The sequence below is a fragment of the Rissa tridactyla genome, chromosome 1 (genome assembly GCF_028500815.1).
Source record: "Rissa tridactyla isolate bRisTri1 chromosome 1, bRisTri1.patW.cur.20221130, whole genome shotgun sequence".
NCBI lineage: Eukaryota > Metazoa > Chordata > Aves > Charadriiformes > Laridae > Rissa > Rissa tridactyla.
In genome coordinates this window covers 103496581-103779473 of record NC_071466.1, presented here as the reverse complement: position 1 = coordinate 103779473, position 282893 = coordinate 103496581, and the positions used below count along the sequence as shown (strand labels likewise).

General features: G+C 40.0%; 5 protein-coding genes across 22 annotated transcripts in view; 2 read left to right on the top strand and 3 right to left on the bottom strand.

Moving 5' to 3' along the window:
* SON (SON DNA and RNA binding protein) overlaps window positions 1-37817 on the top strand; it is a 38828-nt gene extending 1011 nt beyond the window's left edge. The window contains exons 1-12 of one of the 6 annotated variants that reach the window (XM_054189248.1): window positions 183-381; window positions 1109-1275; window positions 3694-13875; window positions 15410-15570; window positions 17898-18038; window positions 19463-19651; window positions 23919-24029; window positions 24427-24543; window positions 31843-31990; window positions 35997-36065; window positions 36161-36276; window positions 36817-37817. In XM_054189248.1, the coding sequence (XP_054045223.1) occupies window positions 296-381; window positions 1109-1275; window positions 3694-13875; window positions 15410-15570; window positions 17898-18038; window positions 19463-19651; window positions 23919-24029; window positions 24427-24543; window positions 31843-31990; window positions 35997-36065; window positions 36161-36276; window positions 36817-36975 (11646 nt within the window). In that variant the 5' untranslated portion in view covers window positions 183-295 and the 3' untranslated portion in view covers window positions 36976-37817. Of the gene's footprint in view, window positions 1-182; window positions 382-1108; window positions 1276-3693; window positions 13876-15409; window positions 15571-17897; window positions 18039-19462; window positions 19652-22013; window positions 22073-23918; window positions 24030-24426; window positions 24544-30135; window positions 30257-31031; window positions 31112-31842; window positions 31991-35996; window positions 36066-36160; window positions 36277-36816 lie in introns of those variants that run through there. The other 5 variants (XM_054189247.1, XR_008464567.1, XR_008464566.1 and 2 more) reach the window with 5 other exon arrangements.
* Window positions 37818-41694: 3877 nt separating this feature from the next.
* On the bottom strand, window positions 41695-50181 carry DONSON (DNA replication fork stabilization factor DONSON). Its single transcript, XM_054189261.1, is given in 11 exon segments — window positions 41695-42561; window positions 42851-43066; window positions 43773-43971; window positions 44667-44768; window positions 44889-44994; window positions 45094-45272; window positions 45775-45953; window positions 46343-46546; window positions 47723-47803; window positions 48175-48458; window positions 48461-50181. Coding segments are annotated over 11 exon segments (1779 nt in total). The 5' UTR covers window positions 48552-50181; the 3' UTR covers window positions 41695-42423.
* A 103-nt stretch (window positions 50182-50284) lies between these two features.
* CRYZL1 (crystallin zeta like 1) lies at window positions 50285-73072 on the bottom strand. 6 transcript variants are annotated; one of them, XM_054189265.1, is made up of 15 exons: window positions 72934-73072; window positions 70938-71136; window positions 70589-70660; window positions 67723-67800; window positions 67120-67192; window positions 66436-66480; window positions 62701-62769; window positions 60511-60644; window positions 59595-59706; window positions 55799-55822; window positions 54573-54671; window positions 53712-53833; window positions 53137-53242; window positions 51417-51462; window positions 50285-50710 (listed from the first exon to the last, which is right to left on the bottom strand). In XM_054189265.1, the coding sequence occupies exons 3-15, from the start codon at window positions 70652-70654 to the stop codon at window positions 50611-50613; spliced, it is 1074 nt and encodes a 357-aa protein (XP_054045240.1). In that variant the 5' UTR covers window positions 70655-70660; window positions 70938-71136; window positions 72934-73072; the 3' UTR covers window positions 50285-50610. The 6 variants fall into 6 exon arrangements, with proteins under 6 accessions (XP_054045240.1, XP_054045239.1, XP_054045242.1 ...); XM_054189264.1 differs by lacking the exon at window positions 72934-73072 and adding an exon at window positions 72032-72107; XM_054189267.1 differs by lacking the exon at window positions 72934-73072 and adding an exon at window positions 71720-71912 and having other exon boundaries at window positions 51417-51466.
* ITSN1 (intersectin 1) lies at window positions 72331-218118 on the top strand. Of its 8 annotated transcripts, XM_054189255.1 has the most exons (41): window positions 72331-72473; window positions 73254-73372; window positions 104771-104830; window positions 109321-109413; window positions 111436-111499; window positions 119157-119317; window positions 120787-120966; window positions 121598-121691; window positions 124403-124503; window positions 125125-125188; window positions 127142-127279; window positions 128236-128351; window positions 131836-132098; window positions 132913-133062; window positions 133246-133386; window positions 140231-140318; window positions 140491-140630; window positions 145192-145272; window positions 150117-150238; window positions 154607-154836; window positions 156210-156331; window positions 163024-163268; window positions 164942-165101; window positions 165973-166178; window positions 166888-166970; window positions 169143-169309; window positions 175761-175806; window positions 180524-180645; window positions 183772-183889; window positions 187940-188131; window positions 198816-198937; window positions 199853-199959; window positions 201360-201543; window positions 201996-202094; window positions 202939-203106; window positions 204801-205013; window positions 205591-205712; window positions 207899-207981; window positions 208081-208164; window positions 208593-208766; window positions 209701-218118. In XM_054189255.1, exons 3-41 carry the CDS (start codon window positions 104803-104805, stop codon window positions 209847-209849), a joined length of 5220 nt encoding a protein of 1739 aa, XP_054045230.1. In that variant the 5' UTR covers window positions 72331-72473; window positions 73254-73372; window positions 104771-104802; the 3' UTR covers window positions 209850-218118. The 8 variants fall into 8 exon arrangements, with proteins under 8 accessions (XP_054045230.1, XP_054045227.1, XP_054045232.1 ...); XM_054189252.1 differs by lacking the exon at window positions 73254-73372 and having other exon boundaries at window positions 209701-218117; XM_054189254.1 differs by lacking the exons at window positions 72331-72473; window positions 73254-73372 and adding an exon at window positions 73396-85844.
* A 2036-nt stretch (window positions 218119-220154) lies between these two features.
* Window positions 220155-223720, bottom strand: ATP5PO (ATP synthase peripheral stalk subunit OSCP). Its single transcript, XM_054188006.1, has 6 exons — window positions 223561-223720; window positions 223354-223464; window positions 222819-222948; window positions 222588-222700; window positions 220631-220717; window positions 220155-220334 (listed from the first exon to the last, which is right to left on the bottom strand). The coding sequence occupies exons 1-6, from the start codon at window positions 223651-223653 to the stop codon at window positions 220221-220223; spliced, it is 648 nt and encodes a 215-aa protein (XP_054043981.1). The 5' UTR covers window positions 223654-223720; the 3' UTR covers window positions 220155-220220.
* Window positions 223721-282893: the final 59173 nt, after the last annotated feature.

Here is a 282893-nt window from a genome sequence, read left to right as displayed (position 1 = left end):
CCCCCTCCCCCCGGAAGCCAGACGGGTGCTGGCGCTCTATGGCTTTTGCTGGGGGCTAGAGCGCCCCCCCCCCCCCCCCCCCCCCCCCCGTCCGCCGTCGTCCTGCGACGTCATCCGTTAGAGGGCAGCCAATCGCGAGAGGGCGTATAGCGAGGACGTCAGCACGGGCCCTCGGCCTCTGGTTGCTGCGGTGCCTTGTGGGATATTGGAGGCCTCGCGTCTGGGCAGGAAGGGAAAGCGGAGCGCGGCGGCGGGGGAAGTGGGGGCCGCGGGCCGCCGGTGCCGCAGGGCTGTCATGGCGACTAATATCGAGCAGATTTTTCGGTCCTTCGTGGTTAGCAAATTCCGGGAGATCCAGGAAGAGCAGCAGCAGCACGACGGGTAAACGAGCCTGCCTGGGGCGAGGCGGCGCAGCCGGGGCCTACCGCGCGGGGAGAGGAGGGGAAGGGCCGGAGGGAGGCGGGCCGCGGCCTGGGGCACCTGGCGGGTCGTTTCGGCGTCAACATGTCGGGGCCCCGGGGGCTCGCGCCCTTGCGAGCGCCTTGAGCGAAAACACGGCGGGAAGGGAGGGAAGGGGGGGGGGGAGGGGAGAAGGAGGGCGGAGGGGCGGGCTTTCGCACGCCTTGTTGGCTGGCCAGCGCGCCCCCGTTTTCGGCGTTGGTCCCTTGTGTCGGGGTAAGAGGGGAACGGGGGAGCGTCTTGTGCGATTCATCTTAACTGATCTTGCTACATTTAAGCTCGCTTAGTTTTTTTTTTTCCCCAGCCTTATCTCGCAAAGTAAGCAAAGTCTGATGGAGAAAAGTGAGTGATGGGTGCTTATTTTGTGAGGGGAGCCAATACAACTTCTTACATAAAAGTACGGGGAGTGTGGCATATTCGAGAACATGTTTTCCTCCCTTGTGCCTGATACTCAGTTATCACAACGTCTTCTGTTGTGATTAAGTGGAAGCTAATCAATAGGTAGATGTTTCACTAACAGCATGGCTTCTTCAGGAGGCTAAAATACTGTTTTGAAGGGTTGAGTATAATAAATGCTTATGAATTTAAAAAAAAAAAGTCAAAAAAGGCTCAAATTTGCTTGTATTATGTTGATATTTTTTTTGGTTAGTGGAAAGGTAGAAGGCCAGCCCAATGGTGACACAATCCCAGCTGAGCAAGCCAATCCTTCAGATGACACTGGTGCTGGTGCTGGGAGTCGTCAGAATGATCAGATAGTGCAGAAAATAGAGGAAGTGCTCTCTGGAGCCCTTGATACAGAGCTGCAGTGCAAATCAGGTAAATGAAAACACATTTGGCAAGTACGTTGTTTCAGAGGCTTGTTGTAGTGCTTAAAATTTAATCAGTTTAACAGAGATGAAAAATACTTCTTGGTACTGCTCCTCTCACCGAGCTTCGTCTGAAAAGTTGTATGTTTATTGTAATGTTTGTTAAGTTTTGTATTTTTTTTTCCTACTGTCATCTGCAACCGTAGATGGACGGAGAAATACATAACTTAAAAATTGAAGCTGGTTATTATATGAAAGTATTGCTTAGTGTGTGAAAAAGTTACTTTCTTTTCTCTCCATTACAATAATGCTAAAATGTATAAATGATTTTTCTCTAGATATAATTGTGCTTTATTCTGTATTTATCTACTCCAGGGTCTCAATGAGCAGTTCTTACTAACAAAGATAGTACTGATGGGTAGAAGCATTGTTTGTTGTGTTGTTTTGGATTGGTTTACAAGATTATTCCTAAAAATCATTTATTAGAATTCAGAACTGTATGATTATCTCTTCTGTCAGAGTAAGATGTTTGGTTGTTGAATAATGCACTTACCTTTAAAATGTAGATACTCAGATTGCAATCTTCCAAAGGTTAAGAAATTTTTGTGTAACAATCTCATAACTTCAGTAAATTAGTAGAGTTATTACTCCAAAGAGTTGCATGAGTATCCCTTCTCAAGGGACTAGTCCTTTCTGTAAGATTTCTGTATCAGGAGAGTTAGTGACATAAAGGCTCTAATTATTGCATTTCTAATTTTTCGGAGTTGAAACATAGGTGACTGCGATGTGCTTGGTAAGTATAGTTCTAGAGTGATTTGTCTTTTTTTTAGGAGGCAGTGTAGGAAATTGTTTATTTCAGAGATTCTTTTTTTGCAAGGTTTTGGAATTGCCTCTTCTTTCTTTTATGCACAGTGGCTTGTTTACCTTGCACTTTCAACAGTCGTTCAGTTATGCTGTACAAGCAGCACTTTAGGCTGGCATCTGTTTTTTTTTATTTTTGTTTTTCTATCGTGGAAGAATGAGGCGAGCTAACATGGTAATAAATGAGACTTATTAACCTGGAAGTTAATGAACTTAACCTATGGTAAACCTTCCCACTGTTCATATCTGGAAAGGAGTTAACATTGCTGTTGGACAACAGAGATTATCTGAAAAAGCAGTGTAGAAAAGGTCATTTGACTCTGCTTCATTATCCTTTTCATTGCATTCACAAGAGTGTTGGTGGAAACACTATTTTTTGTTAAAGTGTTTATTCTACGTAAATGTATGTGCTTAAAACTGTCTAAGATACTTGTTTATGGAATCTAAAGTCACGTTCATTTAATAGTATTGCAATTACCAAGAGTTTATGAATGATTTTGTATTGTTTTAAGATACTTAAAAGAGTATGCTTTGTGATCACAGCCAGATTATAATTGGAGAATCCATATTGTTGCACTGGCCAGTGTAAATAATCATTGAGGATAACATGCAAGCACACTTGATATATAGTTCATGTTTAAGAGAAATTATAACAAATTGTTTTTAATAGAAATGCATTTCTCATGAAAACATAGCACTAGATCCAAAGAAGGGCAAGAACCTAACAGGGGTTAAATGCAGAGGGAAATGAGGTATAGAATTAAAAGAAGGTGATTGAAACATTAGTCATCATCTTTTCTTTCCCCCTCAGTGATTGCTTGTCTCTGCAGTCACCCGAATTTATTTTTTACTTTCTTGTTTGAAGCAAAAATTCAATTAGGTATTTGGAGGTCTGCAATTGCTTGTGGCAGCTGCAGTCCAGTCTGAGCAGCTGGTGGCCTATGATGCCTTCAAGTTTTTTTGGGATTGGGGAAGTAGATGCTGTTTCCCCAAATTTGCTTGAAGAACTTAGTCTGTGAGGAACTTAATCAGTAAATATGCTTCGATAATTTCTGACGCACTAGTAGTACTGGGCTCACTCACAGGTTAAAGCATAGTAGAGGATAATGGGCTGATCACATTTTGTACAATAAGGATAGCACCACTTAGATAATTTACTTGGAAAATGGGATTTCTTGTTTCACTTCTGTGTGCAGCTTTGTGTAGTTTTAAAGCACATTTCCAGCCTCCTGGAAGAATGCACTACCCAGTTGAATATAGGTGGAATGACATCCACGTACTTCCTGGAACGAGTGATGTTCCCACTGGACCTGCATTACTGACCAAGAAGATTTATTAACCTTTTGAGAAAAATTGGCTTACTTTTATTTAAAGTGACTCCTGAGAGGAAGGGTGAGAGGGCTGAAAGGGCAGTGTGGGCTATTTGTGTAAGATAGTTTAGTGAGGAAGGCATGGGTTTCAAGTCTGAATTTTTTGTACCTCTGTCTGTGTACTTGGTCACTGGTCTAAAAGAATTTTTAAAATGTAGTTTTAATAACATTTACAAGGAATATATCATTTTTTCTAGATGTAGACAAAAATACTGTGAAAAATAGTACTCAGTCTACAAAAAGAAGCTCCACTGGTGAAGATGAAATTCCTAGGAAAAAATCCAAGAAGAACAAGAAGCACAAAAGTAAGAAGAAGAAGAAAAAGAAGAAGAAAAGGAAGAAAGAGAAGAAGCATAAAAAACAGCCAAAGGAGTCGAAGTTGAGCACACGTCATGGAGATCATGCAGACTTGCAGCCTGCTTCTCAGTTGATGCCAGAGAAATCAAGCTCCAAGTTAAGTGTACAGCATGGAGGATCTGGAGATGCAAATCTGTCTGTCCACATGCAACCAGAAGAACTGTGCTTAAAAGCCAGTGGGGAGCTTGATAGGCAAGCTCTAGGACTTACTTCTCATTCAATAACTGGTTCTCAGCAATCTACAGAAAATCTTGGAAGTGAGAAGGGGACTTTGTGTGCAACAAATCCTCCATTTAATATAGAAGGCAGCCAGTCTGTTATCCCAGAAAATGCTAGTATAACTCAAACTAGAATTTGCACTAGAGAAGAACAAATAAAACAGTCTCATGAATCTATTTATCCTATAGCTATTCATGCAAGTGAAAAGGATGTTCTTGTTGATACTGGACATGATACTTCGTCTAGCATCCCATTGGGAGTTGCCAATAAAACTGAAATTCAGAAAGATTCGTCAGCAACTGTAGCTTCAGAGGTAATAGAAGCACTAAAAGTTTCAGAAGTTATTCTGGAATCTAAAGGCACTGGGGAAGTAAGAGCTTTGGATACAGTTCTTGAGTCTGAGACTATGGAGGTGTTGGAATATTCAGAAGCATCTCTACAATCTATGGCACAGGCGGGAGCAAAAGAGTTAGAAGCAGCTGCAGAATCTGTGTCTTTGGCAAGTGATGTCACAACAATTCCTGCAAATCAGGTGGGTCTGAATACTGTGAACGTAGCTCACGTGCCTGTTGCCGTGGAAGAAGTGAAAATTCCAGAAGCAACTGAAGAATCTCTGCATATGGGAAATGTGAAAAATGTGGAAAGATCGTTGGAATTAGGGGGTGCGAAGCCCTCAGTTATATCTGATCATCTGAGAGTGACACAGTGCAGCCCCATGGAGGGTTCAAGTGTCTTGAAGGCAGATGTGTCTTTGCAACATCCTTTTAAAATACCTGCAGCGACTGCTGTGACCCAGGTGGAAATAAAAAGTGCCAAAATACTCCTGGGATCAGGAGCTGTTACAGAAGTGAAGGGTATTGAACTAGCTAGAGGCTCTAGCTCAGTCAAAGAGGCTCAAGAATGTCTGCAAGTTGAAGTAGTCAAAGATGTGGAAGGTACCACTGACCCTGCAACAGTGCTGAATGCCTCAGGAGTGTTCCTACAACCTCAAGTCTTGACAGAAACAAGAAGTGTGGATAGAATCGAGCAATCTGCACTTCCGGCGGAATTAACAGATGTAAATGTGGCTGCAGATGCAAAAGGTTTAAGAGCAACTCAAGAACCTGTAGCGGTTGTGCAGACCTTCATTCCCCAAACAACTCCAGAAATCCAGATGGTGGAGGGTTTTAAAGGTCCACGAGCAACTGTGGAAGCTACAGCACTAACAGGAGTAAAAGGTCGAGAAACAAGCCAAGCTACTCTGCAGCTGGAAAATACTAATACTTCAAAAATTTCAGGATCTACTCTCAAGCCTGTAGCTGTAACAGAGTCAAAAGATTCAGAAGGTACTTCGTTACTGAGGCAACCAGAGGAACTGAGAGTATTAAGATCTGAGAGTGAATCAAATGTGAGAGGTTTGGAAGCAATTTCCCTATCTTTGCAAACGGAAGGTGTGAAAGCTTCAGAAGAATCTGTGCTTTGTAGGTCTGTAGCTAGAGGCTTAGCAGCCACGCTAGATTCAACAGCGGTGTCAAAAGGTTCAGAAATGAATCTAGGTAGTATGGCAGGAGTAGAAGCAGGCTCGGAGGCCAGTCACCGAGCCATTGGATCTGCGAGACCAATGAAAAGTTTGGAAACAACTATAGGGCCTGTAGCAGTAACAGAAAGGACTCTTGAATCTGTGGTTGCATCTGTAAGCATGGAACCAGTTAAAGAGTCTGAGACATTAGCAGGAATGATACATTTGAAAACCACAGCAGAAACAGTTGTAGAACCCCTTGGTGCAAGCAGAACAGGGAATTCCATCGTTTCGCATTCTCAGGTCATGACACATACGGGAACCTCACAAACTGAGGTGGTGGGGGACATAAAGGATTCTGAACCAGCTACCAGTTCTGCCACCGTAGAAGTGAGAGGTTTAGGCAACTTGTTGGAAGTTGCAGAGGTGAAAGATGTGGAAGCGAGATCAAAAACTTCACACTTAACACAGATGAAAAATTTGGAAATGGTTGTGGGATCTGAAGCAAGTTCAAAATCTGTACGGGAACAAACAGTAGGTCATTCACAAGCAGTATTAGAGTCTTTGCTCAGAGTGGAAGAAAAAGCTATGGCATCAGAAATAGTGACAGAAGTGAGAAACTTGAAAGGAACTTTAGAATCTCAGATTTTGACAGATGTGAGAACTCAGGGACCTACTGTTGAGTATATAATTGCAACAAGGAGGACAGGCATGCAAAAAAATGAGCCCTCACTTAGTAATGTAAAAGTTTTGGAAGAAGCTTCAGAAACAGAGAAAGTAATGAAAGCAAAATATTTGGAGCCAGCATCAGAAGATAGAGAATTGAGGTTGTTGGAAAGTATGAAAGAGTCTGCGACAGTAGAGGTGAAAGGTTCTGAAGCAGTTGAAGAGCCTGAGGTACACATGGATATCCAAGGTTTGGAAGCTTCCCAGAAGTTTGGAAACGTTGGGGTGGTGAATGTTTTAGAGGATGCTTCAGAAGCTGTTCCAGAATCTTTTCACACTGAAAAACAAGAGCATCTGCAAGTAGTACTAGAAGCAAAACCTGCTGCAGAATGGGAGAGCACAGAAGAGGCACCAGAAGTCTTGAGTGCTGCTGAAATGAGATCTTCTGAACCAGTTCCAAAAACAGGCGACATGAAAGATATGGAAGCAATGCCGGAACATGAAGTGGCAGCAGAAGTACAATATGCAGAAGGAGTGCAGGGTCAGCAGATGGAGGATGTGAATGTTCCAGGTCAAGCTCTTGAATGTGAGATACTGGTTGAGAAGAAAGATGCAGAGCAAATTCAAGCATCTGAGCCTTTAATAGCAGAAACAGTTTTTAGTTCTTCACATGCAGCAGATGAAAAAGATTCAGCAGGGACTCCTGAATTCGAAATAATTGGAGACACAAAACAGTTGGAAGCAGCTCCAGCTCACATTGCAGAAACAGAAGATTTGGAAACTGCACCTCTTCCTGAGACTGTTGTAGGGCTGAAAGATGCAGAAGCAGATGGAGGGTTGGAGGCAGAGACAAAAGATTTGGAAGCAGTTCCAGTACCTGAGACCGTTACAGAAGCAGTTCCAGTACTTGCGGCAGAGGCAAGTCAGTCAGAAGTCATTCCACCGGCTGAGGCTGTCAAAGAAGCCACTCCAGAACAGGAGTCAGAGAAAAGAGATTCAGAAACATCCGATGTGCAACCTGATGTGGCGGCACGGATGAAGGAGACTCTGATGAGACTTGAGAAAGTTATGGAAAAAAGCAGCCATAGAAGCAGTGATAAAAAGCATGATGCAAAGAAACAAAAAAGGAGTCGCTCCAAGTCTCAGTCCAGGTCTAGGAAGCGGAAGAAAAAATCAAGGTCGCGTTCTACTTCCAGGCGTTTGACCTCTAAAAGAGCACGTTCTAGGAGCAGAAACCATTCAGATTCCAGAAAAAAACATTCCAAATCTAGATCCAGATCTGTGGAGAAGAGAGAGAGAAGAGTGTCTTCCCGGAGGTCCAGGCGCAGACGTTCCAGGTCATCTGACCGTTACAGGTCTAAGTCCAGATCAGCAGAAAAGAGAGGGAGGTCCAGACGTAGACGTTCCAGGTCGTCTGACCACTACAGGTCTAAATCCAGATCAGTGGAAAAACGCCTGTCCTCCCGAAGGTCCAGACGTAGACGTTCCAGGTCTTCTGACCGCTACAGGTCCAAGTCCAGGTCAGTGGAAAAGCGACTGTCGTCTCGAAGGTCTGGGCGCCGACGTTCCAGGTCTTCTGACCGCTACAGGTCTAAGTCTAGGTCAGTGGAAAAGCGACTGTCGTCTCGAAGGTCTGGGCGCCGACGTTCCAGGTCTTCTGACCGCTACAGGTCTAAGTCCAGGTCAGTGGAAAAGCGACTGTCGTCTCGAAGGTCTGGGCGCCGACGTTCCAGGTCTTCTGACCGCTACAGGTCTAAATCACGGTCAGTGGAAAAGAGACTGTCCTCCCGAAGGTCTGGGCGCCGACGTTCCAGGTCTTCTGACCGCTACAGGTCTAAATCACGGTCAGTGGAAAAGAGGGGGAGCAGGTTGTCCTCCTGGAGATCCCGCCGCAGACGTTCCAGGTCCTCTGACCGTTCTAAATCAAGATCCAGGTCTTCAGAAAAGAGAGGGGGCAAAGAATACTCATGGAGGTTCAGACATAGGGGGTCTGGTTCCTCCGATCGTTCGAAATCTAGGTCAAGATCTGTAGAGAAGAGAGGTCGGAAGGCATCTCTGCGGAGGTCTAAACGTCAGCGCTCAAAGTCCTCTGACCGGTACAAGTCTAGATCCAGATCAGTAGAAAAAAGAGATCGAAAGCAATCATCGCGAAAGTCTAAACGTCAGCGCTCAAAGTCTTCTGACCGTTACAAGTCTAGATCCAAATCAGTGGAAAAAAAGAAGGAGTCATCACGAAAATCTAAGCGTCGCCGATCAAAATCTTCTGAACGTTACAAGTCTAGGTCTAGGTCTGTTGAAAAAAAACGCAAGGAGTCTTCAAAAAAATCCAAACGGAAACGGTCCAAGTCCTCTGATAGTGTTAAGTCAAGGTCCAAGTCTATAGAAAAAAGAGAGAATAAGTTATCCTCAGTAAAGTGCAGTAGCAAGCATGTGGACTCCTCTGAACTCACAGAGTCAACCAAATGTCTTGATAAAGTAGATGTTCCTGAACCTTCTGTTGCAAGTGAAGGCAGCTCTAAATCCTCTAATGGTCCCACATCAGTAGCTTTGTCTGTTGAAGGAATAAATGGCCCAGAGCTGCCACCAACATCTGAAAGTGGATTTTCCCAAACTTTTGATAGTCTTGAGAAAAGTTCCTCATCTGTTGAAAAAACAGTGGGTCTGCAGCCTTCTGTGATGTCTGAACTTGATAGCTCCAAAACCCCAGATGACCAGGAATTGAGATCCGTGCCTGTGGAAGAAACACAGGTTTCAGAGCTTCCTGTGACATCTGAAAATGGATCAGCGGAAAAAGCAGTGTCTCTGGAGTCTTCATCACTACCTGAACTTACATACTCCACATCCAAGTCAAGATCATCATCTGTCGAAAAAAGTGGAGATCCAGAAACTTCTTTGGTAATGCAATTTCAGCACTTTGCATCCCATGAAAATGAGTCAAGATCTACCTCTCTCAAAGAAATAGAGGGTCCAGAGCCTCTTCTGACACTTCAAAGTGGATGCTCTGTATCTTCTGATGATTACAAGACAATCTCCTCATCATCTGGAAGAATAGAGGTTCAGGGATCTTCTCTGATGTCTGAAAGTGTACCGTCTGACTTGTCCGAGGGTCATGAATTGAGACATATCCCCGGTGAAAAACAAGAGCTTCAGAATTTTTTGCAAGTACCTGAAAGTGAATCTTCCAAGTTGGCTGACAGCCCTGAGTCAAGGTCACTACCATTTGAAACAGTAGAGGCTCAAAAATCTTTTCAGGCACCTGAAGTTACATGCTCTGCGTTCCCTGATGTCTCTGAATCATCCTCCTTGCCTATTGAAAAGGGACAGATGCGTGAGCCTTCTCTGGTTTCTGACAGTGGATGCTTCAGGTCTCCTGACGGACATGAGTTAGGATCCAGCTTTGCTCCACAAATAAATGAGTTTCCATTGATGCCTGAAGGTGGGTCTTTCAGGTCACCTGATGGAAATGACCAAAGATCTTTATCTGTTGAAAAAGTAAAGGCTCCAGCTGTTTCCCTAACATCTGAGTGTGGTCCTGTTGAGGTCTCGGGTGACGTCATTGCAGTGTCATCTTTTGAAAAAATGCAGGAGGTTGCATTCACAACTGTTCATGAGTCCAGATCATCCGTTGACAAAGATTTAGATGGTCCGACACTTTCACAAGTACTTGAAGTTGACTGCTGTGAATCTTCTGAAATGCCTGAATCGAGATACCTGCCTGCTGGAAAAATAGAGGGCACAGGATCTTTCTTGGTGTCTAAAAATGTAATTCCTGTGTGCCATGATGGCCATATATCAAGACACAATTACTTTGAGAAAACAGAAGGTGCAGAACTGTCATTGGCATCTGAGCTTAGGTGTTCTGCCTTCCCTGAAGGCTATAAATTGACATCCACTGCAGTTGACAAAGTGGAGTTACAGAAGCCACTGGAAGGTGGGTTCTCTGAGTCTGCTGATGTTTGTGAATCAGTAAGCACACCTACTGAAAAAGTGCAGGCCCCAGTGACTTCTTTGACATCTGAAGATGGGCTTTTCGTGTTGCATGACAGTCATGAATTGACACCTATCCCTGCTGAAAAAGTAGAGGTGCAAAAGCCATCTTTGCCATCTGAACTGAAATGCATTGCATCCCCTGATGGCCACAAACTGAGATCTGCTTATGATGAAGAAATACAAGTGCAGGAGACACCTCTGGTACTGGAAAGCAGATGTTCTGTTTCTGCTGATGGTCATGTGTTGACATCCACCCCTTTTGAAAAAGTTGAGGTAGAGGAGCCTTCTCAAATAGCTGGAAATGAATACAGAGTAGGGCTTGATGGCCCGGAGTTAACATCAACCCCTGCTGAAAAAACAGAGATACAGGAACTTTATCAGATGTCTGAAGACAGATGTTCAGTGTCCATTGAGAGCCAGGAGTTGCGGTCACCCCCTGTTGAAAAGATACAAGTGCAAGAGCCTGCTCTCATGTCTGAAAATGAATATGCTGTATCTTGGGAGGGCCAGGAGTTGAGATCTAGCTCTCCTGAAAAGGTAGAGATGCAGGAGGCTTCTGTAGTACCTGACGATGAATATACTGTGTCTTCTGAAGGTCACAAATTGCCATCTTCCCTTGCTGAAAAAACAGAGGTACAGGAGTGTTCTCTGCTGTCTGAAAATGAATATGCTGTATCTCTTGAGGGCCGGGAGATGACAGCCATCCCTGCTGAAAAAGAGGTGCAGGAGCCTTCTCTGACATCCAACAGTGAATATACCATCTTCCCTGAACGCGAAGGATTACAGTCTACCCTTGCTGAAAAAATGGTGATGCAGGAGCCTTCACTAATGTCAGACAGTCAATATGCTGCGTCCCCTGAAGGGCAGGAGTTGCTCCCTGCTCTTACTGAAAAAACAGAGGTGCAGGAGTGTGCTTTGCTGTCTGAAAATGAGTATGATGTATCCCCTGAAGGCCATGATTTGAGATCCAGTCCTGCTGAAAAGGAAGAAGTGGAGGAACATTCTGAATCATCTGAAAGTGAAAGTTCAATGTCCACTGATAGTCACGAGTTGCAGTCTACTGTTGTTGAAAAAACAGAGGTGCAGGAGCTGTCTTTGATGTCTGAAGGTGAATGTGCCATGTCCCCTGAAGGTCAGGAACTGCAGTCTAGCCCTGTTGAAAAAGTAGAGGCTGAGGAACCTTCTCTGACATATGAAAATGAACATGCACTGTCCCCTCAAGAGTATGAATCAAGATTGACTCACGCTGAGAAAACAGAGGATATGGATTCTTCTTTCACATCTGAAAATGACCATCTTTTGTCTTTCGAGAGCCAGGAGGTAAGATTCACCCCTATTCGAAAAGCAGATGTGGGTGAGCTTTCTCCAACACCTGAAAATGAACATGCAGCATCCCCTGATGGCCAGGAGTTGAGATTCGCCACTGTTGAAAAAGTAGGCGGTCTTGAACCTTTGACGCTAAATGATAGAGCCTCCATGTCCCCTGATGGCAGTGACTTGAAATCCATCCCTGCTGAAAAAACGGATGATGCAATGCCTTCTTTAATGCATGAAAGTGGGTGCTCCATGTCCCCTGATGGCTACAGTGTGAAATCTGGCCCTGGTGAGGAAACAGGGGATCTAGAGCCCTCTTTGATATCTGAACGTAGACATTCCACATCTTCATATCAGGAAGGTCATGAGCTGAAATCTCCCATGGAGGAAGAGGGTCTGGAGTCCTCTTTGACTTCTGAACATAGAAGGTCTGTGTCCCCTGAGGGCCATGAGCAGAAATCTATAGATGAAGAAATGGATGATCGGGAGCCCTCTTTGGCATCTGAACATAGGCGCTCCATGTCCCCTGATGAGCATGAGTCAAGATCTAGCATTGGTGAAGAAGCAGAGTATCTGGAGCAGCCTTTGACAACAGAACGTAGATCCTCTGTGTCTTCTGATGAGCATGAGTCAAGGTCTACCACTGGTGAAGAGATAGAGGATGCAGAACCCTCATTGGCAGCTGAACGACGAGACTCCACATCTTCTGATGAGCATGAGTCAAGGTCTACCGCTGGTGAAGATATGGAAGATGGGGAGCCCTCTTTGACAGCTGAACGCAGACATTCCACATCCTCTGATGACCGTGAGTCAAGGTCTACAACTGGTGAAGAAATAGAGGATTTGGAACCTTCTTTGGCAGCTGAAGATAGACGCTCCATGTCTCCTGATGGACGTGAGTCAAGGTCAACCACTGGTGAAGAAGCAGAGGACCGGGAGCTCTCATTGACAGCTGAACGTAGGCATTCCACATCCTCAGATGAGCATGAGTCGAGGTCTACTGCTGGTGAAGATGTGGAGGATATGGAACCTTCCTTGACGGCTGAACGAAGAGATTCCACATCATCAGATGATCACGAGTCAAGGTCTACCACTGGTGAAGAAGCAGAGGACATGGAACCCTCTTTGACAACTGAACACAGACGTTCTACATCCCCTGATGGGCGTGAATCGAGGTCTACCACTGGTGAAGAAGCAGATGATGTGGAGACCTCCTTGACAGCTGAACGAAGAGACTCCACGTCGTCAGATGATCATGAATCAAGGTCTACCACTGGTGAAGAGGGTGAGGATGTGGAGCCCTCTTTGGCAGATGAAGATAAACAGGATTCCACACCTCTTGAGAGGTCGGAGGAACAGGACTCTTCCTTTATACATGAAAGTAGGTGTTCTGAGTCTTCCGAACGTGAAAAATCTAGATCCAAATCTGTTGATAAAATATCTGACAAAGAGTCTCCACGAAGATCTATAAGCAGACGCTCAAAGTCTCTTACTCGCCAAAAGAGTCGATCCACATCTGTTGAAAAAGTGGCAGATGGAGAGTCTTCACGGAGATCTAGACGTAGACGTTCCAGGTCTGCTGCTCACCAGAAGAGTAGATCCACATCTATTGAAAAAACAGCAGACAAAGAGTCTTCACGGAGGTCTAGACGTAGACGCTCCAGGTCCGCTGCTCGCCAAAGGAGTCAATCAACATCTGTTGAAAAAGCAGCAGACAAAGAGTCTTCGCGGAGGTCTAGACGTAGGCGCTCCAGGTCCGCTGCTCGCCAACGGAGTCGATCCAAATCTGTTGAAAAAACAGCAGACAAAGAATCTTCACGAAGGTCTAGAAGCAGGCGCTCCAGGTCTTCACAGCGCAGATCCCAGAGGTATGATACAGACTCCCGCTCTAGACGGAATCGCTCCAGATCAGTAACACGGAGAAGAGCATCAAGATCAAAATCTAATCGTCGCTCTCGGTCTAGCTCGTTGTCGCGTTCAAGGCACAGAAGGAGGAGTAGGTCAAGGTCAGCATCAAGAAGGCGACGTTCTTTATCAAGAGACAGGCGTAAGAGATCTCAGAGAAATAGATCAAGATCTACTGACAGAAGAAGAAGAAGATCAGATTCAAGAGATCGTAGAATATCACTCAGATTACGGAGCAGGAGTCGAACACCTATTCGTCAAAGGCGATCAAGGTCAAGAGGAAGAAGACGGAGCTCTAGTAGGTCACCAATTCGACTTCGACGGTCAAGATCTTCAGGGAGACGAAGATACAGCAGATCACCTGATCGTCGTAGGTCGAGGTCATCAGAACGATTTTCCAGCAGGTCACCTAAACGTCTTACAGACTTGGGTGAGTGACAATTTTATTTTCAGTAGTTCCATGCTTAGGTGATACTGTTAGTTTATATAGTCTTATTTTAACATCTCTGTAGCATTCGTAAGGATTTTCTTGGAAGTCGTTTTGTGCATTATTTTTAGGCAATGACTTCCAGTAGGAACTTTTACATTGAAGCTGAATCAATGCTTACCATTTGGATGAAAGCGTATTCAGAGCAGGTTATATCTTTGTTATAGAGCTTTTATACAAAGGTAGTATGTTGCAGCCTCGAGCAACACTTTATTGTAATGGTTAGTAAAGGCCAAGTATTCTGTAAGAAACTTGGGAATTTCTAGTTTTCCTGAGCTCAAATTGGGCATGAAAGAATATTTGAAAGTAAGTGTCAGTTGGAGAGGTCTTAGCTCTGTTGTCAGCTGTAATGCTTGTTTGTCTGCTTCCATTACCCTGTCTTGCCTCTTTCCCATGGTAAGAATTTAATGGGAAGGGAGACTTGTTTCTGATAGTATTCCCAGACACAGCTGATTGGAAAATAAAAAATGCTAATGAACTGCATCTTTTCTCTGATTGGAGGAAGAAAGGCCTTGTAGTTTCCTTAGGTAGTAAGTTACATATGGAGAAAGGAGGTTTTGGGAGACGAGCACTTATGCAGTGTGTTAGGAAACCTCCTTTTGTGGACCTCAGGATCTGATCCTTTAGTCCCGTAACATAAAGTTACCATGGAAGCCCCTCTACCAGTGAAGTATTTTTGTACAGAACATGAGAATTAGTAGGCATCCTTGACTCTGCCTTCATGCTTTGATTGTGCAGCAAGTCTGTATCTGGATACTTTTACTGCTTAAGAGGTAAAGGAATGTTGTCCTTTCAGGATTTTTATAAAGCTTTTATGTTTGCAGAGATAGTGATAACTCATTTGCAAACTGGCAAATCAAATAAAGCATAACTTTATTTTCATTTACTATTTCTGTGATAGGGCCACATGTGCTTATTGCCTTAGTAAAGCAAAATACTGTTTTATTAACAGTTTTGCTTGTAATTGTATTTTATGCAAATGCAGATTTTATTCACTGCTTGTATTTCTCTGCTGGTTAGTTGTAAGTAGCTTTCAGGCTACGTACTGGGGGACTTGGAGACTTCCTCAAGACCTGTAAATGCTTTTCAGAGATGGCTAGAAGTGGAATAGAAATTTGGAATTTATGCTATATAGAAATGACGTAGTATTTCCAATACTAGAATGAATCAGTGAGGTAAAATAGGCAAAGAACTTCTGGGGTTTGGAGGATTTTGAGTGCTGTAATTTGGACTCCCGTGCTTTGTGTTAAATTTGCAGTTTCACTTGTCTGTTGGGTAGACCAAATTTTAACAAGTCCTGAGAAACTAAGTACAGTTTTATTTATCTTCATAGAACATAAAAATGCATGGCATGGGTAAAATCTTTGTTTTGTCTTTGTACTTTGTTTAGTCTGACAGAAATGCTTGCTTATTATTAAAACAAGAATCTGTAAAAATAATAATTTTTCTTTAAAAAAAAAAATATAATTTTTTTTAGACAAGGCTCAGCTACTTGAAATAGCCAAAGCTAATGCAGCGGCCATGTGTGCTAAGTCTGGTGTTCCCTTACCACCAAGCCTGATGCCTTTGTTATCTCAAAAGAAAGACGACAAAGCCAATCAGAAGTCATCAAGAGATACGCTAAAGGAGCTCACAGAGGTAAGCGAAAACAACAGTATTAAACCTGAAAATAAGCAAATTGTTGTTTTGTGACTTGTAGGCAAGCTGTCATTCTGTGTGCTTGGTTAGCATGTAAGCTGGCTGGTGATTTGAGCCCTTATTCTCTACACAGTTCTTTTTAAGTCATCAAAACAGGTATTTTAATTCTGTGGAAATACATGAAATCCAATTCTTTTGCCTTTTTTTTGTTTTGTTTTGATTCTGTTCTAACTTTGTACAAATTGGTAGTTTTCCTTGCAGTCCTGTTAATAAAAACCAAAGCTTTCACTTCTAGTTTTTGGTTCTGGTGGTTTTATTTATTTATAACCTTACTTTAGTTAGTGAATTTCACATTGTTAAATGTTATCTCTGGGTCAAAAATCAAGTGCCCGCTTCACATAGTTCTATATATTTTAATACGCACTCTTAAGATAATTTTAGAAAAAATACTGCTGCTATTCTGTTCCATTGCAGTTCACTTCTACAAATGGGATGTTTTTGTTCTGATTGTGGGGAAAAAAATTGCTATTTGTCCTTTTACTGTAGTAATATCATCTTTTTCAATTTGTTAATTTCCCTGTAGTTTTTTTTCCCCCAGAAACTAGAGAAAATTTGGAATAGGGTGAGGGGGGAGCGGGGAAGTGCTTTTGGATTGGTGTTTTTTGTTTGTGTTTTTGTTTTTTTTTTTAAATTGCATCATCAGCGTGACAGTTCTGAAATACCTGTTGATGGGAATAACATCTGAAATTAAGCAATGTCAAATTGCTGAAAAGTAATCTCTTAGTTGTGCGTGGGCTAGTGGAAGCAGAAGTACTTGTTTGTAAAAAAAGCTGAGATTGTTCAGATACACTGTGCAGACATCTTAAGTGGTTCATGTAACCTGACCAAGATCCAGTGTAGCTAGTGCTAATCTGGAAGCCTAAAACCTGCCCTGCCTTGCCCTTTCCAACTGTGGGAATCTGTTGGACAATGTTCCTGTTCCATTTAATCAAAATTGGCCGCAGAAGCAGCCTAGGCCATTGTTATACGGTAGTGTGCCCAAGAGGAGGACCCTTTCTGGAGCCTGTTCAGCTTCCTGTAAAGTTAGCTGTGTTGTCTTTCCTCTCTGCAGTGTAACCTGCAGACTGGACAGACTGCTTCCAATTAGTTGGGAGCCAACCTAATTAATATAGGTAATACATTTTGTTGATTAGCTTTCCAGATAGTGCAGGCTTTTCCTGTTGCCTGAAGAATGTGCTTCAGTCAATGTTTGGAGGCGTCTTAGCACAGGAGAGTGCAGGAATCTCTTTTTTTTTTTTTTTTTTTTTTTTTAAGGAATGGTGAGAGCAGTGCCGTTAATTGTCTTGATTTTTAGTGATGGAGCTGCCTGTTTGCTCCTTACATGCCAACAATCAAACAGATGTGATTTACATAGTATGAACTTGAATTAGAATGAAATCCGATGATGGCTTCGCTTTACCGGTATTATTTCCTTAAATATTAAGTCCTCAAATGTCTTCTAAATGTACTTTTCACGAATGGGAATGTACTAGACTATAACGTTCTCAAATGCATTTTGGGCTGACTAGGTTATAGTTGCTGCTGGTAAACACTCGGTGCAGATAACCATAATCAGTAAACAGTTTTTCATCATAATATTTGAGCCTCTCTAGAACGTCTTTTTGTTTTCTCCCCCCCTCCCCCCTCCTCCCCCTCCCTGGAGGCTCTCTTCTCATTTGACTGCAATATGCCTATAGCACCTATATGTTTTATATTCAACTTCTGTTGAATATAAAATGGGGGTGCCTTGCATACCTGACCAACATCAAAACATTTCAGAAGAAATCTGAGATCTCGTGGAGGCACTGCTTCTGAGTAGGTCCCTGCATTACCAGTAGAACATAGAATCGTAACTATTAATTCTTAAGTTTTCCTGTGTGGTAGTTTTGTGAGTTATAGTGAAGTTTCTGTCGGATTGCAATATGCTAGTTATGTGGGATGCCAAACAATCGGTGAGTTCCTACTCTGGAATGTTTGCAGCCTTAGACATACGTTCTGCAACTAGAAGTATGTACCAGGTTTTACAGTATACTGCTGAAATTTTATGTCTGTGAAATTATTTGCTGCATGAGTGCCTAGCAAACCTAGGAAGGTGTTTGATAATGTGTGTAAAATGTCAAAAGTGTATATATTGACGGCATCGCTAAAAGATTTACCCAGATTATACCTTCTGCTTTAGAGAAGAAAAACACATTTTTGTAAAAATGTTCTTTTGTATGTTTTGGTTGAAGGTTCAGGTTTATTCAGAGCTGTCATGTCCTCCCCCCCTTTTTTTTTTCTCCTTTTAGAAATGCAAGAAGATTGCTCAAAGCACAGATGATGTGATAGTGAACAAACCTCATGTTTCTGATGAAGAGGAGGAAGAACGTCCTTTCTATAATCATCCTTTTAAGCTCAGTGAACCCAAACCTATTTTTTTCAATTTAAGTGTGAGTACTTCTTTAATTGTCAATATTTTAAAATGTGGTTATTTTTAAATAATGCAAGTAATTTTACAGGAATTAAGCAGAGATCGATAATCTTGGTGAAATTGCATTGGGATATTGTTAAAGTACTCTTGCTACAATAAAAAACTTACCTGCAGTCTATGAAATTTTGGTAGTTCCTATAATTGGATTGAAACTGGTTTGTTGTTTTTTTTTCTTTTCATTAATATCTTTGCCGCTTTTAAAGCTTAAATAATATAAAGAGGATTGGTTTTACTTCACATTTTATTTGCAAAAATACAGTATGAATTTGTAAACAGCACTGGAATTGGAAAATGCTTTTTGTTTAAAAGACAAACACCCCCCACCACCACCCCCCAGCAAAATTCTAAACACATTTTGAGGTGTTTAGATAACACCTAAAATAGGTGATAGATAACACCTAAATAAGAGGATACCATCAGCTTTGTGCAGACTCCAAATCTCGTATGTCTGCTACTTCAGTAGATCTCAAGTGTTCGCTAAAGGAGAAGAACGTAATGTTAGTTTTGAGATTAGCCAATAGAGAAGTAAATGCTGTGTTAAGAATGAGGATCACTGATGTTGCCTGTTACTAAGAGGCTCTAAATGTCCTATTAAGCCCCCTCCTTGGGGGAACTGCTTTTGACTCTGTCAGAGCTTGTATTGACTCTTTCTGGATATGAATATGTTGGAAGGAATAAAATGAGGGAGCATTTCTTTAAATGCACCTGGGATTTGTATGCTTTGAAGCATGGATTAGTTTCTGGGGTTGGTGTTTTTTGTTTTTTTTTTTTTATAGTTGTATCTTTGGGGGGGGGGGGTTGTGCCTGTGAAAGTCTGCTCTGATTTTGCAGCGTATAAAGTACTATCTATCTAGCTATCTATATATATATATAGCTTGTGGTGTACACAAAATGCTGCTATTAAAAAATAATGAAAAACTAGAAAACAAAATGTTGAAAACTGCTTTCTCTCTGTATAGTAATGTAGAGCCTTTTATCATCATGTGGATATCACAGCCATGTGATATTTTATTTTGGAGTTTTCCATTACAAAATGCATGTGTGCCAGATTTAAGATTGTTCTTTTTATGATGGGGTGGAGGGAAAGCACAGAGATTTAATTGTGAGAGTGAGGTTTTGCACATTTTTGGCTGCTGAAGCCAATTTAAGCAATTTTAGCTTCTGTCTGTTTCATCTTATGGTATAGTTTGGTGCTCACTTGTGTGTTTTTAGGGCTGTGCTAAAATGATTTGTTATAAAGGCTTTCAGTTTGATGTTAGTAAGAACAATGACTATTTTATGAAAACTTAATATGAAGTGTACACAGTAAATTGTTTCTTGAAGACATGCTGTGAGTATTGTGTGTTTTCTGTTTTTAACTTTTTCTACTTTTATTTCTTTAAGACTCCCAGCATAAAACCAGCACCACCACCACAACCAAAAAATCAGGTCAGCTTGTCAAAGGAGTTCCCTGTTTCATCTGGGTCTCAACATAGGAAAAAAGAAGCAGATAGTGTCTATGGAGAATGGGTTCCAGTTGAAAAAGGCAAAGACGACGGCAAGGATGATGTTTTCCCCAAACCATCCATTGAGGTAAGGAAGGGAAGGAAAGCATATCATATAAGAAAACCAAAACCATCACCTGGTCAGTCTGCTGTCAAATTGCAGTCTACAAAAAACCCCAAACGCTTACGTAGGTAGTATCCAGCACTTTAATAAGCTAAGTATTTGAACTGCTGTGGTCTTCGAATTTGGTTGCCGTGTTCACATGGGTAATGACAAAAGCAACCTGTACCCATACTGTGTGCTTTTGTCAACTAGTGACTTCTCTGTCTCTAGAATAGAATATAAACTTTTGCTTGAAGGTGAAAAGCAAGTTTCTTGTCCAGTTTCCTGCAGAGGTTAATACCCTAAGTGGAGACTTTCATAATAATGAATTTAATAATAATTAAAATTGTTCTACCAATCTTAGAGCAATAACACTACATTGAAATGTAGTCCATTAAAAATAGGTTTGAAAGTAGTTTCTCAAACTGCGGCTTCATCTGGACGTATCTCGTAATTTTTTAGCTTTACAGTCACATTTTCTCACATAGTTGTCTTCCATGTGGCCTTCCAAAGGAAAATCTAATTGTATGTACAATAAACTAAAAAAAAACCCAAATGTTTTTCCCCTTGAAATGTCTTAAAAAGGATGCTTTGTGGGGTTTTTGTAATTAAGTAAATTAAATATTTAAAACAGATGTAAATTTTTTCAAGTTGATGTTACCTCTCTCCATCTGAAGACTTGTTCTCGTAGCTTTCAAAGTGAATAAACAAAAAAGCCTTGGCATCCATTTCTGATGAAACGATCTCTCCACTTGGTGCTTTTTGTTTTTCAAGAACTTTCTAAGGTTGTACCATTTGCTTCCTGAAGCACAGAAGATATTTTCTTCTGTGTCTAGAGCACCAAAAGCACAGTAAATATAGCTCGTTCAACAGGTATTTTCACGGTATACATCAGAGTTTGACAGTCAGGTACCCAACTCGTCGTTCCCTCAGTGCAGATGGTAACTGCTGTTGGGTCTTTTTATGAACCACTAATAATACAAACATTCTGAAATGCTCGTGCAGAATGTCATTCCCAGTTACTAAGCTATATGTAAAAAGTCCATAGCACAGAAACATTATATACTAACATTTGGCTGTGGGTTTTTTTTGTTTTTTTTTTTTACCAAGTGGTAAAAAGTCTTGTCCTTCAAATGGTTAATGATGTGCTCATAGTTCAAGTGAGCTCTGTAGATGTCTGCATCTAGGTTGCCAATGACACTGGGCTTGTGTCTTTGACAAACTGGGTTGGCTAAGCACTGATGGTTCGTGTATTGAGTATGTAGAAAAGGCCTTAAAAATTGACATTGGAGTAAATACATTAAACATAACTTTCTTTCTGTCACGTGTATCTTTATAAAAACTTGTAACACTGTTGTCTGTTTTTATATTTTGTAAATAAATATTTTTATTTGCATTTACCTTAACTTGGTTTGTGTTAAGGATGATTTCAAGGGTCATTAGCTGACAGCAGAGCATACCATCCCCTTTGGGTTTGACAATCCTTAATTTTGGAATACTCTTGTAGTAGCAGAATCCATGTATGTTTCTCCAGGGAGTCTGAAAGGTAACAGAGTGCTTCTCTGATTAATTTTTTTAATGCTTATGAGGACTCTTTGTGGTTGAAACGGCTTTCTTGGAGCAAAATAAACCAGATAAGCTCCCTTCCTGTTGCACTAGGGTAGAGGGGGAATGTGCGTGGATCCTCAGGAAGTTTGACATATAATTTACCTCCAGTCATTGTTGCTAATTGTGAAATCTGATTGTGGCAATTCTGATGCAAGTCTACATTGACATTGAAAAATACGTAATTGGTTTTATTGTTATGCTTTTATTCAAGTCACAGAATTAGTTACGAGAATAAGCAGTCCAAAATGGCCCTGCTGATATATTATGAATTGTTTTAATAAAACATTATGTTCTTAATATAGTGGTTTGTTGTAGTAGGAGATGGAGGAAAAAGTCTTGAGTAACCTGAAGTATTAGCATGTCTCTAGAAGGCAGAGAAGCCTATGAGAAAGAAGCTATATTTGAAAGTCTGAAAGTATAGAGTTGAAGTGTTGTATTTAAGTTTGGAGCATGCACAGGGGACTATTACGCAGAGAAGCCATCATGATCTAAAAAAGTAGTAAATGCGTTTGATGTATCGGTGGACCTACAAAGTATGTCAAAAAAGCCTGCTTTTTGTTGTCAGCCTCTTCTTTCTTGCTTCATTATTTGCAATTTTTGTCTGTGGGGAAGATGTTATTAAAAGTAGGATTGGAAAGGCAAAACTTTACAGAGAATAGCATGCTGAACTTGAAACTGTTTTACTTGACTAAATAATAACAACTTTTCATACTTCAAGCAGAGCTGTTTTTTTTTCAAGATGCAAAGCTGCCATCAAGTGTCTTGACATAATACAAAGCCATGATGGTCTCCAAAATGGTGACTGACCATGTGGGGAAAGTATATGGGAATTCTAACTAACCAGGGTATCTACTAATAGGCCCCAGTCCGGTAAAGCACTAAAGTACACATGTGTGTTTAAGTATGTGAGTGGTCCCAATGTGGTTTCAGTGGACTACTTGCATGCATATGTGTATTGCTGGATTGAAGCTTTTGGTGAGTAGAATAACTTTTATTTATCTCCTGAACAAGTTTCACAAACAAGACATTAAAGAATTATTTTAACTATATAGAGGGAACTTATTTACACAAGAAAGTTTATATTCTGAACAGGCGTTCTTGTACCTATGTGACTGTCAGGTGATTGTTAGAAAATCTTATAATTTTCTTGTGCCTTGTTTATGATCTGTGTTTTTGTCAGCTGGGACAATAAATAAACACTGAAGTCTACTTCATAGATGCATAGGACTTCCGGGATTTTAAGTCTGTCTTGGTCAGTGCCAGATGTTTCAGTAGTGATCTTCCCAAAGGAAATGCTTTTTGTCCTAAACAGTAAAAAAAAATTCCCCATCTTAAAATAAGATTTAATAGCCAGAGTTCAAAAATAATTAACCTGTTTTATGCCATTGTAGGCATTTGTTTCTGTCTCTTACTGTTCTTCAGTATTTACTAAATTCTTGTCCTGGTTCCTGTGACAGGGATTTTGTGGATTAACTGTATTTTTCTGTTCAGCAAATGCAATTTTAAATCAGTTTCTTCTACTGGCCCTTTATTCTAATATAATGTGTGAGAGGCTAAGGTTATTGAGATAGTGACTAACAAAAGATAAGTCTTTTGTAAAACAAATTTTTTAAAAAAATAATAATTAAACCATCGCTTACTTTATGTGCCACCTGCTCTTTTGATTATCCGGTTTCTTCTGTGTTTCAAACAGTTACAGCTCTTTCAGTCTCCTTCACTTGCTCGCATATCCAGGGAAAATTCACTTGTCTCTGAGCACTGTTCTTTTTCTGCTCTCAAAATAGAATGATCCATAAAATGCATATCATCTGAAGAACAGGGCACAAATAATTTTAAAAGAGCTGTGTGCTAGCCATAATTTATTATATCTTTATATCCCCAAATATTTTGGATTTCTCCATTGATTGCTTTGCACAGAGGTTTGCATTAAGCTTCTTGATTTGTTCCATGTTTTTACCCAAATGACTCTAATCAGTATGTGTGAGATAGTTTCAGATTTATTTTTCTTTACACTTTATGCCAGTTCAGCAGCACAGGTCTATCCAAAACCATCAATTTTATGAGCTAGCAGTTTGGTTTTACTTTTATGCAAGTCTGTTTTAGGCTGAAGATTAAGATTTAAAACACTAAAGCCAAGTTCATGGAATACATGGGATTCTTGCTGTAATTTTTTTATATGTTTAACTTGAAGTTTTAGTGTGACGTAATCGTAGGATGCTCATGTGAACAACTGTATGAAGGCTTTTTTTTCTTAATTCCTAGATAAATTACATCTAATTCTGTTGGTTATTGAGATTCCATTGAACAATATGCTTCTCTATTTAAGTATTATGCACCAGAACCGTTTTCTGAAAATAACTGTTTTGATATTTTGTATGTGCAGGTGATACTAAGTTATCAAGGCGTTATAATTTAACTTCAGATTTTGTATTTGTTTAGGAAAGCCCATATTGGATATACTTAAAAAAAAATCCTGGGACTACTTGTTAAGTTGCCTGTTTGTGTATCAAACCAACTATTCAATGTGTAAAACGATGCTGTAGTATCTGTAGTATATTGTATTTATTCTACAGCAGCTTTTTCCACATCAAATGGCTATTATTGTGGTCTGATATATTTTTAAAAATAATCTTCTTCTTCCTAGGGCGTGGACATAACTACAGCTATGAATGATCGAGCACTGGCTCAGAAAAGGCTTAATGAAAACACGTTTGATTTAGAGGCCATGTGCATGTTAAATCGTGCACAGGAACAGGTATGTTGCACTTTTTCATCATCATTTTGATGAACTTAAAGAAAGTAAACCTTCACACCAGCTGATTTTTCATTGTGTATTTTAGGTACAGGTTTTTGGAAGGCCGGTTTATGGGCACATGTTTAAAAGTTCTGCTTTTATTTCGCACTTCTTAACACTGATTTTGAGGATACGCAAACTGTGAACAATGAACTTGCTAGACTGAGCTCAGGCTTTAGGGTTGCTGTACAAAGATGTTCAGCTTTTTGGAGTGTCTGCTTACAAATGAGTGCTAATGAACACAGCACTAAAGTTTAGTGAGGAATCATCATGAAAATTATTGAGAAGCAACAGAGAATTGCAAAGGAAAAATGTGCACACTTTTATTTCAGTCTTACATTTGATTTTTATTTTTTAGATTGACGCCTGGGCTCAATCAAACTCCATACCTGGCCAGTTCACAGGAAGTACTGGAGCACAGATATTGTCCTCGGATGAGCTGACCAACAGTGGTCCCCAAGCATGGATTAGAAAGGTAGAAGTTATGCACACATACTTGTCTAACTATCACATTTTAAATAGCAGTGGAAGTATCGGAAAATGCAAAAAATATGCCTTAAAAATCTATGGTAATGCATGTGTCAAATATAACAGGTTGAGTTAAATCATTGTCTTTTGATCAATTTAGATACTTGCTGCTGCTGTGTCCATTTTGTTGTGCATTAAGGTGTTGTTCATGACATAGAGTACTTCAATAAGGTGTGCGTCTGCTATTTGAATCAGATTGGTTCGTATATACTGTTATCTTACACTGAAATGCCATTCGTGATATTGGTATGATTGCAGTGGTAGGTCCATCACTACTTTTACAGGATTGGGACAGGTGAGGCAAGGTTTGATCCCGATGTTATCGAAGTGATGTTTTGGCATCAACTTCAGTGAACCAAGTCCCAAACAGCCATTTTGTTTGACTTGGTTCTATCTGACTGCTGCTTTGCCTCTACTTGTATCACTAGTGTTTTCTGGGAGCCAAAGATTTGGAATGTTAAACCAGGAGTTGCAGTTGGGTTACTAAGTTGAATGTCATCCTACGGTGAAATAGTTACCTCTTACTGCAGAGTAATACTGGCTTATTTTGACGGTGTGGTGCGTCATACATACATGCGGTTTATAAGTTTTAATAATTCATGCTTCATCTTTGAAACTGAATACTAAACTCTTTCAAGAAGTAGAACTGAGGAATTCAAGCAATATCCACCTTTCAGGCAAAAAGAATAATGAGTTATGGCGGTCAGTCTTGCAAGTGATGTAGTTGAGTATATGCTGTATCTTGCTTATCCTTCCAGAACGCAGAGTTAAGACAGCCCTTAAAACTGGTAGGTTAGATTTGAGGCTTAGCTAGAATTTTCCATAAAAGTTGGTGTAAACTGAACACAAAAGTCTGGAATTATAACATCCTAAAATTAGAAATATTTTTGACAAGATTCACTAACTTGTTTTTCCACTTTATATAGCCAAACAATACAGAAAGCCAGGCAACAGAGAGATCCAAGTTACTTGCTAGATGGGAGTCTTTTTGGATCTTCTCAGTATTAATACAGAGCACAGATAATAAAGTCTTATTTTTAACAATTATTAACTTCTGAGATTGTAACGAAATGTTGGCTTTGATGATTACAATGATTGTCCCTGGTGGAGGAACTTAGAAATATAAAGCACTCATCAGGGATGTATTGGAGAGAAAAGGAGAGCTTTTCTACCGCAAGGCTTTTGAAAGAGATGAGCAAGCCTAGGAGGGTCCTCCCTTTCTGCAGGACCTTGGGTGGGTTCCCAAGGCTACAGAAAGGAAGCAGCTTTGATCATCTCTTTCCCAAGCCTCCTCTTCTCATCCCGTTTTCATTCCTTGAGGTTCTGTGCCTTACAGTGACAGGAGTATCCACTAACAAAAATTCAAGTGAAGGCAAACATGTGTTCCCTCGGTCTTTGAACTTCACTCTGATCTGCTTAAAAAACCTCAACCAAATAAAACAGCAAAACCCAAACAAAACGCTTTATAGGGAGAAAATGAGAGAAGAGTCTGGTGTCCGGCTTTTGAACATGACTGCTGTGAGGAGCAGAAGTATATTGGAACATTTTGTTGAATCTAGAAATCATAGTGAGCTGGCAGAAGCACTTCTGTTCTTCTCACAGCTGTATAAATGTAGTGGTTTGCAGTAGTAGGCGTCCTCCCTAGCAAGCATCATGTGGTTTGTCAGAAAGGAGGCTGCTACTGGAAACAAGAAGAGTTGTTGGGTGAAGAAGATGAGGACACGGTCCTCTTTCCTGCTCTGGCATTCCTCAGCTTGACTTCTTTTGCTCTTTCCAGGTTCCATATTTGCACGCACATTGCCATCAAACTCATGAGATGACAAGTAGTTACAGTCATGCGCCCTCTACAAAATGCATTAGGGGCTACACAAGACTCGTCCTGTTTTTTTTTTAGGAATGGTGGGGCCTGTGTAAACCTTCACAAAACTTAGGTTTGATGAACTTAATGTGGAGGCACATCCTGTGGTTAGAGAATGATTCCACAGAAAAAGTGAAGTAGGGATAATGGGTTCTGAATGCATGTTATCTTTCTCAGTGACATGAATGCAAACCAACCATGAAATGCAAAGTACAGGTTGTATTTTACTTAGGTACTTGAAGTTGCGTGACTTAGTTCCTGTTAATTATGCAACGTAGCACTGAGAAGTCAGACTTGTACTCCTTTTTTTGTCCTAAGAAAATGCATTTTAACATTAACAAAAAAAACCCCTAGTATTTGTAAATTTTTCATCTGCTAGTAGGGCTGTGGAATTTATTGGAGTGTGTTGTGTGTGTAAATTAATGCACGTTTCTGACTGAAGATGTTGTTTACTGAAGGCGTTTTGCTTGGGAGATTGCCATAAGCAATTGCTGTAAAAGGACTTGTGGATGTGCACTGTTCCGCAGAAACAGAGCCTATGTCAGCTAGTCACTTGTGACAAAGAATTAGAACATCTACAGACACTCTGCTTGACAGAGAATCACAAAACTAGATAGATGTAACAAAACAGAAGAGCGGTGTCAGGAGGGGAGAAAAACTAAAAGTACTCGGGGAGCTTGTTTGATAAGCGCTGTCTTCACTTTGCATTTCTTGGATTTCAGCTTTTTTTTTTGTACTTCAAAAAGATTCTGGAGAGGTAATATGTACTCAAACCAAAATATGCCTGCAGTTTCAATTTTATCTCAGTAAAGTTTTGAGGGAATTAGTTACTGAAGTGGTTAACGTTGGCATACTTGAATGATCAACATACCAGTTAGAAGTATGGCTTGTTTTTCTAAGTAATGTGCTAATCCATGATGTTCATACGTAGGGTTCTGAGCAGTATTCATAAAGGAATCATATGTTGTTAGGTTTCTTGTATTGTTAAAACAGATTGATGAACGGTGATATCTCTTTCTTTTGAAAAGTGGTTTCTGTTTCAGTTTATCATCATTGGTGTAATCAGTTCACAAATATGACTGACTTGTTCTGGAGGTTGCTGCTTTTTTTTTTTTTTTTTTTTCCCTTACAAATGCACTGTGCTGCTGAATAAATGTCAAATCAGAGGAAGTGGTCTAATTTTTTTTTCCAAGCAATTTCTGTTGAGGTCTACTTACTCAGACTTTCCCACGCTCACCACTAGTTCCTGGATTTATCAGCTTAATTCTGTTGCCTAAACTTGCTCTCCAAAACAAGATTTTTGCAACATTTTACTCTCACAGGGTAGTGTTTGGGATCTCTCTCATTCAGTTGTGTTAAAGCATGACACACAGTTTTACTACAGCTGTAGAGTGCTGTGCTTTGTCTAGCAAGTTCTGAAAAGTCAGTGTCACTTCCGTTCTCCCACATTCATAGCAGATGAGTAAAACTCGCACTAACGATGGCGGTAAAACTAAGTCTTGTGATTGTCACTTGCACAAGAACTGATAACCCTCTAGCAAGGCCACTTATCACAATACTTGTGTTCTTATTGTCTTACATGACACAATGAGCTTTCCTTGGAAACGAAGGCCACAGGGCAAGGCAGATCAACTGTTCCTTACATTGGACTGGCTCCCTGTTCAGCCCTCAAATGTCTCTTTTTCCGGCTATCCTCAGCGTGCTTTCTCCTGATTATACGCAAAAGCTATGAACAGAAATCCTGAAGCTGATTGCGAGCGTAGTTTTTGTAAGGCATTTGATGGGATTCTTCAGAACGGTATTCTTCCTTTTGTATTGAGGAAGAAGCGTGGCTGCTACTAAAAGTGCCAGTTTATTTAATGGAAAATTCAGCTACTTTGCTGAAGTTTTGCCAAAGATAGATGCGTCTTCCTGGTACTTGACTCAGAGAAATTCTTCGGAGTTAGTCTTAAAGTAATCTTTAAGACAGCCCATTGTGTTATAGCTGAAACTGCCCGCCTAGTGCCTTTAAGGCTTTGCTGTCTTTTGCTTGATAAATTATTGCTGAAAAGAAATGAACCTTCCCTATCACAGAACTTATGTTCCAATGCCATGTCAGCATTGTAAGAAGGAATTGGTATTTTATTTTCAGAGCAGAAATTGATGATGCATTTTAAGGTTTCTCAAATAATTATGGCTTTAATATTTTGCATGTTGTGGCCCAAAGACAGCTGTTGCAGTTAAATGACAGCGACTGTCCAACTTGTGTAGTCTTTCAGAAAAAAAAAAAACCCTGTAAAAACATCTTCCAGATGTGATTTTTTTTTTTGTGTGTGTGTATGTCTGCTTGTTTAAGCCCTTAAATGGTAATTCAGGCATTCGTGTGCTCCAAAATTTGTTGCCCTAAGATAGGTTTAAAAGAATAATAGTTTTAATTAAAATGGCTAAAAAACTCTCTTAAATAATCAGGTTTTACTCTGTGGCCTCCTTTTTAAAGAAAAAGTGTTGACACAAGAACGGGGCTTATTAGTTGTCTCCATCTGCTGGCAGAATGGAAGTGTGCTTTATTGGCTGACCTTTAGTAGACTTTAGCGATCAAAAGATGAGAAAAATGATACTAAATTTTCATGCAGACTTACTCAAATTGGGATGAATGAATGAAAGAGAACAATTATTTTTAAAACAATTAGTTAATTCCAACAACAGTAACCAAATACTTAGAAACCTGGAGTTTTATTGTATTACATACTCTTCAATTTGATATCCTCCTTATGGGACGGATCTGCAGGGGTACATAACTGCTAAATAATTTTGTGAGGCTTGGCCTTTTATGATTTTTAAAACTGAAAGGAAATGTGTATCTTGCTTCCCTGCCCTTGTTAAGGTTTGTACTATTTTTACGTTTTCAAATGTAATTGCAAACACAGCACTATTTTTTTTTTTTTTTTTTTTTTTACCCATACTCAGCACTTCTTACCCATACTCTATTAAATCATGGGCTGAGTGAAGTTGTCTATCATTTAAGTTATAAAAAAATAGAGAATATAATTGTACAGGTGACATTAGAGATTTATATTCAGTTTATTATTTAAAAAACAAACAAACAAACTGAAAGCAGAACATTTTCCCCTGCTGCAGGCCTTCTTTGCTTCTTCAGTAAACGGAATCAAAGTAGGCTTCTCCTGGCTCCTTTCATATTGGTACCAGAATTATTTCATTTAGCCTTTTAGCGTGATGCACAAGTACAGCTATTCTGTAATGAAACAAAACTTTCCTTTCTAATTCCTTGTTTTCTTGGTTCTGTTGTACATATTTAAGAGTCAGCATAGTGTAAGAAATTCTTACTAAAAGTTATCAGATAGGGTTCTGAATTCACACATTAGAAGAGGTGTTTTTAGTAAACTGCACTTTTGAATCTAGAACTCTTTTTATTTTCAGTATTTGGAATTTATTCAGGCTCTGGTAATTCCTATATAGGAACCGGGGGCTTTGATTTTAGCTACAAATAGCAATATTTTGATTCTCTTCTCTCCTTTCTACACCACTCCTAGCCCCTGAATTAGTACATTTACAGGTGTGGTGAGAAAGCTGTGTAACATTAAAATGACCTCATCACGAAATTGCGTTCTGTCGTTTGTGAACTGAATATGCGCTGGTGATAATGAAACAGATGTTTATATTGAAAATTCTATCATTGCAAAGCAGGTACAAAAGAGGAAACGGAACCCAGGGTGACATTGACTGGGGTTTGTATCATTCTCGGCATGGTTGCCCTTTTCTTATGAGAGGTTCCTGGAAAAGAGAGGGGAGGATGAAAATGGAAGTAAGTAAAAGCCATTCTAGGTGTATAGATTGAGGCAGTTCGTATCAAAGAAACTGATTGTCTCTGTGTTACACACACACACATACACACACACTGCATGGTCTGCACCGGTCAGAAAAAAAAGTTGAACTGGAGAGGTGCACTTGGCCTCTCTACTCTTCCATCAGAGCACTTTGTTACTAAATGCAGCACCCAGTTGCATGATTGATAGGTATTTACTGTTTAATAGGTAAATATTTGGAGAAGTCCTGCCACAATCTTCAGCAATTTTTTTTTTATTAATTTTTTTAACACTGTGTATAGTGGGGATTACACACATGCATCATCAGTGTGTGTCAGTTGGCAATTTGAAATCCCCTTAAAAATATATTATCGTTAGTCTCTGCAAAAGTAAGACTCTGGTTTTGTTTACGTACAAATTGAAACCAAGGACCTGTCAGTCCTTTGTCCAAATCTGGGAAACACTTACTTTTGCAAGCGCAACTCAAAGGAGAAAAACAAAACAAAACAAAAAGCCGTTCTATTAATTTGCTTTGATAGTAAGTAAAATTTTCACAAAAATACTAGGCATTGTATCATCTAACCTACTATGCGAAATAACTGATGGACTTATCAGTGCCAGTGTGTAAACTTGTATATTTTAAGGCAAGCAATTTTTTGCTGTGATGGAAATGATTGACTTACTTACTTGGGTCAGCGGGGGGGGCAGAAGAGAGATGATAGTTCACAGAATAACCTGTGAACTTTCACCCCTCTATATGGAAACTTGTTTCAGGGTCAAATCCTTGTAGCTGCCTTCTTGCCACGGTCAATGCCAGCCCTACTATTCACAACACTGCGGCCATCGAGGCCTAGGTACGTAAACATTTAAGGAGTTTTTAAAGTTCTTTACATCAAAACAGATTTTTAAAATTTCTGTTTATAAGCTTTCACCATTTAACAAGTATTATGTTAATGATGATTTGAAAGAATGTGAAGACTACTGCTGCTAAACTGTGTGGCTAAGCGCCTTTTTTTTCCTTTAAAAAAAGAAAAGAAAAACCTGTATGTTTCATGTGGATTTTCAGAGTAGAACTTGAATGTGCAACTGCTGTATAATAAAATGGGGAAACTTTTTTTTTTTTAATATTTAAAATACGCCTAAACACTCTGTGAATGTCATTACTAAATGTGCTTGTATTTTGTTCAATAACTAGGTACACTTGGCACACATGTTGCCAGTTAAACAGTAAACACTGCCTCCTTTCACAAGATGCGAAGAGATGCATTGGAACCAAAGTAGCGTGTTTAAAAATGGACGGTTATCATTTTATTAAGTACATATGTCTGAAATGGGTCCCTTGCCACTTTTGGATTGCATTAGAATTTTCTTAAGTTGTTCTTTTTTGAAAATATTGAGTTGTGTCTCGTGTGTCTGCGTGAACTCTGGTTTATACAAGATGTTAATGTATATAAAGCTAAGGTGTATTTTTTTTGAATTGAGTCTGTGAAAGGTTGTTAGAAACATTTTTTTGGAAGCTCCCACTTACTTTTTTAAATCCCAGTGCTAACTTTAGGACTTGTTTTACTTTTCTTTTTCTGGATAGGATCAGTTCTTAAGAGCAGCCCCTGTAACTGGAGGAATGGGAGCTCAACTGATGAGAAAAATGGGCTGGAGAGAAGGAGAAGGCCTTGGGAAAAACAAAGAAGGCAGCGTTGAGCCTATTATGGTCGATTTTAAGACAGATCGAAAAGGTAAGCCCTTTCTTAAATGTCTTATGGCAGTAAAAACTTCTTGTGTCTGCTTTGGAGATAGGCAAAATATCTTTGAAGTAGTAAGCTTTTTCTGGGTATAGCTTCTCTGTAAAAATTAGCAGAATGATGTAGATGATTTTGGTGCTAGCGTTTCAGGCCCTGGATTATGTATGTAGGCTTTGTCCTTATGCCTGTGAACTCTTCCAGATGTTCTTTAACTTGCCCTAACTTTCCCCTTCCATTTTAAAATGTGCTTCTCAGGGCTTCTTAAGTTTAGGGATGGGCTTCGGTTGGATGTATGGCGGAGGCATGGGCAGGGAAATGAATTGTGGAAAAGCCATTATAGTTGGTCTAGAGAAAGTGGCTGAAGCAGGAATGGAGCAGGATAGAAGATTGAACAGTTCAATCAGTTTTAATCTGGGAGGAAGGACGGAGATGAGAGCTACGGAGTTGAGTTACTGATGCCTTTCAGCTGAAGCCCTGACACGAATAGGCTGTCATGCTGATGTTTTTAGGTCATGCAAATAGATTCTGTTTCCTTTTTTGTCCATGTGATCTCCCTGCTCTTCCGTCTCCTAGTTTGATCCTGCTGCAGGCACCTCTGCTCAGCTACGGTGATGTTTCCCTGATTGTTTCCAAAGATTGCTTTGGCAGTCTTTCCTCCTCTTTATGTAGTCTGTGGCCACAGGTGGAGAACTGTTGCACTTGTCTCATTTGATTAGAAGGAACTATCCCTTTATTCACATGCAGTGTGGTTTATGTGATTGGCCATCTCACCAGCATATTCAGCAAGAGTTCTGTTTTCAGAGTGAATGTTTATGAAAATTTTCCATCTGAAATACCTATACAAGTTCTACCCATTTTAAATACAAGATGCAGAATTTCAGCAGTTGAGATTTATGATTTAAGTGCTCTATTATGTATGTTTCCAAAATAAGAAATTAACACCGACTGCAGGCAAACAAATTCTTACTTCTCTTTTCCTAAATATTTTTAAAAACTGGGAAGCTTTAATATGTGAAATAGATCACTTCTGATACTAAAGCATGAAAATACTTTGAATTATGAGTTTGTGTTAGCTTTTGTCAGTGCTCATAATTGAGCTTGTAAGATAACAAGGCATATAAATGCAAATGTTATGAAGGTTATTTGCAGAGATGCTGTTGGAGGAATCTTTAGGTGTCAAAATTGCTAATTCTCAAATATGGAGATAGTTCAAAACTGCTCAGGTGACCAAGCTAGCAGTGAAAAATATAATTTGAACATTTAAATATTAAGTGCAAGGAGGTAGAAAATGAGAAAGCAGGCCTACATTATGAAAATATCCATTGCTTGCTTTCTACATTCTAAAGACCTAGCGGCCTAATAGGGTTTTATAAATAGAGAAGTGCAACAGCCTCCAAGTACAGAACACAACAATACAGACATCTTTGTTATGTGCGAATAATGACCAGACTGCTTTTCAGCTGTTTTTCTTCCTGTTGTCTTGTAAAGTTCGCGGTGCTGGTAAGAGTTCCTTCATTTTAGCTTGATTTATATCAGTCAGAGAGAAGAAATTGAAAACGGTCACTTTCAGTTTAATATTCTCAAGCAGGCTGCGTAACACAGTGCTGGATTTTTGTGGTGAGGAGGGAAGGGTTACCTCTCTTCGTTAGGTTGATTGCTTCTTGTCACGCCATAGGAAAGAGGGAGTATTGCTGCACAACCTGTGAACTCTTTGAGCATTAAAATCATGGTGGTGGTACACGGCTGTGTCACAGCTCAAGTTCCCAGTTCTAGAAGTGTGCCCCAGGATCCTCATGTGGTTCCTGGTACAAATTTGCTTAATGCCTGCAGAATTTGGGACCGAAGTTTCAAGCATCAAGCCCTAAGGCCTGAGACAGGATCAGGTCCTCATTGTGCTGGATATTCTGTAACAGAGAGTTTGTTCTTCCCGGTTCAGAACGCTCTTCAATAACAGTTAGAAATCTTAGGTGCAGTTAAAGGATGCCTCTTCCTGGCATGTGATAGATTCATCTGAAAATACTGATAATCTCAGTGATGGTCAGGCTTTGCTTTAATTTCATAGTTTTTAAATATTTGATTATTATCATATATGCAATCTTACCTGGTAATTTCCACAAAAAATGTAAAGGTGTTCTGTGTTGATAAAGAATAATCTGTAATGTTGAGCCAGCCAGCCTATAATATAGGGAGACAACTGGCATTATGAAGAGGCAGCATGTTCCGTGCATTAGGAAGAAGAACTGAATTTATGACGAGTAGCTGAACAGCTTCTTCAAACATTAGTGTTCTTTGATGCTTAAATGTGTAAAAAGTCGTTTTTGTTTTTTTGGTTTTTGTTGTTTTTTTTTTTTTGTTTTTTTTGTTTTTTTTTTTTTTTAAGTTCTGCATAGAGGTTTAAAGAAAAGTCAGAAATTTTTGGGAGTCTGTCTGTCACTAACTAACCAACCCATTTTTCTTTTGTAAGGGTTTAAACACATTTGTAGAACTTGTCCCCCAAATAAAATAGTATTTCTAGATGCAGGAACAAGCAGTTTGCTAAGGAGTTACTCAGTTGGCTGCACTAAGACATGAACCAAAAGGTTGTCTGCCTTTGCCATAGCTTTCCCTTAGGTCCTGTTTTTTCCAGATGCCGAGTGAGATCACTGACACTTGTCTCTTGGGCTTTGCCATCAGCCGGTATATTTTTGGTTGTCCGTGTTCAAAGAAGCTGGGTCCATCAGCAGGGCTTGTCAGAGTCCGTTGCAGCTTTCTTGAAAATCCCTCTTGAGGTACCAGGGAAGATGTGGGAGACGAGTGTCAGTGACTCAGAGTAAGGGAGACACAGCATTAATGCAGAGAATGGCATGAGAGGTTTTTTCTTTGGTTGGAAATCTTTGGTTAGTTTGGATATAAAATTTGGTAAGGGGAAAGAAAAACAACCCACAGAGCTTTGTTTCAGTGACTGTTATCTATGAGGGTTTCATGCCACTTGAAAAGTCCCTACTGAGGAGCTGCATGAGTACTAGGACGAAAATCTGTCAAGGAGGGAAGGATTTTCTTTTAAAGCAAAACAAAACAAAATGCCAACCAAAAAAAGCTGAAGGAACAGGAAGAAACTGGAAACAATTGCAGTATCTCCCTGTATTTATTCACCAAAGCCAGGAACAGAAACAAATTGAGGTAAGAAACAAAGTAATGTTGAAGGATTGAAGTCCGAGAAATTCTGAAAAAATGATCAGGTATTTTGCTTATGTGTATTTAAGGTAATGGCAAAATGAATGGAAAGAAACTCGAGTGCTTCATGGTTATTGGCATTTGATACATTTTATTTCGTACTCTTGCAAGATTTTAAAAAGGAAGATGTTTTGCTTCTGTGTTTCACAGTGACTTCCACTGCGACCCTGTGCTCTTTGTATTGACGTGGGGCCCAGTTGCATGCTTTTCTGCTACTTTATATGCCAGTGTGATTGAAATCACAGTAATTGGGCTGTGAACTTGCATGTAAAGGATAAATATTTGAATACCGTTAAATAAAAAGAGCACACGTTATAAGAACATGCTGCTGTGTTAATCGTGTCATAAAAGGACACACTGGGTACACTTTTTACCATTTAGTGGAAATATACTTTGTATGTTGGAGGCAAACTATCTTAAGTGGATGGCTTTTGGGTTGCACAAACCAAATACTGAATGAGAGAATGCTTATAAGTTTATCTCTTGCTCAGTGTTTCTCCAAAGGCAGCACGGAAAACCAGGTGTTTCCTGACTTGCAAAGGACTACTCAAAGTTTTCTACAACCTGGCTTGTTCACAGTCTTACTGGAGCAGTTGAGAAGAAAGTTCCATGTAGTATGGAGGGAAAAAAAATGCTGGATAAAAAGGAGGTTTGAAAGACTTCTGCAAAGACAGTTGTATGGTGTCTCCAGGTTTCATCTCCACTGATAGGTGTTAATTGCTCTACTGCTGAGAATATGGAAATCACGTGGGAATCATAAATATAAACTTTATTGTGTTTTGTTTAGGGCTTGTTGCTGTGGGAGAGAAGGCACAAAAGAGATCTGGACATTATGTTGTGATGAAGGATCTTTCAGGTGAGATTTTTACTTGTCTAAAAAAAATAATAAATCTCATTTAAAATGATTGCTTTGATAGCAGCATTGAAATTTCAAAAACATTTTATCTTTAGGTAAACATCCAGTTTCTGCGTTGATGGAGATCTGTAACAAAAGAAGATGGTCACCACCCGAATTTGTGTTGGTGGATGATAGTGGGCCTGATCATCGCAAACATTTTATCTTTAAGGTGCGTTTGAGTTTCCTTTTTTGCTGTTAGTCTCTCTATTAAAGGCGATGGAAATTCATGTTCATATTTGTATACAAACATATGAGCCACCTCAGGGGTGGCTGAGGACTGCTAATTTCAAAGTCCTGTTTCTGGGAAGGCCAAATCGGAGCTCTCAAGCACATTAATATGTAAATCTCTCAAGAAACACGCTCTTCCACTTCTTACTGAAATTATTAACCTGTGTGGTATCATGGTCTTGCTCTTTACTTGCAGGTGTGGTGTTGAGCCTGACTGTTGTAAAGGTAGCGAGCAAGATTTAGGTACTCTTGTCAATCAGTTAGCTTATGATGTGGGCATTCTTTTTCATGTCATACCTCGTATTAGCAGTTACTATTTGGAAATGATTGAGCTTACAGACCAGGCGTGGATTTTGTCTACCCCTAAAGAGGAGTGACGTAGAGAATGTGCTTCAAGGAGCTATTTAGCACGGCCTCGAAACGGAAGTGAAGTGGCACTTTCTAACGCTTTCTTTTTTTCCTCCCCCTCTTTCATAAACAGGTGAGAGTCAATGGAAATGAATACAGGCCTACTTTTGCCAGCCTTAATAAGAAGCATGCTAAAGCCACAGCAGCAACTGCGGCTCTCCAAGCGATGGGACTTGTACCAAAGGAAAGCATGGTTAATACCACCATGTTTAGGAGTGCCTCACACCGCTAGATATTGTTTTTTATATTGACATTATTTCAGATAATTTTACTCTGCACAAAAATGGTATTTGCCCTTTCATGTTGTAAATACATCGGCAATTCCCACGTTGTAAAAACTGTACAGACACCTTCAGGTTTTTCTTTTGTACCATCAAAATGTATTTAAATCATACTTAGTTTTTGGTATGTTTATATTGTTTACATTAGTGATGTAATTATTTCTTAAACGACTAAATCAGACGACAGACTCTGGAGGCATCAGTAATCTAAACCCTTGTTTTAAAAACTCATGCAATTTCTCTTCAAGACAGAATGTTAACACTTTCATACTGTTTTGTACTACGCTGCGGTTTTCCCTGGTCTCGGTAAAGCTCCTCGCGCACTTTTGCCGACAGCTTGGTAAAAGGTGGTGCGGCGGCTTCACCTTAGTCTAGTCGAGGCTGGCGCGTACTGCTGGACAGATACTGGGCCAGTACCGTCACCCCCGCCAGAGAGCGCCCGGGCAGCCCTGTTGTACGGTGTTAACCCCGCGGCTTCTCTCGCCATTTTGTTTTTTTGGGGGGGAGGGGGTCTAACTGGGTGGCGCACTGCGACTGGCCGTACAGCCCATACTCTAGGACAGACCTGATTAGGCAAAAGACTTGGCTTTCAAAAAAGGGATGGCAGAAAGTCCAGCAATGGAACCGATGAGACTTGCGGTGTAAAGGTGACTCTCCCTGCATGTTCTAAGAGAGGGAGGTGACGGAGTTGTCTATTCCAAACAAATTAACACACTGCCTGATGTTGATTGTATGAATTTGTGGTTAATGTGAATTTTAAACTCTTAACAAATCTACAACTGGATTCGGGGTGGGGGGGTGGGGGGGAGGGGATAGAATGATGCTTAAATTGTTGTACCCGACTTGGTCAATAAAGCAGCACAAGTTCATAATCTTAATCACTGGTCAGTAAACAGTAATTAAAATGTATGCCAAAACAACTTTTCGAAGAAACGCACAGTGTAGAAGTACGCTTTGTGAAGATTATCAGCAGCTGTTAGGGTTGCAGAATCAGTTCTAGTCATTTGTGGTTGCTTTGAACTATTACCAAATTAACTCCTTGGGCTTAAATTTTCCGTAATGGCACTCTGCCCACAAGGAGACAGCCCGATCCAGAGTTTTGGCAGTTTGACAAGGGAGAGGATGTAGAAAGCTTTTCCTTCTTTTTTTCTTTTCTTTTTTTTTTTGTTTTGTTTAACTTAAGAAGTATTAGTACTTTAGCTATGTGCACTTTGAATTGGAAAGGATGTTGTACACCTCTTGCCAGGTTTGACGGAGTGAAGAGCAGATTGCCAGGATTTACAGACTCCAGTCTTTCGGGTGCTTATTTCAGAAAAGTCTTTTCGAGGTCTCTCTGTCACATCTGCTGTGTGACAGAGCAGAGCATCTGTGACAGAGCATCCCCAGCTTCCTCTGGGACACAGTTTGCGAAACACAGTTTGTACGCAGCAAGGCTGTGCTCAGGCCTGAGGTGAATGACCTTTGCAATGGTAGTAGGAATGTGGAGGTGAAGAATTAACGAGTACCTCCTCTTCCACTGACTAAGGTGACTTTGTGTGTATTCTGTCAACTCTTATGGAACAAGGTGTCTGTCTTTGCCCCAAGGATCAATGTCTGATGTTGTGTACAGCAGAGAAATGGTATGTGGTTCTCCACCACACACTTCCGAGAAATAAAACCCCTTATTAGTCTGTCAAAGCGCTGTAGAAATGCCTAAGTTAATCTTAATTTTCATGGACGTAGTTGTCTTTAATTAAACTTTTTTTCCCTTTGGCTTCTCACCTTCAGTCTCTGACTAAGTATTTGAAGGTCTCCTTGCCTCATTTGCTGAACTAGTTGGAAGGTGTGTATAAAAACCAAAAGTAAATACGATGGTGCGACAATGGGAAGTTCTACTCTGAGAGAACTGGGTGTTGTATCTGTCTTAGCTGAAGTCTGGCTTTTTGATGTACGACCTAAAGTGATTAACTCGGGATGTGGGAGCAGATCCTAATCAGACTTTTGTTTAAATGTCTGGTTTGGTAGAGCTAAAACACGAGAGATGTCGATCATTCTGTTTAGTCTGCGGTGTCCATGTCAGCACTGGTGTCGCAGCTGTACAGTGTCAAATCTGGGAAAGCACAATCTCTTGGTTTGTTCTTTTTTTTTTTTTTTTTGGTCTGTATTCCCCATGTATAATGTAAAGATACGTGTTATCTCACAGCAGCAAGGAGCAGATGAATTCAGTCCCATTGGAGACTCCATTTTAAAAAACCACACAACCGCTTAGGAAAGTTCTGGATTTCATGCCTTAAAGATGTGGTACTGTATGTGGATTTAAACTTTGGTCTTAAGGAAGACATATAAAAAAAGAAAATACTTAAGGTCTGTGATGCCCTAATTATGACTGTTCTTGAGGTTTCTGTTTTAGTTTCGTTCTTTGTTGTTTAGAATGATACATGAATCTAAAGCTAGTGCAGCGATGTGCTTCTGTTAAATTTGTAAATTTGAATTGGTTTGAGTGTCCTTTGCATGCAGGAATAGATAAGTAGTGATATATTAAAAAGAACAACTAGGAAACGCTCTCTTGGAACCTGGTTATTTGTGCAGCACTTCAGCTGTCTTAAAGGTGAATAGGCTGTGACTCCTGCCGGTGGAAGACGTGATCTGTTTGGCTGTTGGATTTCCTTTTCCTGCAGAATTATTTTCCTAGAAGTAATCTCACTGAAAGCCCTTCTGACTTCCCTGTCACGCCAGGGAGGAGCATTTTGAAACGGGTGCCCCAGAACTTATGGCCAGCTGCCACCAGAACAATTTCTTGGCAGCCTTCTAATTTGTAGTTTGTAAATAGGACTGGAAGAGCAGGAAGGTGAAATTCCTATGCCTTGGAAATTTTGAAATTGACTCTTAAAGGGCAAAAACTGTATGAAGTCATCTTAATCAACTGCTACAGTCTCTAGCTCTCTCACACGAATTGTAATTGTGATGAAAATTCACCCATTTGGACTGGTTAAATAAATAAATCTTACTGCTCTACAAGTGGCTGGAATAACGATAGTATTTTTGGAAAACAGGTAGAAGAGCAGCAGGCTTGCGTAGTGCAGTGCTGTAGCTTTTATAGGGAAAATTCACTGGAGCCAAGAACGCTTCAAGAACAGCACTGAATCCCAGGGCAGCTGCTGCTGAAATTACAGGCAAAGCTGTGACGTACAACCACCAGCCAGTTTACAGTACAGGGGGGAGCTACAGCTCAGCTAATGGCGCAAAGCATGCGATAAAACAAATGTGGTGGTAAAATTTTGAAATGACACAGTTCTAGACTCCAAGAATGTAATTGCCATTCAAATTTTTTTTTTTTTTAGTGTTTCTGTAACTCTCACATGCTAGATGGGAAAATACAAAGTGGAACTCAAGTTAATAGTAATTATTGTATTTTTCTAGAAACAGACGGGCTCAAGTCCACATACCAAAATGGTTATTGGCTTGGTTAAAATCGCTTTCCCACAGAGGCAACTACAGAACTGCTTTTTCCGATAGCCTTCAGGAACTTGTTCCATGTGCTGCCACGCTCTGTAAGTTGGCCTGTTCCTCAAGCGCAGGCCTGGGAGGTGCTGCCTCTTCCAGAGCTGGGGCAGTGTCTCCGAGGTCACAAGCGGCTTTCGGAAGGGCTGGCACATGTGACAGCCAGGGTAGCTGCACCAGAATGTGGCCACTGTGAGAACTGCTGTTTGTGAGCTGTAGCCCTGGGCCAGGGGTCAGTTTATGGCGGCCCAGCAGTAGAGGCTTTGACTGATGGAGGCAGATGATAAAAAAAAAAAAGGCATTGAGTTAACTTGTTCTCTTAAGAAGTGACGGGGAATGAAAGTGCAGTCAACACACCAGCCACTGTAGAAACCCAGTCTTCGGTAGTCCCCATGATGCCCCTGGCCCTGGCTTTTCACACTTGGTGTCTGATGCTAATCAAACGAAAAGTTCAGTAATTTGCTTCTAGATTAGTTAGTTAGGGAGAAGGGTAAAGATTAAAGTTGGATTGTACTACCCTGAACTCCACCAGAAATGGAGTACTTGACATTATCAGAGTATTTAATATTCTAAGGTGCCTTTTTCCATCATAAGAGAGGGGATTGCCCTTTATCTAGGTTTTCTAGATGTCGTCTTGTTCAGCGCACCGCTAGTCCGACACTGTCATGGTAGTTACTGTAAATTAACACATGTAAACATGAAGTATTCCAGTGTAATTGCATACATGCTGTATTCTTAGGGGTGAGATACATCAAGTGGTGTCAATATAAAGTAACCGAACGGCACAGGAAGCTTTCACAATGCCTCAGTCTGCAGTAACTTCTATACGTGCCCACATCTTTAAGTTTACAGGTTGTTTTCCTCAGGTAAGACCTGGCTACAGACTAACGTCACCGGTTCAGAACCACAGGCAGATTCTGAGGTGGTGAGCAGAATGGCACTGTAGTAAAGATTGAGGGTAGCTGACCAGGTGGCGGGAGCACTGCTTTATTTTCTAACCAAAATACCACTTGAATTAGAAGTCTTGCTGGAGGGCACGATATTGTACTCTATATTCTACATATTGCTCTTCAGATTTAGTATTCTCTGCTACGGGAATCCGGTTACCCAATAGCTGTGTAGAAAGTGAGATACACATCTCCAAAATAACAGCTCTGGCTACTCTACCTGAAGACTGCATTAAACCCGTTAATAGACTCAACTATTGCTATGACCATAGAGTCAGATCAGCAGCCTCCTGCTGCCTCTCATTTTCTCTGTCTTTGATCAGAGTCGATCACTATTCCTCCAACTTGTTCCGATTCAGGTGATAGTTTGTATAAACGGCTTCTTGAACATCTAGCTCATTTTAACCTAAGTGTGGGGATGGGAATATTAGACAGCGATGCCGAGCAGTTCTGAGGAATCTTAACCTTTTAATCTGAGTCGGCTGCAGCCAGAACTCTGTGTCCATCTGACTGTCATCTGTCTGGGGGGTCAGAGCCGACTCTAAACCAAGAGGTGCAACATATCCAGGTGTAGCTATCATGTTTCTGGCAAGGCGCTGTAATGCCAAGAATGCCACCCATCCGAAACGGTTAGGAGTTACCGCAGAGCAGTAGCATTGCATGTGCATGAAGAATACAGACCTTCCAGACGCAATGCAGACCAATAAAAGGTAATCCTGTTTTATCAAGTTTTATTTAAAAAAGGCTTTCTAAAATACAAAAGGAGATGTCCAAGGCCTTTTCCTTCATTCCCTTTAAAAGTCCTTTGAAGTGTTTTAGGATGGGTGATGTGCAATAGTTGTCTGTAACGTGCAACCAGATTGTTGTATCCCTCCCGGTACTGCATAGGTGCTGCTGCCCGTGTAGATCCGAATGAAGTACAGCAACTGCACACTAGAGAGCATTCTTTTCCATTAAATGGAACTAGCATACCTAGGACTTCCAGGTATAAGCGTAATCTTTCATTTCCAGAAATCGGATGGAAGATTTTCCCAGTGTTGGGCACTGACTCAGTTGATCCAAAGTCTTAGGATGCAGTCCACACGCAGTAAGATCCTTGCGTACGGTTTCCTGCGGAAATTCACATGAAAAAGAGAGATGTGGAATAGGTATTTCTGTTTGAAATACCTGTAGTTCTTAATGTTGATTTGTGTACGTCTGGGGAACTCCTGAAAAGCTTGTTTTCCGATTACTCAATTTCTGAGGGAACGACAAGCCACAGGGACTGCCAGGTGGTGATGACAAGTAACTGGGTGTAAGCCCATGTATTAAGGGAAAGTTTTGTGTCACTCAGTGTCCTATGGTTTGTAATAAAGATACTATTCCTAACAGGAAAGACTGTCTCTGCTAGTTTCCTTACCTTATTTAAGGCAGGGCTTGCAGTGCCAAGATCAGCGTTAAACACAGCCGTTGGCTCGTGTGTGTACAATACAGCAGAGAACGCTCCCCTCTGCGCGGCCTTGAGCAGCGTGGTCAGCGCGTGCAGGGAATGAGGCATGATGGGGCCTACGACCTCCAAACTGAATATATCCTCGTATGCCAAGTGAACCCTGGCCTTGGCATTTATACTGCGAGCCTGAAGACAAGACACGTTGGATTAGCTTTTGACACACAAAATCTAAGTGCTAACTCTCATTTACTTTAATAATACTGCAGTGCCACAGTCCCGTTAAGAGTTCAAAATACTTTCCAATATTGACAACTTACTGTTCCATACATGGGCATTACGATGGTTTTATTGTCTTTGTAACAACTCCTAAGATGTACCGGTGGTGAGACACAAGAACGCTATACAGTATTAACAAAATGAACGGCAGAACAGTATTGAACGACTTCTCTAGGGGAAGACGAGATGCCGAAGACAAGTGGAAGCGCTACCTGTATAAACAGCGCATCCTTTAGCGCCCACCACCTCCTCATAGTAACAGCCGGCGAGCCATGGTTCTGAGGCTCCCTTGTCGCAAGCCACTGTGATGACTGATAGTTTGAGACCCCGCAAGATCTCAGGAGAATCTTTTAAGAACCACTTTAGTACCTGGGAAGTCTGCTTCACCTCTTATTTGTCAGGATGTGAAGAATGGAAATACTGGGATTTCAGTTTAGCAGCATAGGTCTATGCGGATAGATACGATTTAGGAGGCGGTCTGTACGGCAGTCAGAATGGCTATAGCAACAAAAATTACTCTGCAGTACTTGAGGAAAACTATATAAAATCAGCGTCTAATTTACCGAGTGAAGAAACAACTTTCTCTTCTTAAAAAAGAGACAGTTGTGTTACTTACTTTGAGTGTTTGCATTGTTCCACCTCGGAAAGCAACAGGGGACAACAAAGTTGGTGGAAGCCCTGCTTGTGGACCTGCAACAGCCACGAGGCTCTTGCAGTTTATCAGGAAGTTCAGCAAGGTGAATGTGTTTGTTCCTTTCACTAATGCAAGGGATTCGGGTTTGTGATCCATCTGCACCTCGTGCTTCTCCTTACGACTGTATTGACTGGAGTCAAAGGAAAACCAAGAGGAAGTGAAAAGCACTGATGCACCAAAGGAAGAATCCAAGTAGTGCAACCCCAGGAGAAACCCCTCCATCCCCCTCTGACCAATCAAGCCATTTAAACAAAACCAAAAAAAACCACAAAGCTTTACACTGATTCAATTTGTTCTTCAAATATTAAGCAGCATCTTAAACCTGACTTCTGATTTCGTTATTAAAAACCTCAGGTGCTCCAAGTGCAAATGGAACCAGAGGAAGACAGTTAATTGGTCCCTCTGAAACACATACAGGTTCTCAGCAATCAGCTGTTCTGGTCTGGCCTACAGCTGTGCCCCCACTCTGCCACACTACTTCCAAGTGTAAACCTAGCCTACATCAGCACACACCCTTTTTCTTTAAAAAAATTAAAAAAACCTAACAAATCTTTCCAGTGAGATGACACAATCAGTTTGTGACCTAACATCAACAATTCACAATGGCTTTTCCTTCAAGGAGGAAAGCATCTAGAAATACTTGTCATAAAGAAACTCAGAGAGACATGCAGAGTCGCTTAATACGCAGTAATGTGAGGATTAATATTTGGAAGGAAGTTCTCAAAAGCTTTGCTAAAACTTAAATCTATACCACAAAAAGATAACATCTGCACGGTTTTCCAATATCATATGTCTTGACGTCCAAAGAAAGGATACAGTTTAATAGAAATAGTATCTGGTTTCTTAACCTTGTCTTGGACTCCCATCTCCTCAAGCCAAGAGAAACTTTCATCATCATCATCGCTTGGAGCTGGTTCCCTATGAAACACAAAGTCAGTATTAGGAGAGCAATTCCTCCAACAGAGGTTTTCCAAATGGGATGTGCAGGAGCCTGTAGACACTCTTGAATTCTAGCATTGTACAAGACTTATTACATACTCGCCCACTTCGAGGCTGTTGGCAACTTCAGTTTCCAAATTCACTTCAGAGTTTTTCTGTTTCCTGGTTCTACTTTCTTCTACCAATGGTAAAGAAAACTCGATGCCTTGAACAGAGGAGGAAAGGGAGCAGTGAATGGTTTTGTAACACAGCTAATGCACTTTATCGGTTATTCAAATCCTAGTTGGACTGATTTCAACCTTACCTTCATTTCTCATGGCTTCCCTTAAACCTCTAGTTGTGGGAGAAATTACAGCTGTGATAACGTCACTTCCCGCAAGACCAGCTGCACGGAACAGGACGGTAAACTGGTAGGTACATACATAGAAGTAGGGACACAGTTTGGCTTTGAGCAGATTGTACAGAGAAGTAAAGCTGACGGACCTGCAAATCGGAATAAAACAATTCTGTAACTGAAGTTAATTCTTTGCTATTGACAACATCAGAGTGGATTTGGCTGGGTGTCAGCGATGTGTACTCTGCACAGGCGTGAGAGCATTCTGAATGACCAGCCAGATTCTGAGATGTGCTCAATGCCGAGGAAGCTGCACTCCTCTGAAACGCAGCCTGTTGGCGAGTGACGTGCTCTTCCAGCTTACTTGCTTTCTAGCACGTGGGTTTACATGAAGCATCAAAGGCAACCTGCTAACCGGATTTATGGAATTCTACCCAAATCAACAACTAGAGTTGGAGAGGGGCATTTAACACAGGAAGGTAGCTTTAGTTATCTATTTCCTTAATCTGGTCCTCAAAATAATGAGCATTCTGGCTGAGAGAAAAGCATAAATTAAAAAGCTTTCTCATAAAAATGGAAAGAACTTGTGCATCAATTAAAATCCTGTTGTCTTAATCTTACTAAATACATTAGTTGTTTGGTTTCACTTACCAGTCACTCATTAGCACTTGTTGCAAGGCTTCATCCTGTGACCAAGGACTAGCCTTCCCAACTATTTTTCTATCTGCTCCAATCCGAGGGAACAGCTGCAGCCATGGCAGTGAAGGGTGAAGCCAGTAAACGAGGCTCTGCTGAAAGGCACAACGCAGCTCTGTCGACAGTTTTGGTTCCTGGACGTCAAAAAGCATTTTATGAGGACAGTAATGCTTTACTTAAGGCAGCATTGCACGTGATGGGTTAAAAAAATATTACGTTAGGTACTAAAAAAAAAAATAATCCCAGGCTTGTGACTAAGGCAGACTGAAGAAAGATGGACAACAACTGGCGACTGCTCCTCAGTTGAAGTTAAATGACCACAGTTGAAGTTAAATGACCACTCACTGATCGCTATAAGTACAAACCATGGGTGGAATTACATTAGTAGTCTAAGTGAGCCTTAATGCAAAACCAAACCAAAACAGAACCAAGCCTTCACTGCCAGCATGTTTCAGGAAAGGTGCAAAGGTATGTTCTCCTTTCTAAAGCTGGAGCCCTCAGCTACCCTCTGAAGCATGATTACCTGTATGCTCTGTGGCAAGTTTGTTTCTGTAGCTCTACAATGCTGAGCGAATCCTTGAGCTTCCTCTTGCGCTTTTAAGTGTTCAGCCCAGGTAAAAGGTTGGGAAGACATGAACAGAAGTCGTGTTTTAATACTCCAGTCTGCAGGAAATTCATGTCTTGGTGAGGAGGGAACTTCGGGTACAGCAACGGGTAAATGAAGGTCCTTACAAAACAGAAATAGCATCAGTTAACCCACAGAAAATTTAAAAAACCCACCTATTTATATTTTGGCATGGTTAGGTCTCCTCCCATATAACTTTCCCGGCAGGCAGGCCAGATGCTGGACTACAGCTATTAGATGTAACATCTTGAGTTTAGTAGCCTATAAAAAGACAAGTTGAACCTGTCGTCTCCTGCATGTTTTTTGTCCAATTCAGTGCAACAGCTCATTTTGATCCTAAAGGAAGTACTTGCATTAAGTTAAGAGACATACTTCAAAAAAAAGCTTTTGCAGACAGATTTTCTGGATGCCAAGTTACACAAAATTTGCCTGTTCATAGGCTAACCAAAGTCAGAGTTTATACTCAACTGATTATTTTAGTCAGTAACAGATTCTGATAGAAATACGGCATTATATTGTTTATAAAAAAGCAGAAGAGGGTTTTCATTCACAGGAGTCTTTCCAAAAGTCATAAACTAGGAACAGACAAAAGGAGGAATGAGTCAGAAAAAGAAAACTTAGCCTGAAGTTTATAAAGACAAGAATTTCCATGCCAAAACAGCATTTCATTTCATCCTCTCTTGGTGACTGTAACATCAGACGCTTCCTAGAGGATGCAAAAAAACCCATGGGGAGCTCTAGGACAGTTTGCATTCTTTGAGAGGTCACTTTTCTATTCTGCTAAGTTAGTCGGAACTTAAGTTGCTGAACCCGTAACAACACTAGGCACTATCTGCTTGAAACTCTCTTTCAAGGACTGGTTTTCAGGAATTCTTTCTTTACTATGTGCCTGGTGAAGTTGTGTTTATTCCCTTTCTGCAGCTGAATAAAAGACTGCAGAGGATATATAATTTTGAAGAACATCCTTATCTCAACAAAATATAAACCTAAGAAAGAGGAGAACTATGGTCAACATGGTAATAAAACCGGAAGAAGGCAACCACCTCTGTCAACTAGAACAATAACACTATTGGTATCAGGAAGAAGGCTGGCTTTTAAAAGACTGCCACCATAACAGTAAACTTCAGGGCAATTTAAATTTTCTTGAACACTGACATTTTTAGTACATCATCTTAGACGGAAATGGACCATCAAAATACTAAGTTAAACAGTTTCAGCCTTTTTTGTGAACTGAGAACAACCAGATATGTTTCAGAAGCAGTATACGCAGTTTCGTACATCGGTTAGGGCGAGGATGTCGGTTCTTTCAGAGGGCTCTGCTCTTCTGGCGGGCTTATCTTCACAAACGGACTCTAAAAGCTGAATGAAAGAGGAGCGTAAGATGCAGCACAAAGTAAGAACCAGGTCGATAGTTAAAAAACGCCCCTCACAGTGAAATTTCACGAGTGACAGTAAGCACGTACGTGCTGCGAGCATCCACCCTTCGGTACAACCAAAAGGCGCCCAGAGATGAAGTGCAGCAGCTTGCTTTTGATCTGCGCGCAAAGCTAGAGCAAGGCCAGGCCGGGGGCTGGCTCCTTGAGGGGGAGAGGGCTCCGGGCCGGGGCTGCCGCGCCCGGCTGGGGGCGATGGCTGCCGGCGGGGCCCTTCCCCTTCCTCCCCTCGCCCCCACTCCGCCACGGGGTGCGACCCCCGCCCCCGGCCGCCGCGGTGCCGGGGCTCGGCCCTACCTGCCAGAAGGGCGCTGCCGAAGGGGACTCGCCCGCCGGCGGTGGTGGCGGCGGCCGCCGGCTCCGCTCTCGGGGCTGTGGGGTGCCGGCCGCCCGCGGCGCGTTGTCCAGGCTGGAGAAGGGGTTGCGGCGGGCGGGCGCGGAGGGGACCGGCGGGGCCTCGCCGCAGGGCGGGGGAGCGGCGCCTGGCTCGCTCCTCCGCAGCCGTTTTCGCTTCAGCCGCAGCATGGCAGGCGGCTTCTTGAAGCCGGGCGAGTAGCCCGGCACGGCGGAAGCGGCCATGGCCGGGCGGGAGCGGCTGTCCCCGCTTGGCGCGAAGAAGGGCGAGCTCCGCCCCTGGGCGGCGCTGAGGGAGGGAAGGCGGCGCCCGCCGCCATTTCCCCCGGCGCCCGGCGGGAACGTGAGGAGGCGCTTCTGGCCGCCTCCTGCCAGCCCCTTCTTTTCCTCCAGCCCTAACCGTTTAAAAACTACCAATTAGGAGACTGCCAAGAAATCGTTCTGGTGACAGCTGTCCACGAGTTCTCGGTCACCTGTTTCAAAACGCTCCTCCCTCGTGTGACAGAGAAGTGAGAAGCACTTTTCGCTGAGATTACTTCTAGGAAAATAATTCTGCAGCAAAAGGAAATCCCGACACCCTGCCTCGGCTAGTAAATAGTAAGAAAGAAGCATTACAGCCAAAAAACGTAAATGGATCTCTGGATCTATTCTGAAACCAGGCAGAATGGATTTCTCCAGTCAGGTATCACGAAAATCAGCACGTGGCCGCACCAGGGCAAAAAACACCTGTGGAGACACCAGGACAGGGTTATAGTTGCATCAGCCACACGTCATCGCCTGTCTGTGAACCCTCTTGGTGAAACACGTAAACCTAAAGCTAGCATTACTAAAGAGCGTTAGAAAATGATGAGACATCCTAGCCCCAATGAGGAACCCAGCATCCAATTTCATAATAAATTTCATAATAATGGTCTTCCACAACCTGATCTAGCTGAAAAACCACAACCACTGCAGCAATAGCTGCCCTCAGTCCATTGTATACAGGGTTCAAAAGGCATTTATATATTTAGTTAGGAGCAACATATCTACTGACAGAAGATCTAGTAAAATTATAAAGATGTTTCTTCTGCAGTTTTGTCAGTGGTCGTTCCTGTTTTATTAAGCCTTATTTTTTAGCTCTTATTTTGTTTGATCTACTTTGTTTTGCAAACGTTTAAGCTAAAATGAACAACCCCAGGAAAAAATAAGCAGTTGGGTACAAAGCTTCAGAGTAAATGTCAAACTAACAGGATGCACATGCTTTAGATGTATGTGTATGTACACTTGTGCGTAAAAGTATCACTTATCTTCAAGGCTGTATTACATCACATTAGTAGTAAAATAAGATTTACTCGGGCTTTTATGTGCTTCCCTTACATCTTTTATCAAGAACCTACTACAAGTCCGTTGAATGACAGAAGATAGACTGATCATGGTTCTAGATAATCTATTTTCACTCAAATGTTCCAATGTCTTACACTGGTTTAAAGTGCTAGTGTCTGCTGTTTGAGCCATCCACACAGTGAAAATGAATAGCACAGTTGAAGAGAAAAAAATATTTTTGCTCTCAAATATGAGTAAGTAGGAAGCCACGTGCTTTGAAGAAATAAAACCAGCAGTTCCTTCCCCACTGCACGGTAATGGAAGATGTTGGATAAACAGATATGAGCTGTGCTAGGCATAGGACTGAGGTTAAAAGAGGGGAAATGAAAGTGCACAGCACAAGAGGGTCTTACTGGAAAGATATCAAAGATAACATTACAGTAACAAGATACATAAAGTGCCTCAAACATCTGAATGACACAATCGTATCAGCTTATGGACTCTAGATTCACTAGGTTTACTGCCTGGTTGCCAAAATTAAGAAAATCAGCTGTGGGGGGAACTCATACTGTCAGATTCATATCCTTCCCCTCAAGCTTCCTTGCCAATTCTGATTTCAATTAAATACCAATTTTAAATGTGGATTAAATACTAAATGTACCACTGAGAGCACTCAGTCTCAATGCAGTCAAAAGCAAAAGGTAAATACAGACGTAGGGGCTGGATAAGGAAGGACTAATAAAACCACCAGTTTTTTAGTTTTTTTTCCCTTTAATTTCTTATGGTTGAAAAACAATTGAGTTTGCCTGTAGATGTTACTAACATTTGTAATTGGGCCAGGGCAGACAAAATTTGTGTGTCAAGACTGCCTCTTCAGAAGTTGCTCATGGGAACATTCTGCTCAACTGAATCAAAAAAAACCATGAAGTCACAGGACCTTCACAGACCATTTGTGCTGAGGTACAAAAGATCTTTAAATTCTGCTTACAGAATTATTTGAAAGTGTACACTAATTTATTTCTCAAATACATCACATTTCTTCATCTTCCACAGGCTTAGAAATCAGGAAATTCCCTGTCAGAACTGGATGACTTGTCTTTTTCTTGCTTCATTCTTCTGAACTATTTCCATAGAAACTTTGGCTTCATACAATGGAATCGGTTCATCCAGCTGAGGCCTGAAATGGAACAGTATGTCAGAAATGTCTGGTGAGCATGCTCAGATCAACAGAAATATTGCAGGACTACTGCTATAGACTTTACTTTCACTATGTAAACTTTGCTCCTTAAACAAAATAAAAGTTTTATAGCTTTGCTTGGATTCACAGAAGAAGGGAAGAGCCCTAAAGCAAACAGGAAACAGAAGTTAATTAAACAATATTCTTTTTATGGGGCGGGGGGGGGGGGAGGTGGTGGTGGTGAGGCTTTTGCTCAACAGCAATACAGTTATCCTGCATTAAGAGAAAGGATCTGCCATTCCCACCTCATTACAGGAGTCTTCATATCTAGTGAAGCTGTCACTCTTCCCAGAGGAGTATTAGACAGACCTATTGTCTTTTCCAGCCAACACTATTTCTAAAATCAGACACACTGCTGAGCAGCCAGATACATGCTTTTCCTCCACCAAGAAAAAAATATGCAGCCTCTGTTAAATTTTGACATAGAATACGCCATACCAAAATTGCAGGGTTTACCAAATTTTCTTCTGCTTCACCTGCTACGCTACAAACAGAAATAGTCCATAAACTGCTCCATATAAATTATGTCAGGCATCTTTTCCTGAGCATCCCAATATAAATTTGCCGTACAGTGCTGGAAAGAGTTTTCTACTTCTAATGCTGAATTAAAATAAAACAAAAACAAATAAAAAAAATCACATCTCACCTGAAAATGCTACTTGATAATTTCTCCATTATATCTTCTAAGATGGGTATCTAGGAGGACTGTCAAGGTACCTACAGATAATATCTTTCTATAATCGTGTTTGCTGGCAAGTATCCTGTATTGATACAAAACCAGCAGGATCAAGGCAAAATGTAAATTAACCTTAATTACAAGCTTTAGATCAGATTTATGCACTTGTTATATATAAAAAAACCCCTAATTTCCTGAAATAGGATACAGAAATGAGATACGGAAAATAGAATTTTGAAAAATAAAGCAAAAAGATTCACAAATGCAGCCTGCACTAGTACAACATTAATCAATCAGAATGGCAATTGCATTTTTTTTGGTGCAGAATGAAGATGACAGACTTTGGTACCAGTTAACTATCCCTACTATTCATATAGACATCTGAGGTAAATTCAAATATCAAAATAAATTCTTGGAGCACCACTGTGCATCTGGAAGGGATCTTTGAGTTAACGGCTAACATTCATGACAGTGCAACAGACGAGGCTGTATTTAGTCTTTATATGAAACTCAAAAAAAAAAGTTCCTTCCTTCATTTTAAAAGCAATCTGGTTAATAATTGAAGCTCGAGCCATTTTGAAAAGCAATCACCTTGCAATTTCTTCAGATTATATTAATGCCATATGCTGAAGAATTTCACAAGATATACAGATACAAAAAAAAAAAAAAAAGATCGCATATTTTTCCTTTCAACTTTAAAGCCTGTTGTGATAAAACGTGCTGTTGTGGTTAAAGATGCCCCAGCAGATGACAAAAGAAATCTTACTGTTTAGTCAGCTTACTTTTTGTATGTGGATAATTACTCAGTAAGCATTCAAGAAAAACACCAAACTATGAAACGATTCATGGTAACGTGCATCCCATAAATATTTCCTTAGTGTGCCTGACCTTGCCTAATCTACTTTGCAGTTTAGTGGAGGAGGGGAGGGCTTCCTTGCAGTACAGTTAGTCGTTTCACAAATATAATGACTTAATCCTCACCTGCCTCTGCCGTGCTGCTAAACTGCAAAAGTGATTCAGCAGATCTCATAATCTGCAGTGCAGTGCAGTACGGAAGAGGGAGGGTCCTTAAAGCCATAAACGGACAAACCTTCCACTACTTGAAGTGATCCACTGAAAACTGCCATGCTAGTAGAAAGCTCTGAGTCCAGCTGCTTCAGACCAAATGTAGGTAATGCAAATGGAGGTGGCATTCCTCTTCCCATACCCACATCTTCGCCCAATAAATTTTAATATACATTGCAAATAAGGAAAAGGTTACGAAGCCAAAATATTTTAGATTTTGCATTTAAACTGACTGCATTAAGATTTACAAATGACGCATCTACTGCCTAAAAGAAGAACAACAAAAAAATTTCCAAACTGTCATGTGCATAATACAAAAACTTACAGATTCAAATCTTCAATTAATTGGTTCAATCTTGAACCAAAATATCACGTTTTCTTCAGAATGTGTGTTTTCTATTTCAGCACTGCTTTTAATGAAGCATGTAGAGACATATATTTAGAAGGAATGCAGAGACTAGCTTAAAACATGAGCGTATATTATATTTTAGTTGCACTGTATGCTTAGCCTTTAAGCCTGTGGTTACATGACTGAGTAGAATAGAATCTATTAGTTGGTTTCTCAGGTATATTTCCATCCACTCATGTTAGCAGTCGGTATTCAAAATGACCATCAAAAGGATATAGAGGTACTTCCCTTGCTGTACATTGGACAAGTTCCATATCTCATCATTCAGAAAGGAGACTGTGGCTCCTTTAAGAAACAAGGAACGGCTATCTGGAGGATCCAGCTTAAACGAAATGAAGACAAATGATACTTAGTTATATTTTCCTATTAAAAAAAAGGTTAAATAGTTATTTTATATTGATGGTTAAAAAACCAAACCAAAACAAAACCCAGCCCTTACCCATTAGCACACTTACAACATTTACAGCTTTAAATGACACTTTTCTGTCTTCTTAAAAACAGTTTAATACCCTGAGCCAAACAACATAGGTCCTTTAAAATTTGTCAGAATACCAAGCTATTAAAATAACTTACTGTCATCTTAGAGAAGGCAGCCCCAAAATTCTTCCAAAGGAAAATAAAAGTATTTATTATTAATGCTGTATACTTCCCATTTTCTGGATGTGAAAGTTTTCTTAAGTGAAAATTGATGTTATTTAACAGTGGGGAACAACTCGGCCATGACAGAAGCTCGCAGACACATTCATATATATACTGTGGTACAAACTAACTTACTGACACAGTATCTTTACCTGAAGATTTTTTTCTGTTGTTATCCAGTGTCCCCCAACAGCAAGAAGAGTAATGATATCATGCTTGTGAGGCAGCAGCTGTGATTTTGAAGCTGATTCATCTTCAGCATTATATAATTTCACTGGGGAGGGGGGAAGAACAAAGTCATTTGAGCTCAGAAGAAAATTCTGTTCAGAATGAAATGTCCATCTCTTCCTGCACTGAAAACCACATGTCTTGGGATTCTTTACAGTCCTATGTCTTCAGATACAAACGAGTTGGAATATATGCATATCAATACACACAATGAAAGATGGCTGTCTGGAACAGCACTACAATTAAATTATGCTATTTGTCACATAAGAGTATCTGAGAAAGTACAAGATTTAGCAAATTGAATATATATTTCTTTTAACACATTTCAGTGGAGCTCTAAGAAGTTCTTCAATTGTTTCAGCTAAAAATAGTAACTTCAGACTTTTCAACGATCACGATTGTTTTATAAAACACGTTGACAGTATTGGCGATTATGACGTAATTTTTGTGTTAAAATAAGGTAGCATAAACCATGATGTCACAGCTCTAGTCTTTAAACACGTTTTTTTTCTTTTCAGTTTTAAATAGAGGAAAATTTCAGGCAAATTTGGCAGATGACTAACAGTACTAGATACTTCCACTAGAGGGTGATATGAGGAGACCTTAAAGAGATCTTGCTTAAGGAGATCTACTGAGTGAAGACACATACATAAAATTGCATGGGAACAAACAACTAAATATAAATGTTTGAGGTGATGCAGCTTCCACCTATATTGCTTGGAAATAAAAATAATAAAACAACTCCTAATGGTACTCTGAAGACCAGATTTTCATCAGTTACATACCTCCAGCATCTAGAACAATATCCACTCCCAGGCCACCAGTTTCTTCCAAGCAGCTTTCTGCCACATCTATCTTTCCATTGGACACATCGATGACTCGAGCTAGAAAAAGCAGCATATTTGGTCAATTACAGTAAAAATGTAGAGTTTAGATTCCGAGCAGAACAGAACATTTCTAGTTTCTGAAAGTATCATAAGTTTGCAGCTAAGTCAAAAAAACCCTGTCCAATACTTTTTTCATTTTCCAATACAGTGCAAGATCAGCAACAAAACTATGTATTAGCTTAATGCAGCAGTAAAACTCAGAAGTCTGTTTAGGCCAAAGAGGATAAGTATGCTCCTGTAAGAATTAGAAATCCTTCTGTAAGTTCATTCTTTGCTTTTCTTCATTTCCAAAGTCACTTCAAAAATAGCAAGCTCTGGAGTGAATAACCGTGTTATTGAAGCAAAAGGGAGTGGTGAAAAGATAAGGAGGCACCTTATTTCACATGTCCCAACTTTCAAATTATCTATCAAATAGCCACAGCAGTAATGTTTTGGGAGAGTTCTCCAAGCATAGCTTTCTTCCCTCACTCTACATAAAAACTACCATTTTCTGCCAGTCCCTTGCAGAGCCCTTCTCTTGCTTCCACAATCACAGTGGGAAACAAAAACCTATTCTCCCTGGTGTGGCACCCTGTCTCCCAGCGCAAGTCAGAAGTAAACGTGTAAAAACGCAATGAATTCAGTCACGAGGCACTGACCTGACTTTTCTTACGATTCCAGCAAGTCTTAGAATCTTATTATATCCACCTTTTCTTTAAAATAATGCTTAGTAACATCGTTACTTATCTCGAAGAATGGATAAACATTAATATATTACTTCCTGCATAATGTTTTTAACCTCTAAATGACTCTCTGGGTCATTAAATACATATTTATATGGACATATTTACGTTTCCTCTTGAAATATTTCTGAGCTGAAAGTCACTAATACATTTTCTTCTCATATATCTGTGATACCATATTTACAGATGATTATAAACCACAGAATCATGAATAACTAGGGCAGAGAAGTAGCAGGTAAGGTTTTTACAGTTGTTTCATAACTATGATGGAGAACAAACATTTAGAAACTAAACAGGCCAAAGACTTATCAGCAAAATGATAACTGAAGTCATGTTAAATAAATTTGGAGGCACATTTTCAAATCATAGTAGATTAAACTTAAATTTGCAATGTGTACTTACCCACTAAAGGCTGCCGTATACCTTCTTGAATTTAATCACAGGATGGGAAGGAAGGAGAGAAGAAAAATTGCAAGAAACTGGTCGTTAAGAAGAATATTAACAAATACTCAGTTAATGCTTTGGGTTTTGGTCCCCCCACCCTTCCAATCAAATCATAAGAGGCATTCAAACTCTTAGGTCAATTATCCAGTTTCTTCACTGAAGTCAAATTATCTGGCTAAAGAGAACACACGTTGTCATAACTTAATAAAAATGTCAAATGAATTTAATAATGATAGTCACATTCCCCGTAAGTTTTTTCTTAATGTGGCAATTTGACAGGGTATAAAGTTTCTGCAAATAGTTTCACTTTTTGAGAATAATGTTGATTTAATAGACTCAAAGCCTGACTATCAAAAAGAAAGGCAATGGTTTAGTCAGTTTGACTGTTTTCTGGTTGCTCTTTAGCCAGTTTTGTTACTTAACTCAATACAACAGTTCACACAGTACTCATCAAAATCTGGTTCAATTTCCTTCCTAGCAAAATGCTGTAACAATTTCTCTTCACTGTGGAAAAGGCTGAGCAACAAGTGATAATATAATTTTCTATAATCCGTTGTCATTTATGCAAAATTTCTCACAAAACATTTGTAAATTAGTTCCGTTTCTTCTTCTTTGACTTGCACAACTTAAGTAACATTATTCTGACTGGCAAAAAGGCTTCAGTTTCTCTCTTCTTTCACTGGTGGTGAGAAGTAGAAACATCAGTATTTCCACAACTTGCTACCAGGGTTCACTCTCATCCAGTAAGTTCAGATACAGAGTTTAAAAACTGTCACACAAAAGATCCGCTACTTGCTTTATTGAACATGCTCAAGAGAACTATGAAATCACTGATGAGTTCTTACCAGAAACGTATCCACTGAAAGCTCAATATTAGTTAAAAAAAAATAATTAAAAATCTATCAACAAACCAAACAAAAATGAAAACCTAGGGAACAGAAGAAATATATGTGTGTGTATATATTTTTTTTTCTTCTGTATTCTAACAGAAACTCATCACCTTATTTATGTAGGATTCTGTCTCTAGTCTAAAACATAGGCATTAAAATTTCAAAATTTGTTACAATTGCCTCCTTCATACTACTATTATATTTCCCTCAGAGATCACTGAAGACATGCAAAGACCCCATCCTGTTGATCTAAATATGAATCCATAAACATTAACAAGAACTTCTATGTCAGGCACTGGAACTGTATTTATTAAAAAAAAAAAAAAACCAAAAACCAACGAAACAACAGAATAAACCAACCAACCAAAAAAATCCCCAAAACACAAAAACAGTGCCTTTTTGCTTTCACGCTCAAACTCGTTCTCTTTTTAATTCTGTACCAAGCTTGTATCTGTTTATTTGAAGTAAAGTTGCAATTAAATTTTTCCCCCTAATGTTTATGTTCCACAAACATTTGCAAAACTGCTAAACTAAACTCCTATCGTTGTAAAACAAGCACATACATGAGCAATATAAGCAGTGGTGTTTCACTGCAAGAGATGGTTATTTCAGTCATTTTACGAAGCAGCCGGTTATGCTATACACTGATAGCAGAAACTGCTGCTCATTGACAACTGATAAACTCTTGCTAAAAACTAAACAAAAAAACCCCATTAAACAAGCAGAAAACAAACTGAAAAAGCCTCCACCCACAGCCAGCTTAGCTAGCTCCGCTTGGGTAACAAAACATTTATTTTATATTAACATTCGTATCACTTAAACACACCAACAAAAAGTAAATATGCCAAGCAACCCAAAGTGATATTCATATGTGCTACAAGGACTACGATAATATTAATTGCAAAGTCCTTTCTTGGCTAATCAAGTTTTCATATCATTAGCAAAATATACCTATAAAATATTACAAAGCAAGGTTTTAGGTCTGTTGTATTTACTCTTTCATCCATCCACAGCTGGTATAACAAACCTCTACATATCAACAGCATTCACAAAAATGCTTTAAGTTCTAATGTCTGTAATGTCTACTATTACAGTAAAAAAGACTTCTGAAATAAGAAAAGGAAAAAAAATAGCTTTTTTGTGAAGTTGCAAAAAAATAGGGGTAATATAAAAAAATCTAGAGAATTAAGTCTGCCAGGTCTTGGAAGAAATGATTACATTTCCACCACAAAACTTTGCGGTTCCCTGTTGAAGATCGTTAAGGTCAGAAAGCAAAACTGTCTTTCTCCCTGCTCTTGTGTAATAACCTCTGCACAGCACTCCACTTCCTGCTGCATTATCAGCACTCCAAAGCCACTACTGGAAGAGCTAAATGCTTGCTTGGTAGGCTGGAAGTGAATCACTCCCCAACACTGCAGATGTGTGTGAACGTGCAGCCCCAGAATGCACATGCACACTGTGTTGTCTCTGTGCTTCCACTGCCAGTTCTGTTCTCGGGAGCCAGAAAGGAATTAAAATTGACAAGAACTCTGTTCTCTCTGTGTCCAAAGAGCAGCTCTCTGGCTTATTTCATCCCTCTGCTAGCTTACTATTCTTGAGCCAGCAGGGAGAACACAAGGACAATACTATGTGCACCTGCATATCAGCAATGCCTGATTTTAGTGAGTCACTAAGAACGAGAGAGGAGATTTGAAAACTGCTCTAATTCTCCATTTGGAAAGCCCAGATTGCTAACAATATTACTATGCAAAACAGCAAAGGAGAAAGGAGTCAGAGTCAGGGACAGTTAACCTTGGCATTATCTTTTTAATCAGATCTCATCTTAACCCATATATATTTTGATTGATGGGACTGCAGTATATATAACTGACTACAAAATGCTCTCCACACAAAGTTATTCTTACGAGAGACACAGCTGCTCTTATACTTCTTTGAATGACAACAAAAATCATACACTGAAAAATAAAAGTTGGTGATTCTACTGGGGCAGACTTCGCATTTTGAGGAGGAAGTTATCAGACACTAGTTTTAACCTTTTGTTCACTGTAGAGGAAAGTTCATGGACTGCAATCAAACTGGACTTTGCAATGCCATTTTAAAACTGTCTGAATAAAGAAATCTACTTTCCTTCACTCTACAGCACTGAAATAAGAAAAAGTTAACAGGAAAGATGTTAGTAGCTTTTACATAAGAGTCTTTTTCCGTGGTCCAAATAGCACTGTTATTTTGAGGGGAAAAAAACCCAAAAACTTTAGTATTGAAGAAAAGAAATCGAAGAAGTCATAGATGAATCCAAGTATTACATCTATTGTAAAGCTCATTTGGAAAATAGGAAAATGCAGAGCCTTTAAGCATGCAGCTACAGTTATGACCGTACTTGAAACTGAGCTGCCAAACAGCCTGATAAAATACGATTAGAAGTAATCTGAATCTGATGAATACTGTATCTCTAGTATATCATTACAACTGAACTCTGGCTCAGGTACCTAGATTACACACTGCGATACCAGTGATTTAATAATGCTCTCTTCTTGTTCGCAAGCAACAATGTTATAAAATGAAAAGGCTTCTTGAGTAGTTAGGCCAAAAGCCAGCACTCAAGCACTATTGTGTAAGATGGAAAGTGCTGAGATACAGTCATTACAATTTAAATGAAGAATAAAAAGGTCAGTAAATACACGTAAACCGAAATTAAACACCTACGGAATACAGAATAAATTTTGAAACTATTTAATTAGACCATCTATAAATTTGTATTTCAGTTTTCAGCTACTGAAATAAGTCTACAGACTCAAAAGAAAAAAAATAAAAATATTTTGAGACATTCTTTAGTGTAAACTTTAGCACTGAAGAATATAACTTACCCACAGGAAGTCTAAGCCTCTCCAGGTACTGCTTGTCTTCAAGACTGTATGCAGTAGAGATTACTTTAGCTCCTCTGTGTTGTGCTAACTGAATAGCTATTGTACCGAACGGCTGCAGAAGAAAAAAGGTAGATGAGTTTATTTACAGCAACAATTTGATGCAGTTGAGTATTCTGAGAGTATTCAGAAATGAACTTACTCCTTCAATAAAACACATCTGAAGCAAAAATCTGAATATTCACAGATCTGCTTTTTTTCCAAGTGAGGACAAAAAAGTCCTTTCATTGACTGGGAAGCTCTGAACAAACTTTCAAGACTTAACTAGTTCTCCTCTTCAACAAAATAGCTCAGATTCTACTTTAAGTAACACAAGTACCATACCTGCAATTGCAACTTGCAGCTTTGGGCTTGCTTGCTTGTTGAAGAAAGAAGCACTACCAAGAAAAAGCCCCAGCCACATTTACATTAATGAATCTTGGCTGAGGCAAGCTCCACGTCTTCATTAGCAATAAAGACTGCAGTAATGCAAATGAAATTATTTATATCTAAGAGAAGTTAAAAAGCAGTGGTGGGAAAGGAATAAAAAAAAATAATTAAAAAAAAATCAAGGCACTTTCCTCCAGTTATACCTGAGGGCTTCGAGTAAAACTATGTCAATGTGCAACACCAGAAAAGAACTACCTCTCTTCACTACCCACGCAACATGTAAAGGACTCTATTCTTGGCTCAGTGTCCTATGTGGGAGGGCCTTTCCTATTAATCCATTATGTTAACGGCACTGCCAGGAGTAAAATACAAGGGTTGATAAGTTTAGTATGTTGTAAGAAATCCAATTGTTTTGGTGATAAGACAGATACTTATGGCAGAGATAATCTTCCTGTTGTGAAATTGTTAGTACTGCACAGTTGTTACCTACACTTCCTCCATCCATTACAAGGACAGTTTTTCCAGGAGAGACGTGGGAAAGGTAGTGTAAAGCTGTGTATGCTCGGACACCATCACGAACAGTCCCGGCTGCTTCAACCCAACAAACTTTTTCTGGTTTACGAACTAAGTATGGGGAAAAAACAAACAAAGAAACCAGATGGGAAAAAAACCAAACAGCAAGTCCCTGACATTTCACTCAGGATTCTTTTTTAGACTTCATCAATTTCTAAAACATGAAAGAAAATTATACAAGTCAAATCATCTACAGCTATAATTACGATGTACTTCACAAAGGCAATATTCCTATGTTGTGGCTCATGGTAGTGCTAGGTTAGCAACATGGACTCAAAGTGGAAAAGGCAATTGTTATTCCGAGAATAATCACTTCGCTTCTGCAGCACTTTTGTGGGCAAGTTCAAATACAAATATAATACTTAAACAGGAAAAAAGAAAAAAAAAAAAAGAGAGACACACTTCCTACCATAACCTCTTGACAGAAATGATCTGAGGAGATCTTTTCTCCTTTTCACAAAGATAATTCCGACACAGAGACCATACAATGCAAGTTCCAACCCATGAGTTCCTAATTCTTTTTTTTCCTCTATAGGTTAGAATCTTCTACTTCATAATCCATTGGTATAAATAGCTTGTGGAGGATATAACACATTTTAAGAGAGATACAGGTGAAGATAACATTATTTATCATCTCTGTTCTCTGCTGTCTCTATCTACAAGACGCTTAAAGAGTATTCCCATTCTATCCACATGCTTAAAAGCCTGGGGAGGTAACATTAATGAAGTACTCTCTTAACTAGAAATCGCAAGTTCAAACGCCGTTTTTAATGTCAGCAATTTACATGATTTAGCAGAGACCTCATTACTAAGATAGAAAATCATAGCCCAGCTGAGTCTAGCATAGAACTGAACTAAGTAAGCACAATCCTCTTGAGGCACACTAGGAAAAGAAAAAGACTGGAAAAGTTTGGTCTGTCCCTTCCTATATAGCATCGGAATTGACAGTTTAGCCTGAATCAGTGAAACTGTAAAACAACACACGCAATGCGACCATCTGGGCTCATTTATCAGCGTGCTGGAAAAGAATTCCAGAGACCATCATCAGCATCATCACTTTGTGTGCCAGTTCATACTACTTAGCACAAAGCAAGCTACTGAAGGTAATATACAGTCAGAAATATTTTCTGCCTACAGTTGCTGTAAATAGCAACAAGGCAGCACAGACCTCTAGATTTCATTTTGCTTGATTTGTACTTTTAAGTGTTAGAAAGAATAAACCTTACTTTTTCATCTCCATGAGGCTATGGCTTATTTTGCAAAAAAACTGTCATAGCTAGTTAGGAAGATTTCATCTTCAAACAAGTCAACATAAATAATACTTGTTTACCTGTCACATTTAAAAAAACCACACAGAGGATATTTTACAATATTTTATACAATAAAGTAGGACTTTGCTTTGGTATAAACAAATTTAAAGGAGTCACCTCATAACTACACATGTTGAATTCATGGACAGTGACAGAAACCCAATACAAACTAATTTGACCAAAAGAATAGCTCGCTTAAAGTAATATAACAAACTTGGGAGAAGCACAGAGATTCCCAAATATAGTATTCTACACATTAAAGCACTCTATGCCCAGAAAGGGGAGACTGGAAACTCACAATAATTGAAAAGAATGTTTCAATACTAGGTCTTCCCCAATCCTCATTCCCTGAAAATTCCTCTCTCCATCTTCTAGTCCGCTAATTTTATCCCATCTTTTAGTCTGGTCACAAATGAATTCCTGGATTGAGTTAAAGTGAGGAAGAAAGCAAATTTCTCCTCATTTAATTATGTGACAGATGAGGTGAGGAAAAAGTACAAAGACAATGAAGCAACAAAAAAGGAAGTCAGAAGGGGAAAAAAAAGGAAAAGAAAAAAAAAGAATCAGCTTGTGTGGTTTAGGCAAAACATTAACCCATTAAACAATAACGGCAAAGAAAAAGCCCTTCAGAGTATACAGTATTCAAAGTTCTACGAACAGATGGAGTAGACAGTCTGTTGCTATACAGAGCAAGTTTGCCCAGAGGTCCATGTTAATTAGCTCCCTATTAGAAAAGCTAAACTGAAGTCTAAAGATACAGTAAATGTAAATATTAGCAAAATATATGAGCTACGTACCCAAATAATGCTCATGAACTAGAACAACTTCACAAAGACCAGACTCCTCGGAATCCAGGGGCAAAATTCCTGAAAAAAAAATTGAACATAGACCTTTCATTTCAAACAAGTGGATGTTATAACCAAAACGAGCTCCTAATGAAATTGCTAGTCCCCCTTGGTCTGTGGTTCAGTTGCCCTCTTGTCAGTTTTATGACAGGTAAAGAAAACTTGGCAAGGTAACAGCCTGTAATCTCTATGGGCACAAGTGCACAAGATGGTTGCAAAGGTGCTCCAAACAGCATTTTGGGGTTGGGGAGAAAAAGAACGGGGACACTACTGAGTGCTTTTTGCTACTGGCACACTTCATTTTTATCAGGTCATGTCTGAACTCATTTCACACTGCTCTCATTCTGATGAGCGCTCCTGTTCCTACTCTGGGCCATGGCTAACAAAGAAGAAAATCAAGCTCTCGTATTGTATACATGTACAGATCTCTCAAGGGTTTATCTATGGAATAATGCTAATGAAAAGTCTAAAGTAGCTATCTACAGCAGCTATTGTGCAATTAGGAAATAATGCAAGAAGGGCAAGAATCTCAGAACAGAACACACTCTTACAACATCACTATCAACTCTATCTTATTTTCATAACTTAGTCATCCTCTAATGCTTCAGTTTAACATACAAAATATAAACATATATGAAAGAACGTCCCTACAAAATAACTCTTCTATCCTAAAGCATCATTCGGATTTTGATGATTAACGCAGTATTATGTTTCAAATGTTAAGAAACATATCCTTGTAGTAAACTAAAGTAGCCTCAGCACCTAGATCAGTTTGCCTTCTAACATATCTTACTATAGAAAAAGCAAAACACAGAATGAATAATACATGAAGACATTCCTTTTCTTGACAGACGCAAAAGTTCAGGAACAAGTCACATTATCTCCTAACACTCGAGACAGCCTCCAAGGAGTCATTATACTTTGCCATCAACTCACATTGATTTCAGGGTCTCTAAAACCATTCACAAAAACATGATCCTTATACTGAGGGAAAGACATATGGCATCTTAAAGAACCGTGCCCCTTAGTACACCTCATAATGCTTACAAAAGCTCCAACATGAAGTATAGACCTTTATTTTATGTATGCTATACACACCAAGCATTTGACACAAGTACAAAATTAGATTTTTCACCTTACTCGTCAAAAATACTTCACGTGGCATAGGGCTTTTGTGCATTGATTATTCATCTCTTCAGTTACAGGGCATATGGAAGAACTGACATGCAAACTGGCTAACCACCAGTAAATCTAAGTAGGTACATTTATATTTAGGTTCATGCCTCCAAGTATTTGTGGCCAATTTAACTCCCAGAATATTTCCCTGCACTTATTTTAATGAGGAACATGGCACGATTGATTGCTAAAAGATTCTGAGAGCAACAAACAAAACTGACTGTAACTCTGAAAGGAAGTCAAGAATCTATCTCAAACCAAAAGATTTTTGGCTGGTCTGAGGTTCTACTACTGTATTTTTCTTAACTGAACAAATGATTATGTGTAAGAGAATACGTTATATAGACAAAGAAATCTCCTCTGGGAAATTAAAGGAGGATCAGAAAAATTTTAAAAGCGAGAAACAATTCTTGATATGATTTTAGGAACAGATTAATGATTTAACACACCAAGTACTTCCAGTGAGCACAGTGCTATTCTTACATGAAAAAAAGTAGATTCATAAATAAGGTCTCTATTACCGTATTACTACTGTTAAACTCAGTAAGGACAGAAGTACGGGCTTTTTTTGTAAAATTCAAGTAGAAATATTTTTCTGACAATTGTATATTTTGAGACAGTTTGATGTTATTCAACACAGAGGTAGCCAAACCATTTGGCAATAGCTCATTTTCTTTTAAATCTGCTCATTCATTAACTATGTATAAACTCACAGCAACAGTAACTGGGAAGCATGTTTGTTAGGAAAGATTTAGCAAAACATAAATATTTCGCTTCCATCATTTGTCTTTATAGCACCTGTATTGGATGCATAAGGTTGAACAGCTGTTTGAAAGGGAATCCTATAAGATTTCAGTATTTAAAGAAGTGGGGTTTCTGTCTTTTAGGGACAAAAATATTTAATGCTGTTTTATCTTCCTATTTCCATATGTGTAATTCTGACTTTTCTGTGCACACAAGCATTCAGTACTCAAGAATAAAAAACTCAGACAACAGAAGTCTCAGACAAAATTAAGCCACTTCTTACATGACCCAAGTACAGATTCCATTCCCTTAATGTCAGGTTTACTCTGAAGTAGCTCAGCTGAATCAAACTACTTATTCTATATTTGAATTAACAAGAATGGAATGAAGTCATAATTCACAAAAAAATACCCAACCCTCCCACAGCCATTTAGAACATCACTTAGACCTCTCATGTCCATATTTTCAGAGGTTTTTTTTTCGCTAACTACTTACTGAAACTGTTATTCCTTCAGCTACAACAGAAGGTGATTGAAACACAAATACTATTTTAAAATATTCAACAGATGCAGCATATGTCAGTAAGATATTTAGCCAAAAGAGCAATACTGTTCACAATAATGATACGATTCATAGTTTAAAGTCAATTCATATGCAAGACCAGAAAACGCCTGGCCATAATTGTTCTACTTTATGAAACAAAGCAAAGCCATTCCATAAAATGGAATATTAATTCCCAACTGAAAGGATTACACCTTCTGTGGTGAATAAATAATAATAATCATACATCTTACTTCATTAGATTTAAGCTAGTGATATGAAAGGTCTGCCAAAGTTTTACCAGCAAAAGAAAAGCCCCAAACATTTTCTGTGTGATTTTTGACCTGTAGGTCTGATTTAAACAAACAAAAAAAAGTACACTGACTACCACTTGCCTTTCTGATGGGCTTCTCCGATAAGAATGTCATAACAGGATCACAAAGCATGGACTCCCTGTGGTTAAGGTAGGGAGGAAACAAGTCCACTTTGAAGAACACTAACGTTCAGTAAAAATGAATATTCTGGAAAAATGAGCAGCTTGAATCAGTGTTTCTTTTTAAATGTGGCCTTGTATTTAGCAGAACACCTGAGTACATGTATTGCTTTTGGTAACTGAGAAAATCCAGCAGAACTGGTGTGAACCTACTTTCATGTTTAAGTTAGGACCACTCCTGATTTCTTTACTCGAAGAGGAGTTGACTTGACTTAGAAGAAACTGAACAGTCTTCAGTATTCTTGAAGAAGAGACTCATCACTAGCAGTTAAAAGTATATTTTTATATCATCCTCAAGAAGACAGGAAATATAAGCCTAGGCTTTGTATCATCCACAGAAATCAAAAGATACATATTAATTAGATAAAGATGGTGTTATAGATACAAATAATTGTGTATGTATTCAGGCAATAGATACGTGTTGCCTTTAGAACATTCACCTCACACGGCTAATTGGACTGAGGTCTGTATTCTTAGAGATTCGCTGAATGCTGTAGGACTATGACAGATTACATTAGGTGGGGACCTGAACTTCCAGACTTATAATGAAAAAACTTCCCTAAGAGAACACTTTTAGAATAGAATTCTCATTTATAAGAGTTTATTCATGCAACACTAGTTGAATCTTTGAAAAATGTCTAAGTGTAGACTTAGCACCGATTATAACCTCAGCCATTCATTATAAAAATATTATTAATTGTATTAGTTGATAAGGCACACAAGCATTAACTTACCCACCACTTCATCATCTGGCTGAAAAAAGGTTACCTTTCTTCCAACTCACGAATATATGAAAAGGAGGAGAGAAGGTATGAAAATAAATGTTTATAGCTGAAATTAAGTATGCATTTGAAAGCACTTTCTATCACTAGCTCACAAAACTAAAAACATACCCTGCTAGTGAAAATTTTTTTTCTATTAAATATGCACATACCAAACCCAAATGTTTAATTCACTAAACTTTGGCACCCCATTCACAAACAGTTACATGCAAGTACACACACGTATAAGTGTTTGAAAGACCTAGGCTTTAAACTACACATCAAACGTGGATATGTCAGTGAAACACTGCTGAAATGTTATTTTGTCTTCACTATTCCAACAAAGGATTTTTACAAATAAATTAAAGGCAGCTATAGCATGTGCAGGTAATACCTTCAGATCTTGGTATATTTGATTTAGAAAGCTGATGTGCAATTTTTATTTTTTTTAAAACTCTGAAGAGATATGCAGGAATTACAGTTCAGTTCTTTTTTTTACTTTCATTTCAGCATCATTACTGACTTAGGGGAAGCCTCATTAAGAAAGCAAACAGTTTCTACTATTGAAGGCGTACCATACAAACAGTACTTATTTGTTCTGGATTACCAGACCTTAATTCTAGCTCCACACCTCACAAGACAATTATACTAACTTACCTTCCAATACAACTCCAGAAATTTCTCGACCAACAGGTAGAAGCTCCTTTTCCAGTTTAATTTCTGACAGAAGCTAAATGAAAATAATGGTTACAACATTCTTACTAAGGCTTAAAATTTGCGTATTTATTACAATCTTACAGTGTTTGATATTCACAGTAAGAAAGTTGGGCCATTACCAAAATGTTATCTGGGGGAAAAAAGTACACACATTCCTCATTTAATATTAAAACCTTTGCACTGATTTCCTGTATTTAAATTTAGAAGCATATTAAAAAAAATTAAAAACAGAGTTATGAACAGGCAAGCCAAACTGTGACTTAAAGTCAGTATGCAGAGGATGATAAAAAGGATTTACTGTAAGAGAACTCACAAATGACAATTGATCTTTCTCCACATATTAAGAACCAAATTACAGGTGCTTTTTATTTAAAGAGATATGCAAGAATACCACATCAATCCTGCGCCCTCTTTCTCAGCAGTAAAGCTGTATCCTCAGACGGCATAAATGGAATTGTGCCAATTACCAGCTAAGGCCCTGGCTTAGATCTTCAACGGAAACTGTAAACACCTCTAGCTTTCATAAAAAATATAAGCAAATACCTTTGTATCTATCCAGCTCAGTGCACAGGCTCTAACTTGTACTTTCACATCATTGTCTCTTGTAGGAGGAAGGTTTTCCTAGGACAAATTTACAGACGTTATATTACACAATGCAACGTGAATGTGCTACTAGGATCCTCTCAAGCTCTTGAAACAGAGTCTTTCTTTTAGATTGTTTTGTAGTCAGAAGAAGAAATTATTTTTCAATGAAAAGGAAGCTGATATCACAATGGATTTACACCATTTTGCGTACGTGTATATTACTGTAACAAACTGACCACTAGACCTTACTAAACCTCAACAGACACTGACATTATTTTTCTCTTGGGTTGTTTTTTTGGTGTTGTTTTTTTTTTCTTTTTTTTTTTTTTATGCAAGTTAAATATCACACCCTTATCTGAAACAATTTTTGTATGTAATTACCCCCATAGTGTCTGTCTAACAAACAGAACGGAGCAGCTCTTTAATATTAAAAATATATTGCGAGAGTGATGGAGAATTTTAACACAGTTTTGACATGAATGTCTGACATACTGTGCTGAAAAACTTGCTGAGTAGTCCAGATGGTGTCAAAGAGGCAGCACTGGTCAGAGTTGGTGTAAAGTCCCACAAATAATGGCTAATTGTTCTGCTAATGAAGCCTCCCCTTACTATTTCAACTTTTGGATTTGGGATTGTTATCGGAAATGATTTTAAGTAGTTAAGTACAGCTACTTTGAAGTATTTAATTAGACAAGTTGAATTCTGGACTGTTGACGAGCTACCTCAGGTACTGGAGGCAAAATCTGGTATTTCCATGTTATACGCAGTCTGCAGTGTTGATGCCCATTAGAACTGGAAGTGAAACACTTACCATGAGAGCGCTTTGTTTCTACTTCTGAAGTTAAGTTATATTTGTAAGTGTTTAAGCTTTGTTTTTTTTTTTAATCTCTTCCCAAGAAACAGCTGTTGCTTTTCTCCTAGGTTTAGCAACATGAACAGTAACCTCTGTTCAAGGAATATTGAGCTGAACTTTTTCTCACCCCAGCTGAGTTAAACACATGCTGTTCCTTTAAAACTGCAAGGCATTTTGCCAGTGAAACTGACCTCCTGCTCCTCAAACAAACCAAAGTGGGTTCTCACTCCTTGTTCCACAAAACAGAAAAGCCATTAAGCTGTTGAACTATAGGAATACTGCATCTCTGGTTTTAAAAAAAAAGAAAATAAAAAGTCAGAATCTAAGGGACCTATGTAATTTATATAAATTTAAGATTATATTGTCTTTTGGAACTATCCTTTTAGTATGCATAGCTCAATGAACCCAAGTACTGCTACGATGTACATAATAGAATTGCTTTTCTTTATAAAGGAATACAATTCTTAAGAACAAAAGGAGACGATGAATTGTTTGTGCTGTTAACTGGTTCCTGCCTTTGTAATTTAAATATGTCATTATTAGGAACTGACCAAGCACCATATAAGGAAGGTTTGCTATGGAAATTCTTCATCCAAGCTACCGACTTTTCATTACCCACTTTCTGTTCTATTAAGGTCTCCTCATCCAACTAGCTTTTCTTTTCCTCACTTTTTTCAGTATTTATTTCTATTTATGATGATGATTCCATAGCACTGGTCATTACAGAGACACCTACAGAATCATTCCCTAAGACTGTACGAGAGTTGTCTGGCTCACCTGTTGCCAGCACCTACATATTCCTATCCCCTCTTTTGTGTCGGAGCTAGCAATCATGCAGCCATCACAACGATGTGAACTAACTTGTAAGAAATTACTTGTTTTCACCTAGCTGATCCAGCTCATCTAACAGCTGCATGACTCCTGAAACCATTATAAGGAAGGGAACAAAAATGTGCTGCTGAAAGGTGAACAGACCTTTTCAGCAAAAGCACAATTTCACAATCAGTTTCAGTAGATCTAAGACTGCTCCATGAATATGCACCTTGGTAGTATCAAAATCACCCATCTCATTGCATCTTTCTCTTCAGGCAGTTTGTTAGATGTGCTCCATTACTGGGATTTTGCATCTACTCAAGCAAGATTCTCACCAGTACTATATTGTTTCATTTTGATATATGGCTCGTAGGTATATTTAGGTGTCTATATTACACGGGTATACATAGGTATGTATAGTAATTTATTCTGTACCTATAAGAGATTTAAGAACACAGGTTCACATCCTCAAAACCACATAAGCATTTTTCTACTGTTCAGAAACCCACTGCAACAGTATACACTCACTGACATCCTATTTTAGCCTTATGCCACAAGCTCATGTGTACACAAGTCTCCAATTAATGTTTACATCAAACTGACAAAGACTCTAGCACAATAGTTTCAGCTAAATTTGACAGAAAAATTGTTGACTTCTTGTTTTTCCATTAGGTCATAGGAAAATAGGTAGCTAGACAAAGGAAACTTATCAGTGCCTCTGAGAAAAAGGCTGCACTGTCATCTCAATCCTCACTAAGAGCAAAGAACTCACAAGCGGAAAGAAAATAACAGTAGGAACACTGCAAACATGATAAATTTTTCAAGCTATAATTCTACTTTTTCAGTGTCCAGAAAATCCAACCAGGAGATGTGAATCCATATGAAACCAGGGTTCATGTGTTATGCCTGCAAAACTTGTTTTTAAAACATGGACACCAAAACTGCACAGAGAAGTCTAGCACTGGTCTTGCCAAGTGCTGTGTGATGATGGTGAAATACACCTCCCCTACGTTCATTTACTTGCTTGTGTGCGCAAGGATTACAGCAGAGTTTTTTTAAGCCTACAGAAGGGTTAGGTTTTCAATTCCCACGTGGCGTTCAGCCTCACTTTTTTCTTCTACCAAATTATTTAATAGTGCTATTATGATTGGAACTCACTCTTTCCTGGAAGACAAATGTCATTTCCTCTCCAGGTGATTTCTGCTGACAATACAAGGCCTTCATAGTGATCTGAAAAAAAGACACAGCAACCCAACTGTAATACATGCAGTATCTATAGAGCAAACAAGTAACTAAAGCTGTACATTACTTTATAAGCAGAACAGCGATTGTTTGCAAGCAACACAGGGCCTATGAGTCCTTCCAATGTAAGTTCTAAAGCGGATCAACAGATGAGGCAAGATAAAGTGTTTCCTGCAACAGCTTACATGCATACTGTTGATAATACAGCAAATCCTTGGGACTGAGCATGTACAGCAAGAGGCAATGAATGATACACAGGATTTACCGATTTGTTGTCCAGTGCAGTAGATGGATTGTTTGCCACCCAGGCCGGAAGGGACAGAATTTGACTACCTCAGACAAAGGGCGATATAACCGGTGCAGGAATACGAGGAACCTTGCTTGTGACTTCACTGAAAAATCACAACTTGGGGTTTTGTTCTCCTGTCACAACTTGGCATATGTTGTCTTCAACAAAAAAGAGCCTTTTAGAGAGAAAGAAAAAATAAAAAAAGAGAGGTCTCTTCAAGTTACAGGAAAAAGAAAAGCACAGAGCAGAGAAGCAGAAAACCATTATATTGCTTCTGTCAGCCAGCATGAACACCCCAGAGCACGCCCGAGGTTGAAGGGACCACCCTGAGGCAGCTGGCCGTTCATAAACGCAGAGCAGCGCGGCAGCTGGAGCCCGCCACAACCCCGGCCAGCCCTGCGGGGCACCCCGGGCTCGGCGGTGCTGGGCCGCCTCGCCGGGCTCTCGGCACACGTTCCCGAGGGCAGCCACCCACTTCCCTTAGTGCCGCCAGCCACGCCGCTGCGGTTATTCCGGTGCTTTGCCACACCGGAGAGCAGCTCGGGGCAGAGGGGGGAAGGCACCGCTGCCCTCACCAGCGCCCGTCTCCGCGCCGTGTCACCCGCGGCGCCGCAACAGCCCCTCAGCGCCCGCCGCGGAGGAAACCGGCGCGGAGACGACGCCAAACGGAGGGAGGCTCCAAACCCACCCCGGGCACCCAGAGGGAAGAGCCGCCGGGAAGCGCCGCCGCCCCGCGCCCGGCAGTTGCCATGACAAACCGTTACTTCCGCCGCTGCTCCCACCTCGGCGCCCTTCCGCCGAGCGCGGGCACCGCCCCCCGCTGCCCAGAGACGCCCCACTGCAGCTCGTGATTGGCCACAGCGGCCGCCACTCGCCGGTAAGAGCAGAGGCGGGATTGGCTAGGGCGCCTGTCGCTCGCTTCAAGGAGGCGGGAGGAGGAGAGGCGGGAGGGAGACTACGCGGCCCCGCTCAGTGGGCTTACAGCATCCGTGACCTCCCGGGTGCGGGGCCGGCGGCCTCGACACGGGTGTGGGGGTGCGAGGGAAGGGAGAGACACCGCCTCGAATTACCCTTGTGCAAAGTAAAGGGGCCGCCCGCCCCCACTGGCGGCGAGGAGGGAGCCCGGCCGCCCCTTCCCTCCCCCCGGCTGCGCCCTGACCCCCTCCGCGGGAGAGCGGGCCCGGCCGAGCCCGGATTGGCTGGAGGAGGCAGGGTCCCTGCGGCCTTCGCGGCCTCTGATTGGCGGCGCTCGCCTGCCCGTCGCGCAGGGGGCGGGGCGGAGGGGAGGCCGCGGCCGCGCGTCAGTACGGCGGCTGTGAGGGCGAGGGCTAGCGCGAGCCAGGGCTCCACCCCCCTTCCCCCCCCCCGCCGCCCGCCAGACGGTGGCTGAAGAGGCAGCGGGAGGGGATGGTGCGTCTGGCGGAGGTGGTGGCGGACGCCGCTCCGGCTCCTCCATCCCCCCCGCCGTCGCCATGGGTGTGAGCTGGGCCCCCCGGCCCGCGCAGATATGAGGTACTGCCCGGCGGCGGGAGGGGACGGGAAGAGAAGCGAGGGGTGACACACACACGCCACACGACTCTCACTGGGAGGGGCGACGGTTCAACCTAGGCCAGCGGCACCCGGGGAGGGAGCGGGGGGGCAGCGGCGCCTCTGCCCTGCGCTGCCTCTGCCGCCCCGGTACCGGCGGCCGGGCGTGTCCCCGTGCCCGGGCCCGCTGACAGGCTCCGGGTGCCCGGCACGGAGCGAGGCGGTCCCGCTCCTCTTCGTCTCCCTTAGCAGCCCTGGTCGTCGCCGGTGTGGGCGGCCCGCGGGTGGGCGCGGAGCCGTGAGGCGGGATGCGCCCGCCGTGCGGGTCCGGCGCCGGCTGCTGCGACGCTGGGGCGGGCTTACCGCTGCTTGCTTTCCCTCGGGCCGCCCCCCCCCCCTTTTTTTTTTTTCTCCCCACTATTATTCTTTTAATTTTTATCGGTACCTCGCCGGCGTGGGTTTCGCAGCTACGGTTTTTGTGGGTGGAGGAAAGCGGGGCAGCGCGGCGGGGGGAGCGCCGCGGTTGGTGTGCGCTGGCTCGGTGGTAGCACAGCCCTGGCCGTCACAAGACAGCCATCGCTCCCGGAGGGAGCCGTGTCCCGGCCACCCGTGTCCTCCGGGGCGGTGGGGGGGAAATCTCGGACGTGGAATGCAAAGGGGTGGGTTGTGCGGCTGCGGGTTAGCGGGTTTGCCTTTACCGCGTTAAGTAACGATTATTCCCGCTGCCTCCGTCCTCTTTGCTCCCTGCCCCTTCGACGCATACAGTCCGCCCTGGTGCGAAGGGAAGGAAGGAGGAATGCCATCCCTTACGGCTTGGAAAGGGCACACGACCAATTGAACGAGGGAATGTTGTCAGGGCGTCAGGAAAAGGAAACCGGTACACGGTCGGGTTTTTGTCCCTTTATTTCTGTTTGCCTCAGATTAGCGGACAACTTTGTGGATAATATTTCCTGTGGACATCTTTTGTTCTGATTCAGCTGCTTCTTTATTTCAAAAGAAATGTGTGTTTTGCTTTTAGAAAACGGTGGTTTTTGTGAACTCTACCTTTCTGTGGCGTGAGGATGTCATGATATGGAAAATAGATCGTTACAGAGTATTGTTTAGTAAATAATTCTTGTTAGTAAAATAACTAGCATTCCAGATGCGATGGTGTGATACTCATTAAAGCAAGAAACATTCTGTTTTCCTCTGCCTCTTCCCACCCCACAGTTCTAAAGTATGCTTTTTGTTTAGAGCTTGTATGGCAATATATATTTAAGGTGATTGCTATGTATTTTAACAAAGTATTTGAAGTCAGTCTCCAAAGGCATGTATTTTTTCCTAAAACAAACAGCCAAGCTGTGTATTTTAGGTAGTGATGACTCTGGAGAGTGTTATTCCACTGTGCAGTGTTATTCCACACTGTTTTAGATAACCTGTCTGTCTTTCTTTTGCCTTTTTGTTCTAGTCACCAGTAACCTCCCTCAATAAGTATGACCTGGTGATGTTTTTATACAGTATACTTTGAAACATACCAGTGAATTGATTACTGAGGAGTTCTTTCTGATTTAAAACGCTCACACTGCATCTCCAAAGCCCTGCTTGAGGGGGTGAGGTATGGAAGGAGGAGTCTTGCATGTCAGCTGTATTCAGATTTACAAGTACAGGAGTGGGGGATATACTTGCTTGTGGATGATGATGAGGTATACTGGTTGCATATAGAACTACAGGTAAAGAAAATAGTTGTGTTCTTTTTGTTAACTTATAATGTAGGATATGCAGTCATCTATGTTTAGGCGTGCATGTAAGTCAAAGCATCTTGAGCCATTTTAGCTTGCGTGATTAGCACTTGTATGCTCTCAGTGATTTTGGCAGCTTTACAGGGGTCATGTTTCGTACAGATGAACTGTTTCTGAACAGTTTCTCCAGTGTATTAGGCTCAAACTTCATTTGAGCTGAGCAGGCTGCTCTTTGCACTTGCTGCTTCACAAACCACACTTAATTCTTTCAGTTCTAGTGTTCCATCTATAATATCCCACTGTCTTCCATTCCAGATAAGACCCTTTTCAGAGTAGCTGTGTTTTCTTGATAATTTTCCTTATATCCTTGTTCAGTGGAGTAACTACTCTAGGTACAGTAAAATAAGATTTGGTATCTCAAAATAAACCAGTGACCTGCAGTGCCTGTTCTGTCTCTTGCTGCTGTTAGCTGTTTGGTGGAAAGTCTGCATGCTCTTTCCTTAATACCTCTAATCATGCAATTAGGATAGATTTGGATTCAGGAAAGAACGTGAATCTGGCAATTAAATAATTCTAAATTATGGTGTTGAATAGCCTTTTCTGGTCTATCTTTGTACAGTAATCATGGATTGTACTTTTAGTTTTTAGCAGGATAACGCCAGAGAAAATAGGAATGCAAGAGTTCCATTTGTAGAATAAAAATAAAAAAGTTAAGGAAAATGTAAGCAATGGTTTCAGGAATGAGATCATCATCGAGGGTTATCGACTATGAACGTTTTTTTCTGCTGTCTTTAGTAATAGAGTAGAATAAATCATAAGCAGACAGATTTGTTTGTAGTACGCATTTCAGGTGGGGGTGGCTCAGTAGTTAACCTGCAAGGAACCAAAGAGATCAGATGTTTATTTTTATAGTTTTTTACTATAAAAATAAACAAAAGATTGCTTCTGCTCCTGTTGTCTGCTAGGAACTCTGAATGCTCATTGCTACTGTATTTAATACAGCTGCTGAACTTGAAATGCCCCCTACACAGTAAGTTGGTTTTGTTTTTACTTGCACAGCATGAAACTGGGTGGTGTGGTAGACAATTAGAAATTCTGTCCAGTCTGAGATCTAATGGTAAATTACTTGTGCACATAAAACCTTACTGTGAGGTGCTAAAATTTCTGTATGATATGTGGCAAAAGTAGTTGCCCTTTTTTTAAGAGTATGCTTTCTAAAATTAAAAAAGAATATAGCAGATTCCATATTTTTGGGTGTCATTGTTATTGTAAGTATGTCTTGATACTTTTAATTGTAGATTGCAGTATATATAACTGTATTTGCTGATCCTTCATACAATGAGACAAAAATTGTGTGGTTTTGGAGTATGCATGTAGATGTCTGGTTAATCCACCTGTCTAGAACGAATGTCTCTACATAGCTCTGTGTGTGTATAAGGGTGTGTATAAGGGGAAGAGGTGGTCAAGTTCTTTATAGACTGTGCACTGTTTGTATAGCAAAGATTAGTTTCTAATTACTAATCTTAAATGTTTTTCTACAACTGAAACTGGAATTTTTGACAGTTTGATATTTCAGAGTGTCAAAGGATTAACTTCTTGACCAGAATAGAAAATGTATGGACATGAAATAATTTTGTGTGGCGAGGAGTGAAGAGAGGGCTCCTCTCTCTCCCTGAGGAGGAAATTTTGTAGTTTTTTTTCTTTTATTCCTGACACAAAAGGTGCATTTTTACAACATTCCCTTCATTGCAGTCAGTCAAAAATGCAGAAAAATTAAATGACGTAGTACATGCTTGGTTTGGTTTTCTCTTATTAAATGTATTAAACTTACATATGTTGGATATTATATTTTCCTTTTTCATGTGTTGTTTCTAAGGTAATTGGATTAATTAGTGTCATTTCAGGTTGTCTTTCCTTTTCTCTGTAAAGTCAACTTTTCACAAGAGTTGTATGTGTCTGGAATTTTGAAATAATCATATTATTAATTGCCTGAAACCTAAATCGCTCCTGTCTATTCTCTTTCACAGTAGTCTCAATCTATTTTCCCCCGCTCTGTTTCTTGTGGTTGTTTGTGCCCACAGGATATTTGTAGTGACCGCAGTTCTGACAGTTGAAGTCTAAATACTATGGATTTATAAGAGTAAGTTTTTGTGTGCTGGCAATCCTTGAAAATCATGGGCTTAATGGTATGTTGTAGTATTATAGATAAAAACACTAGTGCTAGTAGTATAGATTAGCAGGCCCTAGTAATACTATTAAAATAATTTCACTGAAGACCTGTTGTCTCAAGAGTTCAGGTTTTCCTTTGTATTTTGATGGGTAGTTCCTTCTAATTTCCATGGGGATTCTCTACCTAAATATCTTTTAAGGATCTAGAGCTGAGGATGACTACTGTAAATGACTGGACAGTGGTTTCTCTTTGCCTCATTTCAAGATACAGTTTTACTTGCTCCGTATAAATGCACAATTTGTAGATAATAGTTATTAATATACTTCCAAAATACAGAGAACACCTGGGTTTAAATCTATGGTTTCTGGAAGAGGGTTCATGGAGAGGTACCTGAAATGGTTGGGACTTCTCTGGAAGACTCATAATGAAACTCATTTGTAGCACATTGCTGTCTGTATTTTCATACATCATTGTAAATAAGATTTAAAACAATTAAATATACCTATGAAATAATTAATGAGCTATATATGAGGACTTATTTACAGCATTTAGAAAATTTCTAACTCAAACCACACATAGTAAATCTAAAGTAGTATCTTTGGACCACTTTAATAGTTAGCTGCTCTACTTATCTTTTAGCTGTACTTTCGAAAGATGTTTTCCAAAAGTAATTACCAGACTTTACAACTGAGAATAAAACAATGGAAAGTGAAGTTTTTAATGGAATGTATACTTCATAGTAGAAACTTTCAGCTAGAATCACACATGCTGTGAGCAGGTAGTCTGGGTTTCCCAACATCCTTCCCAGTTAACTGCAGTTTTTATCTTGTTCTGGTCCCTCACTTTTTAAAGAAACAGGCAGTCAATTTCTGTGATTGTTTGGTGTTATGATTTGTATGTGTTTTTACTGAAGAGTGTGTTAGGCATAACTAAATCACCTTTATTGTATTAACTGCCCACAGGTATCTTCAACAGAATTTTTAAAACTTGAAGGACTAAAATAAACAATTCTGCATTAAAATTAAACTGTATGTTTGAGCACTTGATGAAGATACTGAGTGGCAAGTAATGCAAAACACAGGCTTCTAGTTCCTCAGATCTGACAGCCAGAGTTTCTGTACTGATAACTTCATTAGGGTTTGAAGATCACCACTATAATAGCTTACCAGCAGGCAGCTTTCCTCGGCTTTGTCCTTGCTTTGTGATCAGAGACATCTGTAGAACTGTATTAAGATTTTGAGGTAAAGACTGTATGCTAACTCTTAAATGAGAGAGTAATTGTTTTAAGCAATCAATCACAGTTTTGCAACACGTTACAAAGTAATTGGTTTGTCAATAAATGTAAGCGATACACAACTCAAATTGTTGCATTCCAGCTGTGATTCTGTAGGCCTGCTAAGATCCAAAGGTACCCATGTCAGAGCTGCATTGGAGAAACAAGAACTTTTATTCATTTCTGATAGTATTTTAAGTCTCTCAGTGTGAGTACCTAGAAACAGTATATGAGAAAAATATTAAAATGATGTCTAGCTCTATGTTTAAGAAAGAGCAACCAGCTATCTTCGGGGCAAAAGAAAAAAGTTATTTTTTTTTTCTAAATAATGCTTATCCTGCCAAGTATACATTAACTTTTTGTTAGTTGCCCTACCAGTTGAACTGTAAAGGAGAAATCCGTTATTGACTACTAGGAAGATAATTCAACTGTGTGTCCATACAGAATAGAACAGTCTTGGGTGCCCATTTAGCTGAAGAAGCTGTGTAGTCAGCTGCATATCAAACTTTCAAAGGTCAAGGTGAGTTTATGCAGGGACACTCAGATGCTTATCAGCGATGGCTATCTTCATATAATGTTACAGTTTAATACCTATGGTTGTGTTTTGGAAACTTAGTGCTTGTATGTTAAGTGTTCATATAGCTGTTCTGAAAACTGAAAATACTATCAAGCTGATTGTGTTTTTTGAGGTCACCACCTCTTTATTAAAAAAAAGTCTCTTATTAGTAACTGTAAAAATATATTTTTTCGCATACTCTAGCTTTATATTACAATTTCAAATTCACAAGCACAAGATTATGGACTGCCCTGTGAGGTGCAATATTTAATGTTTTTTAAAGTAACTTTCTTAATAGGTCATGGCAGAACTGGTCAAAACTTCAGTGTTATCTTTTCTGCCAGTCTTACAACCAAAGAAGATAAAGGTTGAACAGATCCTAATTCCAGTTATATTACACTATGTTTAGGCATTAGCTTCTCATTGTTAGGCCCTCATCCTGCAAGCTGTTTTGTATGAACATGTGCTTGTGCCCGTACAAAGCTGGCAGTTGAAGAGAGTCTGTTGCAATATATAGATGCACCTGTGAAGAGTTCCCTGCATGTACGTGGCCTTCAGCTGTGTACAGATTCTATATGGATTCCTGTGTTTGTGGTGAGGACATTTAGGCAGAAGCTCAGCTAACCAGTGTAAGGTTCTAATAGCTTCCATAAATCATCAGGGTATTTTGGGGAAGTAAGATTCTTTCTTTCTTACAGAGAATCATAAACAAAAGCTGACAACTTCAGAGTTCTGTTTTGTAATAAAATGCCAGTAACCTGATCATGTACCAAAAGGGATGGTGTAATAGTTTAATTTCTTGAACAAAAATACCGAAATTTTTTTTTAATCTCATGTGAGTCCCAGTTGGATAAACTTGGCTCTTTTGTTTTTCTCGGGCAGACAGATAGACTCCTGTGATATTCAGGACTGGGTTTTTTTTTTTTGTTTGTTTGGTTGATTTTGCATGGGCATTCAGTATAATTGGCTTTTTTAGGTAGTAATTGTCTGATCTGGTCCTTCGGTGTATCTATTGCCTGTGCTACTGCAATGTTTGCTTTTCTAGCTCCTTGCCTTTACCAGTCAACATTGTTCTTATCTGTTTTTTTTTTTTTCCTCTTTTTTCCCTTCTATCTACATTTTTTTCACTTTAATGGTCCTGTGTGTTTCAGTACTGTCGGAAGGTTGGCAGGTGTTCTTTCCCACTTAAACTTTGTATTTTGATGTTCGTTGATTTTGTTCTTTTGATGTTTGTAAGAACCAATCCCAGCAAGGAAAGATTGTATAAAGTAAACTACTGGAAATAGTTTGTAGAGCTACAAAGAAACATTCAATTTTAATACCTCTGTTCTTCAGTGTCTGCTCAAATTGCAAAACAGCATAATAAACAACAAAGAGAAGGAGGAAGAATTTTTTGTTAGAATAAAGTAGCATGGAATTAAGTTGCTGTAGGTATCTGGGCAAGTACTAAATTTAAAAACCAGACATATATCAAGGTTTGCCCCCATACTTTTCCAACTATTCCTTATAGTTGTCTCCTTTTTTGATTCTGATTTGTAAAACTTAAATTCAGAGGAAAAGTTCAAAACATAAAAGTGTTAAAATATGTTTTCACATGATTTGGTCATCTATACTTAAATTCATGGCAGGACATCATGGATTTTGGAGGTGCTTAATGGCAAAGTTTGAAAACATCCATTATCCAGCTAAGAGGTTTCTGCATGTTCCACTGTTCTGTACTTACTCTACTTAAAACCATAGTAAGCAATATAATATGCTCGTAAAAGAACAAATAGCAACGTACTATTGAAGATAATATGCTAATTTTAAGAAATATGGTAGAAATTAAGTTTGTCTTGTAGATAGTGCCTGCTGAAAAATGATATTGCTTCAAGGAAATGTTGCCAAACTCTTTGATGACACGGACAGGGGAAGAAGGCAAATGCATTTCATTTTTTGTGTGGTGTAGCACTTGACTAGATGTAATGTTGTCATTACTAATACGCTCTAACTGGCTGTGATCAGGAGTCAGTGGCTTAGTTGGTATCACTAAGTCTATCTTAGTGCTGAAAATTCCTGTTAGCCAAGAGCCCTTCGGATGGCATTAGTGGTACAAAGATGGTGACACTTGACTTCTGAAGAAGAGATCTTTAGTCAATGTGGAACTAAAATGGTTGGATCCTCCCACTCTATAGTGGATTCCTCCCACTATTACGCTTTTATGGTATCTGAACCAGGCTCACTGATAGGAAGCCAAGGGTGTTATGCATGCTCAGAACATTCTTAATTACCACCGTTCTTATCAGAATAATCTGAATGGAGTTGAGGCTTGTGCAGCACTTTCATTTTAAGTTTCATGCTTTTTTGATTAATGAGTCATCCTTTTTGCACAATCAGAAGTTATGGATGAAGTGTAAGTCATATAGCTGGGTACAATAACTGGAATCCACTCTTGTGAAACAGAAATACGAAATACTCCAGATGCAGTGCTGATTTTAATATGTCAAATGCAGCAATGGATTGATTCCTTAAATGTGTTGTGAACATACATTTGGTGCTACTATTTAATCTCAACATCTAAGTCTGAGAGTGTTGCTTAAAGCTTACGTGTCTGTAGATGATACAAGAAAAATGATTTTGCTTTATGTTTCTTTTGGGGAGGAGGGAAAAAGATGCACCCTTTTGAGTCAAGTACTCAATATTATTCTGAACTGCTGACAAATGCTATTGTATGCCTTATAAAAAAATTAACTTATTTGTATTAACTAGTTGGGTGAATTTAACCCAAAGAGTTTAATCTGCTAGTATCTTAGAATTTACAAACAAAAAGATGAGTACTTATTAATAACCTAGAGTGTCCCTAAGTAAAGCTGTCTTCTAAATAAAAAAACTAACAACAACCAAGCCCTGCACAAACTTAGCTGATGTATTCTACTAACTTATATAAGACCTTGATACTTCAGTGCCTGTTCTTGTTCTTCCTCTGTTTTAGGAAATCTGGCAAAGTTTTGTTTTAATCTCTTTGTATTACCTAAGACTTCTCAGGTGATGTTATGGGGAAGATCCTGGTGAACACTGTGGACTAGTTAGTGATAACATTTGTATGGGTGGTTAAATGGAATTTAAAAACTAAATTCGCATTGGAAGCCTGTTGTCCAGAACCAAGTGGTAGTGTTTGACATGCTGTGTGAATAAGAAAGAAGTAAAGGGATTTTAGATTAACAAAAGCAGCATAGTGTATTTTTTGTGTGTGTATGTGTCTGAGACTAGCCATCTTAATGCCTCCAGGTTAGAGCTACTGGTGTTATGGAAGAAAAATAGAAAAAATTGAGACTATTTGATAAAGCCTTTCTTTAAAAGAAAGAAGATGCAAAAAACCAAAAAAAAGCAAGCCTTTTTGATGTGAACATCATCTGATCCTACAGGGTCTAACTCTTAATTTAAATACAGTCTTTGTACAGCAAAGACTAAATTTGGCGTGATGTGATATCTCAGAGTATTTAGGTACCACCACTTGTTTATGCTGTTGCTTGCTGCTTTGTCAAATTACAGCAGAAAACTTTAGGTTTCCATATTAGAATTCAGAATTTCATGGGCAGGTGACAAACTAGTAGGATCTGAGCTAGTTTCACTCTGCTCCTGTTTATGTCTTGATACAGACTTCAGAGACCTTACCGAGAAGGGAGGAGAACTGTAGGACGGAAAAGGGTAGGAATATGTAGAATTTTTTTTTTTCTTTTTTTCTTCCTGGTCTCACCATTTGCTCAGAGGCAGGAATAAGAGAAATGGAGCTTTGACCTTTTGGCGTCTTGGCTCTTATTAGTTGTTGGCTTGAGGAATTGAATGTATTCCAGGGATGACATGTTAGCTGAAACTTCAGCAGACTGAAAGACTGTAGTCTTTTCAGCTGGTAGTTGTTTCTCGATGTTTGGTAGGCTCCATTGATAGCTAAATAATAAACCTTCTGCCTGTTGTGTGGTGTGGGTTTTTTTAGTGGAGTTTTAAGGACCTTTGTGTAAGTAAGAGGGAGGATTCTTTCTTTGGTGGTTTTGATAGATGATAAAATTTCTGTAATCAAAAATCGTACAAAGCTTCATAAATAATTTTGCATTTTTTTTTCCCCTGCTCTACGTGCTTCAAGCAGGAAAATATTACGCTGTAGCCCCAAGGAAAACGGGATTCCCTGCTGGAGCTGCTTAATTCCTAGACTTTCTGGAATTTGTTATGGCAATGCCAAGTTCCTGCTTTTCCTGGATTACTGTGATGCAATCCTGAATTAAACCACCTGGGTTTTGTTAGGAAAAGCAAAGTACAGGCTAGTTGGGGCAGGGCAACAACTCCATTGAAATAGCTTTCCTGAGTGTATGTAGGGATAATCATGCTGAATCTCTTAAATGGTTATCTTCAAAATCAAAAGGAGGCATTCTGCTTGGAAAGTTCAAAACAGTGACAGAAATTTACTCCTGGTATTTAAAACAACACAAACAAACATACAAGCGCTTTGAATCAAGATTGCTGATTCAGCTAAACTTTGTGCACTGAAATGAAACCTAGGAAGCCTACATATTGAAATTCTTGTGAAATTTCATTTCCTTTTGTGTGGAGGTTTATTGTGTTTTATTATCCTTTCCCAGCTTCAAAAAGGAAAAAAAGGGGGAGGGGAGAAATAAATAAATTAAAAAAAAAAAAGTTCATTGAATCCTCCAGAGAGAACAATGCGTGCAATTACTCTCCACCTGGGATACTTTGTAGCTAGAGAGGTTTAAAAAGACAGTAAATATAAAAGACAAGAAAAGGACAGAAAGCTACAAATAGTGTGGATACACCAGTATGCAGATTTCCAGACTTGGTTTGCTCTGATTATTGTATTTAAGGTGGCAGCAGTATTTTCTAGTTCTGTACTAGGCCATGTACAAGAGGAAGCTCTTGGCTTTTCTGGCAGTCCTCAGGTACTTTTCTGAAGTAGCTTAGATACCTATGATGAGCCATGCTCTACAGCTGGGGAAGACAGATGGAATAACACTAGGTTAACAAAATTAGCCAAAGAGGGAAAATGGGAGCCTTTCTCAACTAAGGTATTTTAAATATCTATCTGTTGAGCTCAGTTGTTACCCCTGTACTGTATTATGAATCCAGATGAATATAGTCTAGCAATAATTCCGTCTTGTATTAGCTTGTCTTTGTCTCTCATTAAAGATTAAAGACTTTATTCCGTGAATATTTAAATAGAAACAGAGCCTTATTGTGATAAAAGGAAACAGACAGAGGTTACCTAGTTAGTTGGCTTCCACCTTTATTTTGATTTTTAGACCTCTAAAAATACATCTTCTGAGGTTACGCACTTGGGACAGTGTATATAAACCTAACATTAGACTTGATTTTTCTTAGTTACCTAGAGGTTTCCTTTTTCTTGTATATGAGCTAAGGGAAACCATGCTCTTGAATTCTCATGGTCTCTCATTCTTGTTTTGCTGAGAAAAATGCTTTAGCTGATGCGCTTGTGGGCATACATAGGAAGGTTGAACCTTTTTACGGATATGAACGCTGTGAGACTTATAGCAGGAGTCGTTGCATCTAAACACAGAGACAACCAAATTACTGCCTTGTTTTGAGAGCTTACAGAACGTGTGCAGCTACCACCATGGAGCTGACATGTTCATGTGACTGTTTGTTTTAAATCTCCAGAAAATTCCCTAATAGACTCTTACAGGGGACATGGAAGTATTAGTAAAGTTGGCCTGTTGGGTGATGGGAATAACCAGTGTGGAAAAAAAGTCTTATGGAAGTGCTGCTCCAGAGGAGAGGCTTCTTGAGTGATGTGTCTGTCCTTGCAGAGTAGTAGCAACTTGCATACCTACAATTTGTGTGTCAGTCTATTTACCTGTTCCTGGTTATCTGATTGGTTTTAAATTGCCCTAGTTTTGTAATGACCTCAGATTTGCACTGTATCTTGAATCACAGCAGTGAACATACTTTTCTCCTCCCACTAGAAACAGGCTAAATTTGTTGGGAAAGTATTTGGCAGTTGTATTCAGTTCATTCTGTTTGAAAAATATCTCAGCAGCTGGTTGCTATAGAATCATTATATCTCTTCCAGATTTTAATGTCTAGTGGGTTGGATACAGTGGGGAGGTTATTGGCAAGGTAACTGAAAAAATGTGTTAAGTTCTTTCTCCCTTGGGATGATGCTGGCTTAGTGCCTCCTTGTAGGACTTCTTTATTACTGTTTTTCAATAGCTTGCATGAGCAGTGCTGCTGGTGGATGCTGTGACCTCTGGCACTGTGTATCTAGTTACTCATATTTGGCCAGGCTGTAGCATTTTAATGCTGTGGCTCATTTTTTTTTTTCTTGCATTTTTGTGTATCAGTTCAGTTGTTATGCCATTCTAGAGATAAGCATTTAAAAAATGAGGTTCAACTGAGTTTCTATTATATGTCTGCAACGCTTAATTTTGCACCGTAACCAATCGCAAAGTTAGATCTCTCTTGCAACTGTTCGATACCACTTTGAACAGCTATGTTTCCCCTCTGAGCTTTTTGGGTTTTGTTTATTTTATTTTCTTCATAATGCTTATTTCACAAGTGATTTAGATATGTTTCTGGGGCTTGATACTCTGAAATTGCTGTTTACTGAAGCAGATCAATTCTGCTGTCACAGAGAGAACCTTTTCCAGGGTTCAATTGAATTGCCATACGCAGCCCTCTAGAAGATCAAATCTTAAGTATTTGTCTATGTAATCAAAGCTTTTTTTATTACTCAGAAATAAATCAGCCTGAAACATAGGCTATGGTCAGGATGGTTCATGCTCTTTGTCTTGTATCCCTTCAGAATTTTTTAAGCATTACCTTCTTTCAAGGGTTTGATATAAGCTATGTGTTTTGTTCTAATGCCTGTATATTGTTTGTATGTTCAGGCAGGTATGTTTAGTTCTGTCTTAATATTCTAAATGTTTTAGTTTAGAAGCAGCCTGATAGCTTGCTTAGTTGTCAGTAATGAAATCAATTTCCCAGAAAGACCCATGGAAGACTACCCAAATTTTGAAGTAGATTACTGTAAGGGAAGAGGTGAGTAAACCAGAAAACTTACTGCTCTGTGTAGCCTGATGTCGGTCACCAGCTGTCATTTCTAGCTTTAGCTCTGACATCGCAGTCTGTGTTTCAAGAAAGTTTGCCTCCCTTGTCCGTTGTTGTTGTTAGACAGTAGATCTCTTCCTAGTATTTCCTAACAAGTAAATAGTGTACGTTGTCCCAAGACATTAGATTTTCTTGTTAGTCTTCAATCTTTGCACTGGTACCTAGTTTCTTTGTCTCTACTTCAACTTGATTCTTCTACTTGGTACCTTCAGTTCTCTGAGGATTTTAACACTGCATGCTTTTACAGTGTACTGGCTGCTGGAAATCAGGTTTCTTGAGTCCTCTGTTAAGACTTCATTTTTGGTCTGTTAACCCAAGAGGAAATTTTCAACAGAATAAAGTAATGATTGCAGGGTTGGAAGATGCTGATTTTTCTGCTGGGCCTAATTCAAATTTTTTTCTCTTTTGTTAGTATCTCGAAGGAACTGGAGGTGCTGGTTTTTTTTTTTTCTTTGCTCCTCAAGCATTCCAATTCTCAGCTGTGCAAGCAGTGATTAAATGAGCCATAGACAAAAGTATATCCCAGGTACTTGTGTTATTCACTCAATTGTTGTCATGTATTTAGCATTTAAGAACTGGTAGTCAAAATAGTGAGATTTTTTCATCAGGTCTTAAAGTGAGAACATGAACTGTTGCCATATAGTAGAACTCCTATAGCTTGAAACAGTTGTCAAACAAAGGATGTTGTTTGTTGGAGAATTAAAAATAAGAAGGAAAAAGAAAAAAAGTGTGTGAGTAAATGGCCTATTCAGTCTAGAATGTCAGTACATCTCTTGGCAATGCTTGCTGGCAGGTTTTATTGAGGATTACTTGCTGCTGCTTTTTTCTCCTTTAAGCGTATGAACTGGCATTTTTTTTACTGGAATTTTGTATTGCGTTATTTGGGCTTTTCTGCTTAAAAGTTGCACTGAAACAGCTGTGCATTTGAAGGAGTACTTTGAGTTCTTGGGTTCTGAAACTCTCAGCAGCAGTATTTAAGCAGATGAGAACTGAGGCATGTTCATGTAACTTTATCTCTACGGGTACTTTATTACTCATTTATGTGAGAAAGTTGATTTGACTTATGTATAAGATTTATATTGCTCTAGAAGCTTTAAAAGTGATAGAAAATAGTACTGTAGCTTTAGGAAAGTTAGTTATTGTCACTAGGTTTTCAGAGGAAGTTAATTTAATGATCTTACTCTTGCTGTGTCCCACACTTACTGTAATTTACTGCTTCGCAGGACCTGTTATCACTGTTCACAGCTTTGTAGCTGAACATATCTAATAGAAAATGCTGTATATTGTACTTAGAATATTTAGTGCCTCCATTGGTTCTTGATTAGACATATATTAATTGTTCTGATGTCAGACGGTGGTTGACTTACTACCAAAAAGGTAGTGTTCCCTGTAGTGGAACAAGTTAATTTTGAAGCAAAAGTTCAGATTCTTTCCCCTGCAAGTAGCCAACTCTTCTTTCCAGAAAGTTCATTTTATCTTTTTCCTTTCATTTCAAGCAGCAGTAAATGCCATTGGTATTTTTCAGGAGAGTTGAAAACTAGACTGTTGAGTTTTTGAGAAAGGCTTTTTGTCTGATGAAGGTTTGGTTGTAAGTGCTTCAGTGTATGATGTTTTTGAATAGCTGAAATATTGACAACTTAATGTAAAAGATCTTTAGCCTACACTTCTCCTGTAGACGAGTGACTACAAGAAAATCTTCCTTGCCATTTCATAAGGTAACTTATTAGCTGTAATGATTGATGAAGGAGTGCCAGTTTTAATTTTCAGATCTTAACTCAGAAGGTAAATAATCAAAAATGTATTTTTAGAATCCAAAGTTTATTTTTAAAATCTCGTCGGTTGCCAACTCTTAGAGTATGCCGTGCTGTACTGAAGCCAGCCAGTGTGAGTTGAAAAATTACTGCTGAATGTACTGCCAATTATGCTAGCCTCTGCTCTTTCAAGCTTCCTTCACAGCTGTCCCCAAGCCTCTTCTGATGATGTCTCTGCTGCAGAAAATGCCCCTCAAGTTAACTTCTGTTGGAGTCGTAAGACTCAATTTTCAAGATAAACTTGCCCCTATTTTCAACAATCCAGATTCAGAAATAAAGTAATCCTGATCCCGATTCAAGAGGCAAAGCACCTTAGAAGTTTCAGTACCTTCTGGAGTAGGTTGAATGGACAGGGATTGTAATAATTTTAGCTGTGAGGTTTTAATCCACTACTGTGAGTGGGAGCTGTAAGTTGCGCAAACTTTTATTCCTTCTGCGCTATAAATTGTACGAACTTTTGATATCTATCATTCTTGCATGGAGATATGTTAATATATTTGTAATGGAAAATAAATGTCACTTGTAATCTTAAACTACAGATCTCTGCTATTGCTTCCCCCATGTATTAATATATATATGTGTAAACCTGATTCATGACCTACAGATGTGATCCTCTTAGCAAAGTGAGATGTGTTCCTGTTCCTCCAATAAAAAGAGGTTCCCCTTTCTCCAATCAATTTTTGGTACTTAGCAATATTATTTTATTGCTATATTAATAGTAAGTGCCTGTTTGAATGACCAAGAAGTGGAGAATCTTGAAAAACTAATGTTACTTACTTAATATGGTTTTTTAGAAGAAATCTTAATAGAGTACTGTTTTCAATTTGTGAGAAGTGATAACTGAATTAGGTATGATACATATCTGCCATGGATACTGTGCTTTTGGGGCTGGAAACCAAGTGACTTATGAGAACTACTTAGTCAAATTAGATAAGTAGGTTACAGTCACCTGAACAGCTAGAAAAAATAAGAATCCTGCATGTAAAGTTCCATTTTAAGATGAGATCAAAACTGGTCAATGAGAGTGCAAAAAAACCCCACCTTACAAAAAGACAGAAGAATTCCTTAAATTCCCTTTCTTAAATTTGAGAAAAATTAAAACTGCTGCAATTAAGAAATGCCCTTTGCATCAGGAGAACTAAATTCGCTAAGATATCTCCTTTATGGTAGCATACGTATAACATCCCTTCTGTTACATGGAGTCAAATGTTTTTTCAGTGTTGGTACATATGTGTACACATACTTTGTGAGCTGTTTATTTCAGAATCTTTCTAAGCTTTGGCTGCATGCCTTGTCCTGAACTTGAAATTGGCAGAGAAAGGAAGGAACTGACATGAGTTGTTTAATATTAAGGACTAGACATATTTTTTTCTGGTTTGGGAGACATAACAGTATATTGGTTGTTCTCAGTGTATGTCTTTCATCCTATCAGTCTTGAAACCATAAGGGAGGATAATATGCTGAAGATGCACAAGTTTAACCAGCTTTTCAGGAGCTTGAGCTGTAATTGTTAACAAAACATGGGAAATAACATTCTGTAATTTCTCTTATCTTGTTACTGATGGCAAGATTAAAAATGGAGAGAAGGTAGACAGCTTCATAGCCTTTGTAAGGATGTAACTTAAACACTACAGATTCCTTTTTTTTTTTAGTGTGGTTATTTCCTCTTTTTATAGAACTAGGTTTTTAGGCACAGAATTCTCATTTTAGTGAAGATGATGTATATTTCTTTACTTGGTCACAAGGTTTCACTTGGTAACTGTTCAAATTGGTACTAGAGGTGGCATCTCTGTCTGATGCCCTGCAAATCATGGCTTTGTCTTGACAGACGCTAACTTTTAGTGAACCCAAGTAAGCTCATGGCAACAAACATACCAAGAGAGAACCGTCTGTGTGAGATGTGGTGCTGATGACTACTGTAGGAATTTAAAAGTTCACACATTGAATAGGATGGCTAGAGTTTTTCACTTCTTCAACATCTGTATTCTACAAGAACGTCGTTTAGGGCTTGTAGCGTGAGGGAAGATGAAAAAGAAGGGGTCTTACAATCCTATTGACTAATTTAAAAAAAGAAATATACTAATCTCTAGGGAAGTCAGATCCTAAAACAAAGTTCTGTCTTCAGATCATCGTTTCGTGTCATCACTGGGTGATGGGTGTAACATCATCTTCTGAGTGTATTTGATCTCAGAAGTGTGAAACTTGGAAAGCTTCATCTTTGTGAGGTTTTACATGAGTGCTGGAAGAGCTGTGGGAGTTTGATGGAGGGAAGGAATGAGTTGTGTTTGAACTATGAGGTGGATGTTAAGTCTGCTGTAGCATCATGTCCTTCCTGCACTTCTATCAGGTTTGTCTTACTTCTTTCTTTGTTGACCGTCCTCTCTCTGACCTTTCTTTACTAGTTCCCATATAAATGTTTCATCTCTTAAGTTACTTTTTTCTGTCCCTGCCTCTGCTGAAGAAACAAGTCTCTTTGAGGGTCAGGTTCAGGGTGTCTCTTCATAGTAATCAACGTGCTGCCACCCCACAACTTCAGTGAATAAGGATCATACTGTTCTGTACCAGCAGAACTGTACTTACATGTGTAGTTGGACACTGTTTAATAGTTAGCATGTTAAAAACTTGTGAATGTGAGTGTTTTTAAGGAGTTCAGTAGGCTTGTTTTCATAGCTGTCTTCACTTTCTACTTGAGTCAAACTTGAAAGGTTTTTTAGATCTATTATGTTGGGAAATCAGAGCATTGTATTACAATTTTGCAGTTTGATTTTTTTTCCTAGTCAAAGACAGCCCCACAACCATAATGTGACTTGTAACAAATTTTCCTGATTACTAGGTACTGAAAAACAGATGACTTTTGAAGTACCCGCAGGGGAGAAATTTGTAAGCTACAGTAAATAAACCTCCCCATGCTGCAGATTTGTGACTTACAGCAAATAAACCATTAGCACTAACAATAATGTTAATGTTCTTATTTTCTTTAAGGAAAGGAATTTTTATCCTGGGAAGAGGTATTAAAGCATTTCAGTACAGAGAAATTACTCTTTTCAGTATTGTTAACCATACAAACTTCTTTGGTCATTTACAGAAGGACCATAAAAAAGTAGCCTGCTTTCCAGATCATGCATCGTGGTGCATATGGTGTCCTCCCCCGTAACCTGCATTCTTCAGAGAAACCATCTTATTAGCTGCAAGTATCTATGTACTGAGAATGAGCACCTGCTTGATATATGTATCTTTTTTTAAAAATGTCCTGTCTTCTGTATGTAGTTTTTTTTCTTGGAGTTGGTTAGTTTGTGTGTATATCCTGTTTCTTGCGTAGGCTTGAAATAATTCTCAACCCTTGTTAGAAATGGGAGGTGTTTGCAGCCTGAAACTTGGTGACACTGAGTTTTAGTGATCCCGTTGATCCCTCAGCTGCTCAGCAGTTAGAAAGTGCTGCTGTGGAGTAGTGTTTGCAACACCCTGCTTGTTATGACTAAAGCTGAAATCTGTCCATTCTTCAAAAAAACCTCTTGCTTCTTCCTATCTCTTTTTGTAGTGAAGGAAACCTTAACCTCACTGTATGTGTGCTTTGAAGGACTCTGTGTTGCATAAATACTTGCACCTCAATTCTAGTGAAATTATATGGAAAACCTTCCTCTTTTTGTTTCTGTTTTTATCATTTTTTGCTGCTTCTGAACTCATTATTAATACCAGTAATATATTCAGTGGGATTATGCGTGTCCTTGTATCTTAACATTTGAAGAATCTTTTACCCCAACCAAGGATTGAAACTTTTCCGATTGTTGTTGAGATGCAGGAGACTGATTTATGTGGAACTGATAGCAAGAATGCTTGTCATCTGGAAAGGAAAATTGTCGCATGCCCTTAGATAATTTTTTGTGCCAGTCAACTGTACTTGCAGTCAGTTGATAATTCTGTTTAATATAGAAATAGGATTTATAAATTGGAATATACTTTTAAAAACTTTTATATATGTGTTTACCATCTACCATTTCATCTTGCAAAACATTTTTCTTTCCCTTATCCCATTGCGTATATCAATTGCCTAACCTCATGGACACACTTGAAAAGTTTTTGCACTTTTGTGAAAGTTGCTCCTAGGTGTTTTGGAGGGGAATAAGTAGCCTGATGGAAAAAGGAAACAAAAACTTACTTTGGGATATACCCTGCTGTATGCAGTTAAGCCCTTTTACTTCAGTTTATTAGCGTGTTCTTAGGCATATTTTAAATAAGAGGCATTACCTCTAGCAATTGAGCTTTAACATATTTAATTACTTGTTTAAGCTTGATGCAATTTTTGCATTCTTGACAATGTAAGAGAATCCTTTATCCTCCATATGTACTGTTGTCTGATAAGCAACCTTTCTAGTGTAAGGAAATACCTTAATTTTACAAATGCCCAAGGGTCTGTCCTTATCACTGTATGAAAAACAGTACAGGAAGTTTCACTATCTGTTCATCCAACATTTGCATTTTTTCCCAATGCAGTTGCTATTTAAAGTGCTGTTTTGTCTCTTCATTGTCTGCTGGAAGCAAGTTTGTGTTAAATGGTACACTGCTGTCCTTAGGTAACATCAGGTAGCTCTTCGGAGTATTTTCTTTTTTTCCAAAGGTATCTTTTCCTTTATCAAACTACATACTATTGCTTTAATTGGGTTTGTTTTAAAAGAAATATTTCATTTTCTGTAAAGCTGAGAACTGATGGTCCTGCTCACGGAAAAGATCTTAGAACAAGTAAAGCTCTAATTAAATAAAATGATGTACTTCATAAAAGAAACAAAAAGTAACTAACTCCTTGCAGTATGTCAGCTGCTTTAGACTCAAATATGTTCTCTGTATTCACCTGGGAACTATTATTTGTATTGTTTGGTTAGTAAAGTTCTCTATTCTGCTAAAGGTGCCTGCCTTCAGGTGATCTTCAATTTCAGAAAGACAGGATTATTGAACTGTATCCTGTATAGCAGGTACTGCTTATTGTATATGTTTCTTACTTGAAGTAGAAAAGAGACTGTGTCCTCTTTTTAAACACAGTTTGTCACAATTTCATTGACTAAAATGTAGCATTGGAGTTTATTCACTGTGTTACTGTATTTAGAGAGCTTTGACCTCTTAAAGCCTGTTGTGCGCCAAATGAGCAGAAGCCAAAATTTGGTAAACTTTGTATGAGTCAGTCCACACATACTTTCATTATTTATGTATATTTATATTATATAAAAATAATTTCGTAAGTCAGAACAGTTCTATCTGTTCATGCTTTTTCTAATTCTATGACATTTCCTATGTAGTCTCCTAAAGGGTCAGGATCATCCACAGATGGAATACTGGTTTCTACAAATAAGTTAGTATGTTGTCATGGGTTGACCTTGGTGGCTGCCACATGCCCACCCAGCTGCTTGCTCACTCTCCCCCTCAACAGGATGGGGAAGAAAATGGGATGAAAAACCTTGTGGGTTGAGATAAAGACAGGGAGAGTACTTAACAATTACAGTCACGGACAAAACAGGCTTGACTTAGGGAAAATTAATTTAATTTATCACCACTTAAAATAGGTTTGGATAGTGAGAAACAAAGACAAATTGAAACAACACCTTTCCCCCTCTTTTTATCCCAGGCTCAACTTCACTCCTTCGTTCCTGACTCCTCTGCCTCCCTCGTGCCCCAGGCAGCACAGTGAGGGGTGCGAAATGGGGGCTCAGTCCGTAACACCTCTTCTCTACTGTTTCTTCCTCTGCATGCTTTTCCCCTGCTCCAGCTGTATCCTCTCCACAGGCTGCAATCCTTCAGGATAAATCTGTTCCAGCTTGGGGTCCTCCATGGGCTGCAGCATGGATAACTGCTCCACTGTGGTCCCTCCATGAGCTGCAAGGCAACACCTGCTTCAGCATGGTCACTGCGGGGGATCCCTGCTTGGGTTCCTGGAGCAGCTGCTCCTCTTACCTCGGTGCTCACAGGGCTGTTGCTCACGCTTTTCCCCTCACCATCAGGCAGTGTTTTGCCCTTCCTTACACACACAATTTCCCTGAGGCGCTGCCATCCTGCCTGATGGGCTCAGCTGTGCCCTGCGGTGGGTCTGTTGGAGCCTCAGAGAGACCACCCCGGCCGCTCCCCACTGCCAGCACCTGGGCACCTGCACTCCATATAACTGTTTAAACTCATCCTTGTAACAAAAAGGATTTAACTTTACTGTTTGATGCTAAGTGACATGGCACTCTGTGTAGATACTCACACGTGTGAAGCTTGTGCTACATATATATTATTTTTATAGCTGTATGCTTTTTATTACTTATAAATTATATGAGTTGCTTGTGATGAAATCAAAAGGGTCAGATAACTGGGGTGAATGCAGTACTTAGATCACTGCATTGTACACAAATACATTCAGTTGCCTTATACAGTGCTGGGGTCAGGGCTGTACCTGCATGTTAGTGCCACAGAACAGAGAATTGCCTGGTGTGCGCTGCATCGGTGGCTTTATAGGTCAATAAGATTTTTTTTTAGCTCAATGTGAGAATCCTCATAATTAAACCTTGAGAATTTTGTTAAGTGCTTGCTTTGTCATTATAACCCCAACAGCTGAAACTATAACTTTTTGCAGAGTGTTTGTGGGACCCTTTTCTCTGGGAAGCTCTGTTGTGGAAGAAAAAAGTTATTTCCAAAAAAGTTAGGAAGGCATCCTCAGGATTTGTTTTAACGTCTGTTTTGGTCTAGCTCCAAAGAACAAGCTTCTCTCACAAGGTGCTGTTGAATGGTTTTGGGCAATTCACTGATAAGTGATTTCTTTTTGAAATTATCTTCTTTTTTTCTTTTTGAAAACAAAAACAATGAGCAAGTCTTTGCCATGCATTTTCATTGTTCCGGGGTCTTTTCTTTGGTTAAGTGCAGGGAGGTTAGACATCCATTATGGATGCTACTCATGTTCAGGGCAGGTTCAAGGAATGTTTATATATTTTATGAGGTCTCCTTCAGAGAGAGTTTTGCCCTGAGATCAAAGTTCTTGAATTGACATTCTCAAGGAAATCAATGTGACTAGAAGAAAAAAAAGTAGAGGAGTAAGCCACAGAGAATGACTGCTATCAACCTGTGTCTGGACAACAGGGTGAAGTGTGACCAGAAGGAAGGCTAATAACAGGAATACTTGTCTAAATGACATAATATATGTCTGTTCTGGTATCTGAAAGTGCTCCTAATGTCATACAGAAGAGTTAGGAAGGCAGAGTTTTGAAGAAATTCAGAACAGAAGGTACATGGGTGGGAGATGTTGGCTACTTCAGTCAATAGTGATGTGGTCTGACACAACCGCTGAGATGCTGATAAGGCTTTGTTGATGCTGGATGATTCTTCCTATTAAAGCACTATTTCGAAAATCTGCTTGACAAATCTGCTGTAGCAAACTGTTTTTGCTGTACCACTGCATTTATGTAACTGATGATCCCATTTCCTCTAAGAGTTCAGAAAAGCAGATGCTTATGGAGGACAAACTGACCTACACTGGAGTAGTTCAAAGGACAGAGCCATCTGTGCCTTCTCTTATATCACCAACTTTATCCTATCTCTGCCCTACTAGACCTTTGTATCTTATGGTTTTGAGGAAGGGAAAGGGAGTGAACATGCAGATCCTGAACTCTTTTGACTTACGCTTGTGCTGACTCTGGGCATTTTATTCCTTCCTACTATTCCCCCCAGCATAACTGTTACTTTGGGGCAGAGATGGACAATGTGAAGTGAAAGAACTTAGCACATCTGATTTTTTTTTCTTTTCCTTTTTTTTCATTGTCCCCATTTCAAATGATCAGCTGTCAAGTTCAGACAAGAATGGGAATTTGCACAGCATAGCTACGTGGGATTAGGTTAGGCCTACAAGTAATGAAATCTTGGGGTAGAAGACCACTACTGCTGTCCAAGAAAGACTTGATGGCTCTGACCTATCGCTTTCACTGTCTTCGTTCCTCTGAGAACATCAAGCTGGGTTTTGAGTCATTTGATTCTGGTCTGTCTAATATTAGAGACAGTTACGTTGGCCTACTCAAAAGGGGGAGCACAGATCTAAACTGTATCTGTAATTTCTTTGCGTTTCAGTCCTGTGACTGAAAGCACAGCTCACAGGTCCACCATCTTCACCTCTGTGACTTCTGAGCTTGTGCAGGGGTATGAAAAAGGCATCCTTGCAGTTAGGGTGGTTTTAGCTGCAGTGGCGGTAAGGAGCAATGGTAGATTAAAATGATGCCTTGAGAAGGCAGGAACACTGGAGTAATGCTTGATCAGTATGGTGAAACATAGGAGCGTTCATGCAGAGTTGTGTAGTGGGAATCTGTAGGAAAGCAGGGGAAGAAATTTATCAGCCACCCTCTGGTATATTTATGTGACCTTCTTGACTTGCAAGTAATATAGTAGTGTCCACCTCACTACGGGAGGTGGCCAGGAGGCGGTGGAAGCAGCTTTGCTGTGATAGTTGATGTAGGAATAAGGAAAGAGTTAATCTGAAAAAAAAAAAAGTGTAATCCTGTTATCTCGTAGTTGGGCTACTTCTTGCTGAGGCAGTAAAGGAAGAAACAATGCTACTTTTTTATGTGGACTGGAGAGATTAGAAATCTGATAAGGGAAAAATGCGTAGTGAAATAGAAGTGATGCAGTGCTATGTTGGGCTTTCAAAACAACTGTGCTCTACTGTCTGAAAAGCTAAGAGTTAAAAAGTTAAGGGTGGCTAAGTTAAAGATGTGATGTGACGTATCAGCCTCTTAGAATAATAGACTAATATACAAATAACATAAAACTAGGACTTAGGTGTTACAGAGGACTCAGGCTTCGCTTTTCTTTGGCTAAGGCTGTATTCCAAGCTTTGGCCACTTCTCTTTTGTTCTGAGTGTATCTTCTAAGTGCCATTGCTTAGTGATCCTTGAGCCATGGAGACAGCCAGATTAATGGTTCTGAAATAAAGCATGACTGTCTTCATTTTCTGTAATGTAAATAGCAGAACCAATCTGCTCTATCTGATTCTGTTAGCAGTCAGTATAACTATAAACCATTACTCACTGGCAGTTGAGATCACTGCTCAAGTTCATGTTTGTGAAACAAAATAGACTTTGAGGGTCTGAGAGAGCACAATACTTTCATATCTATCAGTGATATGATCCATTTCCTTGTGCTCCTTACTGAATCATTCTTGAAGTTAATGCCAGGCTATTCTTAAGGCTACCTTGTAGGTGTGGCATATATACCTAACTCCCTAATTCTTGTTTCAGATTTCTAGTTTTAGAATTTGTTTTGAAGGGGGAGGAGTCAGAATTTGCCAACTGCAGTTGTGTTAATGAAGCTTTTTAACACCCACACCCACCCCCCAAACAAAAAAGCACCTTATTACTACACCTGTGTAAATAAAGACAATTAAAAAGAAAAAATGAAAGTTTTGAGTGTTAAGAAACTACTTAATGTTTGTTCTGAAAAATAAGAAAATAATTCATACTTTACAAGGTTTGGTGATTCAGAATGAACAAATATTAAAGTGAAAATAAACGAAGATATTTATTTTATTTCTTAATAAGGATTTTAGAAACAGTTGAGTGATGAAGTGGATTTTCCATCATGTTAAATCTTTTTAAATGAAAGCTAGTCATCTCTTTAAAAAGATGCTGTAATTCAGTCACAGTTCACTCAGTACTGGAATTACTGGGTGAAATGCTGTCAAGATTAAAAACAGCCCATGTATGTACAAGATTAGAAAGAGCCATTCAAATTGTGCTAGCCAGACTATACAACAAAATGATCTTATCACTACAGCCTTTGCTTGCTTTCCTCCTAATGTTAATTCTGTTTGATTAAACTGGGAACTGCTTAAGGGAAAGGCTTTTGCTTTGATTATATAGCCCATACTATCCTGAAATATTTTAATTAGAGTGCTTGGGAGCTGTTTGAGTACTGCTGGTAATACATAGTCACCAGCAACATTTCTTACATGGATGAAGATGCAGAATGTAATGACGCTGGAAGATCTCTGTTTCTTTAACTTCTCATTTCCAACCTTATCATTTTAGTTTCTCTGCTGCTTGTAATACCCGTGTGCAAAATATGTTCTCATGGTTCATGACCAGACTGAATTAGGTTTCTGTTCCAAGTTACACTATTAACTTTTACCATGAATTAGAATGCTTTCCTGCCATAGTATCCCCAGCTTTGAAATGGGATTGTCATTCTCATTTGCAGCAGGAGGGATGATATTAATGCCAATAACCAGTTATCTAATTGCATCTCGTGTACTGGAGGAAGAAAAGGACTACATTTTCAAGGGATTAATCTCTGAACTCTTTCAGAAGAAATAATCTTGTAGGTTTGTTAAAGACAAATTCTGAACACCTCGCTCAGGTTAAATTAATAATTATTAATAATAATATTTAGGTGTCAGTTAAAGAAATGTGAAAAACTTTCACCCAGAAGTGTAAGAGTTAGTGTAGCCTGGAAAACTCAGTACTGTTTTAATGAAAGACAAATTGTGGAAGACAGCAAGCCAGCTGTTTATCTGGATGGCAAAAAAAGTCTGTCGTCTGGATCTTAAACTTGTCTGAGAATTTTGAGCGGTACAGGTCTGATCTCATATGTTCTTCATATGAATGTTCTTCATAACCATCCTCTTGAACTTTGACCCTGAGGTCTTGAAGTAATAAAATGTGTTTTGGACAGTGTGTCCCTTATGTAGTACTTCAGCAAGAACAGACAAAAACCTGGTAGTTCCTGTGGAAGTAGTTGTGGAGGGCTTTCCTGCAGAAACTTAAAGCTTATGTGACTGAACAAGATAAAGTGACAGTGTCATGGCCAGAAAATAAACAATGTCCTTAACTGTTTGCAGATTTGTTGTACACAGAAACACTATTTTTGTTGTTAGTCTGGGGCTTCCACCACAGTTGTTGATAAGTGACAGCATTGGGTTGATAGATGTCTCCATTTTTGCTGTTTTAAGAAAGTAAGGAGTTTTTTTTGTTAGAGTCTTGAAGTGTCTTCTGACTTAGTGTGGAGAGAAGAGTGCCTTGCTACTACACCTGTTGCCTGCTTGGTGGGTTTACAGTGATTTTTTGTCTTTTATGGTCAGGTTATCCTTTCCCTATAGCTGAAGATAGATACTGTGAATACAGAAGTGACCTCAGAGTTTGATCATTGCCACAGATATTGAAAAGCATTTGCAATGGTGACTAGTCTTGTTAATCTCGTTTGGATGCTTGGCTAAAAATAAAAGAAACAGTAGAACTTAACATTTGTGAAGGTCTTTACAGTTAGAAGTCACAGAATCACACAGAATCACAGAATGCATCGGGTTGGAAGGGACCTTAAAGATCAGCTGGTTCCAACCCCCCTGCCATGGGCAGGGACACCTCCCACTAGACCAGGCTGCTCAAAGCCCCATCCACCCTGGCCTTGAACACCTCCAGGGATGGGACATCCACAACTTCTCTGGGCAGCCTGTTCCAGTGCCTCACCACCCTCACAGGAAAGAATTTCTTCCTGATATCCAATGTAAATCTACCCTCTTTTGGTTTGAAACCGTTACCCTGTGTCCTGTCGCTCCCCTCCCTGATAAAGTGTCCCTCCCCATCCTTCCTGTAGGCCTCCTTTAGGTACTGGAAGGCCGCTATAAGGTCTCCCCAAAGCCTTCTCTTTTCCAGGCTGAACTACCCCAACTCTCTCAGCCTGTCCTCATAGGAAAGGTGCTCCAGCCCTCTCATCATCTTCGTGGCCCTCCTCTGGACCCATTCCAACAGGTCCATGTCCTTCTTTTGCTGAGGACTCCAGAGCTGGACGCAGTACTCCAGGTGGGGACTCATGAGAGCAGAGTAGAGGGGCAGAATCACCTCCCTCAACCTGCTGGCTGTGCTTCTTTTGATGCAGCCCAGGATGCGGTTGGCTTTCTGGGCTGCAAGTGCGCATTGCCTGCTCAAGTTGAGCTTCTCATCCACCAAAGTCATTCCTGTAAAGAGCAGAAACTCTGAAAAATTTCACTGAAACTGGTAACTGTATTAATGATCTGATCTCCAAAGAGCAAGAATCAAACCTACATGAATGTTTCAGAGTGTTTTCCAAAATCTGTCTAAAATTCCCAGGCTTTGCTGAAACTATCAGAGTCCTTTTAGTAATGCTAGTATAAAGGCTTTTCCATGTAACGTGGGAAAACAACAGAACCTACTGTTAGTCTATGATACTCACATGACATCCTGCTTGGGGGTATTTTGTAATAATTTGGAATTCTTGTGAAGGATGTGGGGTTTTTATCTGGTTGGTTTTGTTTCTTTTTTTCCCGTAGGATGAGGAAGTGACTGATAACTTGCCTCAGGAAAATTACTTCTTGAATTGTTTGCCCAAATTATCTTGTGAATGATAGTTTAGGAATAGAAGTGCTGTGCTGCGTTTTAAGGAAAATAAAAATGTAATCTTTTTTGTGTGAAACTTGTCCATATAAAGACACATGGCACTGAAATAGCTAAATTGCTCTTAATGTGTACCTTCTATGGATTTATTGCAGTTTTCTATGTAAACATGTCCTAGAAGAGCACAGATAACTTTAAATAGAAACTATAATAAAGTTTTGTGCCACACTGTTAAAAGTCCATATATAATACGCAGTGGAAGGAATTTTCATACATGTCTGACTTTTACACATAAGTCTTTTTAGTGTAGTTGTTTTCAACCTGATCATTTCGTCAAGGTAAAAACTTAGATAAGGCATCAGTGCTTAAATTTAGATACAGTCTGGGCTTATGTACATATGGAGTTAGTCTCTGTGTATGTTTAAATTTTACATTTATATGAATAACTTTTAGTCTAGAAAGCACTCCTTTAAGGAGGAGCAGAATGTTAAAAGAGTACTTCTAGTATATATCAAAGAGACTACTGCTTCTATATAGAATATTGGTTTATGAGAAGAGCTTAAATTATTTGGAGTGAAAGATGGGAAATAAAATATTTCTGGGCTTACCTGCAATAGTGTAAGATGGAAGAGAGAGTGCTAACAGCTGAGATGTCTGGGCATTTCCTTGTCTCCCTTGCTCAGAGCTGGGTGTAAGCAAATTTTCCTGATAAAATAACCTTTTAAATGTATGTTTTAACACTTTTTTTTGTATATAAAAATAACTGTGTAGATTATGAAAGTTCTAGTTGTAGAGAATATGAAAGTTATGCCTGTTTGAATGCCTTGGTCCTGATGTTTGTTCTACACTTTACATCCGTGTGCCGGTATGACATTCCGTCATCCCCCATGATCAGGCATGGGGAAAGCCTCGTTGCGCTCTGAAGTCTGTGGGAGATCATGGATGGGAGGATTGTATGTATTCCGGTAGGATTGCCACAGTGGAAGACAAATCAGGGCTGAGAACCTACCTCCGAGTATTGCCCATTTCCTTACCTCTGAGAAATAGCGTTGGGTCTTCAGACTGAAAAGTGTAGGCTCATCTGGTCCTATCAGCTCCATTATTTTTGAGAGATAACACTCTTCTCTTTCCCCACTTTCCTCACTGGAAATGTTCACTCCCAGACTTTGTGGGCTTTCCACCTCCCAAGTGACAGAGAGGTAAAACCCCTGAACACAGTAGATGTTGAGTGAAACTGAAACAATACTCACAACCAGCATCCTTTCTGCCTGCTCATAACAATGTAGTGTAATAATCCTGTGCAGAAAAGAATTATAGAGAGCAGATGTGTATAATGGGTCTTGTGTGCATTTGCAGATTATTGATCTACTGGAACATCATTTGTTCGTTACAGTGCTTTCACTGGCCTGAGAACACAAACACGTTGTGGTGCTGCACAGACCTTTGTGAGGAGAGGGCATGCAGGATGGTTGATGTGGCTGCCACTCTGTGAATTTGAAAGCTGGTGTGTATGCCTTTTCTGGAGAGTTGGGAAGTACAGAACTTGTGAATAATCGTAGTGTTTAGTGGTTTATATTGTGTGTAGATTAGATGTATATCTCTCTGTTATTTATAGATTAAGTGATGTATGTTAGAAGGAAGTGTTTAATGTTGGATTTTTTTGTCAAATCTCAGGGTAGGGATGGTTTTTTGTGGACAAGTAAAGGTGAATAGCTCAGTGTTCTGTATTGTTCTTACTTCATACTGCTTTTAGAATCTGTTGCATCTTCTGATTCTTGTGGAAAATAAATTATTTGATGAACAGTTATTTAACAGTTCATTACTAGCATAATTTTGCTTGTGGTAAGAGTTTTGTGCTGGCTTTCTAACAAAACAGTGCATACAATTGACTGACAGTGCAGTTGTGTTTCTCAACAATTGACTGACAGTGCAGTTGTGGTTCCCCTTATTGTCTCTCCTTCCTCCTGCTTGAATAATTTCTGAACTCAATGGTCAATGTCAGTTGAATTTGATGGAGTTCAAAAATTTTCCGAGAGACTGAAGTTCCTGCAAACATGAATATCAGTAGTTAGTTAGAGAGAAATTACTGCTTTCCTGAAGGGAATGGTACGGAGCTCAGTTTACCCATTCTGTTTTTCTGGCAGCTTTCTGGTCAGTTGGTTCCTACATGATTTTTATTTTGACTATGCGTTCTTTCTTGTTGGGGGCCTCGGGATGAACAACGAAGGCAGAGGAGTTAACGCTGTTGTGGAACCAGTAGAGATTAGGGTATGAGGAATGCAGATGTAGAACAATTTGTTAATGTTTCAAAATAATATTGCAAATTGGAATGTCAGTGCTTGTATTTTCATTACAATAATTCAAAAACACATGATACATTTATAATATAATGACTATGCCAGATGCTTTTTGGATCAATAATACCTAGTCTCCATCCCAGAGATCTTCAATGCAAAAAATAGAACCATAGAATAGCCTAGGTCAGAATGGACCTCGAAAGACCATTTGGTCCAACCTTTCCTGGGAGCCTAGATGAGATTATCTAGCACCCTGTCCAACCTCATATTGAAAATCTCCAGTGATGGGGACTCTATGATCTCCTTGGGGAGGTTATTCCAGTGATTGATCTCAATGTAAAAAATTCCTTTCTTACATTGATATGAAAGCTCTCCCAGTGCAACTTGTAGCCATTGCCCCTTCTTTATCTGATGTCTTGTGAAGAGAAAGCCTCCGTCCTCTTTGTAGCCACCCTTTAAATACTGGACTACTGTGATGAGGTCCCCGTGAGTCTTTTTTCTGCTGGGAGAAAAGACCTAACTCCTTCAGTCTTTCCTTGGAGGACAGGTTCTCTGGCTCTTTGATACTTAAACTAAAAACTAAGAAGTTAATATTGGAATGCTGTGAAATTTCTGATCTCTTTTAACCCTCATTTTTGTATATAACAGACCCTGAATTGTTGGAATCAACTGTCCACGGTTGCGAAGTTTAATTCCTGTAGAGTTAGGGCCCTTGGTGTCACCTCGGGCATGTAAAATGAAACCTCTGGTTGTGGAAATTGGGTGTTACATTGGCAATAAACAGCAAACTTTAATTACTGTCTTACTGGAATATGTTGATCTTTCTCTCCATCCGTCTGCTTCCTATTGTATGTCTGTCTGCAGTCTATTCTATTTTGTTTTTCAGTCTCTCAAGCTTAAACATAGCTTTCTGCTCCTTTTCTCTGCTTTACCCATTGCTATTTAATCTGTTTACTGCTAACTCCTGGGTTTTTTTTCTTTTTCTTTTCTTTCTCTCCAGAAGCTCTTTAGAATGGTTTATGCTTTCTTTGGCATCCAGCACAGGGCTAGTCTTGAGACTTCCCACTCCTTCCCCTCTTTCTGATGTGTTCAAGGTAGAGGAAGAATAAACTACCAATTCCTTTGGAGTATTAGTAATCTGTGGAGGAGTATCTTCCCTTAAGCGGCTGAACAATTTCAATCCTTTTATGCACTCTTCTGTCCCAGTATTTACAATATTTAAGTTTTCCTAGCTTGCAAAAAAAACCCAAACCAAAACAACCACCACCACCACCCCCCTTCCCCAACCTACTCTCTAGTTCTCCTTTTCAAGTCTCTTGTCTTCCTTTTTACTGCTCCAAGTACTTTTCCTGTCCTTCTGCATACTCTGGGATATTGAAATAGGAAGAGAATCTGTGCTCTGCTCTCTCATGTTATCTTTTTAACACTCAAGCATAAAAACTGCCTGTGCTGTAAGATTCAAGAGTATATGTGTGGAAGTTCAGAGAACTCTTTTTTTTTTCTTTTTTTTTTAACTAGAGTTTGCTTGCATTTTTAAAAAATAGAAGCATAATAGAGGTATTGCCTGCAACAGAGTAGAGTAAGAAAACATAAGCAAAGATTAAAGTGCTGATCTTCTAGCACTTAGAAACGCTTTTGAAAGAGCCATACCACTAAGACAACTTATTCTGAAGACACTGTATCAGTACGCATGTGATCTTAAGCTTTTGAGATAATGCTTGCTGTGCATGAAAATAGTATTGGCTGTGTTACCTGGCATTTGGAAGGAAGGTTTCTGAGTCATGTACCATGCTTCGTTGCTCTGCCAAATTATGAGAAAAAAAATTCAGTATTTTTTTCATGGTTCTCTAAATTACAACTAATGGGGAGACTGGCTTACAAAAGTGCTGTGGGTTTTTCTGCAGTGACATCTGTGGAGTGTATATATAGTAGGTTCCCAAGTTGGAAGCCAGAAGAGTATGTGGGAAGTGTGAAAGGGGGATGGGGAGGGGAGCAAACAAGAAATTCACACAAAAGGAAATTGTTGATGCAAGTTAATGCCTTTTCTTAGTGATATTGATAAATTTCTGCTGCTGTTCAAGCAGTCTAAATTATTCTCCTTCTGATTCTGTTTTTTTTCGCTTTTCTCCTGTTGCCTGGAAAACATGAGTGGAATCTAGTAGGACAAGAGGCTGCTTTTTCATTGTTTTGTGGCTCTGTTGCTAGCTATTGTCCTCGTGGCTCAGGCAGTTCATGTCAGTCTTTGTGTGGAGTAAGAAAAATGTTTTCGTTTTTCTTTAAAGATTAAATTTCTAGACTGTGTGGATTGCTTTTATTTGAAAAGCAAGCAGTGATAACTTGAGAGTATCTCCCTCCAACTAATGTGGTTTTGCTTGGGATGTCACCTTTAGCACTTTGTTCGTTCAGATGTGCTTATTAAATGTGCTTATTAGTTTGGGGGTAAAGCAGTCTTGAAATCTTAGTTTCATTTTTTAATGTAATTTGTTTAAAACAAAGGAACTCTAAGCAAAACAGTGCATTTCACGAGTTTTTCTGTTGGGAATAAAAAACCAGATCACTGATAATGTTGAACGTTTTCAACAGTTGGAAATAGAGTCAATTTTGCTCTTAACTAGGAGCAGAGCTCTAACACCTGGTAAAATAATGCAGCCTTGAGCAGTGTCACTGAGATCTCCTCTGTTGTGGCTGAGTTAGCTCTGTTCTGTACTACGTTGCTGATTGATTGTAAATGAAGATTGTTTTTGAGGACATTCTTTAAACAGAACTGAAATGTAGCTATTTACTAGTATGAAAATGCACTCATGGATGCATAGGGTAGTGCAAAAAATCAGACCAGTTCTCTTGTAAGTAACAGTTCTTGCATGTAGTATTTATATGATCCTGCTTCTTCATTGCCTTTATTTTTGCTGTACCCATTAATTATGTGGTGGTACAGAAAATATATCCAAGATGGAAGATAATGTAACTTTATTATCTTTTTTTTTTCTTTTTCAGGCATCTATTAACAAGCTAAAAGTGAAAGAACCATGGCTCAGTTTCCAACACCTTTTGGGGGTAAGTTGTTTATAGTGTATTCTGAACTATTCTTATATGCAAAAACTCTGCATAAATCTATTGCTTTCCAAATATGCTCTGTATGGAAGTGTTTATGGATAGTATATATTTCTGAGATGATAGTTTATCTGATTTGTGATGGTTTTGCAGATCAATTGGAGAACACACGTGAAATTTTGCAGAGGCATCTCAGAAGAGTCAAACAGAAAAGCTGTGCTGTATCCCTCTTTTGTGCATTGATCCGTTACAGTCCTACAGTTTGGAACTGTAGCGCAGATTCAGGCCACTCAACCACTGGCAGTAGGGCATAGCCTAATTCTGTGCTAGTCATGGCTAACAGTTGGATATGCTTTTTCTTTGAGGATTCCTGGACTTTTTAATTGCTAAAAGTACAGCAGATGCCTTTGGATGCTATCACTTCAAATTTCTTTTCCTTATTGTCCCATAATCCATGTGTAGATTAGAACAAAGATGCTGCATTTTTTAGCTCTCCATTTTTAACAGGGGAAGGTATGGCATCTTGAACTTCAGTCTTTTTGAAGGATCCAGGAAGGGTTCTGGTAGTGCGATAGAGACATTACTTTTTGCTATTAACATGAAAGACGTTCTTGAGCCCAGTTTTGCAACTGATCTGAAGAAAGCTTATAAAGATAAAATTTAGTTCTGAGACCTTAAGTAACTAGTTTGGTTCCACTTAAATGTTGCATCTGTTAAGGGCTTTTCTCTGGAGATGCAGGTATGATTCTTGTTGTGTGGTTGTATATACATGTATACACATAAATATGCATACAAAAACACACAAAAAAGTGTGTGTATGTGTATAAATATATATGGAAGTCTGTTTTTTTGGATCAGCTGCAGCTAGGAACATTGGATATAGCTAAGAATTTGTATCTAGTGTTAGTGTTTCAGTAGGAGACTTCAGGAAACACACATGTTATTCAGAGTATGTTGTTAGAGAAACCCAATCCTTGTTAAACACAGTTGATTGGATGCAATCTCTGCCAGTCCATAAAGCACAACAGAAGCATCTTTTTTCACATGATAGCTAGAGCAAACATATAATCAGAAGCTGCAATTCATTGCCTCGATTATCTTTAAGTCCAGCCCTCTGTGAATGAAATCTTGTTTGGTCCAAGACTTCCTCATTTTGGGAGTGAAAGTGGCTACCGAAAGCTTTGAGCAAATAAACTCACCGGACAGTTTCACGTAGGATACCCTTTCAGATCATGTAAAAAGTTCTGAATAGCTTCATTTCACCATGTTTTTCACAATCTAAGAGAAGTCATGATGTGAAAAAAATCTGCTTGTTTCGACTGAAGTGTTTCCTTTTTGGTTACTTAGGGCTGTGCTTTGCATGCACCCATATTTAAACATGGACACACAAGCTTACTGGGAATCTTGTCTACACAGTATTCTTCTCTGCCATCTTCAGAGAGTTTTCATTGTATCACACATGGATAGCAGCTTTCTTTTTTCAACTTTATATGTTACCATTTGATCTTACATCTGTTGTTCAGGATCCTGTTAACTCTAGTACAAGGCTTTAGGAAGGAATTAACTATTTCTGCTCAAACAAATTTTCTCATCCGCAAAGAAGAAGTTGAAATAAGCATGTGGCTAATGTAGTTTCCGGAGTATCTTTGATTTTTAATGTGATGTGAGGGAAATTTGTTATGATAGTCATACTTGAGCCAAGTCTACCAAATAGCGTCATACCTCCTCTTAGAAGAATGACAGCAAAAAGATTGTTGTGAGAAGAAAAAAATGGTGTAAAGAAAATTCCAATTTTTATGGGGAAATTTATCATCCCCAGCATAGCACCCAATATTTAAATTGGGGTGACTCATTGATATTCCAGAACGCTGGTCATTTTAAGGATTACTAATTAAAAAAAAAAAAAAGTAGGCATGGTAGGATTTTTATAATTACTGGGAAGAATGTGGTATGCTCAACCTTCTGTCTGTTTGTCCAGGAGAAGAAAATGCCCAGCTTATATATGAGAGCCCACTGCTTCGCTTTTGCAGATGAGGTGATTGCTAAGCTATGCAAAATAAAAGATGATTAGAGGGCTTGCCACTGCATTCAAGAATAGCTTGCTTATGAGTCAATTTTGTGGTTTGGTGACTGCCTTTTTTGTATCCAAATATCTTGAAAAGCCTCACAACCTCTGTATTGGCATCCAGAATCTGAAGCCATGAATGATGTCTTGGTGTTCAGTAAGATCCTGCTTCATGCCCTCCCATAGGTCTTATTGTTTGCTCAAATAACAGAAGATGGAAACAAGGCAACGCCAGAGATGTCATTCATCTCATACTTTTCTGACTGAAGAGGCTACTAGGCTTGCTTGGTTTAACATAGGCTCTTTTGATGTTCATATTGTTTCAATACCAACCAAATCTCTATCTGGAAGAGTAAATAATGACAATCATTTGTACTAGTACAGGGACTACAGACAAGAAATCAACAATTATTTTTTTTAAATAGTTAATAGAATATGTTTTTAGTTACCTCATGCCGTAAGAGTTTTTAGTTCTGAGTATTATTGCCTCCTTTGTGGAAGGATAGGAAGAGCTGGTTTATTTTTTGTTGTTGTGTTGTTTGTGGGTTTTTGTTAGGGTTTTTTTTTTTTTGGTACCGGAATCATGTGTACCTCAAACTGAGAGAGAGCAAGCCAACGAATTATTGCAAATTTCATGTTGGTTTTTTGTTTTGGTTTTTTTCTCCCCACTTTATATTCAAGGAATTCTCCCTCTTTTTGTAAGCTAACGCACCCAGCCTTAGGATCTTAGGCTGGAGTTGTCATGTTTCCAATACAGGGAGATGTTCATCTGTTCCTAGTTGGCCTAGACTAGTTGGCCTAGTCTGCATACTGGTCGTAAAGTCTTAATCAACACCGTTCCTTTCCACCTGTCAGGAGTTCATGAGAAGATGGGGGAGATAATTGCTTAGCTGAACTATTGTGTTTTGGGAGGTTCATATACAAAGAAGAATCCTGTTTCATCTCCACAGGGAGCACAGCTATGAAATCTGTTTACAGTGCCTCTGTGAGCTTAATCAGTAAAATTCTGGGACTTTTGAACTAATCTTAAAATGTCCTTTCTTTGAATTTAGGTATTATTGACCTGTCTGCTGCTTTTCTAGAATAGGTTACCTGAAACTGACATGATAATTTTTTACCAAGAATGCAGCTTTTCTTTCATTAATGAAATCTACCATTTAAAGGAATGTTTTTCTTCCCTTTGTCCGTTTCCTTTTCTCTCCAAAGTGTGTTTTGCCACATGAAAGTAGATTTTAAATATCAGAAACAAGCAGGAAATTCTCACGTTCTTCATAACTGCTGAGTCTGATTCTGCCTCAGGGTACAAGCAGTTTGAAGTACTTGTTGTATTTGTGGACCTTATTACCTGAAATTTAATCTCTGAGAATTTAGTGCTGAGACAGAGTGAATGCTAGATCTCCTCTTTATTTTTCTGCAAATCTACATCTTATCTTTTTATATTACTTCAATAAAACAGTGATTCCATTAACTTAGATGCCTTCATATCATTACATTCCTATACAGTAGGTGTTACAGGAAGGTGCACCAGTGCATGTAGTTCTACAGATGTTGAAATCATAATTTTTACTGGTTAGAAGTCATTGAGACAAACCTGAAACACAGCGTTAGAGAGTTCATTGGAGGCCTGAAGTGGAAGTTGAGATATGTTTTCTCTGAGTACAAATAATCTGAAGGATGAAAGTGAAATGTCTGCAAGAAGAGAGAGAGAAACTGATGCAAAAATGGAGGCAGAACTGGAGAAAGCATTGTGTAAGCATGGCACTGTAGAAGGGTAGTAGATCTCAATGTAAACTAAATATTCACCTCCGATTTTGTGTGGTGTGAAGAATCCGGTCTGCATAACATATTCTTATTCAGATTTCTCATTCTCAAAAGAGAACAGCTGCTGCTGCTGTTTTTGCCCATGAAAAATGTTTACTATCTGGTTGAATAGGACTTTTCCTAGGCAAGTAAGGAAGGTGTACACAACTGATTATTTGGAGTACCTTTTAGTTAAAAGAACCTGCGTTTCAGCTGTATGTGCTCTGGGAGGCAAATGACCTCCCACCCCCTAAATATCTAGTGTTACGAACTTTTTGCATTATATCCTCTGGCATGCTGATGGTGTCTTTTAATAGCCCATTTGTAAGTTTGATTCCACTTTGAGTAGCCTGGTTGTGACTTGAATTTTTGTATGAGCCAGATAAGTGAATCAATACTCAGCAGTTATCTTAATTTGGTAACACTTAGTTCTGGTAAGTTCATAAGTCCTAACTGGCTAGTTCAGGATTCATAGAGCTTTCAACTATAGACTTTGGATGAATGGCTTCTCTGTGTATGTTGTTTTCAGCGGTCCAGTATGATATGATATAATTACACTCAGAAATAAAAATAATGTAGTTTTTAGATAATGTTTCTTAATTTTATTTCTCCATTTCTTTTGAACTAGGCAACCTGGATATCTGGGCTATTACTGTGGAGGAAAGAGCTAAACATGATCAACAGTTCCATAGTCTGAAACCAACATCTGGATTTATCACTGGTAATGAAATAGTTTTCACTTTAATTTCATTTAATTAAATCTTAGCTAATGAGCCGGAATATGTACAGAGTTGCCTGGGAAACATTTGGGCGTAAGAATTTAAAAAATTGAACTGATCTTCCTCATTTTATATCCCATTTCTCATATGCCTTGCCATATCAACCCCATCTTTTCTGGTATTTTTCTGTTATTTACCAGCTATATACCTGGTTTATGCCACTTGATTTTCTGTAAGTAGGATTAAAATTATTTATAACTGTGGCTCTCTGAAGCAGTTCTATTGTGTAGAGCCACAATAGATAGAAACCGTAGAGTTAGAATTCAGGATGTGGAATCACCCTGATGTCTAGTAATATTTATAGTTCTTTTAATGTGCTCAGTAAATTAACTCACTGTACTGAGTCTGGCTGAGAAGGAGTTAACTTTCGTCATAGCAGCCTGTATGGTGCTGTATTTTGGATGTTTTGGCTATGGCTGAACAGTCCTTGCAAAGCCTCAAGGCTTTCACCGTTTCTCACTCTGCACTACCCCCAGCCTTGCTGGGGGTGGGCAAGAAGTTGGGAAGGGGACACAGCAAGGACAGCTGACCCAAACTGACTAAAGGGTTATCCCATATCACCATGCTTAAGAAAAACTGGGGGGAGGGCTGTTGTCTTCCAACGTAGCTGTTGCTCAGAGACTGAGCTTGAGGGAGGAGGCAAGTGATTACTTTTGCATCACTTGTGGGTTTTTTTTTTTGTACGCTTTCACTTATTAAACTGTTTTTATCGTGACCAACAAGTTTTCTGAGTCTTCTCACTTTTGCTCTCCCTATTCCCTTCTCTATCCTGCTGGGGGAAGGGAAGTGAGTGATTGACTTTGGTGCCTAGATTCTGCCTGGGACCAACCCACCATGCTAGCATTCTAACAGATTAATAAATCTGTTTAAATAAAGATGTCTCAATTTAACTGAAATCTGTTTCAGAAACTGATTGTTTAAACTAGTGAAGTCAGTGTGGATGACCTCTTTAAAAAATCTAAATGGCAAAATTGATTTAAGTAGTGGGAAGCAAAGCTTCAAGTAAAGGAATTGCACTGATCCTACTAAATTTTCATTGAACACCACTAACTTGCTTTGGTTTTAAAGTCAATAAGAAGCCTACTCTTTTGTTAGTTTGTTTTGTTGCATTTAATTTTCTTTAGTGCTATCTAAACTCTGGTGCTCAATTGAAAGGAAAGGTAGAGAAGTGCTTTACCTTTCTTGCTGCCTGATCCATCAAGAGGATTTCCAGAGTGTGAAATTGGAATCAGATTCTTAGCAGAGTCTCATCACAGCCATACGTGCCTCTAAGTATATAATTGATTGTTTCTGCTTCTGTTACATGACAGTTGTGGTACAAAATACTACTCTTGACCTCCTTTGATATTTAGTGCTGTGTTTCTAGTCTGTTTACAACTTTCCTTTACAGGCCACATTTCCAAGTATCTAATCTTTTTGTAATTGTATTGCTATCCTTACTTTTAATTGATGGTTGGAAAATAACTTTGAAATACTCCATTGCTTTCTTTAATGGTGGCTTATCAGGTTCACATCAGGGTAAAGACCACCTATTTTAGTTTGTGCTAGCTCACTGGCATTGTACTTCCAAAAAATCTAAGCTAGAGTTTATATTGATACATACTTTCCTGGAAGAAAAAATTTTCTTCTTCTCACAAGGCATATGATTCCTGCAAAGAGAGCCATTAGCACAGATTAGGCACTGTGAACCATGAGTTTCCCATTGTCCTAAATGTGTATGCCCAGTTGGCTTCATGTGGTGCAGTCTGTTGCAGGCTTAAACAGTATGTGCTTGTTGGAAATACCTGGTAGGTTTGCAAGTGACAAAATAAGCTTAAATCTCATACTCTGTTATGTATGCGTAGCATTAAGTATTTATGGGTTTACTGTTGCTTCTGTTTTAGATATTTTTGAGTCATGATTTCCTCTTTTCTCTTACAGGTATTTTTAGCATTTTCTGAAATGATGTCCTATTTATTTTATAGGTGATCAAGCTAGAAACTTTTTTTTTCAATCTGGGTTACCTCAACCGGTATTAGCACAGATATGGTGAGTATGTGGGAGGGGACGGGAGAATTGCAGTTATGTCACAGAGCGGTTTACTGGTACAGATTTGGACAGTAACTGTATTTCACAGTCTGGGGTTTAAAATCACCAGTTTAGTTCAGTGTGCTTTCCAAAAGTCTACAAGGCAAATATGCTTTGTAGTATGTTTTAGCTGAGTTTTTAAGTTACTAGTTTCAGTTATTGGAAGTAGGCATCCTTCTTCAAACGGCATTTTTGAAGTTGTCAATTTTCAACCCTCATTTCAAATTACTAAATGCTTTCAACTTTATTAAAACTGTCCTAATACAGCTGCTAAGCGCAGTAATTGGTATTAAAAATCTTCTAACAGGAGCCTATGCAAGACTTTCAAAATTTGTTACAAAAATGAAGACTGGCATAGACTATTTCCATTGTAGTTGGAGATACAGCTTGAAATTTTTACTATTCCTTGATGAGTTTAGACAAATCAAAATCTCCATTGCTGTATATTACGCATCACAAACTTTTTCTACAATCTACCAGCCTCTTCATGCAGGATTGCAATTGTTTCTACTCCAAATTATATGACGCTGCCAAACTCGGACGTGCTAACTTGCATGGATTATTCATAACTTACATTACTACTAAAACTTTTTTTTGGTGCTAGACAGAATGAAATAATGCTGGTTCTCATTCTAGATTGGAAAAAAGCAGCAGTGGGATGGATAACTTTTAACAAATCTATTTAACTTTTCCTCTGTTGTTTGAAAGACAGAGTAGTTTATTGAAGTTATAAAAACTTTTTGTTGTAGTATGGACTTCTAAAGGCAGAATCTTGCTCTGACTGGAGGAAGAAGAGAATTATTCTCTTGCAAGAAAAACAGTTGCTTTGGAAATATACACGCCTAAAAGTGGCTGGATTTATATGGCTTTTAAATAAATAGCTTATTTTCTTTTCAAATTATCTTCATCTTACAAATATCAAATCTGGTCTGGTTATCTTATTTTCTGAAGACTCAGTGAGAGTTCAGATGTCCCTTTGGAACTTGTCTTGCCTCTTAATTAAATAGGGAAAGAAGTTTTGTCTTAAACAAGACATCCTTTCTCCAAAAACGTTCTGTAGGCATTAGCTTTAAATAGGTGTTAACAAAACTAAACAGTTGTAAATAGTCTGACTAAAAATCTCTTCCTCTCTGAATTATTCAGTTTTTCAGCCTCTTGAGAGGGAGAGAATCATTCCACTAGTTCTGTAGTTGTCATAGAGACAAGACCTGAACTTGCACATTTTTTTAAATAAAGCGGAACTAAAACTTATTCGTGCTGCCTTTATAAATCATAAAAAAGCATGTAGACATTCCTTTCTCACTGTCTCTCTCCTTTTTTTTGATCATATCTGAATTAAGAGAAGTAAAGATTTAAGTAAAAATCTAGATCACTTGTACATATTCCCAGTTGGAATTAGAATAACCAAATAGGAAAACAGTCGTGTAGTGGTAGTAAGACCTCTTAAAAAGACCAAAAAAAAGGAAGAAAAAAAAAAAGAGGAAAACATCCTTCTTTTCCCACAAGTCGAATGATTTAACTCTTTTGATCTATCAGTGAATGTTTGTAATTTACCACAGACCATTGCTGTCCCACAGCAAAAGTAGAAGTTAGACTGTTTAGTGGCAAGAAGTCCCTTGCAGCCTGCAAAGGACATCACAGTGTGCTCAAGACTGCATTGAGAAATGTTAATCATTGTTTGTCTTAGCTCCCAGGGGTAAGATCTCAAAGTGGCATACTTGTTTTGTCAATTAATAGCCATATTCTGATGTTGTCTATGTAAATGGCTGTTAACATTGATACAGATCTGTGAGTACTTTAATAGAGGGGTCAGTTCTGGAGTAATCAGCCTAGAATCCCTGTGAGAGATAGGAGCTGTATAAAATTTCTTTTCTATTGGTATTCTTTATTTCTTGAATAGATTATTTTTTTTTAAGATAGCATTTGATTATTAGAGGGAGAGAAGGGGAGGTACAACAGTCTTTAAGGGGGATCTAAGTTAAAGCAACTTTTAAAACTCTTCAGATTAATTTTCTGATCCTAGAAATATGGAAGTGTATGTATGTTGTGTTTTGGAAGCATTTTCTTATTCTTAATGAGTCTACTTATTTTGAATACAGTTGATCATTTTAATCTGTCTGCAAGATAGGGGCCTAGCATTTGTTTCATAAAGGATTACCTACAGCTGTATGTAGACAAGCTTATGCTAATACAAAGTTTCATCTGTTTTGTTTGCTATGGAAGTTCTTGCATAGAAAAACACAACTGGCAAAGGAACTGCAGGGGGGATTTGCCTAATAAGTGATTGGCCATATTGCTTTCAGAGCTCTCTGCAGAAAAAGCAATCTCTATGAGTTTCCAAAGATATTATCTCATGAGTGAGAGAATTTTTTTTGCGTAAGTGAGCAGCATAAGGATTTTCACTGTCTTATATTTTAATTAAAATTGAATTGACATTTTTTGTATTGTCAAAAAATAACTTTCACTAGAACTTCAAGAAATGCTAGCTAGCAAGATGAAGTACCAGTTAAATGATTTCTGCCTCAAGAGCTGCTTTGAGAATATTCTGCAGTTGGTGTAATTGTTTGCTAAGATGAGACTCTAAAGAGTGTATCTTATTTTAATTTCTGCTATTAATCAAAGCTTTCCCAGAGTTCATGTTCCTTAAAAATAGTAGCTCCATGGTTTTTAGCATTGAGAATTCCTGTGTGTTTTTTACTCATCATTCATTTTAGAAAAAAGTTGTCTGTGGGACCTCAGTGAAGCAAATTAGTGGAATTATTATGGTCTGTCGTGACAACTTCTTTACTGTTCTACCCTTTACAGGCTTTGAAGTCTGCCAAGCTGGTAATCTATTAAGAAGCCTCTAAGTAGGCTTTGAATTGAGACTGCAATAGCTCAGAAGATAACTGTTTTTAAGTAGGCAATAATCTGGCTTTCTTCTAAAGCCCTTATGAATGGTGGCCTCAAAAAGCATCTTCTGTGTAGCCTGTCTCTCTGGAATTAAATGAGAACTAAAATAATCAATGCCATCTGTTTTTCATGCATTTAGAGTTAGTTATTTTTTCAGGACAGGCTAAAGCCATTTGTTGACTCACATATTTCTGACATACGCTTCCCTCATAACCTTCTTAAATTTGTGTCCAAGTGTGCGAGTGAAAGATTATGGGTGGTGATTCTGTGAGTTGTAACTCTTGCTGTGTATACACTGATTGACTGATGCTAAAGACCCAATTTCTCGTCTCCAATTATGGATGAGTTTTATAATGCAATATGGGATTGTATAATCTAATATGGGAATGTAAAGCTAAATAAATCCAGGTTTTTTAAACTGCAAGGAGATTTCCTTGTTTTAACACTATGCTATTTTCATGGAGATAATTTTTTTTTGCTGTGGGCTAATCATAAACATATTTGACAGAACAAACTGCTCATACTCAGTCTCCGCACCTCATAAATGCGAAAATAATCAAGTTGTCTTTACATTCTGCAGAAGAGAGGAGAGAAAGGAGGAGGAAGAGATCTGTAGGGGAAGAATTTTGTCAGCACCTGAAACCTGACGTTGTGATGAAGCCCGCTGCAGCTATTCTCATTAGAAAACCCCTGTTATAAACACATGCCTGTTCTCTAAAATATGATAAATACTTAGTCAATGTTTAATCTGTTTACTGCTCTGCACTGGTTCCGGACAGACCTTAAATGAAACACGTTTAAGCACGCTACATTCTTCCAAATTTCATTAGAAGCAGAACAGTGAAATTAGGTAGTGTTTCCGGTCAGCCACTCACTGCATTTAAGGTGATATTTATTCAAAAGTAGCACTGTAATCTTAACAGCATGACTTGAGGTTCAGTAATTAGAAATGAAAATTTGTCCTATTTTTGCACTAAAGATTTTGTCACACAAAAGCTGATTTTTGTTAGCATGCTGTAAAAATGTGTATAAATTCTGTAGTGTGCACATAATTTTTCTCACTGAAATTTGTGCTGTTAATTTAAATAACAAAGCCATTGATGTAGAGTAAATGAGTTGAACGGAAGGTCAGATCTTAAATTAAAAGAAAGCTACTGATGATTATGTGAATAGGAGTTCAATTAAAGCAATGAGACTGGTGCACATCGAAGTTTCTTGTTACTGGACAATTAATATTTTCTCATGTAGAATGCAAAGACTTACTGTGTTCTAGCAGTACCCTCTGTGAATAGTACCTGGACAATCAAGGTTGTCTACAATGTGATATTTACTATTACTGCATTTTTGTGGCTATGCATATAACAGGTTGAGGGCTTCTGTCTGTGCTTTAGTAATGGAAAGGCTTAAATTTTATATATCAAAGTATTTGCAGATGTAGAACTCACTTAGGTTGAACAAATAAGACTGTTAAGAATACAACTTGTGTGATTACTTTGCTTAGATGCAAAGATGTAAGGAAAATTGTGACTGTTTATTTGAGCTGTCGATGCCAATTGGTCACTATGGAGCTGACTGACTTCTCTGTATATTGAGGAACAAGTTGTCTTTTGGAGGACCGCTGACTGCTTGGAGTGCAGTCAAAAATCTGCTAGAATAGGTTTATCCAGATCAATTTCTCTAGCTTTGTTCCTATGCACATCTTCATCTTGCTAGCTACATAAGCCTGTTTTTTTACTTTCCGTTTCCACTGGGCATCTGACAGAAGAATGGCTAAGCAAGTGTTGAACTAAATTTGCATTAAAACTGCCCCACATTTTCCTTGTTGTATATTTTTGAATTTTCTTTAGTTGCCTTCAAAAAGGTGTGGTGTCTGCTTGTAGGCATTGGTCAAATTATGCTAATTATCTTCTCCTGGTTTCCATTGTTCTTAATACTCTGTAACTTTCTAATGAGGCTTTCTTACCCTTGGTATTTATTCACTGTTGATTTACTTCCTAGTGCAAAACCCATGAAAGGGAGCACTTCAGCAAATACATTAAGCCGTTAAGTTTCTGACATTCTAACATTCCAAATACCTTTTGCCTCTTGAATGTTTTGGGTTTGTAAGACTTGCAGCATGTATTTCTCCCAAGTGAGACTTTTAGAAATCTAACATTGCTGTTTATAGGTGGCAACTAATGGATGTTACATTAACTGTTTTAGTTGTAAAAAGTAAAAGGTGTATGAAGAAGAATATGAAAATGTACTGAGTTACTGTTCCTTGTAAGCCTAAGTGATGATTTTGGGCAGCAAAAATTTTACAGCGTGTTGTGGGACACTTCCATGCTCTTGTTGAAAAATAGAGTGGGTATTCTTAATTGTCATAGTTAAACTGTGAATTCCTTCAAAATATATTTGGACTCTTTACAGGAATTTTAAGTTCATATAAACATTTCTGATGTAGAGAAAATTTTAGATGCAGAGTTTTATACCTGTTGGATTGTATAGGAGGAAAAGCACAACATACTGCGTACATGCAGTCTGTTTGCAAGTTTGCACATAGTGGCTTGCGGTATATAAGACCCACTGGACAGAAAGACACAATGTAAGCTATTAAACTCTTAGTATTTTTATGTCCAGAGAAATTGTGCTTTAGAATTAACAGAACATGGATAATCTCAATAACAAAATGTGAGAAGACTACTTTTTAACTATTTCCTAGAAGTAACTATACCTCTCCTTTCGTAATACACATTTTTCATTAACAGCTATTGCAGTCTGTCCTTGCTGTTGCTTAACACCCATAGGATGGAGGCTCCTTTGCCTTCACTATGGTTCTCTCACTCATCTCTGCAAGTTGCTTGAGGACAAAAACATGACATCTTCCACTTTAACTTAGCCTGCCAGTACATCAGGAGGTACCAGTGTGTTGCTTGCTCTTTGTGGAAGAGCGATCAGAAGCTGAGACTCTAGAGCAGTGGTGTTCTGCAAGGAAAAGGAGATACCCATTCCAAATTTGTACTTTTCTTGGTCCAGGTTTGCCATGCTTGCCTTCCCTCCTGCTGGTTGGACTACCATATATCAAGTCTGACTGATATAATAGGATCTTTTTAACTAATTATTTGTCAAAAGAACCACATACTAAGCGATCAACATTGAAGCTTGAATCCAAATCACATTATGCTAGGTGGGTCCCAGAATCAATTTTAACTGAATTTAGGCTTTGAAGGACTTGCTGGTAGTGGGATTAGGAGAAGGTTGAAAGTTACTCAAGAATAGGCAGATTTTATGTATAAATTAAACTTCCCTGTGATACGAAGCTTCAGGAAACAACACCTAGAAGTTCTTACAGCCAAAACTTGTTCTTCAATGAAATATATGTAGTAATTCAACATCTTTCAGGGAGTGGTGCAATGCGTACTTTTCTTTTTAACTGTAAGCCTCAGAGTCTACCATTTCCTGACTAGATTTTCTTCTTTAAATACTGCTGATGGATTTTCAGTAGTATTATTTAGCCTCGTGACATCAAAATTGATGGATTAAGACAGCTACACTGCTGAAAATGCTGTTTTATAAGTGTTAGGAAGGGTTGAAGTGTCCCCATTTTTTGGGAAATGCTACTGGTGATATAAACCAGGGGAAACTCTTAAGATGTATGGTTGACCTGTGACAACCCCTCCTGGGATCTGCCACTTCATTGAGTTTTCCTAGGGTTTTTTTTGGTTGGGTTGAGAGGATTTTTATTTTGTGAATGCTTTGCCACTGCATTTACCTGACTACCTACTTATTTAAGTAACAATTATAAATAAATGTCAATTTATTGCAGTATTTTCTTGATAACTTTTCACATACTTAACATGAAATCTTTCCTTGACAGGGATTTGATAAGAAATAAAACTCTGGTTTAACTAGACTGCCTGGGTCCTTTGTGTTGTCATGGCTGTGGCATGGAAATGTACGCATGAACTTAAAAATATGTATTATTCCCAATACTGAAATATGTACTTAATTCTTCAAATGAATGCAAAGAAATAAGCATAATGTTTAAAACTCTGTTTACAACTAATTACATTTTTAATTTGCATTTACTCTGATTTTTGGTTTGCAATTGCAGGAACTAGCATTCTTCCTGCTTCTCCCCCCCTAACCTCCCAACCCTATTCCCTGCTGAGCATGGTTTTCTTAACCATCAAATGAAGAAACAAAAAGAAGACTGTTTAAGTCAGACTACTTTACATGAGAGCCTATTCAAGGTCTAGGCTCAATGTTTTATCTTTAGTACTATTGTTTAACTGAAAACACATTTGTACACTTGCAGATGTAATGGTGTCTAGTAAAGTGCACAGATTTAAAGAACATTTTCTTTTAAGTGTAGCTAAAATACAGATTTACAGACTAAGTCATTTGATTCCCTGTGGTGCTGTTTGTAGTACCATGTAGTTTCATTTGTGTGATTTTTGCAAAGTTTTTGTAGAACTACGTTAACCCTTCTTCTCTAGATGCTTCACTGTAATTCCTCTAAGAGTTGAAAACTGACTTTAAAAATATTTATTAATCACTCTAAGAAAGAAATCAAGAAGCTCTTGGTTTAAACAGTGTCTTCTTTCATGACCATTTTTAGCCAGGCATAGTTCTTTTGAGTGGAAATTAACTAGTCTTGAATATACATGCCTGTATGCACACGCCTAGGTCAGTTCCTGAAGTTCATAATTTAAGAGTCTAACTGTGAAAATCGTGTATTTTGTAGGGCTCTAGCTGACATGAACAATGATGGGAGGATGGATCAGTTGGAGTTTTCAATAGCTATGAAACTTATCAAATTAAAACTACAAGGTTATCAACTCCCTTCTGCACTGCCTCCTGTCATGAAGCAGCCACCTATTGCTCTGCCTAGTGCACCAGGATTTGGTAAGCTCTTTGTTTTCCTCCTTGGTAGCTTGTATTGTAGCAACCTAAGTTGAATTTCATTGTTGTTTTGCAGTTTCTAAAAGAAAATTTTAGGACAAAGTACTTTTAAAAGTACATGGACTCAAAAACAAATGCTGACACATGCATGCACATGCTCCAAAAAAAAAATATCTCAATGAGCTTTTGGCACTCAACCATACTGAATAATGTAAGTTGAGGTCCTGTTTGCTTCAGGTCTTATAGTGCTCCCCATATATTGCAAACAGAATTTTTTGCAGGGGAAAAAAGATGGATCAGGTAGCAGGGCTAGTGCATTCCAAAGTGATGGAGTTTTTATTTAAACTGTTATCAATTAAAGGATCTCCAGCTTTGGCAAGATTAACTATGTTTTTCTTGACTTTTTATGAGTCATGGCAGTAATGCACCCCTCAGCTTTTATTTTCTGAACAGTGCTGCACTGGTATTAGCCAGAACAGCTGCTGCTTCAGTTCTCGTGGTTAAGTACTGCCAAGGTCGCCACCATTTCAAGGAAAAAAGTAGGGGAAATGGGATGGTGAGAGGAAAAAAACTAAATGAAGCTGAACCTCGTGTTTGATACCTTGATGTTCTGCTCTATTCTGTAGTGAGAGGTTCTTTACCTTTCTGTTTTAGTCATTGCTATAACTCAAGTTGATTGGTGCCTGAGAATCACTGCTCTCCTTAAGAAAAGAGAATAGTGCCTTTGATAAACTGTGGTGTTTGACCAGTTGTTACTTCCACAAGTTTTACAGTTTTATTTCTGACTGTAAGAAATCAGTAGAATTGAACACAGCAAATACTGGCTTAAGTGAGAAAAGGCATAATAAAGTCAAACACAGAAGAAAAACAGCAAAATCTGTGATATTGTCTTTTCTCATTCACTGTAAACTTGATCTCAGCTGTTTGCACACACCCTCATTCTTCCCATTGGCATGACTGGACCTCCTTAACCTCCCTGTTATCCATGCAACTGTGCTTACACCTAAAATACCTCATTACTGTGCTTTACCCTATTAGCTTTGCACTGTTTCATCTTGACAATAGGCTGCAAGCAGTTATCCTGAAGCTTGTTCCTTTCAGCTGTGGCTAAATGTAGGCCTTGGGTTCATTACTCACTGGAAGTTGACAGTGCTGCTCTTCATTTAGTTCAAGGCAAACAATTCTTTTCTTCAGCAAATGCTAATGGACTTTTTTGGTCAGTGTTGCATCCAGTGTGATCTTATATGCATACATTATAGAGTGGTATGTTGTTCCCTCTGCATTGTTTTGTTCCCCTGCCATGCTAATGGTGCAGTGGACTGTAAGAGTTCTTTCAAGGAGCGTGTGGAAGTTTCCATTTCAATTTGCCCTTTAATTCTGCATTTACTGCTGGGTTGCAGGCTGCAGTTAAATTGTTATATCATATTAGGAGTCTCTAAATTAGAAAAAATATCTCCTTTTCTTGCCCCTAGGTATTGGGGGCATTGCCAGCATGCCATCTCTTACAACTGTTGCCCCAGTGCCAATGGCATCTATTCCAGTAGTAGGAATGTCTCCACCATTAGTATCTTCTGTTCCTGCAGCAGCAGTACCTCCCCTGGCTAATGGAGCTCCTGCTGTTATACAGCCTCTGCCTGCTTTTGCTCATCCTGGTATGCTACATACTGAGACTCTGTTTACTGTCTTGCTCTTAACAAATTATTTTGCCATTTGCTTTGGATCCAGAGAACAGTAGACGTGGAATTAGCCATTCTAACTTACTTTAAAGAATGACCCTGGGTAGGGGCTGTACTTTGGTTTAGCCCAATGTAATTGGTTAGCAAACTTGTATAACAGTTAAAAGAACGAACATGGACTTACTGTACTGTAATAATCAGTCACGTTAAGCAAAATATTAACCCTGTTATAACAGCAGTGTGATCAATCTAGCTTGCCAGTAAACTGTTACCTAGAAATTGATCCTCTCCTATCTATTTATAACTATTGAAGTACTACTGTTCATTGGGATTGCTTTAAAATACTGGACTACATATGATTTCTAACGTTATTCACAATAGAATTGAATATCAACAGGGTTTTGCGTAAAACTGCAAAAGTAAAAACATGAGAGAAGTGCCTGTGTGTCTTCACCTATTTTGTTAGACACTGTTAACTTATCTTAATACTTTTAAAAGGGATATTGTCAGAAGAACCATAATGATGTTAGGAACTAAATGAATGTCATTGAAATCCTACAGATTAAAATCCTAATACTAACAAATACATGTATTCTCTTATTTACAGCCACATTGCCAAAGAGTTCTTCCTTTAGTAGATCTGGTCCAGGATCACAGCTAAACGCAAAACTGCAAAAGGCACAATCGTTTGATGTGGCTAGGTAAGTTGGTATGGAATGAGTGTATGTGTGTATCTGGTTCCCCAGAGCTAGAAAAACTACTTCTCTTTTGCAAAGTTGTTTTCTGAAATAATATTTATTTGCAGAAATCAGTTCCTGCTGAGATACTACTTCAGGATTTCATAGGATGCTGTGGTTTTGCAAGGAATGTTCCATGAGTAGTGAATCATTGAAATATAATAATTAACTATTATAGTATGTGTTGACACTATTTTCAAATTCTTGAAAACTTAATTTCTTAGGAAAGTATTTGCTCTGTAAACACAATCTGCATTGTGTAATACCGCACAGGCACTCCTGTTAGTGTGAAAACATAACAAGTAATATTCTTTAAAATTAGCGTCTCTAGGATTATTTTAAAAAGCAAAATATTTAATAGTTCTCATATTTAAAATGCATTCCACGTAACTGTTTCTTATATATTCCTCAAGTTCTGCATGAAAAATCACCTAAAAGGCTTTTAGATTATTTCAAGGCCTAGGAAAATGTACGGTTAGGCAAAATGTATTTTACGATGGTCCAAAGAATCTATCTAACAAAATACAACTTCCTCAGAGGAGGTAAGATAATAATTTCCCAAAATCTTTATAATTCAAACTTTCTCACAGGTCTATACTGCAGATTTTTTTTGTAACAAGAAAATGGCTTGGGACGTTATTTAATTATCTTTTTATTTTCATTTTTCTGCTGCAGGTTTTTCTTGTGCCCTGGTAATAGATAAGTGACACTACTGGTTATTGTCAAATAGAATTAAAAATCTTTCAAAACAAACCATTCTTTTTCTCTTTGAAATCTAGTACTGTCAGGAATGTAGTAGTGATGCTCTAATATAGTTTGTGGAGGTACAAGAAGCTTTGTCTATAACAGTGCTAAGTATTTATAATGAATGAAGTTCAAGAAACTTCAGCTGAAATAGCTTCTAGATATTCCATAAGAGGGCTGTTATAGTTTTGTGGTTAGCTATATCTGAATCTTGCTGGTCGCTTTTATTGCCAACAGAGGCATGAGCCTCAGGTGAGATGACTTCCTTTCTGAGGTGAAATTGCGTGGTTCTCTGAATCTGTTTGGGCTGGAGTTGGAGCTTCCTTAGCTCAATCACTCTTCAGTAACTCTAAAACATCTGCCGGCAATAAAGGGGGTATTCTTTCACAGACTGCTGCTAGTGCTGAGTGGTGAACTGGTGTGTGTCTTCAAGTTTTATTTTGGAGAAGTAGATAGCAAGGTAATTGATTTGCAGAGCCTATGGAAAGGGAAGAAGAAGAGCCAAGCCCATTAAAATTAAATGTAAAAGTGAAGTAATTTTTTTTTTTTCCTAACTGAGAATTACTTTGAATTTTGAGAAGGGTGAAATTCAGAATTCCATTTGTGGTGCTTTTATCGCTCCATCTGCCGAGCCAGCCATAGTGAACTCTTGGCATGCATGGTGTTTGGCATACATGAGTCAACTGTTTTGTCCTCCAGCATTTTTTCTTCCAAAACTACCATCTGAGTATCCATGAAGGAGAGTTCCATTACTTAATGCGTAGTAACCTTACCTCACATATCAAGGTACATATATATGTGTAAGACAAAAGTAGACTTGGTGTGGAAACTCCAAATCAAGCAAAACCGGTGAGGGAGGAATTCACATGGATAAAACTTAAATAGTCAGCTTTTTTTTTTTTAAACTTTCAATTCTTATTTTCATTATTTAAGATGCAGCTTGTTTTTGCTTTGTTCCCATGAAAGAGTATTATTAAAGCACAATGGTTTGGAAATAGAAATAGAGGTATTAGCTGGTTTGGGTTTTGTCATATGAGAATAGGATATGAGGTCAATTAGTAGAGTACTCACATAATCCTTCTCAGCTCAACTTTGAAGGATCTTACCATGCTATCTACTTAGTGGACCAAGGAAAATGGATTTGGTGGTTTTGGTTCATTCTTTTAACTATAATTTGATGTGCTGTTACAAATGCTTATTTAGTCTGGCTGCCCTTTTTTTTTTTTCCCCCCTCTCCTTTTTTCAGCCTTAGCAGAACAGGACAAATTTTGAATGTGCCTAAAGACAGAAAAACTGTGCTCACTGTTTTTCAGTAGAAAGGCTTGTCAGCCTTCGAGCACAGAAAATTATAGTTACAAATAACAGCACGCAACCTATTACGTGAATGAATTAGAACTGGGAATATTACATTTGTCAGTTGAGTTCCATTACGAGAAACTTTGATTGCTTTCAAGTGTAGCTTTTTCACGCTTTTTTCTATGTTTTCAGCATATTTTACATTTGTTTTGCTTCATCAGCTTATGAATTATTTGGCTAAGATAACCAGTTAAAAGACAGGGTAAAATGAGATATTACTTCTGACTGTGGTAAGGCGTTTCCTATTTCATGTTTAGGTAAAAGCTTTTAGCTTCTCTAAACTGTTTAGGCTACTTAATTCTCTGCTAGTAAAGAAAAAAGCAAAACTCTTAGGCCTGTCATTCAACTTTACCAAAAAACATCTTCTAAGACACTGAATTATGACGTTTTCAAACCAGAAGTCAAATCTGTTGTGGTTTCAGGAATAGAAGGGAATATTTGTGAAAAGAACTATTTCAGACATAAAACTCCCTCTGTGCAGTACTTCATCCTGTTGTACTTGTTAATTTCATGTGATTAAATTTAAAATTATATTCCTCCCTTATCCTGTTTTTATCCTTTTTTCCTATTTCTAGTGTGCCTCCTGTGGCAGAGTGGGCTGTACCTCAGTCATCAAGACTGAAGTACAGACAGCTGTTCAATAGCCATGATAAAACAATGAGTGGACACTTGACAGGTACTGAAGAAGTTTTTGTTGTCTCCTTTTTTTGAACTGTTAAGAGGCCAATTATAATAGCGTTTAGAATGTTATTCAGATAGTAAGAGAGTCTCATCTCTCTGTTCCCACCAACAACATTTTTTCTGTTCGAATCTCCCAAGTGCTTAATGATCTTGTTTAGAAGCAAATATTCATCATAGCTGGGAACATTTTATCACCTTCTTTCCTTTATTTTCTGCAAGCTAAGTTGGCGGTGGGAAATGATTCTTGGAAATGGTACAATGGGTTATGTGAAAACTCATGCAGCCCTTCACAATGTTCAGTTCATCCACTGATGAGGGTGCCTATCCAATTTCAGAAAGAAACTAGAATGGTACTCTGGGTTAGTGTTACTAGTTCTGGTAGCATCTCTTTGCCTTTCATAGCTTTTTTTTTTTAAATCAGAGCGATTGTTTTAGGGAAAGGAAGGGTTATATATTTTCCTTTGGGGGCACAGCCTAGTTCATGCTGGTAGCATCTCTTCGGTGCTGCCTGTTCAGAACTTCAGAACTAAGCTCTGCTTGTGCAGTAGCTACTTGGTAATGCAAGAAAAGGAGAAAGTTGGTTATTTGTTTGTTAATCCTTGTTTCACTTTTTTAGGTCCACAAGCAAGAACTATTCTTATGCAGTCAAGTTTACCCCAGGCTCAGCTGGCTACAATATGGTAAAAATAAATCTATCAATTTCCATCAAACTGGAAACTGTACTTAAACCTCTGTGGGTTTTTTCTCCCTTTTCAGTCTCCCTCTACTGATGAATCATTATATGTTGCTCTTTCTAATGTATAACTTTATAAAACAAAATCTACACTGCTGTGCTTGTATTAATATTACTTCACAAAAGTAATAGAGCATCTTTTATGCTATGCACGTAGATGTTTTGTAAGTTGGGTTTCAATTATGGGGTTTTTAGGAATACCAGATGTTCAGCCTCCTATGTCTTCCACATCTCTGGCCATATGTGATACAACACCAGTGAAACTTATACGTTTGCACAGGTTGTACAAAAGGAAGCTTAATCCAGAATGGTTTGGGGCTCATCTGCCTTTTATGTGAGTTTCTAAGGGCTTATTTCCAAGGGGCTGGAGTTACATACGTTTAAAATAATGGATAGAGGATTTGTCTCAGCTTCTCTTTTTCCTTTCAACTTGTTTGCTGAAGTTTATTGTGTTCTTATTGTCACATGGAAAGTTATTTCCAATTAACTTCTATACTTTATTGTCAACTCACTAACCTGTGTGAGGATGTCAGCTGTGTTGTTCCTCTAACTGGTGGTTCAATTGCACTTGCTTTCTTTGCTAAGCACTGCATTTTTTGTTATATCTTAAAAAGCGCTCTCTCCTTCTTCTCTGTTTCCTAACAAAGCTACTGTAAGGGGAAAAAAAAAAAAATACCAACCCAGTCATCCAGCAGATGATTAACCAAAAAATACTCTGCTTGTTGCCAGCGTTTAAGTAGGTTGTGTGGGCAGGGGAATGATATCAGCATACTCCAGGAGTTCTAAACATAACTCTCTTAATATTTGACATTCAAAAGTGCCAAGCCTATTGAGATAAGGAATGGATTTTACAGCTTTTGTTGTCCTAAGTATTGCTCCCTTTCTCTGGCAGTGGAATCGCTGTTGCTGTTCTCTGGGGCAGTATTTGTCCGTCTGTATTGGGATTGGATTCACTGAGTTGTAGACACACAAAGTGAAGTACTGATACGCAGCCTGTCAGCTTTTCTGTTGCAGCTGCTTTGGTATTTCAGTAACAAAGGTGTGGACCAGACTTATATCTTGATGTGCTAGATTTTCATTTTACTGGCTTGTTCTTGTGCCCTAGCCTGAGGAGTTCAGCAACGCAAGCATGGATCAAATGCGGCTATAATTGTCTTCCAAATTTAAATCCCATAAACAAAGTCTTGTGCCTTGAGACATCAAAGAATGTATCAATTGCTTACCTTTGATTTCATAGTATCATGGGAGATTTTCCTGCATGATTGGAGTGCCACGTTCTAAGAAACAAAGCCGATGTTTAGGTTGTTAAATTTTGTCCAATACCACCTTAACATGAGTAAAAGCATTTTGTGCATCTCTTGGAGCACTGGTTTTAGGCCATCCAGAGATGTTACTCCATAATTTTTGATATGTGCACAATGCTAAAATGTTTTTGTGCTTGTCAGGACTAGAATGTTAATGGCTCTGATTTTAATGCAAATGTGTGCTCTGGAATGTGAGATAGGAGCCTCCAGGGAAGAAGGAGGCCAAACCAAAAATTCTACCAAACACCTGAGCTGAGTCTTTTTTAAATGATACTGTGTAGTGGATGTTCACAACGTGTCCAAGAAAACTCGATTGATTAACATTACTTATATAGCATGTAGTACAGGCAGCACTCAAAGAGCAAGTGAGGTAGAAGCCGTGGCTATAAGGGTAGTTTCAAGGCAGACATGCATGAGAAATGTGGGGAAATAGTGAAGCATTTGGGTTTTTTTTTCTTTGTTTTGAAGAAACAAAGTAGCGTAAAAAAAAATGAAAAATTGAATTAATTTGGAGCTAAATACGTTAAAACTATGCTTTTTAACAATGATTTTTAATATTTAACAATTTACTTACTTTGTACCTTCCCTTTAAAAAGGAACCTTTCTGATATTGATCAAGATGGAAAACTTACAGCCGAAGAGTTTATTCTGGCTATGCACTTAATTGATGTGGCTATGTCTGGTCAGCCGCTGCCACCTGTACTGCCTCCAGAGTATATTCCACCTTCATTTAGGTAACTGGTTGTAATTCTGGAGTTTTGTGCCTAAATTTTTATTTAATTTGGGAAAGCTGTCCTGTGACTGTAAAGTGCAAGAGATGGAAAAGTAACCCCTCTCCTTTTTGTACCGCATCTCTGGCACAGAGTAACTTCTCGTTGGGAAATGCTTATCTAGCTTTTTGGTTTTATTACAAGTACTGGATGCTGGAATTAGCAAGAATTCCTTGTATGAATACAGTTTTCGTCAATGTTTTATACTAGCATACCTTCCAAAACTTACTCAGTCTGGCCATATAAATTTAAAGTATTACAGTTCAAGCTTCTACTTCTGTGGAGCAAATGGGATGTATGGGAATTCAAAACATGCTATGAATTTACACTGTAGCAAATTCAGACATCTTTTGATACAGTTGTATCTGTGAATAGTAGTGATGAGTCATTAATTCTGTTTCTCTTTCACTTTTTTGTGGAGAATTGGGTGGGAAGACAGTAGCAACAATGGAAAGAAATGTTTGCATACAATCATAGCTTAATGTTCTTTAAGTATCCCCCTGAAGATTACCGTTTTGTTGTTTATTCCACGTGGGGTCTTGTTTTTAGCTTGACTATAGTGAGCTTTTCCTCTGTCTTTGCAACTTTTGCTATAGTTTAAGTTGGCATTTCTTCAACTTCAGACTGGTCACAAGTAAGAGATCTTGGTGACAGGGTTGAACACATCTGTAAGTTGCATGGAGCTGTGAACTCTGAACTAGGTTTCTCAGGTCACCAGTGTGTGCTGTTGGGACTCTGAAGGACACTGTTATCTTAATGGCAACGTGGGAGTAAAATCCTCTGGACAACACTGAGGGAACAATAAATATCATAAAGCATTACATCATTGCATTTTATTTATGATTTCATCATTAAATCATAAATTAATTTGGCAGGTATAGGTTCTTTTAAGCAACTCGAAATTCTCATTTTATTGACAGAAGAGTACGCTCTGGTAGTGGCATATCTGCTGTAAGCTCAGTATCTGTAGACCAAAGGTTACCAGAAGAACCAGCATTAGAAGAAGAGCAGCAGCAGCTGGAAAAGAAATTGCCAGGTAAGCAAACAAAAAGAGATGTATTGTATGCTGTTATCAGAAAAGTGTTATCAACAGGTTATATGCTGTGGAGTTATAAAGGCTTATTAAGAAATGTTTTCTTTCCAGATCTGTTTGTGACATGTCAGAGGCATAACCAAAACAGTGCCTGGTCCAACTAATTCCTGACTGTTCCATGATCCTTTGTGTTAGTGACAATGGAGATATGAACAACATTCAGGCTGTTTATCTTATGTGTAGAGGCAGCACGTTGCAGCCCTATTATAGGACTTCAGTGAAAACTTTTTACTGCCTTGGTCTTCTGATTTAGGTGTAGTTTGGCTTGTGTGCTCTTTAAAAGATCACAATATACATACAGAGGCCTGTTTCATTGCAGGGTGTGTAACAACGTGGTTTTTATACAAGCTTTAGTAGCTCTGCTTTTGGGAAAATTAAAAAAAAAAAAGGAAAAAGAAAAAAAGGAAGAAAAGGAGAAAAAAAAAAAAAGGGGGGGTAGAAAGCCTCCTAGATGCTAAAAGGCTAAATGTTAGGAAATGTCTTAACACTTCTGATCATCCCCTCACTCTTCTTTGTACTTTCTTTACTTTTGCTCTATTTTAGTCTAAGATGACCAGAATGTCACACAGTTGAAGATGTAGCAACATGACAGATTTATGCAGTGCCGTAATAATGCTTTTCTGTTTTGATCTAAATTATTTTCCTATTTTTTTAGTTGATTCCTGACACTGTATTGCCTCTTTGATCACAGCTTAGAGCTGTGTTGATGTTTTAGAAGGCTTTCCACAGTAATGCCAACATCCTTCCACAAATCTGTTAACCATTTTAGAGCTCATGACTCTGTGTGTTTAGTTAGGATTATTTTATTCCCCATGTATGCTACTCTGTGTCCATTAACATTTGAATTTCCTCTGCTTTTTCATTGCTGGATCACTCAGTTTGTAAGATTCTTCTAAAGCTCTTCACAGTCAGGTTTTTATTTTAATACCATGACTATCTGGCATCATCTCCGGAAGGTGTCTTGTTACTTTTCAGTCTCTCCCAGATCATTGTTGCACACTGAACAGCACAGTTGCTAGTAGAGATCTTTGAAGGAGGCTACTAAGGGTCTTTCTGTCATTGTGAAAGTTGGTAATGTATTTCACCCCTTAATTCTAATCTTTTAACCGCTTGTTAGTTCCCAACGACCTTCTGTCTCTTTACATACTAGGTTAGTTCAGGGGATTTACATGTCAGCAATTCAGGTAAAACTCTTGTCTTTGGTTTGTATTTTATAACTAACCGCTGCTGGCAGTCTGCTGGGTTATTCCCGTCTGTAGGAGGATGAAGGGAGATAGCAGGCACTGCTGAAGCAGACCTTACAAAGAAACATTTGGTCACAGGTGAGATATAACTCTCCTGTATTGGCTCTTTGAGGCCTAAGTCTTGTGTCTCTGGCATCAGAGTATTTTGGTATGCAATTTGTAGTGTCAGGAAAGTCAACCACTGCCTTGGCTTAGCTTCTTAATTAGACTTCGAAATCACACAAGTATTCTTCTGTTGACTTGATCTTCTTTTTCAGCTTGCTTATTGGTAGAATTGGGTTTAGTAGACTTGAGAGGTAGCTCTTTCCTGCATTAGTTCTTCCATGGTATCATGTTTAGTCATGTATAATACATGTATAATAACTAATTCTCTGTCTATTGTAGCCTCTGCTACTTTGCCCAGTGTGGGAATAGACTAACTTGTCTGTAGCTTTCGGGATCACGGTACTGTCTTTTCTTAAAGACTGGTGTTGCATTTGTCATCTTCTAGTGTTACAGCACTGCCGTTGATTAAAGGATGGATTACACAGCACAGCTAGTAGTTCATTAATTTTGTATTTGAACTATGGATTAGCATTGTCTGGATTTGGCAACCTTTGTTTTAAAACCATTTCTGCTTTCAGTTAAAGATGAACTGGAGTGTATAAGCCTTTTACTGTATTTGATATATAGCTTTTCAATGGTGAAGATAACTGATAATAGTGGATGGTGTCTTGCTTTCTTCATTGGCTTTGCTAAATCTGGCTAGGTGTTTTTTCTGTTTTTCCTTTGAGACATTTGAAAGTTTTTATTGTTGGCTTTCGCATCCTTTTAGAAGCTTCCCCTTAAGCATAGTAACACAAGCCAATAACTACTTATTTAATTTGCTAGAAATTGTTCTATTCTCTTTTGTACTTTGGATAGGCTTTGTTTTGATATCTCTGGTAGCTATCTTGATTTTGCTGAGTAAAATCAAGCCATTTTAAAACCAGCCGTTTCTTCTTAATGGTATTGTGTTTTCTGAGCCTTGAACATGGTATCTTAATGTCCACACTACTTGCAAGTGTTTTGCTCTTCTACCTATTCCTTATAACTGACTTTCTTGACATAATTTTTTTTTCACCTTTTTGCTTGTTTTCCTGAGTCGGTGGGAGTTATAATCACATTCGCTGTCTGTCAGTCTGTATCTTAATATTCTTTGAACCCAATGGCTAATTTTAAACAAACTTGACAGACATCAAAGTGGTTAAACTTTTGCAAGTTTTATGAAAATTGGTGACTTGCAATAGGAAAGGGGTCCAAACTTAGAAAAATAAAAGAATTCAACTGGTTCAGCAGATGTTGAGCCAACGTGTCAAACAGTGGTGCACACTTTGAAGTAAATATGTACTATCTCTTGACTTGCGTGCCAAAAATGTACATGTTGGGCATGCAGGGAGAGAAATATAGAATATGGTGTATGGGACACAGAGTATGAAAAGAAACAAAGTGAAGTGGAAAGAATAACTTGGAAGAACTGTGAGGGAAGGGCCTAGGAATGTCAAACAGGGAAAGGACAGTCCCTGATATTGCAGAAGAATGTCACGGAACCCATGCTGGAACTGAGGTCATTCTTTAGGACAGTATGTGTTAAGGATGTGAATCTGCAGGAATCAAGTCTTCCTGAGCTCATCTGCTCAAGAATTTAAGCAAGCCATTTCTTTTCCTGACAGTAATGCATAATCTTATGAGAATATCAAGTTTAAATACATTCTGGTCATTTGCATAATGACTTTTTGATGGTATCGTCAGCTGCATTCTTTGACTTGTAGTAATTAAAGTGTTGGTTCTTGTACTGCTGCTATTATCAAATATATAGAGGAACTCCAGATCCTGTGTCCTCAAAGAGGATTGGCTGATGAATGTGTTGTCTAAATTATACCCACTTGTTGGGCTTTATGGAGAAACCTAGAAGCCTGAAGAATGGGAACCGAAGTTCACACCTTGGTTTCCTAAGGATGTGGATTTAAAGGGTTCTACAACATAAATGCTAATGATAAAACCTAGAATTACCTGTACAGCTATATTATCAGTAGTTGAGAGCTGCATCTAGTACTGTTGGAAGGTTGTTTGACTTTGATTCAGCGTATAAGGATTTTTAATTTTTATTTTAAGTCAGTAGCAGACTTTAATTCTTGTTTGCTTCATGTTTCCACACATTAAAGTTACGTTTGAAGATAAAAAACGGGAGAACTTTGAACGTGGCAATCTAGAACTTGAAAAACGGAGGCAGGCTCTCCTTGAACAGCAACGCAAAGAACAAGAGCGTCTCGCCCAGCTGGAACGGGCAGAGCAGGAAAGGAAAGAACGTGAGCGGCAGGAGCAAGAACGTAAAAGACAACTGGAGCTAGAGAAACAGTTGGAAAAACAACGGGAATTGGAACGGCAGAGAGAAGAGGAAAGGAGGAAAGAAATAGAAAGAAGAGAGGTAATCAACTGAACAAAAGGAAGGTGGTTATGTCACTGGCAGCTGTGTTTGATTAGAAATGTAATGTCTACAAATGTAATGTGTACACAAAATATTTCACTGTCATTTTTAGTAAGTGAACATTTAAGGAATTAACTTAAATTTCTGGGTGTTTGAAGGTAAGGAAAGAGTCAGCTATCTTTATTTTTCATGTGAAATGAATGGATGAGACACTTAGATCTAGGACAATGTGCCCCTAACCTCTGACTTCTTTAAAGATAATAATTATTATTATTTTCTTTGATATAAAGAGATGCTTGAATGAAGAAAAACTTATGGGCATTGATGGTATTCATGATTTTCCTGCGATGAGTTAATTTGTTAAAGAAAACACATACTGGTTAACTTAAAAAGCTATTATTTTCTCACATTGACAAATGATGCATTTAATGCAGTAGCATTTGTCTATTCTTTAAAAAGCGCATAATGTCTAATGTTGGATATTGGAAAGAGATTTGATGCTATCCTGGAGAGTTCATGAAGCCTTAATATGAAAGAACTTGTTAAATAAGAAAATTGGATCTTGGGGAAACTGATTAAAACGGAGTGATACGCTGTTTAGTCACCTATCTGCTATACAGTGAAGCCCAATTTCAGCAGTGCTTTCAAGCGAGCATGTAAACAATTGAGCAATTTGTGTGTTCAAATAGAGGCACATATTTAGTCCACACTTTAGCAGTATATTTATATTAATGTTTTATTTGCACATTACAATACGAACATTAGCGATTAGAATAGTTTCTCAAAATAGATCTTTTTTTTTTTAACGCTACAGGCTGCAAAACGGGAACTTGAGAGGCAACGGCAACTTGAGTGGGAGCGTAATCGTCGGCAAGAGCTACTAAATCAAAGAAACAAAGAACAAGAGGACATAGTTGTTCTGAAGGCAAAGAAGAAGACCTTAGAATTTGAGCTGGAAGCTCTAGTAAGTAATCGTGTTGCAGATAAAGCACACAAACACAGAAGTGACTGTGGTACGGCCATGTTTATTTTCTGAAATTTCAACTTTCAAATATGGAATAAGAGTACTGTTTAGATCCTGCCTTGCATGACAAACCATTCTGGTAAAAAAAGAGAAATATTTTTCTTTTTTTTTTTTTCCCTAAAGAATGATAAAAAAAATCAGTTGGAGGGAAAGCTTCAGGATATCAGATGTCGGCTGTCTACCCAAAGACAAGAAATTGAAAGTACAAATAAATCTAGAGAACTGAGAATTGCAGAAATCACCCATTTGCAACAGCAGCTACAGGTGAGAAAATGTTCTCTAATTTTGTTCTTAGGCTTGCATTTTGACCTCCTCAACTGCATCAATATCCCAAGCAAATTTGCCACAATATAAGATGTGTTGTTCCTTGCGCATAAGGAATCGTTTCAGATAATTCGTCATTCTTTTAAATGAATGTTCTTCAGACATGTCTAGGGATTGCTTCCTACACTTGAAGGTGTGTCTGTGATTATCGTTTCATCCTCATGGAATCCTGTTGTGGGGAGCAGTAAATAAATTGTTTGGCTGAAGGTGTTAAAGGGTTTGGGAGGATGAGGAGAATGAAATTTTGTGGCATCTGTTTTTGTTGGTGGTGATTGCTGTGTGTGCTGAAAGAAAGAGTTGGCTTTGAAGTGGCTTTGTGATGATGATTTTTTTTTTTTGTAATTATAAAATAATGACCTTTCAAAATTGAAGTTATGAGTTAAGCCTGTTAGTTCTTGGTCTAACCCTGGCATTCGTCTTTCCTACTTCTCTATCTAAAATCCTTTGTCAAATTAAAGATGGAATTGAGTTGATGTCTGCTTTTAGTGAAAGAATGTTCTTGTCAATTTGTAAAGGCTCCTAGATGAGTTGTAGTATTTGATTTAGGTATTTTTCTCTTTATTAAATATTTTATATTGCTTGAAATTAATTCTTGGCCAGTAATGGGGGCTCTAAGTGCTTTTCCAGCACTACAAAGAGAATTTCAGACTTATGTTATGAGGGCTTAGGTGTAAAACCTATCTTAAAACCTAATCCTACTGTTCCATTTCAACTTTCTAAGCATAATTAATATAGTACATTCATTTGAACAAAACCAGAATTTGAAAGCTCAGGTTTTTTGTTTTATGTTTGAGTATTTTTTCACACTTTATTTTTTTCTTTCTGAAAACATCTTGCATTTCTTTTGAAGTTTTGTGTACATCATTATGCCTTTCACAAGACATCTTTCTTTTGGCAGCAGCTTGTTATAAAGAATATAATTTAGGGATCATATTCTTTTGCAGTGTTTGTGTCCATTTGATGCAACCAATAGCAAAAAAGAAATGCTGTTAAGGGATATTTGTGAGGTAAACAACTACCATGGTTAGGCTTGAAATCATTCTTCTATCTCTAACGAAATGCTCCTGTATTGGTGACTGAAAATTGACTTGAAAAGGTCAAGCGGCATCAAATCAAGTGTAGGAAATTAAGTTACACGTAGTAGTACTGGCTCAAAGAGACAAAAAACTGACTATGCTTGATCAAATGCATGGAAAAGCCCCCATTTACCTGAATAAGTTAAAGACTACTGATCTTATGTGCACAGCCAATCTCCATATAAAAGCAATAACCACCTGAATTTCCCTCTAGCCCTTCTGTTCCAAAATCTTTCCATAGAAATGGTCTAAGGTACTGTAACTCAGTTCAGAAGAAGCTAAGCAGCTTCATAGCCATTGATATTTCAATAAATTGAACTGAATCCATATCCTGCTTTCATGTGTCATTTCTGTTAACTTGGTAACTTTTGCTCAGTTAGCCTCTGTAGTCAGAAAAGATGAAGTAGCTCTTTGCTTTTGTCATAATGTAAGAAATTAAGAAGAAAAAAATGATATGTTACAGTAAAAAGCTGTAAGTCGTTTATTTTATAGTAAAGACCAATGTGTTGGGATGGTGTCCCATTATAACAGACTGTTATTGTTTAACCTCAGTCAGCAACTAGGACCGCACAGCCCCTCATTCATTCCCTTCCTGCCCGCCTCGAGTAGGGTAGGGAGAAAAGGAGGGGGGGAAAAAACCTCATGCATTGAGATAAAGACAGTTTAATACAACAGTAACAGAAGAGGAAACGAATAATAATAATAATGATAAAAGAATGTCCAAAATAAAGCGATACCACACAAGTCGCTCTCACCACCCTATGATTGGTTGCCCAGCCCATCCCAAGCACTGATCGCAGATTCCTGTCCCCTGGCCAACCCCCATTTATGTACTGAGCATGACGTCTATGGTATGGAATATTCCTTTGGCCAGCTTGTCCTGCCTATGCTCCCTCTCAGCTTCTATGGGAAGCTGAAAAAGTCCTTGATGAATGTAAAGATTACTTAGCAAGAGCTAAAACAGTATGTGTTATCAACATTATTCTCATACTAAATCCAAAACACGGCAGCTACTAGAAAGAAAACTAACTATCCCAACTGAAACCAGGACAGAGACATTGTAAAAAAAAAAAAAAAAAAAAAAAAAAAAAGTGAGAAAATATCATTATTATCAAGAACTTGGAATGAGCTTCCACAGCTGGGTATAGTAAATGGAAGGTTCAGAGGGAAGAGAAAAAAAAAAAGTGAAATCAACACTACTGGGAAACAAATTAAGTATCTTTTTAAAAAGTACTAAATAAACAAGGGGCAGTGTTCTCTCTAGACTCATTAACAATTTTTTGAATTTTTAATCATATCCTTGGCTGATCGTAGATGTGCTTTTTCCTTACCTACAGTTTTTATGCAGCGATTTTTAACTACGTCACCATGAAAGAAAAAGTTAAGGAGGGCAGAGGGATTCTTTACCTTCCTAACTTTCAGTTTGTGCTGCTTATTAGCCAGTCACAATGGCTGAAAAGCAGATTGCCTTTTTTTTTGTCTTTATTGAAACATCTGGCGAAGTACAATGAATTTGGCACAGTTGTCTACGTTTTACTCATTTTGGAATTACTACTATATCTAATGTTTTTTAACTGTATATGGTCATTGTAATTGGTGCTAGATGGTATGTGTCCAGCAGATTAGTTAATGCCTATTCACTTTCTAAATTGCTTCCTTCACAATGACTGTAAGAGCACTTCTGTAATGAAAGTCATGCTTGCCTTTCCTGGCGGTTGTTTTGTTGGATTTCTGGTTTTGAGGTGTTTTGTGTTTGTTTTTTTTTTTTTTTTTTTTTTTTTTTTAAGTTGACAGCAATAGCTGTAGCTTTGTGATATTATCTTCTCTCAGGTGATCATTCATCTCAACCATTAATATTTCAGTTAGTGTCACTTGAGTGGTTTAGCATGATTGTGATCCCAGACAGAAGTGTCACTATTTTGTAAAAAAGGCCAAATTTTATCTGGGGAGAACCTAAAAGAGTGGATAGCTTTTTCCTAAAAAAAAAAAAAGATTAGTTTCTCAAATATCCTGTAAATTTTATTGTCTAATTTGTAGAGGAAAGACTAAAAACAGTAAGCGACTTTTTAAAAAGGAGATTTTGATCCTCTAAACTCTCGAATAGATTAAAAAGTCAATATTGTCAGTTATCTTTGTAGGGTGGTATATCTTCACTTGGAATTATTTTAGTTTAATACACCTGACACTTGCTACAGAATGATGAGTTAATTCAAAGGAGTAATTATTCTTCAACCTATTAATTAGTTTCAGGATGGAGTTTGACGAAACTCATGGAAGAAACTGTGTAACAATCCTAGGTGATGAAAATTTGTGCTAGTTAGTTATATGAATCTCTGATACCTGGTAGAGTGGTTATTTCCAGAGATGTTCAGAAGGATTCCACCTTCCAAACACCCTAACTGTATGTGTTTGAGTTATGTTTATACTGTCTACAGGGCTTCTGCTGGTTACCTTCAGGGATTCTTTGCCTCCTTGATGAACGCTTGGGCTCCCAAGTAATTTGGCTTTCCTCTGAAGCACTGGAAGCAGAGTATGTGGCAGAGACGTAAGATGTATAGTGGTATCTCAGTTTCTCATACACTCTCTTGCTCAGGGTGTAGGATCAGAAGAGAACTTTCACTCATCAGATTGACAGGAACTGGGTTTTGATTGCTTTGTTTGCCTTCTGCTGCTATACGGGACGTTATTGAATTCTTCTAAATTTCTTGTTGCATGAAACTTCAGTGTTGGCGATGCCATTAGTTTCTTTCATCTGTTTCTTCAGTACAACTAAAGGATGTAGAAAAGCATGTTGTGGATGCTGTTGGAATAGATGCTTATTACGTGGTTGTCTGTGATTTCAGGAAACAGAATTTGTGAGCCTTGTGATCCCTTGGCATTCTCTTCCTTAAATACTCTCCAATCTTAATACACAGAATAGTTTGAGTAGTCCAGAGTTTAGAAGTATTCTGGCCTTTAAAAATTAACAACTAAGGTTAGGATTACATTCCGCCCTGAAATATTGGCCCCTGTTACTTTTTGTGCTTGAAGAATGATAATTTTTCTGTAAATCCTGTTTCATTTTGACATCCATTCTGCTATTTGGCTTATCTCAATGGTTCTTGAATTGGAATGATAAAATTTTGATATCCTTGTGTCTTGAAAGACCGTTTCATTTCCTTTTTCTCTTGAGGTTTGTCCACCAATACATATAGTCTACTAGATGCCACCTTTCTTGGATTATGCTACTTGAAAACTTCATTTGTGTGATGACACAAAGCTGGGAGGGGTGGCTGACACACCGGAAGGCTGTGCCGCCTTACAGAGAGACCTGGACAGGTTGGAGATCTGGGCAAAGAGGAACCTTATGAAATTCAACAAGGGCAAGTGTAGGGTGCTGCACCTGGGGAGGAATAACCCCCTGCACCAGTACAGGTTGGGGGCTGACCTGCTGGAGGGCAGCTCAGCTGAAAGAGACCCGGGAGTCCTGGTGGACAACAGGATGACCATGAGCCAGCAATGTGCCCTCGTGGCCAAGAAGGCCAATGGCATCCTGGGCTGCATCAAGAAGAGTGTGGCCAGCAGGTCGAGGGAGGTCATCCTCCCCCTCTACTCTGCCTTGGTGAGGCTGCACCTGGAGTACTGTCTCCACTTCTGGGCTCCCCGGTTCAAGAGGGACAGGGAACTGCTGGAGAGGGTGCAGCAAAGGGCTACCAAGATGATTAGGGGTCTTGAACACCTCTCTTATGAAGAAAGGCTGAGGGATTTGGGTCTCTTCAGTCTGGAAAAAAGACAACTGAGGGGGGACCTTATCAACACTTATAAATACTTAAAGGGTGGGCGTCAGGAGGATGGGGCCAGGCTCTTCTCAGTGGTGCCTGGGGGACAGGACAAGAGGTAATGGGCACAAACTTGAGCGTAGGAAGTTCCACCTAAACATGAGGAGGAACCTCTTTTCTTTGAGGGTGCCAGAGCACTGGCACAGGCTGCCCAGAGAGTTGGTGGAGTCTCCATCTCTGGAGACATTCAAAACCCGCCTGGACACGTTCCTGTGCAACCTGCTCTAGGTGACCCTGCTCTGGCAGGGGAGTTGGACTAGATGATCTCCAGAGGTCCCTTCCAGCCCTACCATTCTGTGATTCTGTGATTTCCACGGTGCCTGTGTGGCATACTAATTTAATAATACTGTGTTCACATTTTTCATCACAAACTATGGCATGGGGCATGCAGGTATTTGGGTGAGAGGGTGTGGTGGAAGGGAAAGTGTGAACACAAATGACAGTGTTTTGCCTGTAGTTTAAGAACATGGTAATGGTGGTTGTTGGAAAGGAGGCAGGCCCTCTTAGGGAGACGATTTAGAAAATGGTCCATTGTATATTGCTGTTTGTCATTTGGTTCTAGGTAGGGAATAATAGTGCCATAATAGGAATATCTGGCCTTCATAATATTCTTGAAGGGATGAAAAAGATCTGCTGATGCTATAGGCAGCGCAGCTGAACAGTGGGGGACACATGTAACTCCTAATAGTCAGATGCATAGTTTGTCTTAATTTTGATACTTTGTGAATTTATCCTTGACTCTGCTGTGCTATCTAAGTATGTTTTCTGGAACATAAAGAGATTACAGTAGTATTCAGTCAGTACATAATCATAAAATCTGAGCTGTACACTGCAGATGCCTAATCAAAGCCTGCCATGAGTAAAGTGGGACAACCTCCAAGTCATGTCAGCATGGTCAACCTCGTGTTCTTGTAACAAAAACTAAAAACTTTTAATGGGACTCATTCTAGTATTAAGCAATTAGGTGACATTTATTCTTAGGATTGTGTTATGTAATTTGTAATCTTAAATGGCAAATTGAAATTGTCAGATGGTTGATTCCTCAAAAGCCTGCAATTCAAGACAACTGCTGAAATAAATTACTTAGTTTGTCTGAAAGATGGGATGTTGACAGCCAAGCAGCTTTTATAAGTAAGCTGTTTCACCTCATGCTTCTATAATACATTTTGACAACTTGAAGTTGGAGGTCAAGGCTTCTGAAAGGTATATGAATTAGCACTTCATCCTTCAGAAGGAGCAAGAACATTCCTCTGAAGAAGGAATTTCTCATGTGCAAGGTCTCCTGTTATGTAACAGTGTACAATCTTATGACCATGTCTTGAAATTGAGAGAGATCATAATCCTCTTTCAAGAGAGCTAAATTGAGAGATCTGGGACTCAAGTATTCTCATTTAACAGAGCTTGTGTTGCATAGCTTTAGGCCATAATACATTCCTTCAAAGTGAAAGACTTTATTTTCTCTTCTTTAAATAAACTGTAAATATTTGCCTTTCTATTCCTGATCAAAGTTAATATTCATTTATTAAAATAAGAATGAAATGGTTTGTAAGTGCTTGTTCAAACATTTACTGGAATCTATCGTTGTCTATTTCCCCTGAATTTCAAGTAATATCAAGCCAAGTTACGTACTCAATGAGAATCACTTCTCAAGTAATACGGTTAAATTTGATATGCTTACTTTTTTTGTATTGTTAGAGAAATATATCTGAGTGGTAGTACCACGCAGATAGTGCTTGGATAATAGCAATAATATATAATTTAGTGAGAGAAAAAGTAAAGAATCATTTCAGAGGAAATAAAAATAAGAGATCTTACGGCTGAAGTCATCCCTCACTCATCTCTTTTTGCCTGTTTCTCTTGTTTTCTCTCTTCTTATTATCCTCTATACAGGAATCTCAGCAGATGCTTGGAAGGTTGATTCCAGAAAAGCAATTGCTTAATGATCAGCTAAAGCAAGTTCAACAGAACAGTTTGCACAGTAAGTCTTTCTGTACATGTCTAAGTTTGTATAAGACATGATGCTGCATTGCACAGTGTACTCTGTAATCTCTTTTTATGTGTTGGCAGATGCATGTTGAAAAATGTTGCTTCCTATGACCTAAAATTCTCTGTGTAAGAAAATACTTATTTGACAATATGTTTAAAAACAGGAGATTCTCTTCTTACTATCAAAAGAGCCTTAGAAGCCAAGGAACTAGCACGTCAACAGCTTCGAGACCAGCTAGATGAAGTAGAAAAAGAAACCAGATCTAAACTTCAGGAAATCGATATTTTCAATAATCAACTGAAGGTAATCCTAGACTTTTTAACCCTTTCTTCTAAATGTTAATTATTTTCTAACTTGTTTATGGAAAAAATATTGAACTAGAATGATTGATTTAAAATGTCAGTTTGGGGAATGCTCTCAACTATCTTTTTGAGGGTTTTGGGTTGTGGGGTTTTTTTGTTATTTGTTTTTTTTAAAGAAAATACTACTTAACATCCAAACTTGGAGTTTGAATCAACTTAGTCTGCAGAATCTATTTAAGAATAAATTTGAGCTCTGATTCCAGATCCATGATTGTAAATATGAAATTGCCAGTTTCTGTCCTTTTGCATCAAAGTGGTACAAGACTGCAATACGTCAACAAATCTGCTGGAATCAGTACTTCAAATTGAAATCTTTATTAAAGAGACTTGATTTTCTTCTGACATGCAGAATTTTTATCTGCTGTTCGTAAGCTTATACTTGTTCCTGAATGTAGTTGTCCGTTGTTTGTGGTTTCATGCTTTATTGATCAGTCTTTTGTTAAAACTGTGTGATTTTTGTTTATTTCTGCACAAGACAATGCCAGAAATTGTAGAAATCAGTAGAGGAGGTGCTCTTCAGAGAGAAGTTATAGATCAGTCTTTTATTATGAATAGCATTCATTTTTTAATCTTTTCATAAAATATTCTTATGTTAAAGTAGTTTATCTGCTAATTCAACTGATGGTTTCTCCTGAAAGCTGACTAGAAAAACACTCAATTTCCTGCAAGGTCTAATAAATTGTGCTACAAGTATTTAGAAGGAAAAGCACTATGATAGATATAGTAATGTTTCTGTTTTGAAATTAGATCAGCTATGATTATGTCACATGCTTTAGGATGGAAGGCGTGTTTGAAGTTGAAGTTTGAAATTAAAAGCTGTATACCATACCACTCCCTGTTTCAATTCCAATTCAAAGGTGACTTTCACGATGTTAGGCAGGGAGACAGAAAGGCAAGGAGAATCTCTGCAGACTTGTAAGAGACAAAAGTCAAAATGCATGCAATTTATTTTAAGAGAAAACAGAATGCTTTCCTCACATTTTTTTTATATATGCTTTTTGGACAGATCTTAACATACTGTGATTTTGGGGTGATTTTTTTTTAAATTGAGTCCATTTGAAGTGTTTTGCAGATAAGTATGACCAAAGGATATTAATTCTAAAATTGTCAGCATTCAGTTTGATTATAAACGATCTAAACAGTTTATACATGAGCAGAGGGGTGAATAATCTTAGTATTGTGACAGTAGCTAAAAAAAAAAAAAACCCGAAACAAAAAAAACCAAACAAAATTCAATATTTTAAATATTGAAGGGCTCGACTTAACAAGCTAATGATAATTAAAAATTGAAGATGCATATTAAACAAAGACATTGATTTATCAGAATGTCTTCCATCTGTCCAAAAATACCTTGACTAATGGTAAACTATTTTGCAATTTAATGGGAAAATTGATTTTTTTTTTGTGTTCAGATCTAGTATTTAGAGTTATTTTAAACGCTGAAAATTATTTAAAAATGTAGACAGTTCTTTGGGAAGACTTCAGCAAGCTTCCTCTGGCTGGAAGATACTGTGTTCTGCATTTCATAATGTGTAGAAGCAGTGCTTTATAGGAAGACCACTTTTTGGTGCTGTATGTTGGTATTTTTGCCTCGCAGCAGCTTTCTTTGCTTTCTTGGAAGAGATGAGTTTAAGAGGGGCTGTTATACTATTGAAACTGAGAGATGGGAGCTTAATTCAGAGAGAGTTATATCTTCTCCCTTTTGTAGTTTCACTAGATGTGCAAGATGTATTTGGGGAGGGGGTGGATGATTTTATTACTAGATCTAATTATTTACAAAGGCATATATACCTTTTCGTGGACTGAGCTCAGACTGGTTGTAATACAGTGACAGAGAAATCACTTAAGAGATGCTCGTGTGCAGCAGTGATTTAATGGCGGCTGTTGTTGTGGAGAGCGTTCTCAGAATGCCTTGCATATGAGACTTTATGCACAAAGCTAGTGAAAGCTTTCTTAAGACTCATGGTTTTATTGGAGTTTATGTGAAGTGGAAGTTCTGTTCTTAAACCAAGGCAGAGCACACCTGTCTCTTAGGTAATATTGCTCAAAACAAAGTAGTCTATGAACTTGCATAATTCTCAGATACTTTTACCTATTCAATCAAAAATTTGTGACAAACTTTAGGAAATGCCACTGTAAAGATCACTGTTACGTTTGAAATAGGTAGAAAATGGCTTATAAATAATTGCCAAATTAATAGATTCACCAATTAACAGAAGAATTTTTTGTTTACTTATTAGTAACTGGGTGCATAAATAGAGCAGGCTCATTTGGTGCTACAATATCTTGCAATTTGTATAATTATCAGTCAGCTGTATAACGCTCACATTTAAGTGTAAACCTTTTCAAATAATGTATCAAAAATCCTGCCACATCTGAGCTCTAAATATAATAAAGGCTTCTTATCTTGTAAACTAATATGTAAAGGTGGGAAATACAGAAATGTTTATTTTTAAAAGGTATTCTTATTAAATAAATAAATTTAAAGCTTCATTTTTGATCAAGGCTGTTTCTAAATTTTCTTGTAGGTTTAAAACTGATACACTTCTTTATGATGATCTGCTCTTACTTTGTGCTTCAGTATACTAACTGAGAGAGGCACATTTGATGGGGAGACTGTTTGGACAGCAGCACCGTAGTTGGCACTGTCTTGTGTAGCTTTTGTTCTCTGACAAGTGATAGAGTGGCACTCGTGCTTGCTTTGCCTTCTGTAATAAAACTAGCTCCTGGAGGAGAAGCAGAGGGATGTGGTACTGTTTGTGAACTCCCAGGAAAAAAAACAAACAAACAAACGCCAAACACGTCTCTAAATACTCTGTAGGTATATACCATCTTACACCATTTTGCACTTATTTCCTACAAGGAGAGGGAGTAATACGTGTCTTTACTTAGTCAAAATGCTTAATTTAATAGAAAACAGAAGCAAAATGGTAAATATGTAAGCTACTGCTCTCTGAGTACAAAGAATATGCCAAACTAGTTTTGATTAAATGCTTGAGAGATAGCAAAGTTGACAGCAACATTAAATTATAACCTTTTGTCATCATTGTTGAGACTTATTCCATATTGGCTATGAACACTGGTTGCATTAATCGCCTATGTGAATACATTCTTAAATTTTGCAAAACTCCATTTCTGATTCATTCTCTTGAAATAGTCTACGCTTGATTGATAGCAGATACAGAAATATGCCATATAGTACAAGATAAAACGAACAATTTAACCAGTATCTAGTGTGCCTTTTAAGACCGTAAGGTTTACCTGATATTACAATATATTTTAGGTTACAGGTCAGCTTGTTAACACCATAGTAGAATACAGTGGATTGCACTGCATTTGCCTCCATATTACAGTTTTTATGTTCTGCAATAAGGGAATACTTAAAACAAGTGTTAAATTACCTCATCTTTGCTTCATGTCTTAATAGCATATATGAATGACTAGGGAGATAAATTAAACATTTTTTCCACTGGATCTTTTGTCATCCCTCCAAAACAACCGATTTAAATTTCTTCTGGTTAGTCCTTTGGAGCCGAAGTACTTCAGTTACTTTGGTTTCAAGGTAACATCTCAAGAGTTGGAAGTGTTCATAGAATTTGTTCCTTTTCAAAAACTTTCTGGAGTATAAAATGCTATTAATATTTCAAAACGGGTAGTTTCAAGTATCTTTATTGACTATCTTTAGGTAGAAACACACGGTTTCAGGAAACCATTAGTACTTGTTTAGCAGAGAAATAGGTACCTTAGCCTGCATCTGGTCAGATATCTTTTTTTAAATCAGATTTGAGCCTTTTTATCAGAGAAGATAATAGTCTTGTGGATGGTGCTACATTGGCCCATAGAGTTAAGTGACTGAGTTTGTAAGAAGGTTGAATGTTGGGCCACTTTTTTGTGTCCTGAATTATGGTTGAAGGAGTCTAACTTTCATTACTCTTTAAAAATCTTAGCCTAGAAATCTAATAATTAAAAGTGATACAGATATTAGTAAAATGTAACTAGGCACTTATTTATTTTCTCTACTTTAAAAAATAATTCTGTAGAATGGAAGGCTTTATATTGGGTTTCCTGTTTCTATGTGTATAGTCCTACTATAATTTACCTTTACAAATTCTTTCTACATTCAGTGTGAATTTACATTTAAATGTTACAAAGGTCAGTCATTACATACCGTCAAATAAAGAAATAATAATTCTTAATATGGTTCTTGTCTCCAAAGACCAAGTAATCATTTCATATAGCATAGAAGAATCAAGTATTTAGAGCGTTATCTGTGTTATTGCACAGGAGAAGACAACTAATTAGTGTTTCTGAAATACATTAGTCTTGCTGAGAAGCTGTTCTCAGTGCCTGCAGAAAGGGGTGAAGAAGTAGAACCAAGTTCTTAAAAGTGTTTTACATTTTGTGTCATGTTCCAGTTGTTGTCAGTCCCTGTCTAGTCAGTGTGCACTGGACAAGTCTTGCATATGAATGCCTGTTTACATTTGAGCATTTCTTTCTTCCAGTCAGTGGCAATGGAAGATGCAATGCTGCAGTGCCTGGCAGTTCTCCTGGGCTGCGTCAACTACTTAGACTCCTTTCTAAAGGTCTCCATGCCATACTCAGGCAGTACACAACAATCTCAATCTGAGTGATGAACTTCCTCCAGTTATGTGCTTCACTTTACCATAAACAGATGAGTGTGCAGTGTTTAACTAAGTTAGTATTTAAGAAGAGGTGCTAGCACTAAAACGTAACCAAAGAGAAGAGTTTATAATTTGATTCCTTATCTAATCCTTACTGCTTAGATGAGGAGTGTGCCTTGAATTGCAACCTGGGCAAGGTACTAGTTAGTTATTTTTGTCTTTTGCTTATCTGAAAATTCAAGATTTTAAGTTAATTGCCTATTTTGGTCATGGCGTTCAGAATTTTTAAAAAGAAAACACTTTTATGTTCAGTATTCCTACATAGCACTGTCGTTTGTGATTCCAGGTATGAGAGATATGGCAATACATTCCCTTTATCAAATCCCCCATAGGTATAATATGGGGTGAAAGGAGGAACACCCTCTGTCAAGGACAAAGCAGGCGCTTTGGGATCTGGGGAATGGGGTAGAAGAGTATTGCTGTGGGAAAGCCTCAGTGAGCACAGAACTGTAGGGTTCTTTCCTCTGGTATCAAATGCTCTGGTTTGTCTCAAGTGGAGAAGATTTGATGGAAATCTTGAATTGTAACCCCTGAAGTACCCTAAGTTCTATTGTCTTTCTGTCAAAAGGCAAAATTTGGTCTTAAACAATTCTAACATTACGGTTTTCATAGCAATATGACTTGTCTGTATATAGTGAATATTACTCTGCTGTATGAAACTCATATTTTAATTCATATTCAATATTATGTGGGTACCTAAATGTGGCTACTGTAACATCTCAAAATTATCCTTGTTAGTCTGTTTGTGAATTAAGTGGAAAGGTAACAATTTCTCTCTGCTTTTAAGGTAAGACATGCTTTGTCCTGCACATCAGAAACAAGCAAAGCGTTGTTATGTCTTTGGAATTACAATATACGATTTGTAAATGTACAGCTTTTAAGTTGCTTGTGTCTGTAAAAGATGAGTGTAGGACTGTGCTGAATATTCAGCTGGCAAATGTTTCATTCTGTTGACTGTTGAAGTGTTACTATAATTTTGTTCAACTGGTGTCCTACAGCACTGTGGGAGATACTGATTCTTTCTCCCCCATCCTCCCACTGGTACTTGTCAAAGCAACAGAGCATCTATCTGTTGCATGAGATACCGATCAAATCTCTATTTCCTCCTAGTTAACGCAAAGAAGGATATATATTGCATTTTTAATCTCAAAAAAAATTGCATCCAGTGCTAGGAGCATAAGCTAGGTTAGACTTTCGTAATTGTTACAGGTATGTCACAGAAAAATCTCTTCAAAAAAATACTGAACCTAGCACATTGACTTAGCTGGGAGGGAATAATCTGTTAAAATGTCTATGGAAAACTTAAAGAATTAGTAAAGTGTTCCTTGATAGTCTAACTTAGCTGAGCATATAGTTAAAATGACAAAATAAGCTGACAAAAATAGGCAAACAAAATAATTAGTTGAGTTGGCAGCAGCACTTAACTGCTGTGATGCAGCAGTTAGTGATCCTTCTATATGTACTCATGCTATGAGAAACTACTTGCTTCAGACAAACATGGAGGCATGGCTTATAGCTACAACTTCCCAAGTTTTCTCTTTGGCAGTAAAAGTGGCATATATCGTATGTTTAATGGTGAGATAAACTTACATGTCTAAACTATAATTAAGATATAAAGTTTGGGCTAGCTTTGTAATTGGACACCTAGTGGAAGTAAATAATGATTGGTGCACAGATGTCTTGTAAGTTGTAACTTGTTTTTCTGTATTTGCAAACTCGGGAATTTTTTCTGAAGGGGGAAAATACCAATGTTCTGATTGGTAGGTAGATTTCTCCTGATTCTGTGTATGTAGATGAATTGAATAATCCTTTCTAGTTTACAAATTTCTTGTTAGAAAGTAAACTAAGCTCAGATACTTGCATCTGGGTTGTCTCACTTAAAGCTTTTGAGATTTACTGGACTTTTTTGCTTAACTATGATAGCCTTCATACTCTTCAGTAATTTTTAGTTCCTCTTTCTTTACCTAGTGGTTATTTCTATTCAACTGCTCAAACACCAGAGTCTGGAATAAAGATGCAAAGGGGAAGAAAAAACAAACCTGGAAAGCACTGTTGTCTAAATAGCTTAAAATTTTGCAAGTAACAACAGGCAACAATAAGTGTTGCCTTATTAGAAAGGTGTGACTATCCCAGATCTCTGTGCTCAATAGCTAGAGGAGTTCTCGTCAGCCAGGACTCGGAATCTTGAGCTTCTTGGCATGCAAAGTTAAGTGCCAGGAAGGGGCATCAATGTAAAGGAAAGTTAGAGCAAGTAGAACAACAAAGGATTTCTAAACGGAAGCCTGTGCTAAAGCTGGACTAAACATAGCAGTCAGAAATCTGTCTCTTTACCCAGAAAAGAGAAGCAGCTTGTTAAAAATCATGTATACTAGTAAAGATATTTGATACTTCATGGAAGTAGTATTTTGAGCTTCAAGGGCTTTGTAGATACTTAGATTTATGGATTTCTGCAATCTACAAAAATTCATAATACTGTTGGCCAAGTGGAAAACTGCTTTCAACAGTGCCACTTTCTCATCTATGTCCTTTCAGATGAATGCTTGTAAATCATTCTACTGCTGATGTTCTTACGGTTGTATATTTGTCCTTGCACTTGTACATGTTTTTTGGTACAAATAAGGGTTCAGGTGATCATGTAGGGAAGATGAGGACTGTGATTCCCTCAGAGAAGTTAATTTGAAACAAGGGTCAAATCCTTTGTACCTCAATATACTACAAGTGTGACAACATTAAAGAAGCTGAATTAATAACATAGAGTTACTGCAAATGACTTTTCACTCCAGATAGCATTTCAGAAATTTATAGTCCAGTCGGAGGCCACCTCTAGCTCCAGGTGCAGTTGACCAACTGTGTGTTCACTGCAGTCTCCTGATCCCTTTATTGTTTCATTGCTCTTTATGGGCCAACTACTAAAAACCTGTTATGTTCAATATTGCGAGTATATTTCCTTTAAAGTAGCTCTTTTCCATAGTCCAAAATAAGGTTATGCATGAATGTTTATAACCATGGGCATTCAGGATTTAAAAATTTTCCCAAAGGCAATATCCTGCATGAATAACTCTGGTGATTTTTTTGCAAGAGTAGTTTATTTTATGTTATGCAATATCTGTTCTAGATCCTAACTATCTACTAAGCTTTAATGCGACTATGGAAAATAACGATGATCATAAAATATGGTATTGCCCAAATTATCTCCGTATTTCAGTGAGTTTCATGGCCTTAGCAGAGTTTTAATTAAAACTTGTATAAGAACTGATTATCTCTTAATGATGTTGAATTCAGTTTTCCTTGGGTTTAAAATTGAGGATCAGGAATGAGACTGAGAGCTAGGACACGAGGTTCAACTTAACTTTTTTTTAAACTTTCATCCATATATCAGAAGTGTTTTTCATACCTTGCAAAGGTCATGTGCTACTCCTCTTCATAATACAGTTATTTTGACATCTTAAAATTTGATGTTGCACAGTGTGCAGTCGTTCAGCACTAACGCATGCATTACTTTAGAAATTTTTAGATACAGTGCAAGTACAGTCTGTAAATAAACAAGTATTAACTTTCACCTTTTGTGAAACTATAGCTAAGAAGTTACTAATAATGTTGTGAAATTAACTTACTGAAACTTTTCTCATTTTGGCCCTTTGAATCAATTGATATTTAGTTTTTTCTTTTTTTTTTCTTTTATGCAATTTTCTACATTTCAGTCAGTGCATGAGGACAGTGACATGAAGTCTCTGTTTGGCTAATTTGTAGAATGTGAATTTCTGAAAAACTATCCAAATACTTTCAGGATTAATTGTTTCAATCCCTAAATAAGATAAAGCTTTTAAGGATACAGGAACTGAACAAACTTGCATGATTTAAGTTATATTTCAATAAAAGTAGACATTAGTAAGATACAGATTTAGAAACAATTTACTGCTACAAACTTTTTCTGCATATTTTTCTGTACTGTATTTTCATTAAAACATCAAGGTTTTAAAGTGAACTATTTTCAATGAAAAATTTCAGTTGTCATAGGTAAAGTGATCCTTTTTTTTCCTTGTAATACTGAGGAGTTTTAGCACAAAATTCTAGGTTATGCGAAGAGATTCAGGATAAAATTTGTATTTGTGTTAATAGGTCTTAATGTAGAAAACAAATCTTGAAGAAAAGATGATGTTTTTATTATTGCTTATATTCTAAGCGTTTCAGGCAATGTCTTTCCAGTTAATTAGAGGAAAACTGACTTCTATATGGGTGAATACTCTCTGTGCCATGATTCATCCCAAAGATATTGCTTAGGGAATCAAACCTCCTGGGTATAGAACAATCATGAAGATTCTTTAGTAAATTACCATTAATTTAAAAATAAAACTGATTAACTGAAACAGTTGCTATTATGAGCAGTTCAGAAGGCAGATTTTTGTATGGAATTTAATAAATGAATTCAACAAACTGGCAAACACAAACATAAGTGACTTTTCAGATGAAGCTTTGTCGAACTTCTGACAACTTTTTAGGCTTCCATTTTAAAAAAGGCTTTCTTGTTTCTTAACCCTTTAACATGTCAGGTTATAGGGACAAAAATAGGAAAACAGTAAATGGTTTATAGACGTTGAAGTCTGCCAATGCATTTGGCAATACTGTAAATTTGAAGAGAAATATCCAACCATTTGCAAGTTTTGTTACTTCACAATGAAATATGTGGGGCCATTAGTTATGATTCACATAGTATATGTTTACATGTATTTTACTTTTTTCTCTAGGAGCTGAGAGAAATACATAACAAACAGCAGCTACAGAAGCAAAAGAACTTGGAAGCTGAGAGGCTGAAACAGAAGGAACAAGAAAGAAAGACAGAACTGGAAAAGCAAAAAGAAGCTCAAAGGTAGCAAACTTCTCTAATTTAAGCCTTTTTGGTAGAGGTGTTAGGGTGCAAAGCACTTTGCAAACAAGTGAAATGAACTTTGCACTCCCAGGAGCATGATCTGTTCTCAATAATATATTGCTAAATGTCAAGAATACCCAAGACCTAGACCCAAGTTTAATTTCAGTGCAGACGATCTATTTTAAAACTTGGGGAATCTCTTGATTTATCCTTGAATGAGAAGTGTGCTGTGGACATCAGCTTCTACATCTGTTTGTGACTCTTTTAACTGTCAGTGACACGTACAGATTTCAGCAGTGTTACTTAAACGTGTAGTGTACTTCTGCGCCCAGAGAGGTTCTTGAACAGTGTAGTAACTAGCTCTGTCTTCACACTAACATAAAATAGAGCTAATGTTTTTCTGCTACACGCTTGGAAATATTTTCTACATGTACTTATAATATGTTTATGTAAAATGAAGGGCATGTAGGGCAGTCACCAATTCTATTCTGACATCATTTATCAGTAGCTGTTTGATTTAATTTTTAGCAATTGTGGGTTTTTTATACTCTTAATGTTAACAAATGTTGGTCAAGAGATGAAAACAAAGGCCTGAAAGCAATAGGTCTTAAATTATTGGTTATAGCATTATGTGGACTGTGACCTAAAGTGAATTGATAGCCTGTGTTACTACTTGACAAAGTAGTTAAGTTAATTTTCACTTTTCAGGCAAAACTAAAACAAGATCTCAGTGAAAACCATATCTTCAAACAGAAATCTTATACATAGAAAGCAATTAAGTTTAGATAATTCTTCCATCATTTACATAAACCCTACGTCTTTAAAGACCTTAAAGATCAACTTCAGAAATAACAAACTTTCTAAGAAAACAGCTTTTGATCACGAAAAATTAAATTCCTGGAAAACAAGAAGCTTTCCAGCTGAAGTACTGCAAGTGTAGGAACACTAAAAATATTCTATTTCAGAATATTAAATAAAGTACTCTCCTTCCTGCCAGAAAAACAGAAATTTAAAAAACAGATTTAAAAAAGAAAAACTTCTGCCATGGAAAACTTCACGTCTGACTTTTCATGCTAGTTCAGCATTCAGACGTTATTGATAATGCTGCCCAAACATTCAAACTTATAAATAATCATAATTGGTATACCTGATAATGAAAGCAGTCTGCCAGTCTTACTGATTTCCAACAGACAGCAGAATGATTAAGGTAAATGATTAATACTCATAACCTGGATACTACGCCTTAATGGTTACGAAGTATGCTGCCTTTTCATAGCTCTAGTGAAAGCAAGGCAAGAAAGAATAAACTAAGAACATGATTATGTGCACTTTAACCTTTGGCTTAATGGATATAACCACAATCACTTTATACTCAGAACCATCTTAACAATTTTTAGTTGGTAATTATGCACTGAATTGTGCATGTAACTTAACTGAGCAAATAAAGATACAGACATACATATTTGGGGATGATAGGGGTCTTTTTGAAGACCTCTGACGGATATTTAATCTTAATTATTTTAAGACTAATTCCATGCAGACTTGCATGATTGTGGGAGTAATGTACAGTTTGGTGGGGGGGGAACCCTACATTTGAGTAAAATGAATAGAGCTTATTCTTGATGTTTGGGGTAAGACCTGCCTGAGTGGTATAATGCAGTTCGTGAGAGAAAAAGGGAAATCAAAAGAGTAAAAGCAGGTATAGGTAAATCCGAGATTAGAGGTCATATTCCACAATAATTAACACATCAGGAGTCTTGAAGTAAGGAAAAGAGTAGAATGTCAAGTTTTCTGTTCCTACCTCCAAGCTGTGGTGCTCACACCTAGACTTGTGTTTCTTTAGCTTCTCCGTCTGTTCTTATTCCCTTCCTTGTCTTCAACTTGTGATATTAGCTTCCATAACAATCAAAGAAAAAAATCTTGCAGCTCCTATGGAAGGCAAAAAGAAATTACACATACCCCACATCCACCCATCCCCCAAGATACATTTGTGTCTCCTCTTTTCAGTCCAGCAGTTAGAGCAAACTTGGTTTACAAGTACTGGAAGACTTAATCACTCTATTAGGAAATTGAGTTTTTAATTATGTTTCTATGTAAAGCCCATCTGACTAAACTCACCAGGTAAGACACCACTCAGGTCAAAAGAAAATTGAGCTCTGTATCCGTATGTGGTGCAGCTTCAGTGTTGCAACAAAACTGCTGAGTAATTGGCTCTGAATACTTTGCAAATGAACATAAGGACAAATTCAGTGATGAAAATAGGAGGTTGACAGAACAGTGCATTTATTAACTTGTTAGATGACTTAACATCAAAGGTAGAAAACTGTAGCAGTATTTCACAGAGGAGGAAGTGATATGCTTCACGCTGGTGTCTTAACCTCTACTCATGGTATACTGATGTGGAATGTTGAAATGGGATCAGCAATTTTATTGAGAACCAAAGATATTTTTTTTTGAGCTTGTAAGTTAGTAGCTGCCATCTTAAACAGATATTGGGTACCTTGACATCTTTCAGAAAATATTCTTGTCAACTTAAAACTTATATTGATGGAGATAAGATTTTTGCCCTCTGGTGCCAACCTACTGTTTGGAAAGTGGATGTTTACCCTGAAGGAATTATTTTATCTTTTTTTCCGTTTTCTCCAGGAATTCATGTTGTCCTTGGACAAAATATACCCTATAGAGTAGGCCAAGTCTCTGATGACGAGCTTGTTGTTGTGTGTTTGTTGCTAATTTTGTTACTATGAAGGAAGTATAGAACAAAATAAAGTGCACTGTGCATCTGTTGTAGCCCTTTAGAGTTATCTTTACTGGTGCAAATTTTTACTGGCAGAGAATATTTATTCTTTTCTTCTGTTGTCTTGTCCTCTGTCAGAGGGGAAGGATTTGTTAGCTTTCACAGTTGGGAATGTGAAATCTTCTGAATGGTTCTGTAAGAGTGCTGTGTGAAGCTTGCAGATATTTTTACTTCTTGCCCCTCAACAGGAGGATGAGGGTTGCTGTATTTTCTGATTACTGTTTTTTTGTTTCTTTTTTTTTTTCCTGATTTGGCTATTTTGAGTCTTACCTAAGGACGTTTGTGGATTTGAGAAAATAACAGAACCAATTTGATCGGTATTCCTGACTTCTTCCTGCATTTTAGAGCTGAAGTCAGTGCTGAGCAGATAAAAATTGAAGTGTATCATTTGCCGCTTATTGTGTTTCAGGGAAAACTTTATGGGAAGAATTCATTATTGAAAATGTCTGGTGATAGCTGTAGCTGGTATCTACAGGCCTTAATTAAATAGAAGGAATTGTGGGGCAAATGAAAATGGTAACTGGCAATGCTGATATAATGGGATACTCAGATTGCTTGAATTAGACTGCTTGGGAAGAGATTTTGAAAAGCAGCCTTACAGTTACATGGAACCAAAGGGCTTATGTCTGGGTTCTTGGATGCCAAGGAGTTTTGTTTCTTCAGCCAAGGGAGACTTTTTTTTCTCTTGTCTTCCTCATTTCTTCATATGGTTCCTCACTTAAAACAGCCGCATAGGATTTATGAATCTCATGGAAAACTATGAAAAAAGAATACACAAATATTGCTGAATCCCTGAGTTGAGACCTAGGTGTTGTTGAACTGAAGAGGTGTGACTGAAAGAGTAAAGTACTGAATGTAATCAAGCTTATCATTTTCAGAGCATTGCGAGCAGACTAAGAGACAGTTCTAAGATAGCTGTGCAAAGTTTCATACAAAAATTAGAAAAACATAGCTAAATATTTTTATGTCATTGTAGAGGAGAAGAGATCACAGCCTCAATAAAGAAGGTGAAGTTTAGCATTTACGAATCCCTGAAGAACTGTTACAAAAAAAAAGTAGTGTTCAGTGTTTTTTCCTATCTTATGTTCAGCTCCAAAACATAACTAGTTTATCATTTCTGTGTGCTCACATTGCTCTATACCTCTTTAAGAGTACTGTGGAATCATACTGTAAAGGTACAGAAATGATATGCGAGTTAAAATAAAAAATTAAAGGTAGTTTTTTTTAAATGCAAAGACAAAGCAACTCAAGGTAATGAAGGCCTGCGCTTAGTAGTAGGTTACATGAAACAATGTTCTCTCACTTGTCTGAGTGTTACAGCTCTTCCTTTATGAATATATATGGAGTCATAGCAAATCTTTCTGAGTATTTATCCTTTGCCCTCTAGGAGTCATTGTGTAAGAAAATGCTGTGGAGTGGTTGATAACTCACCAAAATGAAATTAACAGCTCTTACAGGGTATGCAACAGCTATAAAGAGTATGCTTTGTACTACAGATCACACACAAGGACAACTAACTTTTATGGTCTTTTGTTTGACTGGCTTGAAAAAACACCTTATTTGTCCAACAGGCGAATCCAGGAACGGGATAAACAGCGGCTTGATCGTGTGCAACCAGAAGAAGAACTTCAGTGGCCAAAAAAAATTCAGGAAGATGAAAAGCAAAAAAGGGAAGAAACAACCAAGAAGAAGGAAAGTGAGGATAAGGGGAAACAGGAAATGCAAGAGAAACTCAGTAAGCTTTTCCAACCACATCAAGAGCCAATCAAGCCAGCTGTCCAGGCTCCTTGGTCAAACGCAGGTAGAGGAAAAAATAAAGAAATGCTGTTCCGCATGTCTCTTGAACAATTCTTTTCTGTTTTTGTCTTTCCATTTAATACAGAAGAATAGTGTGATTCAAGACTGGATTGCTAGTCTTACTGAAGTAAATAGTGTATGTATTGAGCTCTAGACTCCAAAAAGTTGTTCTGTTAGGCTTCACTATTCTTCCTAAAAGTACGGTGTTTAGTAGAGTATAAAGCACAGTCACAGTGCCAGCTGAAGAGACAATCTTAGCTGTAAGTTGTTGTAAGATCTTGATGCAAGATGTCAAAAATTATTTCTGTACTTTTCTTTTACAATTCTTATTTTGGTGTGGAATACATGCCTTGGGATTTTTTAGAGTAGTAGCAATATGTAATTTAGTTATCCTTTTTCCTCTTCCCCCTTCCACATGCATGTTGTTTATTGAACAAATGTCCTGAAGTCTAAGACTTAATTCCTTTTTTTCTGCTATGCATGTGATTGCTTTCAGCTGAGAGCTTTTTCTCTGCGTTGTAACCTGATTTTTGCCCATATTGGGAATCATGGTTCCCCCTTAATTGCCTTTGGTACGTAGACAAGAGAACTGATTGAGAATGTAATATCTGTTTAAATATTTGATCAAATATTGCATAAAGGGGAGATCACCTTCTATCTTTTAGCCCAAATCTATAATTGACTTAATATGTCCTCGTGCTATGTTTTCTTTGTGCAGAGTAGCAGGGAGCACTTTTATGACCAAATAGGCAAAATGGGAAGTGCATTATACAAGAGCAATTTAGCTTATATCTCTGGAGTTTTTCTGTATTCTTCTTTTTCTAATAATGCATCATTAGCATGTAATCTTTTAAAAACACCATCTGTAAGTGTCTTCTTTTCAGCCAATCTGTATGTACTAGGGCATTTGGAAACATCTTTCTTGGAAGTATAGTCAGGCAACAAATGAAGCTGCTACACAAGCAGGCTCTAAAAGTACTTGGGAGATACCATTGATATATGCAAGAACATCACTGTTTGAGTTGAACGTTTGGCTGATCAGATTTAACCTAGAAAATCATTCAAGCATTTGAGAGGTCATATATGTTGCATCATAAGTACATTATTCTTTCTATGAAAATAGTTGTATATATCATAAAAGTTAAAATAGAATAATATTTTACCTGACGTTTAGAAAAGAAAATAGTAAGAAAATTGTATTTTAAAAGATTCCTTTTCATGTTTTCCCTTGTGTATAAGGAGGATAATATACTTCCTACAGACAGTGTATAGTTTGTTAATTTTTGTCTCCACTTTCACCTCATTTTTCAAATATTTAAAAATAATGTGGTTTGACCTTTTTTCTTTCTATCTGTGTGTTTTTTTTCCTTCGGTCAGAAAAAGCTCCTCTAACTATTTCTGCTCAGGAGGATGTAAAAATAGTGTATTATAGAGCACTATATCCTTTTGAATCAAGAAGCCACGATGAAATCACTATTCAGCCTGGCGACATAGTCATGGTAAGAAGGGATTGTGGTATTACTTGAAAAAAATTACTTAATCTTTTGCACTTGTGTGATTGAAATTATATACAGCAAGATTTTTTTTTAGAAACTTGAAAAAAAATATTTCTGCGAATACCAAAAAGATGTGATATGACATAGGAACCCTATTATAATAGTGGATAGCTTCCTACAGTTCATTTTAAGTGTAAAGTTTAAACATAATCTGTGAGTAGATTGTATCAGTTTTTGTATGCTGAGCTGTGCGTGTCTGTCAAGGTGTTTGAAAAGGTTCCTATACAGAAGGTATCTCAGTGAGAGGTTTCTTGTCCTCCAAGGTACCTAGGGAATAAAGCTGCTGCTGTTTTCTGTTGAGAGAGTGGCTGTTATGTGTGGAATCAAACACTGACTTTGATGAATAGATTGTGTTTCTAATAAGAAATTTCCCTTTTTATAAGAAGAGTACAAGAGCAGTGTAAAATTTTTAATTTGGAAAATTGCGTTTATTAAGAGAATGTTACATCCAGTGTAATACTATGTGAAACAACTATGCTAAACTACAAGATGGCTACACTTGTGTCATGATCACATAAACATTAACATAGTCTTTGTATGGTGGTGATACTTCTTCAGTAATAATGGAAATTTTTTATACAACTCTTCTTGGTGACATTTTTTGACACAATGATCTAGTATAATTGTAACTTGGAATTGTTTGTACAATAACTTACTCTTTTACCTACTTAACTCTTTTGTGAGATACTTCCACATTTATTTTCAAGAGAATATACAGTAGATAAAAGGGCATTTCTACAAAATAGAAACTTCAAAACGTAAAAATTTGATTGTAGGTATGTTGAGAGAATAATTTCCTTTCTTTTTTTAAGTAGATGATGAGATACAAGGGTATGGTCAGCGTGAAACTGTCGTGTTAAACTCTAAAGCAATATTCTGCTTTGTGTCTAATTATCTCTAAAATTATAGTTCTGTTGTTAATGACTGCAGTTATTAAATGTGAATATTAATAAATTACCAGTATGATTTTAATATGCATATGTCTATTCATAATGGGAATTCCTACTGTAACTATTAAATGATACCTTGGTCACTGTGGGAAAGTATATTCATTATAGTGTTCTACCCAACAAAATAGATTTTAAGAGCTGTTGTGTTTTGGCACAGTTCAGTAAGAATTGATTTTGGAAAAAAATATGCTTGGTAGACTCTCATAAGTTGTAATGATAACTATTTTCTAAAAAGCATGCTGGGGAGACGAGCCTTCATCTCTTAGCCTTTTGGGTTTGTTGTTTTTTTTATTGATTTGGCTGTGTCACAGTGAAGTATTTGTGACACTAGACTCTGCTTTTGGAAGATAAAAGCTAAATCCTGGATTAGTAGTACTACTGAATGACTCGGGAAGAGGCCTGATGCCATTCGGAGTAACAATGCAATGTGGTGTTCTGCATCAGGAGGTAGTATTGGTCAGTCAGCTGCTAAATGAGAGAGGATACAGGTACATGGGTCTCCTCAGGCTATTGAAAAATGCTGTCTTGTCTTGTTTTCTTGGGAAATAGGTTGTAACCTAGGCATATAATAAGTAAACTGGTTTTTCCTTGAGTAAGTGTGATCACTCTTAGGTAGGCTTGCAGGGAAATAACATTTTTGCCAAAAACCCATGATATTAAGGAGCACTTCACATGTTTAAATAGAGTTTGAGGTAATCTGAGTCTTCTTATATTGTACTTTTGGATTTTATTTTAACTTACTCTACAAAAGTAGAGTAACTACTCTCAATTTCCTTTATTTAACTTACTTTTGACAATAATTAAACCTGATGACTGATTCTTGTGGGATTTATCTCCTGCTCTGTAGTAATTGCTTAAATGGGCTACTCTTTGAAAAGTTAATATAAGTAAGACACTTTTGTGAAATGTGTTATAATTTTGCCTTGCTTTAAATCATTGCTTTCCTGATGGAGGTTAAAAGGGAATGGGTAAGTGTGCTATATGACTGTCAGGAAGTCTATGCAATTTATTCATTTTCATAAATACAACTTTTGTTACCATGTAGTTTACTTGTTTTTGAATCCACCTAGGGTAAAATGAACAAAGTAGCTCACATTGTCAAAAGTAATTTAAGTGCGATGGACCAGAACTTACTTTTGATAATGGGCATTTGGACTCCTAGACTCTTCTCTGTCCTTTAAGTGTTTGTTGTGTCCTGTGGTTCTAAAAGGTTTGAGTCAGTTACGTTTTTTTGGAAAATAATAATTTACAAGCTTACATGTTAAAGTGTGTCTTATTTATGACATAAATGCAACTCTGTAGTTAAGTTGACCTATACAGTTAGCAGTTTACTGTGTGCAACGAGTGTCGTTTAGAATAACTGTGCTCAAACATAGGCAAATTTAGCACTTCACCATTTTGACGCTTATAAATGGCTTCATGTGTGTGGGCTTGTGCAGTCATGTCCTGTAATCATATAGCTGTACAGAAGATACCACCCAAACTGTAACTGCCATGAGCAAAGAATCCAGCTGAAGCCCAAATCCATTGACTGCACACACGGGAACCAGGCCTAAATCCTGGATGTAAATAGGACTGCAGAATTCATTATGTCAGAATGACTTGTGGCTTTAATAGATGTATAGCTTGTAAATAGTTTTTACAACAGTGTAATGCACTTTTACACTGTGCATGAATCTTGAGACCTGTCTTGGTGGAAATGAGGGAGAAGGATGAGGGTTTGTTCTGAAAGGAAAAGTATTTGCAAATTTGCAGATTTGTGGAGGGCTTTCTTTTGCCTGACTTTCCAGTACACGTTAGTTATCTGTAGCACTGGTGTATCTTGTGCAATGGTTGAGAGAATGCGTGGGGAATGGCTGTATTTTTTTTTAATTCTTCCACTTTTTAATTACAATATTTTTATATTTTCTCTTAACTTGGATTTCTGCTTTCTCTGCTTCTTACTTTTCTATGTACTTTATATTTCTTTCACTGTAAGCTAGATTGATCCTAACTATAACTTAAGCAAACTTTTGTCTGGGAACAAATATTCTGAGCCAAGAAAGGCATGCCCCTTTCAGGGCTCTGTCTGTTCAGGAAGTTAAGTTTTTATTATGTGTATGAATATATGTATACAATGTATGGAATTCTTTTCCTTTGGATAGCACTTTTACAAAACAAGTCCTGCAGGCATTCGCTGCCGTTAGGCTCCAGCTTGAAGTAAATGAATGGATTCTGTTGTTGCTGATAATATTTTATGTAGTACAGCTTATTTAAAAAAACCTTAAGCATAATTCAATGAAATACAGGTGAATTATTGAATTACTGAACTGTAGCGATTCTGATAGCAGGAGAACAAAACTTAAACAGGAAGTTCATAAAGAAGCTTCCATGGAAAGTCTAAAACAATTTCATGATAGTTTGTTGTCAGGTTTTTTAGTTATTGATTGTGAGAGTTGTAATGAATGTTCTTTGTATTAGACACAGACAGCCTTGTTGTGTTAGATCCTGTGTAGGCATAATCGGCATATGGCCTCTGGCCTGCAGAGCTTATATTCAGCATTCTAACAGGAATTCCAGTAGTCTCAAAATATCTAGACCAAAAGCCTATAAGTGGAATAGAATTAAAATGGTCATTTAATAGATAAAGAGTTGAATAAAACAGATGATTGGTACTCTGTTTAGCTTTGATTATGAGAATATTAGGGGTTTGGATTCATATGTAGAGTGAATATCTACCATAAAACAGGGCTTCTCTTTGTGTGTGCGTGCACTGCTGGTGATATGCAAGCTAGGTCAAAGTGGAGTAGGACACTGCAAAGCCAGCCCTTCTCTTGACAGAGATAATAACTGGACCTATTGCTGTTGCTGCTAAGAGTTGTGTTGCTGTTACTCCTGTCACTTGTGTTAAGTTGCTGGAAAAAAGTAGTTGGAAGCCATGGCTCTAAAGTACAGTTGGGTAAATAAAACCACACACACTGTAATTCACTACTTGGTGTACATTTAAAGTCTAGTTGTATTTTGGAAAAAAATAATCTGGGATAGTTTGTCATAGGGACTTGGGGATGGTGGGTGTAAAAACATAAGAAAATTAGAACAAACAAATTTTAAAGAAGTTCAAGGGAATGTATTTAAAAGTTCCGATACTGTACTGCAGGTGAAAATTATATTTTATATGAATAACTGAGAAACCAGATTTTTTACGAAGGCTAGAGTTAAAATTGTCCTTCAAAGTGCCTTTTCATGAGTATAGGTAGAAAACTTAATTGTATTGAATAAGCATAAATTTGAGTACCCTGTTAGGCTGTTTTATTGATAATCTTTTTTTTTTTTTCCTCTGCTTATACAAAACATTTCTTTCTGAAAAATCACAATGGTTTCTATATGACTGTGATTAATTTCGAAGATGCCCATTTTAGATCACCGTAACAGATTTTTGGCTTTTCAGTCCTTACTCTTTTGTATGTTAGTGATTCTAGTTGTTACATGAGCAGTTGAATGAGAGTAGAAACTATGTGACTGTTGTTACTGCTTGGATTATTGAACTTGGCATCAGGTGCTGATAATCCGTTTCTCCCTCTCTCTCCCAAGATTCACCCTCTGCTATGACCTTCCATCACTCATACCACCGCTTTAACAATCCTATTCAGTGCTGCAGTGGAAATTTTGCTCTGCACTGCAGTAAAACCACATTGAACCAGTCAAGCATGTAGTCCATTTATTTCTGGGTTTGCTTTGAGTTAATAGGGACTGAGAAAGAGAATAGACCCAACAGAAAGCAGAAATAATGGATTGTTTCGCACCAAATGAGGGGTGTGGGATACAAATTACAATAGGAGGCAGTCAAAGAATCAACAACTGGCCTAAGGCAAAGCAGTGTATCAGCAGCTCAAATGACTAGGCCAGGGACAATCGAGGCAGAAGCTTTGCTGCCTGGATTTCAGTCACTTTTAGGCAAAAGAATGGTCCCACCTTTAGTCTAGAAAAACTAGTTTGCACCATTACCACAAATAATTTTTTTTTTGCCACTGTTTCTTTTTTCTCCTCCAAACAAGCAGCTGGTTGGCTTATATTTTGTTAAAATCGATAGAGTGAATTCATAGCTGTGTTTCCAACTGGAGCATCTAGCTCCAGACACTACTATGTGCTATTTTTGTACAATGTCATATCTTGAAAACTCCTTTGACCAAAAAAGATACTATTTCTTATTCCTTAGCTCGTGAAGCATTCTGTTATCAACAAACCTCTCACATTGATAATGGATTTTTAGGAAATAGTGTTGGATGACTTAGAAGTGCAAATTTAAGCATCTCTGACTGCTGTACTATTATCTGCCACAGTCAGCAGAGTTATGCTGTTGTTTGAAACTCATACGTATTTTGAAATACTGATTGCTAGTGGCCTAAGCAGATTAGAGAAACTCTTGACAAAAACCAGCTGCTGTGTAGGGTTGATCACCAGACTTTTCATTACTGGCCCAGTTTTACTGCTGACTTGACCATTGCTGGGGAATCTGTAGCTATGCACAGCAGATTGTTGTACAAAGCAGGTGTTATTTACACGTCAAAGGTGCAAACCCTATTCATATGTAAGGGTTTTCTTGAAAACTGAGATTCTTTTCACCTATCAAAGAGATCAGATAGCTAGAACACCAAATTTACTAAAATTATTATAGAATACAATTATTGTCTTTCTTCTTCTAAAAAGTTTCTGCAATTGACATCGCCTTGGAAGTATTTAGCCATCATATCAATTCACCAGGGCAGCAAGAGTGAAATACTTTTCCACATTCTTGCTGAATGTGTTTAGCTGCAGCTCACAGAATTTAAACTGATCACTTTTGTTGAAATAGCCGACTAAGAAAGTAGTCTGTCAGTAGAGCCTGGAGAACAAATGTGTGGAATGTTTTAGAAAAGTTAACAGGAAAGTGTGAAATTTGCAAAATCATAGCTTAACACAATTATAATAATCAGTAAGTAGGAATTAAAATACAGCTGGAAAAATAGCCCTATTTCATCCAGTCCATTATGGCTTGGCGAAGGTATCAGAGTGAGGGGAAAGAACAGCAGTCTGCAAATTCATGGATGAAAACTTACCATGGAATTGTTTTTGTATAAATATATTAGCAAATCTGTGCATTTGTTTAGAATTGTTTGATGGGTGTTGTTTTTAATATACTGTAGGTTTTTGTTGTATTTTCTGCAAGAGAAAATTTAGGAAAACTTGTTCAAAGTGCATTTTGTATTAGTTAAACCAGAAATATCGGTATTTAAGGGATTTCTCTAGAACTAACTTCTCCCAAGTCTGCTGTACTACGACAGACTTTCAAGCAACTTTTTAAAAACCCATGCTTGGCTTGTGCATCAGGACTGAAATAAAACTCTTTACATCATGACTAAGAAATCTGTTTGATTTTAGCTTAGATAAAAAAAAAAAGAAAAAAACAATTGCAAAGCAGTATTGTGTTGCAAAACATTCCCTTATATATTAATACTCCATAGAAGGAAGAGCTGTCAACATAATCCTCCAAAGGTAAATTCAATAACAACAACAAAATTCTACCTAGGTGGAACTTGTATTTGTAATGAAGGTGTCATGTCTCTGTAACTAGAGAAAGTTAATTACTGTGGACGAGACGGATTGTTTTAAGTAAAAATTCTGTTTGTATGTTATGTTTCTTAACTTTCTAACTTAATGTATCTACAGGTAGATGAAAGCCAGACTGGAGAACCAGGGTGGCTTGGTGGAGAATTGAAGGGGAAAACTGGATGGTTCCCTGCAAACTATGCAGAGAAAATACCTGAAAATGAAGTTCCAGCTTCTGTAAAGCCAGCAGTTGAGGCGGCTGCTGCACCTAAAGTTTCTGTGCATGAAACCACTACGTCGCTAGGAGCTCCTGCTTCTACAGAGTGTGCTACAACTGCCAATAACTGGGCAGACTTCAGTTCAACGTATGTTCGAGTAGTGATTATCACCTTAAGTGTGGTGGAGTCCTTTTTAATTGATTTGACTGTGGTGTCAGTTAACACAGAGTATCAAGATTGCAAAATAAAAATAGCTTGTTTGAAGTAAAATGTTTTTTCCATAGTAAATAGTTAAAATTGCAGCCTTGTGGAACTTCAACCATGCTCCCATCATATCTGCCTGAGCAAAGCAGAAAGACAGATGGCGAATAGGAGGCATTCCTACGTGAGGGTGGTGACAAGGTGGAAATCCCAAGGTGTTCACCTTCCTTCTCTTAAATTAGTTGACACCAGTCCTCATTAAAGGTTTCCAACTTGGATTATACAAAATATAAGGCCAGTTAACGTGAAAAGCTGATTTACTCATTCCTTATCACAACATTAAGATGATTGATGCAAGTAGAACATGTACCTTCCCTAGGTATCTTGGTAACTCAACTTAATGCTCTGTGCAGTATTATCAGCCCTATGTAAATGGGGTTGGGTAAGTAATTGTCTTATCTTTTGATCATCTAATACATATTTATAAATTAACATCTAAATATCTTTGTGCAATATTACAGTACATAATGTGTTCTATTTCAGAATTTACATCAAGTAGGTTACAGTGGCTTTTCCAGTTATTTAAACTTACTCCATTTTGCTACAAGCAGTCATTTTTCTGAGGGGGGGAGGTAAGACTAAATCTTGAGCTTCTTGGAGATGTCTGGCACATACTGGATTTTATTGTTTTTTAATAAATCATACTTTTGACAAAGCTGTTCTGCACTAGGTGGATAATGCATGCTTTCATGCTTTTAATAAAAATTAATATTTAATTTCAATACAAAGTGAGTCCCAGAGCATTTATACTAATAATTCTGTCCTTGACATGATACAGGGGTCTGGGATGGTTGTGGCCTTTGGACACTATTACAGTCTAGGTGGACAACAATTGATGACTCCAACTAATAGCACAAGTAACAGGCAAAGGAAACTTAGGTTTAAGATATGTGCTTTATTTACGCTCCTGGAGTTCATGTGATTTTGTTCATTTAAGTGGTTATCTGGAGACAGATGTGGATTATGAGATTTAGCATTTTAAAGGACAAGAGATAACATAAAAAGGATAAGAGGTTGCGTAGAACTCTAAAGAGTTGAAAGAAGTCAGTAGGAAATAATTAAAGCAAAAGAAAAAAGGTAAGGATTTGATTGAGAAGCAGCAAAAGGATGTATAAGGGAAAGCGATGTGAGAGGTCAGTGACGTGCAGGTGTGAAGATTTCAAACCTGTTTTGAAGAGAATGATGATTTTTTTTTTCTTTTAAGTTACTTCTTTACGCTGTATATAATACAGGCTGCACTACTTGAACTTCTGTTGTATTGGGGCACAGCTAAGAAATGATGCTAAATTGCAGGAACAGCTGGCATTAAGTAGCAAGGACAAGCAACTGTATTTAGAGATTGCCTTTTTAAGATAAATTTATTGTTAGCCTGTGTTTGATTGCACTACTTCCCCCAAGAGTTATGCTCATGGAATATTCAATTAAAAGAATTTAATCTACAATGTAGATTTTTTTTTTTCTGCACAATCTTCCTGCATGAGTGTTTTTATTCAGTTGAAAATGGTAGGAATTACATCATTCTCTCTCTTCCCACCCCCACCCCCCTTCTTTTTTTTCAGATGGCCAACAAACACTAGTGAGAAACCGGAGACTGATAACTGGGATGCCTGGGCAGCTCAACCGTCTTTGACTGTCCCCAGTGCGGGGCAGCTGCGGCAACGATCAGCCTTCACTCCTGCCACTGTTACAGGATCATCTCCCTCTCCTGTCTTGGGTCAGGTGAGCACCTGTATTCATTAAAACTGTTCTGACCCAGCACAAATGTTTGGAAAGCAAAGTATGAACATTGACCATGCATTAAAACGGCCCTCTGAGAAAGGTAAGCTATTTCAGTTTGGAGTGATGAACAGGTAGTACATATCCATTTGCAAAATCTGTGGCAGAATTTAACATGAAGCGGTTCTTGTTCTGCTATTCTGTACTGGCTTTTTTAAATTTTGGTGGTCCAGTCTTAATGTTTTGGCAGGATGCCAATTTTGGGTTACTTCCTTGGGGTTTTGCTGAATCACATGACAATAACCTTCACTCCAAAGTGGATTATGTAGTTAAGTGGAATAGCAATGGCAAAGCTTCCCATCAGATGAATTCCGTCCATCTGTTAAGGCATTTCCCCTTCCTCAACTGAACGACGTACTGTTCTTGTAAGCTCATGTGTTCTGAAAAATGCTAAATAACTTAGTATCTTAGAGGGAAAAAAAACCAACTTGGAATGTACAGTGAATAATTTGTGGAAAAGATCATTTTCCGTGAAGTTTACTTTAAGTCCTGCCAAAATAGCTTCAAGAGGGTTTATTATATGTATATCTTGATAATAAAACTTTATTTAACTTGTTAAGCAAAACAGTGGATAATCTTGCTTTGTATTGATTATGTGTTAACAGATAGAAATGTAGGAGAACTGTAAACATTTTTGGTATTTGTAAGTTTAATTGACTGACTTTGCTTTATGCATTTGAGGGAGAGTCTGTGTGTTTTGTTGCTATATAAGTAGCATAAGAATATAATTCCTTAAGCTGCTTTCTTTATGAAAAGTGGTTCACGACTGACTTCTCGTCTCTTTTTTTTTTTTAATTTTTTTAAATTGCATTAGGGCGAAAAAGTGGAGGGGCTTCAAGCACAGGCTTTGTATCCTTGGAGAGCGAAAAAAGACAACCACCTTAATTTCAATAAAAATGATATCATCACAGTTTTGGAGCAGCAAGATATGTGGTGGTTTGGAGAGGTTCAAGGACAAAAGGGGTGGTTTCCTAAATCATATGTGAAGCTTATTTCAGGCCCCATTAGGAAGTCAACGAGGTATTTTATTTGCTTTTGCCATACTTTACTTCTGTACTGTAAGGGTTCAATAAATAAGAAGAGTTGCACAGTTGAATTTTGAAGTTTAGAAGCTACTCTGTAAAAATGCCCTTTTTTTTTTTTTTAATATGACTCTCTTCTTGGGGAGGTTGACTTCCAACCCTGGAAATTCATGTGAGGAATAAGAAATCTGACCTCAGTTCTCCTTGGGTCATGCATCATCAACGAAAGATCTAAAGCTTAATGAATGGTCTTCATTTTATGTGACTTGCAAATGAGTGTATTGGATGTTATGAATTACAGCGCTATGTCAGTCATAGATTATCTTTCCCCAAAATAGAAAGGTGTACCTCAAAACTTAATCACTTTTTACTCTTGGAGGATGAAGCAGTCAAAATCTGGTTCTGTATAATGTGAAGGCAACATTAAAATTAGTAATACAAATGGGAAGGATTTTAGATTTATTTTTTTTTCTGAGGGAGAAGAGGAGGTGCAGAAACTTTTGTATTTAAGGCAGTTACCTAAATGTAACCATGACTGGCCATTGTACTTTAAAGCTTTAATTTGCACATTTACACTCTCTTCTTTTAAAATGTAGGGAGTTGCTTATGGATGCATATGCATTTTTTAGTTTTTAAATACAATAATAATAATAATAATTTTTCTGAAGAGTTTTAATTTCTTAAATAACCGTTATTTTCTTCTAAAGCATGGATTCTGGTTCCTCAGAAAGTCCTGCTAGTCTGAAAAGAGTAGCATCACCAGCAACAAAAGCAACTACATCAGGTGAAGGTAAGTGTTTCAAACTAAACGGCATTAATAGTATTTTACTATGTAATTAAATAGAATAAGTCTGCTTATTACCAGAAACAAGCTTAGAATCAGATCTTAGTGTTTTAAGGTCAGGCCTGTTAAAATTGAATTGCAAATCAATTTGCCTCTAGAATGATTTAAAATTGTTATAGTAAGAATTTTTACGTTATGTATATAGAAGAAATAATTTCACATGCCATTAAAATATCATCTGTAGTTTGTATTCTTTCTTGCATAAATATTTTGGAAATGATTCCCAATCTGGAATGGGATTTTGCTGAGGGCCAAATAAGCACATCTGTACCTGTACTTCATGATGTCGGGAATTGTAAATAAATCTCTCAAATTCATGCAAAGCTCACTTCCAATGTTTCATTAAAGCTCTTTAATTAAAGAAATTACAATCAGTTATAGAATGTTGTGATCCTTGTGGTGAAGATTTCTCCTCATTTTTAAAGATGGAACGTGGGGCACAGACAGATAATTGTCAGGCCTCTGGAGGATTTTGAAAGACTTGCATTCCTGGCTGTTGCCACCCTTCAGCTGGACGTTAATGTCTCCACACGAGCTGTGTTAACAGACTGTGTGGACACTCTTAATCCACCACAGTGCAGTGTCAGCTAGGTTAATTTAAATCACAGTCAGAGTAAATCAATGAATCTAAATATAGGTTACAAACGAACATTTGTATATAATCTCTACAGCACACCTTAAGTTTTTTCACTGCAATTCTACATGCAATTTTAAGTGAGAGAGTCTCTTTGGTTACTGATGTACTTAATTTGCCACTGGCATGAGCACTACAGAAATTAAAAGGAGGGAATGGTAAAGATCCATGTAACGAGGAAAGTGAGATAATCAGTTACTTCAAAGTACAACTAGTCTTGCTCACTGTGTATTTGAGGAAAAGCAATTGTAGAAATGCTAAGTCTTTTTTTGTAAAGTATGGGATATCTCAGGTTATATGTTTGTATTAAAAAGGAACGCAACTTTTTAATAAAACATTTCAAAAACCCCTGTATTTTTAAGAAATAATAAAGCATGTGTTTAGCATCTTGTATTATATTTAAAGGATTTAAGAAAAAAATCCATCTGTATAGCATACATTATGATATTTAATGTGTGTGTTTGTGTGCACGTGCATACAAACAGATGTCTGTTCTTCAGCTGCAGTTGTTAGACAAACCATGTCTTAGCTTTCATTAAGGATAGTAATTGTGGTTTGAATTCCTGCTGAACTTCCCTGAGCTAAGCTTTTTGGTCAGATTTAGTGTTCGAGCAAATAGAACAATCGCCAGCTGCAGTGGAATACTTGAATGTTTTTGTTACATATGTATGAAAGTCTTCGTGAAATATTGTGAACTGCTTTTAGCTCCAGAGCTGGTCCTAGAAGCAGAGAATATAATCTTCAGAAATTGTTTTGTGCCCATATAAAGTGTGATAATGCTCAGTTAAATAAGAATGTATCAAGTTGTGTAGAAAATGTTACTCAATTGTCTGAAATTCTTCTTTGTAATAATTTATGTAGTTCTGTGATTGAATTATACATTGCATTTCTCAACATCAGTCTACTTTAGTGTTTTTGCACTTGAATACTAAGTGGTTGACTGTGTTTTAACAAAACAGAACACATTCAGGCTTTGTCTTAACATTTCCCAGCCATCTGTTGCGTAAGATGCAACGAGATGTGCGCCCTTCATGCAGAGCTCCAAGTAATGAAAGAATTCATTGTATACGAGAGCCAAACAGCATATGTAAGATGAAGACTGCATCTACAGATATTTGGATACTGAGACTTTCCATCTTCAAGACTGAAAATTCTAATCGTCAGCACAAACCAGAAACCATTAGCAAATATCTTTTCAGAGTCGTTTCTGATATAAATTAATAATTTATGTACATTTTAGTTATACTACCAAATTATTAAAAAAAAATAAATCCTACAGAAGCAGCCTTTTGATAGATTGTATTTAGTTCTGATAGATATAATTTTATGCATTAAATATTGAGGTTTCTATGAGTAGTTATTAATAAATTTGTCTTCTATCTAGACCATGAATAGACTACATTATATTAGTTGGATTTTGCAAATGATAATTGAGCAGTTTATCAAGTGTTTTCCCATGTTCTGTATTTATTTCCCTCTTACAGAGTATATTGCTATGTATACATATGAGAGTTCTGAACAAGGAGACCTAACTTTTCAACAAGGTGATATGATTCTTGTGACAAAGAAAGATGGCGACTGGTGGACAGGAACACTGGGTGATAAATCAGGAGTTTTCCCATCTAATTATGTGAGACTCAAAGATTCTGAGGTAGAGACATATTGAAATGTTATAAAATTGAGCTGGGGGAGGCATGTTTTGTTTGGAGTTGTAGTGGTAGTTCCAAGGCAGTGGATCATAAGGGAAGAAAATATATTTTGCAGTCTCACTGAATGTGAGATTGGAAAGGGAAAACAATAATAGTTGCATTTTACAATATCAAGTTGTAAATAACTTTGTGGATCACATATTAAAATGAATCTTGCATATGTTAGTAGTTAACTTTGCAGTTTTGTAGAGACAAATCAGAATAGCTATTAGTTCTTTCTTCCCCAGGTAAGTTTTTAATGACTGAGTTGTATCTTACTGCCATTATTTTTTGAAAAAGATATAGGAGAGAGTAATATTTCAGTCTATTATCTTTTTTACCCCTATTGCCATTTTCTTGCAATCAAGGGGGACAAATTTTGCAACAAAACTTAGCTAACTACTATATTTATTTGAAAGTTCTTGACTGAATAATAGAGGTTCTGTTTCATCTGATTTTTATCCAGGAATAATCTGATAGAACATGTCCATATTAGATTTTATTTCTTTCTTTTTAGATATTCTAAAGAAAGACACTTTCTCATTTATAGTCCTCATATGTTTGAGAGGATAAATCATCTACTAGCAGGAATTAGCTTAGAATCACAGTTGAATACAATACTAATCTCATGATGAGAGGAGTTCTTGTTTATGTCTCAAAGAATAATAGGGTGTTTAAAAGTAAATAAATAAGTAAAAATTACTGGTTTTTTTAGAAATCTGGATAGTAAGGCTTTTTCCACAAGTCTTGAATTCTGTGTGTATGTTACACAACTCAATGAAAGACTGTGTCATCTATATTTTGCATCATGTAACAATTTTAGTCAATCGCTAGCACTACTAATACGAGAACCAAACAGTCTTACACTGGAGAAGCCCTGTCCCAGTTTTGATTGGTTGTTCCCTTGTGTTGTGAGGTACGCTTTTCTGTGCACATTAAGACACTAGTTTCATAGAATAAAATCATAGAATCATTTATGTTGGAAAAGATCTTTAAGATCATTGAGTCCAGCCACAAACCTAACACTGCCAAAACCACCACTAAATCATGTCGCTAAGCACCAGATCTGCCCGTCTTTTAAATACCTCCAGGGGTAGGGACTCCACCACTTCCCTGGGCAGCCTGTTACAATGCTTGGTAACCCTTTCAGTGTGAAAATTTTTCGTAATGTCTAATCTAAACCTTCCCTGGCGTGACTTGAGGCCATTTCCTTTTGTCCTATCTCTTGTTATGTGGGAGAAGAGACCGACCCCCACCTCTCTACAACCTTCTTTCAGGTAGCTGTAGAGAGCAATAAGGTCTCCTTGCAGCCTCCTTTTCTCCAGACTAAACAACCCCAGCTCCCTCAGCTGCTCCTCATAAGGCTTGTTCTCCAGACCCCTCACCAGCTTTGTTGCCCTTCTCTGGACTTGCTCCAGAACCTCTGTGTCTTTCTTGTAGTGAGGATCCCAAAACTGGACACAGTACTCGAGATGTGGCCTCACCAGTGCTGAGTATAGGGGCATGGTCACTTCCCTGGTCCTGCTGGCCACGCTATTTCTCATACAAAATGATCATTTGTAACCCATTTTAAGTGAGCACAGGTATGGTCCTACTTGCCACACTTTTGCTACCACGGTCTTTCATCGGGCCTGTTAATAAACCAGTTCAGGACACTAAGCAGAGCAGAAAACCAGTTTAGCAGAAGTAATATATACTTCTGATGTGGTAATCTGAATCAACCTAACAAAGGTTAAAAAAAATGTCAGTACCAGAATTAATAGGGGAGGAAAGTAGGGAAGGAGGCAAGATTGCCTCAGCATTGGCTTAGATTAGTTTGAGCTGGCTTTGTGTTAAATACTTCATTACAGAAGGGAAACAACATACTTTACATTTAGTATATAGTTTTGGATATGCCTGTGCTCATTCCTACCTTTCAGTTGCATCAAATCTAGTGACTACAGAGCAGCAGATAGTTAGATCAGGTCGCAGACAATAAGAGGAGTACTTAATGGTTCAGTTAGTGGAAGCATTGTAGCTGTAGCACTATGGAGCCCATCACAGCAGGCTAGATTGTCTTTTTGAAATCAGAGTAAATTTTGTACAGTAGTAAGTTGTGGTAGGGTATAGGTTTACCCTGACAAGAGACCTCAGTGAGAGTGTGGACAAGAAATGCTGAACTCTCTGTCCCCAAGTCTAGCAGCTTGATTCTCCTCTGAGTGGTGCAACATCCTTCAGTTGTGGCAGCAGAGGTCTTTGTGGGTTTGTATCAGGGAATTTACATGGCTAAGAAAAGCGTTCCTTTTTGCAGTCTGGAATATGGATTATAGTTCAGCCCTGCCAGGAATTCTTCACGTACATCAAAAAGATGGTGGCTTGCCCCACGGAGGTATCGGAAAAAGTGTACAGATAATTTCCTAACCTGTGGAATATCTTGTGATCACGAAACTGTGCCCTAAGTCTCTTTTTATTACCTCTAAGTTCATATTGTAGTTGATGAGTGGGAACTTCCACTGTCAGCCTTCTAAAACCCTGTGAAGCCTGTTTCATAGGTGGATAGTAATAGTTGCTAGTTAGTTACTTAATCTCAGCTACATTCTTGTTATTTAATGTTAAGTTTCCTCGGAACTTTTGTGAAGGAACTGGTTTTGTTTTCCCTTAAAATATTCTCAACAGAGTTTAATCTCAAAACCTGAGAATTCATATACAGATGTGCAGAGCTGCCCTTTGTGTGCCTTTAGGGACTGGATGCTTGTCCTGCCTGGTGAGAGACAGGCACACACATTGGCAAATCATCTTTGTAGAGAACTCAGAAATAGACATTTAATACTGAAAACTATTTTTATTAGAGAAGTCAATGTGATGTTTCTCAGATCTCAGCTTGTCTGAGGCTGAAACAGCTAAGTGCAGTTCATCAAAAAGTTCTCCAACTGCCCTTTTTGCTGGTGAAAATCACATCCTCCGATAAAATCCTGATGAGAGGGGGAGGAAAAAACACAGAGCTCATGGAGGTCTTGATATCCGGATTGCTTATTTTCATAAAGTGATTCATATGCCCTGCAGGACATATTTCTTGTTCCAAGTGGATAATTGCCATTACACGTACAGTGTTTTGCTATTCAGCTTGTTCACAGAGCCAGTTTTTACAAAGGATTTCACAATAGTGGCTGTCTGTTAACTCTCAGATGTGCCGCTGTGCTTGGACAGCTGGCTGATTGTGGAAAATGTTACTAAAAGAGTAAATTAATTTAATGTGTTCTGTGCTATTGACTTAGGCTCAAAGAAGAAGTAAGGCAGTGCTGATCTTTCAACAGCAAGTAGAGAGTTTGTAGAAACAGTTGTAAGCCTCAAATATCAATGGCTTGTACATCAGAAGAATTTTTTTTTAATCTGTTCTTCTGTACCTAATCCAGGCTACCCATTCACCTCAAATAGCTAAATTAAACTATTTCCTATTCCTTAAAGTTTCAACCTATTAACAGAGTGAAAGTCTTTGTTCTTCAAATAGACAATGACAGTGGTTCATGGTCCATTCTCAGAGTTTTCATTAGATTGAGGTAGATGGATACAGATCTGTAACAGGTTTTTATTCTACACTGCCTTTCTTGAGACTGGTGGTAATTACCTCTGCATTAAGGTATGGAGCTCATATGGTGTACCTGGAAACACAAAAATGTAGTTATGAAACTTTGTATAAATGTTCTGAAAATAATAGTAGTATGAATGTATTTAATCTCAATTCCAAGGGTCTTACCATACAACACAACTGGCAAGTCTACTGCTGTGCCTTATTAAATTAAAAAAGCAAGTTCTGCTCTACTGTTTCACGAGACTTTATCACTTGTCACAAAATGTAGTTTGTGTCTCAAGTGTTCAAAAGGAAAATAGAATGGGGTATGTCCTCTCCACTGTGTTTTTCTCAACAGAAAGAATACAAAATACGTCTCCATCTGCTCTGTGGGCCAGAAGTTGGGTCCCTCCTAAATGCATTATTTATTTAGTTATTTATTGAAGTACTGCAGGACTTCTCTATGTATTTTTTCTGCTTTTTTACCAAGGATTCAGATAATCCTCAAACAGAGTTCAGACTCAGTCTGGTCAAGGTGATTTTGAAGCTTCTCTCTTAAAATGATCTTTATGTTTCCCAGTTAACTGTAAAGATACAGTGTCACAGCCCGTTTTATCTGTCCATATGCTCCTAATCTGGCAATGGGGATGTTGACTATAGGATATTTTGGAGGAGTATGTTCTCTGAAGGTCCAAACACTTGTTCTTTATTGAGGAGGGTGTTTCTCTGCCAGAACCTCTTTCTAAAGCAGAATTAATTCCTGATATTACCATATCAGTGCCAGTTATCACCTTTGGTTCCACACTTCTTAATCTTCCCTGCTGGGGACTGTTGATGGACTTGCAGTCACGTTGGCTGGACCATCTTCTCCTTGTCCCCAAACCTAAATTTAGTTTTTGTATCTGAGAGAGGACCATAGGAAAGAAAGGAAGATTTGCTGGCCTTGTGGAAAGTAACTATAATCAGTCTTCTACAATGACAAGAAAGTAGCACTGAGACAGCGGTATCCAAGTGTCATTTAACTTAAATTATACGCTTTCCCAAAACTTAAGTTGCAAAACATCAAGGAGAAGTGTGGTATACTAGATGTATGTAAGGTGCTTTGGTGCCAAATTAAAAAAAAAAAAAAAAAAAAATTTCTTTCCATCCTGCCTCTTACCTTCCATTACCAGTTACAGCTTGTGAGATAGGCAACGCCAACTCTGCTGGGTTTTCTGCTGTTATTAGATGGGGTTGGCTTGACTAATACAGCGTTGTGAGGTGCTATAGTTCAGTCTTCTGATCAGGCTTCTTTAGTAGCTTTTCTGAAAGATGTTCAAAACATGGGGGTCTTAGAACAGCTACGTAATCTTCAAGACAGACTGAAGATGTATCTAATAATCTATTTTATAGAGTCATTCAAAACCAATACACATTTTTAAAATGGCCCTTTTTCTCAGTCATCTAACTAGTTTTTCAGTTGCTCCTTGTATTAGTTTCTGCCAGAATCCACAAGTTTTCAAAGCATCAAGTTAATATTGAGAATATTGGGGAGGAAGCTGCTCTTTTCCATAGAGGAATTGGGATTCTGTGAAAACCTTCAAGTCATTTGATGTAGGCTCCAAATTTGTAAAAAGTATCCTAAAGGAGAAGTTGAGGGGACTTGAGAGGAAGTGTTGTGAGCCTTGCTGCAAGAGGATATTTATGGTTATTCAACATTTCTGACCAAAATACAGTTTAGATTTGTTATGTTGCTGTTATTCCTATCAAACCCCTTTATTGCGGAAGAGTGGCAATGTACTGGGAAGAAAATGAAGTAATTATTTAGGAGGCAAGGGGAAGCTGTCCTAGACGGGAGTGGTGACTAGAAGGGTTGGAAGATAGCTGAGGAAGAAGGGCATGCAAGGGGCAGATTTGAGGCCACACACAGTTTTGAATGCTGTAATCGCGTGTATATCAGTAGACCTCTGAGTGCATTAAAATAAATAAATAAAGATAACTCTTCCCAAATAACCAGTGTTCTCAAGGGAAAAAAATATTATTTTTTTTTTCCCCAGAAAGAGAACTTTTAAGTTTGTAAGTTATGAAAGCTTTACATGTTAGATTTCATCTTTCAGTATTGCTGTTTTCCTATACATAACTGAACTGAACTAATTTCACTGCTTGCTGGATTTCTTATGACTGTTCAAAGGCTTTTTTGCAAATCTCTTGACCGGGATGATGATGATGTTCATCCCTCATCTCTTCCCATCCAGGTTCGGTGGAAATAGCTACAGATATATAGTACCTTGCTATTCAGTGTCCTGTGCTCTCACTCAGGCACAAAAATAGTGGTGGGGTTTTTACTACTACACCACCTACAAAGTTCAGATGACTCGTCTTAAAGATGCAGTGACTACACGGACTATGCTAATGTGTCATATGAGAAATTTTAGAACCATAATATGGACAGTATTGAAATAATTATGTCCAGTCAGTTTTTTAGGCATATTTGCAATCCAGTCACTTGTAGAGTTGAAAACTACTATTGTTGTTTTAACTCCACTTGACAGAATTCACATTCTATAGGTTGGCGGATTTACAGTTCAAATGCTATGTAATTTGGAATTACATTGGTATTTGCAGTCGGTGAAAGGAAGAAAAGTTCAGGAAAGAAGTCTACACATTTATATAGTTAGTCATCCACTTCCATACACTGTTTGGTATTTATTCCTATATATTAATTGCTATCTAAAATAGTAAGGGTTTCTGTAAGAACAGAATCTTCCTCTGAGAGTTTTTTACTTACATCCTTGTTTAGTGTGTTAAAGCGAAACATAGTAAATAATTTTCATATACTGGAGAAATAAATATGAGTGCTAAACTTACATCTTACTTTCTATTTCAAGGCTCCTGGAGCAGCTGGAAAAACGGGAAGCTTAGGGAAGAAACCTGGTGAGTCATATATTGTGACAGCACCTTATATCGCTTCTTAAGCACTTCAAGTTCAATGGCAACAAGATCATTTCCATTAAAATAAATTATGTTTGCTCTTGGTCATTTTATAGTAATTTGCACTGATGAAAACTGTTGTCTGTAATAAAATGATGCACAATCTGTCAGTCATCCTATCTAGCATGTATGAATTGCTAAATAGTGTATAGCTAGAGAATAAAAATCTGCTTGTTCAAAAACGGATGTAAACTTCGTGATAGATTGCTGAACAGAACAGTGGAAGCCTACAAAAAGCCCAAGTTTGTCCGTGCCTCTAAAAGTGGAAGTACACATTCTTACCTTGTGGTTTTACAGCATTTGCCCAGAACGCTACACAATATGGTACACATGGACTCTGTGAGCTGTTGTGCCTGCTTCTTATTTTCAAGGGCCTATACCTTGTATCCAGGCTACGTAGCTTATTGCCTGTCAAGCCCAGTCATATTGCAGAAGATCATATTACAGGTTACTTTTCGTCTAGAAAGAGGTCCCCTGGCTCTGAGGATAGCGGGGGCTGTCCTTCCTTACAGTATTTCCAAAGATCATTAGAAAAGTGCATTCTCTGCTACTGGCAGGCATTTGTAAACTTTCCAAAAGACACTTCTTTTTTCCCCTCAGTGGATTTATTTGCTTTTGTACCAAAGAGATGACTCTGCACTGAGTCAGCTCTGAACTGAGCTGAACCAAACTAGGGGGGTGCTCCAAGCCTCGTTCTGTCCCTTTCTCTGAGGCTTGTTCGGTTGCACAGTGAAATGGTTCAAGGATGTGACCTGCCGAATCTTGCCGTATTTCCATACACACAGACATGCATATGCATATTTTGTTTTGTGAGCGGGAGGTTTTGCTTTGTCTCTTTGAACTGGTTCACTGTGTAAGTGTGTAAGTGGAGGAGGGGAGGAGAGTAGATTGTAGCAGCCCTCACTTCATTTGGCTTATTTTACCTTGACGTATTAGCAATGGGCTTCTCTTGCCAAATCTTTACTGATCCATCTATGGAAGTAAACATCCTGCCCTTTCTAACTTTAATTTATGTGATTAAAAATAGTTATGTTAATACATAGAAAGCTCAAAGAGAGGCAGACAAGAATAGAGATCTGGAAAAACCTCTAGAAGTGATACCTGGTAGGAATAGTAAGAAGGTGTTGATAGGTCTGGCTGCTTTTTCCATGCGTGGGAGAATGATGGATGGCAAGACTTCAACCTGGAATACCAGCTTTATAATCGCTGGTCTGGATTGGAACTCTCAGTGAAGTAGAGACTGGGGGGATGTTGACAAAAGCTGTGTTCAGAATCTTTTGGCATTTAAGAACAGTTTGTGAACAGTCCTGCCTGTTTTTTAGCCAGGAGGTTCATGGATGTTTTTGCTATAAATGAACCTCAAGTGCTCAGCCAATAAAAGTGAAATGCTAATGAATGAGGTGGAATATTCCTGTTTATTCTAGACGCAGCAGGACGAGTGGGTGGGAGTTGGTAACAGCGTGTGTTGAAGGGCAAGGGAAAAGAAACTCCTCTCTGCGAATTTAAGCAGCAATATGAGGACAATTATATCCGTGAGAAGGCATTTATTTATGTTTCTAAATGTACCTGCTTTAGTAGATGCCACATTTTTTGGCCTGGACTGTAATTGAATTGGATCTCTTCTCAGTAATTCAATACTTAAATAAATCAAAATTAAAAAGTCCTTCCTGGAAGGAAAGCTATTTCATTATTTTTTTTAACTTTTTGGCTGAGTTGTTTTCTCTTAACTTTCTGCTTCTCTGTGACATGCAAGAGCTGAATGTTAAACTTGTAATTCATATCATAATTTATTTAACACACAGTCCACAGTAAAAATTCTTTCTGCTGCAGGTTGGTGAAAGAGGATATCTGATACCTGGAGCCTTGTAAAAATAATCTTTTTGTAAATAAAAATGAGAAGTTTCTTGTTCTAAAAGAGATGCAAAGTGTAAGATTTTTGCACTCTTGGTATGATATACTGACTATTATAATTACCATGGCAGTGAGAGAGGGTTTTGCCTGATTTACCAAAAAAAAAAAAATAAATTATTTTGACAAATTTCCACAGTTAATTGTTTGTTTGTGTTCATTTTGCTTCCTGAATGGCTCTAGGGTGGAGGAATTAATGGGATTCTGTGGAAAAAACCTGCAAATGCAGGGAGCTTGAAGACTTTCTAGCAGCATAGCCATCTTTCCTGCCAAATAGCTTGCTTGCTTTGCCTCTGTACAGGACAGACTGTGCTGCTTCTGGCTTTTCTCTGTGTAAAACTTTCTGCTCTCCTATCATCACCTACTATATTTTACTTAGAAATTCTTTCTTCCATCTTCTGCTTTCACACCTCGTGCGCTGTCTAAGTTCCAGATCCAGGTTTAAAGCATCTTTCTCTCGGCGAGTGGCTTTTTCATCACCTGTTTGGTTCCACCACTGTGTGCCTGCCTCTCCCCTCTTTGAGTTATCATGAAGGAGGTTCTGCCGTAGTTAATTCTGCATGTGTCATCATTTGCAGTGGCCTCAGATTGCTTGTCATCTCTCTGCTTCTTCATCCTCCTTATGTTGTTCATTTACATCTTGAATGATTCTCTGACCATTTTTTATTTTCCTAAGCATCCTTTTCTTCTGAATTTTAAGTAAACCATCTCATCGTTTTCCTGGCGGTCTTCAAATTACTTTGTTGTTTCTTCCCTGCAACAAAGCCTCCCTCTGTTTCAAAGGAGTTGGCTTTGTGGTTTCGTCTGCCTACAACTGCCTTTTCAATGATTGCTCCCTTTCTCTGCCTTACCAGCAGACTCCCCCATCCTTTCCCAGCCTGTGGGTGATGTGTTGTTACTGAGCGCCTTTGCTGTTTCTTTTGGCCACAGGAAATTTGGCGCTTGTTGACAGAGAGGGCCAAGTAGGACGGTGCCCGGCACTGTGTTACTTTCTTGGTACAGCTGCCCATGAGAAAGCTGGAGACCACTTCTGTGCGCTCGCTCCCTTCAGCCTCAGTCCCTTTTGCTGTTGTTGCTGTGTTGACTGCTAGTCCACCTCACACACGCTGTTGCATTGCTTTCTGCTGTTTTATAAAGGGACAAACTGATGCCAGGTGTGATCTTTTTCTGCTTCACCTTCCAGTGCTGTTTTTTTACGATAGGCTAGATTTAAAATATATACAAACAGTAATCATAAGTGAAAATAACTGATGAAGATATTTTTTTATCGAGATTTTCAAATTAAAAGCTAAAATCTCAAGCAGTGTATTTATCTGTGATCCAATAATTGCTGAGGTTTTAAATTAAGCTGGCTGTCTTTGCACTGAAGCGGTTGAGGTGCATTTCTGTGATCTTGTACTTCTGGCTCTGCTGTGGGCTTGTTTTAGGATAGTCTTAGACCACAACCATAACCAGCCAAACTCAGTGCACACATTGGCTGTTTGATGGTCCCCAATTTTATTTGATGCATTGCCAAATAAACACAGGGTCAGAATTTACTATTCCAGGAAAGGTTTTTCATAAAAACAAAAAAAACCCAAACAAATTCTTCATTCCAACCCCCCACCCCTGACATCCCCTAGATCATTCTGTTCTGGAGAATACTTATGAATGACTGTGTACTGGGATCCTAAAGTTGAGTTTTCAGCCATAACAACACTTTCGTGCTGCTTTGGATGTCTGAGACCCTTTACAACTACATGAAGGCTAAAAAAAAAATTCCCCACAGATTCCCCCTAACTCATGACTAAAAAGGGACTATGTAAATGTAGCAACCTGAAAGGTTTAGCTTATGAAAAGCTAAAAAGTTACCAAATCTACCATCTTTTGCTTATGAAAGGTTCCCAGTAATCATCATAGTAAACATATTCTCCATCGCTCTAAACATGGTTCGATGACATGCTAAACCTGACTTAAAAGCTATCAGTAGGACATCAAAATACCTACAGCCACTTATAAGATCCGGTCAGCTCAAATTTGTTCAAAAAATGGATTAGCCCTGCCAGACTTTGTGGTAACTAAGTTATTGTCTGTCTTTCTGCAAACATGGTAAAACGGAGTAAACTCTGTCATCTGCTTTGTCTCATTTAACGGAGAGATAATTGTGAGTTCATGGTTACTCTGTGTCAGATTCCTGCTGGTAGGTGATCAAGTAAGGCACCAGTTTTGTATTAATGTTCATGTAATAAAAGATTTCAAAATAAATCCTGCTTCATACGTTTTGAAAACGTTCTCATTTTTGGGGTCTAGTCTGGTGGTGAGAAATTTTCTGCAGGCCTTCGTTAGTTTGCATCTCTGCAACTTCATTATATTATTGTCAACATTTATCACCATTATCACCAACATTTATCAAGATCTTTTTAGGGGTCTTATTCCAAACTGATGCTACAAAATGTATTTATTTGAAAAGAGAATTATGACACTTGATTTTAAGAGCCATATAGCTCTAATGATGGTCATTATTATTTTTCTCTATTCCAAATATTTTCTTATATCCTACCCATAGAGCTGCTGCATTCCTGTAGTGCTGTGAACTTCTGATCTGTTTCATAATTATCATATGTTTTAATGGAGCTACATAAATACATAGCAAGTTTATGGAAAGAAATACAAAAAGGATATACTGTGCCAGTCATAATAGCAGAGTCAATGTTATATAGAATGCGTTCAGGTTTTTCCAAATTAACTTATTTTTTTTCCCTCGCTTTAACAGAAATTGCCCAAGTTATTGCCTCTTACACAGCAACGGGTCCAGAACAGCTTACTCTTGCTCCTGGTCAGTTGATTCTTATCAGAAAGAAGAATCCAGGTGGCTGGTGGGAAGGAGAGCTCCAAGTTAGTTACCGGTTTTTTGAAATAAAATTCCATGTAAAAAAAAAAACTGTAACTTTTTAATCGTTCAAAACTATGAATGCATCAATAATAAATAATTTTGAAAACATTCTGCAATTAAGCAGAAGCAATTTTATTTAAAAATAAAATGTCTTTAGAAAAATATACATACATTCCAATTCCTTGAAATCGAAACAGCTTTGGAGGACAGCAGGAGAATGCCGTTTTGCCTCATTGTAAGTCAAAGATACCCATCTCACGAATCAGACACAGCCTACAATCCACTCCCTTCTTCATTTTCCTGAAAGCCCTTCACCTATAAGAAAGGAGTGGATTTTAGGGCATGTTGTTATGGCTGCTTTTGAATCTCCCGGTCTTGTGGCCAGTACTCTTCTTCGCGTGAGCGAAAAAACAGTTGTCGGGTGGCGGGGAAAGCCAGCCATGCAACGGGAGTGCATGGGACTGTTGGGTTAAGTGGCAGGCTCTACGTGTATGTCCCATTCCAATAGTGGCCATGCATATGGTCATGTGCATTCGGATCAGCTGATAGATATGTGCACTGTGAAAGTGGAACTTTCATGTTTGGCTATCCCTTTTGTTGAAAGATCGAGAAGTATTTTACAGCAGTGGTTTCTGTAAGATGGCCACTGCTTTTTCAGGTAGCTTAATGAATGTCACTGTGTAGAACACCAGTCTAATGGCCCCATCTCAGTTTCATGTAGAAGAATGAAAAGAATGGTGTCTGGTGCAAGCATCAGATAGGAGAGAGCTTTAGTGTTGTATCAGAAGATAATAGATAATAAAATATTTTAACCTTTTTTTTTTTTTCTTTAAGAGTAGAACTTGACAATTCAGAAACTTTGATTCTCAATGACTTTCAGTGGCAAAGCTTTTGGGCTTTTTGCCTTTTTTTATTTTTTCTCCCAGTCATGCTCTGTACCACTGAATAAGGTTTTGTTTGGTTTGATTTTTTTTTTTTTTAACAGTGAATATTACATGAAAGAATGTAATTGGTTTCGTTTTGCAATGGAGATGCTCTAACTCAAATATTTTTTCCATGTTACTACCTGCCCGTTTTGCCTTTCTTGGTGGTATGTTTTTCATGTCTTTAGTGGAGAAATCATCTTCCAGGATTGCTTTGAATTTCATTCTCACTAGCCTTTATGCTGTTGTTAATTTGTTGCTTTAACGAGTATCACATTAAATATATTTTAAGATAAAAGATAAGCTTCACTGGGCAAGAGCTGTCATCATTACCACTTAGTGGCTAATGTGAGTTTTTTTTAAAAATTAATTTTTGGTTGTGTAAATACTCATATGTAGCTATGGATACCTTACAACTTATTATCCTACATATGGTTTTTTTCTTTCGCTAGCAGATCCCTACTTATTCTTTTCATTCTTCTATTCCAACACTGTCATACTAGTTATTGCTCCTTTGTTACGGGAGCACGAAGGCTAATGCAGCAGTATGGTGAAATAGTTCGAGGAATTCATAAAAAATAAAAGCAGCAACTGCCCTGCCCCTGGAAAAAAAAAAAAGTAGTGAAATGATGACAAGATTTGGAGAAGGTCACTAATATTAACTTTTCTTTATGCATTTAATTTCAAAGTGGCATATTTCTTAGAAGTATATGTACCGTTCAGTTTCAGCCTCAAGTACATTTTGATCGTACTTGTCTTAGGGGTCAGAGTGGAGATAAAAAAAGGCAAACGTGTTAAGCATTACATATTTATAAAGTTTAATGCAATCTTGCAGGACATCTTAAAATGAATGATAGATACACTTTAGATCAATTGCTTTCTTTTTCAGTAAATAAAAAGAGAGGGAAGGAAGTAGTTAAAGAATTGTACATGTGTTAGATGACTTTTTTTCTACTGAAATTAACATTACTTTTTTTAAAAGGCAAAATTCTACATGCCCAAAATTCCCATCTTCTTCTAACAACACAAAAAGAGAATAAGTAGTTAAAGTACTTCTTAATGTAGACTTAATAGATTTAGAAGCTGAGATTTGGTTCAAAGTTTTAGAATAACCTTTTATTTTCTTCTGATTTTATTTGCGATGAACAACGCAGTTGTCGAAATAACAGGATGCCGTGTCTGTCAGATTCCTGTCCTGCTTTGGCGACACGAGCTTTGTCACACTGGACCAGACCTACAGTTCGTCTGCCCCAATATCCTGTCTCTGACAGTGACTAATTGCAGCTGCGTTACAAACTGTAGAGCGAGCGCTGCTGTTTGCCAGGTGTATGGTAACCTGCTGCTCTCTCAGCACACACACGTGGACCACACGCACGCTAATGCACGTGTGCACCGCGTTTTCCTACTGATGTTCTCTGATTAGATAGGTATGAGAACATCTAGTGTACTTTCCAAAACCTTAACATCTGTTAATTAGGATCATTTGGACAGTGTCTATCCATATGTATTTGTGGTTGCCAAAGCTTGATTTTTGTTTGATTGGAATCCGGCTTTGGATTTTTGTATTTGAATCCAAACTTTACCCACTTTTTTCTTGACGTAATGTTTTGCTGCTGTTCTAACACTTGATTAACGTGACTTATGTTTATACTCTGTGGTTAGGGCAGGAGAGGCTATTAAAAAGTTTAAATACCGTTTCTTCAAAAGAAAAGAGATAATTGGGATTCCTGATCTCTACTTAAACTATCACAATCTAGGTACCTATTCAAATGCAATTCTTTGCATAATGAAAAAGCATTTAAATGCTGCCCCTTGTTAATGCAATAGCTAGCCTAATATTCTAGAGTTAGGTTTTAAACAGAATGGGGAGAAAGCTTTCAGAAGGATCAGGGTTTTAGTATTAATTATAAAGCACACAAAGTAGGAACACTGTTAAGTGAAAAATCACTCAAATTAGTAGTAGCTAACTACTGTTTCAATATTATAAACTACTGTTTATATATTAGGAAAGCTTACTTTGTGTAATAGAACTATCATGATATTAAACTATTGCCACAAAAATAGCTGACTTTTTCCCTATAAAATGCATTTTTCTTATTCTAAAATAATCAGCATGACTGCAAGTAGTTAAAGTATTGGCTGAATTACCTTGTCTAAGATCTATTGATGTGCTTAATCCTCTTAAAAGCATTGTTTTTTTACTAGGCACGAGGGAAAAAACGGCAGATAGGATGGTTCCCTGCTAATTATGTAAAACTTTTGAGCCCTGGTACCAGTAAAACTACACCAACCGAGCTACCTAAATCAACAGCATTACCTTCAGGTAAGCAGCGTGGTTGCATTAACAAAGTTGCTTTTGTAACATGTGTCACTTACAATAGGACTTCTAAATATAATTAAGACTATTGAGTAGGATGTTTAGTATCTGTTATACTAGTCACTTTGGTTAAAGTCTTAATTTCATTTTTTTTTTTCCTTTAAATGAGAAGAACATACAATTGGTCTGTTTATTTATGGTGGTGGTCCCTCAGGTCTGAACTGTGGAGTGCTAAAAAGCTACCAGTGACATCACATCTTAAAAGAGTAAAACATTCAAATTATCAGTCCTGTTTGTTTGCGTTAATTGTAGTAAAGGAGCTTTTGAAGGTTCTGGATGGTCCATGGGTTTTGCAGTTGAAGCACCTTTCATTCAGAACCTTTTATTTTTCCTAAGGTGAAGTGCGATAAAACCACTCAAATTAAGATGTAGCTTTTTGTCCTGCATAGCTACTTATTTTAAGGTTTATGGAAGAATACAAGAGTAATAGACCATTGTATTTTTGAAGCTATTTGTTACAGCTCCACTACAGGCAGTATCAAACAGTCCTGTCAGTCTACTGCAAGGTATAGAGCCAAGCAGAAGACTGAGAACAGAAAGTTCATTCCTTGCGACTGTTTCACTCTTGAACCATTTTGGGCTTGTGAGTTGGTGTAGTACTAAGTCAAGAGGATTCTTGTCAATCAAAAACATGTAGAATGGATGCATTTTCTTCCATATGCCACCCGAAAGACTTGACGTGGTTATCTGTTTGGATTTATTTGGGGGTGGCAGGGGGCAAAAGCTTGCTGCTTCCCCAAGCCATTTTTTGACTGTTTTGTCTATTATTAAAATGAAATAAATGTTTCTAAAAGAAAAATGGTAGTGAGCATAATTTTCTCCTTTAAATATATATGAAGGATTATCATGAAGTTTATGGAACTAGAGTAAAATATTGAGGTATTAGTTTCAAGTGTCATTGGTATAAATAAAAGCACCTTATTAGAGAAGGCAAATGTTATAAATGGTGCTAACTGGCTCCTTTGTTAGTCACAGAGACGCAGAAAATCAGACTCCTATAAAGACTCACGAGTTTGGGTCCTGCAGTTAAAATGATAACTCAGCATTGAGACACATAACTTTTTTTTTACAAGGTAATATGATGGGATATGGTTTTGTTGTTTGGGGTTTTTTTTTTTAAATTATTTCAGATTTGACACTCTGGGAGTTCTCACACATGCTAATAAAACTTTTACAGAATAAACTTTTTAGCACTTTTTTCATTGCCTACAGAATATCAAAATCTTAATGACATTCATTTTTATCCAATTCAACTTTGTTATAGACCTTTCATTTTGGAGGATGAGAAGAATTATCTCGTCTTTCTGTTACGATAGATGATCTCACTAACTGTGTGGTTAATGTAAGAGGTTAAAGATGTTAATGCTTGAGAAGCATCTTCATAGTGAAAGTATGTTAGTGGGGAGGCTTACTATAGGAAAAGACATGGAAAGCCTGAAGAAAACCATCTACAAGTGTTGAATAATGCCCAAGGTCGTGCATTATGAAGGGTCTGGGAGTGCCATTACTGTTTGGATTTTGAAGATAGGGGATCCACCAGAAACTAGTATCGTCAAAACCTCTGTTTCTTTTGTCATTTTGTTTTGATGTATATCCTTTCCATCTGCCATACTGTAGTGCAAACTGCATGACTTCAACAGCTGTCATGTTTGTTTTTTTTTAATTATGTTGCATGGACGCTTTTGCTTTATACTTTGAGGTTTCCTTAATTTCTGACTGCTTTGTATGTGTTCCCTTCTAAACTTGTGTCGTGAACATGTCCTTCTTGGTGTTGAGAAATGAAAAGAACTGTTACTGCTACTTGGAGCTAGTCAGCTATAAGGAAGTTCACAATATAGGAGTAGTGGGAAACATGTTTCAACCATTCTTCTTCTTTAAAGAAATACAGCTTCATAGACTGTACTGATCTTGAGTGTTGTTTGAGAACCTGGATTCCCTCTGCTGTTGCAGTAGGACTAGTATTAATCAATAGACGATCTTTCTGAAAAGCAAACAAATGGCTGAAAAGCACTGGAGCTCAGAGAAGGTAGGCTATAGCTTGCTTCTGTAGTTAGTGGCTTTTGGAGTTTAAGATAAGTGAAGAACTTCCTTGCTGGGACTCCTCTAAGGGCTTTCTATGTAGGACTAAGGTGTATTCTAAGCTTTGTGACCAAGTGTAAATACAATCAAGATGCTTCAGGTTTGATTGAGAAGTCCTATCTCTTCAAGAATTCTCTTAAATTACCCCCCAAAGTTTAAGGTGATCCTTGGGATCCTGTTGGACTATTTAGATATTTTGATGATAGTACCAGACAGCACCAAATCTCATAAAATTCTTTGAAGTAGAAGAGAATGATCTGAATGAAAAATCTTTGAAAGAAATTAATTCTAGAAAGGGTTACAAATCTGTTAATGTATATATAGTATTCAGGTACGGTCTAGCTTAAACTTTTTATTGTTTTTAATATTAGTGATAACCTGTAAACCTGCTACAAGAATGCTGTAAAACAGATTCACAGGTCTTTAAACTGAAATGTGAACATCAGTGGTGTTCACATGTTTGAACTTGTGTTAGCACAAAACTACCTAAAACAGGAGTACACCATAATATACATTCCTAGAAATACTGGTTTATCTCCAGTATGCTGGGGAAACGTACGCTTTGGTTAGTTGATGTGTTAGGTGTGACAAATGACAGTGAGTGCCCCTTTTAATTTTTTTTTCCTTTTTTTTTTCCATTTGCAAGTAACAAAGCTAAATATTGAGACGTATGCAGAGTCCTGTTAAACATGGAGTTTATTTGATTATGATCTTTGCAAACAGCCACAATGTACTAACTAAAAGGAGTTGAGTCATTTCTGACATAAAAAAAAAAGAGAGGAGCTATTTGACAAATCTGAATAAGTTGCTGGCTGAGTACAAGAATGAAACTAAAAGAAAATTTTGGGATTAATATAATGGAGAGAATCTGACAGCAAGGCTAATTAGATAGAAGTCTTGTGTCTCAAGGCAAAATACCAGAAGCCCTGTGACTTGGCATAGAGAAAACATCAGAGAAATAGAGGAAATTATATATTTAAATAAACAATCCTGCTGCTTTAGAGAATTAAGAAAACTGCTCTATTATAATTGAACAGAAAGGGCCGTATTTTCGAGAACCAGGCAGATTTGATGAGTTTTGCAGTAAGGAAATAGAAAATAGGCTGCTGGAAGCAGTCCTGTGGTGCCAGTAGGGCAGCCAAAATGGCCTAGGATGCTTTTTATTTTTCTCATTCTTTCCAAGATCTTTGTGTTCCTGATGTCTTAGTAGTAGTACAGGGATATTACCATTGGCTTTCTCTTGAATTATAGAGCTGTGTTGAGCCTGTCTGGTGCTAACTAGAGAAGTGCCTTTCTCAGGCTTCAGGTAGTGAAACTTACTTCAGGTAACTTAGTTTCTGAGACTTTTCTGTCCATTTACGAGTTCTGTTGGAAAGGATATTTTTCAGAACAGGTCAGTGAGGATGCAAAATGGTATTTTTTATAAATGTACAACAAATGTGGTACTTTTGTGGGAAGGAAAAAAAAAAGTGAAAGAGAAGTGTCAATAGAAAGCTAACGTCCTTGAAGTGTTTGACTTTTTCGTAAAATTTAAAACTTTAGCAAAATCTTCTCCTACTGTTGAGCCCTTCTGAACAAAAATATCTCGGGTACAGTTCCAGGCAGGCTACTTTGTTCTCCATTTGCACTGCTGTGCTCTGTCCTCCCTACTGTGATCCTGAGCCCTTGGTAAGCTGACTGAGAGCAAGGCTGCTAGGAAACTTAGTTGTTTTTTTCTAAATCACCTTGAGCCAATTTGTTGTGAGCTCAGCTAAGCACTTGTACAGGGGCCCAGGAGAGAGGGGCAGGACCAGTTCAGATCAGTGTAGGGTCTTGGAACTATACTGTGACGTCTGCAGTGTTCGTAGTCAGTTTATGCATAGCTTATGTTTTGCTGAAACATTACCAGTGCGATAGACCTCTTCCTTTATCTTACAGTGTGCCAAGTAATTGGCATGTATGACTACACTGCACAGAATGACGATGAGCTAGCGTTCAATAAAGGCCAGATTATAAACGTCCTTAACAAGGAAGACCCAGACTGGTGGAAAGGGGAGGTGAATGGACAAGTGGGTCTCTTTCCATCCAACTATGTGAAGCTGACAACAGACATGGACCCAAGCCAGCAATGTAAGTGACCCTCTCTGCTGCCTTGCTGTGATTGTTTGTGTAGTACTTCCAGATGAAACATGCAGCATTGCTGTGATTCTGCTGTGGTTTGCAGAACTCAAAGCTTCACCACTGCTGCACTTGTCAAAGTCTCTTTGAAGACCTTCTGTAATGCAAACCTTATTTTATGTTTGTTTTATTTTTAGTTCCCATTCCCTTTGTAGCATGTTACCCTTTATCATTTTTGCACCATGCTGTTTACATGCCTGACTCATTTTCCTAGCTTGAATTTGCTCATTGTTTTGTTTTGCTTATGTGTTGTTTTCCTCCTTTTTCTAGGAATCATATGTTGTCCATCCCCCACTCAGGCTTGAAAGTCCTCAAAGAGACCCACTATCCCATATCACTGCCCAGAGGGATGATGGGAGATGCAGCCTTGATCATGTGGCTTCCAGCATGATCATCTACTGCCTTCTGAGTAGAAGAACACACTGCAGAGCAGTTTACCTCATTTTACATTAGTTGCATGTAATCGCAATGTTTGAGTTAATTACCTACAGATATAGACGCAAAATTAAAATGAAACAAAAAAAAAAAAAACACAAAAAAATCAGAGGATAGTGGGTCCTTTTGTGGCTTTCATAGTTACCAAACTAATTTTTCCACCTTTGCACAGGTGCTTTCAGTAGTTTTAAAATTATTTTTAAATATGTATTTTAGCCTTTTAAAGGAAAAGTATAAATTAAATTCCTTCATTGCAATTTTTTTTGTGCAAAAAGACCCACTATCAAGGAATGCTGCATGTGCTATTAAAATTGTTCCAAATGTCCATAAATTTGAGACTTTATGTATCTTTCTTTTTTATTGTTCACTTGTCCAGTGTTGTCAATATGTCTTCTTTTTTTTTTCCCTTTTTTTTTTTTAATTACAAAAGAACAGAAGGAGTTAAATCAGTTTAAGGAACTTTAAATGTGCCCTATTACAGATAAGGTATTTTGTTGTAGTTATTGTACTGTATGTATCAGGTGTTCCTTGTTGAGTGTGTAATACATTGTGGAGAGAAGAAATTAACTTCCTTCCAGTGCAAGAGATATTAACCTTGCATAATGTTGTTATCCCAGTTATGTTAATTTTATTTTGCACATTACTTTTAGCTGCATACCATTAGAAAACACCCTGTTTTGTGTTTGTCTCAGATGTTTCTTTTTTTTTGCATTTTCTTATCAGAGATCAATAGAATGCTACATTCATGTGGGATTTGAGAATTAACTTCTTGATTTTTCATCTTGGTTACATGAAGTTTGATTTCTCATTTTTACTTTCTTATGACTATGGAACAACGCATTTTGAACAAGTAATTTTCCTGACAAGAAAGAATGTATAGAAATATCTCCCTGCAATTAATTTCCAATGTTTACATTTTTTTAAACTAGACTGTGGAATTTATACAAATTAATATTAAACGGAGCTTACAGTCAAGTTTATGTAGTAGATGTGCTGTAGCTAAGCCATGTTTGTCTTTCCAGCATTAGTTACAAGCTCTTGATGAAATGCCTGGTGCTGTCAGTGCAGAATCCCTCTCTTCCCAATGCCTCAAGCACAATATAGCCATTCTACTAATTACTTTACCATTTAGTTATGTTCTGGTTTATGTATTTCATTTATTTCTAAATTTCATGCAGGCAGTGTTGTAGCGTTTCTAATCCTACCCCATCTCCCTCCTTCCGACCCGTCATGCAGTGCAAAGAACAAGTGAAGCTCCTTATTCAATTGCACTTCAGTATTTCATCAATATGAATGTAAATTATATAAATATATAAAAACCTGCAGCTTTAACAACTGTAATACAGCCTTTAAAATTAGTTACATGTATAGATAATTAAATTCTTCATATAAAAGATAGACTAAAATGTGTTTGTTGTCTTGTTGCTGTGTACACACAGAATTCACCAAGTGGCATTAGTGCATGTAATGAATTTGCCACCGGAATAGCCTGAAAGCCTACCTGTTTAATTTCAGAATGACACTTGTCTTGTTTCTTTGAATATTATTTCAATATAATTACTGAGATTGATCGTGATTATCTGCAACCTTTTGCACCTTTCTTTATTCAGTGCTTTCTACGTGTTACAAACCAGTTGATATTTTTTGACACTATACTGGTAGGTGAATTAAGAATACTTTGTTGTTTTACTATGGGTTTACATTGACTTAGGCTCTGTGTTTTATGCCAGAAGCTCTAGTCTTAAAACATGCACAATTGCACAGATTATCTTTCTTTTTAGGATAGTATTTAACATGCACAAATCTATCATTTACCTCTGTGCCATAAAAAAAAAACAAACTAGTTTTCTTCCCCACCATAGCCACTTGCTGAAAAATATGCTGCCTGGTATGACAGAAATTGAACAGAACATAATACTTGTAATTTTCAGTACTCATTGTTTTGCTTACTGAGAATGATGTAGCCAGATTTTACTCCATTCTTTCAATATTTTGTGCATTAACATGTTATTTTAATGAAAGGGTATCTCTATTTTCCCATAATGAGCTGTTGTGTTGAAAGATTTATAACTTGACTAAAGGCGTTTGCCCTAAGGGACATTTTGTTTTTTCAGGCCAGAAACATACTTTCTCTACATATTGAAATATTGGCGATACTTTGGATATAGGGGATTCAGATGCTGCTCTTTTTTTCATTAATTCAAGTGAGAAGAAAAATAAAGCTATTACAATTATCTGCAGGCTACATGTTTCCTAACATGCTTCTTAAAACTGCTGAGAGTGATGGTTCATAAAAGATTTTCAAAATCACAGTGCTCTAAAAGTTCTTGGTGTCAGTTTTTCCACTGAAGTGAAAAGAAAAGCCTGAAATCGTCCTTCGGTAGACAGACACACAGACAGACACACAGACGTGCATGTACACACACCCACGTACACACGTTGTGCTAGGATTCCTCAGACAGAAGAGTACTGTGTATTACTCAATAGAGCAACAGCTTTGTCAATCACTCTATTACTGTTCAGAATAGTTAACCCACAAGAACCTCAAAACACATTTAAAATGTCCTAGACGAAGATATTCAAACCGTTGTGGCTTATATTGACATACGTTGTTGAAATACCTATAATGTTTATTTACTCAATTATTAAAGTTCTTAAGCGTACTACTATAGCTTGGCATGGTAGTGTTTAATCTTCCTCATAATCAGTTATTTCCCTTGAATAGCAGGAAACAAGATATTGCACGTATTATTCCTTACCTGTCTGGATTGCTTTTTGCTTGTGTGTGTGTATATATATATACACACACACAAATATGAGAAAGGGAGTATGAAAGCAATTCTTTAATAAAGAAAATGGACTATTTCCATCAAAAAAATAGCGTTCCAGTCTCAATCCAGTTTTGACCCTCTCTCCTCCTTCCTGGTTCATCTGAGAAGATCTTTAACCTCCTAAGGCACACGGTCCTCTCCCAGAGCTGCAGATCCGGACTGCAGCACGCAAACCTAGTTCCAAAAGAACGCTTGCCTCCTGTGATGGAAATGTGTCCACGCTTGTTTCTGCAGTCTTTGAATTTGTGGCTGCAAAGCCAATGAGCACTAGTCCCAGTCAAGGCTGAAACAAGATTTTCATAAACAAAACCAAGAAACCATTCAGATGATTTTCAATTTTATTTGTATTTTAAGTCAACATAAAGAAAAGAGCAGTCTCACTGCTGCCTAGTCAATTGAATCCATTCTTTGTATTAATTTTCATTTGTGAAGTACCTTTTCCCTTTGCACAGGAGCTCAGGAAAATGAGCTGTCACTTGAGGGATGTAGAGGAGACTGGATTGAGAGACTACTCCAAGTGGTGGTGGGTTTTTTTGTTCACAGTTTTTCTGTTTACCTTGAGATGAATTTCATAGAATCATAGAGTTGTCTAGGTTGGAAGGGACCTTTCAGATCATCGAGTCCAACCATCAACCTAACTCTGACAAAACCCGTCACTAAACCGTATCCCTCAGCACCACATCTACCCGTCTTTTAAATACCTCCAGGGGTAGGGACTCCACCACTTCCCTGGGCAGCCTGTTCCAATGCTTGGTAACCCTTTCAGTGTGAAAATTTTTCATAATGTCTAATCTAAACCTTCCCTGGCACGACTTGAGGCTATTTCTTCTTGTCCTATCTCTTGTTACGTGGGAGAAGAGACCGACCCCCACCTCTCTTCCTTTCAGGTAGCTGTAGAGAGCGATAAGGTCTCCTCTCAGCCTCCTTTTCTCCAGGCTAAACAACCCCAGCTCCCTCAGCTGCTCCTCATAAGGCATGTTCTCCAGACCCCTCACCAGCTTTGTTGCCCTTCTCTGGACTCGCTCCAGCACCTCAGTGTCTTTCCTGTCCTTCCTCTGTATTCAGCTGCTGAGGAGGAATTTCTGCAAGCGTTTATTCAGGGCATTTGTTAATATCAATTCCGATGCTTTAAATCTGTCCAAGACAATTTGGAGTCTAAGATGCGGGTTTATCAAGAATGCTTTGCTTTGTATTCAGAACCAATTTTATTTAAATCTCGATTCTTTCAGAGCTCCAGTGACGTCTTTCAGTCCCCGTGAGCTCACTGACCACATTTTAAAATGGCCCATTACCATAACCTTCCCGTGAGGCAGCAAAATAACTGCGTGTTCTGGTTTTGTTCTCTGGTTTTAAAGCAGTTCTTTTAATTCTTTGTGATTATTGACTCCAGCTATTTAACTTCTCGTTAATTGTCTCCTCATAAGCAATTCTCTTTGATTACAATAAATGGCTTATTTTTAACTTTTTTTTAGACAACTACAGTAAGTCTAGGGACAATACAGCTCAAATATTACTTAATCAGTTGAATTGCAAGCTAAGCGTATGCACACTGACATCTAGATAACAAGCTGGTGCTTAGCTAAATAGCGCTAAGGTGACCTTTTGATTTCAAACCCTGAAAGAATGGTTTCGGAAGGTTGTCATCGATGCAGTTAAAAACGTAAATTATTTTCACAAAGACTTCATTTCCTGCTTGTAGACTTTATGGGCTTTTGTACTTGTTTTGATAGCCTGCAAAGGAGAACTTTACCATGAATAAGGATTCATTTTGAGCGATCGTTCATGCGAGGAGAAATTGTGAGAGTTATCTTAACTATCTGACATAGCCTAGTAACATTAATAGTATGTGGAAACATAATTCTGATATACACAACAGATTTCTGTAACTTGTTACATCAAGTTTCGTAGCTATTTTGTTCCCCTCCCCTTGCCATACATCTTAATTTGGAAACTTCTTTAAAAAAAACAAACCCGGAGAAGCACCCCGTAGCCAAGTTGTGCTGCTGCTCAGCACAAAAATTCAGATTGCAATGTCTGCATAGAGCCGGCAAGTAATTTTAATCAAACCTGTAACTCTTCTTCTGTAACTTTTTTTAATCCTGTGGAGCGACACGGAATAAGAAGTCAGATTTTAGAGCAAGTTAAGTCTTGTGGAATAATTTTATTTAAGCGTTTAATGGGAAAGGTAGCAGTTGGTGTCTATAGGCGGAAAGATGTTTATACTGGAGGTACCTGTGCAACAGCAAGCGGGCGTAAAGCTTTTAGAAGGTGTTAAATTCCCTGTGGCCTTATGGTGCTCCTCGATCACAGGCTTTGGCTTCGTTTTCTAGCACAAGCCTCTCATTTGTTTCTTTGTGCCCTACCTACCTTTTTGAGCCCAAGCGCTCGGCAGCAGCTGGCCCTGGCAGCAAGAAGAAAGCTCTGTGCCTACACGCTGTGCAGTTCCCAGCTTCTGCGTTTGGTCCGTCCAGGTGCCAGTTTGTACTCACAGCCTGCTGACCTGATGCTGCCGGCTCCGCTTGATACCCACCAGTATAGGGCTGTGAACTGGTGCCAGCGCTGGCAGAGTGCTGGTCTGAACTGGGCTCCAATCAGCATCACGGATAAAGGTTTTCCGTGCCCTGGCCTGGACGGCTGAAACCAGATTCATGTTTTCTCCGACACGCTCATGTTGTCGAGTGCAGTTTTCTCTGCTGAATTGTTTCATATGTTGGAGTTATTCTGGATCCAAATGAGTGTTCAAATAAATCTGGTTTGGTTCCTTCACCGCAGTTCTTTTTTTGGGGGGGAAGACCTGAAGCCGGGAAAGACAATGGCTGGAGTATTTTAACTTTTGGAACACTACATTTAGTTACTACGTTTCTGACTCCAGGTGAAATACCTATACAGCATCTTTATTTTTGTGGAAGACAATGTAAAATTGGAGTGTGCAGTTCGGCTTGGATCCGTGGCTGATGCTCTTGGCTCATTTGCCTTTACTGTACAGTAAGTGGCCAGGGGCTCAAGATAGGTCCCGGGTCATAATTCAGAGATGAGATTTCACGTTACCTGATGTGAGATAAACCAGTCCAGGAATCAGTTAACTCCGCCTATTTATACTTTTATATGCATCCATGCCCTCGCATGTAGGATTTTATTCTCTCCGAGTGGATCCTGGAAAGGGAGTGGTAAACATGTTCTGTTTTTTTCTGAAAGGATTTAGTAGGTTTCCTTCCCAACTGTCTCGCCTTTCTTCTTTGCCTCCTTCCCTTGATTGAATACTAAAACATTTTTTTTTTCATAGAAACTAAGGTACTAACCAAAAACACTGCAGAAAGATTTTGCTATTGCAAAATGAAGATGCTGGTAGTGTATCACAAGCGTATGTTGTTGAGGACTACAAAACTTGCCTTTAGCACTCGGGCATGTTCTAGAATTAAAAAAAAAAAAAAAAGGAAAATTGAAATGGTTACAAAACGTTCTTGAGTCTGTTGCTTGGCCTGTGTGGATTGGCAGTGGCAATCCCTCCACCCGACAATAGCTGACTGGTGTGAACAGGAGGAGGAGGCACATGTGTTGGTGCTGTCTGGTCTTGGCAAAAACAAAGTAATGCTTAATATTTTGCAAATGAGACTTTTTCGGACTTGTTGCTAGAGCCTGCTTCCATCCATCCCAAAGGAAAACTACCAATAAACTCAAGTAGACCTGTTGAGAAATTATAAACATGCTGGAACTGTTGAAAATAGCTGTGAAACGGGATTTGGCATCACAGAAGCTTGAGATGGAGGGATCTGTTTGGTCACCAGACTCTGTGCTGTCCTCAGCAAAAGCTGGAGACAGTCTCTCAGTGGAGGGTCCGTCCCACAAGATACTTACGGGAAGTTGGTGGTTGCGTCTGAAGCTAGTTGATAAGAAGACGGAATGGCAAAATGCTGTAATCTGAATGAAGGAATGCTATCATGGTGCCAGGAGTGCTCTTTCTCCCCGCTTAAGGTTTTGGAGGAAAACCGTGACATAATTTTTTACTGCTTCTGGTTCCCTATGGTAGAACAGATTCCTGTCTACTGTGATCTTGTCATTACGGACTGGGCCAGTGTGAGGTTTACAGTGAAATCTGGCAGTTAACTTGTTTAGAAAGTCTCCCCGAATTAGAAGAAATCAGAAGTTGTGCCCATGTACGTAGATCAGTGAGTTCCACAGCAAAACCACCCTTCTAAAAAAGCAGCATCTCTTGCGCATTGCTTTCAAGCTTAGTGCTTAGCTTGTAAGACCCATATATTCAGGGCTGACTTTGTAAGGAAAAGGAACAAGAAGTTTACTTTTTAGACTGATATTTGAAATTATGTTTTGCCTTTCTAGCATCCCTTAGTCCGACAGGTTCTATGGTGGTAGAAGGCCAAAGCACGGACTTCTAGTTACAGCATTTTCTATGTTGGTTCTGTAAGTCCAGACAGAGTAACCAGTCTGGTGAGCGTGTGCGAATGCAAAATTCGTACTGGTTATTCAATTAAAGGGCAGAAATTTGCATATTCACAGTACTGTGAACATACCAAGTTAGCTAGTGTAATTTCCTCCTTCTTTTCTGAATTTAATAGATTGCTTGTAGCTCAGGATGCAAATTGGGCGCCTTCCAGATGGGATCCAACACTGTGCTTTCTCAGAACAGGAGAGAAAATATGAAAGAATGGGGCACTCCATAACTGAAGACAAATCCCAGTGTCTGATTTTGAGAACCTGAATGGCTGTATGCATGAGGGACTATCTGTGTGCTTTAAGTTAGAAACGTTAACCAGTTCTACACTGAGGTATGGTGCCATACTTTACCCACAGCAGAGCTTTCCCATCTGTCAGTGCAAATGTCTGATATCAAGGGCACTTTCCAGCCCTAGCAGGAGTCTCTTTTAGTGGGTTGGATTCATGAATAGTATTATTACAGGTGCAAGTGGAATTTGGATGTTCATAAAAGTACTTTGCACAGTCCTTTGGCATCCATGAAAAACTAGCTAGAGCCCTGTGGCCTGACATTTCCCCTTGGAAAGGAACCCGGTTCTTCTTTGGTGTTTTTAATACAAAGGCAAGCAAAATCTTAGTGCTTGTGCACCTCATGAAGAAAATCCCTTATCAGAAAAATGTCTCCTGCATGTTCTGCCCAGATTCAAGCAGGCTATTTTCCCAAGTATTTGGTGTTCAAAAGCAGAGCCTTTGTTGAAGTTCAGAGTAGCCCACTGACTTCCCAGTTGGCTGGCTGTCAAGCTAGCCGCTAAAATATATTACGATTCAAAATGTTAAATGCTTCCTCTAAAAGGCTGGTGGTTGGAAACCACACTTCAAACCAAGGTCATCGGCATCTTTGAACAGCAAACTTCCCCAGTCTCTGGGGAAAAATAATTAAACACTTTGTTCGCTTTTAATGAAGCTGACAGTGCATGCGGAGAACTAATTCTGTTTATTGTACCTCTGATTTACATGATAACTAAGAAAATGCTCTGAAGCAGCCATTTATTAAACAGAAATTGAACTTTTGGCTTTTGAAGTGTGCCTAGTGCTTTGGTTATTTTGGCACAAAAATTGCTATTTTTCAAAACCTACTTTGTATTTCAAGCAAAGTTTTGACTACTTATTCTAAAGGACTGCAATGTGCTGTATCTCAAAGGAGCATTATCAATATCCTTATCCTTCCAATCGGATCTGTTTTCAGCTTCTTAATCACAAAGAAAACTACCTCGACTGTCTGTATCTACTTTTCTTTTTTTTTTTTTTTTTGAGTCAAATCTATGATTACCTTTTCAGGAACATGGAGTGGTTGAAGCAGTAGTTGAAGATACATAGTCCATGAAAAATTTAATGGTGATACACGTGGACCTTGCTAGTGGCACAGTGCAGAATCAGCTCCTGAGTTACATTCAGGAAGCTAAAAATCCAGTAAATACTATCTAAGTATTAACTTTATATGCAAAGAACCGATGGAGTGGGCCGGAGAGTGATGTGATTAGGAGCAGTAGTGGTTCACTTTTTGAAAGCGTATGCGAATAAATGATCAAAACTCATCCCTGTCAGATCTCAGTAGGTTGGTCTCATTGTCGATGCTGGTGAACAACGTAAAAAAAAAGCCTTGACCATTTGAAACTCCATGAAGTGAAGATCCCCTTGAATATTTTTCTGTCAGAACTTTTTCCATAGGGAAGGTTTGTTTCAATGGGGCGATTTCAATAGAGAATTTGCCCATATTTAACTGGGGTGTAGGGGAAAGAATTAAACTGAAGAAATTTGATTGTGTAGAAATAGTTGTAAATGATGCATTTTTAAAGCAAAATGTTTTCAACCTGTTTGAAAACACCTTACCTTTGCTTTTTGAAATGCATTTTATGTTACGCAGAAAAGTAAGAAAAGTAGCGTTAAAAGTGAAACTGGAAGAAAACATTCTGTTGACAGTCTCAGAAGAATTTAATTAACCTCAGCTGAAAAGTATTGGCTTCCAGAAAAAATTGTAATGAAACGTTCTGTTCTAATTCTGAATAGAAAATAAAATTTGAGATTCCAGAATTTAGACAAAAGCTCTAGCATCTACATAGGATAAACACAAGGGAGATGGTTTGCAAAAATTAAAGGACAAAACTGATGGAAGATGAGTTCTTAGTTACAAACTTTCCCCATGCATTTGAAAATAAAGGAGAACAATAATAAAGCCCTTTGGCTTGGCCTATAAATCAGAGAAACCTGCGGAGCGATCTCCACTAACCTTCATGTGTTCTGGCTCACGTCCTTCAAAATTTGGAAGCAAATTTTAATTGAAGTGCAAAGAGGTAAATAAGCTCTGCAGGACCTTCTTGATTAGGATGCCTACTTTGACTAGAAGGATAAAGGCTGACCTGGAATTTAGATGAAATTCCAAAGTGCCCATCAGACCCTAAAGGTCACTGTAGCACTCTTTCCTAATTCTGTTCCCTTTTACAATATCTCTACATTTTCTTTGGCAGTAATACCACATGAAGTCTTTGCCCCCTTTTTTATTAAGAGCCGTCCTTTGGGGGATTTGTTTTACAGTGTGGCTCCGGTTGAATGACACAACTCCAGGGCACGGTGAACTTCGGAGTGAGGTTGGAAAAGGGCAGGTAGTGGTGAGGGGGACTTTTAAGCTTGTCCACCAGAGAAAAGTTATCACTTAGTAACGGCCTTGATGATTGATTTTTTTTTTTAGTGTGTTAAATACAATGTTTTGAGTCACTAAGAGATGGAGCGTTGATAACGTTGTGCCATTACACGTGAATAATGATTAAGCGAACCAAACAGGCAGTAGTTACTGTTCATTAAGTGTTATTTGAACTGCTACAAGTCTGAATCAATTTGCAAATGACCGTAAGTAAAATCCAGGATCCTTTTATGTTTTCCAGGGTGTGCCGACTTGCATCTTCTGGATATGTTGACACCTACGGAAAGAAAAAGGCAGGGATACATCCATGAGCTCATTGTCACAGAAGAGAACTATGTGAATGATCTGCAGTTGGTCACAGAGGTAAGATGGCACAGCAGCTTTAGGAGCAGGTTTTAATCACTCTTTTTTTTTTGAAGTAAATCAATAATTTCAGTGTGCAAACTCACTTTATGTCACTGTGGTGTTTGGTTTCCTAGGGATGATCTCTATAAAATTTTCATCTATATATCTATATCTATAGATATATGCATGCATGTATGGGTGTGGGTGCAACTAATGTTAAGCCCTTGTGTTGCTGTCACCAAAACGCTGATGTTTAAAGTATCATTCTAGTGAACCCTTTTTGCCCTGATTTTGAATATTTATTTCTCGTGTATAAGATCTTAAAGCTTGAAGCACTTTATGTGCCAGTTTCCACATTCACAGTGGCACTCAGTTATCACTTTCTGTGATTTTCTTTAAGTGTTATAAGGTGCATCTCTTATGTGGAAAAAAAGGGAATTAGTACAGGCAACTGACTTAGACAATTCTTTTGACAGAGAGGGAAGGCCCTTTTTTGAAAAAGAGGTCAAGATATGCAAACCTGAGACACTATAACATAAATCAGGACTTCCATACAAGAGTCCAACGTAAAATGTACTTTAAGTTGTATTATCAAAGTAATCCTGGGATGTTTTGCAGGATACCCCTGACTAAAATTCCTAAGTTTCAAACACATTATCCAGGTCGTAATCAATACCACCAACACAAATTTAGAGTATTCTCTTTTAAAGCCATACGCTGCTGACAAACCTATTATCAGGGAACACTGTGGATCTCTAGGGCACAGCGCGTGTTTGAAGTCTGTTCCGCTGAGTGTCAAGTGCTACTCTGATGTGAAGTTTTCTCACCTCCAGACTAAGGAAATGAGCAACATCAGTCTTAACTAAGACTGATGTAATAAGTAAGTATATTTACCATATACTTTCTAAATTGCTTAATTTTCTGAATCTGTAGATCTTCCAGAAACCACTAATGGAATCTGAGCTGCTAACAGAAAAAGAAGTTGCTATGATTTTTGTTAATTGGAAGGAGCTGATTATGTGCAATATAAAACTACTGAAGTAAGTTTCTTTCCCCCATACTTAGCAATAACAAAATCGTGGGCCTCTCCCCCTGCTTCTCCTTTTAGCTGCATGAAAATATTTGCCGCTTAAGCAAGCAGTAACCAAAAGGGCCATGCTTTTTCACTTGTTGGAAAAAGCAAAATATTAACAGTGTGTGCTATGACTTATTGTTGTTGTGGAGAAAAATCCATCAGTTCTTTGCTGAGTAAGTGTTTGCGCTTACTTTGCTCTTGGTGTACGTGTGCTCCAGAAGGCAAGATCAACCTCTCTTGAAGAGTAGCGCCTGTCAAGGCTACCCGCAGTCCCATCGTAGACCTTTACTTCCTCTGTCACAGCCCATACCCAGTTCCAGTCCTATTATCCGTGAATGCAAAACAAGGCATGGCAACCTCTGCCTCCCTTATTCTGAGTTAGCTGATGCGTTCCTTCAGTTATTGTAGGCTTATAGCACCCGAACGAGTTGTTTAGTGAGAAGTGGAGCCAACAAAGCCTGGTTTCCTAGGGATTTGTGTCCAGTGTACCCTGCACCCTTCCTTCCAAAGTCTCCAGCTGTCTGCCATGAAACTCCACGCCGTGCAAGTACCTTTATTTCTCCTGTCGTTCTCTGTGGCCTCTGATGGATGCAGTCTTCCCACTTGCATCCTTCTCACCCGTCCCTACTGCTTCAGCGAGACGCAGTAAATGCTGTGGCTCATTTGGAGGCACGTGCATGCAGGCTGCTCCTCTGGTCATTGCCAGAGAAACCGAGTAAGGATTGAGTTAAACCTGTATCTTCATAAGCAAGAGGACTAATAAACTTGCTTTTTTCCCTACTGAGCTGTTAATTTTCATTGAACTTATGGGAATTTTATAACCATTTATGTTGGAAAAGACCCTTAAGATCATCGAGTCTGTAACTTTGAGATATCTCCTTTTTTATAAAATGTGTTTGAAAATGCCCCACAAGTTGAAAAGTTATGATAGTGATAGAACAAATGCAGGCAACTCAGTGACAATAGATATCCTTTCCTTAGGAAACCAGGCTAAAACTAGAAGTGGCTTTAAGCTTAAAGTAGTGGTAAGGTTTTTATCCCTCATTCATGAGCATGTCTGTTACTCTCTAAACTAATAGAAAAGGAAATTACATTCCTTTTTATATTGTATCTGATCTGGCATTGCGTTAAGTTAATGTCAAATAACAGTTTGGTTACCACAAGAGGGAAAAATGTTATTGGCTGAGGGTGCAATCTTGATTACTGTATTCTTAGAATATGCAATAAATCTTGTGGCTGATCTATTTAATATTCAGGGGTGTCTCTATTTCAATAACGAATAAGAATCAAACCATTTATTTCATCAATGAGGAGTCATTCTATAGCGGTCTGCTTATAAAACACACGTGACCTTTCCATGTTTAGGGCTTTGCGTGTGCGTAAGAAGATGTCTGGAGAGAAGATGCCAGTGAAGATGATCGGAGACATACTGACGGCTCAGCTGCCACACATGCAGCCTTACATTCGGTTCTGCAGCTGCCAGCTCAATGGGGCAGCGCTCATCCAGCAGAAGACAGATGAAGTCCCCGAGTTCAAGGAGTTTGTTAAAGTAAGAAAAGAAGCAATCACCCTGAATTTTGGACACCGTAAATTTAGCTCATCATTTTGCTTATTTGCAAAACATGGCCTCAAATAGTGCTCTGTGTTGGGCTAGAATGAAGAATCTTCAGACTCATTGAAGGAGTACATGTTTTCGTTTAAATAATATACTTTTTCAAACGACTACAGAGCCGTAAAAGACTTTGTTTAATAATCGTTTTGCTGTAAAATGCTGGGACAGTAAGAAGAGGCCCTTCTCTTGTACGGGAAAGGCAGTGAAGAATATCTTGTAAAAAATACAGGAAGTTCTACTGCACTGATATCGCTTGTGATCTAAGAACAGATTCAGCTGAGGCCTGGTGTTCATTTGTTGCCTTACCTTTTTTTTTTTTCTTGGAGGAGCTCATTTTGCAGGGTTTTAAACAAACTGACTAACACCATTTTACCTCTCTAATGTTTCAGAGGTTAGCAATGGATCCTCGCTGTAAAGGAATGCCACTATCAAGTTTTCTACTAAAGCCTATGCAACGGGTAACAAGATACCCACTAATAATTAAAAATGTACGTTCTTTTGCAAAGATGATGTTTTTGATGCTGCTTTGCTTATAGCTTAGTTACAGGGAAGTTTCCTTATTTGTCTCCAGCTTTATCATTGTTAGGTATCTGATGTGCGAGGGAACATGGGGTATGCTTTTATATTTGATCACACTAGAGCAGATGTGGTAGTAACTCATTTGGCTTCAGCAAAATGACTCTGGATTTCCACTAGAAACAGAGGTGAAACTTGCACACAAAGAACCGGATGGGAGTAAATGCTGAATGAAAACTTTAAAATTCAGATAACAGGAGTAACGAGTCAATCTTACGCTCATCTTTGCCATTTTCCACAGTGCCGTTCCCTCCTCCATAGTCTCGTAAATGACATTCAGTGTGCGAGCCTGAACGCCAAATTGTTGCAAGTTACCTTACTGCGCAGCTTACGTTGACGGATGACTTACAACCCTTTCCTAACTTTCATTTGTTGCCTAACGCTTACCATCCTGAATAATGTTATTGAACTTGGCCCAAGACTTTCGCAGGGAAGAACTATAAATTGGATGTTGGCATTTAAGAGAGTCCTTAAACAGTCGTGGGTGTATTTCCGCATATGGCTGGAATTTGCATAGTTATGTCAGGAGAGTGAGCAGCGTACTGATGTAAAGGCTCTGCAGGCGGGCATTCACTTCAGCTACTCAGAAACAGACTGTGAGTTTGTTTCCTATTTTTCATGTTTGTCAAGGTGGAAAAGAAATTTGAAACGTACTGCCTGGCTCTGATGAAAGTAAAGAAATAAAAGAGAAGTGTACTATAAATACATTTTAACTGCAGATAACAGAAAAGGCTAATGTATTTTATTTATCTGTAGATAATAGAAAACACTCCTGAAAACCACCCAGACCACAGTCACTTGAAGCATGCTCTTGAGAAAGCAGAAGAATTATGTTCTCAAGTAAATGAAGGTGTGCGGGAGAAGGAAAATTCAGATAGGCTGGAGTGGATCCAGGCTCATGTTCAGTGTGAAGGCCTGTCGGAGGTAAAAAAAATGTTCTGTCTAGAGTAATGCAAATGTGGGTACGCTTCTTCACTGGTCGGGAAGAAACCATGGCTCACTTACGGCACTGCATCAGGGGACAAACGGTGTAATTAATCAAGTCATATAATCTTCAGTCCTTTGTTTTCATCTTTCTTTGACTCCCTTTCACTCCTGCACGTAATCCTTTTTTTGCTGCTGGTGTTATTGCCTTCTATATAATAAATGCTGCTTTTGTTGCCTGCCGCTGGACCAGTGCCAGGTTCAGTGCCGCAATTTTCAACCACAACTTTCCGGTTTCATAGCTCTTTATAATACAGCAGTTATTGTACTGCTGTATCTCGTCCTGAAGCTATACCTGACCATCCTGGAGTGCTTTCATCACAGATTTTTTTTTTTTTTGTGATAAAACTTTGTATGCATTTTGGAAACTCAAGAACACTGATCAAGCCTCTCTCAAGACTTTACAGAGAGAATCACTACCTACCATTGCATACTATTTTTTAAGGTAACATGCTAATCTTCTCTACTGAAACTATAAAGAAAATAATTTTGTCAGTATATCCTGCAAAAGGATGGAGGATATTTTGCTGGCCTCCCTATTATTGGTAAAAATAATAGAGGCAGACAGATCACAACTTGGTTTTCAAAATATGCATTAAGAGTTCTGTTCTAGAAAATATAAAAAAAAAAAAAAGAAGCACTGGTTGGGTTATAAACCGGAAAACATTGTGTTTCATCTTATGAAATCTAATTGTTTTGGAAAGACAGGTATGACAATTTCAGAAGGGTCAAAGTCACATTCAGCTGTCTTATAAATACTCCCTGAAGGAAGATGGCTGCTTTTATCTTCTGTACATGATGCCTGGCTCTAGAATGCCAAAAATATTACCTGAAAGACCAACGGGCTGCTTGCTGACATGGTGATGCCAGTAGTAGCAGCCTTGAATCAGTGGCAAGGAGTGGTCCGGCCTTCCCTTTTCTGACCGAGAAGTTTCTGATCTGTAAAAGGAGCTACTCCAGATCAAGCTACCTGGCCAACTAGGAGGGCAAGAACACCAAGCGAAAATAAACCTGAAAATGACACTTTAGGAACGGGCAAGCTGCTACTCATCTGGTAACAACCTCCGGATGAGTCTTAAATTCTGCCAGTTCCAAACACAATTCAGAAATCCAGGCCTTGTTAAGAAAGCTCAGCATTTGGAGAGACCATTTGCATAACCATCCCTGGAGGTATTTAAAAGACGGGTAGACATAGTGCTTAGAGTTATGGTTTAGTGATGGGTTTTGTCAGTGTCGGGTTAATGGTTGGACTAGATGGTCTGAAAGGTCCCTTCCAACCTAGGCGATGCTATGGTTCTATAATCCAGGACAAGTCATCATCAGCTCCGTTCCACTCACAGAGATGCATGCGCGTGGCAGAGAAACTCAAAAGGAGGCACAAATGCTTTTGACTTTTCTCTGCCTGTCCAGGCCATGCCCCCTGCAACTGATGGGCTGCCTTAAAGTTAATTTTCATGTAGCATTTCTGTAACTTGCACTGCTTATCATGCATAAGACAGAGACATTGCTCGTCATCCCTGTGACACAAATTAAAACCAACGTCAGGACTCAAAACTATATTTGATCTCTTTCAGGGGAACCTCGATTGTTTTACTTTATACAGTGCGTTGTTGTTCTTCTTCTACTTTTCGCAGCAACTCGTATTTAATTCTGTTACAAACTGCTTGGGACCACGCAAGTTTCTGCACAGTGGGAAACTCTATAAAGCCAAGAGCAACAAGGAACTGTACGGCTTTCTCTTCAACGATTTCCTCCTCCTCACTCAGATCATAAAACCTCTTGGCTCTTCTGGCACAGACAAAGTCTTCAGCCCCAAGTCTAATCTGCAATACAAAATGTACAAAACTGTAAGTACCACTCTTAAATGGTGACTCGGATAACTAAGTGGTGACTAAGATAAACTAATGGTGACTAAGATATAACTGAGCTGCTAACAGTGCGTATAGCAGGCAGCAGCTCCCATACTGGATGCGCAGGCAATAGCCTTTATATAGAAGAGGTTTGAAAGCTTTGGCATATGCTGGGGACTCCAGGGACTGATGGTGAGAAAGCAGGTTGTTTGCCTTAGTGAGATAAGAGGAGATGCTTTTGAAGTTTTGCTAAAACAGCCTCTCCAACAGAGATCACATGTCTCGGGGAGTGATGGGGAGAGCAGCGTTCGCTGCTCTTTGTGGGAAAGCAGAGATTGCTGCGCTTCATGGGACTGCTTTCTTACTTCAAGAGAAGTGTTCCCAGACTCTGGAGGCACCTACATCTTTGACAATAAGAAAATTCCAAAAATGACATATCTGAAGATAGATGGGAGGCAGGCAGAAGGGGAAAGATATGGAGGCGCAAAAGAAATCTGTTGTAAATTGCTCTGTGTTGAATGCATCTATTCAGATACTGTGCGGTAGAACTCTAGCTTTGCCTAATGTTTTACAGCCCATTTTTCTAAATGAGGTACTAGTAAAATTACCCACAGACCCTTCTGGAGATGAGCCCATCTTCCACATCTCCCACATTGACAGAGTCTATACACTCCGGGCTGAGAGCATTAATGAAAGGTAAGTACCTGCGCAGGCTGCGTTAGTACTTGAATTTGGAAAGTCTGGTGTGAATGTATTTGATGTACACATGCATAGCAGTCTCCGAGCAGTTTATCTTACGTGACTGGAGAATTCCTTCTGTTCGAGATTATCGTGATAGTCAATATATGAAAAGAAGGGAAAACGAAAGATGTTTCCTGAATTCCAGTAAGACCAACAGTGAAATGCCTAGGAGGGCTGATGTACAGGCCATATTTCACAACATTTTACGTTAGAATAAGGTAGGCAAAAGATGCAATCCTACCTTCTTCTCTTAACATCCGTTTGTTTGTGCCAGCCAGTGCAAGCATTTGTATGGCCGTATGTTGAATGAGATTGAGAAACAGGTCAGAATTAGAACTTGAAGCAAAAGCCTACCAAACAAAACCCAGTTAGTTTTAACCTGGTTCAGTTCAGACTGAAACAGTCAAAAGAATGGCAACCCCAAAACCTCAGCTGGTGATTTTTGTCTCTGGCAAGCTTACAGAGACAGCATTACACTCACTTACATGGAAGAGGTTTCTTTGCACAAATGCAAGGTCTTGAAAGATAACTTCTGTTAAAAAATGAAACCTGAAAGTACAGAAAAAAACACAACCATAGGATAGACGTGGCATTATGCCAGTTTGCAAATATACGGCCCCTAAAAATTCTGATGCAGAAAAATGTGTAAAACGTCTTTGCTCCCTGCCTGCCTGACAGTGTTATTCATTATTATTTATACACGTAGTTTTTCTTGCAAAAGATCATACTTTTATGGATTCCCTTTGTCCTTTGGGATGTTGTCTGTCCCTCCATGCCACAGAATGCATGAGCATCGTGGTTAGACCCTTGGTGACGAAAATTGACACGGCCTTTTCAACTTAGGATCTGTTGCGCAAATCAGACTGTAGTGATAATTATCTGTTCTGTGTCAGAGCACTCACAGGGATAAGTCAGAAACATCTAAACTCTGCACCGCATTCATCCTACCCAGCTCAAGGAACTTCAGTGAGATGCTTAGGCGCCCTACGCTGAACCGTCAGTGGAAGGAGACGGTTGGAGACAGTGGAAGGATCTTCACATATTGAACGCCCTCTGGAGGTGCCTGCCTCCCTCCAGGCATCATAGAGAGAACTCATGGGAACTGCTGTCCAAATTTGGGCGCTCTAGTCAAATGCCTTTACTTATACGGGATACAGCCTTTGACTTTCTTTTATGCTAGAATTGCTTACTAAATAAACGCAGCATTTTAGGTGAGATACCTCCAGGTTTTCATCATTCACTTGCTTTTAACTAAGAGCAACATTAGCATCAACAAGTGATTAATTTGCCTATTTAATCTTAAAAGACCTGTGTGGATCAAAGGCTTGGTATACTTCTGAAGCTGCCATTCACCATTTAGGGCTGAGCTGGGAGGCAGAATTGTCCTTAAGTGTTTTCTTAAACAGCTTTCTGTGCAGAATGCAGGTGAGTGTTCAGACCCAAATCTGTGTAAGTGGCTGCAATGCCCTGTAGAGCAGCAGCTCTTCATTTCAGGATCAGAAATGGATCCACAACTTCTAGATTCTCTCATTTTGCCTTGACTCAGGTCTCAGGTTCCCTCGTATGTCACAGCAATTCTTCTAAACCCTTGGGGTCCCATGGGACCCCTTCTTCTATGCTTTTTCTCTGTCAGTCTTTCCACTCGGTCTCTTAAATATGAAATGATTTCCCAGAAGGGCCCGTAGGGAACCACGGTCATTCATCATCAGTGTATTTCCTGAGTTATGCTTCATGTGTCCTGAGGCTTAGAAGGATTTTGGTAGGAAACCTCTAGGATCAAGACATAGCTGTCTTGTATCTTCTGCTATAAGAAGTTAGTTTATTACAATAAAGCAAAAAGCTTGGTGAAAGCAAACCTGTTATCTATACCTTTTGGTTTCTCACCAAGTCCCCCCTGCTTGTCATTCTCTTGAGTTTTCTTTGTGTGGTGGGATCTGCTAGCTTGGGATGGTTAGGTTTCTGCAGGTGCTATAAATTCCTGTAGGATCTCTCCCAGGCACACAGCTTCAGTGTAACAGAGCCTGTGATGGGGCCAGGGCCTTGGTTGGGAAGGAGGGCCGGATTTACTTTTGTCCGCTGTGCTCCGGGGAGCAAAAATGGAAATGGTATTTTGCAACATTTTTTTTCGTTTCCTTCTGAAGGACTGCCTGGGTTCAGAAGATCAAAGCTGCTTCAGAACTTTACATAGAGACCGAAAAGAAGAAGAGAGAAAAAGCCTACTTAGGTACAGCATGGGATGCAGGGGTCTCATCTTTTGTGGAAAAGTCCGTGGGCAGGAAAACACGTTAATGGCTTTTCTCTCTCCTCTTCTGTTTCACCACAGTTCGCTCACAAAGAGCAACAGGCATTGGGAGGTTGATGGTGAATATTGTTGAAGGCATTGAACTAAAACCTTGCAGGTCCCATGGTAAGTGCCTTGCGTTTTCCATAATGTGCTCTATGAAGAAGACATTCCTATTCGTCAGACAACTTTGAAGGAGGTTCTGTCCAAAACATGGTTTTGTTCAATGAAGCCATTTTAAAGAGCTTAAAATATGCCAAAATCATTTTGTGCAGTTCGGTAGCAGTCAGCACTGCACTTAAGCATTTCTTTCAGACAAACTTAGTTTCCACCACCTAAGCCATATCATAAGAGATCATAAGCCACAAAGTCCTGAAATGAAGAGTGGAAGGTGCTCAGCGCCTTGAACAACTGCGTCCCTGTTCATTGTAATGGCAGCGAGGCCACAGTCTTTCCCCCATCCATTGGCTGTAGGAGTAAAAGGACATTTAGGAAGAAGATCACACACCTAAAAACACCATTTCTCTTTTTTTTTTTCATTTCCGTCTTCCCAGGAAAGAGTAATCCGTACTGTGAGGTGACAATGGGCTCTCAGTGCCACATTACCAAGACGATACAGGACACCCTCAACCCGAAGTGGAACTCCAACTGCCAGTTCTTCATCAAAGACCTCGAGCAGGACGTGCTCTGCATTACGGTGTTCGAGAGGGACCAGTTCTCCCCAGATGGTACGTAGGGGGCTGCCGCCCTTCCAAGGGTATTTTCAAATCTCCCGTTTTAAAGAGGTATACGCCTAATCAGGTAAATCATAGAGAATGGTTTGGGTTGGAAGGGGCCTTTAACCAAAATATCCAACCCCAATATTGAATCCCTTTGCATATCAGGAGCCCCTAACTCACCATTGCTCCCCAGCGGAGTCATGCAAAAAGAATCAACCTGTCTCTGTTTTTTGGGGGGGTTTCCTTTCTTGTGCAACTTGACAACAACTAAAGTGTGGTTTGCAATTCTGCTAAGTCTTTAAAAAACTCTGGATGCTGTTTGCAAATGGATAGATTAATGCGGGAGGAAGAGAAATGTCTCTTCAAGTTCCTGTAATATGCAATAACAGCGACAGAAATGAACCCAGGATTCCTAGCCCATTCTTATTTAATAACCTGGGATAAACATGCGGAGCATTGAAGAGTGTATTTTGGAGTCATGATCTCTCAGGAAGCATTCGGATAGGGCTGTCATTCATGTGGCCAGCACCAGCTGGCCCATTGACCTTGTCGCTGGTGTGATGCGCTCCTTGGCTCTATCATCTCCAGAGGGCTTCACACTCACTGTGAACTGTGCAGCGGCCTTTGGCCTTTTTTCTAAAATATCATAAAATAAATAAGCTACTGAAGCAAGGCAGCTGTGAATTACATAGTGGATTTTTCTGCTTATGGGGCCATTTATTTTTAATGCTGCTGCTGTCTAATATGATCCAGCTAAAATCCTCTTCTATGCAGATCAGCAGCCTTTGGCCTTCTTCAACTCCAAAAATATGGTTGGACCGAAGACTTGTTTTCTTCTTTTGTTGTGTGCAGATGGAAGCTTAGGTCCTTCTGCAAATTAGCATCTTATTGCAACGTAAAACAGTAGTGTCATTTCTGAGCATGCTGTCTTTTTGCATTTCAGACTTTTTGGGCAGAACAGAGATCCGTGTGGCAGACATTAAGAAGGATCAGGGGTCAAAGGGACCAGTTACAAAGTGTCTCCTTCTGCATGAAGTCCCAACAGGAGAGATAGTCGTCCGACTAGACCTGCAATTGTTCGATGAGCCTTAGAAGGAAAGGGACCGATGCTTTATTTCAGTCTGAGTTCACTGCAATAGGTGTCTGCAGAAGCAAAATCCTTATTGGTGTGATATGAAACTACTGCTTGCCCTTCACACGTAAGAGGGTTATCAAAGCAAACAGGAGCATCTTTGTGCCTTGATAATTCTCACTGAAAAATGAATCCCAATTTAGTGAGGAGATCTCCCTCGATTTCTCTATGTGGAACTTGAGGTTAGTTTCCTGGGTTTATGAAATAACCTAGTTGTTCGTTGTGCTCCAGTCTGAAAGGCTGGCAAACCGCATAGGTTGCTGCGCTTGCTCCAGTTACCCTAGTCTTTAATTTACATGAAGAAGGCAATGTTGGTACGTTTTGGAGGCTTTCTGCAGGGTTTTCCCCCTTAAGGAATTCTGTGCCTATTGCTCAGCAAAGTTGTGTGTAAATGTAACGTGAATGGAAGGAGCAGTTACGCAGTAAGAAGATCTTTGAAGATCTTCATGACGGTACTGAAAAGACTTAGAAAATAAATAGTCTATATCTATAAACAGAGAAGATTCTATTAACATACCACTTCATGACTCATGTTGCCCCTGAAAATAAATTATGTACGGGCCTTCTGCACAGAGATGAATTGCACGCCAGAAGATTCCACCCACTCGGTACCTTGGGAAGTTGCGGTTTTCTATAGGACTGTAAGTGTTCGAACAGTAAGCGAAGGATTAAACGCAGCGCCCTGCTGAAGGTTGTGCTATACCACTTTGATGCTACTTTACTACTGCTGCTCGATCATGTGACTGCAGATGGATGATCTGTCACCCGCAGCGGGGGAGAAAAAAAAAAAAAATCACGACTCTAGCTCAGGAGGCTAATTTCTACCCCACAGAATCTAGTTTGCAAAGCAATCAGTGGTGACCGGGTATTAAACGGTGCCGTGCCTCACTGTGTTTGACATGGTGTTACGGAATTCAGGGCAGCGGCACACTGTAGCTCACGAAGGTGTTCGTGGCAAGCCGGGGTGATGGCAGGTTCGGTGGCAGCGGTACTGGATGCTTGTGATGGTGCAGAGTGGGTAACCCCAAAGTAAAAGCCTTGTCATCTGGGGGAATGCCAGGGCTTATATATCCATTTCACTCTACGAATACACACGTGCGGCCCCACATCCAGCAAACTTTCCCCGTTTGGCAAAGCACCCAGCTCTAAGTGTGCACATACGTCTTGTTTCCCTTGAGAACACGCGTAAGTGCTTTGCTGAGTCTGGACCCGAGAGAGAATAGGCCCCTAAGAGTAAAATTCCTCTTTGTTCATGACCTATCATGCATACACTGGTATTTTTGTAAGGACTTTATTTCCGAATGGGAGGTGTCAGCCTGTTTCATTAGCATGTGAACGTTCTTGTGGAGCCTGTTGTTAGGTTTTGGTGTTCCTTGCATGTCCTTTCAGTACTGGTTTCCACCTTTCCTGTATAGGCGGTGTTCTCTAGCACTACAAGTCTTATTGATTTCCATTAGGAAATTAGGATATATTCATAACGGATAGGTAGATACAGTATGGTAATAAGTGTAAACTGTGCTGGGAAGTGTCTGTGTACTATAATTTCCTACAAGACCACTGTAATGTTTCAAGCAATGGGAAAAAAAAAAAATATGTATGTTGGAGGGACGACAAAGTTTACATTTCATACTTTTCAGAATCGCTTTATTATTTATTTATTGAAGATAGTGTAGAATTTTGTATCAGAAATGACAGACATACTTATGTATTTTTTGAAACAAAACAGAGATACACACTTTAGTTAGAAACTTTCAACTGACCACGTTTTAGAGGGAGTTTAACTTCCTAGGCATGCATTTGTTTACCACTAACTGGCTGAAAACACGATTAAGAGAACTTTAAGTTTCTATTTTTCAATGTTGTTAAGAAAATTGTTTCAATTAAAATATGTAAATAGTACTAAACCCATGCTTTCCTAATTCCATATCAATACATTTTATTAAATATAATGTATATGAAAATACACATTGTTGTGGTAGGATAAAAAAAAGTGATAAAATCTATTAATGGAGTAACATTAAATGTCATTGTCTAACCTTTTATCGCTGTCCTAATTTTACTCAGTAGCTGCAAATACGGTGAACATTCATTTCAGTGTTCAAAAAGTAGCATCACATTTTTATGGTATCATTTCACCAGCATGGATTATAGTAACAACTAAATAGACAAACAGGACAAAAAAAGACCGTGGGTGTAATGCAGAAATCCTGGCCAGGCATTCGAAGGGAGCCTCGAGGAGCTGCACCTTCCTCTGAGACCCAACTGGTGTTGGAAGCGGGGGACCCTTAGCTGCAGGGGCTCCTCTTGGATTGCGATCCTTTTCGTGGGCGATCCTTTTCGTGGGCGTATATGATTGCCCCATCTTGGGGAATTGTAACAGAACTGAGCACCTTCCGGACCGCCATCGCTTGCGATTGCCCACTCACCCTCGATGCACAGCAATGTTTAACTCCCGTTAATGTCAATCGGAGTTAGGCAAACATTATGGTGATGAAAGGCTGGGGTTCGGCTCACAGATATCTAACGAATCCCTCATAATCGGTCTATAATCCTAAAGAGGACGCTTGTCCTAATCCCTGTGCATTGAGGACAGAGTGTGGCTCCCTTAGAGCCAGCTGACTGTGCATCGGGATGTCGCTATTTTCCTGCTTGCTCGCCCTCAGTGCTCTGTAGGATATTTGGCACCGTTGGCTTTCCTAGATGGAACTGCTTTCCGTCAGGGTTAGCCAAAGGTTCTTAGGAACCCATTGTCTCTTGCCTGGTTTTCCCCGCTCAGGGATGCTACAGTCTTGCGCATCACTTTGCGTTCACTGTGCGGACTGCAGGTTTCTGCTTTTCTACCCACCGTGGCTGCATAGACCTTCCTGCTCACCCGGGACTTCGTGCTGTAAAAGCTCAGGCCTTTTACTGAAGGAAGAGGCTCATTAGCTATATGCCTGCCAGTGCTTCCATAGAGCAAACAGCAAGTTCTCATGGGCTTGTTTAAATCCCACCTGTGTTCTGAAGAGTTGGGGGAAGGGAGAGGCACGCAGCGATACCTTGGGAGTTAGGTATCTCTTCGTGTATTTAGAAAGTCAGCTGGCATTACCACAACGAGCCATCCTCTTAGGAGCGCCATGTGCTGGCTGCCAGGCCAAGCTCTGCTCGTCTGTGCTACTGGCAGTGAATACCTGTATTTATGTAGACCCTATTTTTCAGACCCTAGTTATTGATCTCTGGTTATCTTCGTAAAATAGCACACCTTAGCTCACAGGTCCCTTTCCGGACCCATCAAGACGTGTGTAAACTTTTCCTAGTGTTATGCGGAACTACCCCAACGACAAAATCAAAGGCCAGATAATACCTGATCGCATTTTGGATTGAAAGAGCGGATTCACGCAGATAAGCGTCCCCACTAAAACGCAGAGGTTGTAAACCTGCGTATTGTGGAGCTCTGAGACTGGCTGGCTGCATTTGCGCTGGTAGAATTCATCCTTGAAGAGAGGCTGGGTACAAGGTCTCTCCATTACTCAGCCTTAAAATGAGGCGCCGGTGAGGTAGAACTGGTACGTGGGCCACTGGGACTGGCTCTCAAAATGGGGTTTCATTTCTACCTTTTTAGCAGGCTCCGCTTTATCGGAGCAGACCATTTGCTTAGAAGTAATTTGTCAGCATCAAACTCCTTGGCTGGCAGTCAGGCCTTTCTAAAAATAATACTGTGACTTTTCAATGCGTTCACTGCCTGCATTGGAACCGTGGTCTTGCTTTGGATCGACTGGGAGAAAAAAACCCTAAGAGAAGAAAGAGCAAAACCCGCAGCTGTAAGAAAACATGCGACGGAAAGAGTTGCACCACCAAACCGGTGGTTTGGTTTCCAAGCTTTAATTCTGGGAATTGCATTCTTCCCTTATGTACTTTCATTTTAGAGGGGAGAGGGGTTTTTCTTTCTAGTGCTTTCTGGGCTCTAAGTCTTGTACTAGAACTGAGTTAATGGGTCAGAAACTGGAAGGGAACCACTTTTAAAAATGATTAATGTGAATTCTGAGAGATAGTGGTACCTGAGGACAGGCAGAACGTCAACGTTGTGGCTGCAGACAGGACATGATACCTCAGAGAAAGGAATCTTTTTCCTTTCTTTTTTTTTTCGTTTTGAGTGGGTTTAGTTTAAAATCAGATCCACATCCTCACAGCAGAACTTCAATTATCCAGGACCCCAAGCATCCATAATAATAGTAATAGTAACAATAGTGATTAATAACAAACCATGTGTTTGTCCTCAGCCTGGGAGAACCACACTGGGTTTAGTGCAGCTCTATATTTCTGCAGGAGTTTGCATGCACTTTTTTCTAGAAGTGGAGCTTTTCCAGTGTTTCTAACAGCCCTTACACTCAGCTTTCCAGGAATTACCTTCTGAGATGTACCTCTGAGGTGCTTAGGCTCTGTGTCGTTTCAAGATGCTTTCACAAGGACTTCATGGGCTTGTAAATGTTGCTGTCAGGCTCTTTGCTTTCCTGGTGCCTTCCAGGCAGCTCTCACGACCATCCAGGAGATATGTACCTTTCCATGGGTACGTGCCCTTTCCACACAGGGAATCTGCTGCACCAGCATCAACGTGCCAGATTTTTGTCTTTCAAAGGACTTGTTTCCCCAGGCTGGAGCTGTGTGAGGTATTTGCCGGTGATGCTGTTACACATCAGCAGGGTGAATGTCTGTCCTGTCACCTGCATTCAGGACCTCTCCATCATTGTTCTGATTACCAGTAAGAATCAGCCTGGTCTTGTCCATCTGCCTCCAGAGCATTTTCTCCCTGTGGCCAGGAGTCGGCCCTTCAGAGATGCCTCTCGGGGAAACCACCTGAGCTCATTTTCCTCTGTGCTTGGTTGGATGCAGATGGAAATCATTACCTCCAGAGCAGTTTCAGCTCTTCCCCTTCAGAGGTCCACCTGAGCACCCACCCGTGCCATCGTTCCCAGCAGTGCCAGCCTGTGAGCTCCCGCTGCCCATGCTATGAGCCTACAGGCTCCAGCTCATTGCTGGGGGGGATTGAAGATCATGTTTGAGATCACCCAGGTCCCCTCCTGGCCGTGATTCTTCCTGCCTGCTGGGCCCGTTGGCTCCCTCCAAGCCAAACATTGTCTGCGTTGCACGAATGGACGCAGTGGGTGACTGGAAAATGCGTCTCACCTCATCTCACCGCCTTGCTCCATTGCCGTTTTTCTTCTGCGTACATCTTGTGAGTAAACCAGTGCTTCTGTCCTGTAATTAATTAAGTCCTTTGGAAAGCATTGCTCTTTCTTTCCCTTTAACCCCACGGCCCGAAGCTCAGCTGTGTGAAACAGCGCTGGTTTAGAGGCTCCTTTCCAGGCGTCTCCACCACAGCTCATCTGGCAGCTGCCATCTCTGCGGCAGCCCCGCGGCCCCTGGCTCCACGAAGCACTTCAGCAGATGCTGAACTTTTTAATTCGTGCCCCAATTCAGTGCAAAGGTGTACGTAAAGCCAGCCGGGTGCCTGAGGTGCTATACTGGGGACGCATGGAGGCATTCAAAAAAGCTTCGATAATTGAGAGCCTACATTATGAAGTTGGTTCGCGTGCTGTAAAGACTGGGAGACTGCAATAGGACATCAAATAAAAAGTCAAGATTAAGATAAAATACCAAAGTAGTTTATAGTCTTTGCAGCCGGATCTCTTTTCTTCCTTATCTTCCCAAAAGGGGTTTTAGCCTCTAAACTCACCAGAATTTTATTTACCGGGCAAATCGTGATTCATATACTTACAGATTGTAACACGTTTGGAAGCACTGTAAAAGTAAAAAAAAAAACCCACTAGGCTGACCTTGGCCTCGGAAAGAGCAAGTAGCTTGCCAAGCATAGAGCTGGTAAAAAGCCAGTCTGTAAAGGCCTGCGAGGTTGCACGCAGCCTGTGAGCTGACTTGGGTGCCTTGAAAGACAGAGCGCGGCGCTGAGCTGACGCTAAGCCAAACGACTGATAAATTACAGAACTTTTTTTCTAGATGCGCTTAATTATTAGATATTTTTCTCGACACGAGTTTTTATGAGGGAACTTTTTAAATGTTCATTTTACAACTTTTTTTTAGCCTTTGAAAATAAGTAAATCACTTTTTGTTACGTGCGAGTAGGGCTGGGGCAGGGGGGTAACATTGTGGATAATGCAGTTTTTGTAATATTATTAAATACATTTTCAAAACTAAGATGGGACAAGGACAGACTTTTACTGCAACAGTGGTGTCTACTTTCATACTGCTCTGTTTGCCACTGGGATATTTCGGTTTATTCAAATCCAGCAGTCAAAACCCTTGAAACACAGAAAAGCTGGGAATCTGGTTAAATCCCCTTAGCTTTGAGGGGTTGGCTCTGTACGTACGTTCCACAGGTAGCCTGGCGTTTGTTTAGCCCCAACACTCTTGTCCTACACGCGTATCGATATATCTATAGTTAAATACACGCTTTTATATATATATGTGTGATAATTTGTATATAGAACATAAAAAACCAGCTACGTTGTCGTTGTCAAATACTGAGTAAATCTAACAGAAAAGTGTTCATAGGCATCCAGTTTTGTTTCTTCATTTCAGTATTTTAAAATAAGGACCGTCCTTGGGAGATTATTTTTCTGTACATAGGAGAATATATTTAGGACCTAACTTAAAAAAAAAAATAAAGACCGGCAGTAAGAATAAGTTAAACTTGCCTGGTTGCTTGATATAGTTGTCAAAGGTTCTGCTGCAACTGTAGGTGAAGGCCTTGTGCTGCTTGTAAAGCTGCAGGAGTGTCCTTGACTCTGGATTTAGCGGTCGGTTCTGGGATCTTAATGCGTTGTGTAAGTGAAGGGAGCTGGTTCTTCGCCTGAGCCCCCCCGTCAGACCCCCCCAGGCAGCAGCTCCTGCCTATCGTGGTGGGCGCAGGTGAAAGGGGAGGGCTGGCATGCCAGGGAGTCAGGGGAAAAAAGGGAAGAAATAGGGGCAGAGCTAAAAAAGAAGAGCTTGGTGAGCAGCAGGATCTCTGCTCCCTTCCCAAAAAAAGTCATGGGTGGGCGTCCATGGGGTGATGGCTTGGAAAGGAAATCCCTCCCAGCTGTGGTGGGTGCTCCATGGTATGACCCATTCTTGCCAGGAGGAAGGGAGAAGGTTGGGTGCAGGACTGTAGCACCCTCCTGGTGCTGGTGCGGCTGCTTGGCCAACCCTCTGCCTCCACTCTCGCTCCATCTCACCGCCTCTTCCAGGCTTTCCCGGGTTTGTACCACCACCGCCCTCACCCCCAGATGGGCTGCTCTTGGGGTGTCCGCGCAGCACCATCTGAAAGGCCATGCTGGGGTAGAGGGACCTCCATCAACCCTCTTGTGCTCCCCGCATCCATCCCACCTTGGCGAGGGCCGCAGCAAGCCCCCGCCGCAGGTACAGGCTCCCCCCACGGCGAGACAACCCCCAACCCACAGGGAAAAGGCAAAGTCAACCCCTCCACGGGGCAGGTTTTTCCTGGAAGGCTTTGGCTTTGTGGAATTACCCTATCCCAGACCTCAAGTTGCCAAAAAGGAATTCAGTATTCCGGCAAGCCGCCTTTGCAGATTGTGTAAGGGGTAAGTTCTATTTCGTTGTCGTTATATTGTTGGGGAAAAAAAAGATAGCCATAGTATTTCTTTCAATATTAATACTTAGAATCGGGGAATCCCCCTCTCTGGTGGTGGTGGTGTTACCTTTTGGTGCACTTTTTGCTGCTAAACAAGTCATATCAATTAGTCTCCTCATTTATTTTCTTAAAAAAGGAAGTATTGTACTGTCTGTAGTATTCATAACATCCTAAAAATTACAAAGGCATCATAAAAATAACTGTTACGTGTATGTCAAGATCTGGCCAAATAGGAGAAAAAGTTACTTTTCTTTTTTTCAGAGAAAATGGAATTATTTTGTATTGTTCATTTACATCACATCTAACTATTCTACAGTAAAACACTGATACTGTGAAGTTGGTTTCTTTTGGTTTTTTAAAGCATTCTTAATCCGTATAATGAATAATTATGAATCAGACACCACTGTTTCGCATAAGACGATTTCAACTGTACTTGGGTTGCTCTCAATGTGTTGTTTCCTCACCCGCTCTTGGTTAAATAATTCTATTTACAGACACGGTCCAATTAAGCAAAAGTCCTTAAAATGTATTCACCTGTTTGAGGAATTGTGCCGCTTCCCAGACTGCGGCCACCGAGGTGGAAACTGCCGACAAGGTTTTAGGCTGTGCGATTTGTTTGACCCAGATGAGACTGTAGTTGTGCAAGTGAAATTATGCAAGAATAAATCCAGTTTTGGTTTGGTTTTTTTTTTTTAAGTTTAACTGTGTACTGTTACATTCTTGAGACGCGCTGAAGAAGTGATATGGCGTCAGACACATTAAGTAAATCTTCAGGTTGGTATTTTTGACAATAGGACTACGTAGGTACGAGCAAAGTGCTAGACCCAGCAGCGGAGGAATATCTTAGAGCGTTTGGTGCCTGACACATGCCACGTTCCATCTCTGTTAACACCTTGTTTGCCTTTTTTCCACATTTGAAAATTGAGAATTGACCAAATCTGCAGTAAGACAGCAAAAATAAATTATTGAAAAATAATAATTAAAAAACAACCCCACCCTACTCCTTCCCCCCCAAAAAAAAACACCACAAATCCAAACCCAGCCCAAGGCAGTTGCTTGCCAGGCCAGGTGCCATCACCGTGTGGGTATTACCCTGCGGTGTGGCCAGGCACCTCACCCACCGCCCATGGCTCTGCTGCCTGAGGGTATGGGAAGTCCCACGCTGATCTCTCCCCTAATTTTTGTTAATAATTACTGACTTTGGCCAGCTGCCCCAAGGGCAATACCCTTGGTACCCTCCTGTTTAGCAGCGGGTCCCTTCGCCTATCTCAGCACCCGCTGACGCCCGCACCTCGAGGATGTCTATTTTTCCCCAGCTGTTTTGGGGCCGGGTTGGCACAAAGGGGACAGCACTGGAGCCAGAGCTCCGGTTTGGAAACCACAGCCGCTGCAGAGGTAGGTGCGATGGAACACATCAACAGCTGTTTAGGGCTGTTTTTGTCCAGGCCAAGTTAATCCAGTTGAGCAGGGGCCACCCACCCTCGTCACTGACCCCACACCCTTCAGCACTCCCTCCCCTTCCCCAGCAGAAGCCCACCCTGCTGCTCTGCTCCCAGCCCCCCCAGAACCAGCACTTTATTTTGCCTCAGGGCCTTTCCACCCCCAGCCTTTCCCACCACTTCTGGTCCCAGGAGCTGAGCTTAGCCTTTACTTCTCCTACATCCCCTCCAGGCAGGAGGTACAGCCAGCGGCTCTGGGGGAAATGTACTCCCAGAGCCAAATACCAGAGAAAGCAAAGGGCCAAATACTCTCCCCCCTGCAGGGACTGCTTCTATTTATGAAGAATAGTCTAAAAAAATAAAATAAAAACAAACGTGCCAGGTTAACAGGTTTCAGTAATAATCCAACCGGAGCGAGCTAGCACTGCTAGTTCATTGCCCCATCCCTGCAGGAACGGTATTCATCCAAAATTAAGTCAAACAGCAGTTCTTGTCCGAAGACCGACAGTGAGAAACAGGCGTTTTGCACTCCTTTACAAGCCTGTCCAAGAGGCCCAGCACTTCAAGGCAGAAGTGGGACAGTTACAAATTCCTGTCCAAATGCTAGCCAGGAAGTACACAGAGCTGGTCATGCCTACACTGCTGTAGTGCTCGTTAGTTGAGAACTACGGGCCCGCTCCAAACATTCGTGTATTTTTCTCTTACAAACACCTTAGCCTCTCACTAGTAAGCTCTTAAAGGGCAATTTTAGTTTAAGAGATACACAATTAGTTTAAGAGATACACAAAACTCCCTCCAGTGATACAGGCATGGAAGTAAACTGGGCCTGACGCACAATGCACTGACTGTTTAACAGCCACTGTTGTATTTATGAAAGAATCCACCAGTCGCAGCTCCAGCGTTCATGCTTCCCACACACAGAAATGTGCAGCAGAGGACTGCTGCGCCGCCGCCCCGACAATATCCTGCGCAAAAGTTTTCTCTGGAGACTGGCAGAACCTCAGCAGCAGGACCCCATTTATCAGCTCCTAGAGCACTATTCTCCATTCCCTTCAGACCAAGGTCCACCTGCATTCACGGTGAGTTAGGTTTTCAAGCTGTGTCATGAGACGCTCGGTGAGGACTAAGTGAAACTCACTGCAGCTTCATCACCTCTCTCCCTCAGTGCTGCGTTTCTGAATCAAAATACTTTACACCATCTGTTCAAGAAGAAATAATTTTATTGTTTCCATCTGACAGGTTTTGCTGTGAATGACTAGGACAGCTTACTAGACAGTCTCTCTCATGATTTTGGTGAGTTTCTGGATCTTTGACTTTGTCGACATGTCCACGTACTTCTCCCCGATATTGACAATCATGCCACCAAGGATTGACGGATCAGTCTAAAGAAGAAACATTGAACAGAAATTCTATTAGGAAAAATGTTAGCCTCGTGTACAATTTTCACACTAGTAAAAAAAACCAAAACCCTTTAAGAGAGCCTTTTTAAAGATAACTTTGTAGTCACTGTATTCCAAAGTTAAGATTTTGGTAATTAAAGCATCAGCATGCCTACAAAAACACAGAACTATGTGATATAGCAACTGGATTCAGTAAAGTTGTTATTATTTTTTTTTAAGATCAGAAAGACAGAAGTCAAGCTTAACATGAACTTCATTTACAAATCAAAAATCCAGACCTTAGTCTCCAGCTTCAAGACCTCTCCCTTAGCCATGAATCCACTCAGAGCACTTTTTAGCTCAGTAAGGCTGGCATCATCCAATGGCTGAAAAATATCAACAGAAGACAAGGAAAACAAAGGACTTAAACATACTCAAATGATATAATGAGAGCCCAAATTTTCTGTTCAGATTCTTACAAAGACGGACACTTCCACCAGGAAGGCAGATTAAGTAGCCTTCTTGGACAGGAACCAAAGGACAGCACAGAAACAGCAGTCACTTTGTGCCCTCCTACTTTCACGAAACACTGTGTTATTTGTGTATATATTCCCGGCAAAAGTTTGATGCTGCCATCTTCAGATGGCAAGCATCAGGAATCCATACGTGCCAAAGCAAGCGCTTCACAGAAAACCTTGAGCTCTACCTCACAGCAGCGTTCAGGCTGTATGAGGAAAGATTAATTTTGCTGTTTCTAACTGTTAAAATTACCAGCTTGAGAAGAAATATCGTTTCATGTAAAGTACTGGGCAGGGACTGGGGTCACTGGCAGTGAGCTCCCAGCCCTGCTGCAGGCCTGCGGAACACTGCTGGCTAAGTACGCCTCCTCCATCACCACAGGAGAACTCTGCATCCCTGTGGGAGAGACAATGCGAATTTGTCCTTGCTTCCCCTACAAGTTGCTCAGGTACCACTGAGACAGAAACAAAAAGGCACTTCAACAAAGAGTAGTGGCTTTCCGTGAATGGCTATTTAAATAATTTCCTGTTAATAGGTTTTTTTGGCTCGTAAACTGCTAACAACAACAAAGAAGCAGCAGGAAAGCAGCTTTACACATGAAATATTTAGTAAAACTTGTGGAAAGGTTTGCACAGGCCTGCGAGTTCACATGTCCCTGAAGGCTAACGACTAGACTGACAATCTGTGCTTGTGGCCTACAGAGAACCAGTCAACCTGAAGTGGATGAGTGTCTTTATTTAGTCCAGGTAGGCAGTTCTCTGTAGCCCTACCCAAGGGCTATGGATTTATATTACGTACCTAGCTGACCAGACCTGGGGACGGATCCATTAACAAAGAAGTTACTGAAGTGCCAGAAGCACCGTGCCTCCAGACTAACGTTTACGTCTTCCCTCTCACCTTCCTGGGCACCAGCCAGATTTGCCCATCTGCTAAATTTGAAAAAGTCTTCCTGCTGTTTCAGAGTTAGCCACTTGTCCTGATTACTGCAGGTGGTGAATGAGGTAGCTGCTCCCCATGAAGTAAAGCACCAAGCACCACAGCCATTCTCAGTCCTGTCAAGTTACCTGCCTTGCTCTCTCCAATAGCTCATCTGACCTATCTGTATGATCCCAGTGACAGAAATAAGAACAGGGGCAGTTGTATCTGCAGACCAGGCTGACTTTTATCAGCCACTGGGTTCACACATAGGAAGGAAAGACGTTGCTTGTTAAGCTGAAATGGGAGGAACAGGTTTAATTTTTGACCAATAATCGTTCGACATCAAAAAACTACTTGCAGAAAGACTTCCATCTTGGTACAGGTGAGATATTTCCTTGCTACTCGTATAGAAAGTACTTACACTACAGAGAGCAAAATTCACACAGAACCACAGAATGACAGGGGTTGGAAGGGACATCATCTAGTCCACCCCCGCTGCCAGAGCAGGGTCACCTAGAGCAGGCTGCCCAGGAACACATCCAGGTAGGTTTCGAATGTCTCCAGAGAAGGAGACTCCACCACCTCTCTGGGCAGCCTGTGCCACTGCTCTGCCACCCTCAAAGTAAAGTTCCTTCTCATGTTTAGGTGGAATTTCCTATGCCCATTACCCCTTGTCCTGTCCCTGGGCACCACTGAAAAAAGCGTGGTCCCATCCTCCTGACACCCATCCTTTAAATATTTATAAGCATAAATTAAGCTAAAGAAGTTTGCCTCTTACACTGCCACCTGTTAAGCTTGATCTAGAGGTTCCTAACTCACTTGTGCAGTGGTGACTGTGCACAGCACTTCTCCTCGGTATGCGCTCATGATCTTCCCAAACGCAGAAACGATGTCTGGAGTGTAACGCAAGCGACCGTTTTCAGCAAGCAAATCTGGAAGAGGCAGATGCATTGAAAGGGTTTAAAGCACCCACTAGGAGCAGACTGGGTTAGATACCAGTAAAAATAAGTACTGGTCTTGTACTTGTACAGAATTCAAATGGTTACTCACTCATCAGGTTGACAGTAATAGGGGACATCTTCTCTTTTGCTAAAGCATCATTCACAGCTTTTTGTTTAACCGCGCTCTTGGTATGAGGGTTCATAACAACATTGGATAGCTTGGGGTCCTTCAGGAGAGTCTAAGAGGATCAACAAACAACATGATAAAGACCAGGAGTTCTCCAGGCATTACAAGGCCTAACCGAACCACCCAAAACAGGCAACACGGTCATTCCCCGAGTAAGAATGAAGAGGTCTGAAGCTGACGGGAGTGAAAGGGCAGCCCCGGCTGTAGCTCACTTGCAGTATGTTTCTTTCAGAGCTGACCCTCCTCCTGCATCCCTTCCCAGCAACATCATCCCCGGGTGCGCAGGGCAGGCGGCACACACGCCAGCCCAGCCGGCAGTGGGACCCCCACAGCTCCCGAGCGCCGAGCCCACCTCCCTGCTGAGGAGAGGCGGCGGCCCAGCCCCGCTGCTGCCTCCCCCGCGCCCGCTCGGGCACAGGCAGGCTTTGGGGGGCGGGGGTGGGGGGAAACACCTTACCCACACTCGGCTCAGCTCCTTCTCCACCTGATCCAGCTTCTTCTGCTTGCTGGCGGCGGAGTACAGCGCGGTGGCGTAGCGCCCTTCCAGCCCGTACACCTGGATAGGGGGCTGGGGGCGAGAGAGACGGAGAGATCGGGCGCTGAAAGCGGCCCCAAGCCAGGGAACCGGCGCCCGCCGCACCGGTGACCCCCCCACACCCTTTACCTTGACCAGCTTGGAGAACGGCCTCGCCGCCGTCGTGCTCAGCTGCCGCGCCAGCTTCACCTTCAGGGACAGCCGCCCCACCGCCGCCGCCATCTTGCCCGACCGCCGCTCGAGGTCACAGCCGGGCCCGCTCCCCTCCCCGCGGCTCGGGCACTACGCAGGCGCGGACACCGCCCCCCTCGCCCCGCCGTTCCTTTCCTCCCTTCTACGCTGGGAAATGTAGTCCTTCGGGGAGGGGCCATTCCGTCCCGCCACGCTGGCTGCCGGGGGCTGTAGTGTCTGAGGCCGGGTAGGGGGGGCGGCCGCTACCTCCTCCTCAGGGCCGCCCCTCTCTCTCACTGCCCGCACTCCCTCTCTCCAGCGCCCTCCCAGCTGCCTGGCCAGGCCCTGCTGGAGGTTGGGGGCGAAGCAGAAGCAGCCGGGAAAGGCTGAGGGAGGAGGCCGGCCAGCCTGCCCTCGGGTGAAGGCAAGGGGCCCCTGTGGCATCCCGGAGCTCCGGGTGACATGTCCTCCTCGTCGCCACTTCCCAAAGCCTGGTGCTGAAGGTGGCTTTTCCTCAGGCAGAGCCTGGTGGTGGGGGGCTCAGGAGAGGACCGGAGTGACCAGGGTAGTGGCTCCCCTTGGGTGCCTCCGGCTGCCCGGCACGTGTGGGGTTACCCTCAGCCCCAGTGTTGGTGGCTTTGCAGGTGGAAGGGACACAGGATGGGAAGAGCGGTTGGGGCAACAGGGGCTGCTTGAGGGTCCTGCAATTGCTGTAACGGGGCGCAGCGACCAGCAGCGCTTTCTCACGTGCCTGTAAGGGCCCTGTCACTCACGCACCCGCACGCATCCCTCCCTTCAGGCAACGCAGGAGAGCAAGCGTTGTATGAGTTCTTCAACAGAAAAGATGTCAGCTGTGCTTTCCTCATAGACCTTTCTGCTGCCCTCTAACACAGCGAAGCTACCGCTGAAACGCAATGAGCAATTTCCTCCCCCTTGGATAAACTAGATCCAAGCGACTCCTGGGGCAAAGACACAATCTTCCAGGTAAAGGATAGGGTAGGCAGCTCTGACTTCGTCAGTCTCTCTGTGTGACCTTGAGCAACTCACTCAGGTCCTGCCTGCTACTGCGCTATCTTGAATGGTTAAACTCTCTCCCTAATTCTTCCATCTTTTTTTCCATAAGAGGTGGTAAAAGGCCTGCCTGCTTCGCAGAGCTCTTGCCAAGTTCAAGTAATTAGTTTCTGTGGTGCGAGTAGCTCAGATGGGCTATTGAAATATAAAGCATGGAGTTAATGGAAAGCATGCTGCATGAGGTCTGTAGGGCAGACTTTAAACAGTAGGTGTTGCTGTTGCTACAAATTGAAAGCGAAGAGATCGCTTTGGCTACGTCAAAACCAGAGAATTAGAATAATGCTCTTTAGGAAATACAGTTTACTGTCCCACCAGAAATAAGACAGTATCACCAACAAGCTTGATTCTGGATATTGGAATTTAGTTCTCTCTTCTATCCCTGGCTGCATTTGCTGTGGTGGCATTCAAAGGCACAAGCATAGTCTACGACAGGTTTAAGCCTGGCATAACACTATGCTTCTCAATAATTTTAATAACTACACTACTAAGAAAAGCATGTCTAAAATGTAGAAAAATATTGGGTGTTTTTTTAGCAAAAAATAAATGTATCTATTTCTTTTTTTTTGTGATAGTGTGTGTACACTGAAGTTTTGGAATGGTGTAGAAAATGGAATTATTTGAAGTGGGTTTCCATATCCCAAATTTTGTTAGTGTAGTTATGAAATATTCTGTGATCTTGTAGCATTTTAATACATAGAAAATTTGGCTTACTGAGACTAAAGTCACTGAGAGCTGAGGGTACTTTAATGAACCAGGGAGTGGGTCAAATCCTGATGGTGGTTTCGAGAATTAAAATCAGAGCGCCTCTCACAGGTTAATTTTAGACAAGTAAAATCCCGCAGGTGATAAGCAGTTTGTACCTTTATGCCTTCTACTAGAAGGAAAATTTAAACCCTGATAAAGCCTGTTATGGTATTTGGATATCTGTTATAATAATGGTATTCCTCCACCATCATTATATGGGAGTTTTTAGGAGTTCTTTCCCTCCTACAAAGCAATTAAACTGCCAGTCATTCATCGTTTGACTTTTACTTCTGTCCCTGCTTTCAATTTGGTCACTTAGTGAGCACTTGAACACTTACAAGCTCTTCCAGGAGAAACACCTGGAAGAGCATTCACTTGTGGGTCTACCATTTTAGTGCTTGTAGGATTGTAACCTTTAAGTACTCAGTAAATGCAGTAATGTTATAAACATCACCTTTTTCTCCTGTTGAGGCAGACTAGAACTGAAATCATGCAAAATATGTTTTATTTTCCTTTTATTTGAGAAATCTTGGAAATATTTGGTCTGAGTTTAGATACATTTAGACACACCCTTGCGCTTACATTGAAGACACCTGGGCTTCACACAGGCATAACAGCCACAGAGTTCACTGTAATCAGCACTTTCACATCTCTAGAAAGAATGGGATGATTCTTCAACCGTGGTAGTGGTAGGGATGCGTTTAGATCAGGGCCCAGCTGCGTGAAGTGTCACAAAACCTGTAGCAACACTTAGACCATTCCACATAGAACTTGCAGCATGTAGAGGTAAAAAGGAGATGAGGTTTGCAACAACATATCTGGGGTCCTCACAGGGATAAGAGCGTATCAGTGCCACAAAACACACCAAACTTACCCTCCAGCAGAACACAGCCAGCTGCTTTAAAAAAAGAAACAAAACCCACAACTCATAATAACCTCTAGTAATTATACTAGTGACCCAAAATTTTTAAACACTATGGAAAACACTGCATACCTTTCTCCCTCACCTTGCAACTCACCTGAAACATAAGCTTTTTGGCCTGTTTTGAATGCTGTTCTGCACCCACAGGTCAGTAATTGCACCCGGCTGTTTCCCTTTGGCTGAGCCTGGGATTCCCAGACTCAGTTTGGGAGAGCCCCTAAGAAGCCAGGGTGTAGCTGCAAACAAGTTCCTGACCTCTGTAAAACGTTTATGTTATTTACAAGAAGTGGAGGAGTTTTCCTCTCATGGTGCTCAAGTTCAGCTCAGAGAATGTGTCACAGAAAATCTATGACCCGACTCACCTCCCCATTGGTACTGTGTTTTTGTTCCTGCAGCTGCTGAAGGAAGGTTTTTGTTTGTTGGTTTTTGTGTTGGGGGGTTTTTTTTTTTTTCCTCTCTCCCAGGGGCTGCCCTTTATCTTCCACAGGAACAGTTGGTGCTCTCGCTGAATCTAATTCACCTGGTTGTTTTCCATACCTCTGCTCCATAAGCAGTTCCGCTTGGGCAGGTAAGTTCAAGTGCTCTGTCACGTTGACTCTGCAGGGACTAAGCATTTACAGGCAGAGACCCATCCACTAAAATCTTGCTGCCTGGGGAAGACCTGACTCATTTTCCCATTAAGAAAAGGGTTTTTCGCTCAGTGGTAGGGGACAGAAAACGTTTATTTTTTTTTTCTCCAAACTGGAAAGAATTATTGTAAAACCACAAAAATGGCTAGGGGCATTCCGAATAGGAGCAGGAGCAATATTAATCGTGTTAGGTGACTGAACTCACTGACCTTAGCATCAGAACACCCTATGGAAAGCTCTTCACAGGGATATTTGCAAAACCAAGCATCTAAGCCTACATCTTCCTGCCCTCCGAGGGAGGTTTCAATCTAGCATTGTTATATGATAAAATGATTAATCGTTATGATTTTATTGTGCATGTGATACTTCTGGGGTGCTCATGGTGTTCTAGTTTCTTTTCCACACTACCATAGTTATCTGTTGTAAATAGGTGCTTGTAGCTTCCTTGGCAAAATATCTACACTTTTAAAGTGTAGACTTAAAAAAATCTACACTTTTTTAAGATACTCTAGAAAGCCTGAAAAATTAATTTAAGGGTGAGCTATGATAAGATTTTTATAGGTTGGTGAAATAAGCACTACTCTGCAAGGCTTTATACTTGAAAAGGTGGCGGGGACTCACTTAAATGTTTGACTTTGATGTGTTTTGGAGGTCGTCCATGAAAGAACAATGGTAAAAAGAGCTGGTTTGGGAAAATACATGAACAATAGACATGCTTTGGTGTCGGTAGTACTAATAGCTGAGCTTTACCATTTCACACATTGTCAGAGAAGTGGTTAGAACATTGCACTGAGACTCAGGAGATTTGGGATCTATTTTCAGCTCTGCATTGGGCCTTCTGATTGGCTTCTAATTATTCTGCGCCTCAGTTCCCCCATCTGTAAAAAAGCAAGAATGAGACCAACATCCTTTATAAACAGCTTTAAATTCTGTTGATGAAACACACTTTATTAATAGCAATGATACCTTCTCACACACACTGCTGTTGGAAAAAAAAAAGTAAATTCACAAATGTCAGTCAAATTATGGTAACGTGCAAGTGGCTATGGAGAAAATAGAGAAGAGGAGGACCATCATGCCTGCTCCATCACTGCCATGGAAAGTGAGATGTTAACCTAGACTCACCTCTGGTGTAAGAATGGCAACATCACAGTGAATTAGTGGTGTTGGTCCATATTCTTGAGGTCTGTCACAGAAATGCCCACTAAAGTGTCAGAATCAGCAGAGGTCATTGACTGAACAGATCTGGAACAAGAAACACCCTCTCAGTTAGGACTGAAAGTGCACCTTCGAGTGAAAGACCTGTCTTCCTTCATTTAAACTTGGGCCAGATACTGGCCTGAGTCATAGCGGGGTAGGTCTCTGAAATTCTCAAGTCAGAGGTATTTCTGTAGAGCCTGCCATCCACTTGCCACATGTAGGTCTTCATATCTGCCTTGAACTGCAATTAGCTGTCTTGGGCATAGATGCAAGGATCTTGCCCAATGAGCATATTGCAGCATTTTGTGTTAGACAGATGCCTCAGCAGATTCTGGTTACATATTAGGGCTACAGCTTACTCATTACCACAAGAGGGAAGCCAATACTAATAATATAACTTTATTTGCGTATTAACTATGGTTATTGTAACAAGGTTTTTATCCATTTCAGGGCTGTTGGCATGTCTCCTTCTCTTTCCTTGTAGCAAACTTGTCTTCGATCATATGTCAGAAACTAAAGAACATTATTCTACATTCCATTTGCTCAATGTCCTGTGAAATGAATTTCATGGATTTGCCTGTCTCGTTTGAATGGCAAATACATAAACCTGAGACAGAAAGTAGGGACGAAACTGAGCTGGTTGCTTTCTTAGCAAATTTTAAGAGTCCACATGCAAGTAAGGGGAAGTTTGGTGGGCATAGCACTTGAATAAATGAAGGTGGTGTTTTCCCTCTTTTGGATGAGCATAAGAAATTAAAGTCTATTCTAGGAGTCAGAGACATAACTATTTCCAGTAGCTCTTACCCCATAGTAATGACAAATTAATTCAGCAAGTCTTCTGACTCTTGTTAGACTGTTTTGCAATGTATGTGAGCAGCTTCTTTATGGACTCATTTATTATGGCAAACCTGATCTCATTTACTGTGCTGCAAACCAGAGTAACTGCTGATTTCAGGAACTTCATTGAATCATTTATCTTGCGGTATGGTACCTGTGAAAGTCACCCTTCTTCAGATCACGTGTCGAAGGCTTAAACCTGATAGGTCAAGATTTGTAGTTACATTTCACTTTGCAGCCAGACGTTACAACATGCGCGCAGCCTTTTGAAAAAGGTCTTCGTAAAGTGGTCAAAGCAGTGCTTTTGCAAACGGGGATTTTTAAAGTAGTCTGGGTGTAACAGAGAAACTGAACGGGGATTCCTCAACCAAATTTCTTTGGTTGATGTTTTCCTGGTCTGTCTTCTAGATTGCTGCGAGATATAAATATATGAGAGTCACTGTTTAGAAGATTTCTGTAGAACATTGCTGACATGATACTGGTTGGAGTTCGTAATTCTTGGTGTTTGGAAGTCATGATTTTTGAGGAATGCCAGAAATGTGAAGCCAGGAGCAATGCAGAAAAATACGTATGTTGAGGCTTCCTATGAAGACCCCTAGGGTGTTCCCTGCAAGTGCAGGAGAGGGAATCAGGGCAAGGTTGTGAAAGTCACAGACATAGATTGCAGTCCCCAAAGGACATTTGCATAACTAGCTGCTTTGTTAAAATTTTTTTCAAATACTTTAGGAGCCCTTTGGGTATTTTGTTCTCCATACCACCAGCCCCCCCTTTACAGCAGCCATACCTTAAAATGCTTTCCTAAACATGCTGCTGGTCTTATAGAAATTGTCAAGCTTAAAAGGGAAAACATAGCTGGAAATTTTACTGTCACCCAAGAGGGCAGACACTTTTCACAGACCCTCACGGTACATTGTTGTTCAGGTATTCCCACACTACTTTTCTTTCTTCTTTCCCTCCAATGCTGTTTTAGGCACCAGTCCCACATGTATATATGCATGTGTTCAACATGAGCAGTCACACTGCCTCCAGTGAGAATATTCACATGACTAAAATCATGCACTTGCATAGGGATTTCCTGAATGAAGGGCATAAAAGGAAATGGCCAGGTTGAAAATAATGAGTTGGTTTTGCCCCTGATGTAATGCCTTTGACACTAGTGGAATTATACAGGGCTGAAATGGATCCAATATGTCCATAAAAAGAACTATTTCCAGCTCCCTCACCTGCCAGTTTCCGTATCTATGTTTATGGTGTAATCGAAGTCAATCCTCCTTTCCCTGTGCTTGGGTGGCTGAGGCTGGGGGGAATTCAGATTGCTTTGCAGCAGCAAGAGCTGCTCTCCTTCATGACAGTATCTCCCCAGGTCCCAGCTGTGTTTGCCCCACAGACCTGTTATGCCCATGGAGCTTCACCAGAGCCTGTGTTCTCCTTGTCCCCATTTCCTGGCCACAGGGGGTGGCCTGTCCTGTCCAATGCTGAGCCATTCTGTGGCCTTAGCAGGAGCTGCTGGTCTTGGGATGAGAGCCCCTCTTGTCTGGGTTGGTGTCTAGGTTGCCTGTCTTCATCTCGTGCACCAGTGCTGCTTTGTTCTGTGTGGGTCATAAATGCTCCAGACAAATGCTTACACTTGAAAACAGCTGGTATGTAAACATTATTAAAAAAAAAAAAAAGGTTGTTAGACTTAGAAGAAACCTCTCTTAAAAATGTTTCTCCTTCCTTTCTGTGGCTGTCCTGCCCCGTGCCCACACGGTGTTTGGGAGTCCCCAGTCTGTGCCACTGTGAAGCTCTGACCTGGGACCTGTGTGAGGCTGAACTCACGCCCGCAGTGAGACTTCTGTGCAGGTCGTCCATGGCTTCCCCTAGATCACCAAAAGTGTGTGCCGTACCTGCTGGCTCACCCACATACTCACTAACATGGGATAGACCTTTGGATGTCAAAAGTTAGGGAGACAGGAGAGAGAGGAAAAATACCCACCCCAAAACACAATGCTGAATAAACAACCTCTAGCATCCAGGGCTCATGACTGCTTTTGACAAGATCTATCTTTAGTTATAATAGTGAGTCACATCATTGTGATCTGACTTTACGGTTAGTTTGAGGTATGAGCCAGGCCATGGGATTGAGAGCGAGCGCGAGAGCATCATGGGATGTAGCTGTAAAATTCCACTACTCGCTACTCTCTAAATCAGGTTTGAAGAGCATTAAGAAACAGGAAGCGTGGGGGGTGGGGTGGGGGGGAGGTATTTTTTTTTTTTTCCAGCGGAAAATTATTGCGGCGCCCGGCGCATCGTGAAGTGGTTCATCAGTGCAGGGAGAATAATAGGGGAGACGTATTAGCCATCGGAGATGGCCGTAATAGTCTTGAGCAATGCACACCTCTCTCCGCATAGCTCTGTGTGCAAAGTGTCACGTCTAACCCACCCCACCAGCCACTACGAGCGAATGCGGGATTTTCTTGGATGGTGCTGCGTTGCTTAGCAACATTGCTAGGCAGCATGCTATACATCACGCACAGCGCCGGCTACTACGGTGTAGCAGGGCTGCTTCCAGTTATTTTTCTCTGCTATAAAATATTAATTTTCGGCTCACCAGCAGACATGGCACCAGGAGGTTGAAGGGACGCTGCCTCCCGGGTGGACATGTGCAGCTCCCGTTGACAGTAATGGGAATCGCAAGCAGCCCCAGGCTGAGCCGAGCTCCTGGTATGTAAAATGTGGGCACGGTTCCTGAGATATAAGCACTTGCCATGCCTGAGACGGAATACAAGTTGGCTTGAACATAAATAAATAAGTAACGAGACAGCGAAGGTGATGTGACAGACAGGATAATACATGTAACGTATACCGCCCCTATGCTTTTTTTTCTTTGACTGGCATAAACAAATCCTGTTGTGAGGACTGCGCGTTTGTTTACACAAAGAGAGGGGCGTTTACTTGACATTCTGGGGTATTTTTGAGGCTCCTCCACACCACGGCATTGTTGGATGAGAGCTCGTATCACAAACACCAGTGGTGGTTTTTTAGGCTGATGAGTGTGATTTCAGAGGAGTCTGCTTGCCAGGCCCCCTCCCCGAAATGATTGCATAACCAGCTGTTGCATGCACATGCACACAAAAAAAAGAGAAAACCAATCCTATAAGAAACTGAGGTGTTGTTCCGGAAGGCAAACAACGGAGAGCCTGGTCCCCAGAGCTATAGAGAAGGTGGCATCTGCAGCTCGCGTCAGGTGTGCACACCCAGAACTAGGAGTTGTCTTGTCTGAGGGCAAAAGAGATCTCTGCAAAGGGTCTGCACAGGACAAGGCTTGAATAGTTCTGAAATCTCCACACCTAAAATGTTCATTTTTTGGACGTATCCTTACGGATACTGTTAGCAGGTTGCAAGAAGGGAGGGGTGCAAAAGAGCTGATAAAAAGCAGCAGATAGTTTCTGGCATCTGAGTGGTGTGTTTTTCTTCTGCACATCAGCGGACAGACTCATTGTTTGAGCCAAGCAAAGAGGGAAGCAAGAGGGGAAAACCACACTGTCAAAATACACAACGGTTTTGAGATGAACAGCTGCATTACCCTTCATTTATGCTTGCAGATATGGGCAGCACCGATGGAGTCAGCAAAACTGCATTTTGTCCGACAATTATTTTTCAAGTGAGCAGGAATTTAAGTTTTAGCTTAACCCATCCTGTTGTAGGCACACCTTACTGCCTCTTGGGCTGTATGTTGGAACCAGACAAATCAGACTTTTCTACAACAGAGTGGTATGTCTTCACACTAGAGATCCCGGAGGAATACAGCAACTGCAGTTTGATACAGAAACCGTTCTCGTGGTGTTCAATGGCACTTGTCCAACAGCAGAACAAAGAGAGCGACAGGACTTCCATTGCATGTTTTTCACCAAATTGCGGCAGGCTGAAGTAAATTCAGTGTCCAAGATTCAGCTTCTCTGTCAGGCTCCTCAATCTTTGTACATACGGCTGTTTTAATCCTAGGAGATGTTCAGAATTTGCACTTAGAAGAGTAAATGTACCTAACATTTTGGAGTGAAAACTACTGCTACAGAAAAGTAAAATATCATACCTCTTGTACCTGTGCTTCAGGTGCAAGTGTCATCTACAAGCCTGTCCTGGTTTTGCAGCCATTTTTGTCGGGTGAGATAAAAAGGAATATTTATAATCTGTGGGTTTTTTTGACCTGAAGGACTTTAATTGTAATGATTGCCCAGTTTTATTGCTAGATTTTTAACAAGATATTTCTTCCATAAAATGCTTCAACAAATATTGACAGCAGTGACAGTAAAATTTAAGGTGTATGAAAAATTTGCAGAATCTCACCAACCCTTTGCAAATCTTTCTGTCACTTCACAAGGCCTCTCCGCAGTGATCGCTTGACAACGGATGGAGCCACTGTACTTTTGGTGAATGGAGACCAAGGGAAAAAAAATCCAAGGCCCATGACTGTGTGCCTTCACTGACATCTCAAGGAATGGTTTTCCCGTGTTATTTAAGCAGAGGCGTGAATTTCTCCAGAAGGACGCCCGTGCGTGGTAGAGGAATGCCAGACCCAGCGCACGTTTTGGACAGCCAGGGCCCCATGCCTGTGTTTCCTGCCAACGCAAGGACTTCAGCAGCAGAACGATACTGTGCTGTGAGCATAAATGTCATTTATACCTGCTGCAAGACCTCTGCGGGGTCTTAATACAAATGACGATCGGCCTCAGCCCTTCCTGAGGGCTGAGAGTCATCGCAGCAAAATTTAAAAGATAAATTACACCTCACTGTAAAACGGTGCCAACTACAGCACACGCAAGCCTCTAACTCTTTGCAGAAAGCAGAATAGTGTTATGTTGGGCAGGAGTAAAAAAAGAAACAAGCTAATCTCTAATGAAATTGGAAAATAGCCGAAGGACTTTTTCTCTCTGTGAGTTTCATGGTAAATACCACTCAGTTTTCGGTATCGTTAATATCTTATTATTATGACTACTATTAAGTAGTAGCCCCACCTACTTTTGTCTGTGTTTTATGGGCACACCTCAGCATTTTACAAGTTGCAGGTTGTGCTAAGAGCTGGAAATATTGTATCATCATTTCATTACCACCTGGCTTGAAGAGAGGATCCATGAATCTGGTTTTGTAGGCATCTGCTGTGAGAAAGTAAGGGAGGAGGCTGCTACAAACTCTACTATAGTTACGAGGAAACTGCAATTAGTTTTTTAAAGAAGAGGCAACAGTTCTCTTCTACTTCCTTAAATTGATCATCGCAGCTTCATTTTTTCCCTTTCTTCTATTTATTCGCAAGAAATAAGGTTTGTTTGTTTCATGCTACAAGAGGTGTCACAGTCTTCTTTCTCTCCAAATGACTCAGGGACAATGTAATCTGAAAAACAGCTCTAACAGAACAAACTTTTCACAGCTAAATGCACAAGAGCTGTATCCAGTGCCGGTCTGCTCCAAAAAACTATTTGCATGTTTCCCTTTCTTTTATATCTATCTAGTATGCGTGGATAAGGGACAACATGTAGTTATGTTCAGAAGCAGAAGAGCTCTTCTGTAAAGATGGGGACAAATATGTGGTATGTCAGAGAGGTCACATCACCTACTTTACCTGGAAGAACTCTTGAAATGAATATAGCTGGGGAAAAAAGTGAAAACTAGCACTTAATAAAAACCAAGTGCATTCAGATAGGATGTGTATTTGTTTGTGGGGGGTATCGGTCTCCCTGACTCTCCCTGACGCTTTAAAAAACAGTATTAAAGTTATAAACCAAAACCCTGAGAATGGATAAATGAAAGAAGACTAACCTGATCATTTGCCCCCTCTGCATGTGTGTTTTAGGACAAGCTTCTAATTAAAGTCACCTGCTACTTATTCATAGAATACCCACCTCATTGACTCGAAGCAGGTGGCGACCACTGAACAGTGTTTTCAGACCCCTGTCTGTCAGCGTGAAAGTGGGATGCGAACACCTCCAGGAGACCTCTCAGTGAAGGACTGGAAGTATACGTATATAGAGTATAATGCAGAAGCCACAAGCTAACAAGTGAAGACGAAAAGGAAAAAGTCAACTTATTCTTTAGCTCTGTGCTGTCAGTCCTGAGCACTGAATGTGGTAGGTGTTCTTAGATAAAAGAATATCTGATCTTGTAATAAAGGGATATAATAATTCAAATGCACTAAAAGGCTAGTTAAACCTATTTGGACCATCATGATCATCTTATCAGACTTCCTGTGAAATTCAGGCCATTGATCCTCAAACTACAGTTCCTCCCTTCACCCTCTAACTACTGTTTGAGCTATAATATATGTGACTTTGCTGTGATCATATTCTTTTGATGCTTATTTTAAATGTGTTACTTGGAATTTGCCTTGCACTTTTGATTTGATGTTGCAGAGTAGCAAGCCCAGGTTTGCTTACCAAGATATGCACAAAGGCGTTGTATGCAAAGTTGTCTTAAATATTGCTAGAAGCAGTCTCACATTTTCGATGTTTTGGGGGTTTTATATTTACTTTTATTTATATTTACTTTTAATTATATTTAAACATTTATTTATGATTATATTTCAAATTGCAGTGAATTGAAAAATGAACAAAAAAAAATGGGTTTTTATTTGTATTTTTTTTTGTTTGTTTGAATAAACACTCCTCCTAAGCAGAGAAGAAAAAGAAATCAGGATTTTTGTAGATGTAGACACTTCACTACATTTTTCCTTTTTTTAAATGAGGGGAAAATTAAAATAAAAATAGTATAACTCCTTCCTTTATTCAGTCATTTTTAATACCAGAGTCCTAAAAGCTGGTTTGGAAAATGAACATGCATTACAGAAATATCTAAGCACGCATTTTTTTGCCCTGGTTCTGGATCAGTGTCAGTAACACCCTCCTGGATATTTTTCCAATACATGGGAGGCTGCTGATTGCTGGTTTATAGACATTGGGGCCATTTTGTTTGTTCCTTAAAATCGTGCTAATGTTGTTGCCATCTCACAGTATAAAACCATGCTGTTGCTACGAACTAAGAATTCACTGAAGAACTCAGTTATTGAAAAACAGTTACAGAAATCTTTCTGATTCATGAACGTAGCTGTACTGATTCGGGGTAATAGCAGCACTACCATAGCCAGCTTACTCTCTGTCAATAAATCTGTTGTTTCAGTCTGGGTGAGTAATGTGATCTAGCTTTTGATATTACACTGTTGTTCTGCGTAGTAACATTTGTGCTCAGGTGTAACGTGAACCCATCGTTGACAGTGTGTCAATGACAGTGATGCCAATCTATGCTTTAGTCAGCATGTCATTGTGCTCCTTACTCCAGCAAATTGTACATCCTTGTAATATATGTTGTGTAGTCAATGCTTTTTTTTTGCCTATTAGTTTGGAAAAAGAAAGAGTTTGATTCTGGTCTCATGGAGCACATGAGGCTAATGGGGCTGAGATGCCCCATGAAGATCACAGGTAATTTAATTAGAATGATTGGAGCTACATTGCTCTAAAATTGGAGAAGGGCTTGAAGAATTATCCCATGTTTTAATTTACGCAGCAGTCATTCTCTCGCAACTCTGTTCACTTTGTTGGTATTAGGAGGACAGAAGGAGGATGGACAGGAGGACAGTAGTTTCCAGCCCCTTGCCTGGGTTCCCTGTCGCGTAGAGAGTCTAAAATTTGTTGCTGGCTTCTTGTCACGCTGGCTTCCCCTTGATGTCCTTTGTAGTCCTGATTCCAGCCTTGACAGTCCACTAAAATTCATGTTAAATTCTACCTGCAGGTTGGAGGGACTCCTGTTCATCTTCAGGTTTCAAGAGCTATTCATTGCATCTGACTGTCACATAGCCATTCAGTCCTTCCTCCCAGGTGTTTTCTTCTTCACCTGTAGATTTGCTCTGTATTTGATGAACAGTGACCTCTTCAGAGGAATCTCATTTAATTTATCTTTAAAACGTCTTTCAAACCACTGCGATGGTATAAACAAAAATAAAAATTAATATTTATGAGCTGCATATTGTAATCCACTAAACAGTTCTGAAGAGCAAGTCACAGGAAACAGAGTTGGGAAAATCTATTTGCTCATCAGCCCCTGTCAGTGCTTAGCGGCTTCTCCGCAGGATGTTGTCAAGTGCTTTTTCCAGCTGATGTTTAACTGGCCTGTTCTGACTGGCCAGATTAAACATTCCCATGTGGGTTCCCGTTGAGGGGGTTGTCTATTGCAATAAATGCTGCGAATACCCTTGAGCTCAGCTAGCCGCCTCTGGGCTTTGCTGCCTTGTTGGAAGGTGCCAGCAAAGGAAAATCAATACAGAACATGTAAAATTGCTGGCCAGAGGTTTGGAATAACTTCTGATGCAAAGAAGGAAGATAAAGACCCCATTTCTGGGAGAAATTTTTCCAGTATTTAAATTTAAATAGGGTTAATTTGGGACAGAAAGTTCTAGAATGGACATATCTGTTTCCAGGAAAAAAAAAAAAAGGAGAAAAAAAGCACATGTATTTCTCAATCAGCTAAAATGTCCCTGGCCATATGTATTGGCATTCTGACACCTCTTTCCACAGAAAACTAACCCTGGATTTAAGAATGCAAGTAATTATTTGCTTAAAGTTAAGTCTAGAAATAAATCTTTTCAGAATCCAAATCTTGTTAAATATTTTGTGGTGCTGGTGTTTGACAGACTGGACAGAAGAAAACTTGCAAATTTCAGATTTGTAGTTATAATTAACTATTACGCGGGACAAAATATTTCTTGAGTTTCCTTCTCCTTTTTCTTTCATTGTTCAAAGACTTTGTATGGACAAATTCTACAGCTGCAGAATTGTAGAAAATATTGTAAGGGTGATGATGCTTAACAACTGGAATGGTTCAACTGCTAATTAGATGTAAAGTGATATAAAGAAAAAGGACTAAACGATGGCTGCTAACATAAGGGTCAAACCAAGGAAATATAGGTCAGATTTTTTAAGATTTAAACAGGATTTTAAGAGAATCTGTTTATTTTCAACATAAACATAACAGTTAAAATCTGCCACCGTTTCTGCGTGTGCAACATCTCATCCAAAAGCAGGACTGTCACACGTCCAGATTTACCTTCTTCTACCCAGAAACTTTTGTGCCGTCCCAAAAGGAAGAAGGTGAGCACCTGCCTTGAACTTCCAGCTGCCGGGCAGATATCCCAAGTCCCATAAAGAGGGCCTCTGTGCCTGTGTAGAATAACTGTGCAAAGGATGTGTGCTGAGTCCAGAATGTCAGGGCTGTGCTAAGCACCCTGCCCTCAGTCTGCGGGGTTGATCTGTGTGTCCACGCTTAGTCCAGAGCTGTTCCAGCGCTGCATGACCTCGCTGTGGGTGAGATTTCCCAGATGGAAGAATGGGAGCCTGAGGTGGTTGTGCAAATTTAACAAAAAGGCTGTATGGGTCTTCTCATGAGCCTGAGTGACAAACAGGTGAAAAAATCACCACTGAATAGGGTATATATATGCATGCAGCAACTGTCAACCTGCAGTTTGTGGGCTTCTTGTTGGTCTGTGACTGTTCCTGTGCAGTCATTGAGAGGTGTTTAAAGAAAGTGAGCCCGCTGGCATGGGAATGGAATCACTACAGAGGGATCTGCAGCTCCACTGGAAATTTTCTAGGGGTGCAAGCTGGAAAACCTTGAAAATATAGGTTAGATAGAATTGGGTTTAAGTGTAAAAAGTTGGAGTGAACCAAGACGGTAGACTTCGCAGTAGAAGTGAAGTCTACTGTTTGTAGAATTGTGTTTTGGCACAATTTGGTGTTGTTTGATGTGGTTTTCTGTTTACTGTGAAAAGAGAGACAGGTATATGTATATATGCCATTGATATTTCACATACCTACATATATATACTTTGAAGTATGTACACATATATATGTATATAAATGCACATATATACCTATACCTCTGCATGTTTATTTGTTTATTTATTTACATATACATGCACATACCTCAAAATGCACCACTGTTACTTTCCTGCCCGTCTATTCTTTGTGTGAAACACGGAGAAAACAGTGAGAAATGTCAAGAGATGGCTCAGTAAACACCAACTGAAGTGTCATCCCCTCAAAACCCACCCCCCATCTTTCTTATTTATTTCTTTATTCTCTGCATTTTCAGACTGCAATAGCAATAGCAGCCTCTGTGTAGGGAATTTTCTGTAAGTAACGGATAATTAGGGTTAACGGGTTTCCACTGTTTCTCCGTTCATCAGCTCCTCCCAGCTGGTCCCTAATCCCCGCAAATGTCTTGCACCTCAACCGTTCCCTTGTTTCCTGGAAGACGATGCAACAGATCTTTCGTGTTTCAAAATGGATGAGCCACTTTGAATCACACTGAAATCAATTATCCAATTTTAGCCTAGGCAACATTTAATCATGACTTGAGTGCTTCACTTTCTTTCATTCCCTCCCCCTCTTATATATGGTAACATGTCTTTCATAAATGCCAAGAGAAACAGGGTAATCGCTTTTAGTTCCTCCTCCAAGGTCAGCAAATCACAGCTGACTCAAGTGTATCTGGTTTTTGTCCTCTCTGAAAGCAGCTGTGAGTGTGTGAGAACGTAACTGTTTAAATTATTCAGATTACTACTTGCCCGAGACTGTTCTTCTGATATCAAGGTTTTCTTTTGTAAGTCTCAAAGCACCTGTGAGGGTATGTTTTAAGGAAGATGAGAACTAAGACAAAGGTCTTGCCCAAAATGCAGAGTAGAGCTGGGAGTTTGATCTCAGGAACGGACTGCGATGCCCCAGTCATTGCTCCGCTCTGCCTCACACTGGGAGGGATGGCAGAGAAGCAGAAACGCGTTTCCAAGGAGGCTGGCAGTGTAGCTTCTAACACTGGTGTATCCTCCAGTGGAGTTGTGACTAGCTTTTACGCATCCACTATTGAATGAGTATCAACATATGTCTTTACAGGTAGGGTTTTACTACTCTCTGATGTTTCTGGCAGTGTAAATACAGGATAATTTCACTGCAACCACTGTAAAATTGGTGAGAGGCAGCACAATCCAGCCCACAGTGCTTTTCAAGTGAAAATAAGGGAATGGTTTGTTGAGAAGCACCAAAGATAAAAGTGGCCGTTTGTATCATCAAACTACAAAAATGAAAGGGGAAAAAGTTGGTTGGTTTAATTGGCATTCATGTTGCTATTATTCACGCTGGCTGTTCCAAACAAATGGCAGATCTTTACTCTGTCTTCACTGGGAGCAGGAAAGAGGCCAGTTTCAGTCTCTGCTTTTTTGTTAGTATTTTTATTATCTTAGTAGTACATTGATCAGAGTTTGTTGGCAAGTATGTAGCACAGATCATAGGCATTCCTAGTGTTGTTTTATTGAAATGAGTAAAATGACATCAGGAGGAAAGTTGACCCAACATGTTTTGTTTTGGTTTTAATCACAAAATCTTGCTGGGCACTGATCAATTCTTTTTTAAACAAGATTGCTCCAGATTAAACAAGAATAGTACAAACCAAACCATGCAGAGTTTGCTTGTTTTGGACACTGTTACTGAAGAGGTGTAGCTTATAAGCATTCTGCCAGTTTGATCAGTTTAACAGTGTGTGGGAGAAAGCGTATAGCAAGTTAACGATTTATTATGCCAGCTGCCTATGCAATTATTTGAAGCTCCTTAGTTCATCCTAACTTTAACTCTTACTTTAAAACACAATCGCTTTTGATCAAGTGGAGCATTAAGGTCAGTTCTTCCTCTTACAGCAGAGTAAAGCCAGCCACTGCTGTGCAAGCAGAACTGGACCTTTTAAAGGATATAATTGTTTTACAACTGCAAGAGAAGATTACTTAAAAAATTGAAGACTAAAGGTGATGTGGATTTAAACTATGTTTTAGAGCCAAAGAAGCAGTGCTAAAATAGGTCCAAATATAAAATGCTGTCATTTGGCCGGATCGTCGTATATCTCTTAAACTCAATCCTGGTTGGTTGAGGATACTCCCGAGTAAAATTAAACATGTACGAAAACTTGTGCAGAATGTGTTCACAGAAGAAGAGCCTTATGGACCACCTGAGGTGCTTTTCAGCCATATAATAAGACTGAAATAAGATCTACATGGCCAGGGGGTAAAAGTTTCCCTTGTTCCACTCTCCACTTCCCCTTTCAGATTAAACTCCCACTGACTTCATTGACAATTTGTCTTAATGGAGTAATAATTGAATAAATCTCAAGGTCTGACTCACACAATAGCCATGTGATCCACCCAGATACAGTGGCTCGTTAGTCTATTTTAAAAAAAGAAGCGGGCCTGTTTTGGGTGATGTTATCTTTAAGGAGGAATACTTTGCCCTTTGGCAGCTGTTGCCGTGAACATTCACCTCCTGTCAATATTGTGATATCAGATCAGGGCCTTGTGATGCCCTTCATTTGGAGATGTGGAAGCTCAAAGTTTAGCAGCGTGGCATGGCATGTGCCTTTATCTCAGCTTTCAGTTGTCTGATGACAGCAGAGATGAGCCTTGGCCCGGTTGGTTTTGACCAGAGAGGAAGTCTACAATCTGAGCTGTGTTTCTTGCTGTGTCATCAGTGGACTTTGAAGGTTGGACCAATTTTAAATCTCACAAATCATCCTTACTAAATTGACTGAGTCGAGAACAAATTGTCAAGGGAGTAAAATACTTCCCGCTTGTTTCCACTCCATGTCCCATGATATCACTAACATTTTGGCTTACATCCTGTCGCCCATTTTCAGCACAGAGGCTCCCTCTTTTTCACCCCTTTATACAGTTAGTGTCAATGCCTTCCATACCTCGTACCACACACACACATGTTCCTCCAGAGCAGCAATATACCTGTGTTATGATTACAGTGTAGTTTTTCAGGGTTGTGTGTTAGGTGCAGGACATATTAGAGGTACTAAACTTTAGTCAGAGTCTAAAAGGGCCTAATTTTTACTTTGACAGCACAAGAAATAGGCTGACCTACTAACTCTCCCTTTCACACCCCCCCTCAAATAAAGCGTAACATGCTATATATTTTTCCTGCCTCGATTTTCCGAAGGATTTTTTTCACTTGTGGGTGCCTGTCATTCTTTTGCTGCAGCTTTGTGCTTCTTCTCAGCACTCTCCAGCTCATCTTGGTCAGCTATTTCTAACTTTAGACAGTGTGAAGTAGCCTGGACCCCACCCAACTGTGAGAGCATTGACTATCTGCTTCTGTCTTCTTCCAGTGGCCCTGGGAGTCTCCCCATGTACCTTCCCATGGAGGTCTGAAGGCTAGAGTCAGTACCTTGCTTCCTTTGCCGTGTCATGGAGCATTTGCCAATCTAAAACAGGAGAAAACTTGCTTCACATAGCCCTTGTCTGAGTAGACAAAGACTGAGGTGGATTGAAAACTGGCTGAATGGCTGGGCACCTGCTGGTGGTGATCAGTGTACAAAGTCCAGTTGGGGGACCTCTGGATGGTGGCAGGCTGGAGAAGTGGTCTGACAAGATCCTCTTTCAGTTCAAAAAGGGGAAGTGCAAAGTACTGCACCTGGAAAGGAATAACCTCATGTACCAGTATGTGATCGAGAACGACTGTATGGAAAGCAGCTTGACAGAAAAGGACCTGGGGGTCCTGGTGGACACCAAGTTGAACATGAGCCAGTGATGTGCCTTTGTAGCAAAGAAGGTGACCAGTATCCTGGGCTGCACTAGGAAGAGTGTTACAGGTTGAGGGAGGTGATCCTTCCCCTCTACTCAGCCCTGGTGAGGCCACACCTGGAGCACTGTGTCCAGGTCTGGGCTCCCCAGTACAAGAGAGACAGGGACACACTGGAGAGAGCCCAGTGGAGGCCCACAAAGATGATGAAGGGACTGGAGCAACTCTCCTATGAGGAAAGGCTGGGAGAGCTGGGACTGTTCAGCCTGGAGAAGAGAATGCTCAGGGGAAACTCATCAATGTATAGAAATACCTGAAGGGAGGGTGCAAAGAGGATGGAGCCAGGCTCTTTTCAGTGGCGCCCAGTGGTAGGACCAGAGGCAACAGACACAAACTGAAACACAGGAGTTTTCCTCTGAACATCAGGAAACACTTTTTTACTGTGAGGGTGATCGAGCACTAGCACAGGTTGCCCAGAGAGGTTGTGGAGTGCTCCAACTTGGAGATATTGAAAAGACATCTGTAAATGGTCCTGGGCAACTGGCTCTAGGCGGTCCTGCTTGATGCCTTTCAGCCTCAAGCTTTCTGTGATACTGTGACAAACCGGTAGGATTTATTTACCAGCCTTGCTCCTGTGTCTTGCAATAAGTGGTATAGTCCTTGTCAGCAAATGGTGAATTCCGGAGCCACACAATGGTATCTCACAACAACTTGATATTTCACAAGTTGCACATAGATAAATGCCAGCAGTTATCTCATATATAAATATTAATACACGTGTGCGTTAGGAGATGGATATAGATACAATGAAATGCTGTACGTGAGTGAATTTATATCTCATAATGAACAAGGAGGGGTTACTTAATGAACTGATCTCTAATGAGTCATAAGGTAAATTTAAGTAATTGCTCACCGTTTTGTGTAATAAAATTGGTAACCAAAGATTTATGGATAACTGCAGATCTAGTGTTTGATAGCAGAGAGCAATCTAATGCCATCAGATGATACAGTTTGTATTAGCTGGGGAAGAAAAGCTCTTACCTAACAAGGCAGCCAGTGCAGACACGTGGCAATGTCACGTGCCAAGGGAGACAAAGGACTGTGCTAGGAAGAGAAAGGTGAGCGTAAAGACCCCTTGCCCTACCTTGGTTAAGCCAATGCCTGTATGAGTCAGAAGTGACACTGGTCCTCAGTAGCTGTAACTTGGTTTCCTAAGGAATTGAGGTTTGTGTAATCACGGTCAATCTCCTCTTCCCTCTCTATCACTTTGGACACTTTTGGCTAATTTTGGCTACATAAGATAGAGAGGTTGAGTTTTCAAAGGTATTAAATTCATGAACATCACAATCTGGAGAGAGGGAAGGTCAACTCAATACCATCACCGAGGGGCTGGCAGGCAGAATTCAGGCATTTGCTTGTCAGTTTAGTTGCAAGCATTTTGAAGGCTGATCAGACCATACGTAGCCCTGGACTAGCTGCACTGAGTGCTGTTTCTTGCTTGATAGGAATCTCATAGCCTCACCTCGATCCCTGGAAAGATGATGGAACAGCTCGTTCTGGGCGTCATCTCGAGGCATGTGGAGGAAAAGAAAGCTATCAGAAGTACTCAACATAGATTCACCAAGGGGAGATCATGTCTGACTAATCTGATAGCCTTCTATGATGGCATGACTGGATGGATAGATGAGGGGAGGGCAGTGGATGTGGTCTACCTTGACTTAAGCAAGGCGTTCGACACGGTCCCCCACAGCATCCTCATAGGGAAGCTTAGGAAGAGTGGGCTAGATGAATGGACAGTAAGGTGGATAGATATCTGGTTGAAAGACAGAGCTCAGAGGGTCGTGATTAGGGGCACAGAGTCTAGTTGGGGGTCAGTGACGAGTGGTGTTCCCCAGGGGTCAGTACTGGGTCCAGTCCTCTTCAATATATTCATCAATGACCTAGATGAGGGGATAGAGTGCACCCTCAGCAAGATTGCCGATGACACAAAGCTGGGAGGGGTGGTTGACACACCGGAACACTGTGCCGCCATACAGAGAGACCTGGACAGGTTGGAGATTTGGGCAAAGAGGAACCTTATGAAATTCAACAAGGGCAAGTGTAGGGTGCTGCACCTGGGGAGGAATAACCCCCTGCACCAGTACAGGTCAGGGGCTGATATGCTGGAGAGCAGCTCAGCTGAAAGACACCTGGGAGTCCTGGTGGACAACAGGATGACCATGAGCCAGCAATGTGCCCTCGTGGCCAAGAAGGCCAATGGCATCCTGGGCTGCATCAAGAAGAGTGTGGCCAGCAGGTCGAGGGAGGTCATCCTCCCCCTCTACTCTGCCTTGGTGAGGCTGCACCTGGAGTACTGTGTCCACTTCTGGGCTCCCCGGTTCAAGAGGGATGGGAACTGCTGGAGACGGTGCAGCAGAGAGCTACCAAGATGATTAGGGGTCTCGAACACCTCTCTTATGAAGAAAGGCTGAGGGATTTGGGTCTCTTCAGTCTGGAAAAAAGACAACTGAGGGGGGACCTTATCAACACTTATAAATACTTAAAGGGTGGGCGTCAGGAGGATGGGGCCAGGCTCTTTTCAGTGGTGCCCGGCAACAGGACAAGAGGCAATGGGCAAACACTTGAGCGTAGGAAGTTCCACCTAAACATGAGGAGGAACTTTACTTTGAGGGTGGCAGAGCACTGGCACAGGCTGCCCAGAGGTGGTGGAGTCTCCATCTCTGCAGACATTCAAAACCCGCCTGGACACGTTCCTGTGCAACCTGCTCTAGGTGACCCTGCTCTGGCAGGGGGGTTGGACTAGATGATCTCCAGAGGTCCTTTCCAACCCTATGATTCTATGATTCTATGATTCATAGGAAAGGGAGCAAGGAATTGGTTTGGGTAGGGGATAAAGGGCAACAAACAGCAGGAAACCTGACTTTATTCATACCACAATAATATGTGGAGTTTTCCCATGTGATATTTTCCTTCTCTGTGTTTAATTTTTCTAATACGGTGATTTAATTAAGGGCTTCAGGAAGCTGAACTTTAAGGAAGTTTCCTGAATCTGTATTCAATCTTTCCTGAGTACAGTAGAGGGACTTGTAATTAGAATTTGGAGCCTTTTGAGAAGGGCTCCAAATGAGTGCTTTGGAGATGGGTCCTAATTTTCTCAAAATCTGAGTGTTTTCAGATCCAGAATTCTGGTTCTGACCTCTCTTGGACAGTAATTTTTTCCTACTGTACCAACAGGGAATGTTTTCCTTACAGACTGGGTGTTGGGGCTTGATGGACAAGCTGCCTCATCTGTTATGGCAGAGCCTATGTTTCTGCTAGCATCTTTTCACATAAATATTCCATGCATCAAATACGTACAACACGCAACATAATTGCGTAAAAAGGGTGACGTATGAAGAAAAATACACAGTGCCCATGGCTAAGAATGTCTTAATCAGATGTTCAAAATGCACATCTACGCACCAAGGAAGTATTTTGAGGTATATGATCTAAGCCTGCTAGGAATAAAGATTTTTTTTCATGTTAAACATAATAGCTATCATTGGAGGACAAATTATTGGGATGTATTTGCAGTACTCTTTTTCTGGGGCAGTGGAAATTTTCTTTCTTTTTTCCTTGCACTAATTCAAACAAATCTGCTCTTTGGTCTTTCCAGCCAGATTACTTCAGTAGTTGCCCTCAGGACAGCTTGTTTAAGCATAAACTTATGTAGGCCTCATGCTTTTTGTTAATTCCAAGGTCTTTTATACTGGTTTCCCCATTAAAACTGAAGAAGGAGAGAATGACTTTGTTGTTGTGAGTGTTCCCAGTGAAGATGAGATGTTGTTTGATCCCAGACTGTGGGATACCCTCACTTTCAGACCTATAATTTATTAAGATTGGTAACTTGTAGTGCCTGAATTTAAGAATGGGATATCATAAGAACCAGCTGGTGACAGAGATTTAGACGCTTAAGTGCAACGTAGACTTACAGGACTGAGGACTGAAAATCTGAGTAGGGGAGCTGGGAAAGAGAGAGGAGACTATGGTGTTGTATTGTTGTCATGTATCCTTAGTGAAGTGTGGTGGTGAATTTATGACTCTCACTGAGGACAAGTTGCTTTTGCCATAGCCTGTTAATTTCTAACAGGAATGAATGAATAGCTGAGTGGGTGAAAGCGGCAAAGAACAACAAACAAATAATACAAACTTAAGAAAGCAATATTAAATAAATGAAATGTTACAGTATGTGACTATGCAAGAGAACCTGGGGGAACTGCAAAAAAGAAGGATTGAAAGGGAATGGGAGTTTGTAACAGCGTAAATACAAATTAATGCTAAGCTACAGTGAAATTCCCAAGGAATTATATTTTGCATCCACATGAATACTAGGGTAATTCATCATGATTAATGATGTTACAACAAATCCCGGTATGTGTTGAAATACTTTCCTGTTCTGAAAGCAGGAGGAAAATGTTTACTATGAACAGCTAAATATGGACATTAATCATTGTGTCTTTAATGCCAGGTCAAAACTGTTTTCCTGCTGTGAATATTCTCATCATCATTATAATATTTAGAGTTAATAGACTGACTGAGATAAGTGTAAAATTCCTAAAGAAATTGGGCAATTGAAATGAGAGTTGCATAGAAAGTCTCAGACCTCTCAAAATGTTTGGGTAGTCTCCATTGCTACTTACTTTTAACGAGGCATGGGTGCAAAATGGCCAGAGGAGCAATAAACATAACGCGGGGTGTGTTGACATTGATTTCACAATATCCTCTGTAGTCAAGGTGTGGAATTAAATTCTCAGTCATACTTGCTCTTTGAAGGACAACGTGGACTCTGAGTGAATGGGTGCAATCCTGGTGACTGCAGTGGCAATGCCCTTCAGCAAGAGTTTAATTGCTATACTGACTAGGAGCTCGGGCATCTGGCTTCTCTGCCAGGAGCTCCTAGGTCCTGCATATGTCCTTGGAGCCCATCCTGCTGCTCTTGCAGTCAGTGCCTGAACCACTGGTCTCACTGGGAGCAGGATCAAACTCCTCATTTCCTTCTGTCTCTGTTCCCTCTCTGGAGGACGTGCTTTGAGTCCAGTTGTAGAAACCTTTTCCTATCCTCAGCCTCCTGACTTCTGCTCTCCTTGCATCTGAAAGGACAATGCCACCACCCCTGGACGTACCTTCTGCTCCACGCCCTGACTCTGGCCAGTTTGTGCTGCCCTTCCCCATGCTGGCACCAGTATTTGTGTGGTCAGGGGTTGTCTCAGCTCCTTTGTAGGGCTAATTTTCAGCCATTTCGGTTCCCTGGTTTGCCTCTTGCTTGGCCTTGTGAAAGCTAGACCTAGCTCAAAGGAAACAGCAGGACATAATACAATGCCCTCCAGCAGCAGCCTGCACTTCAGGGCTGCACTATTGCCTGCTCTTACAGCTTGGAGGGAATTGGAAACTGCAGCCTGATCCTGGTATTCCCTTTACATTCACCCTTTCCCTGTCTGTGGCCCATGTCTGACGCAACAGCTCGTGCTATAAGTCCCCCTCTTTTTTGGGTACCTGGTGATAACTTGGAGCCAAGCCAGCCCACCTACTGAGTTTCCCCTCTGCTTGGCTCGAGGCTCTGCTGATGTTCAGTGGAGGAACTGCTCAGTGGCAGCAGCTAGGAGTAAGGCTACGCAGGAGCTAAGGCTGCTGGCCACATCCAGGTGGTACGTGCCTCTTGGAGAGCCAGACCCCTCTGTGGAGTGTGTGACAGCTCCAGCAACATAGGGGAGCACAGGCCACGGCATCCTTGAGTGCCAATATCCCTCTTCAGAGCTGAGGGACCCAGGCTCTGTGGTGATCCTTTGTTACTGACACATGGCTGCAGGCTGGCGTGCTCTTCTTCCCCAAGCTTGCCTCCCACAAACATGTGTTTGAGGGGCTCTTCTCATGCTGGAGTGGTTTTATTTAGGGGAAATTACACTGGCAGGCACATACCCATATCTGTTTACATTTTGAAGCTTCTGGGGCTGTGTCCAAAGTCTACTGAAATCAGTGGGAATCTTTCCATTAATTCCAGTGAACTCTGATTGGGCTGTGTATCAACACAGAAAGGAGACTTACACACACTTTGCCACCTCCCCACTCCCTTCCTCCCGGCTTCCCCTGCCCCGGCTTCTCATCTCCCTCCTCCTCTCCCCACTGACACCATCACCGCATAAACCAGAAAGGCTTAACAAAGATTTGTGTTATCAGTGACATTTAAAGCTTCCAGAAATCAGGAGTCTTTATAATCATGGTCGCAGGCTTTGTAATCCTCCTGTGCCAGTACTGATTATACAGGTAATGGGGTGCTGTAGCAAATGTTATCACTGCCTATTCAGAGTGCTAATCCAGTGACTAGAAAATTAATGATCGCATTACATTTACACATATTTCTATCTGTCTAAGGTATTGGAATATCGTGCTTTCTTTATTGGATTTACTTTCTCAGTTTATGTTCTCTTTCCCCAGAGGAAACGCAAGCACCTCCCTTCTGTTGCCACACACAGAGAAAAGGACGTGGACAAGGTGATGCGGGCAGTCTGTGGCAGAACAGGGAACTGAACGTGCGTGTCCAAGCACCAGGCTAGAGCACGGAGGGTAGATCCCATGATTTCAAACAAAACAATGATTTTTTAATGATATTTTTTTATCGGCCAAATTGGTGACTTTTTTCAACACAAATAGCTGAAGTAATCATTAGCAAGCAAACAAACAGAGGTAGAAAAAGGCCAGGGAGAAGAAACCGTGTATTTCAACATTTTTTAATGTTTCAAATTCTTTGAGAGAACAAGGCTTGTAGCTATACTTGGAGGTGATGCTGGAACAACCGAGTGCCTTACGTATGGGGAACAGTGAGACTAACAGTGCTTCTCTTATCTCATCCTAGTGATTCCTCCACTTTATTAACCTGGAAATCATTTTGCAATACTGTGTGCCCTGTTTATAAGCGCCGTTAAGGGATGGTGATGTTTTATGTCATGGAAACAGGCCTTTTAACATCCTCGGATGAGTAGTTAGAGGAAAAATTTCACTGGAAAACAAGGCTTACTACCTTGTTCCGTCCCTTCCACTTCCCAGCGACGCAGCGCCCACGGCCTTTGCTGGGAGCTGGCCCCTCTGCCTCGTGCGGGAGCAGCCTGGCTGCTCTCTGCCTTCAGGGTGAGGACACCAGTAGGTATAGCTCCTGGGCTGGCAGAGGGATTCGCTGCCACCACCCCCCCCTGCAGCCCCTGGCATGGAAGCGGGGCCAAGGGGAGCTGGCGGGGAGGAACTCGAATGTGTTGCAACCGGTTACTCTCAGCTGACATCAGGGCCCCCGGGGGGCTGCCTGCAAGCCAGCGCGGCGTAAGCAGGCCTGGCGCGGGTTATAAGACGCGAAAGTGGCTTGGAGCCACCTTTGTTCCTCCCCTTGTAGCCCCTCTGCTGTGCCCAGGAGCGGAGGATCTCAGGGAATTGGGATGGAAGCAGTGACCCGCCAAGAACCCATGGGGAAGAGAGAGACATTTTAGACAGTGATAATTCTCATCAGCTCTGCATTGTTTTAATCACATACTCCTTACAAGGAGTTGCAAAGACTAATGGCCTATGTGGTATGATACTGAGAAGAGGATTTTGTTTAACATAGTGGGGAATGTATAAAGTAGCAGACAAGAGCTTTGGAAAGATTGGATTAAATTCAACAGATATGGAGGAACTCCGTGCATGTGTAAATCCTGAGGTCCTTAGTTTTGTTTTGGGCTGAGCACAGGCTGACTGGGAGCTGCAAAGTCTACATAAACTGTAGATTATCCTGATCCTATACTGTCAGCTTTTATCCTAAGAGCAGCTTATTTCTGAGTAATTTCTAAATATTATCTAAAAGGCTAGTACACATATATTGAAATAGTTTTACTATGCAATAACTTTCACACCGTGGTTTCAGCCCTGGAAATAGCAGTGGCTTTCTGGAGTTAGTAACCTGAGTCATGTGAATGCTCCTGTGTCATCTTCGGAGTTTATTTGCTCACATTAAGATAAGCAGGTATGCAGGAATAGGCCTAGCGGAGCTTATGTAAAGGGTTAATTAGATCCCCCCTATCATCAGGATATAAACCCATAAGACATAGGCTTTAGAATGAAAGAGGAAATAGGTTTTCCTAATTTAAAGCAAGAGGCAGTGACTTACCACACCTCATTGCTTAAAAAAGACTTGGTAAGTTAACTCAGTCAATGAAATGGTGACGTTTCTCAACAGTGTATAGCATTGCCTCAAACAAGCATTTATGTTTTTCATAAGCAGCTACGGTAAATTTTTAATCAGTGTTTGGCAGATGCTTTTATGTTTCTAAGTGTTGCATTAATGTTTCAGCAAATGTGTCGCATTTCCCAAAGCAAAGCTTTTGCCACATGTGTGAGTGCCCCAGAATCCTTTACCACACACAGGAGTAACGGTCTTGCGTGGGCTTGAATGCCCTGGTGGGAACGTTACATGGTGCGGGGAATGTACAGACTCAGGGAGAGCAACCTTTGGGCAACCTGAAGGAGATGAAGCGTCTGAGAGCTGTTGAACCACAGGCAGTATGGGCTGAGGCGTGGTTCCTTGTAGGGTGAAAATGGAAGGAGTTTGCTGGGAGAACATGCATGTACTGGTGATATTTGTGAAGAGAATGCAGGAAAAAACAACACAGATGAGAGAACAGTGGGGACTTGAGGAGGAGGTCCTGGATGTGACGGGAAGTGGAGGAGCAGCAGGGTTGAACAGCAAATACATAATCTCCCAAGAACCAGAGGGTATTGGAAGACTTAACTGTGGCCTAAGATAGAGCAGTTCATGCATGGCCATGAGTGACTGAGATAATGAGGTGGGAGTGAGTGATGAAGGATTATATTCAGCAGGAGGGAAGCAGTTTGATTCCTTCATTGCTCATTCCCAAGCACTCTAATGTTTGGGTGGTATTTCGGTGGCAGGGTTTTTATAAGGGAAGTGTGATGTTGTTTTATAGGGTGCTAGCCAGATCCCACTGAGCCATACTCTCAATCTTCAGTCTTCTTAGTCACAGTTTTTTTCAACAGAGCGTTCATCTGTTCATAAAGTTGCCAGTGTTTCAACATTATCATTGCTAAGGACTGGCCTACATTTACATTTTTTTGCCAATGTAACTGTCTCGGTTAGAAGTGTGGGTTTTTATGGTTTGGTATTGTTTTAATAAAGGTATAGTCATTAGTGGTAGTGCAGTTATACCAAGACAAAAATCACTTGTTGTGATGAAAGTATCCCACTTAGTGCCTGGGAATAGCTGTATTACCATAAACAGCTCTTCACACGGTTGTGTAAAGGATGTATTAGCATGAAGGTTAACAGTATTGGAATGATAATGCACTACAGAGTTGTAATATAGAAAAAACCTTGGAACACAATGTCAGAAAGGTGCTGCTGAGCCTTCAGAGTGCTTTTTCTTGGTTTTGAGTTTGAAGGATCTTTCTGATGCTCTAGAGCTTTTGTCTTTTTCAAGAAGGCACAGATTTTCTAAGTAGTCCATTTGTTTCATCTAGACTCATTCCTGAGCACTTGGCATCAATTATTTTCATGCCATACCACCAAGCCATTTAGAAAAATTCTCATATTCTTTTCTGTAGCCACACAGAAACAACGGTGCAATGAGTTGAATTTGAAACACACACATTGTTTTCCCCTTTCCTGTGAAACCCCTCCACCGTCTCAAGATAGCGTTATATTGTTGAGTAAAATGTCAGGAAGGTCTTCTGTTTATTGCTTCTCCTTGCAAAAAAAAAAAAAAAAGAGTTCTGAATCCTCAGAAACAGCTTTTTCTTAGTGGTCTAGCTTTTAATCTGTGATTTTGGGCTCCAGTGGTTGACATAAGCCATCGTAAAAAACACTTGGAATAAGATTGCCAAGTTGAAGGCTACTGAAATTGAACCTATATGATTTAAAGCCAAAGTATCTGTTCAGGGCTTTAAAGCAGCAGTAATGCACACGTGAGCAGGAGAAGTGCTTAAGGCAAAAGACGTGTCAACCTCTGCAGCAGCATTTTGACTGACATACTATACAAAGGGTGCTTAAAGGCTTCTAAGCACATGCCATGCCAGCTTTTCAGATGCCCACTGTGGCACAGTCATCCTTATGCAGGAAGGTGCAGTGGCAGTGATCTTTTCATGATCAGCTGGAGACTCATTGCCACAGTTGCATAAATAGAGCTGCTTGTTGCGAAACGTGCCTGTGCCACCATGCTGGAACCGAGCTGTGGATATTACTGGAGCACTGCTGGCTTGCTCTGGTCGGAGGTCTTGCGTATAGGTTGCTTATGCAGTTTACCTTTTCTCATTTTGAATATTTCATCCCCTGCTCAGAGGGTTTTGGGTTGTACTCTGCGTCACGATCTTACTCATAGTGGTCGGTCAGGAACAGCGTATCTCTTGGGACGATCGATATCCAAGGAGTTAGTTTACATCACTGCTATTCCTGACTGCATAAAAGAAGTAAGCTGGATTTTATACCTGGAGACACTGCTTCTGTTAGAGTAAACATTAGGGTTGCTACAGGAATTGGACACGTGCAACTTACCTATATCGACACTCTGGCCCTGCCCAGATTTCCTTCAGTAGCTACAGTCAGATTCCACATTGGCAAAGTCCAAAAATAGTTCACATTTCAAATACTTCATTGTCCTTAATTCATAAAAGGGCACAGTGTATTGTACCCTTCCACCAGTCAAGTTCTAAGCAGACTCGTCTGGGGATGAATTTGGAAAGTTTGGAAGGGGCTCTGCCAGCATTCTGGAGGCTCAATACATAACTATTCCTCTGATTTGCTCTCTAGCTAAATTTTAAGCCAAAGAATTCCACAGCTTCTCTTACTTCGGGACTAAATTGCAGCAATCAAGTTAAAAGGGTAGTTGCTTGTCAGGATCAAAGTGGCTTTGTGTTCCTTCTAACAGCGGTCATTGCTTAAGGATTGATCATGTAATCCCATTAATAAAACGACGACTAGATACCAACCTGGTTTTGGGGGTGAGCAGTAAGGCTGGGAGGAGGGGGAGGCTGAGGTTGGACAGCAATGCAAGTCATCCAGTGAGTCAATGGCAGGAGGGAGGGGACCAGGGCCCCCAGAAACTTACTGCCAACTCTAAATGCACGAGCAAAATATAACAACAGTATGAAACCCCTAGTTCCCTAGGGAGACCTAGTCAGATGGAAACCTGGTCTCCATAGCAGGCCCTGTAATATTCTGGACCCGTGTTATGTACTGAAATAAAAGTGACTCAGTGCCAGCTTTTATTTTAGAAATGCTATTAAAATGCTTTTTAAAAGCAAAATAAAACCAAGAGACACATGATCAGTATGATGCAATTATTAGTAAAACTACACCGATCCAGGATTAAAATACTTTATTAAACAAAAAGCAAATCAATCTTAGTAAAAGTTAAGTCACCAAGTGAATACCAGCCCTAAGCAATCTTGAGCTCAACTCTAGAAGGCAGAATACAAAGTTTTGTTGTAAATCTCACCTAAATTATCGTATTGAACACTTAAATTAATGATCTGAGTCTGTTGGTAGTTTCATACTCAGTTCAAAGGGTTATTTTGGGTGCCCCTTCGTTTTGGTCATTGTATTTTTAAAATATGCATTATAGTTGTACGCAGGACCAGCACGCTGCTACATTTTTACTTTTGCACCTTAAAAATTAAAAAGAGATTAGGCAGCCCACACAACTGGTTAAAACAAAAGATGAGGGAAGTTGTTCCAGGAGGAAGAAGCTTTGCTTCCTGTGGGTTTGTGCCCCCTCTCTCTCAACTATCGGTTTCCTAAATGCTTTTCCTGCCTGTTTGGCTGAGCAAGCAGCTGGCCGTAGGTGTGCTGACTGCCCCGCCGTTTGTTGCCCACAGGTTGGCCAGTTGGCCAGGGCCGCCTGGCACACACAAGGTGCTGGCTTCTGCCTGCTCGCTCCCATGGAGGCACTGGTCCCACACCTCTCCCTTGCCAGGTTAGAAGGAAGGCACAGAAACCTCACCTCTCACCTCTTGGAAGCCTCCCCTTCTCAGTCAGTTTTAGCAGAGAGAGACCACGGGGTTGCAATATTATTGTGGGAACTATTGTGGGAATAGTTGGGCGAACAACGTAATCGCTGTAGCTTTGTGCCCTTTGGAAACCAGACTAAGGAACAGAAAAGTAAGAAAGAAGATACTAAAAATACGAGGGCAGTGCAAGCTCTTCAGTTCTCAGAGTCTTCTGCACGCTTGTGTAGTAGGGGCTGGAAGTGCAGAGCAGATGTGGCACTGTTTTGCTGGCATACTGCTTTCTACTAGGAGAGATTTTTTTCGTCTGGAGAAGGAAGATGATTGATTAGTCAGCTACTGAAGGAGCTTTTAAAATGTTGATGCAATGACTTGCGTTTCCCCAAATGATAGCTGGTGATATTCTGAAGCAGCAATATTCCCTCAGGTTGCTTGCTGACCCATAAGACGAGGCTTTTCTACCTCACCCTTGAATTTTGCGGGTTGCCTTGCACTGTTTCCCTTAGGGCCAGGCATCTTTGTCCAATCAAGCTTGAATTAGGTCACTGTTAACTAGTGTCAACTTGGAGGAGTCTTGCTGAAGCTGGCAGTCTAAAAAAAATTAAATATTTTCCATGCCACAGAGACTATTGGTCTGTGACCCACCAAAATATCAAAAATCCAGATGCATAAGACCAATTCTGATGAAGTTGGCATAGTCTTATCTGGGTCAATTGTCTTAACAAGACATTATGTCACCAGTTAGGGGAAAATACAATCTAAAACCCCTAAAAATAACTAATGGGAAAAACCTTGCACAACAAAGCCAGTCTCACAGCATTTGATCATCAGAAAAATAAAAATAAATTCAGACTCATGATATATTTAATCATCTGTATTTATTCCTCTGCTAATCTAAAAACAGGCAAATGTTCTTTTTCTTCTTGGAAACAAGGCAATTCCGGAAAACTTCGTATTTTAGGCAGCTCTTCAAACAGCTTTTCTCCTAAAACTTAAATTTCGTTATTTGTTAGGAGGAAAGGCATTGGAATGCAAAGAATTTGCATTGTATATAAGCTTCTTTACCATACTGGCTACGTTGAGGAGAACTGTTCTCTAGGTTCTCAGAATAGGCACCAGAGGAATATACTTTTTGGGTTTTGTCACAGAAAGAGAATCTGGATTTCATGGCAGTCATTCTGACCTGGCCTGAAGAAGACAAAACTGAAGACACCTGGAGGAAGCTAGACCAAGAACAAAAAAAATGTCAGATGGGGACACATATACGTAAGCCACATTAGCTGCCATTTTGTGGCAGAAGAGGCGCGGCAGCTCTGTAACAGCAGTCGCAAAAAGAGCCCAAAGAAGAAAGGCAAAGGCAGAGGAATATGTTATGTGTATGCAGGGAGCATCCTTCATGTGAAAATATTTTGTGGTGGTGATGTCTGAAGCCTTCAAAAACGCTACTCCATTAGGACAGAAATTACCTAGGCATTCTCAGCCACCAACTTCCAGGTCTTTTGCATGAAAAAGCCATGGAAGGAAAAAAAAAATGAGGCAGGATTACTCCAAAATACGGTGTTGAATCCAACCACTTATGGAGTTTTTCAAGACCAGCCTGGATTTGAGAGGGAAAGAAAAAAGTGATTCAGTGAAAGGGCTGCAAAGAGGGTCTCTCTCTGTGATGCTGCGAAAACACAAAAAGGTCCTGTGGTCTTTCATCACAGCAGTATCCAGAAAAGCCAAGAAGTTTTCATCGAGGGGATACCTTTGAGGAAGGAGATGAAGTAAAGTATTTCAGATGCCTTGGAGTTCTTGAGAATCTTGAAAATGGTTGTTTGAAGCTTTTTTCTTTTGCTAAGTGGATTAAAGATTTGGCTGGATTAGGGCCTTAATAAATACCTACAGTGTTTGTCTTTCATCTGCGAAATGTTTGCCTGCTTTTAAATAGACTATTCTTGTTTGCTTCAGTGTTGTCATGTTGATGTGAAACTTTGGAAACAGGAATTCTACCCTTAATTCAATAAAAGGATTTGGAAACCTGAGGCTAAAACTCGCCTCAAATATAACTGGTATAAATCCAGAGTAGCAGGACTTTATTTCAGTGCTGGAGAAGCAGCAGGAGACTAGCTCCTTGACAATTTTTGATGTCTGGATGACTTGTTTATTTGCCTCATGATAGTTTGCGGTAGTGTAGCTATTATTTTTAAAGCTCAGCCCTGGCCAGAGGGCAGCCGTTCTGTTCCACGCGACGGGGAAACCCAGCGGTGCTTCCCTGGGCAGGAGACAGTTCCTTCGTCTGGAGAGCAGAGGAGACTGCTGGCTACAGCAGTGGTGAACAGAGAGATGAGGCCTGGCCGTCTTCGTTAGTCCGGCAGCCATGCAATCGTTAAACGAGAGCAGGTCGCATGAAACAAGAGCAGATCTAGTGAAATCTGTAGGTGGCACCGAGTCAACGGGGTGCGAGGAAAGGTGCAGTCCAGCCGTGATCTTTCCCTCTGCTGCGCACCGCTGCTGCTGCTCCTCCCTATGGTTGTCCTTGGTGGAGTGGTTTTGGGTGTCCCGGTGTGCAGATATGCCTGTGTGTGAGGTAGGGGAGACGCTGCCTGCTCGGTAGCCATAAACAGAGGAGTCATAAAACCTGCTCCCTGTCACTCTGGCTATTCTTTGGATGCTGTTAACTGATGAACAATTCAAAGGTGATAACTCGATGATGACAATTTATTGCAGCAATTTATAACTTCAGCCATGTACAATTAACAACCTACAGACAATAGGAGGGCAAAGATGAAAATTTACTGCAGCCATTTGTCATTTATATTGGTGGCCAGAAGAAAGTATGTCAAGGCACAAAGACAGGCCACAAAGACCAGGCAGTGGGAGTCAGCTGCCAGCTTTGCGGACGAAGAGGCCCCCAGCTCCGAGTGCTGACCCACGGCACGCCAACCCCTTTTCATGCCCGCTCCCGTGAGGGCACAGCCACATGGGTGCCATGGGCCTGTCTGTGTACTGCCATGATGGGGAGGGTCTCTCACTGCTTTCAAGGACAAGGCGGAAGCCGCCGGTGGGACTGTCAGGACCTGCAATTGCAAGATGGGGTGCAAGGTGGAGCAAGAGGCTGAGGAGGTGAAAGAGGTGCAGTTGTATGAAGGCGTTGTCACGGCCCACGGTCTGAGGGTGTCGTTGAGCAAGATGGGCTGAGCTGGCTGACTCCCGGCAGGCTGACACGACGGTTGTGCCTCCTTCCTCCCTCTTCCCTGCTCCCACTGCCCAGTCCACAGGTCAGGGCTTCTCATTCGTCCTCGCCAAGAGGCAGTGGAGAGGAAAAAACCCAGCAAAGATTTTTCTAATGGTGTAGTGAGCCACACTTGTTCGTTGAGGGCTGAGTTGAGCACCGAGGCAGGGTTTGGAGCAGAGAAGGAAGCGGTGGAGGAGAGTGAGAAAGACCAGACCCCTGCCCCTTTTGGTGGCAGTGAAGCAGGGGACTGTCTGCGGTGACTGGAGGTGAGACAGTCCCAAAGCCTGCTTCCCAGCTGCTTGGGGAAGGGGCAGGGTTGTGCCCGCTCTGCAGGCAGAGGTCTGTTTCCAAGGGCATTATTGACAGTCTCTTTGTACAGCGGAGATTAGCTCAATAATGAATGCCTCAGCATAAATCAATGGTGGGACAGCTCCTGGACCTGGTGATTTTCCACCCTCTGCAGCTTCCTAGGTAGCAGACTAGCGCAGGCTGCAGCCCAGCAGGGACAATAGGGCATAATTCTGCTCCACCTTGGAAAGTGCTCGAGGAGCCCACTTGCTTTCGCTTCAGTTCAGGAGCGTGGCCTTTTTTCTTCAAGGTACATCTCAGCAGCATTTTACATATCCTCCAGGCTGGTATTTTTGCTTCAAGGAGCTGTAAAGGTCACTGGCAGGGCTGTTCAGATGCCATTACTCTCTCTTCAACACTACTCCGTCCTTTGCCATCTGATCTTTTTGTATTTGTGATGATGGGACTGGTTTTTCATTCTGCCTGATGAAGACAGCTGGTAGCTTGCAGTGTTTATTTCTGCTCTCATAAAATCTTTTAACTGAACTGTATTGATCTTTAAAAAAGAGAATTACAAGGTCATAAGACAATTATGGTATGCTGAATTGTGCAGCATACATCAGTACTGGAGATGTCAAGTCCTATGAGTGAAGGTGAATCTTAGATCTGGAGTATAATGGTAATTGACCTGCATGTAACATCTCATAGGGTGATATAAATTAGTCCAATTTATTGCTTACATTTTCAGAACCTGTTTTTCCAGCCGCCACAGCCACATATAATAAAAAGAGTCCCTGTCCCAAGGACCTTATGGTGGCCAACTATTGAGATGACAAAAAAGCAGGTGGGAAAGAGCAAAAAGAAAGGATGTAGGCAAAGGACTTGAAAGGACACTGATCAACTCAATGATCACAGATGTTGGCCTACTGTCTACCTGCCCATTGTCAGCTGATTTGCAGACATAAACAGTTGTTCAGCCTCCTCTTTTTTCCACAGAAGGCTCTTTCGATACAGTCTTTAGTTGTCTTCTTTTCCATTTTTTTTTTGATGCCAGAGCAGGACAGTGGTAGACAAGTTGGTATTAGACACACGCAGAAAGGAAGAAGTGAAGAAGGAACCAGAAGGTCCATGCCAAAGAGGAGAGTAAATGGGGAAACTGTTTTGTGATTGTGAAAGAAAGATGTCAAATGACAGGCTGAACAGTTTGGGCAAATGGAGGTGTTATTCTCCGCGTCATTTTAAGAGCTGATGATTAAATAAGAAGAAAGGGAGGGCAGGCAAGAGTACTTTACTATTAAAAGGGATAAGAAGGAAAAAATGTGTGATCTCCTAGGACAGATCACACACCCAGAGCTAAACTTGTCACAACAGAATCAGGTTGATTCATGAGTCTGTGTGCTGCGTGTAATGATATGTTATTTAAAAATAAAATAAAACAAAAAAAAAGAAAAAAAATTAAAAAAGAATGGTCTTAAGGTTCAGCCACGCTGCTCTTGCAGAGCTAAATCCTGCCCAAATTAGGGAGGAAGAAACGCTGCTGAAAGGCCCTGAGTCGCAGGGCTCCTCCTGGCCAAACCAAGATTCCTCGGGATGGTTGAGGCAGTACGTTCTAGAAACGAAAACACACCCGGGCCTTCCTCCAAAGGCAGCTGTCGTGCTAGCAAGCCTAATAAACTAGCCACCCCCCCAAAACCACATGCCGCAGTAAGCTCTTGCGTGAGCTTGCCCACATGGTGAGCTGGTCCTCTGTGCTAGCGCTTTCTTGAGCGCGGAGAACCTGATCAGCTATACGGGCCGGAAAAAGAGGCCCCCTACATCTGCTGAACAGCACATGATAGGATTTAGCCAAGAGATGACTTAATTTCTGTGGAAATAGCCTGATTTTTTCCAAAGTGGCTGAGCACCACGCACATCCTACTGAGATGAGGGGAGGGGGAAGATGCAGGCGCTCAGCCTCGTTGAAGACCGCTGCAAAGGGCTGTGCTCCTCGATGTGACGAGGAGATGGGAAGGGCTGTCAGGTCCCACACGTCTTGCAGATGTATTTTTTGTTCTTGCAAAATTCAGCTGTGGCTGAAAGGATCCGACGAAATCTTTTTTGACGCAGAGACAAAGTGAGGAAACTTCAGCCTGAGCAGAGAATTGCTCAGAAATGTAGGAATGGGTGATAATAGGATTCAAAAAAACAGCATTGCAGCTTGAAGCGAAACCATTGCTTGTGTGTTCTGTTCAAGAGTGGGAGGCAAATTAGGCTGGCAACACCTCTGTCTAGTCACCCCACCTGCAGAGTTTCCGAGCATGGTATTTCTGAGCTTTCTCTATTAAACAGCTGAAGTTCAGCCCCTTCCACACTGCTAAAATCGTTTCTCTCTCTCTCTCTCTCATATGTCCTTGATTAAATGATGGCTACTGATAATGTTAATCCTCTTCTGCTAGCACCCCTTCATCTAAACCAGTACTCTTAGTGAGGAATTCCAGTCCAGCTGGCTGACTTACTGCCTTCAAAGCTTCTGTTTTTCCTGACTCCTTCTGTCCAGTAATGTAGTGGGGAAAAGGAAGGCACGGAGGACACCGACCGGGAAGGGACACAGACAGCCTGGGCTGCCAGGAGACGGATGCCAGGAAGTGTTGGGAAACACCCCGATCCTTCTTCATGCTCACAGATGTTGGCATCAGGCAGCCTTGCCGTACCCCACCAATGGCACTGTCGAGAGTCTGGAGTTAGGTCAGTTAAAAATGTGCAAGCTATAGCTACTCTCTGCCCCCACACAAGTTAATTGCACCATGAAATGTCAAACAGCTTTTGTTACCATTTTCTGCCAATTGAGTGCCTGGTCTGAAAGTGTGTTTTGCCCACCTACTCCATAAATTCTCACCATTTTCGTCTTCCACGATTTCTCATTATCTCTTGCCTGACTTGTTTGCCTTTGCTGGTGTCATGGTTGCAGCTCTGGAAGTTCCTCAGTCTGGGGCACACATATTTCTGAGGTGCGATTTGTTTTGCGCAGACATTGCTCTCCCGCAGCCTGTTGACTTAGTGAGGGTGGCACCTTTACACTGAATAGCAGAGCATTGCTCTGAATGTGAAACATCCTAATAAATAATAACCTCGTTGACCAAATGCCAGCTGATTTTGTAAGCCTAGAATGGATAAACCAGCAATAGCTTGGTATTTGCTTGTCTGGTATGAGCTTCTCCATTTTGTGAGCTCAGTGTGGGATAGGTATGGAGAAATGAAAATTGGGCTCTTCTTTAACTCCATCTTTAGGGCTGGTTTAGTAAGTCAAAGTACTCATGATACCGCCCTGTGGACAGTTTTATACTGATCTGTCCATGCAACCACCTTCCTCCATGCATATTCCCTGTTGATGTTCCCCTCTCCCTTGATATCCTCATGGTCACGCTAGTGACCATATGGCCACGTGAGCACTAGTGTGACCACGAGGATGTCAAGATGGAGGGGAACGTCAACAGGGAACATGCATGTGGGGAAAGGGGAGGAAGCAGGAGTGTGCACCAGAGAGAAAAGATTGACCCACTGGTGATCACAGAACCTCTTGGGCACAGAGCTGATGGTGTGTGATTCCACACGTCTTCCTGGAAGTCACAAAAGCCAAGGAGCCCTGGCCCAGCCACCTCTACCTCTTGCCATATCATGGTTTTGGAGGTGGAGTAAAGATGCCCTGGAGGGTGGCTAAGATGATTTTTCAATCACTTTGCATCAGGTGAATGGGGGGGTCTGGATTGAGCCCAGGTTGTATGTGTGTGCTCAGGCTGCCCATTGCTTCAGAATATCAATGTTTAGACACCAAAGGAAATGTTGAATTGAATCTTGCTTTCTCCTTAGCTCAGTATTGATCTTTAAATAGGAAGAGACCAAACCGGAAACTCTATATCCATGGAAACATGGAGCTTAGCTCCTACGACTCAACAAGCACAACAGTAATTATTTTGCTGTCATTTCTACAGCTTCATAGCTTAATGGTATTAAAAGACCCCCAGCTCCTCCAGTTGATTATTATCTGTCATTTGTGGTTAAATAATGCTGCCAAAAGAATATCACTGACTGAAATTTTATGTTCCCATTTCAAAAATAACATTTACCACATCCTGCTCTCTTAAGTAGTATTTGAAGTTTTAAAATTAGATAGATAGATAGATAGATAGATAGATAGACAGACAGATAGATGGATAGATATTTTGTCTCTTCTTTCCCTCTAGTCATTTTTTAGATGGAGATACAAACACATTCTGTAGTTTTATTATAACCCTGATAGAGCCTGTTAGCTAAATTTCTTCTTTCCCTGGTTGTCAGGTTGGTCTTTGACTCAGCTGTGAAGGAAGCTTTTTGTAAATTGGGAACAAAAACACTGTTTCAAAACTGAAAAGGCAACATGAATACCTCTGGCAGGACCAATTTATGCATAAAGACTGCTTTTTTTTACTGCAGCATCAATACTGATGGAACTGGTTTTAACAGAGAGCAGAATTGCTCCTGTTAATGATAGCTTTTTCGGCTTATTTCAGAGCTTTGGGGGCACCATTTAAACAAGACGGGGCTGGGGTAAGAGGTTCTCAATGGAACTTGGCCAAGCTTTGGGTCACAGGAAGTTTCATCTTTCAAATAAAAGGTGTGTTACTGTATGGGATCCCATGGTATGGTTTACTCCATAAATATGCACTTACTCGTTTTGGGGAAGACCGTTTCAGGCCACGTGTGGAACAAACTTGCTTTAGATAGAGTATTTTTCACCAGCTTTGTAATAACTTGACGGCAGGCTAAAGACAGCGTTGGAAAACCCGTGTTGAATCCTGGGGAGAAGGAATGAGAAGGTCTGATTTCCTTACCAGAGCCTGCAGGATGCTCCCTAAGTGTAACAAGTGGTACTGCAACTTGCAACACAAAGGGCTCATAAACAAGGGAACCTTTATTGCAGAAAAGTTTCCACTGCAGCGAGTTCTCAAATGGTCCATAAAAGGGCATAAATTGGCTCTTTCATTTCAGAAAAATAAAATGCCTTCCCACTTGATAGCACAAATAGTAGAACCCGAAGCCAGCTCTTGTTTAAGGTGTTTACAGGATTAGGCACACACCAGAGAACGGGAGCGGAGTAGGGCAAGGGAGGAGCCCGCGGCTCCCTGGATTGCTGCGTCATGTACCTGGACCCAGAAGATCCATTCAGGATTTATGTTAAAAAAAGCAAACAAACAACACCTTAATGGTTTAAAAAGCACTGGCAAAAGAGAAGTACCAGGAAATGTGCCGGTTTTGTTGCAGCCTGACAAAAAGAGAAGGCCTTTAAGAGTTCCAGGGCTTGCTTGCCTTTTTTTTTTTTTTTTTTAGTTATTCGCATGAGAAAATAACTAGGCATTCCAACGACATCATTTGGCAGAAATGAAATCTAAGTGCTCCAATTTGAGTTTCAATAAATCAGTACTAGAATTGGCTCTGTCACTCTATAAACTCTTGGGCATTAGCTTTTATACCCTTTTGGAAGTGGCTGGCTGCACTCTTAAGCACGCTGATCATGACGCAGTGATGTTTTCATCATGACACGCTCTAATCCAGAAAAAAAAAAAAAGGCAGGAGAATGTTAGTATTGCCCCCCCCACCCCAAAGACGAGTAGGTTTTTAATAGTTTTGTTACAGCCTAATGAAAATAGAATAGTTTGTTTAACATTTCCGGGATTTCGTTTCTTTTCTTTCTTTTTTTTTTTTTTTAATTATTTGGAAAAATAAAAAGGCAATATGATACCACACAGTGGCCGCTGCTGTTAACATGATCTTTCTGTAATGGTGTGTGGAAAGAATGCACAACAAAGGAACTAGAAAAGCTTTGTAAATATACATTGCCTATTTTGGCAGAGAATAAACCTGTCTGATTATCTTTCTGCTACTGCTGTAAACGATATTGCCCTTTTATTGAACAGATGCAAGCCCTTCTGAATCCAATTAAAGGCTTCTCAGATGTGCCCATATGAGCAAATGTTGGATGCTGAGGAGCATGTGCATTGGTGCAGCAGGTATTTCTGTCGTAAAAGCTATGAAGGCCTGGGTATAACTGTGTGTACACTGGGGGGACTATGTGTTTTTCCAGCGTAGACGCTGTCAGAGGCTCTTGGTATCAGAGAATATGAAAAGCATCGTTGTTTCTCTAAATGTTATGGCAAAAGTATGAATGGAATTACAGCATTTCTAAATATTTTGCCTAATTAGTCTGTTGGGAAGAATTTGAACTCCACTTGTCCTGGATGTGAATGCAAAGTATTGACTAAACCCGAAACACGCTAGCTGGCCATCGGGAAGGCCCAGGGTCAGTATCATCAGATAGCTGCAAATCCCAAAGGACGCTTTTCATGAAACCCTCCTTCCTAGCCTTTGCATTCATGCGGGTTTTTTGACGCTGAACCAGAAGTGTCTCAGATTACAAGCCCAGGTCTTTCTCCCCTGCCTTAGAAACGTGCGATACAAACAGAACTGAAGGCATAAGCCATTTAAATAGAAAGTAACCCAGGAAAGGATTATATCCCTATAAAGCAGCTATGCCCTGTTAGGCCTAGCCCCAACAGCTGTGTTCCCCTCTGCTGTATCTATCGGAGGGGCACCCTCTGATGCATTATTCCCCAGTTTATTCAAAACCAAAGCTTACTTTCTGCGGTAGAAAAAGTAGCTGCTTTCCCACAGGAGAAAAGAGTTGGAGCTAGGGACTCTGCCTGCTGTTCCATAGCCATTACTGGCAGGGCTGGAAACAGTGGAGCGATGAGAGATCGCAGGGTTTTATCATTGTGACACAGGTTTAAAAAGAAAAGAAATGGTTCTTAAATGCTCTATCTGCCTTTGGTCCTTTGGTTGGTTGCTACAGCTACCAACACAGCCACAATAACAGTGAGCGGCGGTGGTTAGGTTTGCCAACAGAGACATGGCCCTCTTCATAGGGAGGTCTCCCTGGGATCTTCCAGTTCTTGGGAAGCTGGAGGATGATGCGAGCCCTCCTCACTGCCTTTCTGCCAACACTAGACAGCTTTGCAGAACACGGGTGCGCTTGGGTGTGTCTGAGCAGGTCCCTGTACCTTTTCAATGTAAATTTCATTTAAACAAATCCTGCATCCAGTTGGTAGGGCACATCCTTCCCATATGCTTCATCACATCATGTCTGCAAGAATTGGGAGCTGGCAAAGGAGAGAATCATAGAATCATAGAATCTTCATGGTTGGAAAGGACCTTTGAGATCATTGAGTCCAACCATACACACACAAAAAAACCCAAACCCCTACAATCTCTGCCACTAGAGCATGCCCTGAAGTGCCAAATCTAGATGTTTCTTAAATACCTCTAGGGATGGTGACTCAACCACCTCCCTGGGCAGGCTGCTCCAGTGCCTGACCACTCTTTCAGTAAAGTAATTCTTCCTAATATCTAATCTAAACCTCCCCTGCCGCAACTTCAGACCATTTCCTCTGGGTCCTGTCATTATTCACCTGAAGCAGGATGATGGGGGAGCTCAGAGGTAGGGAGAGGACATAGCAACAACTTTAAAGCCACTGATGAAGCAGAGGCAGATGAGTTTGACCTCATTCTTCCTAGGTGGGTAGATGACAGACCTCCTGTTGCTGACTTCTCTTCCATTAGAAGGAGAGCAGCTTACCCTCCTTTCCAAAATTTGTCCTGTTTGGTCTTCTGCTATGTGTGATACTCAGAGAGTCCTGGATTTGAAAAGCTTTTCCAGCCACCTCATTCTGGGTGACATTTTTGTTGTCCCTTAGATGTCTGCCTGTTGCAGAACACCTGAACTGTCATCACCTAGAGATGAATCTCACTCTTTCAGCTTGAACAGCCCATATAGACACTCTGATCCCTTTCAGAGTGAGGAAGACCTAGAACTCAGAAGGGAAAAATATCCCACTACTTCTTGTCCATGGGCTAAGGCTACCTGTGCAAGTGAAAAATACATGTGCTGTTGTGTGTGGTGTGCAAGTCTGTGTGTACTTGGCTGCCGTGAACAAGGGTTAACCTGCCCTCACTAGTGAACAAATTAACAATCTCCTAATAAATCCTATTCCCACTAGGTTGACTTCTGCCTCCCACTGCTGTTCCCCTCCCCCTTGCCCTCCCAGCCAGCCCGAATCTTCCTTTACCTCTTCTCTGTTTCAACCAACCTTTTACCCTGCCAGGGAACAGAAAGTCCCAGCCTTCCACTTCTTGCTTGCACACTTTCACCTCGTACCTCACCCAGCTTCTGCAAAGACTGCTCCCCCTCTCCTGCAGTGGGGTCCCGGTCTCGCTCCCTGCCAGCCTTGCTGTGCTCCTGCCTCTCCTGGCCGAGGGTCCTGCTAACTGGTGCCAGAGGTAGGCAGCGTGCACAGGACCTGCTGCTGGCCAACTGTCCTCATGGAGAGGCTGGGAGAGGCAGCACTATCTCACTAGTAGCGTAGAGCAAGATTACAAGAAAATTGCAGATTCAATATGCAGAGGAAGCCAAATGGTCTCAGTGAGTTCACGGGAAGTTTTGCTGCTTACTGTGGAGAAGCTGGCTTATTTTCTGCTCACATTTTCACACTGTAACATGAATGAACTTGCAGGGCAGCGACGATTCTTCCAAGTCACCTTTTTATGATTCTCTGAAAACACACGATGTGAAGTCTTGGCTCTATAGAAGGCACACCCGGCAACAAGGTGGCACCTAGAGTCCCTTTGAGTACTAGCCAGCGACTTCCCAGGTATGCTCTAGAGTCCCTTAGTTCCTACGCATTGAGAGAGCTAGCCTCCTATAATCCGTGCTGGGTGTATTAAGAATCATGTGTACTGGGAAGATGGATTTGTTACACTCAAATAAATAAATACGTAGGAAATGAGCATGATGAAGAATTCAGAAAAATGAGTGTGAGGAATCAAAATTAGTGAGGAACTAAAACTGGCAAAAATGCCTACTTCAGGGGGAAACGGCCAAGAAATCCTGTATTAGTGAAGCTTGTTAAATTAGCAACCTGTTGTGTCTGATATTGTAAGGCTATTAGCAGGCTTCCCACTTCACTGTGCTGCATTGGGTATGTTAACGTATGCTTCAGCCCTGTGATTACTTTTTCAAGCAGTTTTAACATGTGATTTTCTTCTTTAATTTACTGTGGCCGGGGTTAATTCTCCAAAAAGAGAGGAGAGGGTACTCCCAGGTAAAGTGTTCAGTATTTAAAAAGCATCTTTTAGACACAGCCATCATGAAATGTTATCAGTAAAACGTCAGTGTTTTTTTATGCTTAGAGTAGGAAATAATCATGAGATCTTAGATGCCTCCATGAGGTTACGCTCACCAAATGCAGGCACTTTAGGAGACATTTTGCCTTCAGAACCTCTTCTTCTTGTGTCAGGTAAACCACTGATCTGTCTCATTTCTACACGTAGCCCACGTTTGCGGTAAACTATTCTTTGGTTATATTCTCATGTGCCTGAAGGCTTCTACCTAGGAGCTGAAATTTGTTCTTTTGTTTCAGGAAGTTGTATAGATAGGGTTACAGCAAATGGCCCGTGGCAATCCTTAATGCTAATCTTTCACACCCTTCAGAACATTAGGTTAAAGGGAGGACAAATACCATACTTGCTCATGTAATTGAGATGTTCCTCTTTTCACTTACCAAGCTTTTATCCGTAAAAGTGAGGATATGGACATTATGCACATCTTTTCTATAACTGCTGGTAACCTTGCTCATGATCAGGCAGCACAAGCGTGTGTTATGCCATCAGGTCTGCATGCGAGTCTTGTCCTTCAGGACGAGACTCGGAGGGGAAGTCTCCTAGTGTTTCTCAGACTTCCTGAGTACGCGCTGACTTTGAGCCATCTTTTCAAGAGTGTACCGTGATTTAGGATGCCTCATTTCTGAGCTATCAAGTTGAGATACCCGGGATTTTCTTTTTGGACCAAAGGACTCCTTGGAGCAGCACCCGCAATTGGTGGCTGCCCAGCAGAAATTCAGGCTCAAGTGAACCCTGCTTGAAGCCATGCAGAATGGGTGCTGCTTCTCAAAATGCTGGCTCCCACCTTGCTTTTCTTCCTGGAAATTGATGCAAATATTAATATCAGTCATCAGGAGATAATTTGGCTGATAGTCTTTCTAGTGTCTCCGGGCTGTTTCTGCTTGATATGCAAGGTGACTGAAAGTCTGAAACTTCAGCAAATTTAAATTAAGCACAAACTGCATTTTCTTAGTTGGTAACATGGCCTATTTGTTAAGTTCAAAGGGGCTCTTCCGACTCCTTGGGTGTGTACCTGGGTTAGTAAGTGAGTACATGCCTAGAAGCAGGGAATACGAAACACAAATTGGCAACGTGGGGAGGCATTGATTCATCTTCGTTTATAAAATTGACTGTTTAACAAGTCTTTTATAGCAGCGACTTCTGGGACTGAGTCCATCTGGGATAAATAACTTTTATATAACATTTGGGGTCTAAATTAAGAGCTGGATTCTGCCTTTGGCTGCCCCCTCTAAGTGAGAGAACAGAGAAGCACAGATGGTAGAAAAGCTCAGTGGATAGTAGTGACCTTACATGCAGTATGACTGCCCAGCCAACAAATCTGCTCTTTGCACTAGAAGATATTGCTCATGTAGCAGACTGCACACAGAGGTGGCTCTTAGTAGGTAGAAAATAGCTAACGGGCTATTTCTTGTGTCAGCATATGCATGCATTGTTCTCAGCGGCAAAAGCAGCTGCTGATACAATGTGCAATCACTTAGTGCTGGAAAGAGGAGCATGGAGCTCCGAGATGCCTGGTACAAACTGGCCTTCAGCGATTGCGCTCGTTAGGAACTGGGATCCCCAGAATCTCTGTTCGTTGCTAACTGGGGCAGGACGCGGGGTCAAGATAGTCGCTAACACTTCAATGACAACAATCAATTTTTTAAAATACTTTTGTGCAGGATTGGGCTCATCTTCTTTTTGCTGATCGGGTTTCATTTCGAAGACCAGGGAGCGAGCGTACCTCCTGCTGGAAAAAGGCCTTCCAGTCCAAACAGTGCAGGCAACTGAGCGCCCTTGCATGGTAGGTCGTCGCCAAATGGGGAATGAAAACAAAGGGAAGGAATATGTGACCTTCCAACCTTAATCTCTGCATGCCATGTGGCTGGTGGGAGGCATTAGCAAGGCTCCACTGTTCATTGTTGTGGGTGTCTTTATGAACATTAGTGACAGAGAGCCAGCGGGCTAGCAGTAAATACAGATAAGCACCAAAATCCACATTAACACTTCCCCTCTCCACTGACAACAGAAAAGATACTGGAAGTGTTACTGTTTTTCAAAAGTTATGTGTTGAATTTAGTCTGCAAAGCAGAGGTATTTAGGGCCACGGTGACATAATATATCCCATCGAGTAGCACTATTTGCAGGGGACTGTGTACAAGCCAGCTATATGTGTGCTCTAGCCCTACTTAAAATAAACCTACACATACTATCGCTTTCTTATTCTGGGAGCCAGCTGAAGGGAATGAGGGCTGCAGCAGCTACATATCAGTATATACTGCACATACGCTGATTACTCCCACTCTTGTCACGGCCATTTCTACTCAGCAGTTGCCAGTGTTGGGGGGAGGCATAACTCCTGATATTTTGGAGGATGCAGGAACAGGGTAGTCGATGTTTGCTTTGCACCCTCCCTGTTGTCAACCTCGGTGACGGGATTCCAGCTGCATGCGTGCGTGTAGAAGCAATATGCGTGCACACAGGCAACTGGGTTAAAATTCCTTGCTGCTGTGGAAGAGAAGGGTGTATTTATTGACTGAGAGGTGCCTGAGCCCTGACCCAAGCTTCACTGAAGTCGGTGGGAATCTCTCTGATGGTGTTACAGTCGTAGTGTTACAACCTCAGAGATGGCAAAGCAGCAGTGGAAAATATGCGTGCTGCTCACTCCGTGAAGGCTACAGACCCTAATGCCTGCCTCCCCTCTCCCAGTCCCCCCCATTCTTTTCCGCACAAGTGTGCTGGACGAGCTGGTAGAGATGAAAAAATAAATACTTTGGGATAACGATGCTGAGTCATTAACCATGTGATGGAAACCATCCATCCAGTTATCACCAGCCAGCTCCACCTCCAGCCTCCCAGTAGCTGGGGGCTGCTCAAGTGCTGTCCCTCCTCCTCAGAGCCTTTTGTGTTACAAGTCCCTCTGTCCACAGGCAGGAGCGGGCACTCTGGTATATGACTCATACCCTGGGCACTGCATTAGCTACGATAATACTTTCTTCTCAGACCCTTTCATATCTAACGCAGTGGGGAAAGTCCGAAATAAGTACAGTGGGGAGAGGAGAAAGATTAGCTTCCAATTTCCTCTCTTTTATGCATTTAAATTAGTACCTGAAGACAAACTTTAAAAGGGACCTCAGCTTGGCCTCTACAATTGCAAGTCTCAATTTTCACATCTATTTCTGCATATGCGCCATCCTGGATATAGGTGCGTACGTACTGCAGATGCTAGTTTGCATATAGAAAAGCTGTTTGTGCAGTTTAGGAGGTGCGGGAAGAGCTTTTCTATATGCAACCAACATCTAGTTTTTGAAAATGTGTCATTAAGTGGTAGTTTATCACAGATTTTTTGCCTTCCTTCCTTCCAAAAGACTGTACGCATGCGATTGAAATACTGTGCAAACTGCTAGTTGGAACAGGATTTTCTGATTCTTCAGTAATTTATATTTACTTCCACCTAACAATGAAAATTGCTTACAGTGCACAACTTTCAGCTACTATGGATTAAAATGCATTTTGGAAATCTCGCCAGATTCCTGGCACATTTATTACAACAACTCAAAAATATAGAGCATTTGGGATCTTTAATCTTCACATTCCTGTAATAAGAAAAGTTGTATAATCCAACTCTGAAGGACAAATCCTTATGAAAATACTGCAACTATATACTGATAATAGGCTTTCTTCGTATTAAATCTCTCATCCATATTCAGTGAGGAAAAGCCTGTCATTTTCTCGTATTATAACATTTGTTTGTTTGTTGAAAAGCGCCGGGGATAACTCAGCAGCCTGTTTCTGAAGGTCCACTTTCCCCCTCCGCCCCCGGTTTTCCTCCACACAGCTGGCTCCCTGCGCCGGCGCAGCTTGTGGGTGGGCAACGATGGGATCAGAGCAGTGCCCGCTGGAACAGTGTGCCACCTGGGAATGAGGAGATAGGCGCAGCCCAGGGGATGGACAAGCAGGGGATGGAAAGGCAGGGTTTAAGTATGGTGCATGTTCTTCCTACTCTTCCCTATTTGGTGTACTTATCGCGGTCCTGGAAGGAGCAGTCTTTCTCTGGCAGAGGTCTTATGGGTCATTTCCATCCCTAACTTCTAAAGTACTAAAGTTAATGGCATTTTATTGCTTCTTTTCCAGTTCACCTCAAATAACTTGGCCTCCGTACATTGCAGCTGCAGATAAAATATATACATGAAGGAAAATTCCACTGAACATATTGTTTTTCACTTTCTCCTTGTTTCCAAACACCACTCTCAAAGCATGCAATGCCAAGTTACATATTATATATTAGTCCTCCTTCTTCTATTCCTGGGTCCCGTACAGAAACCTGTTTGTCGTCTGGAAGGGCAGCTGAAGAGCAAGAAACAAATGCATCATTCTTTCATGTGCAGTCCAGATAGATAGATAGCAAAACAGCTGAGCTGGTTCGTTGACAAGGGCTTAGTATTAGAAAGCATAAAATTTTCTGGAAAGGTGCGTTGTTCAGTGATCATCTGTCTAATAAGTGATCTTTGGATGCGACACAACATGAAAAAGTCTAGCTATTACCTGGATTCTTTCAGGGTACACACATTGTGCATTGCCTGCCAAATTTGAGAAACCAAAGGGAATCTGTTTAAACTGGGACATCCTACTATGGATAATAAACAGTAGTTGTTGGTGACATTATGGAAAAAAGCGGGATTGAACCTACCAGAACTTCAACAGGTTCAGTTCAAAACTTTGACAGTCATTTGCTGTGTGATATCTGTATTTATATTTTTAGCTATAGATAAAGCTAGACCTGTTGCTGTCCTTGCCAAATAAAGGATAAATATAAATTGTCTACAAAAAAGTAAGATATGGGACCATTGTTTATATGATATGGAACAATTTCATTGTTGTTAGTTATTCATTTTGGTAGAACTACAAAGTGCTAAAAGCCTTTTTTTTTTTTTTTTTGAAAGATAGGAAAGAAAGCAAACTTAAAGCATTCCATTTTCTTTGGCATTTTCATACTGATAATGGGCTTGTTCAGCTTCAAGACTTAGAAATGCTTAGAGCCCAGGCAGTTAAGCTTAAAAAAGGCAAATTTGGCCTTACCACTCTGCTAAAGGACATTTTTCGCTTCTTATGTATTTCTAAGTGCAATTTTTACTGCTCTTTCAGTGGCTGTCTAAAACCACCAAAAATGCTACACAGGGCGGAGCTGCTGTTTCTTACAGGTAACTGAACTTCTGTTTCATTATTTTAATCATTTCTTTGTTGTTCTTGTATTGTGTATTCACCCCCTGGTTCCGCAGCCCACACTCACCTGCAGTAATGCTTGCATGAGTGTCCTGCGCGCATCTCTGCAGCAGATGTCACACAGTTCCGCAGCACTTTAAGCCAACAAAAAGACAAGATTACAGTGATGCTGGTACTGCAGTTCCGCAGTTTATGCTAACGCTGCCACCAAAACCATGGTCTCACTCTTCTGCTGCTCTTTATTCTCCACATGCTTGTTCCTCTCACCTCCGCTTACCAACGACAGCATTTATTTGGCTGGTTGTTGAGCCAAATTTGATCTGTCTGGAAATTAAGCAAGCCCCACAACTCCTCCATGAACATGTATGCGTGTGTACACACACATGCATGCCTTTGGAATTACTGTGGAAGTGCTACCATAGGCTGCAGACACAGGTCATCACACTGTAAATAGTTTGGGCTTTGTCTTGTTTCCTCTTCACAGAGTGCCTGGCACACACAAAGCACTAGGCAAATAACAGCATTGCCATGGAAATGATCATAGCCAGTAAAGATGATTGCTAGTATTTGTTTCCTCTGATGTTGAAGGAATTACTGAGAGATCATTGTATTGGAACCCCAGGTAAATGAACACGTGACGTCATTTAATCATTGGCTACAGCTAAGATTCAGCCTCTCTCGTGCATATTCTATGAGCAGAGAAACGCCAGCGGTGTTGTAGGGGGCTTTCTGTTGGCAAAGAAAATCCCTAGCGTGAATGCTGCCCGGAGCACCACCAATGTCTGCAGTGGTCTGTGACCGCTGTAGAGAGGTTGTTCTCTCCACTGGTATCAATCTGTGTTATCGCAGCGTGCTGTGGGAGCGCTGGACAGAACGGCTCCTTTGTGCACCATTCCCTCTACGCGCATAGGAGTGGACGGTTCAGGCTCAGTTGAAACCGCTGCCTAAATAGGTGAGCAAACAAAAGAAGGCAGGATGTGGTCTTACAGTTCTAATTTTACATCAGGGGATGTTGGCACAGCGCTGAGCATGAGTAGTTGGTGGTGCCAATGGAAACGTGCCAATATTGTCAGCTGCTGCATTGCCAATATTGGAGGGGAAGAGGGTGTAAAGCGCTGGGTATAATTATGTGCATTACTGCCCTATTAACAGGAGGTAGGTGTTTGGTACCTCCTATCTTATAATCTAGGTTTTCCATGAGAACTGGGAATGTGACACATTGAAGAAGCGCCAGCTGAAAGAAGTGATCTTGAGAATTACTGATTGTATCATATCCTCTGCACAATTTTGTGCAGGGAGGGAACTATGCAGACTCCGCTGCTAAAAACCAAGGAAAGGAGTTGCTGTTTTGCCCTGAGTTATTCTGCTGAGAATAGCACAAGTTGTTCTGCCTCACAGACTTGTAACATCTTATTACACAATACAGACAATTCCACATCCCATAAAGCAATGATACAGTTCATTGTTTCACGGTGTCCATTTTTTGTATCTAATTTCACCAGCGGAAATGGGAATTGCTAGAATAATTTTTTTTGTGTATCAGCATTCATAACATCTCTGCAAGGGGCTATTTGACTTCCTACTTTCCTGCAGCTGTCATCTGTTTTGCTGTATCTTCCGCATATTGTTTTTCACACACATTTGCTATAGAAATAGTTCTGTGGCTTACCTAATCCTGACTTCTGTACATAGATCCTCACATTTTGCTGATACAATATACAGTTCTGAAAGCGAAGTTCTGTTCTGATTCACCTCATTCTTGGCAGCATTGCCGATACTGCAATTGCCCTGCACACACTGCGAGTCCCAGGAAACGTGACAGCTAGATCACCTTCCACTAAAAAAGGTGTGACTCTTTCCCAGACACTTGCAGCTGCTGAAGCGAGTCTGAAAATCCTTATTTTAATGGGATGCACCGTTGAGGATCACTGTGGTACCTCATAAAGACAGTACCTTTTTGTTCTCACCTGCTGGACAATAACGTGTGCACGCACACGTGTGTACACACACACACACACACACACACTTGGGAGGGCTGCGTGCGTTGCTGCCAGGCTCTGTGCTTGCCCTAACTTGCTGTGCTTAGTAACTCAGGTTCAACACACTCTTGCTCCTACCAAGCTCGCTTTGTTGTTAAATCGTGTGTTAAATTGCAGAACGGACCCAGCAGGGCTGTAAGCAGAAAGCAAATCCTACTGATTTTCTCAAAAGCTAAGAAGTCAGAGATTTCAGACGCAGATTGGTATCTAGAAGAAATGATGCTGCAGAATGTTTTCAGCTGTTGGCTGTATCATTTTTGTCTCTTTCTCTGAGGTTGCGGTCCTGAGAGAGAGTTCTGACTTTTTATTCAAAGTATGGGAGGAATAGTCGATCCTCGATTTTTACACATTCAGGTATTCGTGCTTGAAGCGTTGTCTTCCAAGGCTTTTGCTTTGTTACTTAGCCGTGAATAAAAAAAAAAAAAGACTGAACAAGCGGGAGCTTTTTCCCTCTTACAGATGAGACAGAGCTGTTTATTGTACTACATTGAGTTAACTCTCTGCAAGTTCACTGAAGGCAATGGGATAGCTAAGATGCCATTAAAAGCACAGAAAGGCCAACAAGTGTTATGACTGGAAATGATGCATATGCTATTAAAATACCCCTGGGTTGATCCTCACAGCCCATGCTTTTTTCCGGTCTGGAGGTCAGAGTATGCTTTCATTTCTAGGTTGAGCACCTTCCTGCAAAAATCATCGAGACAAAAGTATAGAAGCTCTGATTTCTATTTCAGGCCTTTTCTCGTGGTAGAATCCCATTTAAAAGTTCAGACTAATTTAAAGTTTCATGCTCACGAATGCAGAACTGGCCTGTAATTGTCACTAAGACAGACTTGTACTGTTCTGTCACTTCGTTCACTGAAGAACTTGCAGTATATTACGCCGAAGATTTACTACAAGCTTCATTAGCTTTTCGAAAGCCACTAAGTTCTTAATGTAGATTGGTTTGAATATGCCCACGATTTAAATATAATAGATCCATGCACTGATTTTTGGAAGGGAAGAATGAGTGGTGTAGAAATCTGTCAGGAGTCTTAGTTCTCAAAGGTCACGGATGAGCCTGGTCTACCACCAGCTAGCATCCCTGTGGTCTGCACATTTTATTAGGCACCTACAACTGCAAGATCAAACTTAGGACCAAACACCAGTTTTGTACCCAGAATACCTTCATGTTAGAGATTATCTTCAGCTAAGTGTTTTCGCCAAGGTTATGCTTTTTCATGTGTGACTTGAGAAGCGTAGAAAGATCAAAGTTAGACATGGTCGCAGCCCCGCTCTCTGCTCTTGATTGTGCAATGGGGGATTATTCTAATGATGCAGAGGTAGGTGGGTGAGTCAAAATGCTTGTATGTTCATTAAGAGGACGTGGAATGGTTTTTGAACTGAAGCTTGGAGAATGCATTTCTTTCACCTTGCAGAATCGGGAGTGACTCTTTCATACTTCCTTGCTAAAATGAAGGGGGAGTGCTTTAAACAGTGGCAGAAGCTGACGTGCTTGCTAGCCTCTTACAATGTTTTTCCTGTCCCACCATGACTGTGTTGGTCCTGCTTGGTTTCAGACTGAGCTGTTCAACGCTTCCTTAGCCAGCTGCTAACGTTCTATAAGCTATCTATCATTTTTCTGGGACACAACTGGCTGCGTTTGTTGAGAAGGGAAGAGCCAAGTGATTCTCAAAGTCATTCCAGTGCAGTGTATATCAGGCTGTCTCATAAATTTTCCAAGTCTTGTTTTTTTCTCTTGTGAAAAAATAAAGGGAGCCTCAGACACAAATCTATAATTTCATTCCAAACCCCCAAATCTTCCAGCTCTTGGGGGAGTTCAGACAAATGTTCTGGCTTTTGCTTTCTCTTTGGAAGTCTCGTTGTTGTGTGGGGTTTTGAAGCGCTATCAAAATGACATTTTGCTACTGAATTCCCATCCAGACAGAAATACAAATGACCTGAAATTTCATAATAGTTTTAAAAAAAACTGTTACTATTAAATTCTTAAAACCTACATAATTCCCAGGTGATCTCATTTCCCAGGTAGATGATATGAGTAACGTTAAACACCTGTAAGCAGCCTGACCTTTGTAAAAGACAGTACATTTGCACAAGTGTTAACTGTAGAAATTGAGCAACAACTGCATTAGTCATCTGTAAAAACTGAACTCGAAGCTTCTGGTTGTAACAGTATAGGCATCTACTGCTGGTTGCACGTGCATGAATAACTGTATTATCTGAAAGATTTAAAATTCTTTAATTGAGATTATTCACATTTCACTGAATAGAGTTCTTAATATAGTATTGCTACGACTAGATTCCTTTGTAGTATGACTCCAGTGAGCTCTGTTCACTGAAGTTAATACCGGGAAAAATAAAGGATCCTATTTGTTATGGACAATTATAAATTCTCACTCCATAATAAAGAAACCAAGACAAATGGCGAGGCCTTTTTTCACCACAACAATCTTTCTCTGGCTTGCAGCATGAGAGGGAAACAGAGAAGGTGCCTGACGAATACTCTTTATGTCATGCCAAGAGAGAATTCCTTAATCTTGCGGAATGAATGACGTGGGATATACAACACTTCTCAAAGTGGGAGTAAAGCATGTCACAGCTAGCTTACTTGCCAGGCAGGCAGGCTGGGGAGGGGTAGATTTGCCTCCTCACCCGCCAAACACGCCTGGCATAGACTGACCGTTTCTCCCAAATATTCCTCTCTCTTCTCAACAGATTCTCACCTGCTTTTTCCCCTGAACCTTTGAATGCATAGTGTAAGTTAGGTTTTAGCCTTAACTATTTCTCGTTTATTGAGTATTTCGAATATCTCCACAGAGACCTACAGAGACTATTTTTTTGTGGGGATTTCTCAGACAAAAATACTTGCGCATGTTTTGGGTAACACATATGCACCAAATCGGAGGCTTTTGAAATCTTGACTTGCTCTGCAAGGTGGTATAAGATGGTCTGCGAATGCATAGTAAATCCAATCCAAACCAAACCATTCCTGTTGCATCAGAAGTCCTGCACAGGTGGCAATCACCTCTACAATATACGCACAATAGCTCTCATGCTTCTTGGAAACACCAGCCTCGCAGTGCATGAAGCATAGAGCTGATCTGCAGGTGTGCAATAGGGCAGTCAATAATAGTCGGATATCTATCAGCTGCGCTTAAAGTCACAATTCCAGTCAGACTGTCTGATATCTGAAGATTCTGAAGAAATGTATGAAATCTCCATTTTCTGCCCAGACGCAATTTTTTACTGGAAAAAGAAAAAATGTCCAGGGAAACCTGGATATGTGGTAAGCTGGTGCAGAAGTTACTGTCTCCGTAAGAGAGGCAAAGGCTGGCTGAACATTCTTTGCTTTAATGAACTAGAGTTTATTAAACAGAATAATCTGAAGCCATGAGGCAGGGCTTCCCTCGGGAAGCAGGAGACAGGTGGGCTCCACTGAAACAAGGGAGAATCGTATTTGTTTGATTTATTTTTTTTGTTTTTCCTCATATATTTAGAAGATTATAAGCATACACATACATGTCAGGACTATTAATAACAACATAACAGCATGGGGTTTGCGTGTGTGATTTATAAGGGTGATGATGGGATCAAACCTCGTCAGTTCTCTAAATTAATCTGGGTTAGGGATTCCTCTGAGAAAATGTAGGTTTAAACTAGATTAAACAATTGGATCAGTTTAGATTTCCTTGTTCATGTTATTATATTCCCACAACACAATTTATTATCAGCAAATGCCCTCACAGAGAACATGGCAAACAGCTGTAAAGCTGGGGAGAGGCATCACATATGTGGGAGGCATCATTTTAATTGCATAGAATAACATTATCACTTTCATAGCACTAGAAAGATGCCTTAGCAATATTTTTGTGGTCATTGCCAACATAAAATACAACCTTCACAGAAGTTCTCTGTAAAGGAAAGCTAACCGTTGAAACCAATACTGTTACAGTCTGCCAGCAGTGCAAGAAGATGGATGGTACTGGTGTGAACACCACAAAGACCTGGGTTTTGGTCCCACTCATATTATACACATTTTGTGCAGCTTCATGCATGTCATTTCCCCCTCTTTGTACCTTTGCTGCTTCTCACACCATTTTCTTGGCTTGGCTATTCAGAACAGCAGGCCCCAAGGACAAGGACCGTTGCCTCCCAAGTGTTTGCAAAGCAGTGCAACATAAACAGTCTTTCAAATTCATGACAAAACCTTTCAGTCCTCTCATAAAGGAGAAATGCTAGTACTTGGTTGTCTCCCAGGTGATGGGATTGCAAGCTCCTTTTGCCAGAAATGCACACGATGTAGCTAGATTTTTATTTTTTTTTAATTTTTGCATAGGTTACCAATGAAGGCTTAGTATCTGTTTTTCACCTGTAACAGGAAACCACTGCAGCAGTAATTCAGCCATTCCGGCACAGCCTGTGTCTATTTATAATTGTAGAAGGTAGGAAGAGATCTCAAGAAATTATTTAGGGATCAGAAACCTTTCAAAGTTTGCATATTAGATCTGATTTCTTTTTCCCTGCTTTGAGGCTATGTGCGCGGGAAAGAACTTACTGGGAACTTAGAGACGCTTTATCTGATGATGACACTCTCATGATGCCATGGCTCCCAGCTCCAGATGCCACGTATGCCTTTCAAATATGTGTCTGCAAGTTATTGTGTACACTTGCCTCACAAGCTGTTGCCCTTGGGTCTAGTACCCCCCTTCCCAAACACACTCAACAATATCTAAATGATGACTTTTTCAGACGTGTTTGAAACCATCAGTACTAAAGACTCGATGACCTCCACTGGCACCAAGGCTTTCTTAGCCTCCAAGCTAGGAAGTTTTTCCTTATATATAGCAGAAACTGTAACTCTAGATACTATTTAAGATCTCTGCTCCCCTCTAAGCATTAAGAGTTACCTACTGCTTTCCACTGAGCAGCTACCTTTTACATATTTGAAGACTGTTATGTTTCTTCTCAGTCCTCTTTTCTCTGGACTAAACCAATCCAGTCCTTTGAGATTGCCCTCCAGGGTAATTTTTTAAAAAGTTTTAGTTCTTTGTGTCGCTCTCAGGACTTTCTCTAATTGCCCATTCCTCTCTTGAGTTCGGTGACCAAAGTGAATCAGTCCATTTTCCAGTTTGAGACCTCACCATTGCTGAGTAGGAGTGGAGAAATTATTTCACGTATCTCACCTAGCCAGTTTATACATTTCAGCACAATACTTGCTTTTCCACACCTGTATGGCATTGTTAATTTTTAGTCAGCTTGAGCTTTTCCAAAATCCCCAAGGCATTTTTATGCAGGTCTTGCCGTGCTGGCTGCTCTCCATTTGGGGGTTTATTCTTACCTAAGCGTAATGTTCTTACACCTGTTCTTACTGCACCAAACCCTATTGTTTTCAGACCATTTCTTCAATTGATCAAGATGCTAATCCTGCCACAGTGCTTGTAGAACCTTCTCTACAAATTTGGTAGCCATACTTGATATGCCATCTTCCAAAACACAATGAAAATAGTGAATGGTATGAGTCCTGGGAAGGGCATCTGCAGAACTGCTTTCCATAATTCTTCCACGTCAATAATGAACCGACGATAATTCCTCTTCTAGGGTTTGTTTTTTTTTTCAAGGAGCTATGAGTCCACCTTACAATAGTTTCGTTTTAGCTCACTTACAAGAAATCACAAGAGACTGTGTTGAAAGCCTTGTTCAAGTCAAGATATGCAATATCTATTGTCCATAAGACCTGCTACTTGTCAGAGAAGGAAATTAGCTTGGTTCGGCATGATTTGTTCCTGGCAAATCTTTCTTGGCCTCTACTTATCATTTCATTATTTCCCATACACAAAAGAAAACTTTGTTTAATTATTTGTTTCAGTATATTTCCAGCAATTCAAGTTAGGCTGTTTTCTCCGCCTATATTCCTCAAGCTGCTTTTCTTCTTTTTTACAACCAGGCACTGCAATCACCTGTCCCCCGTCTTCTGTTCCCCTGGTGCTGCGGGAAAGGATCCCTCACGGCTCTAGGATTGCCTCAGCCAGTTTCCCACATGCTCTCAGTTGGTTTCTGTCAGGTCTGGCTAACTGAAAAATAACTGAAGTAGTCTGTTCTGTTCTTTCTGTCATTTAACCTTAGACATTAATGCTTAGCCAACTGGTCACAGTTAATTCTTTTTGCTGAGGAGTGAGGTGAAAAAGACATTAATCACTTTTGCTTTTTCTGTGTCACCTCTTACTCGTTTTCCATCCTTGTCGAAGGGTAGATCATTTTTTTTGCCATTGTCTTGCTCTAACTTCTAATGTATAGAAGTGCTTTCTCGTTACCCTCCCTTTCCTTTGCTAATTATATTGACTTTTTTGCCTTGGCCTTTCTGATTTTATTCTCACAGGCTCCTTTTACGCTTTTATTCTTGTCCTTAGTTTGCTGTAGCGTACAGTCACATTGGAGGGCTAATGGGCCACTTAACTGAGATTTAAACAAGTTGCTGCTTGTAAGCTGGGGCACAGAAACTGATGGTGTGCCTGCTGTGGCTCTGCGGCTTTCTTTCCAGGGTCATCCTCCACCTGCTCATGCATTTATAGATGTTTCCTTGTCATCTTGTAAACCCCATAAACTACCATTTGTTACAATTACCTTTGGACTCGTATCACTGACCTGCCTACCCCCAAGTTTAAAGCCTTCCTCACACAGTTGAGCCCTCTCTTCCCACTTTTTTCCCCAGGCCCCAGTGGCACTCAGCAGTTCTTGGAAACTCACCTGAGCCCTCCTGGTGACTTCACTTTCCCAACCACACATTAATTTCCAGTGTGCCAGAGCCAGTGCCTTTGCCTGGAAGAACTGGACACTTTCAGAGTCCCTGACCCCTCCACTGTCACTCCCACCACCGTCACTCCCACCACCGTGCAGCCGTATCCGACTTGCTCATGGTCCTACCTGGCAGAACCATTAACACACGTGCAAAGGAGCAGCAGAGGGTCTCTGTGAGAGGGCCAGGTGAGTCACAGCAACCTTACCGCACCATCTTGGAATTGGGTTTTTGGTGGGCAGGACACCGTCTGGGGTATCAGGCTGAACAGCAGAAGGATGCCTCTTCCTCCCCTTTTCATAAAAAAGAATCACCAGCCATAAATACATTTGGTTACCTCTTGGGTGTGATGGCTTTGGGATGGGCTTGGGTTGGAATTATCTGCAGTTTAAGGTTTTGTAGATTCTGGTTACTTGGTTTGAGATGGTTAATATTTCCCGTGATTATCTCAAGAAGTTGATATGTTCTTCATTCAGAGCACTTTATATGCCTAGCACCAACTGAATTCAGTTTCATCTGGGATCATTCAGCACTTCTGCAAATTAGACCACAAAATGTCAATTCAGATACCCAGAAACTAGGAGCATGAAATTCGTGGCCACCTGCAAGAAGTGTGGTTTAACTGACTTATGCAGCATCATATGAGAACTATGTGGCAAAGGAGGGATTGAATCCATTCCTAAAGCAGAACTCAGCTGCTTTAACCAAGAGCTCATCCTTTTTCACGTGATCCGGTACTGTCATTTACTGCATTTGCTGAAACAAATGTGGAAAAACCCCTGTAGACAGCGTCCTCCTCCACTATGTAGTCCTGATGCAGCTCCACCCTGAAAAATAAATGTGGCAGAGATCCCATGGAAAAAAGTATGCAATTATTTACTTTGCATATGCATATGCAAAGGAGACGAAGGAGAAAATAGCACTTCTCATTATGTAGTATTGATTTTGCAACCTAGTCTTCATTAAAAGCATATTTTACATGTGCAATTATCTAGCTTTTAAAAAAGCAAACAGTAAAAAAACATCAAACCCCCTTCCATCATGCAGCATCATGTTGTTGTAAATGCCATTAGGGCTGGAGCCTTTAGCTTTACCACAGAGCTCCCTGCCCCTCTGAGCTAACAGGGAAACTGATAAGAGCGGTGAGTTGTCATCCGTGCGTGGACAGCAGGAATATTAGACAAATTTACTTTGCTGGAGGATTCACACGTATTTGCTGACAGAAGAGGACTGGTGGCAGGGGGTGAGTAGGGGTAGGGAATCCAGAGATCTGTGGTTTTATTAGAAGCTCTGCAATACATGATTCTTCTTGTTCTCTTCTAGCACAGACCATTCAGCTTCCTACTACCCCATCTTCACCTGTCCTAGTCTTCTTCAAAATTGCCCTTTCTCCATCCTAGTCTTTTTCCATCCATTCTTACTTCTCCCTTCCCCATTGCCTTCTCTTTTACATCCTCTCATTAGATCCTAGAACTACTTTGAGAGCACCACATCACAATCTGCTCCAC

What these genes read in the sequence shown, in the direction of transcription:
- CRYZL1 (XM_054189265.1), bottom strand. Translation starts at nt 70,654, where the DNA reads ATGAAGGCCTTGTATTGTCAGCAGAAATCACCTGGAGAGGAAATGACA. An exon ending in CATTTGTCTTCCAGGAAAGA is followed by an intron (nt 67,801 to 70,588) that starts GTGAGTTCCAAT and finishes AATTTGTCCTAG; the next exon opens with GAAAACCTTCCTCCTACAAG. An exon ending in ACAGCAAGGGAAGTACCTCT is followed by an intron (nt 51,463 to 53,136) that starts ATATCCTTTTGA and finishes CCTCCTAGATAC; the next exon opens with CCATCTTAGAAGATATAATG.
- ITSN1 (XM_054189255.1), top strand. Translation starts at nt 104,803, where the DNA reads ATGGCTCAGTTTCCAACACCTTTTGGGG. An exon ending in GTTTCCAACACCTTTTGGGG is followed by an intron (nt 104,831 to 109,320) that starts GTAAGTTGTTTA and finishes CTTTTGAACTAG; the next exon opens with GCAACCTGGATATCTGGGCT. An exon ending in CCGGTATTAGCACAGATATG is followed by an intron (nt 111,500 to 119,156) that starts GTGAGTATGTGG and finishes TGTATTTTGTAG; the next exon opens with GGCTCTAGCTGACATGAACA.
- ATP5PO (XM_054188006.1), bottom strand. Translation starts at nt 223,653, where the DNA reads ATGGCGGCGGCGGTGGGGCGGCTGTCCCTGAAGGTGAAGCTGGCGCGG. An exon ending in CGTTCTCCAAGCTGGTCAAG is followed by an intron (nt 223,465 to 223,560) that starts GTAAAGGGTGTG and finishes TCTCGCCCCCAG; the next exon opens with CCCCCTATCCAGGTGTACGG. An exon ending in GCACAGTCACCACTGCACAA is followed by an intron (nt 220,718 to 222,587) that starts GTGAGTTAGGAA and finishes GATATTTTTCAG; the next exon opens with CCATTGGATGATGCCAGCCT.